The following is a 280,745-nucleotide window of genomic DNA, read 5'->3' on the forward strand; positions in this document are numbered from 1 at the left end:
ACCTGAAGAAATCACAGGCCTTTATGGAGAAGACATTACAGATCATATAGTAGATACACTCTGTAATGATGTCTCTGCTCTAGTGATCTGGTGTAGGTCCTGGAGCTTTCCTTTCTAGAGACAACTCCAGCTTGCCACTGTTTCCCAAAATCACCTAAGCACACATTCTCTACATTCTGTAATCTCTGGGGGCAAAAACTTCACCTGACTCTGGCTAGAGCCTAGAAAAAGGGAGGGGCCTAGACCAACCCTGGCTTGGCATAGAACAGAGGGGCTGAAAGACCACTACTCTAGGAGCTTGGTCCTTGTCATTGTCCAGACAGAGGTCAAGGGGAAGAAGGAATCCTAACATCCTTGCAGGGGATGTGCGCAAGGTGGCTGGATGTCAGAGAATAGGGTTTCATAGAACTGCCTGTGATGGCCTAGGACCTCTGTCGCCAGCTTCAATAGAATCAATCCTTGGTACCATCAACCGCCCCCCTCCCCGCAACATCTTGAGGACCACAAGCAAAGACCATGCTGCCTGCCAGGACAGAAAACCTGGCCTAGCAAGCAGAAGAGAAAGAATATGTAAGGGCCCAGGACCCCCAGTTCCAAGGAACTCTGGGTGTAAAAGACATCCTGCCGGTCTCAAGGCCCCTCAGGCCCCTAGCACAGGGTTTTGTTTTGCTGTACAGGAGTGCTAGAGGCAGGGACTGTATTCCTAGGCTTCCTCCTCACCCAGTCCAGGCCCAAAGGAGTTGCTAGAAGGGAACTCCCCTGGGATACCCAGCATGTTTTCTCCTTCTGGGGTTGTTGTTGTTGTTTTGCTGGTCCTTGGGTTTGAACTCAGGGACTGGCTGGGCTGAGCCTCTCTGTGCTTAAGGCTAGCGTTCTACCACTTGAGCCACAGCACTACTTCCAGGTTTTTCTGAGTTTATTGGAGATAACATTCTCATGGACTTTCCTGCTTAGGCTGGCTTTGAACCAGGATCCTCAGATCTCAGCCTCCTGAGTAGCTAGGATGAGCCACTGGGGCCTGGCTTGCCCTGCTGTTTTCTAGTTCTGAAATTGTTCCTTTTTCCAGATCCTGAGTCTTCCTCCAGGCCCTGGAATAGGAAGCTGGATTTAGATGCTTTATGAAGAGAGTGGAGGGCTGGAAGTAGGAACAGGACTCCCAAACAGGCTTAGCTCTGGTGGCTCACACCTGTAATCACACTCAAGAGGCTGAGTCAGCTTGAGTAGACAAATCTGAGACTTATTTTTTTGGTCAGTCATGGGGCTTAAACTCATGTTCTGAGGAATTAACAGTTCCACTTCCAGCTTCACAGATTTTCCTGCCTGGGCTGGCTTTGAACTGCAATCTTGAGCTCTCAGCCTCCTGAGTAGCTAGGATTACAGGTGTGAGCCACCAATCCTAGCAAATCTGAGACCCTTATCTGCAATTAACCCATAAAATGCCAGAAGTGGAGATATAGCTTTGTGGTAGAGTGCCAGCCTTCAGTGAAAAAAAAAAAAAGCAAGAGTACCAGGCCCTGAGATTAAGCCCCAGGACCAGTACAAAAAAAGTTTTAAATCCTTTCAAACTGGGGGCTTATTTCCAATGGAAGAGGCAGGTAGAAGAGGAATGAAGTGGCGAAGATTAGGTCTCACCCACTCATTACCCTGCGGGCCATATTCCTTAAAGGAATCTAGACCCAAGAAAGCAAGCTGAGGGTGTAAAGTCATAAGATTACTTGCTCAACATGGGTGATCTCCAGCAACTCCATTAACTGACGTTAAAAACTAACATGAAATAAATCGCCCCACCAAAAGACAACAAAAACCCATGAGGGAGAGCCTGTCCCTGCCATCCTTTCTGCTTGACTGCAGGCACTGCATGAGGCTACACCTTGGCACCCCTGCACTCCCAGTAACACTTCTTTTTGGGTCTCCCCTATCCCACATCTTCTAAGTGGCTGCCAGGACCCATGCTTCCTGCTCCCCTACTACAGCCAGCCAGAAAGAAGCACACGACCCAGGCACTTCTGCAAACATGTTTAATGCACTTAGATTACACAGAGGAAGAGGGAGCAAGAAGGAACGTCATCTAAGTGAGTCACTCCAAAATTCTTATAAAAGTCCTGAGCTGTCTGCAGCCTCAGGGACCAAGTCACCACTGACATTAAAAACTAATATAAAACTTTACAAAAGCCTGCTGGTTACAATACTCAGGTACTTGTACAAAAGGAAGGACTCCTGATTTGTAACACAGACCCAGGCATTTCACCTGGTGCAGAGGTCTCGGCAGCTCTAAGGAAGAACAGATAAAAAAATAAGAGTCCAGGGAATTCTCTACTAGTCTGCCCCATAGGGGCACTGACCATCAAGTTTCCTCCCTACTCTCAACTCATCTCAAAACACAGCTCCAAGATTCTGGGTCTAGTTTTTAGTGTTCTAGCTCTTCTAGACTCTCCCCAAAATCTCTCCAGTCCTGTTCCAGAGCCTTGCTTTTCAAAAAGGAAGATACACCAGCTTCTCTGCCGGGCCCAGGACCTTCAAAGAGCCACTGTGCCACTCAGTAGCTGGCATCACCATCTCCTTGTAGCCCAATGGCCACAGGTGTCTGTTCAGATCATAGAATGCAGCCAATGGGTTGCTCCTTCTCAGAAGCTCTGGCCATTAGGGGTCTGGAGGATGCAAGAGGAGGAAACCTCCTCCCATGAGAGGTTGAGTGTTCTCATGAAGCTGCAGGGAAGCAAGAAGGGGTCCACCCATTATGTGTCAGAAGCTGTGCTGGGCTCAGTACAAAGGACAGCCTCGCTGATCCTCAGTCTGTGATCCCTCTTACCAGCCAGCCACTGAATGGAAAATTCTCTTCCTGAATAACTTCTGGAAGAAACCAGAGCCCATGGGAAAGGTGGCCTAGTCAGAGCTGGATGAGGGCCTGTCACTCTCCTGGACCAATGTAATGTGGGGGAAATGATGGGGGCTTGGTTCCAACAGGATCTTGGATGTTCATGGGGGCCCCAGGCTTCCTGGGCTCATCACTTCAGAGCTTACCAACTGCCTTCTTCTGTTATCCCCCATTCCTCAAGAGCCAGGCCAAGAAGACAGAGCCAACTGTCAGTGTGCAAAGGCCTTTTAGGCCTGGGGTGAGGTGTTGACCAGATGCTTCATATGCTGATGGCAAGCTTAGTTCAGAACATGCATATCCTCCCCCAAATCAGGCAGATGGAGGTAGAGCAAGCTGTAGCAGGGAGCCTTCAGGAAAGTTTCCAGGAAGGGAGAATTTGGGGAGACCAGAGCCAGGATGTCAAGGCATGGAGGCACTTCCCTGCCCATGGAAAGTGAGAAGACAAGAGTTACAGGGCTGTTGTGGTGGGCAAGTATCCTTGTGGAAGTCTTGTTGCCAGAATCAGTTCCAGAAGGGTTCATGTCTTGGCTGGTAAGGCTTGTAGCCAGTCTCTCCCAAATGTTCCAGGTGGGTCTGACTTGTAGCTCTGAGCTTGATGGAGTTAACAAGGCAACCTTGTGATACGCACAAGGCCAGACCTAGTGGTTACTTAGAAGTCCAACTCCTATCCCCTGGAGGCTGCTCTCTGATTAGATCTCTCAGCTGAGCAATCTTGTTCCCAATGGGCCTCCTGGGGCACCCCTGAAGGTGTCCATGTGGGTGGTAGGAGTAGATGGGGACAGAGGAACTGTGCATAATCCTGACAGATAAAACCACTACTCTGAAGGTGTCTGAAGGGTGAACGTGAAGCAGCAGGTTAAGAGGGCAGGAAAACACTTTGCTAATTCCAGGTCAGGATTGGGAGATACCTCAAAAGGAACTCTTAGTGGGGTACCAGCAGCTCATGCCAATAATCCTAACTATTCAGGATGCTGAGATCCTGAGGGTCACAGTTTAAAGCCAGTCTGGGCAGGAAAATTTGTGAGACTCTTATCTCCAAGTAAACACCAAAAAAGCCAGAAGTAGAGCTGTGGTTTGTGTGGTACAGTGCTAATCTTGAACATAAAAAGTTCAGGGACAGGTGGGCTGGGATGTAGCTCAGTGGCAAGGCGCTTGCCTAGCAAGTGCAACGTCTTGAGTTCAATCCTAGTATCAAAAAAAAAAAAAAAAAAAAAAAAAGGAAAAGAAAAGACCAAAAAATCAGTTAAAAAAGAAAAACAAAAACAAAAGAAAAAATGTTCAGGGACAGGCCTGAGGTTCAAGACCCAGGACTGAAGGGGGGAGGGGGAAGAGAGAGAGAGGAACTGAGAGGTTGGCTTCTGGAAGGTCAACTGTGAGATGTACAGACTAGGGGTGAGAGACCAAGGGACCACAAGCAGCCAGGATAAAAAGAAAAGAGAGTTGGGCACCAGTGGCTCACGTCTGTAATCCTAGCTACTCAGGAGGCTGAGATCTGAAGGTTGTGGTTCAAAGCCAGTTGGGGCAGGAAAGTCCATGAGACTATCTCCAATTAACCACCAGAAAACCAGAAGTGACACGGTGGCTCAAGTGGTCGAGCACTAGCCTTGAGCTGAAAGAGCTGAGGGACAGCGCCCAGGCCCAGAGTTCAGGCCCCACAACAAAAAGACAAGACTGGGAATATGGCTTAGTAATAGAGTGCTTGCCTAGCATGCATGAAGCCCTGGGTTCAATTCCTCAGTACCACATAAGCAGAAAAAGCCACAAGGAGGGCTGTGGCTCATGTGGTAGAGTGCTAGCCTTAAGCAAAAGAAACTCAGGGACAGTGCCCAGGCCCTGAGTTCAAGCCCCAGGACAGACAAAAAAAAAAAAAAAAAAAAATGAGTGTAGGAAGAATGGAAGATAGCAAGAGCAGTATCAGCAGAATCAAAGTGAAAGAGATGTTGAGAGGTTGACTTTTCATTTTTAATAAGCCAGTCTAGAGACTGGGAAGCCCAGGGGTCAAGGAAAGGGACCGGGTAGTCAAAGAGCTGAAGACTACAGGCTCTTAGTGAAAAGTGGGGATGGTCCGTGAGGCAGTGCGCCTTATGTTCTACTTGGCAGGCTTGACTGGGTAGAAAAATGTTGGAAAATAAGGCTGGAGCCAATAAATCCTTAGTCCCTGAAGTTCCTCGAACCTTCTGGGGGCCTAGTTCACTTGGAAAACCACCTGAATTCCCACAAAACCAGGTTTCCAGGCAGCATGGAGAGTGTCTCTCTCTTCTCTTGCCCCAGGCTCAGCTGAGAAGAAAAGCCCCTGTGTGGAGCCAGCTCCTCTGGGACCCAGCGCTAGCAGGCAGCACTGGGCACCTTCTCTGGAGGCAGTACAGGGGGAGGCAGAGCCCCAGGCCCTTGTCTGAGGAATGCTAAAGTTCATCTGGGAATAAAGTTCTGTTTAAAAAACATTATATACATGACCTGTGAGCATCTTTGCTGAGCTATAAAATACCATCCGGTTTCTACAACATAAAATAAGGAAAAAGAAAACCAAACATAATCAGAGGAATTGTTCATGGCTGGAACACCTTGACAAGCAAAGGCTTGCCAGGGCCGAGGTGGACAGTGCACCCTGGTGTATTCGGAACCAGGGGTACAGGAGGATGAGGCCTGTGCCCGTCCAGGGGTACATCATGAGTCCAGAGTCAAATCTCAAGCCAGAACACGTGGTGGCAGCAGGTGGGAGTGTTGACATGTGCCTGCTCACTGGCCCAGTGGGAAGAGGGCCTGGTCACGTGGACTCGGCCAGCTGAGGGGTGCGGGTGTTGAGCTGGAAGTGAGGTGGGACCCATGGTTGTGCCTGCACAGCATTCCACTGAGCTGTGTGAGCAGCGGCTGTGCAATCATCCTCACACACTTGTCTTTTCATTGGTGGGAATGGCATTTATACAGTTGTTACACTGGAAGTCACTCGGGGAGCAGCTGGGCTCCCTTGGGCCCCTGCAGGGCCTCGCTCAGGCTAGTGCAGTGGACTGTCGAACACCATGTCAGGGAGGATTGAGACTTTGAGCTTCTTTTCAGGCCAGCTGTATTCTTTGGGAAGTTTGAACTGTGGAGGAAGCAAGCATAGATTCAGAGCACACGTGGTTAACAGACTGCAGTTTTTTTTTTTTAAAGATAAAGAATGCCAGGAGAGGCAAAACACTCACCTATGCCCTGTCCCTGAGAATTTAGGGGCATGACAGTTCATTAAATAGATTTGCTCCCAAATGCTGCACCCAGGTGGGCAGCTAGGGTCAAGCTGCTGGAATTCTCACCCCTTCTTTCCTCTTGCCCTGCCAATAACTAGCCAGGCTGGGGGAGGGGTGTTTCTAGCTCTTTCTTCACTATGCTGACCTCCTCCCTGCTCACTTCCTTGGTTCTGCCTCCAGCCACAAGCATGTAAGGAATCTGTTCCCTGAGGCCCTGGGGCTGGAAGATGAGGGGCCAGGGCAGGGTGCAGATGCTACAGGGGAAAGTGGCCGAGGTCTGTCATTGCCATGGCCTCTCTTTCCAAGGTTGATGTGAAAAGGACCCTGGAACTGGTCCTCCATAGCTTTTGCTAAAGGGCCTAAAGGGAAGGGGGCTCTAGTTTAAGCCCAAAGCCAGATCCACCTTGTGGGAATAAAGAAGCAGGACAAGTGCAGTTTGGGACTGGTGCATTATTGGAAAGAGCAAATCGACTTTCTCCTTCACATTTCCATCTGCTTCCCAAAGTTGCTTGCTCATGGTCCTTGTGATGACTGAGGAGAACCCAAGGTCTTCCACCCCAGGAATCATTGGTTAGCTTCTTGTTTTTTTTGTTTTTCCCACTCACCAGGGGGCTTCTGGTGGGGAGAGGAAAAGAAACAGACATTTTATTCCTTCTGGTCTGTAGGATGTTGCGTGTAGCCTGACACACAGCTGGTGCTCGGTACAAGCTCAATGACTTGGATTAATGCTAGAGCTTGGAAGCAGAGTCTGTCTTTTATGGTTTGCACTGTCTCTGGGCTAAGCCACATGTCAGGCCAGAGTGAAAAAGAAGAGAACAGTGCTCCCAGCCTGCCTAGAGCTGGGCAGGAATAGACCCAGTGTAATAATACTTCCTGGCAGGCTCCTCCTGCCCTCCCTCTAATAAGGGATCATCCATGCCAGGACAAAGTGGAGAGTGGAGCAGGCTGTGGGGATAGCCTCTAGACAGGAAAGAAAAAAAAAAAAAAAAAGAAGTCATTTTTAGTGACCTACTTTCCTAAGCTCCCCCTGGCTCTTGTCCCTCTTGCCTGGACTGTCCCCTTTCCACTCCCCTCAACACCAAGGCGCAAAGGAACAGACTGGCACAGCACCATCTCAGCATGACAAGGCCTCTCCGGAAGTACTTTTCGGGTAGTTGGCTGTGGCCTGTCTGAATGGGGAGTTGGGTCTCAGAGGCCAGTGACTTGTGGAGAAGTGATTAACTGGCTCAGATTGGGTGCTTGATGACTTTGGAATATATTAATGAACTAATTTATCAAGCTACATCATAGGAGGCAAAGAAGACACTGCTCTCTTGGGGGGTGACTGGCTCTGAGTAATTTTTATCCACCCTGTGACCTGGCCAGGACAGCTTGCTCTGAACATTCTCCTCTTGAACGTCAGAGGCCTCTGTGGCCTGGGAGCCCTTGTAGCTAGAAGTTCCTGCCTGGCCTTCTTCTGGCTTGAAAGTCTGGTCCCTGGGAAGCAAAGAAGCTCTCTTCTAAGCATGTTTCCCGGCAGACAGGGCAAGGGAAGGGTCTGTCTCTGCCACAAGGCAGGGGAGGGCCACCAAGAGCTCTCCAGGGGTCTGAACAACTTGCTAATATTCTACTAACCCATGGAGCATTGAGGCTAGGAGGCTCAGATCCCAATGGGGTGCTGGTTAGTAGGAGGCAGGGGGAGGGGAAGGGACTTTCCAGAATGAGGTAAGTCCCAGCAAATGAGGATGCCAGGAACAAGGAAGAAAAACAAAGGGGATTATGAACTCCATTCCTGTACCCCAGAGAAGGAGCCAAGGGGCGGCACAACCCTACCTGGCCTGCCAACTCCTCAGGCTCTAAGCTAGCCCGGAAGAGGCAACCTAAGAGGGGAGAGCTTATTTAGAGAAAGGAGGAAGGGAGTGTATGACTCCTGGGTGGCCCGAGGCAAAAGCCTCACTGCCCACCAGAACTCCCCAGTGGAATGTTCTCTGGCAGCAGACATGGGCTTTCTGTTAAGAACCTGCCAGGGAACAGCAGGGGCTGGGGAGAACTCATACTAGCCTGAAGGTCCTGGCTGCCTCTTCAATGAGCTCTCAAGAGCTGGTGATTCAGACAATTTGCTGAGTGTCCTCATAAGGGTGGAGTAAGGAACAGTGATGGTTCATAGAAACAGAAATAAAGCCATTAAATATTCCCAGGGGCTCCTATCCAGCCTGTTCCTGCAACTTAGAGAGTGGTTCACAGATGCACACAAACAAATGCACACGAATGTGCACACACATGCAGGTAGGTATATGCTCCTGGATATAAGAGAGAAATCAAGCAGGCTTACTTCCTCTGGAGAAGTCAGATCTTCTAAGTCCTCCAGCATTTGCTCTACAAACTCTTCCGTCAACAGAATCTGGGGAAAAGGCACAAAGTAGCTTTTATTTACACACACACATATACACACAAACACACACACATACTATATATATATATATATATATATATATATATATAAAATTTCATTTTATTTTTGCTATATTTTTTGCACTATTTGTATATAGATGTGTGTGTATGTATATTCATATATGTATATACATATATATATATATATATATATATGTAAATTTTCATTTCTTTTTTTTTTTTGGCCAGTCCTGGGGCTTGAACTCAGGACCTGGGCACTGTCCCTGAGCTTTTTATGCTCAAGACTAGCACTCTACCAAAAAAGGTCAAGACTAGCACTCTACCACTTGAGCCATAGAGCCACTTCCAGCTTTTTCTGTGTATGTGGAACTGAGGAATTGAACCCAGGCAAGCACTCTACCACTAAGCCACAATCCCAGCCTAGCTGGGTGCCAGTGTCTAATGCCTGTAATCCTAGCTTCTCAGAAGGCTGAGATCTGAGGATCACAGTTTGAAGCCAGCCTGGATAGGAAGGTCCATGAAACTCTTATCTCTAATAAACTACTCAGAAAAACCTGGAAGTGGCACTGTGGCTCAAGTGGTAGAGCTCTAGCCTTAAGCACAGGGATAGTGTCCAGGCCCTGGGTTAATGCCCCAGGACCGGTTAAAAAACAGAATAAAACAACAACACTGTCTGATGACAATGTCCTTCTGGCTATATCAGACTCAAATGTTCCCTTCCCTTCCTTACAAGTTAGAAGGACAAAAGGAATCTGTTTGATTTAGAATACAAGCCCAATCTAGAGGCTGGAAATGCCCTGGAAGTACATCCAAGAATGAGGTGAAAGGGAAAATAATAGAAGAAATGACATTGACCAAGAGATACTCATAAATGGATAAGTTGAATTGAAATCCCTTTGTACAATACTTAAAGATAATTTAAATAAATAAAATTTACAAGTTAAAAAAAAAAAAAGATAGCCAGACACTGGTGGCTCACACCTGTAATCCTAGCTACTCAGCATCTGAGGACCACAGTTCAAAGCCAGCCTGGGCAGAAAAGTCTGTGAGACTCTTATCTCCAACAAACCACTAGAAAACCGGAAGTGGTGCTGTGGCTCAAGCGGTAGAGCGCTCTCCTTGAGCTGCAGAGCTGACAAACAGCGCTGAAGTCCAGAGTTCAAGCCCGACAAAAAAAAAAAAAAAAGAAAAAAAAAGGATGAACTGTAGAGTTTGGAGATTGTAGATTAGTAATTTTCATTTTATGGATAGAAAAGAAACTCAACTTTCTTCCCCACTCACAGAATCCATGGTCTCTCAGGTTGGCTCTGGTCAACCACTGAGCTCTTCAAACTTTTTTCTTCTCTGGGTCCCTTCTAGTTCCCAGTCTGTGGCTCTAGTTTGATGTCTGTCATCTTATGCTTTGATGTTGAAGACAGTCACCATTGGCTAGTACAACCACTACTCTAATCTCCTAAACAAGTTTTCTCAGGCAATGGGAATGTCCAGGCTCAAATGTCAGGTCTTCCACAACTTAACGGTCTTTTTCTACTTTTCCTATGCTAGGCCAGGCTGAATTTGCCCACACCTGTACTACATCAGGCCCAGCTGAAGGCATCTTTCTTTTTCTAAAGTCTGGTGCCTTCTACTCCTTCTTCCCTCTTGACAGAGAACCCTAGACTCTCTAAGGCAGTAGCTTTGACCACTTCTCCAGTAGGCCTTAAGCAGCCTGAGCAGGGCATAGAGGAAGAACTGTTATGGAGTGAAGACCAAGAAGAAGGGCTCTACTGAGGTAAACTCCCCCAGTGAGAAGGTTGAAAATCAAGAACTTGAGAAAATAGCCATCAGGTTCCCCCTGGGAGTTGTCCATTGTGATAAAAGAAATTCCCACACTGTGAGATAAGAGGGAAGAGAACAGGAGAGCAAAAAAGGTCACCAGTGCCTGGCTTCCTCCTATTCCTTTTTTTTTTTTTTTGGTCAGTTGTAGGACTTGAACTTGGGCCTGGGGGCTGTCCCTCAGCTCTTCAGCTCAAGGCGAGCACTCTACCACTTGAGCCACGGCACCAGTTCTGGTTTTCTTGTGGTTAATTGGAGATAAGAGTTTCGCAGACTTTCCTGCTCGGGCTGGCTCTGAACTGTGATCCTCAGATCTCAGCCTCCTGAGTAGCTAGGATTACAGGCGTGAGCCACCAGTGCCCGGCTCTCCTATTCTTTTTATCCCAAGGTATATGCCACAGAGGCCAGAGTTTCTCTACCAGTTATCACCAGTTGACTTTAGTATAAAAGTCACATTCGTATTTTTGGCATTTCCAGGGCTTACTGCCATCTTTGCAAATGCTAGAACAAACATAAGCATGCCTCAAACCCAGTTATATTACAATGGCTCCAGTCTGGAGTAGGCAGGGTTCATTTCTAACTCACAAATAATTCGAAGGGAGGAGCTTCTACCAGAGTGGTAAATAGATTTGGGGGGTAAGATAGGAGGGTGAGGGGGTTTACAGAGACATGGCTACTCAATTCCAAAGGAAAATTTTTCTGCAATAAAAGGTAACCAATCCTGAGACCTGTCCTAAGCCAGTGTCTCTGACAAAGGTCTGGAAATGGTGCTGGAAAAGGGTGGGTTATGAAGGCTTTTTAGCATAGCTACCTCTAAGTCTGGCACTATCTGTGTGGATTTATTTTGATTCAGTTGGTGGAGGGTATGGCAAGACCCCACATGGGGACAAATCCTAGCTCCTCCTCCATTTTTACTTTTGGTGATTTACTGGTTACTGCTGAAAAGCTCACAGTATTTAAAAAGAATTAAAGGGGGAAAATTATACACAAGATCTGCACGATATTAAGGGTGACATTCTCTGCAAAGAAACACGACAGACTGTCATAGCTCCAGGCACCTAATTTAATTTCCTTTGGGAGTTAAACCTTAGAAGCTTAGATTGAACAAACAGGCCCTGTTCTTTGTGTATTTCAGAGCTGGAGCTGAGAATGTTAACAGATCTTATCAACAGGACACTGGAGATAGACAGCTATGATGGAGGAGCTCCTGGGAGCTCTCCCGAGGAACAGACCTGCCGTTGTGGTACCACTGTGGGAAAAGCCTGTGCAGGTCTGGGGCTTGGAGCTCCTGAAACTCACTGGGTCCCTGTGGAGCTCTCTGGCTCTGCTATAAATAATAATAGGAATGGCTAGGACAGTAACAGTGATAATGGCCGATCTCCCATATTTTAGAACAGTGAATGAATGACCTAGTTGTCATGGTAGGCACCCCTTCTGGTTTGGGGAAGGTACCCCAACTCTAGAAGCTTGGGTTCTCAGACTGACTTCTCTGTCTCTGACAGGGGGAGGTAAGAGTAATTGCAGCTTTTAGGAATGGCCTGGAAAACCATCAAACCCAAACCTAGCTAGCCATATGCCTTCTGACCACCTGTTACCTACTCAGTTCAACAGAGCTAGGACCCCCCCCCCCTCCACTGTCAGATACACAGCTGCTAAAAGAATAGGCTGACCACTAGAAAGGAAGACAAACCAAATTCTAAGAGGGGTTGCAAGTCAGGCCACTGGGGCAAATTTCTAGAATAGCCTGATGAATCCACACATTTTAACAGTTCCTCTAGCACAGAAACAAGCAACAGAATAGTGATGATGATAATGATAACAGCACCCTTTTATATTTGCACTCATGAAGGCATAAAACACTTAGGTTCCTGTACAAACAGGAAGGAGACAGGAAGAAGGAGATTGGGAAGAGACAATCTCTGTCTTCAGAACAGTGCCTGACCTGGCAGCCCTTCTCCTAACATGGGTGTGGAATCTTTCTTCTGCCAAGGGCCACTTGGTTATTTATAACATAATTCTTAGGCCATACAAAATTATCAATACAAGCAGACAGCTGTGGGCAGCTGTGAGAAGCATATATCTATCTATCTATATATATATATCTATATCTATCTGTCATGTCATGTATCAGATGATTTTGCAGGCCTTTAGTTGGGGAGGCTTTTTTAATATATGGAGGGGGTGGGAAGGTGGCTCAGTGGTAGAGCGCTTACCTTGCATGCATGAGGACCTGGGTTCGATTCCTCAGTACCATATAAGCAAAAAGAAAAAAGCCAGAAGTGGCGCTGTGGCTCAAGTGATAGAGTGCTAGCCTTGAGCTGAAGAGCTGAGGGATAGCACCCAGGCCCAGAGTTCAAGCCCCACGACTGGACCCCCCCCCCCCCCAAAAAATAAATAAATGGAGATTCAGGCCACAGAATCGAATACTGAAGGCCAAATCATCTTTTTTTTTTTTTTTTTTGGTATTAGTTTGAGGACTTGAACTTATAGCCTGGGTATTTTTCCCTGAGCTTTTTTGCTTGAAGCTAGCACTCTACCACTTGAACCACAGCTCCACTTCTGGCTTTCTGATAGTTTATCGGAGATAAAAGTCTCACGGGCTTTCCTGCCTGGGCTGAATTTGAACCGCAATCCTCAGATCTCAGCCTCTGGGAATAGCTAGGATTACAGGCTTGAGCCACTGGCTGACATCTGAATTTTTTAAAGGCACCCCAGGAGATCATAGTGGGGAGAAATGCTGGGAATCAGGCACAGAGGGGAAAGGGTTTGGGCACAGGCTTTACCACCACCATCTGACTGGCTGAGTTGTATTGCCTTTGCCTTCCCTACCTTTTGTCATGGGGTGGGAGGGTGGGCAGGGGGCTTGGAATCTAGGCCAGCAACTCACTCCAGTGGACTCACAACAGCTGTTAATAGACCAGCCTGGCTGGTCAGTGGTAAGGGATTATCAATAACCTCTTAATTCTATAGGCCTCAGCAAGTTCCAGAAAAGAACCTGAAATGTGATCTTTTGTCAGGAGCTGCTCTGGGCAGGCCAGGCTTTGCTGCAACAGGGGCTCTGCTGCTGTAGATCTGATGCTGATTTGATTCAAATGTCTGTGGTCAATGATATTTCTGAGTGGTTAACGATGCCTACTCCTTCCCCTCAGTGCAACAATTCAGACTTTGTCCAGGGTCTTGTTTGCTCTACATGTTGACACGTTGTTCTTGCTTCCCAACAAGTTTGGCTCTCTTTTCTCTCCCATTCCTTCTCTCATGGAAGGAAATGTGTTGTTTACAGTGGCAGGGCCTGCCAATTTGCTGGACTGGCACCCACAATGGCAGTGGAGGTGACAGGGACCAGCAAACTGTCCTGCTTACTGTGACCCTTCCCCCTATCCAGGCCAAACAAAAGCTAGAATAGAGCCTGCAGACACCCCTACGCTGAGAAGGGCAGAGGCATTTGCTTGGGGTAGGGGGTGGGGGAGCTTGGGGGCAGAGGGAGGCCTTATTCATTTCCTGTTCTCAGGGAGTGGTGGGAAATTGGCTTTGGTGGCCTGAAGCAGGCTGCTGGTTGCTGGGGACAAACTAATTTTCTTCTTTAAGAAAAGGTACCTCCCCAAACACAATGTAGGGCTTTAAAGCTTCATAAGCACACCTCTAGACAATGAGGTCTTTGGGTCAGCCCAAGCAAAGATGTCTAAGGGGAAGAGGGGTGGCCAGTCCACCAGTGAACGGAAAAATGGCAGACATTAAAGAGGAGCTACCCAGGGCCCATGCTAGGGAGTCCCAAGCCACCTTTTACCTAGCATCCACATGGGTGGCCCTTCCCCTGCCATGGAAAGTGCAGACTTGTCTGGAGAGGAATGGTAGTCTGTCCCTGGTCTGGGGCAGAACTCAGTGGTGGTTTCTAGCCTGTCCAGAAGTAGTAGAACAGCTTGAACAGCTTGGATGTCTTCTCCCAAGCAAGTGACTTTCCATCGGACTGCTAGAGACTGGTGGCTGGGACTAGAAGCGCCGCCTGGGTGAGCTGTCAGACACCACACAGCTGAGAAAACATGCAGAGGCTAAAAATCTATTCTCATGTTTGGTGGTGTGACCTTTCTATGACCTCTGGGGCTGAGAAACTACTCAGCTCTAGGCCAGGCTGAACTGAGAAGACAGCCTGATATCAACAGACCACGGAGGAGGTTCACCAACACCTTGGGTTGAGGGGATGCTGGGAGAGGGAGGGACAAAAGAAGAGTTTGGCAGGCTTTCCCTCAGGGTCTAAAAGACCCACTTTGTCAAGCTCTAGACTTGGCTGACAGGCTTTACCACCTCAACAAGGGTGACACAGCAAAGGCAGAAGTCTTCTCAGGAAAGAGAAGAGCATGGTAGTGGAGCCAAATCCTGCCTCTAGAGCAACTCTGAACGCATGTGCATTTACCACACCCTTCCTGGCACTGTCTCTTCCCCATGTTTCCATGTACCATCACACCGACTTCCCTGGACTGGTTCCCGTGAGATGGTACAAGGTGAGAAAGCAGGTGCCGGTCTAGGAGAAGGTGGGTTCAGGACCTGTCTGCAGTTACTCCACAAACTCCGGAAAGGAGCTCAGGTTTCCTAACCTTTGCATTTTCCTCTCAGCTCTCCTTTGTCATTTTCCCCATGCAGGGTGTCTCTGCCTTGCTTTCCCTGTAGAGATAACAGGCCTGGGCTGACAGCCAGAGCCAGGTGCCAAGGCTGGTAGTGAGGGCTTCCAAGGCTGCTAAAGGCTGATGCAAGAACATCATACCTGCCCTTGCACTTTAGCGGCAACCCAGAGGGTGAGTTCACGTGGCAGCCAATAGAAAGGAAGTCTGGGTCCCTCCATGTCCTGTATCTGTGGCATTTAGCTCTTTCCTGATTTTCTGTCCCCAGAGGGCTGGCACCTGAATCCCAAAAGTGAGAGATGCTGCTTGGAGCAAGGGTAGGCTTTCTGTATTGGGTCCACCTTCTCTAGAGGTCTGAGACTTCCTGGCACAGGGAGATGGGCCTCCCCTGTGAGTGTGAGTCTAACCCTGGTTTGCAGACTCCTGGGGAGACAGGCAGCCTCCAAAGGAGACCTAGAGGCCCACAAGTCATTACAAGCTCAGGTTCTCACAAGCCAAGGAGCTGCCTGTGACCACAGAGGCAAGACCCTAAAGGGGAAGGCGGCTGGCAGTCAGAGGCAGAAAATGCTGACTGCTCAAGGGAGGGGAGGAGGGCTGGCGTGGGTGTTGGCTCCAGTGCTGAGAACCTTGTTGTTTAGGGCAGGGTCAGAGGGTTTCCCAGGGCTCCTCGAAAAGGGCCTGAGAAACCCCTCGGTGATCAAGGGTGCATGCCTGGAGAGGGGGGCCACAGCCAGCCTTCCCAGGAGCTCTCCTGTGAGCTGGTCCGTGGTGGACCACACTAATGAGCCCATAACACAGGCCTTTGATTAAGCAGCTCCCAGCACAGCAACTTTATTGAAACATGCTGAGGCCAGCGGCTCGTTCCCACCGCTCCCTGGTTCCCCAGGCAACAGCCCACGGGAGGGGGCTGAGTGCTGGGAGTCAGCGGGTGCTGAGTGCCCCAGCTCACTCAGGGGCTGCCAGGGAGTGAGGGGTTGTGATGCTGGAAGCGGGAAAGCCAGCAGCTAGAGAATCAGTTAGAGATAAGCTATATGGGAATTGGGAGTGGGGTCCAGAAGGCTTCCTTCCAGATGTCTAAGGAGACACGCACCATCTTGTTGAGTCCTCTGGGGGCTGAGGTTCCTAGGAGGCTGAAAACTGGAGATGCTGACTAGCCCATCTCATATTGCAAGAAGACATCATAAGAGGATCAGAATTCCAATACAGGCTCAGAGTAGAGGATATAAAAGAGAACTGGGTGGATTTTCTTCTTTGAGGCTGGGGAGTCCCTACTTCCCTAAGAAAATGCACTTGATCCATAAAAAATCCACACACATGCACCATTAGGACACATCTGTCAAGATCTGTCAGCACAATGTCTGCAATGATGACTTATGATTTTTCAAAGGCTGGGTTTCCTATAGTCCCCAACTTTCACCTCCTTACCAGTTCTGCCCAGGGAAGAGGTCTGAACCCTCCTGTTCCCAGCAGAGGCAGTAATGGCAGTGAGACATGGCTGGGGGCAGGTCGTGAGGGTGGCAGAGGCCCTTTCCACTTACACTGGGAGAATTTCAAATGTTACACTTCAGAGCTTTTGCTACAGTAACTACCAACACCACATGGTCAGAAATCTAATGTTACCAAGTGGGACTTTTAAAATGTATTTATAACTTTATGGTTCAAAGTAATTTTGTTATGAAACAATGTAATAACAACAGTGGAAAAAGGCAAGATAATTTATGGAACACAATATCCCTAAAGCACTAGCTTCCATTTCTACCTCAGCTTAGTCTGAGGAGTGTGGTTGGTATCCTTTGTTTGCTGTTTGTTTTAATTAAGGGTTAGGATTTTGCTGTGTGTGTGTGAGGGGGGGTGTGGTGGGGGAAGGAGGGATTGGCCTGAAGGAGGAAGAACTGCTATAAGAAGACACACAGACAAAAACATGCCCACAGCAAAAGTATACATATACTTTGCAGACCTCTAGACTGGATTAAACCCACAAAATCAGTGAGATTTTCTTCCTACTGCAATCTCCCTACCATGATCTCTCCAACACAGCACAAACAGGCTCACTTTTTGGATCAGGGGTCAGGCACTCACTCCCTCTCTTTCCCCCTCCCTGGTCCTTGCCCAGTGCTGACAATGGAATCTAGGCCCTTTAGCAAGCTAGACAAGCATTCTGCCTCTGAGCTACACTCTCATTCCTTAGATTCCCTTTCTTTCCTTTTTTATTTTTTAGTTGGTTATGGGTCTTGGGCCTGGACACTGTCCCTGAGCGCTTCAGCTCAACACAAGTGCTCTACCACTTGAACCACAGTACCACTTCCAGTTTTCAGACGGTCAATTGGAGATGAGTCTCATGGACTTTCCTGCGGGGCTGGTTTTGAATCACAATCCTCAGATCTCAGCCTCCTGAGTAGCGAGGATTACAGGCGTGAGCTACTGGCACCTGGCCTTTTAACTGTTATTATAAAAGTGATGTACAGTCCTTTTCTTGATACTGAGAGATAAGGCTGTGACTGACTCTTCTTTTCTTACCCCCAATTAACAAATGCCAAAAGGGAGTATGATGGACCATACTGAGCACATCTTAGAGACCTAGGTAGGGTTGGATGCTAGAAGGAAGTGAAGATGGCTCTTAGCCCTAGCTCTCTGCTTGGCATCAGCTCTGAAGCTACTTGAAGCAGAAGAGCAGAGGAAGGAAAATGTGCTCTAGATAACTCAGCAGGTTTCCGTTCAGACAATCTAGGTTTCCATCAGGAGGAATGGAAGCATTATTAGATTGGTTTGGAGAGGCTCTGGCCACAGACGGCTACTTCTTATGAATTCTGGTGAGATTCCCATCCAGCTGCTGCAGAGTGGCTTCCCTACCTTGTCTCACCTTTGGTGTTTTTTTTTTTGGCCAGTCCTGGGGCCTGTATGCTGGGGTCCGGGCACTGTCTCTGAGCTTCTTTTGCTCAAGGCTAGCGCTCTACCACTTGAGCCACAGTGCCACTTCTGGCTTTTTCTGTTGGGTGGTACTGAGGAATCAAACCCAGGGCTTCATGCATGCTAGGCAAGCACTCTACCAATAAGCCACATTCCCAGCTCTACTTTTGGTTTCTTGAATGTTGGTTTACTGAAGATATTGACAGTGTTAAGATTTCTCACACCTAGATTTCCAAAGGAATCACAACTACTAATAGCCAAGAGAGTGATTACTTGTTTTAGGTGATGGGAATAAGGCCTGAAAATGGCCCTGGAGCTGCCAAGATTGGCAGCATTATCAACACTCTACGACCGCATACAGACCTCAGGCCCTGAATCCAACAGGCAACTCAAAACCAGCCTAGGGAGGAGGAAGAGAAACAACCAAGAACTGTTAAGGGAAGGCAGGCAGTTAGAAGTGCCTTTGGAAAGAAGACAGGGAGAAAAGGAGTCATCTCACTTGTAACCAGGGTCCATGAGCTGCATAAGGATGTTCCTCAGTGGCAAAGGCACCTTCTACTCCCGTGGAGACAAACGTGATGGCCATATCACCTGTGATACTTTTATACGTAAAGTGCCGTCCATGCAGGAGCCTGCCCCTGGGGGTGAACACAGAGACAGTGAGGAGCTAGGCATGGAAATAGCCTAAACCATAACAGGCCTAGCAGAGGTTCTGGGACAATAGGACCATGCTCTGAGGAGCAGGATACCTGGCAAATGGCCTCCTGATGGCCCACTTGCCTTCTAATGGGACTATAATCGGGAACACGTTCACTGTAGCATCGTCAAAGGAAAGCCTCCAACACCAGTTCTCTAATGAAATCCTTCCAAAGTGCTCCAAGCCAGCAGAGACAACTCTAGATCAGGGTTCAAAGGGCCTCAGGAGTAGGGGCTGTCACCTTCCTCCCTACTAGTAAGGACACTAAGGCCAGAGAGGGAAGTCAGCAATATTCCCAGGGTCATGCTCAAAATAAAGAGAGAATCATGTCCCCTTTACTTAGAAGGTGGAGGTAAAGTGGTACCTAACCAATGAGTCCTAGTGCTTTCACAGCATGACACTTCCTAGTGTCCAGGAAGAATCTTCTATATGCTCCTGAGCTCCTTGTAACATTTCAACACTGGTCCTAAAGACTACAAACATTTTTTTTTAATTTACTTTTTAAATTTTTTTGGCCAGTCCTGGGGCTTGAACTCAGGGCCTGAGCACTGTCCCTGAGCCTCTCTGTGCTCAAGGCTAGCATTCTACCACTTGAGCCACAGCACTACTTCTGGCTTTTTCTGTTTATGTGGTACCAAGGAATTGAACTCAGGACTTTATGCATGCCACGCAAGTACTCTACCATTAAACCACATTCCCAGCCCCTTTTAAAATTATTATTAATTTTTGCCAGTCTTGGGGTTTGAACTCAGAACCTGGGCACTGTCCTTGAGCTTCTTAGCACTCACTCTACCATTGAGCCACGGCACCATTTCCAGCTTTTTCTGTTTATGTGATACTGAGGAATCAAACCCAGAGCTTCATGCATGCTAGGCAAACATTCTACCACTAAGCCACATTCCTAGCACCCTCACTTTTTAAAAATATGTTTGTAGGGGCTGAGAATATGGCTTAGTGGTAGAGTGCTTGCCTAACATGCATGAAGCCCTGGGTTCGATTCCTCAGTACCACATAAACAGAAAGAATAAGAAGTGGCACTGTGGCTCCAGTGGTAGAGTGCTATCCTTGAGTAAAAGAAACTCAGGAACAGTGCCCAGGCCCTGAATTCAAGCCCCAGGGCTGGCAAAAAAAAAAAAAAAAAAAGGCTGAGGCCAAGTGGGGTCACTCTGAGAAAGCTGCGAGATGTCAATCTGCTACTCACCAGTCTGGAAATATACCTGGGGAAGAGTAGGCAGGAACAACCAACAAGCAAAGGAACAAAACCAGCACTTTGCTTTTTCAGGAGCCCTGGATTAACCAGATCTAAAGGTTTGAGTCTGTACCCAAGAAGCAGCTTGGGAAGACAGAGCTAGGGTCCTGTTTATTCTGACCACTTTATATCTTTGCCCTGCTGTTCAAGGTGGCTGGCCAAAACTGGTTACCTTCTACATTCCTTCCCTTGGTGTCAGGAACAGTGGGCAGGTCCAAACTATGCAACTCTTATTGCCACCATCCTCCATTTAGAGTGATTCCTGTTACCTCCCCTGTTAGCACAGTGAGGGAGGGAAATCCAAGGCATGGAGGAAGCCAGCTGCAAGAGATCCAGCCCAGTGCAGTATGCCTAAGGGGACAGCCAAGGGCTGGGCTCTGACTCTGGACAGGAACAGAAGGGACACAGCTGGGCCTCTTGGTCCCTCAAGGAGTCTGCTAGATTGGCCACTGGGTGTCTAGAACTGAGTGTTTTGTATGGGAAAAGCAGCAGCAGGAAGTAAGAGTCCAACCCACCAGAACCCTTTCCCTGACAACCCAGTGAGACTGGTGACTCAGTCATTCCTGACACTGGGGTTGGGAAATGGCAAGGGGCATCTGAGATTCCCTTGAAATTCCTTAAGGGGACGGGGTTGAGGGACAATTTCTAGACAAAGGAGAGCTCTACAGCATCTACTTCTTGTGGAATTAAGATTCTAAGGAAGATCTGTTAACTAAACAGCCAGACTAGGAACCAACATAGCTCTGTGGTCACAGGCTTGCCTGTGACCTGGAGGTTGCCTAAGAGTTGTAGCTATTCTAGAGAATATCTACAGGACTAACTACCCCACTACTCCCAGAGGCTTGGGCAGGGAGAGCACTACTTGGCCCAGTGACATAGTCCCCAGGCTCTCTCACAGGTCCAAGGTGGAACTCCTCAAGTAGCCTTCTCACCTCCCAAGTCCCAGACTCTGCTCAGGCTCTCCATAGGCCCAGTGACCCTTGGAGAGCTTTAGAGGATATGTCTTAGGAAGGAAGAATGGTGAGGCTCCAAAATGTCCCTTAGGCCAAGCTAGGTGCTGCAGGGCTGAGCTACATAGCAGGCTGAGCCGGACAGTGGCGCTATCTTGGCTCACCTCAAGCAGAGAGGAATGAGGGCTCCTGACTCCTGGTTGAATTTCAGGTGTACGCTTTCAAGCTGCCGTGTGCGGATTAGCTCATGGGGAATGATGGCTGTGGAGCTGTCACTTTCCAGGCTATCTTTGCGGCTCCTGTAAAGCAAGCACAGAACAGGTTCAGCACATAATGAAAACCACAGGGAGGAGCAAGATGGGAGTTCCTGGTTGAAGTCCTGATAATGATAGCAGCAGCCATACTTCACACTGCACTTGCCAAGTGCCAGCCTGTGTCTCAAGTGCTTCTCACTGAGGGTTGCCACAAAGGTGAACATACTTGGACCAGGGAGGCTATGTAACTTTCCCAGGTTGCACAGCAAGGAGTTAGAGCTGGTATTTTCTCTCAGGTAGGTCTGGATCTAAAGCCTACATTTTTGACTAACACCACACTGTGTTAAAATCTATGCTACAATGGTTTGCTCCAGGGAGCCCCATTCATCTTTCCTTAGAGTCCTAGACCCTTTGTTCTTCAAGGCTGGCATGGGAGAACACTATGACATTAGCTCTAAGGCCTCCTGTCCAGCTGACTCCGGTAAGGCTCTAAGCATGCCCACTCTTGCTAAAGGCCAGGCATAGAAGTAACATATATATATATATATCCTTCATTTAGCCAAGGAGTGACACAGTCCTCACTGAAGGGTAAAGCTGAGTCTTTAGGAACAAGACTATTAGGCCTGGACTCCCACCCTGCTAAACTTCAGGTCCCCAGGAGACTGTAGCAGATTCCTCTTGATAGTGGCTTTAGCTACACTAAGCCATCTCTGCAGCCTCACATTCCCTCATGCCTGGCTCACCACCAACAGTTTGTCCCACAGCTGGGTCACAGGGTCCCTTAGCATTCTATGATTTGCTCTTTCAAATTCAGCTGCCCCTATCTGACAACCTCTCAAATCTGCCTCAGCAGGAAATAAAGGTCAGTCACTGATCCCATTCAAAAGGCTAGATTCTGGTTTGGACTGTGAATCTCAGAACAATTCCCCAAGTGTCCATCAAAATACTGGGTGAGGAGCTCTAGTTATTTATCATTCCAGCCGCAGGCAGAAGCCACCCAGGATGTCTGGGCTGGACTGCCACCCAGGGGCAGGCCCCACCTCCTCACACAATGGTGGTGGTGGTGGGGAGGGGGTTGGGTACTGGGGCCCACAGCCAATGAAGTGCCAACAGGCAGAGCTCCTCCCTGGGGCCAGGTATGAGGTCAGCATTGGCAGGCAGGGCTCAGCAGAGGCAGGAGTTTGGAAAGCTCTGGTTCCCAGGTAATGGGGACAGTTGCCCCTAGCTGGTCTCCTCCCTTGTGAGGGATCCACCCCAACATTTGACTGCTCTTTAGGTTTCCTAAAGCTGCCTCTGATACTGCCTTTCCCTGCTCTTTCCTTGGCAAGTGCTTCTTTCACAAGACCTGTGAAGGGAAACAAACACTATGGCCAAGAAGGTCACAGTATTTCAGGACTGGAAGGAAACTCAGAGGTTGTTTAATCTACCTCTTCCCTTCTCAAAAAGGGGACACAGCAAGGCATCCAAGCCATGGAACTGGACTGCAGCAGACCAATGCGGTTACTTTGGTCTTCTGAACAACTCTTTTCTTTCTACTTGGCTACTCTGTCTTCTGAGGAGGGCAATACTGAATATCACATCTCAGCCAGACACTACTGATGGGCTCAGAGGTGATATGCATGGCCCTGGGCCCCAAACAAGAGTGGAACACAGGAAACAACAGTAGCCTAGTTTATGAACAGTTCCTCTGAACGCAACCTCACAGCCAGCACCCAGGTGGGCTGTGTTAACCCTTTTACAAATGAGGTGAGGTAACAAGCTTAAAGTCATAAGGGAATTTGTCTATTTATAGTAATACAGGGGCTTGTAGCCTTGTACTCTCACTGGGAGACAGGGTACCCCTCATAGCTGGCACTCTACCACCTGAGCCACACCTCTACTTCTGGTTAACTGGAACTAAGAATTGTAGTGTTTTGTCAGCTTTGACTGGTTTTGAACTGAAATCCTCAACTTTCAGCCTTTTGAGTACATTATAGTTATGAGCCCAGCTTTTTTTTTTCCCTCCTCAGTTGTAGGTTTGAACTCAGGACCTGGGCACTATCTCTATCTCTTTTGCTCAAGGCTAGAGCTCTACCACTTTAAACCACAGCTCCACTTCTGGCTTTTGAGTGATTAATTGGAGATAAGAATTTCATGGGGACTTTCCTGCCTCAGCTGGCTTCAAACTACAATCCTCAGATCTCAGCCTCCTGAGTAGCTAGGACTATAGGCATGAGCCACCAGCACTCAGCCTGGTAACAGTTTCTTATACTGTCACTGCCATACTTCCCACAGGGACCAGGATGGGGCCTGCGAGAGGATCCCTCCCTGCCTCTGTGGCCCAGGCAAAAATGCTTATGAATAGCAGGAAGAGGTGGGCTGGGGGCTGGTAGAGAAGAATCAACAGCACATAGGGCTAGAGAGTCTCAAGCTGGAGGGAAAAATAAATTGTTGAAAGTCAGCTAAAGTCACCTTGGTAACTGCTACAACACACTCACCCAGAACGAGGACATCAAACCCAACTGCAAACAGCTTTAAAGAAATGGAAAAGAACTTAATCATCTGAAGAATTAATGTGACAAGTGCCCACATTTACACCTCCCACCAACCTTCAATCATCTGAAAAAAAAAATACTTTAATCTTTTAAGAGAAAAAAAAATTGCAAAATGCTAGATCTGCAGTCCTGGAGCTTGGGTATTTCCGGCATGCTGCTTCAATGGAAACGCGGCTGCTCCACACACGCTGGAGCTCAGCTTTTTGCTGATTTGTTTTTTTCTGGACATTGATGCAGAAGCATGAATTATTTGTGTGGGCTGGGTGAGGTATTAAATCTGCAGCCGACACAGGTTTGCAATGTTTTGCATGGTTGTCAGCTTAATCTTAGTCATAAAAAAATAAGTAGTGTGCTCGCCAGCATGGCCTAATTTTTCAGCTGGGCTGTTTTCTCCCAGAGTTCCCAGGAGAGAAGGCTGAGCTTTGGGGACTAGAAGGAAAAAGGATCCTAGGGAGGCATACCCCATCCCCACAGAGGATTGTTAGGGACATGGGGCCAGAGGCATGCTCTATGAGGCAAAGTGGCCAAATGCAGAGATTCTAGCTTTGAGTCCTATGTGACCTTGGGCAAAAGACTCAATCCTCTAAACTTTAATGTATTTTTTCTCATTGGGACTAAAGAACAGTGAGGTCACTACACCAACTAGATGAGATGTCCGCTAGATGAGATGACCTCTAGGAAGTATCAAATAGTATCTTCATTGCAGTAAGTGCTTAAAATTGAGACTGCCTCTAAAGTCTCTGCTATGCCTTCAAGAATGTTGGTGATTCTCCGGGCGCTGGTGGCTCACGCCTGTAATCCTAGCTACTCAGGAGGCTGAGATCTGAGGATCGAGGTTCAAAGCCAGCCCGGGCAGGAGAGACCGTGAGACTCCTATCTCCAATAAACTACCAGAAAACCGGAAGTGGTGCTGTAGCTCAAGTGGTAGAGCGCTCGCTTTGAACTGAAGAGCTGAGGGACAGCGCCCAGGCCCAGAGTTCAAGCCCCACAACCGACAAAAAAAAAAAAAAGAATGTTGGTGATTTAACAGAAACTTGTTTGCCTTTATTTGGGGCCTAGAATCCAACTGCCTGTGGCCAGGTCAGTTCACCTGCTGAGCTTAGGAGACAAGACTTCTAAGAAAGGGCTTGAGAGGGCTCTTGACTTCTGTGGTGGGATGCTGGAAGCCCTAGTCAGCACTGGAAAAGTCAACCAAACTTCTTGGAGCCTTTGCTCAACTGAGGGAAGCATTGGCCAAGCCATCTTGTATCTACAGAACACAATATGCCTTCCTGCAATTCTCAAACCCCTGACACTCAAATCACCCAGTATTTTTATTTATTTGTCAGTTGTGGGGCTTGAACTCTGGGCCTGGGAGCTGTCCCTCACTCTTCAGCTCAAGTCGAGCGCTCTACCACTTGAGCCACAGCGCCACTTCTGGTTTTCTGAGTGGTTTATTGGAGATCAGAGTCTCACAGTTTCCTGCCCGGGGTGGCTTTGAACTGCTATCCTCAGATCTCAGCCTCCTGAGTAGCTAGGATTACAGGTAGGAGCCACTGATGCCCGGCATCACCCAATATTTTAAGCCCACAACAATCTTTTGACTTCCTGAGGCTGCTCCTACATCCCAGTAATAGTTTCTTTTTCTAGGATCTGGGGCCCTAACTTCCAACTTCCAAGGTTCTGAACTCCTCCACCCTCCTTTGGATTTATTTTAGCTTGTCAAAGCTATGTCTGGAACTAAAATGTCATGTGCAGGAATAAATACAGTATGTGGTCTAACTAGTGCAGATCATAGGCCTTATGATCTCTTGTTTGGGGTACTTAATTTCTATGAAAACTGTCATCAAATGATCTGTTCTTTGTTTCCTCATCATACTACCAATCATACCACACTATTTCTGTCAATGAAGCCTCCCTCCAGCTTTCTCCAACAGGCTGCCCTTAGACCTCTTCTTTCCCACCCAGTATGTACTGTTGATTATTTGGAGCTAACAGCAGAAAACTTCTGCAGTATCTGGCTAGGCTTTCAGGCATTTCAGATAATTCTGAGCCTTGACTCTGGCATCCGTCATATTGGCAATCCTCCCTGACTTCATATCACTGACAAAATTGATAAACTCACCATGGATGTTTTCAACCCAGGCTCTGATTAAACAGGGAACAGGCCAGACAAGGCAGACAGCCTGACATACTGACATCATTAGTCTTAAAGAGTATGTTCATCCAACCAATTATAAATAACCCCACTCTTGCCATCACCAGCCTCTCACCCTCCTGGATGCTCTCTGGACATTTTTACCTGCCTATAATGATGTCAGAGCACTCTCAAAATGTTTTGCTAACTCTGCCTATGAGAGGCCATGGTACTTCTTTTGTCAACTAGAGAGGTAAGCACTTCTTAAGCTTTACTTTTTCTCAGAGCTATGTTCCAAGCTCCTTGCCAAATAATTTAGTCCAGAATTTTCTGAGAATGACACCAAGTTCACCAGTCTAGAGAGTGCAAGATGGCTCTTGGCATCTTGGAGTTTCTGAGTCCTATCATTCTGCCAACATTTTTCTTTGTTCCCTCAAAGAGCAACCTGTGACTCTCATCTGTTACTGTTGGTGTTCTGGGGCGCAAACATGTGGACCAGGAAATTTGAAAACGTATTCTATGTCGTCTTCTTGTCACTACTTGTGTGACTGCCTAGGCTGATAAGGCATTTGTTTTGAGATAAGAAGCTTATATGACATAGGTAAAAATTTCTCTCCCCGCCACTGATTAGCCCTGCTCCATCTAAACAATGAGGTCTAGGTTTCATTCATCTTGCTCCAAATGGAAGTACAAAAATGAAGTTCTTTTTCCTGGTCATAACACTTTTTTTTTTTTTTTTACAACTCAGTTCTTGAGTTTCAACTTCTTACCTATTTTCGATTTTCTTTTTGAGATAAGAGTCCCACTATGGGGTTGGGAAGGTGGCTCAGTGGTAGAGCGCTTGCCTTGCATGCCTGAGGCCCTGGGTTCGATTCCTCAGCACCGCATAAGCAAAAAGAAAAAAGCCGGAAGTGGCACTGTGGCTCAAGTGGTAGAGCGCTAGCCTTGAGCTGAAGAGCTGAGGGACAGTGCCCAGGCCCAGAGTTCAGGCCCCACGACTGGACCCCCCCAAAAAAAGAGTCTCACTATGCACACGAGCTGGTCTCAAACACTTCATCTTCCTCTCTCAGCCTCCTACGTGCTGGATTACAGATATACACCACACCTGACTTGACCCTGTCCTTTACCTCTGTGCTGGTATAATATACCTCTTTTCCAACTATTGTTTACATTTTCCAAAAAGAAATTTGAGTTGTGTGAAGTATTTCTACATGCCTATACTGGTCCCTAGAGATACATGCCTCCTGTAGGTTCTTGAGAAACTAGTCATAATATTAAAAGATGCCTTTTATTGAGTGTAGATATTAGTGTCAGGTCCTGTGTTGAACCCTTTATGTACTTTTTGTCCTTTCATTTTCATAACACTCTTATAAATAGGAGTTATTTTCCTTATTTAAAGATGAAGAAACTGAAACCCAGAGACCTAAATAACTAGCCTAAGGTCATGCAATGAGCACCAAAAAATGTGAGGCAAAACGCCAGTTCTTTCTGATACCAGTTAAAACATCACCATATGTATCCTTTAAACATTCTTTGTTACCTTTTTTCTTGATACGCAATCCAGGCTGGCCTCTTTCAACCCTCCTGCATCAGCTTCTTTAGTTAAGGGGACTTACAGGTGTGTACCACTATGTCTGGCTTAACTCCTAGCCCTCTTACAGGTGTGTACCATTATGTCTGGTTTAACTCCTAGCCCTCTTCAGAGATCTTTGATTATTAAGGCCATAAGGACCCATTCATTTTTCCTGAATTCTTTTTTGTTTGTTTTTTGTTTTGTTTTGTTTCTTTTGGTTGGTTGTGGGGTTTGAACTCCTAGCCCTCTTCAGAGATCTTTGATTTTTAAGGCCATAAGGACACATTCATTTTTCCTGAATTCTTTTTTGTTTGTTTTTTGTTTTGTTTTGTTTCTTTTGGTTGGTTGTGGGGTTTGAACTCCTAGCCCTCTTCAGAGATCTTTGATTTTTAAGGCCATAAGGACACATTCATTTTTCCTGAATTCTTTTTTGTTTGTTTTTTGTTTTGTTTTGTTTCTTTTGGTTGGTTGTGGGGTTTGAACTTGGCCTGGGCGCTATCCCTCAGCTCTTTAGCTCAAGGCTAGCGCTCTACACCACAGTACCACTTCCAGCCTTTTCTGTTTATGTGGTACTGAGGAATGGAACCCAGGACGTCATGCATGCAAGGCAAGCACTCTACCACTGAGCCACATTCCCAGCTCCTTTTCCTTAATTCTTAAAAATAAACAAAACAAACAAAAACCTACCTTCCTGGAAGATAGAGTAGAAATTCTCAAGGAGTATTTGATCAAAAATAGCAGTACCAGAGTTTGAAGGGCCTCACACTTTCTATTAAGTAGGCACTTGAGTCACACCTCTGGCCCTTGATGACACTTTAAGGAAGCTTCTAGAAAAGTAGTTAAAGGTGATTTATGGTGGCACATATCTGCAATCCTAGCATTGATGAAGGCTGATGAAGGAGAATGGTGAGTTCCAGGCTAGCCTGGGCTACATAGTGAAACCCTGTCTCAACTCTACACATAAAAGGAAAGAGGCCACGCTCTGATGGCTCATTCCTATAATCAATCTGAGCTACTCAGGAGGCTGAGATCTGAGGATTGAGATTTGAAGCCAACCCAGCAGGAAAATCTGTGTGATTCAACTCCAACTAACCACTGCAAAGCTAGAAGTGGAGCTGTGGCTCAAGTGGTAGAGAACTAGCCTTTTTTGTTGTTGTTGGTGGTGGTCTTGGAGCTTGAACTCAGGGCCTGGGTGCTATCTCTGAGCCTCTTTGTGTTCCGGGCCACCACTTTCCCACTTGAGCCACAGTGCCACTTTCAGCTTTTTCTGAGTAGTTTATTGGAGATAAGAGTCTCATAGGGACTTTTCTGCCTGGGCTGGCTTTGAACCAAGATCCTCAGATCTCAGCCTCCTGAATAGCTAGGATTATAGGCGTGAGCTACTGGCTGCCCAGCTTATGGGGCATTATCCTTGAGGAAAAAAAAATTCAATGGATAGCCCCTAGAATTCAAATCCCAGGAATGACACAAAGAAAAAAAGAGAGAAAGAAAAAAGAAGAGTTAAAGAAAGGAAAGAGGGGGCTGGGAAAGTGGCTCAGTGATAGAATGCTTGTCTTGCATGCATGAGGCCCTAGGTTCAATTCCTCAGTACCATATAAGCAGAAAAAGCCGGAAGTGGTGCTGTGGCTCAAGTGGTAGAGCGCTAGCCTTGAGCTGAAGAGCTGAGGGGCAGCGCCCAGGCCCAGAGTTCAGGTCCCATAACCGACCAAAAAAAAAAAAAAAAACAAAAAACAAAAAAAACCCCAAAAACAAACAAAGAAAGGTAAGGGCAGAACAGAACAGAGGTACAATAAGGACTGGATGCAATATGTGTATCTCAAGTTGGAGATTCACAAAATGTTGGCCTTTTGGAGGACCTACAGAGGGGAAATTAACTGGTTTCATTTTGTATAAGCCAAAAATTTCCAATCTCAGCCAGAGAACCGTCCTTTTTACTTAAGATTCTATAAAGCCCCTAAAAGGCTACATGGACTCCCTCTTGGGATTACTGGCCAGGTTCTGCTCTAATGAGGCCTATAGTTTTCTCTCCTGAACTGTAGCCTGTCCAGCTATTTTCTCCCAGAGCTATCACTCCCACCTCATCCTACTCCTGTTGGTCAGAATTAGATCAACAGCTGAGTTCCCCTCAGCAATTCCTTAATCTCTGAGTCAGAGGCTTTCCGGAGGGACTGTCAGATGGTTCTCTACTGCTCATCTCCAGCTCTTAGCCTGATGCTGGGGAAGCTGAAGTTCCCTTGGGCTTGCTTGGTGCCAATGTTGCACTTTTTATCTGGAATGTGTCATCTTTTATTCCCCCGTTGGGCAGGGCAAATTATAACAGCTCACACAATATAATTTCATTTACTGTCTTCCTTCCTTCCTTCTTTCCTTCCTTCCTTGGTCTCAATTCCTCATCCTCCTGGTATTACAGGCATGCAATACCATGCCCAGTGTTTGCTTTTTTAAAGTTTAAAGTGCCAAACAATTCTGCAAGGTTCACTAGAACAGTAATCAGGCTTCCCACTCCACACCACTGTCACCCGTTTAGCTGATTCTTTCAAAAATTCCCTTGATATATATATATATATATATATATATTTTTTTTTTTTTTGGGTCCGGTCATGGGCCTGAACTCTGGGCCTGGGCGCTGTCCCTCAGCTCTTCAGCTCAAGGCTAGCGCTCTACCACTTGAGCCACAGCGCCACTTCCGGCTTTTTTCTTTTTGTTTATGTGTTGCTGAGGAATCAAACCCAGGGCCTCATGCATGCAAGGCAAGCGCTCTACCACTGAGCCACCTTCCCAGCCCCTCCCTTGATATTTTGAATACACTTTATTTGTTATCTCCTCTTAATGGACTGTTTTGCCCTCTCACTGGAGTGTTTTCTTTGAAGCTTCACCTCCGGTTCCAGCCTTTTTGCTAGTTAATTGAAGATAAGAGTCTCTCACATTTGTCTCCCTGGGCTGGTACTGAACCATAATCCTCAGATCTCGGCCTCCTTAAGTAGCTAGGATTAGAGGCATGAACCCTTGGCACTTGCCTATCCTGCCCTGCCCACTTTTGGGATCCATTTGCATGGAACATCTTTTACTAGCCTTTTATTCTAAGATAGTATTTGCCTTTGTCATTGAGTTTCTTGTAGGCAACAAATAATTGAGTCTTGTTTTAGAACCAAAAACCCCAAACTAACAAGAAAAAACAGATTTAACTCAGGGCCTCACATTTAAAGGTAAGCCATGTACCATTTGAGCTATGCCTCCAGCTTTGGGTCTTGCTTTTTAATTCAACTCACCATTTTATACCTAACATTCAGTGTTAATACTGAAAGATATATAGGATTTCTAATCATTTCGTTGTTTTGTGATGTTTCTTTTCTAGTCTTCATTTGCTAATCTAATTATCAAGTGGTACTTATTTTTTCTGGTTGTGTTTGTGTTCCTTCTTATCTGCGTGTAGCACTTGAATTTTAGTATGTTGCTTCTAGCTAGCAGTTTCCACCAACCTGGACCTTCATAGGTTTCCAGGCAAATTAAAATGCCATTTTTTTACTCAGTGTACTGGTATGTAGACTTCCAGGGCCTCTTTTAGGTTGTTCCCCCCAACCCCAAGTTCTTCGCCCCACTGTGGATTAGTGAGGACCTCCTGCACTTTTTGTTTTTGTTTATAAGAGTCTCATGCTAGGTGCTGGTGGCTCATACCTGAAACCTAGCTACTCAGGAGGCTGAGATCTGAGGATCATGGTTTGAAGCTAGCACAGGCAGAAGAGTCCCTGTGAAACTCTTATCCCCAATTAATCACTCAAAATCAGAAGAGCTGTGGCTCAAAGTGGTAGAGCTTTGAGCAAAAGAGCTGAGGGACAGAACCCAGGCCCAGAGTTCAAGCAAGCCCCATAACCAAAAAAATAAAAACAAAACACAAACCCACAAAACAAAACAAAACAACAACAAAAAAACGAAGAGTCAGCCGGGCGCTGGTGGCTCACGCCTGTAATCCTAGCTACTCAGGAGGCTGGATCTGAGGCTCGTGGTTCAAAGCCAGCCCGGGCAGGAGAGACCGTGAGACTCAGGAGAGACCGTGAGACTCAGGAGAGACCGTGAGCCCAGGCCCAGAGTTCAAGCCCCACGACCAACAAAAAAAAAACAAAAAACGAAGAGTCTCACTATATAGCCCAGGCTGGCCTAGAACTTGCTACATAACCCAGGCTGGCCTCAAACATGAGCTCTTCCTACCTCAGCCCCTTGCTTACTGAGGTATGTACCACTATGCTCAGTTTATTTATTTTTTGTCCATCATGGGGCTTTAACTCTGTGCCTGGGTGCTGTCTCTGAGCTTGTCAGCTCAAGGCTATTGCTCTACCACTTGAGCTACAGAGCCATTTCCAGTTTTCTGATGGTTTATTGGAGATAAGAGTCTCATGGACTTTGCTGCTCTGGCTGGCTTTGAACCTCAATCCCCAGATCTCAGCCTCCTGAGTAGGTAGGATTACAGGCATGAGTCACCCGTACCTGGCAAACTTCTTCTTCTTCTTTTTTCCAGTTCTGGGACTTGAACTCAGGGCCTGAGCAGTATCCCTGAGCTTCTTTTTGCTCAAGACTAGCACTCTACCAACTTGATCCACAGTACTACTTCTGACCTTTTTCTGTTTATGTGGTACTAAGGAATCGAACCCAGAGCTTTGTGCATGCTAGGCAAGGAGAAGAAGGAGGAGGAGGAGGAGGAGGAGGAAGAAGGAGGAGGAAGAAGAAGGAGGAAGAAGAAGAAGGAAGAAGAAGGAAGAGGAGGAGGAGGAGGAGGAGGAGGAGGAGGAGGAGGAGGAGGAGGAGGAGGAGGAGGAGGAGGAAGAGGAGGAGGAGGAGGAGGAGGAGGAGGAGGAAAGAAGAAGAAGAAGAAAGAAGAAGAAGAAGAAGAAGAAGAAGAAGAAGAAGAAGAAGAAGAGGCCCAGGACTGAAAGCAACCTTTAGTTCAAATACTGGCTGACATTTCCTTCTAGTGGTTTGACTCCAGATAAATTATTAAACCTAAGCCTTAGTGTTCTACTTTGAAAAATAGGAACAACAGCAGTTCACAATACAGGGCCTTTATAGCAATGAAAACTGCCTGCTGAGCCTCAATAAGTCTAGCCCAGGATCCTGGGCTGTTGAAAGAATGGAGGGGTGGTTTATGGGGTGGTTTATAGACATACCTTAGCAATTCAGGAGTGGATCTAAATCTTCCATTTATTTGGTTTTTAGTACTTGTCTACACAACACATTACACTATAAAAGGTGAGTTTTTTCATATTTTAATATATCTTCCCCTTTCAGTGTCAAAGACAGACTCCTGATTTCCAGTACTGTATAGTTTATAGTACATGCCTTGGTTATCCTACCTATACTTCAAAGACTGGCAGAACCTATTCCATGCTTCTTTCCACACTGGTCCCTTCCAATTAAAAGGTCCTAATTTCTCTTTATTAGGCTAAAGGGTACTGATCATATCTAATGAATGATAGTAGATATGGAAAGACTCCTATTAGCCACAGTCCTAGTCTTATGGCAGTTGCCATGCCTGTACTAGCCATACGACTTGGGGCCTTCTACTTAGGGACACTCAGGAACAAAAAGCAAGATATCAGTCTTGGCAATATTCAGAAGTGAAGTGAATTTGGTTGGCAGAACCTAACCAACCCTTGGCTTCTGTCTCTTGCATAGGAGATTATTTCTTTTGTTTACTGGTTGCTTATGAAAGTTCTGGGGGCTGAGGAGGTGGCTCAGTGGTAGAGCACTTGCCTCGCATGCATGAGGCCCTGGGTTCGATTCCTTAGCACCACATAGCAGAAAAAAAAAAAAGCCGGAAGTGGTGCTATGTCTCAAGTGGTAGCGTGCTAGCCTTGAGCTGAAGAGCTAAGGGACAGCGCCCAGGCCCAGAGTTCAGGCCCCACGACCCGACCCCCCAAAAAAAAAGAAAAAAAAAAAAAGAAAGTTCTGAACTTTCCAGAGAAAGAACCACTTGTAGATCTCCTTTCAGGAGAACTGGGGAAGGGTATGGGAAAGAGGGACCAGCAAAAACTCCAAAGTTACTCAAGTAAGGTTGTATCATCCAGTCACTTTGACGAATTCTAATAGGATGGTATCAGGAGTAGAAGGCTACAAAAGGTTATTGAGAAGCACCAATAGCCAAATAATAAAGTACAATATTCCAGACAGGAAGAGCCTATCAGATGGAATGTGAAGGTGAAATGGTGGGACAGAGTATGGCTGAAGAAGCCAGTATGAGTAATATATCACTCTGACTAAATAGGGAGAGTCCCTAATAATCCATTAACTCTACTAGGCACCAGGACCTTCATTCCAGCTTAGTCCTGACCCAGGACCCCTGCTTTCCTGAGAGATCTTGCTCTAGCCAGAGCCCCTAGCTTTCCTGAGACACTGAGTCATTTCCTTTTTCCAGTGCTTACCTTTGAGCCTTCCTTTTCCCTTCCCTGCAGAAGTGACTCACTGCTGAAGTGTTGGGTGACACTGAGGATCAAAGATGGGCGATAAAAATACTTTTGATTGTGCAATTTGAGGGAGGGAGATGCAGTGTTTGCGCTGAAAATTCAAAAAGTACGAAGCAGGAGCCCTGAAAGGAGCTGTTAACAATAGCCATGTCTTGGCTGAATCTCTTTGGGGAAGTGAAGCAAAGAATGGAGTTAAAACAGAAATTGACCCATGCCAGATTTGTTGGAGCCCTTTGTTCTGTCCTTTCAAATGTGTATTTCTGAGAAAGGCAGTAAAGACACTTAGCATGACAACTTGGACCACATTGAGGAGGTAGAAAAGAGATGGTGATCCAGGAAGCCGAGGGAAAAAAGAGGCTTTGCCCTTTTCTCCAATTAGCTCTGTGGAGCCCAATTTGGTCCTTGAGAGCTGCCTTGCTTCTTTCTGGGCTTTCTTTTCAGTGCAAACAGCTGTACTTCCCCAGTGTGGGAGTCGTGAGGGAAGCTAATGCGATAGAGCAGATACCACTGACATGAGAGGCCCTGAGAGCAGGGTCACCCAACACAGCCCTGAATACGAGAGGTACTACATAGCCCAGCTCTCTTCCCAGATGGAAACTCACCTTCCTTCACCCATATTCACTGGGAAAATGGATGCAAATGAGATATTTTCTTCTTCTAATTAATCTTCATGGACCTCATGGGCTGAGCAAAACAAAACACAATTTTCTCTAAAGGATGACTTCCTGGCTAGGGTACAAACTATTCAAGATGGAAATTAGAGGCAGCAAAGTCACCCAATGCAAAAGGCCAAACAGATGGGATCAGAGATATTTATAAAAGTAGAAAGAAAAGAAGTGTGTGTGAGTGTGAGTGTGTATATGGGGAGGTGTTGTAGATGAGGTAGTCACAACAGAATTCAGGCTATGAAACTTTAATTCTCCAGGAAATTGAGGCAAAAAAAAAAAAAGAAAAAGGAAGACAAGAAAAAAAAAGAGAGAGAAACAGAAAGAGAAAAAGGAAAGGAAAAAGGAGGGAAGCAGCCTTATGAGCTGCTGGTATAATTCCAGAAGACCAAGAAACTTGGCTCAACAAGGATGGTGAGTTTTCCTTTTAAAGGTGCTTCAACTAGAAAGTACTTCTCCCATGGTGAGAAGCCTTGTCCATCCAACACACATGTGCACAGATGCTGAACCCTGACCCTCTCTGGGAGGCTGCAAAGACCTAGAGAGAGCTCCCTAAAGGTCCTCCCACCTCTGTCAGTGAGTCACTGGCCAACAGGGAGAGGAGGTGATGCTGGGATATGGATACAGGTTCTCAGCATCAGCCCAACACTTTACAGAAATGCAAATCTCCCTTTGCATGTACCTGACCACACACACCCTCCCCGTCATTGTCATCATCACCGAGGAGAGGCTGGAGAACTGAGATCAAACTCTGGCTGACCAGGACCCTCACATAAAAAGGATGTGCAGTGACTTCCCACCCTAGATCTCCACAGATATTTAGCAGGCACAGCTCTAGGCCAGACTGTCCTTAAGTGGCACAAAGGGTTTGCTTCCCAAACTCACCCAAGCAGGCGGTGAAAAGGGAGGCGCCAGCAAGCCGAAGGAGGCTTTTCTCAACTGATCATCTTGGGAAAAGCCAGATATAAATTTCATGGCTGGAATGCAAGGGTTATGAAATGCCGAAGTAGCCCCAAAAGGGGGCCAAGACTCTCCTTCCGGGAAGGCAGTGGGAGGAGGGCTGGCAACAGTGAGTGGGAGAAAGCAGGTTACCCAGAGGGACCTGCCTTTCTGGGAAGCAGGAAATAGGGCCTCCAGAAAAAAAAAAGAAAGAAAGAAATGCTCTAGCCCTGAGGTGGTGAAGGGCCAAGGCCCTGTGTCAAATAGATATTCTGGTATAAGCAAGCCAGTTATGACACAGCTCAGGGTTTCTGAGATTCAGAAGCATCAGAGCTGAGTTGAATAAGCACAGTAAGCTTCTACCTTTATCTTTGATGTCATGTAAGAGATTGTCCTGATTCATGATATCACTAGTTATAAGAGTTCTACCAATAAGGGTCATTTTTGCCTCAGATACAGTCTCTGTGTCCCTAATGGGGTTGGTCCTGGGGCTTGAACTCAGGGCCTGGGTGCTGTTCCTGAGGTTTGTTTTTTTTTTTTTGCTCAAGGAACTATCCTTTTTTTTTTGGCGGGGGGGGGGGGGGAGGTTGGGGTATCCAGTTGTGGGGCCTGAACTCTGGGCCTGGGCGCTGTCCCTCAGCTCTTCAGCTCAAGGCTAGTGCTCTACCACTTGAGCCACAGCGCCACTTCCAGCTTCTCAGTAGTTAATTGGAGATAAGAACCTCACAGACTTTCCTGCCTGGGCTGGCTTTGAACTACAAAACCCATATCTCAGGCTACTGAGTAGTTATCCTAGCTATGAGCCACTGGTGCCCAGCTTCACACTTGTTTTAATAGCTCTACCCCTTTCTAAGCTTAGACAAGTTACTTATTAGCTTCCTTATGCCTTAGTTTTCTCTTCTCAAAAAGGTGTGTGTGTGTGTGTGTGTGTGTGTGTGTGTGTGTGTGTGTGTGTGTGTGTGTGTGTGTGTGTGTGTGTGTGTGTGTGTGTGTGTGTGTGTGTAAGATTACCTCATAAAATGCTATGCAGGATTTTTGTTGTTACTTTAAAAAAAAATTTTTTTTTTTTTTAATTATTCTATGGCTTGGTCTCAGGGCCTTCTGGTTGCTAGGCAGGCACTGTAAGCTTGCTGAGACACCCCTCCAGCAAGGATAAATTAAATTGTAGGTATAATGCCCCTGAATCATTACCTGGCATAGGATAAGCTCTTTGGAAGTGATGGGTGCTAAGGAGGTATAAAAATGAGCAAATCTAGCTGGGTGCTGGTGGCTCATGCCTGTAATACTAACAACTTAAGATGCTGAGGTCTGAGAATGGTGGTTTGAAGCCAGCCAGGGCAGGAAAGTCTGTGAGACTTTTTTTTTTTAAATATACATATATATATATATATTATTGTAAAGATACTGTACAAAGGGGTTACAGTTATATGAGTAAGGTAATGAGTACACTTCCTATTCAGCACTGTTAATCCCTCCTTTGTTTTTCTCCTACCATCCCTTCCCTCCTCTCCTCCTGCTAAACTACTAGAAAAATAGGAAATAGAGCTGTGGTTCAAGTGGTAGAGCACTAGCCTTGAGCAAAAGAAGGTCAGATATAGTACCTAGGCCCAGAGTTCAAGCCCTAGAACCAGCACAAGAAATAAAATAAAATAAGCAAACTTCTAATTAAGTAGGCAAGAACCCAGCTGATACCCAGGTCTGATCAGCCACAGAACCTCCAATCTATCTTGGTAGCCTACTTAGACAATATATAGACCTCAAAGCTCCATGCTTCAGAGATCCCCAGGCCAGAAATTCTGACTAAGGGGAAATTGGACACGCAGACAAAATAAGGCCCATGCTGTGCTGGCTGCTTCCCACAGGGAGAGGAGCAAACACCAGTGCCAGCACATTTTGAGTGGCTTTCTCCATCACAATCCTTATGATGTATCTGAAATGGGTCAGGTCCCAGAGTGGGCAGCCCAGATATTACAACTGTGCTTGCTAATCTGAGCTGAATTGGTCATCATCGATCCTGAGACAACAGGGAGCTACAGCCTGAGAGATGAGGATGCATCGGAGAATGGTCTTGGCAAAGGAGAATCCATTGCTCAACCAGTTAACAAGTTGGTAACCATCACTGAAAACCCCAAAAGAGACATTTTCCCCCTCCAGATGGCAGACTGGCACTTTGGGAACCTGACTGGCACTTGCATTACAGGGAAGGGAAATGATCCCAAGGAGTTGACATCTCCAATCTATCCCTACCCATCACTATATCTCAGCCAACTGAGGCCAAGGGGTGCTAAGCTTCTGTCCTGTGTCCACACCTGCTGCTCCACTACAAGTCAGGAGGTATCTATTGGAACTCCTGAAGTGTATGGGGACATAGCAGCTGAAAGTATGCTTAAGACAGGGAATGGACTTTCTGTAAGATCCCCTGCCCTCTGCCAGAGCATGCCTATGGTGTTCCATAGGCATGAGGGGCATCAGGACAGTGATATTATAGGTAATTTGCTTAGGGCTTTAATCCTACTAGTAGTACTAGTAGTACCTCTAGCCCTCACCAGTACCAAGGAGGGTCAGAGCAAGAAGCCAACTTTAGGGCCCAGGACAGAATCCAGAATGTAGACAGAGAGCCTCTAGATGCCCTGTGACCAGCTTGGCTATCTGATACTACTAGAAGATCCTGGTGCCTCAAGCCAGCTACTTCTGGCTGCTGTCTAGAAAAACCTATTAACTGCAGCTAAAGGTTACTTTGAGAGGAGGTCTTTCCACACTCTTGCCAAAGAGCTTAATTCTCCTGGCTTCTTTTTTTTTTTGGGGGGGGGGGGGTCCGGTAGTGGGGCCTGAACTCTGGGCCTGGGCGCTGTCCCTCAGCTCTTCAGCTCAAGGTTAGCGCTCTACCGTTTGAGCCACAGCGCCACTTTCGGCTTTTTTCTTATGTGGTGCTGAGGAATCAAACCCAGGGCCTCAGGCATGCAAGGCAAGTGCTCTACCACTGAGCCACCTTCCCAGCCCTCTCCTGGCTTCTGAGTGGCAGGTAAACCATACCGGCCATCTCTGAACCCCAAGTACCACAATCTGCAGCCTCAACTTTAACCAGCCAGGCCTCCCCTTCTTTCAGATGCTTCATTTCATTAGAAGCCATGATTGTTTTCATTTTAGGGTATATCTCAGACTTCTCAGTCCTCCAAAATATTCTGCCTAAATACTCCAGGATAATACTATCATTTTTGTAGACACTGCATGAATCACTGCTATTTCTGGGGACCACAGATCAGCAACTGGAGGTAGATTCCAAAGCAGTGGTCATTTCCAACGAACTATCTACAGCCAGATCTGTGCCATTAATAGTTCATTGTTTCATTCATACTCCCCCAAAAGGAAGGGCCTATGCATCCCAGATGGCCCTCTGGGCCTGAGCTTGCCCCATACCAAATGTGCAATAAAGACTTCTTAGAAGGTGGGTGGATCACCTTGATCTTGCAGGATTAGTCTTGCAGAATTATTCACCCAAGGCCCAGCAATTTCCTCCCTGGCAGGCAAGGTTCCTACTCTGAGCTGCCAGATCCCAGGCATCCCCTACCAGCTGCCCTGACACTTAGGGCAGAAGGGGTGCCCAGTTCTAGCCCTGCCCATCACTTGTCTCCTATTAAAGGAAGAGAAGATGGCAGGAAGTGAATCTGACCTCTAGGTCAGTCTCTCCATAGGGCTATAGGGCCCCTTAGTCAAGCAGCAAATGCCTGCAATGGACTTCCCTTCTCTGGGCCCCAGGAAAGGCTGGCAGGAAGAAGGGCCTCAGCAGCAGGCGTCCAGTAGGGGGCTGGCCAGACAGGGAGGTCCTCAGTGTTGTAGCTATCAGCCGGAGACCAGGCTCCAGGAAGGAAGGAAGGGCAACTCTGGCTGAGGCCAAGATAAGGAAGGAACCATGCTCAGCACAATAGGCTCCCACAAGGCTGGGAGGCCTCCAGTCAGATTCTGCCTCAACCTGGCCTCCTGTCTGTTCATATAGCCCACATAAATATTTACTGCTGTTTATAGTCCAAGTCTACTGGATACTTTTTCAGGGTCTAAGCTATAACCCAAAGGTCTGTGTGCCCCAAACCACAACTGCCCTTCTGCCCAGAGATTCTAGGCCCATCTAACAAGAATTATAGGTATTGCCGGGTGCTGGTGGCTCACGCCTGTAATCCTCAAGAGGCAGAGATCTGAGAATCACGGTTCAAAGCCAGCCCGGAAAAGTAAAAAAAAAAAAAAAAAAAAAAAAAAAAAGCCAGCATGGGCAAGAAAGTCCATGAGACTCTTATCTCCAATAAACCACTCGATGGGCTGGGAAGGTGGCTCAGTGGTAGGGCACTTGCCTTCCAATAAACCACTCGAAAACCGGAAGTGGTGCTGTGGCTCAAGCGGTAGAGCGCTCACCTTGAGCTGAGCTGAAGAGTGCAGGGACAGCACCCAAGCCCAGAGTTCAAACCTCACGACCAACCAAAAAACAAAACAAAACAAAACAAAAAAAGAATTATAGGTATTATTCATTCTTTCTTGCTTGCTTGCTTTTTGGCTCGTCGTAGGGCTTGAATTCTAGGCCTGGGTGCTGTCCCTGAGCTCTTCAGCTCAAGGCTAGCGCTCTACTACTTGAGCATGGTACCACTTCCAGCCTTTTCTGTTTATGTGGTCCTGAGGAATCAAACCCAGGGCCTCACGCATGTGAGGCAAACACTCTACTGCTGAGCCACCTTCCCAGCCCATATTATTCTTTCTTATGTGCTTTATGGGAGAAACCCAGTCCTGGAACACAGGGGAACTTACGGAGCTCGGTCATGGGTGAGGCCGTTCTGCCGCTGAGGGTTGATTGGCGGAAGGATGGGTTTGCTATTGATCTCCAGTCCTCTCCTCAGCGTCTCCCGGATCTGTTCTGTGTCTGCAATGATATCACCAAGTTGCCTGATAACCTGTTGAGCTCCCAGCATCCTCTAGCCTGTCTTTGGAACTTGGCTCAGCAGAAGTGTGCTGGCTCGTTTTAAGTCTGCTTTGTACACCAGACATAAACAGTGAGTAAGTACAGACTGAGGAGACAGGGTAGATGAGACACAGTGCTCTCAAGGAAGTTTTGGGTCTGCGGGGCACCAATCTTTGAGAAGATAAAGGGCGGCCTCTGGACTTCAGAAGGATGCTCCCACTGTCCTTTTGTCTTTTGTCTCAGGCCTGAGGTTTACCTTAACATGGCCCCACACAGTAACTGGCAGACAAGGCCTTTGCAGCTGCTTCAGACTCTCAGGAATTTTGCCCACCAAAATGGATGATAATAAGAGCTGCAGTGTCCTACCATGGACAAGCAGGAGCTTGCTTTCTTTTTTTGGTTGGTTGTGGTGCTTGAACCTTGGACCTGCGTGCTGTCCCTGAGCCCTTCAGCTCAAGACTAGTGCTCTACCACTTGAGCCACAGCGCCATTTCCAGTTTTCTAGTGGCTTATTGGAGATAAGAGTCTCAAGGACTTTCTCGCTGGGGCTGGCTTTGAACCTCGATCCTCAGATCTCAGCTTCCTGAATAGCTAGGGTTACAGGTGTGAGCCACAGGCACCCAGCTTAAGCAGGAGCTTTTTCCATTTGTTACTGGGTTCTGGGTGGTCAACTAATGCCTGTCACTCCCTCTTGAACCCCAGTCAGCAGGACATATCTTCCCATTTTTGCCTACTGCTGGGAACTCTGCCTCTATGGAACTGGCAAGGGCTGTGAGGTAAGAAAGGGATTATCTCTCTGCACAGTGCTTTGATGGTCTTTGGAGTGAAGCTTACTAGTCTTGTCCCCTATAAGAGATTTTGATCACCAGGCACCCTGTGGCTCATGCCTACAATCCTAGTTACTCAGGAGGCTAAGATCTGAGGATTGCGGTTCAAAAGCCAGCCCCAGCAAGAAAGTCCTTGAGACTCTTATCTCCAAATAACCACCAGAAAACCAGAAATAGTGCTGTGGCTCAAGTGGTAGAGTGCTAGCCTCAAGCTGAAGAGCTCAGGGACAGCACCTAGGCCCAGAGTTCAAGCCCCATGACCAACAAAAAAAAAAAAAAAAAAAAAGATTTTGATCTAAAATTCATTTCTGTACACTATATAAAGGAAATTAACATTAATTATTCAAAGAGTGGGTTTAGATGGGGAGATGATTAGTAACTTTTTTTAATTGACTTGTTACAGTGGCACGAATTACCTTTATAATAATAATTAAAAAAAAAAACAGGTGCCAGTGATGCTTGCCTGTAATCCTACTACTCAGGAGGCTAAGATCTAAGGATCATAGTTCGAAGTCAGTGTGGGCAGGAAAGTCTGTGAGACTATTATCTCCAAATATGCACCAAAAAAAAGCCAGAAATGGAGCTGTAGCTCAAGTGGCAGAGTGCTAGCCTTGAGTAAAGAAGTTTAGAGATAGCACGCAGGCCCTGAATTCAAGCCTCAGGATACATACACAATTATTGAAATTATGGATCTTTCCTTAAATTACGTGTGTGTGTGTGTGTGTGTGTGTGTGTTTTACCGGTTTTGAACTTAAGGCCTCACACTTCACACTTGGTACATTATTAAAATCCAAGCCCTTTCCTAAAAACTACTTGAATCCTACTTCTAGCTCTTTTTTACTTCAGTTGTTTTTCAGGTAGTTTCCAGCTAGAAGTGTAATTTTTTACTAGAAGTAGTTTTCAGGAAAAGGCTTGGGTTTTAGTAGTGTACCAAGTATGAGGCCTTGACTTCAAAACTAGTACCGCACAAAAAAAAAGTTTCCATTTTTTTCCTGGACTGGCCTCAGACTCAATTCTATCTGTGGCTTTCCAGATCAAAGTTGTATACTATCACTCTTGGTTTATTGTTGAGTTGATTAGCCTGTAACTATGATTCTCCTTTTCACTGGAGTAGCTAGGATTACAGGCGAGAAACCAGGATCACAGTGTGAGTCCTTGGGCCCAGCCAAAATTACCGCTTTTGTCACAAACAACTGAATGATTCTAACGACTATATACTCTCTGAATCTCTTATAGGCTTGACACATTATAAGAACAAGCAGGAAAGAAAGGAAGGGGTCAAATATTTGCCCTAGAAAAAGAAAAATCTTTTGAGGGTTCTTATATAAGTGGTTCTTATATATATAAGCTCCATCCCTTATATAGATATAAGGTAGAATGCATGCTTAGCATGTACAAGGCCCTGGGTTCCACCCCCAGCATATGAATGCATGTGTACATATGCACACAAATCTATATATACACACAGACCTGCACACAAATTTCATGTACATAGCCTTTTCCCTTTTCTTCATGACTGTAGGCATCTTATTCATTTTTTCTTTTTGTTGGTCACAGGGCTTGAACTCTGGGTCTGGGCACTATCCCTGAGCTCTTCAGCTCAAGGCTGAGCACTCTGCCACTTGAGCCACAGCTCCACTTCCAGTTTTCTGGTGGTTAATTGGAGATAAGAGTGTTACAGATATTCCACCTGGGCTGGCTTTGAACTGTGATCCTCAGATCTCAGCCTCCTGAGTAGCTAGGATTACAGGTGTAAGCCACTGGCACCCAGGTAGGCATCTTATTCTTTAGTAAACAAGAAAAGATAGAGAAATTGAGAAAGGAAGTAGACAGAATACTGTAAATGCTAGCATATACAATGGTTGCCTTTCCTCTGGTGTTATGTAGGGACACTTTTTGCTAAAAATTACAACTGTTTCAGTAGCCAAGACCAGCATGGGGAGCTTCCACATCCTCCTTCCTAAGACTTTATCAGAAGGCAGTACATACAGTGACCTATCACAGTCTCTTAAACTGCCCCTGCAGGACAGCGGTGTAAGGCTGTTTGTGAGCTGGCCTTTCACTCAGCCCTCTCTCATTGAAGGCCTGGGAAGACCTAAGGATCCTCTGGTCTGGCACAATCTTCAGGCCAAAGCTGGGCCCTATAACAATTCCATAGGCCAACACTTGTTCTCTTGTGCTTCGGTGGACTGTGGACTTTTCCTGAAACTGTTCTATGGCTTCCACTCACCTCTATGCTCTGACGGCAAGGGGCAAAGTGAAAACACGATGTAGAGGCTGGGAAGCTGGCTCAGTGGTAAAGTGCTTGCCTCACATGCATGAGGCCCTGGGCTCAATTCCTCAGCACCACATAAGCAGAAAAAAGCTGGAGGGCTGGGAAGGTGGCTCAGTGGCAGAGGGCTTGCCTTACATGCATAAGGCCCTGGGTTCGATTCCTCAGCACCACATAAGCAAAAAGAAAAAAGCCAGAAGTGGGGCTGTGGCTCAAGTGGTAGAGCGCTAGCCTTGAGCTGAAGAGCTGAGGGACAGCGCCCAGGCCCAGAGTTCAGGCCCCACGACCGGAAATAAAAAAAAAAAAAAAATTAAAAAAAAAAAAAAGAAAAAAGCTGGAAGTGGTGCTGTGGCTCAAGTGGTAGGGCGCTAGTCTTGAGCTGAAGAGCTGAGGGACAGCACCCAGGCCCAGAGTTCAGCCCTCACAACCCCAAAAAAAAAGAAAGAAAGAAAGAAAAGAAAACACAATGGTCCCTCCTGGTGATTCATTTGTAATACACACAGAAAACAGCTAGAAATGGTCTATGAGAGCTCCCTTAATTCTCCCATACTGGGAGACTTCACTTAGTCAGACCAGGAAATAAACCATCGAATGGAACCATCCTAAAGATCCTGAAAACTAGCCTGAAAGGACAAGGGAAAAGCAGGGCAAAGGCTTCTACCTTTGCCAGAAAGCCGCCGGGGCTGTGTGCCGATGCAGATACTCCGGCTGTCCTCATCGTCCTCAGGAGGCCGGCTCAAGTCATCCCAGGCACACTTGGCACTGACGCCACTCAGGTTGGAGCCGTCTGTTTCGATGCCTTTGTCAACTCTCTCCTGCTTGAAAAGAATCAAAGAGCCAGAGTTTCTTCAGAGAACTAGTGGCCCAAGAAGGTCACCCCAGTCCCAGCAATGACCCTTATAGAATGTACTGGACCCTTGTAGGGGCTGAGTGTGGACAGCTGCTACAAGAGCAGGGTCTCTAACCTTGTTCTGCTCTGATTAATGTATGAAAGGCTCTGCCTGCCACTGGACTCCTCTGGGAAGCCAAGAGGAATGAAAATGCCAGGTAAACATCTCTATTATCAACCTTCCAGCACAATGGCTTCTTTGGAGCCTGGACTCTGCTTTACCCGTTGGCCCAGAGCTGAAATAGCAAAACAGGACTTCCCTGAGAAAAGGAAGAGTCCTTTCTCTTCTTCCTGATCTTTCGACAATACACCCATACACACCACCTCCCCACTCACTGCTGTAGCAAATAGGGTAGAAGCAAGCCTGTCTTAAGCAAGAGAATCCACAGCTGCAGTCCCTTGATCTGGCAGCTAGAGGGGGCAGTTTCTCAGAGCAACAGGGTTGCTGGTCCACTAGCTGCCAGCTAACTTGTTTGGCAAGAGTTCAAGATGGGGTTCTTTACTATTTCTTAGGCTGGAATGGGGGTCTGGAGGGCAATGACCATCTGCAGGCTCCCTTGAAGGCCCTGCTTTTGGGCAGACTTTGGCACCATTAAGTCCAAATGCACTCCAAACAGCCTCAAGGAAGAATTGTACCCAAAGCATCCCTGAATTTTCTGGTAAAACATAGTTCTGTGATTCTGGGCTTTGGATCAAAGGTCATTTAGAAGGTTACAGCAACCTTGCCCATAAACAGCCATGTGAGCCAAATCAATTACTTATGACTAAGTACCTCAACAGAGACTACATTTCTGTCTGCCAGTTCCTCTCCCTAGAGCACCTCAGGCACCAAACTGGCCGCTGGTCAGCCAAGAAGTCTGTCTGGGGCTCCCAGATAAGGTATTCTCCTCAAGGCTGAGGACTGGTCACAGGTGGCTTCTATCACATCAATCACTCTTCTGGTGCTACCATAAGCATGGGTGAAGCTGGAGATTCTGGCAGGGTGAGGCTGGCAGTAAGGCAGGACAGCAGCAATAGGTGCTCTAGGCAGGGAGTGAGGAACAGGTGGCCCTAGTTTGCTCAGGGGAGACCCTGAGTGTCTCCCCTTCCACTGACTGCTCGGTGAGGCCTTCACCTAGGTGAATAGCTAAAAATAGTCACTGTTTGGCTTCATTAGTTCACTAGTCCACTACTTTACAAGAGTTAAGGCCCAGAAAAGTGAAGGGACTTGTTTAAGGCACATAACTAACTCATTAGTAGCAGACCTTAGATCAAAGGAACTGAACAAGCTCTCAATCTATGGCAAGTAGGCCCCAACAAGGCACAAGCAAACACTTGAGGGTTCTCCTTTGGAACACAGGGCCATAGGAAAGAAAGCTGTGCTTTTTCCCATGGGTGCCTTGCAGCACTCCACTCAGTACTGTAGGTCCTGCTGGCTGATCCCGAGGAGTCTGCAGACTTGAGGAGTTCTCTGTAGGTAGATGATGGTTTGTTTACCCTATTAGTTCAAGGGGTCAGGTTCTTTCTGAGTAATTGGCACTTATGACAGAGACCAAACAGGCCACAGTGCCCCATGCTAGATCTCAAGTGTGATGGCACAACAAGGGCTTAGGGAAACAGAGCCTTCATGGTTCCTGGTTCTTCCATTAGCAGAGGCTATATGGAAACCAAGCTTAAAGTAGAGATATCAAAGGATCCTTGCAACAATTTGAACAATTTGTTAAAGGCACCAGGAAAACAGAGGAGCATCATCTGTAAATGAAGAAAACTTATGCTCAAGAGCTCACAAGACTGCCACACACAAAAAAACAGGGTCTCTGAGCTACATGTCACATGCCACAAACCTTCTGGCAGCTGTCTGTGTCCTGCCAGCACTTTATAAAAGCAAGAAAGGCTCTGCTTACCTTGTCACCAATGCAAGGTAGGCAGAAGGCAGACAAGTGAGCAGCTGCCTGCTGTGCTTCCACTTCTAAGCAGCCAGCAGGAAAAGGCACTGATGCTCTTGCAACTCTCGGATTATTTCATAGTGTGCTTTTGGTACTGGGATTTGAACTCAGGGCCTTAGGCTTGCCAAGCACACACACTTGAACTACATTCCCAGGCATCTATGGCTTTCAAAATTTACCTATATGCCCAAGGAAGCCAAAACCAAAGGTGATAGATATTCTCCAGGCAGGCTATAGTAAGGGCAGCAGCAGGCCTATGGTCTAAAGACCTCTCCACACTTCAAGGAGAACCAATCCTCCCAGGCAGAAGTGGAAAATGTGTTAGGAAGAATAACAGGATCTTTAGGCCAATCAATACTCATCCTGTAGCTGGGCCTCAGAGTCATTATTCCCTGTGGGTGGAGTGGCACTGAAAATTAAACCTCTGTTCTTTTATCTTTCTCCTTTAGGTAGTAGTAGGGCTTGAACTCAGGGCCTAGAGCTTGTGGGCAAGGTGCTCTACTTCTTCAGTCATGCACCTTAGACCTTTCTGCTTCTGCAGTTTTTCCAATAGGGTGTTGCTTTTTGTTTGGGTTAGCCTGGACCTCAATCCCACACTGCTGGGATGACAGGCACACTAGTTAAGACGATGGAGTCTCAGGAACTTTTTTCTTGGACTGGCTTCAAACTGTGATCCTACTGATATTTGCCTCCTGAAGAGCTAGGATTATAACTACCCCAAACTAAATCTTTTTTTTTTGCCAGTCCTGGGGCTTCAACTCTGGGGCCTGGGTGCTGTCCCTGAACTTCTCTGGCTCAAAGCTAGTGCTTTACCACTTGAGCCACAGCATCACTTCTGGCTTTTTTTTTTTTTTTTTTTTTTTGAGTAGTGTATTGGAGATAAGAGTCTTACAGACTTTCCTGCCCAGTCTGGCTTCAAACTGCAATCCTCAGATCTCAGCCTCCTGAGTAGCTAGGATTATAAGCACCTGGCTATCTTTGTTCTTTTACAAAGGAGAAATGGGAGAATAAATCCTGGACAGAGAAGCAATATCCACTACAATTATTTTCTTTTCTTTCTGGGATCTAACTTGTTTGAGTTGGTACACAGTTTACATACAGTAAAACATCTTCTTTGTAATTCAAAAATATATGTGCCTGAGACATGCTTTCCTGGGCTGATATCTCTTCTCCTTTATTTGGGCTTTGGAATTCAAGGGATAAGTTCCAAATCATGCCATATTTCTACTCACTCACATATAAAGCTCCTCCATTTTCCCAGGATGAAAGCCAGTGTTATTTGGAAGAGGCCTAGGCACAGTGTGCTAGCAAGGTTTTCCTCACTCAAGACATACTTGCAGGTGTGGATCGATCTCAAATATGGTCTCTCCCCTCCGCATGTCAGTTATCAGCCAGGGGCCACCAGCGCTGTGGACAAGGAAAGGGGACACGATGGTAACTAGAATCTAAGGCCATTAGCCTGGCCACTAGCATTCCCAAAATGCAGGGGAATGAAAGTTCATAGGAACCATAGAGAGTACCTACGGCAGCAAGGCACAGAGGACCTCACACATGTGGGTTGACAGAAGGACTCCCATCACTAGGCAGCCAGCCCTCCTGTCCCCCTCCCCCCAGAAACATGTACTCACACAGGCACTGTCCGCAGCAGCTCCAGGATGCCCTGCCCATTCCACTGCTGGGCTGAGTGTAGCTCCTCAGTGCAGACACCAACAATCTGAGTCCCAGGACAAGAGGCAATGTGTTAATGCCCATCCCTCTTAGCAGTCAGCCAGGCTCTCTCTTAGGGGTCATCTCAGAGAGGGCCCACAGACAGGATCTGGCCTGATGTGCTTCAAAATGAGATGGACAGGTTAGGAAGGAGTAGCTGATGGCCTAGGAGATGCCTGGGTCCAGAGACGGGCACTGAGACTGACTCTTGCCCTTGCTGTAACAGGTCAAAGTCTGGTGGCACATAGTCTAGCTTTCAGCTGCAAAGGAGAAAACAACTCAGTTTGGATCCACAGGCTGTGTCTTTGGAAGCAGGGGTGGGTCAGAGAGGTATTCTAACAGTCTCAAAGCCTTTATGCACATCTCCAGGAAAGTTTATACAAAGACTAACTGGTCTTTGGTAGATGCTGGGGAGACCACACCCCTTCTGGGAGGCAAGAGGCCAGTTTGGAGCTTGCTTCCTGCTTGGAAGCCCCTCACTTCTGCCATCTCAGCAGGTGAAATTGTGAAAATCAAACCATTTGATTACCTCACAGACCCTCAGAGGGAAGAGATGGCCAATGGGAACCTCTTGTTCCCTAACCCCTCCCCCCACAACTCTTTGTCTTTCTGGATCTTTCCCACAGGGAAGGCTCCAACATCCAATAGTCCCACAGTGTCTTACCTGGAGGAAGGTAACTACCCCAAAGGGTGTCTGCACAGGCTGCATCTGTGGGTCCTCTGTCAGCAGCATGTGCTGAATTCTTGACTCACTGTTATCCAAAGGGCTGTGCCAAGACACATGGTCTCCGCTGCAGAAGGTGTTCTCTGTGGAGACATAGGAGAATCCTCAGCATTTGGAACAAGGACTGGAATCTATCCTGGGACCGCGGAAGCCCAGGTTGGGAGGCTCCCCAGCCTCTGGGGGCAGCCCTTATGAGAAGGAAGAAGCACTTGCTGCTGAAAGAAGCAAAGAGTTGTTGATATTTTCAAAATACCAAGTGGGTTCCTGTTTGCCCATTCTGTTGGCTTTCAGTACAAAGACAGCCTGCCAGTGTGGACACTCACTTGACCCTGAAGGCCAAAGGCTTTCAGAATCTGTTGTCCTTCTCAGCATCCCCACTGGAGGGCAAAGTGGCAGCCATGATGGCATCTGCCAGCAAAGAATAAAGGGCTTTTCTCTGGGGCTACCTGGCCAGCAGTGTGCAGGAAGGCTGGAAGGCCATGTGAACCCTTCTCCTTGGACACACAGACTAGGATTTCTGTGCTGTTGAAACAGCTTGGACAGGGAACATGCAACCAACTAGCAGTCCTTGGAGATCTATAACCAGTTTCCCATGAGCAGGCAGACTTAGAGATTTCTGAAGAACACTGGAGGCTTTGAAAAAATGGAGGACTAGACAGCGCCTCTCATGGCACAGCAGAGTGTACAGGCAGGAGAGGCAGCTGGTCCATGAGGTCAGCACCCCAGAACTGATACCATCTAGGGGTCCTGGATCCCTTTCTTCTCCCCATCAAATAAAGAATTATGAGGCAGGATGAGCAGGAGACAAAGTTAAAAGTAAGAGTAAGATGCCAGGGGAAATTGAGGCAAGTCTCGTAGCTACTAGTGGTTTGATACAAGTTCCCAACCAGGACCCCACTCTGGGGGTCTTATCCACTTGCTTCTTGGGTAAGGAAGAGGAAAAGGAAGAGAAGAGGGAGAAGGAGGAAGAGGAAGAGAAGGAGGTGGCACAAGACAGTAAGAAGGAGGTCTACAAACCAGTAGCCTAGCTGGACGCCAGTGGCTCACTCCTATAATCCTAGCTACTCAGGAGGCTGAGATCTGAGGATTATGGTTCAAAGCCAGCCCAGGCAGGAAAGTCCATGAAACTCTTTTTTTTGGGGGGGGGAGGGGTCCAGTCGTGGGGCCTGAACTCTGGGCCTGGGCACTGTCCCTCAGCTCTTCAGCTCAAGGCTAGCACTCTACCACTTGAGCCACAGTGCCACTTCTGGCTTTTTTCTTTTTGCTTATGTGGTGCTGAGGAATTGAACCCAGGGCCTCAGGCATGCAAGGCAAGCACTCTACCATGGAGCCACCTTCCCAGCCCCTCCATGAAACTCTTATCTCCATTAAACCACCAGAAAACTGGAAGTGGTGCTGTGGCTCAAGCCCCACAACCGACCCCTGCCCCCCCCCCCAAAAAAAGAAAAAATATATAGGCTTGTGGAGTCCCTCTTTCATAGCCCTTTTGGGTGAGTCTCAGCTGTTCTGGCATCTGGTTGGGTCACTGGAGGGTTGCCTGTCTCAGAGGCTTTGCTTTTATTAGGGCTTATTTGGTTTCTGTGGGTCTTCAGGAAGAGGAAGGAGTATTACCTCCACTAGCTGTCTCCACGCCCAGAGTTCCCAGGAAGAGGAGGATGTCACTCCCACTTCTCTCCCTGTGCCTACTCTTTCTTTTTTTTTTGTTGGTCATGGGGCTTGAACTCTGGGCCTGGGTGCTGCCCTTCAGCTCTTCAGCTCAAGGCGAGCGCTCTACCACTTGAGCTACAGCGCCACTTCCGGTTTTCTGGTGGTTTATTGGAGATAGGAGTCTCACAGTCTTTCCTGCCCGGGCTGGCTTTGAACCGTAGTCCTCAGATCTCAGCCCCTGAGTAGCTAGGATTACAGGCGTGAGCCACCAGCGCCCGGCCTGTGCCTACTCTTTCTACTTCACCTCTCCCTCAGAACCTCACAACTGTGCTTCACCAAGGCCCATTACTCTTATTTTTTTTTGAAGGCAGGACAACCAAAAGAGAAAAACTCCATGCAATATTAGGTGTTCTCCTGCCCTGACTCTTAATCTTGGATACTCACAGTATGCTGCATTTACCAGCTCATGTGGCTCAAGTGGTAGAGCGCTCACCTCAAGCTGAAGAGCTGAGGGACAGCACCCAGTCCCACGACTGACAAAGAAGGATGTACTAGACAAAAGGAAGGAATCTTGAAGAAGAGGCAAAGAAGGGCAAACCAAGCCAAGCCCTTGGATTTCTTGCTACCACCTCCGAAGGTCAACAGCTGGCCTGGCAAAAACCTGATCATAATACTAGCTATTTTATAGGTCTATGTAAACTGAACAATCACCTACCAACATTATCTTTTCCACAGACGAGGGAAGGGTTCATGAGAATGATCAAGTTCATTTTGCTGGGCACAGTCCAATATTTCCCAACCTTCAAAGATCCACTAAGGTTCTTGCCATATCTGTGCACCACTAATACTTACTTGTATTTTCTCCTTAAATTGGCTCGCATTTTTTACCTAAACAAACTTATTCTTTTGGGGGGGGGGGGGTAGTGCTGGGTTCAGACTGCAGCACCTCACGCATTCTAGGCAAATGCTCTACTACCAAGCTACATTCCTAGCCCAATAAACTTACTTTAAAAGGCAACTTCAAATCATTATTCTAAATAAGGAAAGTAAATGGGAAAGCAGTGCTGCTTAGCATTACTAAAAGAGTGAGAGCTTCAAACCAATACAGGAAAAGAAAATGTTACTATGTTCTAGTCAATACCATTACCTTCCTACTATTATTAAAATTTTTAAGCTGGGCGCCAGTGGCTACTAGCTACTCAGGAGGCTGAGATCTGGGGACTGCAGTTTGAAGCTAGCCTGGGCAGGAAAGTCTGCAAGACTCTTACCACCAATTAACCACCAGAAAACAAGAAGTGAAGCTGTAGCTCAAAGTGGTAGAGTGCTAGCCTTGAGTGACAAAGCTCAGGGACAGTGCCCAGGTCCTGAGTTCAAGCCCCAGGACAGACCAAAAAAAAAAAAAAGTAATGAACAAGACACACAAAGCTGTTCAAAGATTCAATTCACATCACACTGAGACAAAACCACAGGACTGAAAGAACTAGGGGAGTAAGGAGAGAAAGCACTGTTCATGTTAGTGAGGACCTTGTCAAGTTACCAGCTAAAAATCTGTTAGCTTTAAAGGCAGACTTACACAGTGCTGAACTTTGGAGTTGAAAAGACTCAGTTCCTATTTGCCTCTATTCCTTACTAGTACAATCCTGGACAACTTGTCCAACTTGCAATATCTGAATGTTTATCTCCTGCTTTAAAATCAGCAACTAGTGTGCCTACTCAGTGGTCTGTCTATTGCCATATATCAGTATCCCCACCAGAAAAGAGGTCTAGTCACCATAAGACAGCCACTGAGTCTGTAGTAACACCAAATTCCCTGTAGGTGGCACCATTGTGCCTGGTTTAAGAAACAGATGGCCAGTTCCTTAGGGGCTTCTCACACCTCTCTGGTGTCTGATCTGTAGAAAACTACCACAAACCAAGCAGGGGTTTAGCTGAAAAGAAGGAAAGATGACCTTTTATTAACCAGAGTTGACAGTGATTTAAAGAGAAATATGTGCAAACCCAAACTGTTTGAGTAAAAATGATCAATGGCACTTTGTACAGGCTTAACTTGGGAAGGGGCTTAAATTAGGCAGATGGGAGGAGACCCTAAGGCAAGAAAGGGACTCAGGCCAAGTTGCTGCTGTGGGACCAACACATTCCACTCTGAAAACATGTGGTCAAGATTTAATACATAGTATTATTGAGCTAAGAGGAGAGGGGAGGGGCGGAAAGCATAATTTTCCACAGAAATGTTTAGAGCACCCCACTAACAGAACCTTCCAGTGAGGAACAGGGTTTGCAGTGGCCAAGAAATGTCTTTCTTAACAATGAAAAGAGCCTTGGTCACAGTTTTCACACTTGGGACAAAGCCACAATGGGCTCATTCTGGTCTTTATGCCCCAGATGCTAGGCCCATTCTGTAGGGAGCCACCAAGGGTCTCAGCTCTGGCGGCAGAGCCAGCCCCAGGGAGCTCTTGCCCCCTCAGAGGGGTTTTCAAATGCTAATATGCCTTGGTTAGAACTCCAGCTGTCCAGCCAGAGGTTGGAGGAGCTGGCTCCTTCTCTCTGACTCCCTGAGAGAGTGAAAATGCCTGCCCCCTAAGGGGAGGGGGCTCTGAGTCCCACAGCTAACTGGTATCTAAGAGAAAGGCATCCAGGTGAGGGCTGGGGACCGGAGAAAAGTCCCTTAATTAAGGGAGACAGGCATGTGTGAGGGGAAATGCCACTCCAGAGTAGAAAAAAAAAAAAAAGGTCCAAAAAACTGCTAGTTATATTATAGTCCAACCCTTTGCCTACTTGATTTCTTTTTTTTTTTTTTTTTGGGGGGGGGGGGTGTCTGATTATGAGGCCTGAACTCTGGGCCTGGGTGCTGTCCCTCAGCTTTTCAGCTCAAGGCTAGCGCTCTACCACTTGAGCAACAGTGCCACTTCCGGCTTTTTTTCTTATGTGGTGCTGAGGAATCGAACCCAGGGCCTCAGGCACGCAAGGCAAGCGCTCTACCACTGAGCCACCTTCCCAGCCCCTCCTTTGTCTATCTGAGAGCAAGGTTTCATGACTTCATGTTACATCCTACTAACAACCTCCATTCAGAAACTATTTAGCAGGCACTGATGGCTCATGCCTGTAATCCTAGTTATTCAAGAGGCTGAGATCTGAGGATTGGGGTTTGAAGCCAGTTAAGTCTGAGACTCTAATAAACTATTCAGGAAAAGAAAAAAAAAACAACCCAGAAGTGGCACTGTGGCTCAAGCAGTAGAGCGCTAGCCTTGAGCAACAAAAGTTCAGGGATAGCATTCAGGCCCTGAGTTTAAGCCTCAGGACTGGCAAAAACAAAAATAAAACAAACAAAAAAATCCACAAGTATTGTTTACAAAATAATTAGCACTGACTTTGAAACACTTAAATGCAAATGCATTTTCTGCCTGCATCCTGCGTAGAAGTACTCAGGGACAGTGATGTTCTGCACAATGGCTGGGAAAGGGATGCCCCACTCCCTGTGGGAGTCAGAACTAAGGTACGTGGTATGTGGGGAGATAGCTGATGTTCCCTTTTGAGGTTTCTTCCAGGTGCTCTTTTCAGCACTTGGATGATTACATGCTTTCTAGGGACAAGGCAAGGATGTAGCTGAATCCTGCTACATGTTAGTCTGCAGGTATTTCTGAAATAGGAGGAAAATGGGAGGAAACCCAAAGTGGGCCTGGCAGCTTCTGAACAATAGCTCAGCCATCACAGTTTCTCAAGAAATAGCATCCAACCCTCTTGTCTTTTTTGTTTGCTTTTGCAGTACTGGGGAATCAAATCTAGGATGTCAGACATACTAGCCAAGCCTTCTACCACTGAGCTACACCCCAGTCTACTGCTCTTGCCTTCTTGGTATTCACAAATTACTCTGACAGCCAAGGGCCCAAGTGGCCTCTATAAAGACACAGAGCTGGGGTCAAGAGTAGTGGTACATGCCTGTAGTCCCAGCTACACAGGAGAATCATGGTCAGAGGCTAGCCCCAGCTGGGACTCCATCCAAAAGTAACTAGAGAGAGAAGGGGAGGGGCTGGGGCAAGGCTCAAGTGATAAAGTGCCTGCCTACCGAGTTTGAGGCCCTGAGTTCAAACCCAAATACCACCACCACCCCTGGCCACCCCCCCCCCCAAAAAAAAGGCTTCAGAGCTGGCTCCTTAGGAGAACTTTCCAGTTCTTCCCCCAAATGCCACATGTACTGGATATGCTGCCAGAGATACTCTGTGGCTGCTGAGTAGGGAAAGACTAGTTGAGCTGGGGCCCATCTCTGGACAAAGCAAACACAGGGGAGAATCTAGCAATTAGCAACCCCACAGCTCCTTCCTGCGAAGACCCAGGCTGCTGCTATGGCACTGGGCGCTGCTCAGAGGAGCAGAGTCCAGAGAAGCTCCCTGTGAAACTGGAAGAAAACCCTTCCCACAAGCTGCAATACATGCAGAGGCACACATGCAGGTCTACACAGGCCTGGCAGGGAGGGGGAGACCACCTGGACATTTTACTGAATGCATCATCCCTGGCTGAGACAGTGGAGTACGGAAAGTTCAAAGTCAGTCTTGTTGTCTTCCCCCCAACACCCCCACTAGCCTAGCTGCTCCTAACTGGGCCACTTGATTACTCCCACTTTGTCTTTTCAGTAGCCAATCCCAACTTCAAAAGCTCAGGGGCTTGCTTCTAGCTCTAAGCCAACCTGGGTGCAAGGAGGTGCAATATGTATGGCTAGTCTAGTGCTAGAAATGAAAAACCTACAGAGGTTTTGGCGGCCCAGGGGTACAGGACAGCCTCATGTCACTGCCATAGATAATTACCATGGAGCAACCATGCAGTCAAGCTCCTGATCCTGTGCACATGTGTGGAGAAAGCCTTAACACACTCATGCAATGCTACCGTCATTTTAAGGAAGTGACCAAAGCCTTGAATTGATTAAGGGAATGTCCTTGCTGTCCAGCATCCTAAGAGACCCAGAGCCTCCTCTAGGCAGACAGACACTTGACATCACCATCTATCAAAGGAAGGCCAGCAGATCTTCTTCCTGGGGAAGACCAGCATTCATGTTTTTGAGGTAACAGCAACTCTCCTTCCAAGGATCCAAATAAGATTGAGTTCACATGCCTGGACCTCCTTACTTGTGCCCCCACACCCTCTCCTAAAGCTGAAGCTATCAGCCTTGAAGCTGAGTTCTGAGGCAATGCGCACACTAGGAACTTTGAATAGTCAATGAGCACAATGCTGTATGCATACCACATAGGAGCAAAACCAAAATGTGCCCTCAGTAACTCCTCCTTAACATGTGACCTCCTGCAGGGAGAGGAAAGAGAGCCCCAGAGCTTTGAAGCTTCAGAACCTAGCAGCCCTACCTTTTATCTCTACATATGCACAGGATGGAGTACTTGTAAGAAAATTCTGCTCCAGCAGAATAAGTGGCATTTGGGATCATATCGTGAATGTAGGACAGTGCCTGTTTCCCTAGCCTGACTTAGCTCCATCCATCTAATCAGGGTGATGTGGTATCAAAGGGGTAACTTAACTTGCATCTCCCTTATCAGTGAGGTGGACATCTTTCCTTTCACTTTCATGGGACATTTGCTTGAAATACAAATATATATATATATATATATATATATATATATATATATATATATATTTTTTTTTTTTAAAGACAGGGTCTCATTGTGTATAGCTCAAGCTGGCCTGGCCTGGAACTTGTGATCCGCCTGCCTCTGCCTCCCAAGTACTGGAATTACCATTGTGAACCACTATGCCTGGCTGGAAATACCTACTTTTAAGCCAGATAATTTTTTTTTTTTTGGTCAGTTGTGGGGCCTGAACTCTGGGCCTGCGCGCTGTCCCTCAGCTCTTGAGCTCAAAGCTAGCACTCTACCACTGGAGCCACAGTGCTACTTCCAGCTCTTTTTTGCTTATGTGGTGCTGAGGAATCGAACCTAGGGCTTCATGCATGCAAGGCAAGCACTCTACCATTAAGCCACCTTCCCAGCCCCTAAACCACATAATTTTTTAGTTATCTATTCAGCAACCCCTCAAAAAATAAAACAATAAAACACCAATTAGAATTATGGCTGTCAAGTCTGGTGCTAGTGGCTCATGCCTGTAATACTATTCAGGAGGCTGAGATCCGAGGATTGTGATTCAGAGCCAGTCCAGGCAGCAAAGTCCAAAAGATTCTTATCTCTAACTTCCAAAAATCAAAAGTGGCGCTCTGGCTCAAAGTGGTTAAGCACTAGCTTTGAGCAAAAAAGCTCAGGGACAGTGCCCAGAAATAAAGAAAAAAATAATTATGACTGTCATGGCCACCAATAGTGCTAGGTAAAAGAATCACTTGTTAATACAGATTACTTTTCTCCTCCCACATCATAGAGGCAAACAGTAACCCTAAATGTTGTATTCTCATATCTAAAGCAAAAACAGATCTTCCAGGGAAAATATAGATTTTTACGAGTCTCTGCATACTTGCTTTGTACTCTGGTGCAATTTCCTTTGCTGTGCAACTTTAAACAGGTCACTTTTCAGCATCTGCTTTTCTAGGTATAAAAATATAATGTGCTGGGTGGTGGCGGCTCATGCCTGTAATCCTAGCTACTCAGGAGGCTGAGATCTGAGGATCCCAGTTCAAAGCCAGACTGGGCAGGAAAGGCCATGAGACTCTTATCTCCAATAAACCACTCAGAAAACCAGAAGTGGTTCTGTGGCTCAAGTGGTAGAGCACTTGCCTTGAGCTGAAGAGCTGAGGGACAGGGCCCAGGCCCAAAGTTCAAGCCCCATGACTGACAAAAAAAAAAGAAAAAGAAAAAAGAAATGATTATACTACCTGCCTTACAGGGTTATTTTTAGACACCCCCTCTCCCGCCCCCCAATTTTTTTTTCTTTGGTTGGTCGTGAGGCTTGAACTCTGGGCTTGGGCACTGTCCCTGCGCTCTTCAGCTCAAGGTGAGCACTCTACCGATTGAGCCACAGCACCACTTCCAGTTTTCTGGTGGTTTATTGGAGATAAGAGTCTCACGGACTTACCTGCCTTGGCTGGCTTTGAACCACGATCCTCAGATCTCAGCCTCCTGAGTAGTGAGGATTACAGGCGTGAGCCACTGTATGTAAAAACTGCCTTGTGCCTGGTGCTGGTAGGTCATACTTATAATCCTACCTACTTAAGAGGCTGAGATCTGAGAATTACAGTTGGAAGCCAGCCTGGGCAGGAAAGTCTATGAGACTTGTCTCCAATAAACTACTCAGAAAAAGCCAGAAGTGGCTCTGTGGCTCAAGTGGTAGAACTAATCTTAAGCAAAAAGAAGCTCAGGGACAGAGCTCAGGCCGAGTTCAAGTCCCTGGAATGGCACCAAAAAAAACAAACCAAAACAACAACAACAAAAAACATGCCTTGTTTATTGTGTATTGTGAATACAAAGTAAGCATTTGTTTTTCATTTGAAAGATCTGACCACTGAAAAGTAGGGCCACTTCTGACATGAAAAGTAGTAACAGCCAAAAAAGAAGGATCCATAAGGACAGGAACACAGAGTCCATGCACTGGGGCAAAGCAAACAACCCCTGCAAGGATTCCAGAATCTGGATCCCTACAGCTCAGACTAAGCCCCCAAGATCCTTCCTTAGTTTACATCAAGAAACACAGCCACAACATCTATGAGTATGCTTGGAGATCACCCAGTTGGATTAGATCTTGAGGGGCTGGGACAGAAAGAACCAAGGAAGGAAGGAGGTAGGGTTGATTGCAGGAAGCCACACAGGAGCACAGATGAAGTGGTTGAAAGAATACTGGTTAGAAGGAAAACTAGCATTATTAATTGGCATCTAGGTTCAATGATCCAAACTCGCAAATTAACCAAGTCCACATCCAGTGCTTAAATCCCTCTATACCACCCCAGTCAGTGATGAGACAGACCTTACTAGGACAACTTGACAAGTTGATTGCCTCCAAAAGTCTGTTAGAAAATGCTTCCAAGGGCTGGGAAGGTAGCTCAGTGGTAGAGTGCTTGCCTTGCATGCATGAGGCCCTGGTTCCATTCCTCAGCACCACAGAAGTAGAAAAAGCAAGAAGTGGTGCTGTGCTTCAAGTGGTAGAGCGCTAGCCTTGAGCTCAAGAGCTGAGGGACAGCGCCCAGGCCCAGAGTTCAGGCCCCACGACCAACCAAAAAAAGAAAGAAAAAAGAAAATGCTTCCATATCCCAATGGATAGTTAAGTTTCCTAGTTAAAAACTCATTAATAGGAAATAATAAGGTAAATCCCTTTTCCATATGGCAAAACTTCAAATATTTTAAAACTAGTATGGGACACAGTCTTTTCTTCAAACTGGAACATCTCCAGTTTCTCACTCTGTAGCCCTTCCTCACAGACCACACAGCTTTGAGAGGTCTTGCCAGCTGAAAACCACCCTTCTCTATAATCACTCTGATTTGTCAATATCTCTTGTAGAATGTGGCACTCAAGAGAGGCTGTTGGATCAGAGATGGCAAGCACAGTCACGCCATTTGGAGCAAACAGGGAAAGGCCAGATCCCCAGCTGTCTACACATCTGCCCAGGGACTTCAAGTTCCCCCATCACACAAATCAAGGAAAGAGGATATAGCAAATCAGATCTGAATGACCCAATAAAGGAAGACGCAGCAATAATGCCTTAATAATGGCATTTTTTGGTGCCTAGGCAAGACTCTGGGTGCCAGGCCTGAGGGTCAACTCAGGAAGCAGCACTAGCAGAGATTTCTTTAAGCCTGCAGCCTCAAAGTATCAAGCCAGCTTTGAAGTTACCCAAAGTGAAATACTCCTGTGACTCATTCTGTGGATTTCCAAGGTGAAAGACAACTTCCTGGGTGTTTGGGCTGTTAGCAGGTAAGAGAACAGAGGCTACCCAGCCTAGAGCAGTCACCTTTCTGGGAGGACAGCTAGGTATCCAAACTGCAGACTTCGTGATCTAGCAATCTCACATTAGGAATGGATCTGGAGGTAAGAAAATCAAGTTGTCTCCTGTACATATAGGGATGTTTCTTTCAGCACTATTAAACTGGGGGGTCTGGAGATTAGTTGAAGTTCATCAAGAGAGATCCGTTTACCTAGAAAAGACTATCTTGTTACTACCACATAACAGAACACCATACACCATCTCACACATTGCTGCTGAGCTCTATTTACTCAGCAAGAAGCCTTCATGACAATATTTAGTAAAATTATCTAATTAGTTTATGCATACAGACATGGCTAGAAGGAGAATAACCAAATAAAGAATGGCTGCCTCTGGGGATGAAATTTAAATAATGTTTACTTTTCATTTTCAATTATATATTTGTTTAAGTGTCAGAATTATAAACTTATGATAAGAAATTTAAACAACAGAGAAGTGTATAAAATAAAAAATGAAAATCTGGGCTGGGAATGTAGCTTTAGTGGTATAGTGCTTGCTTAGCATGCATGAAACCCTGGGTTCGATTCCTCAGCACCACATAAACAGAAAAAGCCAGAAATAGCTCTGTGGCTCAAGTTGTAGACTGCTAGCTTTGAGCAAAAAGAAGCTCAGGGACAGAGCCCTGGCCCTGAGTTCAAGGCCTATGACTGGCAAAAATAACAAACAAATAATCGATTTTCCCAGCTGATCACCTGTGTAATCTTATCCCTAGGATGGCTAAGAATGAGAGAACCACAGTTGGAGGCCAGCCCAGACAGAACAGTTCACAAGACCCCTTTTCAATTCATAGTTGGGCACAGTGGTACATACCTATCATCCTAAACTATGTGGGAAGCCAAGAAGGATTCTGGTGTGAGGCCAGCCCCCAGCAGAAAAGTCCATGAGATTCCATCTTCACAGAAGAGAAGTTAGATGAAGTGGCATGTGCCTGTGATCCAAGCAGGAAGTCTGAAGTAGTTGGATGGCTCAAGTGTATGTCTGGATGGGAAGTAAGACCCTATTCTAAAAATAACCAGTGAAGGGGCTGGGAAGGTGGCTCAGTGGTAGAGTGCTTGCCTTGCATGCATGAGGCTCTGGGTTTGATTCCTCAGCACCACATAAGCAGAAAAAAAAAAAAAAAACAGTGAAAAACAACGCTGGCTCAGCAGTACTGCACTAGCCTAGGAAGCATGAGACCCTGTGCTCAAACCTTTGTCCTGAAAAACAAAAAAAAGAATATCTCTTTTCCTATTAATTCCATTTCTTTCTTTTTTTTTTTTTTTTTGTCGGTCGTGGGGCTTGAACTCTGGGCCTGGGCGCTGTCCCTCAGCTCTTCAGCTCAAGGCGAGCGCTCTACCACTTGAGCTACAGCGCCACTTCCGGTTTTCTGGTGGTTTATTGGAGATAGGAGTCTCACGGTCTCTCCTGCCCGGGCTGGCTTTGAACCGCGATTCTCAGATCTCAGCCTCCTGAGTAGCTAGGATTACAGGTTAATTCCATTTCTTAGACATAATTATTGGTAGCGTTTGAGACAAAATTGCCAAAACTTTTGTCTGAGGATGTGTGATCAAATTTCTATTTTTATTTCTTTATCCTACCTCAAAGCCTGTGTCAAATAGTCTCTACTGACGCTCATGACATTACATGTAGGTCTGTAAGTAAGATACAGACCCATGGAAGCCAAATAAATTCGCTCCAAATCCTGCAACAGCTCAGCAGATGAAATTTCTTCCCTCTCCATGATGATGAGCCTTTTAGCACTAGCTGGACACAAGACCCAGCTAAAATGACTCCATTCTTAGCCTCTGCAATCTCTGAGAGGTTTAAAGGTAGCTTCCTCTTCACTGAGGTCATTATTCAGAAGAAAAAAATAGTTTCTTTACAGTAAATTGCCAGATATAAAATATTTAGGGCTTCAGCAGCCACATACATTCTTTGTTGGATTGATTTGGGTTTGGGGAATTGGACCTAGGGCCTTGTGAAAGCTAGACAAGGGCTCTATTACTGAGCTATACCCTGGCCCCACAAGAATTTTTTCCCTATAGTTCTCATAACCACTCACAGCTCTACTATTGTAGTACAAGAAGCCATAGTAATCAATGTATAATGGGTATGGTTTGTGTTCCTATGCAATTTGTTGTTGTTGTTGTCAGTTGGGTCTGAACTCTGGGCCTGAGTGCTATCCCTCAGCTCTTCAGCTCAAGGATACCGCTCTACCACTCGAGCCATAGCGCCACTTGGGCTTTTTCTGTTTATGTGGTGCTGAGGAATCGAACTCAAGGCCTCATACATGGAAGGCAAACACTCTACCACTGAGCCACCTTCCCAGCCCCTCCAATGAAATTTTATTTATGGAAACAGGTGGCGAGCCAGATGCAAGTAGCTCATGTTTATTTTTTTATTGTGAAAATACCATAGAGAGGGGTTACAATTACATGGGCAAGGTAATGAGTGCATTTCTTATCAAGCATTGTTGCCCCCTCCTTTGTTTCCCCTTCCCATCCCTTCCTATCCTCCCCCCTCTCCCCCAACACCAGCTCATGTTTATAATCTTAGCTACATAGGAGGCTAAGACCTAGAAGATCTCAGTTTGATGCCAGCTCAGGCAGAAAGGTCTGTGAGACTCTACCTCAATGAAGTGCCAGCCTGGAGGTGTGGTTCAAGTGGTAGAGTGCAGCTATAAGGGAAAAAGTTGAAGGAGTGCAAGGCCCTGACTTCAAACCCTTGTGCCCTCTAAAAATATTGAAGATTTAGATGTGAGCTAAATGACTTACATTTTAGGGCACAAGCCCCAACCTGGGGGACTGTTCTGTTTTTCTTCCATGGAACCCAGTCTTTCAAAATCTAAAATCCTGGAAAACTGAAGAGATAGCAGGGTTGTTTCACCTTACAGTTGAGCAGTATTACTGATTAACAGATGAAAGGGGAAATATTTTACAGATCCACAGCAACCAGAAAAGAGGATAAATCAAGTAGAGGGAAAGAAAATGGTCGGGGCAATCACAAAGACTAGCAGGAAGAAAAATGATGTTAATATAAGCAGGCAGCTCCATTTGGCTTTGGTTAGCTGACTGGGGCAACAGGCAGCTTTTCCAAGCCAGGAAATGAAAGACCTCGACAGCTCTCCTTGGTAAGATGGAGTAGCTCCTTCCCAAAAATTTTACTTCAAGCAAAGCCAGTAAAACCACATATACTTGGGACTTCCGAAAGAAAAGCCAAAGAAGCTGGAGATGAGAAGCTCAACTGCAGCCCAGCAATGTCTTTACCTCCTCACTCAGTCTTTCTGCTGGCTTTGGCTCACCTGCAGGAAGGCAGGAGAAAGCAGAGCCTAATCCACGTCTGGGGCTAAAAAGAGAACCCTGTGGGGTCCCTTTGAACATAGCCAGGTGGCTTATACCAACCAAGAAAAGGGGTATCCTACTTGGGCTGAGAGCCAGGGGTAGGATTGTGGCAGGCTCTGGGCAGGATTTCCCTGAGTTCCAAGTTATAAGGATTAAGAATGCCAAGCTGAGCACCAATAGATTATGTTTTTAATCTGAGCGATGCAGAAGGCTGAGATCTGAGAATCAAGGTTTGGAACCAGCCCAGCCAGACAAGTCCATGAGGCTGTTATCTTCAATTAGCCAGCAAAAAGCTGGAAGTAGAGGCATGGTCCAAATACAAGAGTACCAGCTATAAATAGAAAAAGCCCAGCAAGAGCCTAAGGCTTTGATTTCAAACCCTAGTACTGGAAGAAGAAAAAAAAAAACAAAAAAAACAAAAAACAGCAGAGCTGAGAATTCACAACTGATGATGGAGCTCACGGAGCTCCAGAACTGCACAGCCTCAGCAAGCTCTGGGGAAGAGCCACTCGCAAAATGTAGGCAGAGAATCTCAAATACTTCAAATCCAAGGATATCTTAATTAAAAAAAAAAAAAAAAGTTTTCATTCTCTAAACTCGTCATGTCTTCTCTCTTTAAAAAGCTTTTTTTTTTTTTTTGGTAGCTTTTCATTGCCCTTAAAATAAAATCCAGACTCTCCATCCTGACTTGCCTCAAGGCCCAGCATTTTCTCATTCCTGCTGGCCTCTCCTTCAGCTCCATCCACTGACTGAAGAACCCCATTAGTTCCACAATCTTTAAGCAATTTCCTTCCCCAGAGGCCCAAACATGCTGTTCCCTCTAATTAAAAAAAAAAAAAAAAAAAAGGCCTTCTCCTCACTCCTGCTTCCAGTTCTGTCCTTTCCACCCCCTGTTGACCCTCCAATTTAAAATGGGCCATTGGCGCTGGGAATGTGGCTTAGTGGTAGAGTGCTTGCCTAGCATGCATGAAGCCCTGAGTTTGACTCCTCAGTACCACATAAACAGAAAAGGCCAGAAGTGGCACTGTGGCTCAAGTGGTAGAGTGCTAGCCTTGAGCACAGAGAGGCTCAGGGACAGAGCCCAAGCCCTGAGTTCAAGCCCCAGGACTGGCAAAAAATAAAATAAAATAAAATGGGCCATTGCCTTAATTCTTCCGGAAAACAGAATAATCATTTTATTCTGTATTGAAAACAATTGTAACATGTACAGTTGGATGATCATGACAGTATTATCACAATAAAATACTCATTTTTATAACTACTCCTTATACACTTAAAAAATGTTGTTGTCAGGAGGCTGAGATTTGAGGATCATAGTCAAAGCCAGTCTCTGTGAGACTCTTATCTCCAAATAACCACACAAAAACTGGAAGTGGAGCTGTAGCTCAAAGTAGTGTAGTGCTAGCCTCGAGCAAAAAAGATCAGGGCAGCACCCAAGCCCTGAGTTCAAGCCCCACAACTGACAAAGAAAGAAAGAAAGAAAGAAAGAAAGAAAGAAAGAAAGAAAGAAAGAAAGAAAGAAAGAAAGAAAGAAAGAAAGAAAGAAAGAAAGAAAGAAAGAAAGAAAGAAAGAAAGAAAGAAAGAAAGAAAGAAAGAAAGAAGGAAGGAGAGAAAGAAAGAGAGAAAGAGAGAAAGTAAGAAAATGTAGAACCAGAACGCCAAATGAAATGAATTATGAAGGATTTGTACTTTTCATGTCATATGTTTTGATGTTTTTATAATAAAATACTATATATTTTTTAATAAATAGAGGAAAGAAAAGAAAGGCTCAAAAGCCACTAAAGTAGTACTAGTTTTTTTTTTTTTTTTTTTGGGTCCGGTCGTGGGGCCTGAACTCTGGGCCTAGGCGCTGTCCCTCAGCTCATCAGCTCAAGGCTAGCGCTCTAGCACTTGAGCCACAGCGCCACTTCCGGATTTTTTCTTTTTGCTTATGTGGTGCTGAGGAATCGAACCCAGGGCCTCATGCATGCAAGGCAAGAGCTCTACCACTGAGCCACCTTCCCAGCCCCTAAAGTAGTACTAGTTTATCAGTACCGCAGCTCAATCACAGCTCTGGCAGCTCAGGTACCTCATCTCCCTGTTTGGGCCTGAATGGCAAATTGAGACAACTTAGCACATTGCCATGAGGTTGCCATTAAACAGAAGCGAGCAAAGAAACTTGAGTTTCCAGTTTCATTTGCAAGGTCAAGGGGCCATGTCACTCCTGAAAACTCAAGTGAAATTGTCTTGAAATTTGTGGTTATGGTCTATCAATGGCAGAACTGAATAGATACCCTTCCAATAGAATTCTAATGCACAGCTCAGAAATCAAGCTCTGCTGAGTTGGGGAATGGTTTCTTGCTAATGAAACCCAGAGGGTGGGGGACAGGAGAGCAATCACTGGCAACTTGAAAAGAAAGAATAAGCTGATCATTAAAAAGGAATAGAGAAGAAAATGTGCCTGCACGGGGCTGGGAAGGTGGCTCAGCGGTAGAGTGCTTGCCTTGCATGCATGAGGCCCTGGGTTCGATTCCTCAGCACCACATAAGAAAAAAGAAAAAAGCCAGAAGTGGCACTATGGCTCAAGTGGTAGAGTGCTAGCCTTGAGCTGAAGAGCTGAGGGACAGCACCCAGGCCCAGAGTTCAGGCCCCATGACCGGACCAAAAAAAAGAAAGAAAGAAAATGTGCCTGAAGCAGGCAAGACAGACACTGAAGTGTCTACTTGTAAGTCACTGATGTGTTTAGCAGAAAACCTTTTCATGATTCATGCCAGAGGCTGGATGTGATTCTAAATCTGTGGGAACAAGTGAAATGACAGCTACCTTGTCCCTATAACTGGAACATTCTCTTCCCACAAGATATTTTTTTTCTGGTCCAGGATCTTGACCAATACATGAGTTTCCTCTCATCCTATCATCCTAGGTAGGGTGGGAGGTTTTTTTTTTTAGATAGGAGTGTTTTTGCCACTTGATGACCAGATCCCTGTTTTTTGTTTTTGTTTTGTCGGTTGTAGGGTCTGAACTCAGGGATTGGGCGCTGTCCTTGAGTTCTTTCTGCTCAAGGTTAACATTCTACCACTTGCAGCCACAGCTCCACTTCCAATTTTCTAATGGTTAGAGATAAGAGTCTCACATCCTTTTCCTGCCCAGGCTGGCTTTGAACCATGATCCTCAGATCTCAGCCTCCTGAGTAGTTAGGATTATAGGCATGAGCCACCAGCGCTCAGTGAGGCCCCTGGTTTTGTCACAATCTTGTAGAGAAGCCAAAAGGGAACTGGTCATGAGAGGAGGCCAAGGTATGGGTGGCCTCACTTTATAGTAGCTTGCTCTCAAAATGGTTGAAATGGCAGCTCACTTGCTAAGCAATTGTGAGGTCCTCAGTTTATACCCAATACCAAAAGAAAAAAAAGATGGAGGAGGAGGAGGAGGAGGAGGAGGAGGACGAGGACGATGAGGATAAGGAGAAAGAGGAGGAGGAGGAGGAGGAGGAGGATGAGGAGGAAAGAAAGGAAGTAAGGAAGGAAAGAAGGAAGGAAGGAAGGAAGGAAGGAAGGAAGGAAGGAAGGAAGGAAGGAAGGAAGGAAGGAAGGAAGGAAGGAAGGAAGGAAGGAAGGAAGGAAAAGAAAAGAAGAATTAATTTAGTTCCTCAAGATAATGTACTATACTTCCAGATAACATGAAAGACACCTTAATATTGCTACATGAGAACTCAACTTCTAGTATACGTATTTGGGTTGTTCTTTTTGTTTATTTTGTGCTAGTCCTGGGGCTTGAACTCCAGGCCTGAGTTTTTTGCTCAGGTCTAATGTTCTGCCACTTGAGCCACAGCTCCACTTCCAGCATTTTTTGGGTGCTTTATTGGAAATAGGAGTCTCACTGACTTTCCTGCCAGGGTTGGCTTTCAACTGCCATCCTCAGATCTCAAACTCCTGAGTAGCTAAGATTATAGGTGTGAGCCACCAGCACCGGCTGCTTTTGGGGAAGAAATAATTCATCCTCCTTATTAACAAAACCCCAATTTTATACTTACGCTTTTTCTTGGTCATGATTTTTGGAAAGCCGGCATCACTCCCAGCCAATATGGTTATTTCTCTTTCCTTGATATAATTCTAGCCAGTAGGAAGTGAAGAAGAGTCTATGAAATTCTGAATGACCTTTAAAATAGCTACAAAGAAGGGGGAAAGGAAAATGAAGGAAGGAGAGGAGAGGGAAAAGGAAGTCAGGGAAAGAAGGGGAAGGAGAAAAGGAAAGGAGTGGTAATACACAATTGTAAATCCAGTAAGATTGAAATAGGAGGATCGAGAGTTTGCAGCCTGCCTAGGGGGAGAGGAAGGGAGGGAAGGGACAGAGAGAAACTTTTTTTTTTTTTTTTTTTAATGAAAAGGAGAGAAAGAGAGACAGACAACCTATTACAGTTGTCAAATGTGATTCTGGAGCCAGGAATCATGGAAGACATCTTTGGAATAGAAGAGAACTAGTTTAAAAAGACAAACCAAGTACTGAGAAAAGCCTAAGAAAAAACTAGCTCCTTGACTAAAGTCATTGAACATATGACAACCATTCCTGGAAATGCCCCTCTTCTAGACAACTTGTTGGGTACAGTAAGTACTCTTATTGTTAGACTACTCTAGTCAAGGTGTTCTGCCGCTTATAGTCAAAATCATCCCAAAGACACAAGAAGACAGAAAGGTACCCATTCCATCTACAGGTTCATTAACAGTTAGTGTCTAAGTGTGATGGCACAAAGGCAGGTGGAACAACTGATCTTGCTACTCAGTGCCACACTTGTTCTTTGCCAGAGTTCCCTTGGCCATTACTCCATGTGGGTGGAATTGAGGAGGGGAAGGACCTCAAGTGTAAATCAGATGCTCCATCTGAACCAACTGCTACCAACAAATGGTCAAAAGACACATATAGAACTACTGTCTTCCTCAGGATTGATATAGAAGTGCTGGGAGAAAAAAAGCTTTCTACCTTCTGGGCTACAAACTCAGAAAATCTCACAATAGTAATGGTGGTGTTCATCCCTATCTCAGGGAAGAAGGCCAGTTTGCAGTACAAGTCCAATACAGTCATGGCCCTGTGGACACTGTTTGAACATACAGGTCAAGCCATGCCTGAAACCTTAGAAGTCCCAGTTACTCTACTATTCAAGGTAGTTTGGGTTAGGTTTCTGTCATTTTATCTAACTAGGAAAAATTCCTATGATAAGCCCTAAGCTACCCCTTTACCACCCCTGGATGCTTCTTCTTTCTCCCCTTTTCTCCCTAGCTCAGCAGCCTCTGAGTAAATCTGCTGAAGGTAGCTGTCCTTGGGAGGCCAGGGCAAAGGTATAGGACCAATCTGAGTCGTTCTTCCCAACAGGCTTCAGGGGCTGCCTCACACAACCCATGGCTGGCTATGGGCAATACTACCTCCCACCCACACAAGGAGTCTCACTGCTCCTCTTTGCTTGCCATTACCCTGATGCTATTTCCAAGACCAGATGGCAAAACTGTGCATGCTGTTTAGATCCAGAAGAGCAGGTCTCAATATTTACTTGATTATACTGCATAGAGTTCTGCATAAAGTCATTGAGTTTACAGTGAACAGCACAAGCAAGACAAGGTCATCAGACAGAATTATGATGCCATTTACACATGTACGTATATCTCTGTACACATCAAACACAAGTACACATGTTTGGTAACATTACAATTATATGTAGCCCAGGCACAGTGGAACAAGGCAAATAGTCTTCAAGTATCAGCTGAACACATTCAGCAAAAATCCAATCAACCTAAATCTAGTCTTTTGAAATATTTACATTAAGAATTTGGGCTGAGAATGTGGCGTAGTGGTAGAGTGCTTGCCTAGCATGCATGAAGCCCTGGGTTCAATTCCCCAGTACCACATAAACAGAAAAAGCCAGAAGTGGTACTGTGGCTCAACAGGTAAAGTACTAGCCTTGAGCAAAAGAAGCTTAGGGACAGTGCCCAGGCCCTAAGTTCAAGCTCCAGGACTGAAAAAAAAAAAAAAAATCAAGTTATTCATACTATAAAAAGTTTTTTTATTTTATTAAAGATTTACTGGGCTGGAAATATGGCTTAGTGGTAGAGTGCTTGCCTAGTAGGCATGAAGCCCTGAGTTCAATTCCTCAGTACCACATGAACAGAAAAAGCCAGAAGTGGCACTGTGCCTCAAGTGGTAGAGTGCTAGCCTTGAGCAAAAGAAGCTCAGGGACAGTGCCCAGGCCAAGTTCACGCCCCAGGACTGGCAAAAAAATAAAAAAATGAATAAAGATTTACTACAAGGTACCACTAAACTGCACAAATTCTCTTGCATTTAGAAAATTATTTGATTTGCCTAAGACTTCTGGGGCATCTACATAAATCAAGTAAATACATTCAAGAAGGGGCTGGGAAAGTGGCTCAAATGGTAGAGTGCTAGCCTTGAGCTCAAGAGCTGAAGGACAGCACCCAGGCCCAGAGTTTAGGCCCCATGACTGACGAAAGAAAGAAAGAAAGAAAGAAAGAAAGAAAGAAAAGAAAGGAAGAAAGAAAGAGAGAGAAAGAAAGAAAGAAAGAAAGAAAGAAAGAGAGAGAGAAAGAAAGAGAGAGAGAAAGAAAGAAAGAGAGAAAGAAAGAGAAAGAAAGAAAGAAAGAGAGAAAGAAAGAAAGAAAGAGAGAAAGAAAGAAAGAAAGAGAGAAAGAAAGAAAGAGAGAAAGAAAGAAAGAGAGAAAGAAAGAAAGAAAGAAAGAAAGAAGAAAGAAAGAGAGAAAGAAAGAAAGAAAGAAAGGAAAGAAAGAAAGAAAGAAAGGAAAGAAAGAAAGAAGAAAGAAGAAGAAAGAAAGAAAGAAAGAAAGAAAGAAAGAAAGAAAGAAAGAAAGAAAGAAAGAAAGAAAGAAAGAAAGAAAGAAAGAGGACTGGGAAGATGGCTCTGTGGTAGAGTACTTGTCTTGCATGCATGAGGCCCTGGGTTTGATTCCTCAGCACCACATAAGCAAAAAGAAAAAAGCCGGAAGTGGCGCTGTGGCTCAAGTGGTAGAGTGGTAGTCTTGAACTGAAGAGCAGAGGGACAGCGCCCAGGCCCAGAGTTCAGGCCCCACGACCGGACAAAAAAAAAAAAAGAAAGGAAGGAAGGAAAGAAGGAAGGAAGGGAAAGAAGCCACATTTAAACTAAATTTAGTTTGGGTTGTATAATATAATATACAAAACAAGTAATTTTATTTGCACTACTATTACTAGTTTTTTTTTAATCAGAGCAAGATAATGGCACCAATGGTAACCATGTCACCTGAAGCAGGCAACTGACCCAGAAACATGCAAGGCACTTCCTAAGAAGGTTTTGCTATTAAATAGTCTTTATTGTCACTATCAATAAAATCTTAAAAAAAAAAAAAGAAAGAAAGGAAACAAAAAAAATCCCATCAAAATACTTTCTTGAACCATATAAAGTATTAATAGTGGCAGGTAATATAAGATTACTTATATAGTTAGGTGGTACTACTCCAACTGGATCAATCAGTCCTCTCAACAACTTCCTGCATAGTCACTCTCATCATCCTTGTTTTATAAATGAGCAAATGGACTTAAATGCTGCCTAAGGTCAGGAGGCAGTAACTGGCAAAGTTGAGCTAAATTTTTTTTTTTTTTGGGTCCAGTCGTGGGGCCTGAACTCTGGGCCTGGGCGCTGTCCCTCAGCTCTTCAGCTCAAGGCTAGCACTCTACCATTTGAGCCACAGCACCACTTCTGGTTTTTTTCTTTTTGCTTATGTGGTGCTGAGGAATCAAACCCAGGGCCTCATGCATTCAAGGCAAGCGCTCTACCACTGAGCCACCTTCCCAGCCCCAAAGCTGAGCTATATTTTTAAATCGTCTTTCCGTGCTGCCCCCTGATGTGGCAGTAATATGCAGGATGGAGAACAAGAAAGAAAGTTAAGAGTAGAGATAGGGCTAGTAGCAACAAGTTTAGGAACATGGTATGCAAGGCCCACATTATGCAGTAAAATATGGAGAGAGAGAGACAGAAAGAGAGAACAACAAAAAAGAGAGACAGAAAGAGAGAGGAAAAATTCTGAGTCTGAGATCTTCTTTGGGGCAAGAAACATGTGCTTGCAATGGGGCCTCCAGAAGCTTCAGCTATAGGAGGGGCACTTTCCCAGGCCCTAGCATAGATGCCGCTCCATACAGTCAAGCAAAAAGAACTGGGAAAAAACTGTCTTAAGCCTTCATTTGAAGGTTACATACCAAACCAAGGAGATAAAAATCAAAAGGTCAGGAGCTGGGAAGGTAGCTTAGTGGTACAGTGTTTGCCTTACATGCATGAGGCCCTGGGTTCCATTCCTCAGCACTACATAAGCAGAAAAAGCCGGAAGTGGCACTGTGGTTCAAGTGGTAGAGTGCTTGCCTTGAGCTGAAGAGCTGAGGGACAGCGCCTAGGACCAGAGTTCAGGCCCCATGACCGACCGACCAACCAACCGACCGACCGACCCCCCCTCCCAACCCCCACCCCCTCAAATCAGAGGTTAGCCGGTCACCGGTGGCCAACACCTATAATCCTAGCTACTCAGGAGGCTGAGAGCTGAGGATCATAGTTCAAAGCCAGCCAGAGCAGGAAAGGCCGTGAGGCTCTTACCTCCAGTTAACCATCAGAAAACCAGAAGTGGTGCTGTGGCTCAAGTGGTAGAGCGCTTGCCTTGAGCTGAAGAGCTCAGAGACAGCGCCCGGGCCCAGAGTTCAAGCCCCATGACCAAAAAAAAAAAAAAAAAAAAAAGGTCATGTGGGAAGTGCTCCTGAGTAACTTATTACAACACAGATACATTCAAATAATATGAAGTCTCTATGAAACATACTCAATTTTTCTCAATCTTTCAGGGAAGCTGAGCCAAGAGCGAGATCAAGGCTCAAGGTACAAATTTGAGATCTGTATCAGCAGCCTCAAGGGGGCATCAGGAGCAAAGGGCAGATCCCTGGAGGGCATGTGATTCTAGCATGCCAGTTAGGGAGCAGGTTTCCAGGAATTCTTTCTCTCCCTGGACCTCACCCTCTGCTGTTAATCAACCCTGAAGCAAGATTAGCATGTGTGCTCATGGTCTTAGAATCTGCCAGGTTAGCTAGAACAGGGAATAGGTTAATTATGACAGACTACAACAAAGGTTCAGGTGTTAGGACAGTGGCAAGAAGGCACAGTAAATGTATATCTTTCTCTGCCAACGCCCAAGTAGCTTTCCAGCCAGGAAAGGACTCTATAGACATCAAAATATATATGCAAGTTCCCAAAGCCAGTCAGGCTTACAGCAACAGGACTGGCACAACCAGCCGGACCATGGACTTACCTGACTGGAACACATATCGGGCTAGGCCCTGCATCAGCTCTGCTGGCCACGTTGGTGGTGCAGACTCTCCAGTTTCTCTCTTCAGACGAAATGTCAACTCAAACCCAAAACCACTAGGCCCATCTGTTCCTGTAAACCTGAAGGGAACAAAAAGTGAATGTTTTCAGTTAAACTAAATTAAGAAAAGCATTCTTTTAGAAGTCTAAGTTTCCACTTTGTGTAGTGGCTCAGCATGCAAACCATCTATTAAGAGCTATTTCCCAGAGTACTAGCCCTAGGGGTAAGAAGAACCTCAAAAACCTGTATTGCTATTTTTTCCCCTTAGCTTGCTGCCAGCTGCAGGTTCATGTTCATGACCTTAGTCTAGCCAATCAAATTCTCCCATTGGCACTTTAAACTTTTAGTTCCAGCCAGGCACTGGTGGCTCACGCCTGTAATCCTAGCTACTCAGGAGGCTGAGATCTGAGGATAGCAGTTCAAAGCCAGCCTGGGTAGGAAAGTCCGTGAGACTCTTATCTCCAATTAACTACCAGAAAAACTGGAAGTGGCACTGTGGCTCAACTGGTAGAGCCCTGAAGACCTCAGGGACAGTGTCCAGGCCCAGAGTTCAAGCCCCATGACCAACAAAAACAAACAAACAAAAGAACCTTTAAGTTCCAGATTTTGATTATCTAGAACATTCTTTTCTGTATGATTAAGGTAACATTATTGAAAATCTTCCTTGTTAATGCTCCTTACTCCTTCAAGCTGTTAACAAGAACCTACTTAATTTGCTAAGGATACATGTCCTGTTAACTACTAAGGCCATATGATATGAGGATAGACACTTCTCTCACTCTAGCCTACCACAGTACAATCCTGGCCTCCAAGATCAATGTCTAAGACAGGTCCCCAGGAAGATTCCAAACACTGAGTGGGCCCATATTCTCCTGAGACATGTGTACCAATCAACAAAAGCATCATTAGTCACTGGATCCTGAAGAAGCAGTTTGCCTCCCTTCCCATTTCTGGTGAACCACAACAGGGAGGATATGCCTTCTGTGGCTATAGCTCCTCCTAGTGATAGGAAAAGATCAAAAGAATCCTGAGTCTTAGGGAAGTCCCTGAAAGAGCCTGCCATTAGAGAGCAGGCCTTAGGCAGTAAAGAACTAAGTCTCCTCATGGGAGGGAGACATCCAGAGAAGTGTTACCAAACTCCAAAAAGCTTGCCAGCATGAGAAGGGTTAAAAGTTAAAACAGGTTCATGATATAATTTTCAGTAATTATATCTTGTACAAACATGAGCCACAATGATTATACACATGTAAACTCCCTAGCATACAAATACAAACCATAAGTGAAGATGACAGCCAACACTTCCTTGCTAGTCAAGCTCCCAGAACAAGTGATACAAGGGGAGGATTCTGAAGGGATGATGATGCAGTCGATGCCCTACCCTGGAATTCCTGTGGAATCTCTCATCATTAGTACCACTACCATCCGCCACAGGGACAGGTCAGAAGACTAGATAAGAAGACTCAGAAGCTGACATTAATCCAACTCTTTGCTTTTGTGCCTAGGTAAACCCAGCACATACAAAAGAACATAATCTCAGAAAAGCTAAGTCCAATCTCTTGCAGACTGAAAAGGAACCCTTAGAAATCATCACGGTCAAGCCCAAGCCCATTAAGGAAGTACGTGTGGTTTGCAGTTTTTTCCAGTTATCTAGCAATGTGGGAAGCACATTTGAAGGGTACACACATAAATTTCTGTTATCTTGTCCATGTAATTGTAACCCCTCTGTACAGTATTTTCACAATAAAAAAAAAATCTGGAGATAAGGCTAAAAGAAAAAAAAGTGATACCACCTAAGTTATTTCATTTCTTTGCTGCATTATCCTTTTAGGGTCAATTCAGTACAGAGAGGCTGAGGGAATAGCTTTGCAAACAAAGGCTTCTAAAGCTGCTTCCTATGGGCTGAAAGTCTGGAAAGGGTGTAAGAATCTGGGATAACTCAAGATGACTACCAGGCACAGTGGCTCACATCTGTAATCCTAGAGGGCCAAAAGTAGGCAAAAAGACCTCATCTCAACCAATAAAAGCTGAAGATGGTGATTGAAGCCTATCTACTCAGCTCTGTGGAAGCATAAACAGGATTCTGGTCTAGGCCTGCCCAGGCATAAATGGTGAGAGCCTATCGGAAAAGTAACTAAACAAAAAAAAGTGGCTGGAGGCATGGCTCAAATAATAGAGTACCTGATTAACAAGATTGAGTACTGAGCACAAACTCTAGTACCAGCAAAAAGCAAAAACAAACAAACAAACAAAAACCAAAAAAGCAAAAAACTGAATCTAACTCTGAACTCTGCAAAACAAGATGGGTCACTAGGGCAAAGGGAAGATTTCAAGCAGCTACCAATTAGAGGCAGCTTTGTAAAGCTATTAGACCATTATTCCAGAACTTTCATCTTGAGCCAAAGGAAATACATGATTTCTAACCACAAAAACTTAAGAGACTAAAAGAGACATGTGCATCCTCGGCTGCTAATGGGGAGAACCCAGAGATGAAGAGAGAAGTCACTGAACCATTCATACTCACATGGCACCACCTCAGTAAGAAGGGCCACGTGCATACATGAGCACTGGCGTGCATTCACACACATGCATGTGTACACCATCTGTCTCCATGCAGGGTACTTTCAGGGCCAGCTCTGTGGTAGGCAAGCCAGCCCTCACTTGGCTGTGGGGGAGGGAGAGGCTGGCCAGATGGTCTCCACCTGTGTTTGATTACCACCCACTAGGCTAGCTGGACAAAACCTCTACACTCTGAAACATGAGTTTGGAATGGTCCAGCCTCAGGATAAACACACAGCCGGGGCCTGTCAGAAGGCCTCTTTTTCAAAGCAAGCTGTCCAAGCAATAGCCAAGTGACAAGGTCATACAGCCTCCTGCAGGGGAATGGCTTGGTCTGGACTTCCTCCGTGAGGGCCTCTTCTGCCAAAGTGTTTTTATCTGAACAGAGAATTAAGCCCCTTCGAAGAAGCAGCTGTCTCCCCATTTTCTGAGTGGAAACATGTACTACAGAAGGCGGGATCTTAGTCAAGAGAGAAATTTTTTCCTAACAAACATAAAAGGATCTAATATTGACTGGTGGAAAATGGGCCAGTAGAATTTCTCTGTATAGGAATTTCTAAAGGAATAAGTTAAAGATTCTCCCCATCTGGCAGAACAGGAGTAAGGACTCTTATGTTGCTGCAGAAGGATGGATGAGATGAGCTCAGAACTGTTTCCAGCTCAAGAAATCCTGATCCTGCTTCTTGAGATGGCCAGCAACATGCTGGCATGGTCCTAGCAGTCCGGAGAGCCAAAGCCATGGCTATGTCAGCCTTAGCAACATCACACCTACTGACAAAAACATGTGCCCTTGAAGCCTCGTCACCAGGACCTGCTAAAAGCCTCTCTTCCATCGTGAAATGAAGGAGTATCAATAGTTACTAGTGGGTCAAAATGGCAGATAAGTCAGCCAGAAGGTTAACTGGTACTGTGCAAAGACCTTCTTTTTCCCTTTTTTCTTTTCCTTTTTGCTAGTCCTAGGGCTTGAACTCAGGGCCTGGGCACTGTCCCTGAGCTTCTTTTGCAGCACTCCACCACTTGAGCCACTTCCAGCTTTTTCTGTTTATGTGGTACTGAGGAATTGAACCCAGAGCTTCACGCATTCTAGGCAAGTACTCTACCACTAAGCCATATTCTCAGCCCCAGCGCAAAGACTTTCTAGAGGAAACATGCTGGGGGGCCAATCTGGAAGCTGGCATCCCATTCCTAATATCACTAGTCATGGGAGAAATGCAAATCAAAACCTCACTGAGACGACCAGGTACCTGTGCTCATTCCAATAATCCTTGCCACTCAAGAGGGTGAGTTCTGAGAATCACAGTTTGAAGTTAACCCAGATAGGAAAGTCCTGAGACTCTTATCTCCAATTAAACACCAAGAAAGCCAGAAGTAGAGCTGTGGCTCAAAGTTTAGGGACAGCATCCAGGCCCTGAATTCAAGACCCAGGACGGACAGACGGACGGACGGACGGACGGACACACACACACACACACACACACACACACACACACACACACACACACACACACACACACACACACACACACACACGAAAAACAAAACAAAAAACACCACCTCAGTTAGATAACACTCTAAACCCTTTAGGATAGCTAAAACAAGACAGGGAAAAACTAGTGTTGGTAGGGATGAGAATAAAAGGAATTGACCTAGCTACTCAGAAGGCTGAGATCTAAGGATCAAGGTTCAAAGCCAGCCTGGGTAGGAAAGTCCATGAACCTTTTTTTTTTTTTTTGTCTGTTATGGGACTTGAACTCTAAGCCTGGCTGCTGTCCCTGAGCTTTTTAGCTTAAGGTGAGCACTGTACTACTTGAGCCACAGCACCACTTCCCGTTTTCTGGAGGTTAATTGGAGATAAGAGTCACAGCCTTGCCTGCCCAGGCTGGCTTTGAACTTCGATCCTCAGATCTCAACCTCCTGAGTAGCTAGGATTACAGGTGTGAGCCACAGGCGCTGGGCTAGCAAGATTCTTCTCTTCAATTAACCACCAGAAAACCAGAAGTGTAGCTGTGGCTCAAAGTGGTAGAGTGCTAGCCTTGAGCAAGAAAGCTCAGGGACAGCACCCAGGCCCTTAATTCAAGTCTATAACTGACAAGAAAATAAGAAATGTCCACACATCCATTAATTCAAGCCTATAACTGACAAGAAAATAAGGAATGCCCACACATCAATTCATCAATTACGTGTGTGTGTGTGTGTGTGTGTGTGTAAAATGGCAAAGCTGCTTCAGAAAATTGTTTGGCAGTTCATCAAAAAATAAACAGAGCCAGGAGCTGGTGGCTCATACCTGTAATCCTAGCTACTCAGGAGACTGAGATCCAGAGGATGGTAGCTCAAAGCAAGCCCAGGCAGAAAAGTCTGAGAAGCTGTATTTCCTGACAATTTGCTCCCTTCACCCACTCACCAACCAACCAACAAAAACAACAACAAAAAATAACAACCAAGAAACAGTAAAAAGCAGGGATTGAGGCTTAGCACTAGCCAAGCAAGCCAAGCTCAGGCCCATCATTTCCCTTAATGGTATTCTCTCTCTTTTGGTCTCTCCCTGTCTCTCTGTCTCTTGCTCGCTTCCCCCCACTCCCCACCCCATCCCAACTCCCCACCCCCTGCCCAATTCCAGTAACATGCTGTACAGGCTGGCAAGTTAGGAGCAACAGGCTGTTCCACATGGCCATACTATGTAGGCTTGCGTATGAGCACCATATGATGTTCATACAACAAAACAGCCTGGAGACATTTCTCAGAACTTATCCCTGTTAAGCATAACTCTGTATGTCTCCTAAGCCCATGACAAGATGTTTGACCTTACTTATCAGAAGGAAAATGTACATTAGAGCAAGTTAAAACAACTGTGAAAAAAAAAGAACAAAACTGTGAGCCACCATCCTCACCTATCAGGTGGACAAAAACAAGTATGAGATGACATTCTATTGGTAAAGTTGTAAGGAAAGAGGAATTATCATGTCCTGGTGGGAACAAAAACCAGTAAGTCACTGGAGAAATTAGAAAAAACTCCTAAGCCTAGCATCCTACCTACTCAGGTTGCTGAAACCTAGAGGATTTGGGTTTGAAGCTTCGGCAGAAAATTCCTTCAAATTAATCAGCAAAATGCTACACTGGAGATGTGGCTCATATGGTTAAGAGCCAGCCTTGAGCAAAAAAGCAGAGCAAGAGCATAAGTCCATGTACCAGCACCATCTAAAAAATAAGGGAGCAGGGGGGAATCCAAGAGCCTATTGACAGATTAGTGACAAAAATGTGTTAATACAGTCAGGTGCCAATGGCTCAAGCCAGTAATCCTAGCTGCTCAGGAGGCTGAGATCTGAGGATCACAAGTTGAAGCCAGCCAGGGCAGGAAACTCTGTGAGACTCTTATCCCCAATTAAGCATCAAAATAGCCAGAAGTGGAGCTATGGCTCAAGTAGTAGAGTGTTAGCCTTGAGCAAAAAAGCTCAGGGATAGTGCCCAGGCCCTAAGTTCAAGCCCTAGACCAGCACCAAAAACAAAAACAAAAAAATGTATTGATGCTTAACAACTGATTCTTTTCTGGTTCATAAGCCTGATGATTGGGTTCTCACACGCTTGTGTGGTATGCACCTCCCTCAAACCTTGTTACAACTTGGGCATATTACCTGTCTGTCATGAAAAAAAAGAAGACACTGACACATATAATGAGGATGACTTTGAAGACACTGTGCCAAGTGAAATAAGCCAGACACAAAACAACAACAAACACAATATGACTCCAAGTATCTGAGGTACATACAATAAACAAATCCATAGAGACAGGAATAGAAAAGAGGTTTTTCAGTAGAGAACAGGAAATTGTTTTTTTTAACACGAAGATAAAAAAAAGTTCCAAAAATAGAAGGTAGTGATAGCTGCACACCAATATGAATACGCTTAATTCCAGTGAACTGTATGCCTAAAAATGGGGACAATATGTATTTTACCACGAACAAATGGGTAAAAGAAAAAGTATGAAAGAAAAGTACAACTGAAAATATTTGAATAGCTGGGTACTATGCTGTACAATTATAGTCCCAGCTACTCAGGAGGCTGAGGCAAGAAAACTGTTTGAGCCAAGTATCTAAGACCAGCCTATGCAATACAGTGAAACCTCATCTCAAAAACATAAAAGACTGAAGGGCTGAGCCAGAGTAGTAAGCCTGCTGGTAGAGACAGAGAAGCTGGGCAGTGAGGAACATACATGTCAAAGTCTTATTCTAGACCTCCCTGGACACTGGAAGGTCCCAGGAGTAGACTCAGAAGAAATTAAAAATCACATAAAATTATACCATACTAGGACTCAATACTAGAGAAGAGCCTAGTGAAGTAGGTACAATTGCAGAAGCTAAGCCAAGATAATGTCAAAATAACTCCGAATATCTGTTTCCTCATCTGCACAACTTGTGTAGGACCTCTCCTTGAGCCAGCACAGTCCCTGACAGGAGCTAGCCAGTTCACACAGGATCCCCCATGCACCTATCTTCTCTTCTTCATGTTCACTAGAAGTGAACATCACCCCTTGGAAACATCTGCATATGACACAGCTTCCCTTACTCCCAGACGCTTACTAACTCCTAGACTCTAGAGCTTCATGGGCCCAGTCCTTCAAAAGTGCCTGAATCTCCAAACTTTACCCAATTTCCTGGTCTTAAATCTCTCACAAAGCCTTCCAACCCAGCCTGAGACTCTAGGAGCACTATTCTTTGAGTGACTTCAGGACAGTAGAATTCAACAATTACTAAATACACCATTCTAAAGACAATCTTTTTGTTTTGAATAATTCACAATTATATTTCATTAGCCATTCAGGAAAAAATGGTTTGATTACAACATAAGCACCATGCTGAATAGTAAAGTTGTAATCCAGCTACTCAGGAAATGAAGATCAGGATCATAGCTCAGGGACAGCCTGGTCATCTTAATAGCTGAAAGCAGTGGTGTGCACCTGTCACCCCAGCTATGGTGGGAAGTATAAATAGGATTTCCATACAGGCCATTCTGGACAAAGACAAGACCCTATCTCAAAAAGAGCAAAAGGGCTGGGGGCATGATTTGAGCAGTAGAACATTTGCCTAGCAAGCATGAAGACCTGAATTTAAATCCTAGTACTGAATAAAAAATACATCAGCCTAGGGCTGGGGGGTGTAACTCAATGGTAGAGTGAATTTTTAAATAAGGTCCAAGTTCAACCCAGCATCCCCCCCCCCAAAAAAAAGGGAGAAAAGGAGAGAAGGAGGGAAGGAGGAAAGAAAGGAAGGCAGGAAGGCAAGAAGGCAAGAAGGCAGGAAGGCAGGCAGGCAGGCAGGCAAGAAGGAAGGCAGGCAAGAAGGCAGGCAGGCAGGCAGGCAGGCAAGGCAGGCAGGCAGGCAGGCAAGAAGACAGAAGGCAAGTAGACAGGAAGGAATCGAGGGACTACACTCACACAGGGAAATGGGAGTGTGATAAGGCTGCAGTTTAACTGAGTTTCACATGCTTGCTTTCTGTTACAGCCTGTCCAACCAGATTCATGGAATACATTTGCCTCACTCAAGTAGCCCTTTTCTGAGACCCCTTGCCAAGAGCCAAAGACCACATTCCCACAGCTAAGGAACACATTCCCACAGCATTCCTCAAGTTTTAAAAACAGTAGCTTCTGGGACAGATTCAGCTGAGAATCTAGCCAAACAAAGCCTCCTAGCTCCTAAGACTTTGGTGGCTTAACTCTATCTTGGGCTTATAGTGAGCAAAGAACTTCCCAGACCAAGACACTGGATCTAAGAAATGCTTACACAGGGGCTGGGAAGGTGGCTCAGTGGTAGAGCACTTGCCTTGCATGCTCGAGGCCCTGGGTTCGATTCCTCAGCACCACATAAGAAAAAAGCCAGAAGTGGTGCTGTGGCTCAAGTGGAAGAGTGCTAGCCTTGAGCTGAAGAGCTGAGGGACAGCGCCCAGGCCCAGAGTTCAGGCCCCACGACTGGACCCAAAAAAAAAAAAAAAAAAGAAATGCTTACACAAAGAGCAGCAGACTCTCTCTTGCAGGGTGGTGAGGCTCAGTCAATGTTCCCTACTGGAGATCTGCTGTAATTTCTTTCCTGTCCTCCCAAGCACCTCCCAAGTCAATCAAGCATGATAGAAACCTTGGTAGCTCTCACTTATCACTTGTGTCTTAAAGCAGTATCTTTACAGTATTGTAAAAAGTAAAAAGACAAGCTGGACTAATAGTGGCCCAGATTGGCCCAGTTGGGAAGTTAAGGTGCTTCCTGTGCTCAGGTGTGCAGCTCTAGGGCTTCCGGCTGGCACGGGAACCAAAAGATCTGCCCAGGGGCCTTTGTCCACACACACACAGTCCTTTAGGACTCAAATAAATCACCTCCCCCAGAAGATCAAGACACCTGTAATAGGAAAAAGCAAATCTTTATAGCATCTGGGTTCCCCAAGGGCAAGTACTTTTTGTGTGTTCTGTTCAAGGGCACATCCAGTTAAAGTTGATCCATACTAAATGGTAGGAACATTTCCATGGTTTCCCAAAGAGATAATCAGGTATCAACATTAAGTAACAAACAAGATAAAACAGTATTAAAAAGCAATGAGCTTCCTCTTAGTCACTATCAAGGTCAGATGCAAATATCTAAATGGTATTACCTTTGGGTCACTTTTACTGGTTTCCTTTTCAGATAAATAGAAGCAACATTCAGCTCTCCTGTTCCACACTAGACTGGGGTCCTCTGCCACTGGAAAAGCTTCCTAAAATTCCACTCCTGCTCCCTCACCTTCATCCCATTCCTTTACTATCCTCATCAAATTATTTGTTGAAAGTCATATTTCTTGGTAAGTACTAGGGTTTGAACCCAGGACCTAACACTCACTCAGCTTGTGTATTCAGTGGGCACTCTACCAAATGAGTCACACATCCAACCCAACTTTTTGCTGTTGTTTTTTGGGGAGAGCTCAGCCTCCTGAGTAGCTATGATAATAGGTATAAGCCTATTATCCTGGCTGTTTTCCTTTGAGACAATATCTCACAATGTAGCCCAGAATGACTTCATACTTACAATCTTCCTGTCAGGGCTGGGAAGGTGGCTCAGTGGTAGAGCGCTTGCTTTGCATGCATGAGGCCCTGGGTTCGATTTCTCAGCACCACATAAGCAAAAAGAAAAAAGCTGGAAGTGGCGCTGTGGCTCAAGTGGTAGAGCACTAGCCTTGAGCTGAAAAAGAAAAAAAAAGCCGGCCTCTTTTTTTTTTTTTTTTTTTTTTGGGGGGGGGGGGTCCGGTCGTGGGGCCTGAACTCTGGGCCTGGGCACTGTCCCTCAGCTCTTCAGCTCAAGGCTAGCGCTCTACCACTTGAGCCACAGCACTACTTCTGGCTTTTTTCTTTTTGCTTATGTGGTGCTGAGGAATCAAACCTAGGGCCTCAGGCATGCAAGGCAAGCGCTCTACCACTGAGCTACCTCCCAGCCCTCTTCAGGCCTCCTGAGTGTTGGGATTACAGGAATGTACCACTACTGCTTTCAAACTCTGCAACGTCATTTTGCTCCACTGTCCTCCCCTTCCCTCCTCCTCCTCCTTCTCCTCCTCTTAGTTCTACCCGCCTCTGTCTCTGTCTCTCTCGCTCTCTCTCACTCACTTTGTCTCTTTTTGTTTCTTACTTTTTTTAATGTGGTACTGACGCTTGAACTCAGGGCTAGAGCTGCCTGCAACTTACTCTCTATTCAGCAATATTTGGTACATTAAGAAAAAACATCAAGCCAAGCGCCGGTGGCTCAAACCTGTAATACTAACTACCTCAGGAAGCTAAGATCTGAGGATAGCGCCCAGGCCCAGAGTTCACGCCCCACGACCAACCAAAAAAAAAGAAAAAGAAAAAATATCAACACATAAAACATGTTCACAAGCTGGGAGTGGGGAGTAAGCCAAATAAGTAAATAAAATAAGCTAGATGGTGGAGTGGGGAGTAAGCCAAATAAGTAAATAAAATAAGCTAGATGGTAATAACTAAGTGCTTTAAAGAAGAATTAGAAAGGAAAATGGAGATGTTATTTTATGGAGGGGAGATAGGATTCTCATTATAAAGAAGAGGATTGTCAATAAGGATTGATAAGGAGGTATTTGAAGAAAGACCTAGGAGTTGAGGGAGTCAAGTGTGGCCTGTCTGCTGGTAGAGACTTCCAAGGGCAGGGAAGACAAGTGCAAGGGCCCTGAGGCACAAGATTGCCTGACACAGCAAGGGAACCAGAGTATGGTGAGCAGAGCAAGAAAAGAAAGCAATAGGAGATGAGGTAAACACAAGTAAAGTGCATAGGACCTTTGAGATTGTCATGACCTATTGCTTTCACTCAAGTGAGACTGGAAGCCAGTGGACGGTTCTGAGCAGGGAACTGACTGCATGAGATGCTGTGCAAATTGTCCCTGGCCAAAGAACTGACACAAGACTAACAGATCCACATTGGCAAGGTTCCTGCAAATCTTATTCCCTGAGCTCGGTTACTGCCTTCCTTCTGGGCCTCTTCTCTATGCAAAACCCCTGGTTACAAGAATGAAAAATTGTCAGACTGGCTCCAGGAGGGCGGGGATTCAGGGTGTATGCAACTTGATACATTGGAAAAGCTAGAAGGGGAAGGAAAGGGGGTTAGTTTTCACTACATGTTTTTCCCTCTACCAACCAAGCTTTCAGAAGTGGTTAGGAGTCAAATCTATCAAATGCAGAAAGCACAACCAGCCAAGCTGTACTCCCTGTTTTTCAGCAGTTCCTTCCCTCCACAGTCCTGACCTTACACTGTACATCCTGAAGTCAGAGCCAGGCAAATTGGGAGTTAGAGGGAGAGCTCCAAGTGGCCCCAGTAACCAATGAAGGTCAGATCTAGAAAAACACAAATGCAGCCGGGCGCTGGTGGCTCACGCCTGTAATCCTAGCTACTTAGGAGGCTGAGACCTGAGGATCGCGGTTCAAAGCCAGCCCAGGCAGGAGAGACCGTGAGACTCTTATCTCCAATAAACCACCAGAAAACCGGAAGTGGCGCTGTGGCTCAAGTGGTAGAGCGCTTGCCTTGAGCTGAAGAGCTGAGGGACAGCGCCCAGGCCCAGAGTTCAAGCCCCACGACCGACAAAAAAAAAAAAGAAAAACACAAATGCATCCTCATTGCTGGCCTTCAAGAAGCAAGGCCAAGGACCAGGGACTCTGGGACCTCACTAAACTGAAATAGGGAAGGAAAAAAAAAAGGATCTTTGAGGGTCCCCAGTTTCTGTAGACATGCTGCCAAAGGCTGGGAATAAACCACACTTTCTGGGAAGCTGCTACAAATCTAAATTCTCACTAGTGAATAGGCAACTGGCTTAACCTTAAATGAGGGCCAATCACATTTCCAAGACGCTGGACTCCTTCTTCCAGTTAGGTCTTTGTAAGATCCGCTCCTGGATGGCTAGCAGACACCACCCTCCTCTCAGCAAAGTCTCCACCCAGTACCTGCGTTACCTAGGCAACTGGGACACCTGGAAGAGGTCACATCTGCATCTGCTGAGGTCACATCTGAATTTGATGTGGCCACACCTTTCTCTGCCCATACCCTAGATAAGGCCTAGCCCAGGATAAAGCCTAGCCCAGGCCCAGACGCTCTCTCTCTCTGCTCTTTTCTAGCTCTTTCCTTCTCTTCTCTTTCCCAGCTCTCTTCTCTTTCCAATCTCTTTCCCACCTCTTTCCCAGATGCTCTCTTTTCTAGCTCTTTTCTCTCTCTTTCCCAGCTCTCTCTCTTTCCCAGCTCTCCCAGCTCTCTTTCCCAGGCCTTTCCCCACTACGTGGAGGACCAAGATGGCCTGGTGCCAGCCAGAACGATGAATAAACCTACTCCTTACCTGAATACAACGTGCGTGGTGCTGTTCTTACTCGGCTACCTCTTTTTAAAAACCTAACAGAGATGATTCTAGGGTTGGGAAGGTATTTCAGTGATAGAGTGCCTTGCATGCATGAGGCCCTGGGTTTGATTCCTCAGCATCACATAAACAGAAAAAGCCAGAAGTGGCGCTGTGGCTCAGTGGTAGAGTGCTAGCCTTGAGCTGAAGAGTGCAGAGAGAGCGCCCAGGCCGAGTTCAAGCCCCACGACTGACAAAAACCAGCAACAACAAAAAGAAATGATTCCACAAGTAAAAAGGCAGGCACTTAAGGCTCTGAGGTTCTATCAGACTCTCCTCCCCAAAGGTAAGAGCTGAAGGTCTATGAAGATCAGTATCAGGTCTGTGTTATTCATTACCACAGATATCCTGCCAGAACTACATCCCAGTAATGACACTTGGGCCCTCCAAAGAAGCAGAGCCCATGATTAATACTGCCTGCTCAACATCACCTGGTAGACCTTGTGCCAGGAAATGGCAGACCATCCTTTCTCCTAGATTCATTCAGCAGTCCTGCTGAAAAGACAGTATTATTACATAATAATACAATATTATTTTTATTACCCTAAATAAATTGCCCAAGTTATCTTAGGCAATGAAAAGCTCACACCCATCTTTGTGCCTATGATTATGAATATTTTGTCTCCTTGAGTACAAGGAGCCTAGGACAGACACTGTCATTTGATTTCTTTTTTTTTCCTTTTTTTTTTTGGTTGATTGTGGGGCTTGAATTCTGGGCCTGGACACTGTCCCTCAGCTCTTCAGCTCAAGGCTAGCGCTCTACCACTTGACCTACAGCACCACTTCTGGTCTTCTGGCGTTTTATTGGAGGTAACAGTTTCACAGACTTTCCTGCCCGGGCTGGCTTTGAACCACGATCCTCTGATCTCAGCCTCCTGAGTAGCTAGGATTACAGGCATGAGCCACCGGCGCCCGCTGTCTTTTGATTTCAAATACCCAAGAAAAGGAGAAATAAGACAGCTCATGTTGGCCAATTCTTGCTAACACCAATCATCCAATCTTGACTTCTTTTTGTAGGGGAAATGTAATGGGGATTATTTGTTGGTAAGAGGGTCTGACTATGTGTCCCACATTGGCCTGAAACTCCTGATCCTCCTACTTCCATCTCTTGAGTATAAATTACAGGTACATGTCCCCATGCTCAGCACAATCTTGACCTTTATAAGAAGAAAACAACAGCAACAGGTACAACATGCCCTCAAGATTACTACTACCATGTTGAGAGTACAGTTGTGGTTTCAGGAAAGGATCCAAATATTAACTGACAAGTGAGCAATCAGCAACTGGTACACATGCTCACTACAGTGCTCTGTACTGTTATAAGGGGGAAATGGGTGAACCTAATGTAACATGACAATGAATGAGGACCATATTCCCAAGCAAATGTGCTTTTTATTTAGAATCTAAAACCAAAGCAGTAGTGGGCAAGCTAAATGTATAAACAGCTTTAGCCAGGTAGCAGATAAGCCTTGGAAGGTGTTAGGCTCTAAAGGGAGTTAAAGGCCCATGCACAACTGGAATAGCACCAGTCACTATAAATTTTTAGTGGATCAGAACAGATAATGAATCACAAACAAGCTGGGCACCGGTGGCTCATGCCTGCAATCCTAGCTACTCAGGAGGCTGAGATCTGAGGATCGAGTTCAAAGCCAGCTTGGACAGCAAAGTCCGTGAGACTCTTATCTCCAGTAAACCACTAAAAAACCAGAAGTGGCACTGTGGCTCAAGTGGTAGAGCACTCGCCTTGAGCTGAAGAGCACAGGGACAGTGCCCAAGCCCAGAGTTCAAGCCCCACGACTGACCAAAAAAAAAAAAAAAACCCACAAACAAAAGGTAGTAAGATTATGAATTATTTCGTTCTACTTTCTCTAATTTCCAACATCTTAGGTAATATGCTTCACTTTCTTTATAAATTAAAAAAAACCTAACTTACGGTGTAACTCCATATGGTCTGTGTGGACAAGTCACATCAGTGTTATTCTACCACTTTGAGCCACAATGCTACTTCCAGTTTTTGGTGGCTAATTGGAGGTAAGAGTCTCACAGACTTTCCTGCTTGTGCTGGCATCAAACCATGATCCTCTGATCTCAGCCTCCTGAATAGTTAGGATTACAAGCATGAGCCACCAGCACACAGCTACACAGGTCTTTCATAATGTACTAAAGGGTATAATCTATCTCCAACCTGGGGACTAGGGTGCAGGTCTCTGTATCAGCTAGACTTTATGAAAAACATATCAATGAAGAAGAACTAATGAGCTAGTCCCATCTATGGCAGAGATGGAGGATTTCATAGCTAGATCCAGCATTTAATCAAGGACTCTAACACAATTACTGGCTTGAGAAGTGGTCAAAAGGAAGATATACCAGAAAACATAAATGACTCCACCATCTGAACCTGTGATGTGAGAAAAAAGGCAATGCATGGGGGTGGGGGGGGAGAAGGAAGGAAGAGAAGAGAGAGGTTGAGCCTGAAATCTGGCTGAGTGTAAGTGGCAGCTTCAGATTCAGCTGGGCCCTACCCCTCCCTGGGCTAAGATGATAGGTGCCCCACTCTTTCTAGATGGCCCAGAGCTATGTCTTTACTAGAGAATGTTACAACTTCACATAGTCATCCTGAAACCAAACATCTCAAAGAGGAAAAGCAAAAAGACTAAAGCTTCAAAGCGGCCTTCCCTCCATTACGCCTGCAGACCCCTTCTCTAGGGCTTCTCTGGGACAGAAACCTGCCATCTCTGCAGTTGGTTTATTAACAAAGCACTCTGATGAGAGCTTTGGGAGGAAAGCTCAAGCCCAATCTGACAGAAACCAAACTCACATACAGGTGTGTAGGGCAAAGATGAGATTTCTACTGAAAGCTCTAGTAGATGAAATGTTAAGTTAAAAATTTTCTACAAGCCAAGCTTTAAGCAGGGAAAGTTAGTATTTCTTAACTATAGAAGATCAAAGTCACACTAAATTGTAATTGAAAAAGTTAAAGCTAGTGTTTTAATAAATAACTTGTGTAGTACAGAGTCCAGTAAAGAATATGAAGGGAAAATAAAACTCTCTACCAAACAAGTAAAAGCAGTCACAGGAAAGCAGCCGTTCCAGCTCCAAAAAGGGGGCAGGATTACTCCTAACTCCACTGGGCATAGCTGCCATTGAGTCAGCAATTATGGGACATAGCCTGGAACTCCCATGGTGGTAAGGTGTGGCTAGCACTCAGGCCAACTCCTCACAAAGGCTGTGAGGAGCCAGCACAGTGCATACAGCAGATGTCCTGCCCAGGTGGAATCCTACCAGGCACGTCTACTTCATTCACAAACACATTCTTCAGCTACCAAGCCTCATAGGCCACCTTAGGCCCCTTGTAGTTCTGTTCAATCAGAGCTGCTGGTAGCAAGGGCAGCCAGAAATCCTCAGAGAGAGGGACTGAAGCTGCTGCTTCCACAGAGCCTCAGAGTCCCACATTCCATCCACAGCTGCCTGGCCACAAGGGAAAGGCCAGAGCTACAGGCTCTGACAAGCACTTGGCAGCTGAAGTTCAGCTGTCTGATACTTCCTGAGACCAGGGACTTGGACAGGATAGTCTCTCCTGTTTAAGTCAGTTGAGGGTAGCCTCTGGCTTCCTAGAAAAACACTTTACTTTCTCCTGTGGTTTCCCCAAGCTGGAACTTGTGCCATCTCTCCAGTTTTAGAAACAACCTCTTCTGAGCCTTTTGATGTACTCATAGAAAGTAAGAATAGAAGTGTGGTTACTAGGGGCCAAGGAGAGTAAGAGAAGGATGGAGAGAGGCTAGTCAATTGGGAACTAAGTTACAGTTAAATGGGACAAGAAGTTCTGATGTGCCCTTGCATAGTTGAGTGACTACAGATAATAATTTACTGTACATTTCAAAGAGCAAAATGATAGAATTTTAAACATTTGGGCTATAAGGAATAAGACAGACATGTTGAAACTGACTTAAACATTACACAACGTATACATGTGTCAAGTATATCAGGATATATCCTATCACGTAATTTCTATTTTATTTGTCACTTAAAATACATCTGAACTTTTTTTTTTTTTTTTGGGTCCGGTCATGGGGCCTGAACTCTGGGTCTGGGCGCTGTCCCTCAGCTCTTCAGCTCAAGGTTAGCGCTCTACCACTTGAGCCACAGCGTCACTTCCGGCTTTTTTCTTTTTGCTTATGTGGTGCTGAGGAATCGAACCCAGGGCCTCAGGCATGCAAGGCAAGTGCTCTACCACTGAGCCACCTTTCCAGCCCCCATCGGAACCATTTTTATGCCTTTATCAGTTAAAAAAAAATTGGGGGGGGGGGGGGGCTGGGAATGTGGCTTAGTAGTAGAGTGCTTGCCTAGCATGAATGAATTCCTAGATTGATTTCTTAGTACCACATAAAACAGAAAAAGCCAGAAATGGTGCTGTGGCTCAAGTGGTAGAGCCTTGAACACAAAGAGGCTCAGGAATAGTGCTCAGGCCCTGAGTTCAAGTGTAGGGTATATGGGGCCTTGGGTACAATCCATAGCCACTCAAATATAAAAAAGTTACCTTTAAAAAAAAAGTTACAGGGCTGGGAAGGTGGCTCAGTGGTAGAGCACTTGCCTTGCATGCCTGAGGCCCTGGGTTCGATTCCTCAGCACCACATAAGCAAAAAGAAAAAAGCCCGAAGTGGCGCTGTGGCTCAAGTGGTAGAGCGCTAGCCTTGAGCTGAAGAGCTGAGGGACAGTGCCCAGGCCCAGAGTTCAGGCCCCACGACTGGACCCAAAAAAAAAAAAAAAGTTACAGGAGGGCAGGGATGGTAAGGGGAAACAAAGGAGGAGGCAACAATGCTTTATAGGAAATGTATTCATTACCTTGCTCATGTAATTGTAACCCCTCTGTATGGTATTTTCACAACAAAAAAAAAACTTATTAATATAAAAAAAGTTATGGAAGTGGCACTATGGCTCAAGGGATAGAGCGCTCGCCTTGAGGTGAGGAGCTCAAGGACAGTGCCCAAGCCCAGAGTTCAAGTCCCATACTGACAAAAGAAAAAAAAAAGTAACTTTTTCTTCAGTTTTGGGGCTTGAACTCAGGGTCTGGGCTCTGTCCCTGAGTTTTGTTTTGTTTTTTGGGTTTTTCTTGTTGCTTATTCGACTTGAACTCTGAGCCTGCATGCTGTCCCTCAGCTATTCAACTCAAGGCTTAGTGCTCTACCACTTGAGCCACAGAGCCACTTCCGAGATTTTTTTTTTTTCCATTCTTAAGGCTTGAACTCAGGGCCTGGGCCCTGTCTCTAAGCTTCCTTGGTCAAGGCTAGTATTCTACCACTTGAGCCACAGCACCACTTCTGGCTTTTTTTTATGTAATACTAAGGAATTTCAATTCATGCATGCTAGGCAAGCACTCTACCACTAAGCCACATTCCAAGCCCTGTCCCTGAGCTTTTTTGCTTAAGCTCAGCGCTCTACCACTTTGAGCCACAGCACTATTTCTGGTTTTCTGGTGATTAATTGGGAAACTGTCACACAGACTTTCCTGTCCAGGCTGACTCTGAACAGTGATCCTCAGATCTCAGCCTCCTGAGTAGCTAGGATTACAGACATGAGCCACAGGCTCCTGGCTAAAAAAGTAACTCATAATCCCCATTGCCTATATAAGTAATTTAGCCTTTTTTTTCTTTTTAAGATTGATACAACCAAGAGCTCTCTTGTCCTGTTTTCTGTAGGGAAAGAGCTAATCTGCTTGCTCTTCATCCTTTTTAGGGTTTCCAGGGTGAGGCTCCCTGCCTTTGAGAAAAAAGAAACGCAAAGGACTTCTCTGCTTCTCTGTGTCCCCTTTCTATCCTCAATAAACTATGAGGAAAAAGAAAGATCCTACTAAGAGGAGGCACAGGTAGGCACTGAACAAATGCTGCTGAGTCAAAATGGAAAGGCAATATAGCACTGTGGCTAAGAATACAAGCTTTGGAGTCACTAGATCTGGCTTCTAATTTACAAGCTATGGAACAAACTTCTCTGAGTTTCTGTATCTATATAAAGATAATAAGAATTCTTCACGTCACAGAATTACCCTGACTATAATATAAAATTATTTTTATTTTATTTTTATCACTTTTACTTTCAAGAGACAAGATCTCATTATATTTCCCATAACAGTCCCCAACTCCTAGTGGGGAAGCAAATGAGCCTCTTGTTCTTGTCTCTGCTCTTTTGTTTTCCTGCCATAATAACTGAACTATGAGCCTCACACTTTCATTGTTTTTTGTTTTTGCCAGTCCTCGGGCTTGAACTCAGGGCCTGGGCACTGTCCCTGAGCTTCTTTTGCTCAAAGCTGGCACTCTACCACTTGAGCCATAGCGCCACTTCTAGCTTTTTCTGTTTATGTGGTACTCAGGAATTGAACCCAGGGCTTCCTGCATGCTAGGCAAGCACTCTACCACTAAGCCACATTCCCAGTCATTGAGTTTTTGACACTCATAGCTAGTGTTCTACCACTTGAGCCATACCTCCACTATGGTATCTTGCTGGTTAACTGGAGATAAGAATCTCTTGAGCCAGGCGCCGGTGGCTCACATCTGTAATCCTAGCTACTCAGAAGGCTGAGATCTGAGGATCCAGGTTCAAAGACAGCCCTGGCAGGAAAGTCCATGAGACTCATATCTCCAATAAACCACTAGAAAACCGGAAGTGGCGCTGTGGCTCAAGCGGTAGAGTGTTCACCTTGAGCTGAAGAGCACAGGGACAGAGCCCAAGCCCAGAGTTCAAGCCCCACGACCAAAAAAAAAAAAATCTCTTGAGTTTCTCCCTCCCAATTGACTTTGAACTACAATCCTCAGATCTCAGCCTCCTAAGTAGCTAGAATTACAGACATGCCCAGCTTGGCTTGATAATTTTATATAAAGAATTTAGGTTGGGGCTGGGAAGTTGGCTCAGTGGTAGAGCGCTTGCCTTGCATGCCTGAGGCCCTGGGTTCGATTCCCCAGCACCACATAAGCAAAAAGAAAAAAGCTGGAAGTGGCACTGTGGCTCAAGTGGTAGAGTGCTAGCCTTGAGCTGAAGAGCTGAGGGGCAGCGCCCAGGCCCAGAGTTCAGGCCCCACGACTGGACCCAAAAAAAAAAAATTAAATTAAATTAAAAAAAATAAAGAATTTAGCTTTGGGGCTGGGAAAGTGGCTCAGTGGTAGAGCGCTTGCCTTGCATGCATGAGTTCGATTGCATGCTGGGTTTGATTCCTCAGCACCACATAAGCAAAAAGAAAAAAGCTGGAAGTGGCACTATGGTTCAAGTGGTAGAGCGCTAGCCTTGAGCTGAAGAGCTGAGGGACAGCGCCCAGGCCCAGAGTTCAGGCCCCATGACTGGACCCAAAAAAAAAAAAAAGAATTTAGCTTCACATCTTCCTTTGAGTGACTGCAGATCTGGCAGCCTAACTAAAAGTCAGTCTCTCCACTGTGCTCCCATATCATGTTCTACTGTCTTGGCCTACAGCATTTATTAATATAGCAACATCTCTTTGATGTTCCCCACCCTTCTAGAACGTGAACACACTATAACATAAACTATGTCTTACCATTTTATTCTAAGATGTCTATTATGTGTCATTCAGTGTCTACTGCAAAATAGGTGATTGCCGAAAAAAATGTTTCTATTCTTTTCTGAGAATGATGAGCAAACAAAAAACAACAGAATGATACGAGAGATGTATATTGCCATAGTTTCAATACAGCACCTTTTAGCACTTAAGCTATATAGGAGAATACTCAACTTTCTGACCTTGGCTTCATATACTAAATGGAAATCCATTAAAACCCATTTTAATGAGACCTGATCACATAAAATGTTTGCAACTGAAAGATTTTCTTCAAGAAACTTATCAGAGCCAGGCCTGATTATAGGCTCATGCACCTATAATCCTAGCTATTCAGAGGCTGAGATCTGAGAATTGAGGTCCAAAGCTAGCCTAGGCAGATAAACCTAAGAAATTCTTATTACCAATTAATCAGCAAAAAGCCAAAAATGGAAATGTGGCTCAGGTGGTAGAAAGCCAACCTTTAGCAAAAAAGCTAAGCAAAGGCTTAAAGCTCTGAGTTCACTGTCATTAAAAAAGAAAGAAAAAGAAACTTACCAGGATCAAAAAGAAGCCAGTCACACCTGCACAAGGCCAATTATAAAGGGACTTTTGACAACATACAGCAGAACCAGAACTGGATAAATGAAAACATTCCCTTTCATGTCCTACTGGCAGGAAGTAATGCTGGAGAACACTACACTATAAAGAAGAGGTGTAAGCCCAAATAGAAGTTTTACTTATTATAAATAGCTTTTGAATGTCAAAACACCTTATCATATAGAAATAACAGACACATGAGAGGTTAGTGTTAAACTAGGAAAAACAGTAAGGAAGGCCCTACCTCAAATTCAGATGTTAAAACATGGACCTTTCTCTACTACATTTGTCATCTTACTTTGAGCTTTAGACCCATATCTGATAGATACATTGGAAGAATCCTTATGCTACATAGGAAATAGTTTCCTTTTAACTATAATAAATCTGTCAACAAAAATGTATAGAATAGCAGCACCAAATGCCCTCTGCAGGTTCTTATTAAAAATATAAATAAAAATCTAGCATGGTCCTTTTATTCCCCACATCTGTTTGCTATTCTATCTCCATTTATTAACATTATAATGCAAGGTCTCCATTCAGGTAAGATTAAGTCCCTGTTCCCAAACCTTCTGCTGAAACTCCAAACATTTGGAAAGCAGTACAGGCAGGCCCAGACATTGTTTCCACCATGCCACCATGTGCCAGTAGAGATGAGGCCTGGACCAGTGAATTTAACATGAGAAAAGATGAAGCTGGATTGGGTCTATGGTCAGAGTTGGTATAGCCTGGTGAATGAGAGCTCAGACTTTGGTTCAGTCCAATTCAGTCCTAATTGTTTTGGAGGGGCTTGAACTCAGAGCCAGGGCATTGTCCTTTAGCTTTTTCACTCAAGGCTGTTTTCCTACTGAGCCACAGCTCCACTTCCAGCTTTTTCGGTTATTTAGTGAAAATAAGAGTCACACAGACTTTCTTGCCCAGGCTGACTTCAAACCCTGATCCTCTGATCTTAGCCTCCTAAGTAGCAAGGATTACAGGCTTGAGCCACCAATGCCCAGCTTTACCCTAATTCTTTCACAACCTAGATGTGAGACTTAAGAGTAACTCATTTACCCTCTGAACAGATCTAAGTTTCCTCATCTATAAGATGGAGCTTACAAGAGAGCTTAATAAGATTGTAAAACAGCCAGCACAGATAGTTCATGTGTGTAATCCTACCTATTCAGGAGGCTGAGATCTGAGGATGGTGGTTCAAAGCCAGCCCGGGTAGGAAAGGCTGTGAGACTCATCTCCAATTAACCACCAGAAAACCAGAAGCAGTGCTGTGGCTCACAGTGGTAGAGCCTTGGGCAAAAATGCTCTGGGACAGCATCCAGACCATGAGTTCAAGCACCACAACTAACAAAAAAGAAACAAAAAAGATTGTAAAGCCCTTCTGCCACAGCAGCCATTGAAGAATAGCAACCATGGCTCTGTGCTACCCATGGCCGTGGGCCTCAAAAAGGGCCACAAAAGGACCGAGAATGTGAGCAAGCCGAGGCACAGCCACCGTTGTGGGCGCCTCCCCACAAACACACCAAGTTCGTGCAGGACAAGATCCGAGAGGTAGATAGCTTCGCCCTGTATGAGCAGCAGGCCATGGAGCTGCTCAAGGTGTCCAAAGACAAGCTCAAGTTCATCAAGAAAAGGGTAGGGACGAACACAGGCACCAAGAGGAAGTGGCAGAAGCTGAGCAGCATGCTGGCAGCCAAGAGGAAGGCCGCCACCAAGAAGGACTGAGACCCCGCTGCCCCCAATAAACCTCTTCTCCCCTCAAAAAAAAAAAAAGATTGTAAAACACTGAACACACAATATGGAAGACAATAAGAACTATTATAACAGTGGGAAAAAGGCTATTACCATCTTTACCATATCATTGTCATCTCTAAAAATCAGCTTCTACACAGGCAGGACAGAAAGCTCTGCTACTCTTCAAGTTACCCAGCCTAAGGAGTCACCACTAGGCTCAAAAAAAAAAAAACATGGTATTAAAGACTACAAAAAAAAAAAAGGTAGAAGCAAAAAACAGAAAGGATATGAGGGCTGGGGATGTGGCTTAGTGGTAGAGTGCTTGTCTAGCATGCATGAACTGGGTTCAATTCCTTAGTACCACATAAACAGAAAAAGGAAGTGGTAGAGTGCTAGTCTTAAGCACAGAGAAGCTGAGGGACAGAGCCCACTACAAGTATGAACTTTTAGGTCTGGAGAAGTAGTGATAGATCACTTGCCTGGCATACATGAAGCCCTGGTTTCTATATTCAACATCAGAAAAAAGTTAAAGAAAGTTAAAAAAAAATAAAGAAAGTAAAAGGAGCCAGGTGCCGGTGGCTCACACCTGTAATCCTAGCTACTGAGATCTGAGAAGCGTGGTTCAAAGCCAGCCCAGGCAGCAAAGTCCATGAGACTCTTATCTCCAATTATCCACCAGAAAACCAGAAATGGTGCTGTGGCTCAAGTGGTAGAGTGCTCACCTTGAGCTGAAGAGCTCAGGACAGTGCTCAGGTCAGAGTTCAAGCTCCATGACCAAGAAAAAAAAAAGAAAGAAAGAAAAAGGATTGTGGATTCTGGAGTCAGAATCCCTGCATTTAAATCTCAGCTTTGTCACTTCTAATAAGTGAGGTTTAAGCAAGTCATGGAACCTCCTTGTTTCTTGGTGTCCTTATGTGCAAAGTAGGATGAATATTAGTGTCAACCAGTTTAATTGTGTTATTGTGAAAATTAAATTCACTAGTAACATATACATGCAAAATAAATAGAATATTTGGCTTATAATCAGTGCTTAACAGATGTTGCTAGATTTTGTAACTATCCCAATTGTTGCTATTATTTTAGAGGATTTACAATTAAGTTGAATAAGTTTAACTTGGTATTAAAATGTATTTGCTTTCTCCCTGCACAAATTAAATGTTTGGAGGGAAAAAGAAAAGGCAAGTAAGATTTAGAAGTGTGCAGGGAAACAAATGGAAGCAGACCAGTATTTAAAAAAAAAAAAAAAGGAAGTGGGGTTGTAGCTCAAGTGGTAGAGCACTAGCCTTGAGTTGAAGAGCTGAGTGACAGCGCTCAGGCCCAGAGTTCAAGCCCCACGACCGACCAAAAAAAAAAAAAAAAAGCAGCATATTTAAAAAAAAAAAAAAAGTGAAATGAGGCCAGATGATGGTGGTTCACACCTGTAATCCTAGTTACTCAGAAGCTGAGATCTGAAAATCAAGATTTGAAGCCGGCACAGGAAGGGAAAGTCCATGAGTCTCTCTCTTATCTCCAGTTAAGAACCATAAAGCCAGAAGTGGAGATGTGGTTCAAGTGGTAGAGTACTAGCTTTAAATATAAAGAACAGCACCAAGACCCTAAATTCAAAGTACTTGCACAAAAGAAAGAAAAACGTAAAGCGGATAAGCACAGAGCACAGAAAAATGCAGGTTAAAGGAAAGCAGATAGGCTGGCGTCAGTGGCTCATGCCTGTAATCCTAGCTCTTCAGGAGGCTGAGATCTGAGGATCATGGTTCAAAGCCAGCCCGGGCAGAAAAGTCAATGAGACTCTTATCTCCAATAAGCACTAGAAAACCAGAAGTGGTGTGGTGACTCAAGCGGTAGACCTACTAGCCTTGAGCTGAAGAGTTGAGGGACAGCACCCACGCCCAGAGTTCAAGCCTCATAACCAACAGAAAAAAAAAAAGAAAGAAAGTAGATAGGACTGGGAATGCAGATCAGTGGTAGAACACTTGCCTGACAAGCACCAAGCTCTGAGTTTGATCCGCAGCACCACCCCTCCAGAAATAAGAAAGAGGGTAGCCAAGTAGCCAGGCAAGGTATATACCTACAATCTCAAGTACTTGGGAGTGGGCTGAGGTGGAAGATTGCAAGCCAGTTTAAGTAACTCAACAAGACTCCATAAAGAATAAGATGAAGATGAAGAAGAGGAGTAGAAGGGGAAGGAAAAGGAGGAGGAGGAAAAAGCAGCACCTGCAGCAACAAGAAGCAGTGGAGAAAGAAGAAAAAAATTAATGTCAGGTGCTATGTCACATGCCTATAGTCCAAGCTACTGAAGAGTCTGAGGCAGGAGTATTTCTTGAGCCAAGTTTGAAGGAAGCCTGGACAACATACCAAGACATTATCTCAAAACCAAAAACAAGGGCTGGGAATGTGGCTTAGTGGAGTGGTAGAGTGCTTGCCTAGTATGCATGAGGCCCTAGGTTCCATTTCTCAGTGCCACATAAACAGAAAAAGCCGAAAGTGTCACTGTGGTTCAAGTGGTAGAGTGCTACCCTTGAGCAAAAGAAGTTCAGGGACAAAGCCTCCAGAGTTGAAGTCCCAGGACTGGCAAACAAAAAACAAAAAACAAAAACAAAATGGGGGAGGGTAGTGGGGAGAGTGGCAGTGGCTCATGCCTATAATCCCACCTACTCAGGAGGCTGAGATCTGAGGATCTAGGTTAAAACCAACCTGGGCAGGAAAGTCAGCAAGACTCTTTTTTTTTTTTTTTTAGTAAGTTTTTTATTGTGAAAATACTGTACAGAAGGGTTACAATCACATGAGCAAGGTAATGAATACATTCTTATCAAGCATTGGGGCCTCCTCCAGCAAGACTCTTATCTCTAATTATGCACCAAAAAAAGCTGGAAGCGCAGCTGTAGCTCAAGTGGTAGAATGCTAGCTTAGAGCAAAAAAGCTCAGGGACAGCTCTCAGGCCAGTTCAAGCCCCAGGACTTGCACACGAAAAATAATAATAAGTAAAGCCAGGCACTGGTGGCTCACACCTGTAATCCTAGCTACTCAGCAGGCTGAGATCTGAGGATCAAGGTTCAAAACCAGCCCAAACAGGAAAGTCCATGAGACTCTTATCTCCAATTAACCATAAGAAAACCAGAAGAAGTGCTGTGGCTCAAGTGGTAGAGCACTTGCCTTGAGCTGAAGAGGTGAGGGACTACGCCCAATTCCAAAGCCCCATGAAAAACATTGAAAAATTAAAAATAAAATAAAATAAAAAGTAGATAGGGATGATAAAGGGATATATACAAAGCAAGTATAATGAAATGTTAAATGACAGACGTTGGTGGTGTGAGTAGATTAGTGTTTGCTGTAGAACTTAATTTTGCTTTATGTTGAAAAATTTTCAAGCTGGAGTTATAGCTCCAAGATAGAGTGCTTACCTAGCATGCACAAAATTCTGGGTTCAATCCCCAGTAGCACAAGGAAAAGAAAAAAGAAAACAACAACATAAATTTCTGTGTTAAACTAAGAGGAAAAAAGAAAACATACAAGTATCAACTGAAGTTTGAGGTCAAGAACATGTTACCTATCCTCTGAGCCCAACTCCACAGAATGACTAGAAAAATCGAATGGTTTTTTCTGTATTAAAACAGTATTTACATTTGGACCATTGCAACATGAACAGAGGGCAGAGGGGAGAAACCGATAGGTTCCACTTGAGAAGTAACATCCTCACAGCAGTGTCCTTATCACCCCCTATTCAAGAAAACCTCAGAAACAGGCTCAAGCCTAAGGAATGGCAGGTGGAAGGTGAGTAGGTGGCATACACTCACTCATGTACTCTGTTGTCCCCATAGAGATCGCTCAGGCCAAAGCTGATATAGTGCCAGTGCTCAGGGATGTTGGCAGAAGGGCTCCCCACGTTCCTGTACATGCTAACATAGTCCAAGGGGTCTGGGCCTCCCAACCTGCAAAAGATAAAACATGAGTGTCAGTGTGAGCCTGGAAACTAGACAATATCAAACTGAGAGGCTCTGCTTTGCAAAATCCAAAGGTCCTACACTGGAGGGACCTACGGTGAAAAATAACTAAAGGGAGGCTACATCTCTCTAGGGATAAGCAGCTGAGGCTGCCTGATTTCACATGTATAAAAAGCTCCATTCTTTTACCTCCAACAAGCAAAGCCTCTTTTAGAAATAAAATAAACTGGGTAGTTGCCCATTTTGCTTTCTCCTGTTTCAAATTACCGATCCTAAATGGAATTGGCAGGGATTAATGCTTCTTCTTGGTGCCTGTAAACATGCCAAGCTTCAAGGCAAGAGGAACATCGGTCAATCAATTGGCCTCTGCTGAATGACCATCCGGAGCATCCCCAACGGGCATTGTTCCTGGAAGCAGAGGCTCCCTTCCACTCCTGCCTCTTGGACAGCTAGTTCCTGAAAGACTATATTGTGTCCTATGTTAATTACAGTTTGTTCTAAACACACCCAAAGCCTCTAGTCTGTACAGACCCTGGCCTACACATAGACCAAAGTCTTTTATCATTGTAAGTGACAAAGGCCAAACTGAGGCTGGCTCAGTTCTGAGCAGAGCTGCTAGCAAGAGCCAAGCTAAACCCTATGAGTGCCTGCATCCAGAAGAGGATCCCAGGAGACTGCCAACTTAAAGGTAGAGCTGGGACAATAATAATTTGTGGCCTCTGAGGACCAGATTAAATTTCCCCCATAATTCCAAAAGAGAAGCAATTGAGGAAGATTCAGTCATTATCTCACTCTGAGGATTTAGTTCAATAAGGATTCTCTTTAGCAGAGTAATTAGTACTTAAAAAAAAAAAATCCTGCTTTCCTTCAGAAAGGATAAACACCATCAGCAAAAGGAATTCCATATTTGGTCTATAAACACTATTTGAGCTGAGCACCAGTGGCTCACACCTATAATCCTACTTACTCAGGAGACTGAGATCTGAGGAACTCTGTTCGAAGCCAGCCAAAATCATAATACTCTTACCTTCAATTAACCAGTAAAAAGATACAAATGGAAATGTGGCCAGTCTTGAGGGAAAAAGCCAGGCAAGGGCACAAGCCTTGAGATCAAGCCCCAGAGCTGGCACCAAAAACAAAAAAACAAAAACTACTAGTTGAGTTGCCACCACTGTCTGACCATACCATAGAGTGCACTCTGCAAATGAGATACACTACTAACAACCAAATAAAAGACCTGATACAGACAAACCCATCAAGTGTGCCAGGACCATGCAATTCAAACTCTACTTAAAAGCAGTAGGTCTGGTTTTATCTTCTTTGTCAGGATATTATTTGCCTTTGTATAAATCCTTATTCTCTGCTAGGAAATGCGGTTATTTATAGATCTTAAAAGAAAGATACTAGGAATAGCTTAGAAACTCAACTGAATTAGGAAAAGGGTCAAATTTCCATGTCCTTTAACTCTGATGTCACCAAATCACCTAATTCTAGAACCAATGGGATTTAGAAGTTTGTGAGGGGAAAGAAAGAAAAAGTCAGAACTCTCTGGAAGGACCTCAGAATAGACGGGAAGGACTACAAATCACATATTTCTTTCAGTTTCCTGCTGCAAAATCCCAACCCTGTCCCTACTATAGCATATGTCCATCAAAAAACAGGCAATGAAACTATATTCACTGTCACCTGCCCTGCCATATCACTACAGTCCTCCTCTGCCCAAGACTCCCAAGAGCTGTCACATCAAGGAGATGCTTTACAACGAGTCAGGGAATAATCAAAGAGTCAAGTAAAGCTAACCTCATCCCATATCTCTGCTCTACTATGCAAATACAAATGTGGAAAATCATTATATTCTATACTAATAGGGCATGGAAAGGTGGTTTAGTGGTAGAGTGCTTGCCTTTACATGCATGAGGCCCTGGGTTCGATTCCTCAGCACCACATAGACAGAAAAGGCCGGAAGTGGCACTGTGGCTCAAGTGAGCTGAAGAACTGAGGGACAGCACCCAGGCCTAGAGTTCAAGCCCCACGAGCAATAAAAAAAATAAAATAGTTTAAAACAAAACTTTACATTATATTCTGTACTTAGAAAAAGATATTATCAAAGGGCCCAGGGAATCTCTTCTCTCCACAGGTGTCTCTGCTTTAATCCTTGTTCATAAGGGACTCCAAGCCAAAGAGCAACCCCTCAAAAGCAAAAAGAATCCCAAGGTACTCTAAGTAACAGCGAGGCTCAGCCTAAGTCGGTCACCCTGCTACAAGGACTAAAGAGGCTGATGGGATCCCTCCCAAATGTGAGGGATAAGAATAAATGCCAGTACCCTAATTTTTTAAACTCCTGGATCTTTGAAAGAAAAGAACTAGTCTTGGAGCTGTTCCCTCTTAGATGTTTCTGCATCTAGACAGCATTTCTAATCTCACAATGTGTTGTACAATCCTCTTCATTTGTCATTGCACACTAGCCCATCTCTGAAGATAGGGCCTGGTTAATAAGCTTCAGGCAGAAAAAAGAAAAAAAAAATCCCTAACCATTTTAGTCTTTTGTATGATGCTTTGACACCTTTCACACATAACTATTCTACAGAACCACTTGGGCGGGCTGGGAAGGTGGCTCAGTGGTAGAGCGCTTGCCTTACATGCCTGAGGCCCTGAGTTCGATTCCTCAGCACCACATAAGCAAAAAGAAAAAAGCCGGAAGTGGCGCTGTGGCTCAAGTGGTAGAGCGCTAGCCTTGAGCTGAAGAGCTGAGGGACAGTGCCCAGGCCCAGAGTTCAGGCCCCACGACCGGACCCAAAAAAAAAAACAAGAAAAAAGAAAAAAAAGTGGTTACTTGGGTGACAAAAATAGTTGTTAGATTCTGTGCAGGGATTTCTCCTCATACTGACATAAGCCTGAACAAAGAACAAGGCAAAGCCAGCACTACTTTTCTAATGACATAAGGAAAGTTCATCACAACAGTTAAATGTAGTGGTACAATTATGATGGGTGATTAAGTTAGCAAGAGCTCATAAGCATTCTTCAGAATCTCCTTTCAACCAAAGAACAGTTTGTGTGCCAAAGAGGACTTCCTACCAGCCATACCTGCTCTTAGCTTACCTGGACAGAGGAAGCTGCTCCCTATGGACCCTGTCTTAGAGAGTGGCTGTCCTCAGGCTCTCCACCCTATCAGCCTTCTTACCATCCTCTCGATGACCCAGTAAGCTCACCTCAGCCCGGTTCAGCCTAATGACTGCCATCTCCATAGGCAGTAAGAGACTGCCTATGTTCATTGAGAGAGACTCAGTCCTAAAAGAGAAGGTAAGCAACAAACACATTCACTACTCTTTCAGGTCTACCCTTTACAACAACTCAAGCAGGATGCACTGAAGGGATTCCTGGATAGAGTCAAGCAATTCCTCAGTCAACCTTTGGTCCAGAAACTATGAGGCAGGAAGTTTTCCACAGTCCCCATAACACCTGTTTGCCTGAAGGCTGAAACAAGTTGCAAAGAGGAATGGAAAACCAGAAAAGACCATCCTTACTCCCAAGGGCAGCCCTTCTGTAAAATGATCTTTAAAAGAGCAGTTTGAGACTCACCCTAAGCATCCCAAAGAAACTGCTGCTTAAATTCTTGAGCTGTGGACAGGAAACTCCTCTAAACATCCTACTTCATGTCTTCCCTCCCTGCCCAGGGTTCAGCTCTTCATCATATTTACTTGTCTGGAAGTGGGAAGCTGTGGTCTTCATCTACAAACCATGGTTCCCTGCCCTATTTTTTTTTTTTTTTGTTTTTTAATCCAGTCTGATTCTGTGTTTTTTTCCACTTCACTATTTTTATTAGCATACATTAATAGTTCAAGGGGTTTTCACTGGGATAATTTCACCTATATGTACAGTGTACTTTAAGCAAGTTCATCTTCTCTATTATATAGACCTTTTCTCACCCCCCCCCCCAAACCTCTTTTCAGTTTTTCATGGGTTTCATTATCCAGCCCCTGTTAACTCGCAGCAAAGCAGCTGCAAGGCCAAAAGAAAGCTCTGCAGAAAGAGAACTGTGCAGAGTAAGCAAAAGTTTATCAGGAAGAGTTGCTCCATCAAACTCCAAAATGAACAGTTTCTAATTAATAGGACTTCTGAAGTCATCGGAAAGGTATCCAGAAGAGACCACCTCCTCAGTTCTTCACAAGCACAGCTCCCTCAACGTGCTAACCCCCTCCAACCCGATGGAGAGTCTGGGGGACTCCAGACCCTTCCCTAGCAGAAGCAGTCGCGTGCCCACGGCGCTTGGCGCTTGTTCAACATCGCTCTTCCAAAGCCCTCAGGCTCCCCGGGCCCCGCCTCGCCTCCCCCATCCCACTGCAGTCGCTCCCCCTGGCTTCCCCTCGCGACCACTAATGACCCCCTCAGGAGCCCCCTCCTTTCACCACATTCACAAAGTTCCCTCTCACACCGTTCCCCCTCCGCTTCTATACACACCCCCAGTTCTCAATTCTCCTAATCCGGGTTAACCCTTCACTACCCACAGGATCTGTTTAACCCCTTTGTCCCCATTCCCAACTTCAGTCTTCACTCCTTTCCTCGCAGCAGGAAGTCCTTCCAAGTGCTTTAACCATTCTCCTCCTCCTCCTCCTCCTCCCTCTCCCCTAAACTACTTGGTCCCCAGTGCTCTGAGGTTTCCCAGCGGGCCCCTGTCCTCCCTCGGCCCAGGGCATACCAGTACTTGACGATAGCGGTAACCTGGAGCGGGTTCGGTTGGTCAGGGTAAAGGCGGCGGCACTCTCCGTAGATAGCGTGCAGACCCGGGGGGAAGAGTGAGGCAAAGGCCGGAGGGGCAGTAGGGCCAGGGGCCGGGGGCGCGGTGGGGCCGGGGGCGCCGCTAGGCCGCAGCTCCGCCATCAGGGCGCGTAGTGTGCTGAGGGGACCCGAGAAGGTGGAGGAGGAAGAGCGCACTGACCGGCCAGCGGACAGACTCGGTGGGTGCGACTCCCGGAGGCGATGGGGGCTGCAGCGAGGTCTAGCTCCGCGCCTGCGCACGGTGCACGGTCCGCCCGAGCCGTCGCCGCCGCGGAGTCTACCAGAGGGTGCCGCGGGACCGCGGGGAGCTCACGGGGGCGGGGCCCAGGCGCGCCCTGTCCCAGCACCCATTGGTTAGAGTCCTTGTCAGTCACAAGGGGGGAAGGCATGATTTAGCGATAGGCCCCGCCTCCTTCTCCTTGTGTTGGAAATGTCCCAAGGCTCTTGGTCTCCCCCTAGTGATAGGAGGAAACCAGGTTCAAATAGAGCCAAAGTACTTTTGAGGGTTCTAGGGTCCCACGAAAAGAAAAGCGCCGACAAAGCTGCTGTCATTCACTATTAATTTGCTGTCAGGCTAACAATTGAAACACAAATCTGACAACAGATTGATTCGTTCGCTCCTGCGACAATAATTTTAATGGATTATAAATTTTAATAGTTTTAGTGTCATTGACAAAAGGGTCCCTTTGACAAAAGAGAAGAAGGGAGAAAATAAAAGTGCACTGGGCACTTTCAAATACATTGACACGATCATCACGATCAATTCTGGCTCCCTAGAATTGCTAGAGTAGTTCCTAAGCCCATAGATGATGGTGTTTTAATCACACACACACACACACACACACACACACACACACACACAACTAGTAGCTCCAAATGCTAGTTCCTAATGTTTTCCCATTTGAAAGTTTACACCGGCTTAGGAAACTTGGGAAAAAATAAACGACAACGTAAATTGACAGGCTAAATTATTTATTTTCATTGTATGTTATTCCCTGTGCGTGCGTTTGTGTGTTAAATCTTCCTTCTGTTAGAACGTGAAGATCTGGGAGATTTTTATTGATTTCTTCTAGACCCAAACAAATTAATATTGTTTAAATGGAGTGGCGAGACCCATTTTAAATATCCAAGAATTACTGTCCAATCAAAAATCAACAACACATAAACACTTGAGAAGATTCCACACTTCTGCATATATTTCGATCCCCTTCGAAGGAAATACAAATCTGCGACTCTGATTTAGGGAGACTACGAAGTCCAGGGCACCGCACATTGGAAATGCGACGCAGCCTCTTAAACCAAGCGCGATTCTGAGCAGGCTTGCGTAAACCGGGTTGCAAGGCATGCTGGGGTTTGTAGTTCTTTGGTGGTGAGATCGGGCCGCTCCCTGGACGTCCTGTACCGGTGGCTAGACTGCGCATGCGTTTCAGTGGCGTTAGCATCGGACCCGGCTGGCAGTTCCTTCCTCCGAAGGAGAGATTCCTCTGCTATGGAGTCCTACGATGTGATCGCCAACCAGCCTGTTGTGATCGATAACGTGAGTTACATCTTTCCTATTTCTGTAGAGACTGGGACTGTCCTTCCCAAAAGGATCATTTCCTGGGTTTCAGTCTGAGCCGCCGGCTCTTTGTCACTGGCTGGGCCTGTCAGGCGGGTTCAACAGCCACCGCCTTCGTCCCTTCCCGACTCATAGTGTGCGGGCGGGTGACCGTCTAGAAGCCGTGGGATGGAGAACTCAGGGAACGGCAAAGATTAGAACCGTACTCTTAAGTAGGATCCTTGGGCCCTTGGATGGAGGGGCCCTAACCGCTCTGCGAGAGTCTGGTACTCGCCTTCCTTGGCTTCCCATCACTATTGGCTTGTTTGGCCGTCCATCTTAGTCGACAGTCCCGCCTCCGGGCATTGCCGGATGAGGGCAGCACTCTGCAACTATTGGCTCGCGTGCATGTCGTTCTTCCGGCCGCCATAGTGTTTTCCCGTCTGGGGGGCGGGGCGGCCCACTAGGGCTGAGGGGATTGGTTTCGGGGAGTCCAGTGTGGTAGAGGAGAAGGGAAGGTGAGGGCAGGCGGGCGGGGTGGAGAACAGCCAAGTTTCTTTCCCTGCACGCCGGAGGGGAGCGGCTTAGTTTAATGTTACTGGGCGCGGCCCGAGAATCTGGTGCCTTGAAATGGTCATAAGATTTCTGTAATTTTATATTATAGTTAATAAAGGTCAAGAAAAAAAGGAGAGTGACAAAGCAAGCGGAGAAGGTTTCCTAGTTGTCAGTGGTTAAGAATGCTAGTCTTAAGCAAAAAAACCTTAGGGACAGCACTCAGGCCGAGTTTAAGTCCCAGAACCAGCACCAAAAAAGAAAAAAGGAAACAGTAAAAAGAGGGGTGGAAGAGAGAGCCCGAGACACCTCTTCTAAGGTGGCCAATTAGAAAGATGCATGGAATTGAGTATCCTGACCAAAGGTCCAACAACGTCTCATTTCCCCTCAGAAATGCAGGCCCAGTGTTGCTAGATCTGATTTTTCAAGATAAGTCAGAAATACTAAATTTCACATACAATTTCCAGTTTGTAACTGTTGGCAGTTACTGTAAAAACACATGGTGGTATGCAAAGACAGAAAGTAGGGTAGTAGTTGCTTATGACTGGAAAAGTGGGTACAGGGCATGAAGAATGACTGATAATGGGCAAAAGTCTCTTTTTGCTGTGATGAGAAAATTCTAAAATTCATCATGAATTAGTGGCCAGCCTGGGCTATAAAGCAAGATCTTGTCTCAAGAAAAAAAAAAAAAAAACAAAATTACAAATTAGATGGGAACACAACTCTGAATAGACTAACAGCCATTCAATTGTATGCTTAAAATGCATAAATTATATGGTATGTGCATTTTATCTCAATAAGGTTTTTAACTGCTTTCTGGGCCTAACAAAATACATCTTGAGGCCAAACAGTTAACAACCCATGTCCTAGAATCTGTAGCCCACATCTTATAAAATGCCCTCCCCTTGTAAAATGGGAAACAGCAAGCTTCTTTCTCCATGTGTCAAAAACAAACAAAAGTGCTTAAGATAAAATTTGCCCAAGCCACAAGGCCTACAGCCAGAAGATACTGGGAAAGCTGTGCTGAAGAAGTCACTCAGCACCACATAAAGAAAAAAGCCGGGGGCTGGGAAGGTGGCTCAGTGGTAGAGCACTTGCCTTGCATGCCTGAGGCCCTGGGATCGAATCCTCAGCACCACATAAGCAAAAAGAAAAAAAAGCCAGAAGTGTTCAGGCCCCACAACCGGACCAAAAAAAGAAAGGAAGAAAAAAGCTGGAAGTGGCACTGTGGCTCAAGGGCTAGAGAGCTAGCCTTGAGCTGAAGAGCTGAGGGACAGCACCCAGGCCCAGAGTTCAGGCCCCACGACCGGACGCAAAAAAAAAAAAAAAGTCACTTTTGTTTGCCTGCATCAGAATAATAATTGGCAGTGATGGCTGGCAGCATACTTAGGACACCTCCTAAATCAAATATTTATGAGACTACTACCTGTTCAAGAAGCCTCTACAGGTCATTTGTTTACTTAGCTTTGCCAGAGTGAATACCAAAGAGGTGGCAGCATATTTGTCTGGTACACAATTCCTGTTGTAAATATTGTTTACAAAAAAGGATGTGATTCCTTTATATGCTCTTGCTGTATGACGAACAGAAATGAGCAACTCCTTTCTCCACTGGTTCTTCTAGCTGCTGGCCTGGCAGCCTCAATGGGGGCCAGAGGATCAAGCTGGGTCTTGTTCCTTTTTGTACATCATTCCCCTCCCTGTTTGCCTTTCCTACACCGCCTCTGCCTAAGGCTGCTGATGTTCCAGCCATTCATTCAAATTCCATATTTTAGGTTTCCTTTGCCAGGCATTTGTATTTGATTTTAACCCTAGTCAGCCGGCATCTATCGATTGAGTGCCCAGAAGATATGAGATATTGCTGATGTATGAAGTCTCTGACCCCAAGGAACTTGGACTGAAAAGAGACAAAAATAGAAACCATAAATTCTAATGGAAAGCAGAAGGAGATGCCTGTTATGTTCTAGTACAGATAATGGTGATTAGCTGGGAGAATTGGAAGAGAATAATCAACTCCAAATGGGGATTGTTCTTCAGGAAGATGACATGATATTTATTTGAACGGGGCCTGTTATATTCTTGCTACAAAGAACAGAGGGGAATAAATGAATCTGACATCTCAATCTACCTTATTACACAGACTTCAGTCTTTTGCTAATAAACTAAAAATCAAACATCCTAGAAAATTATCTCTTAAAATATCCAGATCATAAGCTGGCGCTGGTGGCTCACGCCTGTAATCCTAGCTACTCAGGAGGCTGAGATCTGAGGATCGCAGTTCAAAGCCAGCCTGTGCAGAAAAGTCCATGAAACTCTGATCTCCAATAAACCACTATAAAACCAGAAGTGGCCCTGTGGCTCAAGAGGTAGAACGGTTGCCTTGAGCTGAAGAGCACAGGGACAGCACCAAGGCCCAGAGTTCAAGCCCCATGACCAACCAAAAAAAAGAAAAAAATCCAGATCTGAAGAACAGATCTCATCAATATCTGCCAGAAAATCCAATTAGTCTACTGGCATCGCCACAGGCTGTGAAAGCAATAAGCAATCATTGGAAGCTAAGTTCCCAGCGTTCTCTTGCAAAGTGCTGTTCCCTCTGGTCCATGCTATGGTCTCAGAGCCCTGGGGCTTGCAGTAGGAATGTTCCTTCTTCTTCCCAGTCTTTCTAGTCAGTTTACAGCTGTACCCTTCCAGGCCTTTAGGTGTACTCTCCAAGCCATGAGTTTTCACATTGTCTCCTGTTTTCTCTCTACAGTGGTGCCTGCTCCCTTAGAGAACTGGCTGGTCTTGCTCTCTTCATACTGCTTTGCCCGTCCTTCAGGCACTTCTCACCCCACCCACCCTATCCTGTTTTGCCAGGGGCAGGTACTAGGATAGCCAGTCTGTCAGACAGAAAGGGAGCCAAGAGTGTGCTGGGAAGTCTTGATGCAAAGATAGTTTTGGCTGCTTAGCCAAATGTATTCACTGCTTGCCATGTGGGATCTGGTGAAGTGTTACATTCTGCCCTAGGAAAAATGGTTAGGAAGGGAGAAAAGCTGATGGTAGTTACACAAGCAACTGCAGACCACGGTTGGAAGGATGAGGGTAATCAGGTGTGGTGGTAGAAGTTAGTAGGAAAGACAACAGGGTTTATCTGCAAGCAATGTGCAGCCTATATAGGGTGGTGCCTGCCTAAAACCAATGCTAACATAAGTTGTCCGAGGAAGGCACCAGAGCTACTGATTGGAAAAAAAAAAAAAAAAGATTCTTATCTCATCCAACATACGAAGTATATCAGAGTAGTGGGATTGTAGGCCTCATCTCTTTTTAGACAATGCTTTAGGCTTCTCAGCTCTTTCCCATCAGTAATCTAAGGAATAAAACAGAGTAGTAAAAAAACAAAACAAACCTCACAAAACATAATGCTCTGCTTCTATGATAAAAACCATATAGTTTGTGTTCCAGCAGAGTTAGCTACAGCTTGACTGTCCTTTGGTGGGTCTGCTGTAGCATCCTGGAAACAAGGAGAGTTCAGGCCTGAGCAGGGAAAGTAGGTTGAAAGCATCCCATGCTGGGAGAACAGAGAGAATCGCATTTCCCATCTCCCTTATCTCAGATGTTTTCATGTTTCTAGGCATTGCCACTTCTTAGGTTTCTTTTCTCTTCCCTTTATTAATGTTATTTTTCATTCCCAGAGTAAAATATGTTCAATGCCGAAAAGCAAAAGCTTACACAAAAGTCATACGATAATATGTAAACTGTGCAGAGGACGTGTTCCTTATCCCTCCTTGCATATGTATCCAGCTTTCTCTAGGCTCATGCAAATGTATTATTTCATGTAAATATGAGGTCTCTCTCTCTCTCTCTCTCTTCTTTACATATTTTCAGGTAGGATCTTCCAGTCTAGACTTCAGTCCACCTTCCCACATAGCTGGGATGACGGGCACTAGGATGCCCAGCTCTTTTCATTGAGGTCTCATGGCCTCTCACCTTGGTGGTCCTATCTCCACCCTAAAAATAGCTAGGATTGCACTGTGCCTAGCTGTCTGTCTAATGAAAATGGAACCATATAATCTCGGTGGTTTAGTGATAGTTCTGACTTCTCTCTCTCCTGTGTCCTCAGGGATCCGGTGTGATTAAGGCTGGTTTTGCTGGTGATCAGATCCCCAAATACTGCTTTCCAAACTAGTAAGTCATTCCATAACTTAAGACTTTGGGAGTTTTGTCAGCTTTATCATGGAGCCTTCTCTTGTAGGAGGAGGAACTCCCAGGTCAACTGTGGTACTCAGAGCAACCACAAGCAAGAGATGTGAGTTAGGTTTGGAATAAGGAAAGCTTCCTTTGCTTATTCCAATTCAGACCTGGTACAAATTGAGAGGGACAGATAAGACCTGAGATCTCGTAATCCTAAGTCTGATTTTATCTGATGCCACAAATTTTATCATAGGGAAGTCATTGTTTAATGATTGCCTTTTTCTTTTCTTTCTCTCTGTTATTGTTGTTGCACCTGATACTGGACCTTAAACTCTGGGCCTAGATGCTGTCTCTAAGTTTTTTTGCTCAAGATTGCCATTTTACGCTTTGAGCCATACCTCTACTTCTGGGCTTTTTCATGGTTAATTGAGATAAACAGATTTTCCTGTCTGGGCTGGCTTTGAACTGTGATCCTCAGATCTCAGCCTCCTGAGATATACAGGCATAAGCTAGAATTACAGGCATTAGCCACTGGCACCCATTTGACAAACTGCCTTTTTTATGGAGCTTTCTTTTTTTCTTTTTGAGATAGAACTCTTACTATGGGCCCATGAAGGCCTTAATCTCTGGGTTTAAGTGATTCTCTTGCCTTAATCTTTTTTTTTTTTTTGGTCAGCCGTGGGGCTTGGGCACTGTCCCTGAGCTCTTTCACTCAATGCGAGACCTCTACCACTTGAACCACAGCTCCACTTCCAGTTTTCTGAGTGGTCAATTGGAGATAAGAGTCTCAGGGACTTTCCTGCCTGGCTGGCTTTGAACCATGATTCACAGATCTCAGCCTCCTGAGTAGCTAGAATTACAGGCATTAAGCCACCAGTGCCCAGCTTTAATTAGAAATTCTTATTTCCATCTCTTTTGGTCTACACATGTTATGGAAAGAAAAGAACTAGAAATACAGAATCTTCTAAATTTTGTTTTAATAATTGATAAAACAATATAAATATAACAATATTCAAATATAGAAGTAGAAGAAAATCAAAGTCAACTGTAACTGGACACTGGTGGCTCACGCCTGTAATCCTAGCTACTCAGGAGGTTGAGATCCGAGGATTACGGTTCAAAGCCAGCCCAGGCAGAAAAGTCCATGAGACTCTTATTTCCAATAAACTACTCAGAAAAAGCCAAAAGTGATGGTGTAGAGTGTTAGTTTTGAGCCAAAGAAGCTCTGAGACAGTGCCCTGGCCCAGAGTCCAAGCCCCAGGACCAGCAAAAAAAAAAAAAAATTGACTGTACCCTCATTAGTCAGAGGTATGGCACAGTAGATTTGGAGTATAGGTATATATATTCTTTCTATGTCTACCCTGAAATGCAATGTTCTTCCCTGCTGTCTTTTCTAGTGTGGGCAGACCCAAGCATGTTCGTGTCATGGCAGGAGCCCTTGAAGGTGACATCTTCATTGGCCCCAAAGCTGAGGTAATTCATAGATCTACAGAAGCAGCCCCAAGCCAGCAGAGGATTTTCATTATTCATCATATAGGAAGTGTCCTATGGACATAGCCATGAGTTAAAGGAGCAGTTTTCTCCTAAAATCCCTCCTTTGGTCCTCTCTTGGACTTATTTCTCCCAGGAGCAGCCTCTGGACTTGGAGAAGAAATGTCTAGAACCTCTTTTTAGGAACTAGAAACGCCTCTTGTGTATTTTATCATTGCCCTGCCAGTGATCAACTTACCTTGGTTATGTTTTTGGCAAAAGAGACTCAGAGAGGAGATCCTGGCTGGTATGTCTTACGTGAGAGTTAATTAGCGTTGTTCTGGCAGAGCCCTCAGGCAGCCCTAGGAAGCAGAACAACAGAATCATTATTGCCAACTTTGGCTCAAAGTGCTGACGCCAGAGGTCGAAGGTAGGAGATTTGGTCCTGAAACCAGGCAGTGAGGAGTCAACCTCTTACCTCTTGCATTGGAAAGTTATGAAAATGCTAAAGCTCTCTAATTTGCAGCTGCTTGGGCAGCCAGGGCAGTTTGTAGAATACAAGAAGCTTGGAGAATGGGTATTCTCCCTCAACTTGGAGGAGGGCTGTGGGATATCTGAGGAAACTCTTTTAGAAGTGATTTGGCTTGCACAACTTTGGTCTGGGAGAGTAGGGTCCCAGGCAGAGTCTGACTGCTGCTGCAAGTTTGCCCGTTGCCTACAGGAGCACCGGGGGCTGCTGTCCATTCGCTACCCCATGGAGCACGGGATTGTCAAGGACTGGAATGACATGGAACGAATCTGGCAATATGTTTATTCAAAGGACCAGCTGCAGACTTTCTCAGAAGAGGTAAGAGTCCTGTTTACAGGTTCCTTGTGTGCTATAGATAGCAGAGGACCTCTTCCCGAGATGAGGAAGATGATGATCCCTGCCAAGAGCATTAGGAGACTTGCTACATGCTAGGCAATTTACTCTCACACCATTCCTGCAAGATGTAGATAGTATAAAATCCATATTACAAGCCTGGCGCTGGTGGCTCACGCCTGTAATCCTAGCTACTCAGGAGGCTGAGATCTGAGGATCACGGTTCAAAGCCAGCCCGGGCAGGAAAGACCGTGAGACTCCTATCTCCAATAAACCACCAGAAAACCGGAAGTGGCGCTGTAGCTCAAGTGGTAGAGCGCTCGGCTTGAGCTGAAGAGCTGAGGGACAGCGCCCAGGCCCAGAGTTCAAGCCCCACGACCGACAAAAAAAAAAAATCCATATTACAAACAAGGGAACAGAAGTTCAGAAAGGGGAAATAGTATTTCCATGATCACCCAGTGAATAAGGTGTTAGAGATAGGTTTCACAGCCATGTCTTCCAGAATTCAGAACCTATGTTTACTAACATTCAAGGAAAGGAATCTATCAAGTTTTAAAGGCTTTTCAATATTAAAGGAAGTTTTCTATTTTGAAAACGTTTTTAAAACTATTTTTTAAGCCTAACAATTTAGAATTTAACAAAGTGTTCTCAACAATGGCAGATGTAGGAGTGTAGGGGCCTACCGAAGAATCTTAGAGGGTAAGAGGGGGAGGCGGAGGGTGGGGCTGAGGACACACTGGGACTTCAATGGGATATGAATTTTCAAAGTTGAGAAAACAACAACTTGGGCAGGGCTTGGTTTCCCTTTTTTTGGAGGGAAGTTGACAAGGTCCCCAGGCTCTTAAGTAGTTATAGGAAGGGCTTTCGCCCTGGGCTCACCCTGACTGCCCGCTGGGCTCCTTTCACTAGCATCCTGTGCTCCTGACTGAGGCGCCTCTAAATCCAAGAAAAAACCGAGAACGAGCTGCCGAAGTGTTCTTCGAGACCTTCAATGTGCCAGCTCTTTTCATCTCCATGCAAGCTGTGCTTAGCCTGTAAGTTGCATCTTGGCTGGTTTCCCCTGGGCTTTCTGTGGGAAAGCAGTCTCTTGGCCCCATTGAGACTGTCTCACCAAAACTGGCTCTGAGTAACTTAAGCCCACCCACCTCTAGCTAGAAAGTGTTAAAGCTAGTGGGAAAGAAACTGGACATTGAGACTTCTGAGCAGGTTTGGCACCCAAGCCTCTCTGCCCCTCCTGACAAGGCCACTTAATGTGTTCAAGTATTTATTCAGTGCTAAGCTCCAGGTGCTCTGCTAGGTTGATGATATAGTCATGGTACAAACCACCACAGTTCTTGTCTTCACAGCCTGTCATTCCCGTCCCATTTCCTACCCTGTCTCAAACCTGCTCTGGAAGATTAGTACACAAATGACTTGCATCAGTGTACAGGATATGTTTGACACCATTAAACAAGGTGCTTAAGACAACAAATTACATTGCGAGGTAGCATTTAAATAAACATTTATGGGCCAGGAATGTAGCTCAGGGGTGTAATACTTTCCCAGCATGCTTAAGTCCTTGGGTTCTACCTTCTAGCACTACAAGCAAAAAATAGAAAGATTAGGAAATTTCATATCCAAACTCAAATTTACAGCCTCGGGGATATGGGGGACAGGGAAGTCTGGTACTTCTGGGCCTGTATTCTTACAGGGCAAAAAATCAGCCAGAGCTGGAAGAGCTGCCATAGCAGAAAAGTCTTAAATGTCAGTTGAACTGATTTCACCACAGTCTGCTCCAGTCCCTGTTATCCTCCCAACACTGAGGCAGTGTCCATCACTATTTATTGAACAGCTCAGGGGCTGGGATATAGCTCAGTGGCAAAGCACTTGCCTAGCAAGTGCAATGTCCTGGATTCAGTCCCTAGTACCAAAAAAGAAAATATAACTGGGGTTTTGCCCTCATATCACAGAAATCCATATATCTCGACCCTTACCTCTACCAAAACAGAAGAAACTACACATAGAAGACCATGTAAGGTGAAAAAGCTAGTTAAGCTTTAAAAAAAAAAAAGTCTTTTCCTCCTTTACTCACTTTCTCTCTTGGCATTTAGTTTTGTTCCTCTTGTCCAGAGTTAAAACTGCCCTTTAAGCCAGGTTCCAGGGCAATAATCTGAGACTGAAAAGCTTACTACTCTTCAGGGAGTTGAGAAGGGACCTTGGAGAAGCTCAGCTCCTTTGTTAAATATTTGCAGTATCAGCCCATTGGAAGGGCCAGGAGAAAGGCAGGACCAAGCATTAGTTCAGCTGACATTAAGCTTTAAGAAGTGGGTTTCAGCCAGGTGCTGGTATCTCAAGCCTATAATCCTAGCTACTCGTGGAGACTGAAATCTTAGGATCGGAGTTTGAAGCCAGCCCAGGCAGGAAAGTCCCTGAGACGCTTATCTCCAATTAACCACCAAAAAGCCATAAGTGGAGCTGTAGTTCAACTGGTAGAGCACTAGCCTGAGCAAAGAAGCTCAATACCCAGACCCTAAGTTCAATTCCCAGGACTGATACCCAAAAAAAGTGGGTTTCTCCCACAAATCACTGTTTGGAAAGGGGGGAAAAGAGAGGAGAAAAGGTATCTAGGGAGTATAGAAGAGGAGCTGAAGTTGCTCAAAGTACATAAAATACATCTATGTTGTCACAGTGAAACCCCTTGTAGTATCAGTGTATGCTAATAAAAAATACTAATCTTCTGACGAAAAAATAAAATTCAGTTAACCTAGTCTGAGGAGGCAAGGATTGGTGATGGTTTGTGCCTTTGCTTCAGTTATGCTACAGGCAGGACCACAGGTGTTGTGCTGGATTCTGGGGATGGTGTCACCCATGCAGTGCCTATTTACGAGGGCTTTGCCATGCCTCATTCCATCATGCGCATCGACATCGCTGGCCGAGATGTCTCTCGCTTCCTCCGCCTCTACCTGCGTAAGGAGGGCTATGATTTCCACTCATCCTCTGAATTTGAGATTGTCAAGGCCATAAAAGAAGTAAGTGTTTCCCATGGGCCTAAGAGTGGGGGTGGAGAATGTTAGTGGGATGGGTGAAACTCCTATTTGAGTATCCTGAGTCATGCTCTTTTCTCCCCAGCAAACCTGGCAGCTCTGTGACCACGTGGGCCTCTCCCACTGACAGATTCTTTCTGAATGCTACCATCTTGTGGGGGGAAAGGGAACTCCTTCCACTCCTAAACTGAGTGATAGGTTCTTTGATATGCATGGAGAAATCAGGATGCGTTCTTTTTAAGTAATAAATAGGACCCTCCTGCCACCTATGGTTGGAAGGAAAGTTTTCAGCTAGTAATAGAAACCTAGAACCAAAGGTAGAAGAATGATTTGAAGGCCTGGGACTAGGATAATTGTAAGATTGTAGTCTCACACTCAGGAGTCTGAGAACGATGCTTTCAGCTTGCCTACCATGAAGACTGAAATAAGAATTCACATCCTAAGCACCACCTAACACAAAACAGACAGAGCTTTTACGACCTGTGAACAGTCTCTATGAATGGGCAGATTTCTGCCCCAGCATATCTCAGGGAACTTTGACTGGGTGTATTCCTATCAGTCTGACTGTTATTTTTGGTTCTGCAGAGAGCCTGCTACCTGTCCATAAACCCTCAGAAGGATGAAACACTAGAGACTGAGAAGGCCCAATACTACTTGCCTGATGGCAGCACCATTGAGGTAGGGGCTGGACCTCTTCTTTTTCCTTGCAGATCCACAAAAGCTCTGGGTCCAAACTCCCCATGAGGGCCTGATGCTAGGGACCTCCTGTACAAGGAAGCAGTGAGGGGCTGGGAAGGGGGCTCAGTGGTAGAGTGCTTGCCTTGCATGCCTGAGGCCCCGGGTTCGATTCCTCCGCACCACATAAGCAAAAAGAAAAAAGCCGGAAGTGGCGCTGTGGCTCAAGTGGTAGAGCGCTAGCCTTGAGCTGAAGAGCTGAGGGACAGCGCCCAGGCCCAGAGTTCAGGCCCCATGACCGGACCCAAAAAAACAAACAAACAAGGAAGCAGTGATTCTGTCCCTCTATGCAGAAAAGCAGCAGCTCCAAAGGAATTTTCCTAGGTCAAGGTGAATTGGGAAGTGGGATGATTAGTGCCGTCTTTAACCACTCCTGGGCACAGTACAGAGAAGTTGCTGCTCCCTGGAACTCCCGTGGACAAGAAGTTTCCATGAGTGAATGGCCAGAAGAACAGAGTGAAGAGTAAATGTAGGATCTTCCCCTCTTAATTTCTCAGAAGCTTTATTGGTTACCAGGAACTCCATCCTTCTATTCAAGGTCCTTAATATTATAGGACCTGTCTTGAACCTAGCCCTCATAGCCAGTTTGTTCCTAAGGAGGAGTCATAAAGGCTTCTTCTGTTCCCTCCCCCAGCCCCAATGTTTTAAGCTATTCCTTCACCCTCCAGATTGGTCCCTCCCGATTCCGAGCTCCTGAGCTATTGTTCAGGCCAGACCTGATTGGTGAGGAAAGCGAAGGTATCCACGAGGTTCTGGTATTTGCCATCCAGAAGTCTGACATGGACCTGCGGCGCACACTTTTCTCCAACATTGTCCTTTCTGGGGGCTCCACCCTATTCAAAGGTTGGTCTTTGGTCTTAGGGCCTTTGCCCAGGGCCCTTGTCCAGGAAGCATCCTGAGTCCTGCTGGGCTCAGATACCCAAAGACTCAAGAATCTTCTTTTCTGTTCCTTCAGGTTTTGGAGACAGACTACTGAGTGAAGTGAAGAAACTAGCTCCAAAAGACGTGAAGATCAGGGTAGGAGCATGCTGGGGTGTACTGGGTTAAATTGAGCTTTTAAGAACCTGAAGTACCTGGGAGGCCCCCTTTATCTCTGCCCATGCTTTTCTTTTTTCTTTTTTGCCAGTCCTGGGGCTTGAACTCAGGGCCTGAGCTCTGTCTCTGAGCCTGTCTGTGCTCAAGGTTAGTGCTCTAGCCACAGTACCACTTCCGGCTTTTTCTCTTTATGTGGTACTGAGGAATGGAACCCAGGGCTTCATGCATGCTAAGCAAGCACTCCAGCACTAAGCCACCTTCCCAGCCCTACCCATGCTGTGCTGGCAGCCAGGCTCTTAAGGCAACACAAGGTGACTCCAAGCATACATCCTGACCCTGACATCAAGGTCTTTCCAAGAGAGGGCCTATTCTCATTCTCCATCTTTACTCAAAAGACAGACCCAGTAGCTGATGTAGCAGGGCCTAGGCTAGTGTCCTGCTGTGGTCCTTCTGAAAAATCTGTGAAATTGACGAGATTTCACTGTGGCTAAGCCCAAGTGGCTCCCTGCAACAGTATCTGCTGTTTCAATATGTACTGAAGGGAGCTGGCTACCCATGGAGTGGGGGGACCCCAAATGAGGGAGCGCAGTTCCTGCTGTGGATCTGCTTTCCCATTGAGTGTCAGGCTGGCCACAGACCCACCACAGGTCCAGAAGCACCTATCCCCTCGTCAGTGAGACAGTGTTAGAGCGCAAAGAGAGGGAGATAGAGGTCTCAGGCTCCTCTTTGCACCTGCCTCTGCAGATATCCGCACCCCAGGAGAGACTGTATTCTACATGGATTGGGTAAGTAGTGTGTCTGGGGATAAGAGTGGAAGCAAAAGCATGACTTACTCCTCCCTCTGTCCACCCGGTCCCTTTCAAGAAAGGCTTTATCTGGTTTCCGCCCTCAGGGAGCTGGCTGGCTCCAGGGTTTCACTCTCTCACTGCTCCTTTGGCTTCCCTCCACTCCAGGGGCTCTATCCTTGCCTCCCTGGACACCTTTAAGAAGATGTGGGTCTCCAAGAAGGAGTATGAAGAAGATGGTGCCCGATCCATCCATAGGAAAACCTTCTAATGTTGAGACATCATCTTCACCTCTCTCTGAAGTTAACTCCACGTTAAAACTCGCTTTCTTGAGTCGGAGTGTTTGCGAGGAACTGCCTGTGTGTGAGTGCGTGTGTGGGTTCGAGTGTGTGAACATACGTGAGTGCTGTGTGGCCCAGGGATTCTCGGGCCCAGAAAGGACAATGAACTACCCATGATGGCGATGGCCTCAGGCCTGGGGTTGACCACTACCTGGCCTGTCAGGGACCCCACTCCTTCCTCAACTGGGCCTTTGGCTGGCTGTGTGAGACTGCGGCTACCACCAGAGGGAGACTTGCTGCTGCCCATCCTAGGCTGGGCTGGCCCCAACCCACCCCTGCCCCCAGGGTGTCCTGAGGCCTGAAGCAGTGCCGCCTCCCCTTGCTCAGCATTATGCTCTCCATGCCTCTGGATCATGGACTGAGGACTGGGGCTGGGATTAAGTTCTGACTGGTTGTGTTCTAGTTTGGGTTTCGGCAGCTGGGAAATCACTCAGCACTGGGTATAGACACTTGGGTCAGGAGAATGCAGGATGCTTTCATATATCCCTGGGGGCCAGGACCACACTAGGCATTTGAAGACAGCGGGAGTCTGATTGGCTGCAGACTTGATGCTCTTAAGTGCCAGTCTCATCCGAGGGGTCTTGGGAAAGTTTAAGGGGCCTATTGGCTCTAGTTCTTGTTCCTTGCTTCTCATCCGTCCTTGTTGCAATGCCATCTTAACAGTTTTATTTATTGAAGTGTTTTTTCAGTAAGCAGACTGCAGGAGGGAAGGGGGTGCACTGCCTCCTACCAACCAGTCACCCTGCTCATACTGATGTTTACATCACCTAGGCTTAGTGTAGCACCCAGGGCCCACCACTCCCTGCTGACGGTGAACTGACAGTATCCATAGGCCTTGGCGCCCTTTGAGATTGGAGGTTATAACACTCAAGGGCACCCCACCAACCTCTTTTGTTCTCCCTCCTCCACCTGCTCACTGCCCTGGAACTAACAGGCTGGTTGCTAGAAACAGGAAGTTGTATCATTATTTGGCAGCGGCCCCTTTGCAAGGGAGAGATGTGAGAATCCTTAGGACTAGAGAAAGCTGCCATTGACCAAGTTGCCTTCTGTCATTCTAGCTGACCAGGACTAGGTTCAAGAGGCAGAGAGGCCCCCTCTGGGTTGATCATGTGCCACTCCTGACTTTGGACCTGTTTAGAAAGGGAGGAAAGGGTCCAGACCAAAGTGCCAGGAGCCAGTGAGCTCAGGCCTTGGCTCCTAGCCACTATCTAAGAGCCTTCAGCACAGATGATGCAAAGCTGGAGCAAGCCTGTCTTCACTGGCACCTTCACCTGTGACACCAAGTCCCACTCCAGTCCCAGGTTCCAGGCAGTATTCTCCCCCACCCCGTGCCGTCTTATGACCAAAGGCCCCTGCCACATGGGGGCCAAGCAGGTGTGTGTGAAAGAGATGTGGCGACCTGTGGACTGCAGTGTGCTTAACCAGCTCACCTCCCTTCTCTTAGCCCAAGCCCGTCCCTCGCACAGCCTCGCACAAACCACGTTGCCTGGTGGGGCCCAGTGTACTTAAATAAAGTTGTTCCAATAGACATAGCTGGCCTCTGTCTGTAACCAGTGTTGAGTGGAAAGAGGGAGGAAGCACAGGCTATGACTGAGATGGAGACCAGGCCTGGTCTGCCTTCTATCAGGCACCATTGTACCAGCCAAACATGACCTGGCCAGGCTGAAGCCTGAGCCCCAGTCTATTGGGTGCCTGAAGAGGAAATGCTATTCATACCAAAGTCCAGGTTTGAGAATTGAAAGTCTGCCAAGCACCAGTGGCACAAGTCTATAATCCTCGCTAGGGCTGGGAAGATGGCTCAGTGGTAGAGCACTTGCCTTGCATGCATGAGGCTCTGGGTTCGATTCCTCAGCACCACATAAGCAAAAAGAAAAAAAAGCTGGAAGTGGCACTGTGGCTTATGTGGTAGAGTGCTAGCCTTGAGCTGAAGAACTGAGGGACAGCGCCCAGGCCAAGAGTTCAGGCTCCACGACTGGACCCCCCCCTCAAAAAAAAAAAAAATCCTCGCTACTCAGGAAGCTGAGACCTGAGGATCAAGGTTCAAAGGCAGCTGGGAAGATAAATTCCAGAGATTGATTTTTGCCTGACCTGGGGCTTGAACTTGGGGCTTGAATATTGTCCCTGAGCCTCTTTGTACTCAAGGCTAGAGCTTTACCACTTTTGAGTCACAGGGCCACTTCCATTTTTTCTGAGTAGTTTATTGGAGACAAGAGTCTCACAGACTATCCTGCCCAGTCTGGCTTTGGACCACAATCCTCAGATTTCAGCCTCCTGAGCAGGAAGGATTACAGGCATGAGCCATTGGCACCCTGCTCAATCCCAGAGATTTAACAGAAAGTAGAACTATAGATCAAATGGTAGAGGGCTAACCTTGAACAAAAAAGCTAAAGGATAGCACATAGGCTCTGAGTTTAAGCCCTAGTACTGACACGACAAAACCAAAAAACTACACACTCAAGCCCAACAGTGAGACTGAATTCCAAATGACAGGAGCAGTTCTTGACATCCCTGAAGTCCCAGGTTATGGAAATTTCCATGTGTAGATGATTGGGAACTTGCACACGGCTATCCTGGTTAAGCATTTCTCCCTTTATTTTTTTATTTTCGGCTGGTCATGGGACTTGAACTCTAGGCCTGGGCACTGTCCCTCAGCTCTTCAACTCAAAGCTAGTGCTCCACCAATTGAGCCATAACACCACTTCTAGTTTTCTGGTGGTTTATTGGAAATAAGAGTCTCAAGGACTTTCCTGCCCAGGCTGGCTTTGAACCTCGATCCTCAGATCTCAGCCTCCTGAGTAGCTAGGATTACAGGTGTGAGCCACCGGCGCCCAGCTTCTTCCTTTTTAAATCCACACCTGGGGAGATCTTGCCTAGTGCAAATATTTAATCTCCCCCCAAAACTTACAAAGTATAGGTGTTCTGTGATCATCTCACAGAGGATACATTGTGGCCATGTGAAGATGTGGCAGTTTCCCAAGGCTGTTATTAGCTAGGCTGTATGCTCAGGCTGTACAGCCCTAGAACCTGCAAACCCTTAGAAGCACCAGCCAAAATAGTGGGTCATTTTGCCTCCACAACACAAGTAGCAGTGTCTAGATACGTTTGGTTATCGTGACAGGGGTACTGCTAGCATCTAGTTGATAGAAGCTGCTAAACAGCCACAAAAGAATTACCCATCCCCCAATATCTAGTGCCAAGGCTGGGACACTGACATGACTGGTTTCCAATCTGCCTGGCACTAGTGGCTCACACTAGTGAGGGCTAGGCCAGGAAAGTCCCTGAGACTCTTACCTCCCATTAATCACCAGAAAACCAGAAGTGAAACTGGCTCAAAGTGGTAGAGCAATAGTCCTGAGCGAAAAAGAGCTCAGACAATGCACAGGATCTGAGTTCAGGCCCCAAGACCAAAAAAAAAGGATAACCCAGCCCAATGACATCAGAATCTTGGGAGGTAGACACTTTTTGAAACATCTAGGGTAGTTCCTGGGCTGACAGGCTCTGGCTTAGTAGAGACCTTCTCTGATGCCATGTGAAGCAGTGGTATATGGGGGGTGCATTGGGTAGCTGGCTCAGGCCTTTGTCACTTTGACCCCAGTGTCCATTCAGCTAGCACTCTGCATCCTTGTCCTGGCACCTCCAAGTCTGCAGGTGGCACCACTGAAGGAAAATGCTCAGCCCCACCAACCTACCTCTCCTTCCACATCTACACACACAGCAGAGCCCTGAGGAACAGGAATGAGTGGTTTTAATCAATCTGTAATGAATTGAGCCTCTAGAGTTCCGAAACCTGGTGGGAGTTGGGAGCCAAAGGAAAGAGATACGTTACAGCACAGCTGTAGCAGAGAACCCTTGAGAAACCCCTAGAAAGGTGGAAGGTGGGGGCAGGTGGCACTTACAGTCAGCACCCCTGACTGAGCAGAAAGGAATAGTCACAGTATCAAAAATAGTTCCTGAACCCATCAGAGTGGCTCATATCAGCCAGGCAGTGGGCTGGGCCTCCAGTGGGCAAACCGCAGTGTACCACACAACCCATCCAGTCTGGCCATCTTTCCTGCTGCCCCACAGAGAAGCAGGTCCCTGAGCACATATGTCCCCGCCCTACCCAAGCTGAGCCAGGCAGCTAAAGAGGGACAGGCCATGGGGACACTTCTGACTCAGCCTTACTAACTCCCACCCACTGTCTGTCCTACAAGCTGTATCCAAAGAAGACAAAGGACTAGGATGCTGCCTGGCAAGAGTGGTCCCTGCCCAGTACTGAAGCTATGAGCTCAGCAGAGTGGCCTTGCAGAACTCACACTGTCTTAATGTCCAGAGTTTGGATCTGCATCAGATTCTGGCGCTGGGCCTTGACCATATGCAGGCGTCTGCCATGCAGTGTGAACTGGGACCACGTGAAAAGCTGCAGCAGTGCACAGATGATTGGCACCAGCACTAGCAGGTAGAAACAGCCCTGACGCAGGGTTGGCGCCTGTGCTGGGGCTGGGGCTGGAAGCTCTGGCCAAGGCTGGACACTCCCCACAGGAGTCATTGGAGGCTGCTGGAAAAGGTCGTGACCTAGAGCAGAAGGGCACAGAAAAGGGAATGGGAATGTGGCTTAGTGGTAGAGTGCTTGCTCAGCATGCATGAAGCCCTGAATTCAATTCCTCAGTACCACATAAACAGAAAAAGTCAGCAGTACTGCTATGGCTCAAGTGATAGAGTGCTAGCCTTGAGCAAAAGAAGCCCAGGGACAGTGTCCAGGCCCTGAGTTTAAGCCCCAGGACTGGCAAAAAGGAAAGGGGGAGGGAGGTTTGCACAGAAAAGAACAAGGTCAGTCCAGTTTCCCTTCTAAAGCTAACATCTCGAATGTCATGTATATGTCCCAAACCACAACTTTTTCTTTTTCTTTTTTCTTTTATTGTGCTAGTCCTGAGGCTTGAACACAGGGCCTGGGCACTGTCCCTTTTGCTCAAGGCTGGCACTCTACCACTTGAACCACAGCTCCACTTCCAGATTTCTGGTGGTTAATTGGAAATAAAGAGTCTCACAGACTTTCCTACACAGGCTGGTTCCAAACTTCAATCCTCAGATCTCAGCCTCCTGAGCAGCTAGGATTGATTATGGGCTTGAGCCACTAGCGCCCGGCTACAACAAAACAAATATTTAACCTCAACCTGGCAGTGCTCTTGCCTCTGAATAGCTGGAATTACAGATAACTACATCTCTTGATGCCTGCCCTAAACCCACTCCCACCCCCCATTTTTCCCTTGCGAATGATACCACCATGCACTCAGTAACTCAGGCTAAAACCTCTGCTTTAGTTCCTCAGCACCCAACCCTTCATCTCTCCTCAACTCTAAAATACATCCTGCCTGCCACTAACCTGGTCCAAGCCTCCATGACTTCTGCCACAGCTCCCAGCTTCCTAACCTGGCCTCCCACAATCTATACTGCACAGAGCAGGCAGAACTTTTCAAAAGATCAAACAGACCACACCGCTTCCAACAGCTTCCCTGAGAAGCAAAAATAAGATCCAGACACTGCTATGTTCTTTTTTTTTTCCTCTTTCTTCCTTTCTTTCTTTCTCTTTTTCTTTTTTTGGTCAGTTGTGGGGCTTGAACTCTGGGCCTAGGCTCTGTCCCTCAGCTCTTCAGCTCAAGGCTAGCATTCTACCACAGCAACACTTGAGACACAGCACCACTTCCAGTTTTCTGAGTGATTTATTGGAGATAAGAGTCTCATGGACTTTTCCAGCCTGGGCTGGCTTTGAACCCTGATCCTCAGATCTCAGCCTCTTGAGCAGCTAGGATTACAGGTGTGAGCCACTGGCTCCCGGCTCAGAACACTGATGTTTTACAAAGCCCTCATTTTCCCAGCCTCATCTTGGAACCTCCAGATACCCGGAGTCTTGGTCACTGCCTGTGAATTGCTGAGATCTCTTCCAGACCAAACCAATACTCACCCTGAGGGTCATCTCCTCAGCGAAGCCTTCTCTTAGTACTAAATGGATTTTTTTTCTTTTTTCTTTTTTTTTTTTGCCGATCATGGGGCCTGAACTCAGCCTGGGTGCTGTCCCTCAGCTCTTCAGCTCAAGGCGAGAGCGCTACCATTTGAGCCACAGTGCCACTTCTGATTTTTTCTGTTTCTATGGTGCTGAGGAATTGAACCCAGGGCCTCATGCATGCAAGGCAAGCACGCTACCACTGAGCCACCTTCCCAGCCCCTAAATGGCTTCTTAATGACACCATCTCACAGCTCCCTCTATGATACCACAGCACTCACTATATTCCTACTGACATATTACTACTGACCTTGAGCTCTACCCACTGGTCTGTCCTATTTGCTTTTACCTCCCAGCACCTTGAGCAGAGTCCACACACAGAAACTCTTCCAAACCAATTGACTGAATGAATGAAAAATAGAGGAGTCTGAGACTCATCCCTCTACTTCTGTGGGGAAGGCCCACAATGGGTGTTAGCCCGGAGCAGCCAAAGCCCAGCCAAGCAGCCAGTGTGTCTCCCTCACTGGATCCAGAGCCATCAGGTAAGCTGTATCCCCTCCACTGTGGAGAAAGAGTGCCTCACCTGTGTAGAAACAGAGCAGCCATGTACCCAGAAGTGGAGCAAAGGTCTGGCCTGGTTTGGTCACCAGGGCAACCATGCCGAAGAGAAGCGCCGAGGCTGCCTGTTTGCGATGGTTCAGCACCAGGTCCTCATCTACCAGGTCAGTGACCACCAGGGTCAGCAGCTTACAGGTGCCTTCAGTGAAGACACGGTTGCTGTGGACAGGCAGAGGGGCAAGTGTGAAGGGTGAAACAGAGGGATGGAGGCAAGGGTAGGCAGGTGCATACCTAGCAATGAAGAAGCAGAGCAGGCTGGGATGGTCTGGGCCAGCCAATAGCATGAGCAGGCTGAGGCCCAGCTTGAGCAGGAAGAGTCCTCGCACCACAGCGTAGACACCCCAGCGCCGGCATAAGGGCAGGAAGTAGAGATTGTTGAGGTGAGGAGCCACATAGGAGATACCTGGGGAAGGAAAAGTCTTGTCAAGAGGCTTTGTCCCAGCCTCAGCAAGAGATAGGTGATCGACACTGTAACGATCAAAATTACAGTTTGCCTTAATCTCATACTTTATAATACGCTGGGCTCTAAATTGAGTTTCTCACACTTTCATTTAATCTTTGCAAATCCTTAAGGTAAACAGAGTAGTCGTTTGTTATTTGTGGAGGACTGCTTCCAGAACCCACCAGAAATACCAAAATCCAAGGGTGCCCTTGGCTTGTAAATGAAATGGTATAGTATTCCCATATAACCTGTTTATCCCATCATATGTTTTCAGTCATCTCTCAATTACTTACATACTTAATACCACGTAAGTGCTATGGAAGCAGTTGTTATACTTCATTGTTTAGGGAGCAGTAACAAGATTAAAGAAAAACTATGTGCAGCACAGACATATTTTTCCTAATACTATTTTTCCTATTATTTTCAATCTGTTGTTGGTTGAATCCATGGATATGGAACCCACAGATACTGAGGACCAATCGTACTATTTCCCTTAATGTACAAATGAGAAGAAATGGAGGCCCCAAAAGATTGATTAACATATCCAAAGCCACCCAGCAAATGAATAAGCAAATGAATTTAGTCCTCATTGCTAACCAGCCACTACATCTCCTCGCCGCTGAGTGGAGCCATCCTCAAGTGTGAGGGTGGTTCCCACACTATGGGGAGATGGAAGCTTAATTCAGAGATTCATCCCTGCGGCTGCCACTCAGGCAGGTAATGTCTGCAATTGGGCCAGGAGTTCTAGGCACTGCCTCTAACCCAAGTCACCCACTCACCCAACAGGAAGGAGCCAGTGGAGAGAGAGATGTGGTCAGACAATAGATGCTCCAGGAAGAGGGGGAAGAAGTTGCTGTTGAAGTGGCAGTGAAACACCTGCAAGTCGACAGGGCAGTGAGGAAGGTCTGGGCAGCTCTGCCAGCCAACAGGGGCGCACAGCCCATGGTTCCCATGTCCCTAAACATGGAACATGCCAGAACAAACCTAAAACCACATTCCTACTGTTAGCTAATGTTGTCAAAAGATTTAAAAGCATAGTAAAATAGTAGTTATGGTTAGTTTTTTGGCCAATTGGTGTTTACTTATTTATTTATTAACAGTACTGGAGTTTGAACTTGGGGACTGGCACTTGCTAGGCAAGCACCATGTTAGCCGCTGGCCCAGCCTTTTTTCTCTTCTTTTCTTTTTCCCATTCCAGTGGCTTGAACTCTGGGCCTGGGCACTGTCCCTGAGCTTTTATGCTTAAGGACAGTGTTCTACCACGTGAGCCACAGCTCTATTTCCAGCTTTTTGTGGTTAATTAGAGATAAGAGTCTCACAGACAGGGCTGGGAAGGTGGCTCAGTGGTAGAGCGCTTGCCTTGCATGCCTGAGGCCCTGGGTTCGATTCCTTAGCACCACATAAGCAAAAAGAAAAAAGCCGGAAGTGGTGCTGTGGCTCAAGTGGTAGAGTGCTAGCCTTGAGCTGAAGAGCTGAGGGACAGCGCCCAGGCCCAGAGTTCAAGGCCCCACGACTGGACCCCCCCCCCAAAAAAAAGAGTCTCACAGACTTTGCTGCCTGGGCTAGCTTCAAATCTCCATCCTCAAATCTCCACCTCCTGAGTATCTAGGATTATAGGTGTAAGCTACCACCTGGCTTGCCCAGCCCTTTTTGCTTTATTTTTCAGATAGATTCTCCAGATTATGCTCTGGGCTAACCTCAGATCATAATCCTCTTACCTATGCATCTGAGTAGCTGGGATTACAGGCATGAACTGCCATACTCAGAGGCTTATTTGCTGAGATAGGAATCTTACTCTTTGCCCCAGCAACCACAAACAATGATCCTCCAGATATCTGCCTCCCCAGTAGTTGAAATTAGATGTGCATACTACTACACCCATCTAAATGATTTGTTTCGGAATCTGGCTAGCTCATATATCACATATGCTTCAGATATGGCACTTACTTCTAAAAGATTACCAGAGTTGCCATAGGGGACATTTTTTTTTTCAGTCCTTACTTTATAGGTGGCTGAAACCTGTCTAAGATCTCACAGTGAGTGAAAAGACCCAGATTTCCTACTTTCCCAAACTTGGTTTCTGCCATCAAATCACATGGCAGGCCTTCTGAATTCCCTGCTCTTTATGCGCCAGCCCACAGTCCAGCCATGGATGGAAGGAACCCACTGTCCATACCTGCACCAGATCCATGCCCACGAACCACAGGAAGTTTTGGTGTCCTGCCAGCTGCCGGAGGTACTGGCCCAACGTGATCCTGCCTGCTTCCTCACCGCCCACTGGGAGATCATCTCCACCCAGGCTGTGGGGAGGAGGGAAATGGAAGTCTGGTCCAGGTCACAACAGCCACCCATAGTCCAGGGGACCCAGCATTGAAACCACTCAGAACCTGGAGGACCAGGGTAGCCACTCACCCACCATCCATGGCCAGAGCTGAGCACCCCGGGTCCCTTCTGGCAGCCTCAACCCGCCGCCTCAGCAATTGTGTGGCTCCCAGAAAGCCCAGCCCAGAGCTGGCAGCCAGGGCCACACAGAAGGCACGGAAGGAGGAGAAATCCTCCTTGTTCCAAAAGGAGTAGGAGGCAAAGACAGAGAGGGAGCCAGCCGCACTGAAGAGGGAGCAGTAGAAGTTGAGGTGGGTGCGGTCGTGCGCCGAGAGGGCCAGGTCAGCCAGCAAGGCGTGATGGTGCAGGTCCACGAGTGTCAGGAAGCCATCATAAAGACACAGGCACAGCAAGAACTGCAGGCCAGCTGGGGCCCAGGGCACCCAGAATGCCAGAAATGACAGCGCCAGCAATGGCCCATGCCACCCCAATGCCCGTACCCGTGCCAGTACCACTGCCCTTGAGGAGGGCCCGGTGCCTGACCTGCCAGGGAAAAGAAGCGGTTGGAAGGTGCCCTTTGGGACCTTCCCAGGCCCCAGGCCCCCAGAGGGTAGGCCTCACACCAGGTGTACCCCCAAATACCCAGCCCAGAGCTGGCTTTGCATACACAGCTCTCAAGTCACCAAAGGGCACTGGGATGGAACTTTTCAAGGTCAGGGGACAGAGGGGCACAGCGGGTAGGGGAAAGGAATCTGCTGGTATTTGCAGTAGATGCCTGAGGAAACCAGCAGGCCGGCCAAGCAGAGGTCAGACTCTTCCCCAGTGAACAGGCTGGGGTTGGCCAAGACTACTCTCCAACATGGACGGAGCCTGCCCAAGCCCCAGGAAGTGAGTGAAGCCATGCCCAACACTTCAGCTCGCCTCCCTTTCTCCCCACCACCCCAAACATGAGCAGCAGTTCTGGGGAGCAGAGGAATGGGACAAACCGGGGCTGGGAGCTGAGGAACTGACGGTCACTGAGCCAGCCGAAGAGGGGGTCATTGAGGCTGTTCCAGAGGAGAAACACCGTCTGCAGACAGAGGGAGATGGACAGCCTCATCAGGGTGACCCCAGCCCCCAAAACAGTCCAGCTTTCCTGCCTGCAAACCTTCATGTACGTCAGTGCCTCCGCCAAAGCCACTCTTATCAGCCCCCCAGGCAGCTGGAAGGGTATCCAGCTGTTAAGTTAGTATGGGTGGACGCTATTATGTTCCATATGACCATACCGAACATTGTGTAGGACAGTGGCCAGGAGAGTGCTGTAATCCCCCCTGAAGAGGACTCATCAGAGCCTCCACTCACTTCTCTGCCTGTGTCTTGGTGGCCAGCCGAGCCTTGCCCTACATCCCTAACTGGGCAAAGCTCCAGCATCTGCCATCTGATTCCTGTCTCCACCCAACCTGACCACTCAGCACTGGCCCTACCTCTCCAACCCAGAAGGCCGTCTTGTTAATCTTGTACACTGAGACGAAGGTGTCCACATAGTAGAGCAGGAACACATTGTGCAAGATGGAGGTGAAGAGGGCGAGGGAGCCATACACCACAGCCGTGGGAAGGCCCAACAGCCAGGCCTGGGGCAGGGCCAGCCCCATGGCTGCTAGCCCCAGCCTCAGCCCCAGGAGTTCTGAGAAGGCCTCATGGCCACAGGCAGTCTCACCATTCTTGTTCCTAGGGAGGAAGGGAAAAGAAGTCAGCAGCAAAGATCACAGTTGGACCTGTTTCTAATCCCAGTCCTTCAAGTTCTTTAAAAAAAATTCACTTTTGGCTGGAAAGGTGGCTTAGTGGTAGAGTGCTTGTTTAGCTTAGTGGTAGGTGCTTGTCTAGCATGCATGAAGCCCTGCATTTGATTCCTCAATACCACATAAACAGAAAAAGCTGGCAAGTGGTACTGTGGCTGAAATGGTAGAGTGCTAGCCTTGAGCAAAAGAAGCTCAGGACATGGGCTGGGAAGGCAGCTCAGTGGTAGAGTGCTTGCCTCGCATGCATGAGGCCCTGGGTTCAATTCCTCAGCACCACATAAGCAGAAAAAGCCAGAAGTGGTGCTGTGGCTCAAGTGATAGAGTGCTAGCCTTGAGCTAAAGAGCTCAGGACAGTGTCTAGTCCCTGAGTGCAAGCTCCACAATGGACAAAAAGAAAAAAGAAATTTCAGTTTTTAGCTGGGCACCAGTGGCTCACACCTATAATCCTAATTACTTGGGAGTCTGAGATTGGGAGGAGCACAGTTTGAGGCTAGACTAAGCATACACTGGAGATCCCTTCTCAACCGAAGTCCAGGTGTGGCGGTACATGCCTGTCATCCTCCCATGACAAGAAGCCAAAACATAAATGTATTATAGTCCAGATGCATAATTCTGACAGAAAGCCAGAACCTATTATAAAAATTACCTAGTGTAAGCCGGGCACCAGTAGCTCACGCCTGTAATCCTAGCTACTCAGGAGGCTGAGATCTGAGGATCATGGTTCAAAGCCAGCCTGGGCAGGAAAGTCGGTGAGACCCTTATCTCCAATAAACCACCAGAAAAAAAAAAAGAAAAAAAAAAACAGAAGTGGCACTGTGGCTCAAGTGGTAGAGTGCTTGCCTTGAGCTGAAGAGCTCATGGACAGTGCTCAGGCCCAGAGATCAAGCCCCACAACTGACAAAAAAAAAATTAACCAGTGTAAAAAGGGCTGGAGGCATGGCTCAGGAGTACAACACTTGGCTCACAAGCATGAGGCCCTGAGTTCAAACCCAAGTATCACACACACACACACACACACACACACACACACACACACACACACACACACAGCAAACAACAACAAAAAACCCACCTTATTTCTGAGCTGAAGGTGTGACTCAGTGGTAAAGTACTTGCTTAAGGCCACACACACACACACACACACACAGAGCAAACAACAACAAAAAACCCACCTTATTTCTGAGCTGAAGGTGTGACTCAGTGGTAAAGTACTTGCTTAAGGCCCTGAATTAAATCCTAGCACAGGACAAGACCAGGGAGGAGAGAGAGGAATGGGCAAAGGGAGGGGAGAGGGAAAGGGGAGAGAAAAGATAAGCACTGATGGCTCATAAACCCAGCTACTGAGGAAGCTGAGGATTCTCAGATCTGAGGATACTGGTTCAAAGCCAGCCTGGATAGAAAACTCCATGACACTCTTTTATCTCCAATTAACTACCAAAAGGCTAGAAGTCCAGCTGCTCAAGTGGTAGAGCACCAGCCTTCAGCAATTAAGCTAAGAGATAGCACCCAGGCCTTGAATTCAAGCTCCAGAGCGCACGCACACACACACACACACACACACACACACACACACACACACACACACACACACACACACACACACACACACCAGCCTTCAGCAATTAAGCTAAGAGATAGCACCCAGGCCTTGAATTCAAGCTCCAGAGCGCACACACACACACACACACACACACACACACACACACACACACACACACCAGCCTTCAGCAATTAAGCTAAGAGATAGCACCCAGGCCTTGAATTCAAGCTCCAGAGCACACACACACACACACACACACACACACACACACACACACACACACACACACACACCTCACCCAGTCTGTGCCTAGGGTGGGAAGAGGAAGAAAAGGACCCAAGCCACCGGAGCCTGCAAGAATCTTCTCAGGGCTGGGCCATAGCGCAGGAGAAAGAACCAGTGAGGCCTTGAAGCAAATGCCTTTTTTCTTCCTCAGAGCTTCACTGAGGTATAAATGGCATGCCTCAGTGGCACTGTAAGTTGTAGACACATGAAAGAGCCTTGGAAATCATCACCATGAGGTAGCGGGCATGCCCACTGTTCAAAGTTTCCTCAGCACTGCTTTGCCCAGTAACAAGGAGAAAGTACAACTTGAGTCTCAGAAATCCTACCTGTGTGACCTTAAGCCATTTACCCAACCGCTCTGTGCCTCCATCATAAGGCTGTGGTTAGCAGTCTAAGAGAAAATACTCTGAAGCACTGAGCACACTAACTGCACAGAGTGCCAAAATTGAGTTGATGACTACTGGGCCTCTCAGACCTTCTGTGAGACAGAGAGGACCCACCCAATGGGGAAGAGTAAATGAGATGTGGCTCTGCAGCCACAAAGCACAATGTCACCTCCCTCATATCCTTAACTCATGCCACTCTGTCTTCACCCAGCCTCAGAGCTTCCCTGCTCAAATACACAGTCTTGGTTCAAATGGAAGGGACCTCCCAACCTTACCCAGATGCCCAGCAACCTGCCCTTGTCACTGTAGGTGACTCCACTTCAAACAAGGCCCTCAGCCTCTACCAGCTGGCTCCCTGAATCCAGGCTGGGACCAGGGTAGAAGATGCAAAGGGTTGTAAGAAAGAAAGGGGATGACTTTTTGTCATCAGAAAGACACAGGTTCAAATTCCAACTGCACTGTGTGTGTGTGTGTGTGTGTGTGTGTGTGTGTGTTTGTGTGTGTGTCCATCCTAGGGCTTGAACTCAAGCTTTTGCTCAGCATCCAATCTGGCTTTTTGCTAGTTATTTTGGAGATGGAATCACACAAACTTACTGCCCAGACTAGCTTTGAACCACAGCCTCCTGGGGAGCTAGGAGTACTGCATGAGCCACCAATGTCTGGGTCTTAATCACTTTTGAATGTTTGAACCCCACAGGATTTAGCAAAACCAACGTTAATAACAATAGCTTCCATAAGATCAGACATTTCGTGTGTGTGTGTGTGTGTGTGTGTGTGTGTGTGTGTGTGTGTGTGTGTGTGTGTGTGCCTGGAAGCTGTCTCTGAGCTCAAGGACAGAGTTCTACCACTTGATCCACAGCTCCACTTGTGTGTGTGTGTGTGTGTGTGTGTGTGTGTGTGTGTGTGTGTGCCTGGAAGCTGTCTCTGAGCTCAAGGACAGAGTTCTACCACTTGATCCACAGCTCCACTTCTGACTTTTCTGATGGTTAATTGATTATAAGAGTCTCACAGACTGGCTTCAAACTGCAATTTTTAAACTCAGCCTCTTGAGTAGCTAGGATTACAAGCATGAGCTGCCAATATTCAGCCCCAACTGCACTTTCATATATGTGAGTGTGTCTGCTAGTACTGAGGCTTTAACTTGGAGCCTGGGTGCTATTCCTTAGCTTTTCACTCAAAGCTAGCAATCTACACTTGAGCCACAGCTCCACTTCTGGTTTTTTGCCGGTTAATTGAAGATGAGTCTCACAGACTTTTCTGCCCAGGCTGGCTTGGAACAGCAATCCTCAGTTCTTGAGTAGCTAGGATTATAGGTGTGAGCCATAGGTACCTGGTCCAACTATACTTCTAAATGTCACCTCGGGTAGGTGACTTGCTCTGCTGAGACTTGGTTTCTTCATCTGTAAAATGGAGTAAGAAAGCCTGTCATACTAGGAGTCCAGAAAGGATTAGGCTAATGCCTGGGAAGCCCAGAACCGTATGCTAGTAATTGAAAGATGCACAGAAACTGGCTCTTTCCCAAAACAGATCAGGAAAGACTATCATGGCACTGAGGCCCCTTTCCTGAATAAAAAGTCTGGGGGTGGGGGGAGGGGGAGGTAGCCACAGACAAGAGTCACAAGATGTGCCTGCAATATCCAGGAATTCATCCAATGGAGGCCACAGAGACAAATCCCCACAACAGACTTAAACAGGAGGCCAAGCTACCTGTCCAGGTGAACCGGCCTTGGGGAGAAGGGCACTAAGGTTCTCTTAGGTGTTTCTCCTGAAGATTCTGCTTCTCCATCATCAAATAGTCTTCCCCCATTTACCTGTGCACCCTCAACCTGTTCCACTGAGAACAGCAACATCTTTCCCATGGAAGCATAGCAGGAAGTCCACACCAGCCTTGTTGCATAAACTGCATAGCCTGAAACCTGCAACTAATGTCACTGCCCTATGGTTTACACAAGAGTCTGGAGTGCACCCCACCCCACCCCGCCAGCCCATCCTTTCCCTTGGAATAATATCAGCTGCTGGCCTTGGGCCAGCCACTCCCCATCCCTGGACCAATGGGGATTTTGGTGCCAACCTCTTAGCTGACTAGGAACTGAATGCAAAGAAAGCATAAAGCACCACACACAGTGCCTGGCACACAGAAGACTCTCCATACACAACAGCTTATTATTTGTTTCATAGAGATATGAAGTCATAGAGATATGACCTTTGGTTGTTGTCTTTTGAGACAGGGTCTTCCTAGGCTTGCCTGGAACTCACAACCCCAGGTTGACCTCAAGCTCACAATCCTCCTGCCTCAGCCTCCAGAGTGCTGGGATTACAGGCATGTGGCACAGTGTTATCACATGTACTATAGATACATGTTTCATGACTTTCTTGTGTGTGGTACTGAGGTTTGAATTCAGAGTCTTGTGCTTGTTAAGTAGGTACTTCCACTTGAGCCATGCTCCCAGCCCTTTTTGCTTTATTTTTCAAATAGGAAGAAAAGCTACAGCATTTCTAATTGTTTTTTAGCAGTCCCTCCTTCTCATCTGCCATGCCAATTTTTTTTTGTGTGTGTGTGTGTCCGGTCATGGGGCCTGAACTCTGGGCCTGGGCGCTGTCCCGCAGCTCTTCAGCTCAAGGCTAGCGCTCTACCACTTGAGCCACAGCGCCACTTCCGGCTTTTTTCTTTTTGCTTATATGGTTCTGAGGAATCGAACCCAGGGCCTCTGGCATGCAAGGCATGCACTCTACCACGGAGCCACCTTCCCAGCCCCCCAATTTTTTTTTTTAAATGCTACTTCCACACTTTGGTTCATGAAATGTCTCTGTCTGAGATACCCTACATGTAACTACATACCATTTTTGGTTGTTGTTTGTTTGTTGCTTTTTTTTTTTTTTTGGTGAGTCATGGGGCCTGAACTCTGGGCCTGGCACTGTCCCTCAGCTCTTTAGCTCAAGGCTAGCACTCTACCACTTGAGCCACAGCCCCACTGCCAGCCTTTTCTGCTTATGTGGTGCTGAGGAATGGAACCCAGGGCCTCATGCATGCAAGGCACGCACCCTACCACTGAGCCACCTTCCCAGCCCACTACATGCCATTTCTCATGAGCAGGGCATGCTTGGCTTTCACATCCCCTGTCATGAATCCCATCCATGCTTTATAGAAGAAACCAAGTCGCTGAATGTGGATAACTGGCCTGGGGTCACAGAGCTATTAAAAGTTCACCTTCTACCATCCAAACTAGGGTCTGACTTAAACCTTCATTTCACCATGTGCCCCTCTTATCAGATCTGCTCATCCAAGGCCCGGGATAGTCTCATAGCCTTTCTCTGTGCACCTAATCTTGTACCCTCTCCCTTTTGGGGATCTCTCAGCCCCATTACCCAGCATCCAAAACCCTCACTTGTCCTCCAGACCACAAGCTCAAAGGCAGTTGTCTACTTTCTGCTCCTACCTCCTGTAAGCTCTGGCACCGCAAAGCAAAAGGCTCCATTAATACTTGCTTGTCCCTAAAAGACTAATATGAGTATCCACAGTCCTGCGACAGCAGTCATGGGAAATCCTCCCACTTCACCATTCTGCCAAATTTGGCTATAGGAGTCTTTATTATTATTATTATTTTGCCAGTCCTCGGGCTTGAACTCAGGGCCTGGGCACTGTCCCTGAGCTTCTTTGGCCACTTGAGCCACAGTGCCACTTCCAGCTTTTTCTGTGTATGTAGTACTGAGGAATCAAACTCAGGGCCTCATGCATGCGAAGTGAGCACTCTACCACTGAGCCACCTTCCCAGCCCTGTAGGAGTCTTGAAAGGAAGAGAAAACCTGGGAAGCCAGAAGTGCCATAAGGCAAGCCAATGGGGTACAGAAAATACAGTAATGGTAAGAGCAAAGAGTACCATTCATGAAGCTTTCACCAAGCTCACAGCACCTGGTAAGAAAAACAGAAATAATGGGAGTGAAATTTGGAGCAGAGAGGTAGAAAGAAGGCAGAAAAAGAGTTTTGTAAACTGCACATGAATTTCTGTCAGGATAGTAGGATTACCGGGACACTGATCTATCTTAATGGAACTCTCTGGCATCTTGTGAAAAGTCTCTGCATTTTGGCTTATTAGGGGCAAAAATGATAACTTTAACATATTCCTGATTTTTTTTTTCTTCTTTGTCGGTCATGGGGCCTGAACTCTGGGCCTGGGCGCTGTCCCGCAGCTCTTCTACTCAAAGCTAGTGCTCTGCCACTTGAGCCACAGTGCCACTTCCGGCTTTTTCTGCTTATGTGGTGTTGAGGAATCAAACCCAGGGCCTCATGCATGCAAGGCAAGCACTCTACCACTGAGCCACCTTCCCAGCCCCATATTCCTGATTTCTAAAGCAATCCATGGTGTATTCAAATACAGGGTGCTGATGGAGTTGAGAGGAAGAAACTAAGAATGCCAGCCTGGGCCTCATCCAGAATAAGGGACATCAGGAAGGTGGGTATTTGCTTCCCATTTCTTTCAGACTCACGCCTGTAATCCTAGCTACTCAGCAAACTGTGATATGAGGATTCCAGTTCAACAAGCCCGGCGCTGGTGGCTCACGCTTGTAATCCTAGCTCCTCAGGAGGGTGAGATCTGAGGCTCTCAGTTCAAAGCCAGCCTGGGCAGAAAAGTGCCTGAAACTCTTATCTCCAATAAACCACCAGAAAACCGGAAGTGGCGCTGTGGCTCAAGTGGTAGAGTGCCCAACTTGAGCTGAAGAGCTGAGGGACAGCGCCCAGGCCCAGAGTTCAAGCCCCACGACCAAAAAAAGCCAGACCAAGAAGAAAAGTCCATGAAACTGTTCTTTCCAATTAACCACCAAAAAGTCAGAAATGGAGGTGTGTCTCAAGTAGTAGAGGCACTAGCCTTAAGCACAAAAGCTAAATAGTGCCCTGGCCCCGAATTAAAAACAAAAAACACCTATAGACCAAGCAGCCCAGTGAGAAAAAGCCACTAATAAGCATAATTTGGCAGTAGGAACACTAGGTCAGGTCTGTGGAGGAAATAATTCCACTTCCTGCCAGTCCTCAGGTGTATCAAATGAACAGGTAAAAGTGTAAGACAAATTAGCAAAGCAAATATTAGGCGGGTCATTTTCTCAGCATTCTGCTGACCTCTGAATTGTTTGCCTTGACTCCCGATCCAGTCTCCCCACAATAGGGTCCAGCCCTAGAGTTGGGGGCCCCTACCTTATTCTCAAATACTAACGAGCCTATTCTCTCCCGCAGGCTGGAAAGGAACTTTCACCTCCCAAAGGGAGAGAACTTCTCCCTCCCTCGCAGATAATGAGAAGAGTCGGAAGCCTGCTTCTCTCCACCACAGACAGGCCCTGCTTCCACGCCAGGGAGACTGGCGATCAACGCAGGAGCTCTTTACTCAAGAACCACACTGAAACACGTGTAGTGGTCCTCCATTCCCGCTGCACCTTAAAATCACCTGAGAAGCAGTACACACTACTGAGGCTCAAGCCTCACCACAGGCCACTAAAATCAGAATCTCTGGAGATGAGACCCGCTTTTGGATTTTTTGTTGTTTTCGAGTCCCCAAGTGGTTCTTCGGACACCAGGGTCCAGGGCTTTATGTCAATGAATGGATCTCAGACTGACCCATTGCATTCTGCGAGGCCAGATCACATCCCACATCCCAGGCGCTGTCTGACCCATTGCATCCCTTTTCCCCTCCCCCACAGAACCTTTCAGAAGATTCCACCTTTGCCCCTTGAACTCATCTAGACCCCGGATGGGTCAATCCACAACCTCATCACCTAAGGACCCCTGCAGACAGTCCCCATGACTGTCTGAACGCCAAAAACCATCCTGTCCTGTTGGGTTTGTGGTTGGAGTCAGGTCGGCCCCCCAGTCCCGCCCGCTCCTGCCCCCGCGTCCCGGCCGCTGGTCAGCCTCTCACCGCAGTCCTGGCAGGCTAAGATTAACTCGGCTGCAGCTCGGAGCCAGGTGCCAGCCAGTGCGCATGCGCGCATGCCACCAGGGCTTCCCTCGACTTTGGCTCCGCCCCCGCCCAGCGATTGGCTGCGCACCGCTCGGCCGCCACTCCAGCAGGTGACCGCTTCTGAGGCTGTCGCCGCCATAATGGTCATGGGCGTTTGCCAATAGCGACCAAAAAGAAAAGGGACACAAGCAAGTGGGATCAGGTTGCCTGGATTCCTGATGAGCTAGCTCTTGTCTTTCACTCCACGAAGGCTTAATATCACTCATCTCAAATGTGGACGCTCCCCTTTTTTGTTGCTTGGTCTTTGCCTCTCTAATTTGGAGGATGAAGACACCTTAGCATCATCCTTCAAGCCTAGATGTCAGCCGGAGGCCAACTTGGAGGTAGTAGTGGGAATCCCTGATCCTAGATTTTGTACCCCAAAGAGTGGACAGGCCTAGCTTAAGCTGTGGGCATTAGGCATCAGACCACAAGAGCCAGAACACGGGAGATGGGTGGGACAAAGGACAGGCCATCAACTCACAGCTATGTAACCTATCCTCCTTGTGTTATTTATAATTACATATTATATATTACATATTGTACAAAGAATATATTATACATAATACAGTCGTTGTGTTCTATATATAACATATAGAGAGAATAAACTGTTACTATGCACTGCTTAAGAATCCCACTGCAGTGTGCATGAGGTACAGAACAGCTTTCCTAGCAAAGCTGACAAGAAATTTCTTTTTAATGGGCTATGGTTGGTGTGAAAAATTTTAGCCAAAGCCAGATTATTAAAATACAGTTTAAAGATTGGAATCAGTAATGTTGAATTTAGATTTCAGAAGTTCACCTCATGACTAATGTTGATAAACTACATGGTCGTGCACTACTAAACGCTTAGTAATTTACAAGGCCCATTTCTACATTTGTGGAGGCACTGTTTCAAGAAAAAATAAGCAAAAAGTAGTATTCATGCTGAAATAAGGATACAATGAGATGTACAAGACACTATTTTGAAAATGAACTTTACAATTTTTGAGGGAGTAGGGAGGAGTCGGGAGGTAGGTAAGGAAGGGATTATAGGGGAAAAACAAAAGAGGAAGTAGCAATGCTCGGTAGGAAATGTACTCATTACCTTACTTATATAACTGTAACCCCTTTGTACAGTAGTTTACAATTAAAATATATATTAAAAAGCAAAAAAAAAAAAAAAAGAATCCCACTGCATTTTCCTGTTGAGTCCTCACATTATTCCTAGGCCATAAATGCTATTATTCCTATATTATAGACACAAAAACTGAAATTCAGAGAGACTCAGCGACTTTTGCACCACAAGCAAGAGATCCAGACAGTTTCCTGAGCCCCAGAACACTTTATCCTCTCCAATCCGTATTCATGCTCTCAAAACCAAGCTTGTATGGCTCAGTCTAGTCTGGAGGTGCTCCCTGACTGATCTGCAACACTAAGCAATCAAACAGCACACACACCAGATCTGTCCAGTTTCCCTACCTTGGGGTAAGAGAAGGAGCACCACTTTTGGCTTCTGAGAAATGCCAAACTTCTTTTTCTTCTGTTAATCTCTGTTTTCCGAACATTAAATAAAAAACAGGTCTAAGAGTTTTGTTGATCCCAAGCCTTTGCTTTGTCAGCCATCTTCCTGAAACAAGAATATTACCTCCTTTGTGACAAAGTAGCAAAGGACACAAGCATAGCAAATGGCTTAACACAGGAGTCTTGCATCCAGGGGCTGAAGGTACTCATAATCTACTGCTTGACTCATTTCCCTCTTTCTTCCCAATCCCTCTTCTTCAGACCCTCTTCTCACCTTTGTTTCCTGTTTGGGAACAATCTGGTCCTGTGAATGAGAAGCAGCTCCAAGGTGTTGTGAGATAGAAGAAAGAAACTAGATCCAGGATTATACAAATTTGCAATTTATTCCAGGACTCACTGACTGCCAGCCTTGGCAGAACAAGACTCTTCAATTAACCACCAGAGAAACAGAAGTAGCGCTGTAGCTCAAAGTAGTAGAGCACCAGCCTTGAGCAAAAAGAGCTCAAGCCCTGAGTTCAAACCTCATGGAAAAAAAACAACAAACAAACCTACTCACCTACTTAAGTTGCTCTTTAAAAAAAAAAAATATTTATAGTAAGATGCTGTGGAGGAATGGGGGGCATTACTTAACTGTGTATCACTGAAGAAAGAAATAAACCAGGCGCTGGTGGCCCACATCTGTAATCCTAGCTACTCAGGAGGCTGAGACCAGAGGATCACAGTTCAAAGCTATCCCGAGCAGGAAAGTCCATGAGACTCTTATCTCCAATTAACCACCAGAAAACCAGAAGTGGTGCTGTGGCTCAAGTGGTAGAGCCCTAGCCTTGAGCTGAAGGGCTAAGGGACAGCGCTTAGGACCAGAGTTCAAGACCCATGACCAAAAAACAAAAAACAAAAACAAAAAACAAAAAACTGAAGCAAGCAATAAATGACAACTCAAGCCAAAAAAAGTTTATTGACAACTTGAAAGTCTATGACTCAAATACTGATGCAATTTCTTTCTTGTCCCTTAGCTTCACTTCTGTGTGGAGCTCAGTCAGGCCCTCCAGAACTCAGACTGCATTTTTTTCAGATTTCTTTTTTTTGGGGGGGGGGGGGCTTAAACTCTGGGCCTGGGTGCTGTCCCTCAGCTCTTCAGCTCAAGGGGAGTGCTCTACCACTTGAGCCACAGCGCCACTTCCTGTTTTCTAGTGGTTTATTGGAGCTAGGAGTCTCACGGTCTTTCCTGCCCGGACTGGCTTTGAACCTCGATCCTCAGATCTCAGCCTCCTGAGTAGCTAGGATTATGGGAGTGAGCCACTGGCGCCCGGCTTTTTTTCTAATTTCTATCCAGGGAAAAGAAGTACTTCCTTCCACTGGATGAAAGAACTAAGTCCTGGGTCTGACAGCCATTGGCCCACTTGGTTAGCCCCAACCGCTCACTGACTGTTGCCCAATGGATGGTCATGCTGCTTACCCAACATTTAATTAAATTTATCAAATTACCCAAAGCTTGAGGGAATATTAAACTTCTCCAGAATCACTTTACTGAGAATAGGTAAAGCGTGGAGCCCTAAAAATCAGGGGGCTAGAATCAGAGTGAACAAATACTGAGAGACTCACAGTTTCATTCCTATTTTTCTCATTGTACCTGAAAACTTCTTAGAAGTCTTAAGAATTTAGGAACCAGAGGCTGGGAAGGTGGCTCAGTGGTAGAGCGCTTGCCTTGCATGCATGAAGCCCTGGGTTCGATTCCTCAACACCACATAAGCAAAAAGAAAAAAGCCGGAAGTGGCCCTATGGCTCAAGTGGTAGAGTGCTAGCCTTGAGCTGAAGAGCTGTGGGACAGCGCCCAGGCCCAGAGTTCAGGCCCCAGGACCGGACCACCCCCCCACCCAAAAAAAAAAAAAAAGAATTTAGGAACCAAAGTCAAAATACAAGTTCCTCACCTTCCCAGGCTGAATGAGCTTGTCCTGCATATGCTCTACTCCTACTCCAGGATTTTTTCACCCTGGGGAAGCAGATGGAACCATTGGCTAGCCCAATGTGGCTAGGTGAGGTTAGTCCATAGGTAATTTTGAACACTACAGTATTAGGAGAGGAACAAAGTTATATAAACAGAAGTAAGGAGACATATCAAATTCCCTGTAGGTGCTGTAACAGATTACCAAAGTTAATGGCTTAACACATATGTTTTAGCTTACAGTTCTAGAGACTGTATCTGAAGTGAGTCTTCTTGGATAAATCAAGGTGATGGCAGGACTCCATTCCTTTCTGGAGGTTTTAGGACTCATTTCACTTGGCTGCCTCTACTCCATATTCCTTCCTCTATCTGCAAAGCAACAGCTAATCAAATCTTCCTCAGATATCTGCCTGACTCCTTGACCTCCTTCTACATTTAAGGACCCCTGTGATTAGAGGGAGTTCACCAAATAATCTGATTATTATAAGGTCAGCTAATGAACAACCGTAATACCACTCTAATAGCCTTAATTCCTTCTTGTTCCTGACAAGTAAAATATTCACAGCTTCCCAGGTATGAGAGTATAGACACGTGGGGGGGGGGGGACTTTATTCTGCCCACCAGAGTCTACCTACCCAACAGAGGCCACCATGTCCTGAACAACCCTCACAGTAGACACAGGACAAACTCCCTCTCAGAACTTGGAGTAGAGAATGAGGAGTTGAGACCCTAGGCAAGTTTCTTTTCTACTGAGCAGCTAGGATTACAGCCATAAGCCACCATACCCATTACACTTACTTTTTTTTTTTTTGGTAGTTTATTGGAGGGTGAGTCTCAGGAACTTTTCTGCCCATGCTGGCTTCCAACTGAGATCCTCAGATACCAGACTCAGGGTAGCTAAGATTACAGGCTTGAGCCATTGGATTCTTTTCTGTTTCTTTATAAGGTTTTGATGTCAAAGATTTAGACATCCTTATTTCCTCATTCTTTTGTTCTTTTTACTTCCTCATTCTTTTGTTAGTCAGCTCTCCTTCCCCCCCCCCCCCCCCAATTTCCTTAAGCAGATTTTGGTTTATCAACTTATCCAGCCTTTGCAAGTTTTATAATCTGTTAATTATCTGCAAATTATATAATCTGTAATAATCTGCAAGTTGTACTTTTCTATTACCAGAGAGAATACAGTTTACCCATGTGGATAAAGCAATCTTTCTGGCTTCACCCAGGTGGCCTCTGGGTTTTATTTACAGGCTCTAGTATCCTAGGAGAGTGGTCTACTTTCACTGAGCCTCTGGTGCCCTAACTACTAAGTGGGAGTATCACTCTGTACTTGACACAGTTATAAAGAATTACAGGAACTAATATAACATTCTAGAACAGGAGGACTAGGAAAGAGTCTGAAAGAAGTCCTAGCAGGGCTGGGAATGTGGCTCAGTGGTAGAGTGCTTGCCTAGCATGCATGAAGCCCTGCGTTTGATTTCTCAGTACCATTTACACAGAAAAACTTGGAAGTGGTGTTGTGGCTCAAATGGTAGAGTGCTAGCCTTGAGGTTTCAATGAGGTTCTGGGGAGCGCATCTCTGATCTCAGACCACTGCCACCACAGGCTCCCTCAGGTGTAGACAGCTTGGCGCTTGGCCAGTTCAAGATGTTTCCCTTTGCCTGGTAACCGGGAGGTGTGGCAGAGGCACAACATGGAGGAGAGCTGTGCAACCACACAGTAGTGGAGAAGAACCCAGCTGTTAATTGCTCCGGCTTCCCTAAATCCTAGGGACCAAGTCCTCCAGACTAAAGAAATAAGTGAGTAGGGAGTTATTGAGATGGGGCATGCCAGAGGCTGGGGATTTAAAAATGTATTGAGTCTTAATGGCCTGGCTGGGAGCCTAAGATTTGGGCTCAACCCTGGAACAAGATGGGAAGCTGAATGGCTTTTTATTTGTCAGTCGTGGGGCCTGAACTCTGGGTCTGGGCACCATCCCTGAGCTCTTCAGCTCAAGGTTAGCCTTCTACCACTTGAGCCACAGCGCCACTTCCGGCTTTTTCTGCTTATGTAGTGCTGAGGAATTGAACCCAGGGCCTCATGCATGCAAGGCAAGCATTCTTACCACTGAGCCACCTTCCCAGCCCCATGAATGCCTAATTTTAAAAGTGTCCCAAAGCCATGAAGCAGGCCCACAAGGCCCTTGACACCGAACAGGGCCCAGAGCCCAGCCAGAGGTTGTTAAGGTTTTGTTTGCTTTTTCTTCTTCTTCTTCTTTCTCGTGTGCCTGTACAGGGCCTTGAACTCAGGACCTGAGTGCTGTCCCTTAGCTTTTTTTGTGTGCAAGGCTGCCGCTCTGCCACCTGAGTCACAGGTCCATTTCTGGCCTTCTCGGTAGCTGGAGATAAGAATCTCTCAGACTTTCTGGCCTTGGCTGGCTTAGAAGTTTATCCTCAAGTTTCAGCCTCCTGTATAGCTAGGATTACAGATGAGTAGCTAGGATTACAGGTAAAAGGCACCAGCGCCAGGCTTGGTGGTAAGGACCAGGTATGTAGCCACACATCCCTCTGCCACAGGTCAGAAGCTGGATGAGACCCCAGTAAAAATGCCTACCGCCTAAGGTTTGGACCATGTACTCATTCGGCTGTCTGGTGCGCGGGGAGGACCTCTGGCCTAGACAACATCCCCTTACCTACACCTACCTGGCCGCCCCTCTGCTGCTGCCGCCCATCCAGGCCAATGGCTTCTGCCACGGGCCGGCGGCTCCCCGGGAATACCACCGCTTCTACCGCGCGGGTGCGCCCCTGGCCGCGCCGCCTTGGTGGAACTTCCTGCCGCCCTGCGCTGGGGCCGTGGGCCCACCGTTCCCCGACGCTGCCGGTGTCCCAGGGCGGCGATCTCCGCCGCTGCCCACGTGGGAGTCGCAGTGGCCGGAGGGCGGCAGCGTGGAGGCGGAACTGCGCTGGGGCCGCGTGGAACGCACCCGCGGCCCCCGCCTGCCGCTGCCGGACCCCGTGCGCCGGGAGCTGAGGCGCGTGTACGGCACCTACCCGCACACCGATGTGCGCATCACGCACCGCCGCGGCGAGTTCCTGCTGCACGCTGCGCCGCGCGTGGGCGAGCCTGAGTACCGCGTGGAGAGGCGCCTGGAACGCCGGCCCCAGAACGGCCAGGACGCCGTCCCCGCGCCGAAGACCAGGGAAGGCGCCCGCCGCCCGCCCAGGAGAGGCCGCAGCTGAGCTGAGCGCCCGCAGCGCGCGGAGCCCAGCCCCGGGCCGGCCGCGCTGCCCGCCTCCCCCCGCCGACCCCACTACCCCCCGGGCTCCCATCCCCGCATCTTCTTGATTTTTCTGGAGCTGTGGTTGGACCTTGTTGAAAGGGCCAGAAGGGGTGGGGGGACCGGGGACATCTCTGGGCGTTCTGCCCCCTCCTTCCTTCTAGAGGGTGCTGGAAAGTGCTAGGGTGGAAAAAGGGCCTGGATTGTTAACTCCCTCCTTCTCCCCCCACCGTCCATCCATTACCTGATCACCTCTGCCCTAAGCCATTAGAGCCATAACCACCCTCAGCTTGCAAAGAAAAGTTAATAAATGAGTGAAGTCAAATATACCGTGCAACGCCACTTTTCAGTTTGGAAGTGGTGGTGGTTCTTTTGCCGCCGGTATAAAGGGAGCTTTTACACAGATGTTGTAGGGAGTGTGTGTACGTGTGAAGTTGCCCCCTGGAGAATGGGGGTGCAGTCCGACTCCCTCACTCCCAACTTGTGTGCAGACTGACACTTCTAGACTTTCCTGGTACTGCTTTTGCAGTATAGTAGGGATGATTGTGAGGAGCATCTGAGACCTAGATTTCGGTGGCCTCTGACAGTTTCTAGCCAAGTACCTTTAACTTCACTGAGCCTATTTCTTCAGCTACCTTAAAGTTAGAATGAATGTCTTGTGTTTGTGCGCCCTCGCAATCCTGGAGCTTAAAACACAAGGCCTAGGTGATGTCGCTGAGCTAGTGCTCTACCACTTGAGCCACTGCTCCAGCTTTTGGGTGGTGAAAAAGGTCTCATAGGCTTTCCTACCAGAGCTGGGTTCAAACCAAGGTCCTTAGCTCTCAGCCTCCTGAGTGTCTACTATTAAAAGCATGAACCAGGGGCTGGGAAGGTGGCTCAGTGGTAGAGTGCTTGTCTTATATGAATGAGGCCCTGAGTTCAATTTCTCAGCACCATATAAACAGAAAAAGGCGGAAGTGGTACTGTGGCTCAAGTGGAAGAGCTGAGGGACAGTGCCCAGGGCCAGAATTAAAGCCCCACAACTGACACACACACACACACACACACACACAAACAGAACAAAAAAAGCATGAACCAACAGTGCCTAGTTTTTGAACATCTTTTCTTGTCTCCCAATTCTTGCTAACACTCTAAATTGTTAGAATCAGGCAATATATCCAGTTATAACTATGGATCACAAGAGCTGATGCACAGGCTGTAGAAAATTGGCCCCTCTGGAATTGCTTTCACTGAACATCCATCTGTAATTGGCCAATAGCTACTTGGGCCTACAGGTAAGTTATTGAACTTGTAGACTACCTCAGAGGCTGTGATTATGAGCCTCATAGAGAAGTTCTCTCAAACCTCAGCACTGAACAAGGTATTCCTCCAATTCAGTAGTTTGCTCTTATTTTTTAAGCTCCAGGGACCCCCCAACTGATCATATTTTTTTTTTGTCTTTTCCCTGGTTTCCAAATGGTTCAGAGCCAAATTTGCATAGCAACTTTTGGAAAAATCTAGATTCTGAACTCTACCTCTGGTTTCATATTTTCCTTTTAAAATAAAAAAAAATGGTCTTTAATAATACAAATATAGACTAGGCACCGGTGGCTCACGCCTGTAATCCTAGCTACTCAAGAGGCTGAGATCTGAGGATCAAAGTTCAAAGCCAGCCCAGGCAGGAAAGTCCATGAGACTCTTATCTCCAATTAACCACCAGAAAACCAGAAGTGGTGCTGTGGCTCAAGTGGTAGGGTGTTCACCTTGAGATGAAGAGCTCAGGGACAGTGCCTAGGCCCAAAGTTCAAGTCCCACAACCAACAGAAAAAAATAATAATATAAATATAAAATTTTGTTTACTTATACAACTATAAGGAGATTTGGATTAAGCCATTAGAATTTACCTTAACTGTATTTTTTTTTTTTTGTCTTTTCTTTTTTGGTACTGGGGATGAAACCCAGGACATTGTACTTGCTAGGCACTTGCTTTGCAACTAAGCTACAACCAGCCCTGGAACTTACTTTAAAAAATAAAGCAGGGTCGGGCTGGGAAGGTGGCTCAGTGGTGTAGAGCCCTTGCCTTGCATGCCTGAGGCCCTGGGTTCGATTTCTCAGCACCACATAAGCAAAAAGAAAAAAAGCTGGAAGTGGCGCTGTGGCTCAAGTGGTAGAGCGCTAGCCTTGAGCTGAAGAGCTGAGGAACAGCGCCCAGGCCCAGAGCTCAGGTCCCACGACCAGACCCAAAAAATAAATAAATAAATAAAAAGAAAATAAAGCAGGGTTGGGAAAGTGGCGCAGTGGTAGAGTGCTTGCCTAGCATGTATGAAGCCCTGGGTTCGATTCCACAGTACCACTTACACAGAAAAAGCCAGAAGTGGTGCTGTGGCTTAAGTGGTAGAGTGCTAGCCTTGAACAAAAGAAGTTCAGGGACATTGCCCAGGCCCTGAGTTCACAAGCCCCAAGACTGGTAAAATAAATAAATAATAAGTTATGGAAACAGCCCAGATGCCCTTCAGTTGATTAGTGGATCTGAAAAAAATGTGGTGTCTATACACAATAGAATTTTACACAGCCATTAGAAAGAATAATATGCCGGGGCTGGGAAGGTGGCTCAGTGGTAGAGTGCTTGCCTTGCATGCATGAGGCCCTGGGTTCGATTCCTCAGCACCACATAAGCAGAAAAAGCTGGAAGTGGTGCTGTGGCTCAAGTGGTAGAGCACTAGCCTTGAGCTGAAGAGCTGAGGGACAGTGCCCAGGCCCAGAGTTCAGGCACCATGACTGGCAAAAAAAAAAAAAAAAAATATGTCATTTGCAAGGAAATGTGGACCTAAAACAAATCATTTTAATGGAGGTAAGCCAAGCTCAGAGAGACAAATGGCAGAAATGTTTTCTCTCATACTCAGAAGCTACATCTAAAATACTGGGACATAATAAATTATACAGGTCACACACAGTAAGACCAAAGGAGGATACTCTTAAGAGGGGAACAGAAAGCCACAATGCCTATGTGCATTTGATCATACAAAATAATATTTATTGAAATGAACTCAGAAAATGAAAACAAGAGTTTTTTTTTTTCTTTTTTGCTGTTTTTGTTTTCCTTTTTGTTCTGTTTGTTATATATGTCTTTGGGAGTATAAGGGGAAGCCCAGAAATGGAGAGGCAAAGGGTAAACAAATGCAGCAATGGTATTCAGTGGACACTATATTGATAATGAACTATACAACTTGTGGGTGGGGGTGGGAGGGAAAAACTGAGAGAGCAAAGGAAGGGGTAACATTGCCCCAAAAGAAATGTGCTCCTTCCTTCCTCCCTTCCTTTCTTTCTGTCTGTCTTTCTTTCTTTCTTTTTTTCTCTCTTTCTTTCTTTTTTGTTTTTGCCAGGCTTGGGCTTGAATTCAGGGCCTATGCCCAAGCTTCTTTTGCTCAAGGCTAGCACTCTACCACTTGAGCCATAGCACCACTTCTGGCTTTTTCTGTTTATGTGTGCATAAACTAGCGCATGCTAGGCAAGCACTCCACCACTAAGCCACATTCCCAGCCCCAAGAAATGTACTCTTGACCTCACCTATGCAACTGTAACCCCTCTGTACATTACTTTTATTATAACATCTTTAAAATTTAAATCACAAGCCGGGCGCTGGTGGCTCACGCCTGTAATCCTAGCTACTCAGGAGGCTGAGATCTGAGGATCGCGGTTCAAAGCCAGCCCGGGCAGGAGAGACCGTGAGACTCCTATCTCCAATAAACCACCAGAAAACCAGAAGTGGCGCTGTAGCTCAAGTGGTAGAGCGCTCACCTTGAGCTGAAGAGCTGAGGGACAGCGCCCAGGCCCAGAGTTCAAGCCCCATGACCGACAAAAAAAAAAAAACCCACAAACAAAAGGTAGTAAGATTATGAATTATTTCGTTCTACTTTCTCTAATTTCCAACATCTTAGGTAATATGCTTCACTTTCTTTATAAATTAAAAATTACACAAAAAAACAAAACTACAAGACGACTGAACCCAAAGATTTCCCTTTCATAGTACCAAATACTATAAGACCCCCGAGACCTCAGACTCCAAAGGTAAAACAGCGCTGTCCATGTTAATTTGTCCTGTCTTTTGTCTGTTTTACTTTCATTTTCCTTTGTGAGGACAGCTGCTCTGATTTGTAAAGGGTTGTCGAAGCGGACGCGCTTGCACGACAACCCTCGAGGAACTGGGAGACGTCCCAGATCCTCTTGTGGGGTGGGGGTCCTTGGAACCCCACCGTGTGGGGCAGGACCCGGGTCCTTGGAACCTGGCTGTGTGAATTGGGGGGCGGCAGTTGGTTCGGTGTTGGGTCGAAACTGACCAAGAGGGCCTCCTAACCAAGGCCCAACTTGCCCACTGTGGGTCTGCTCCTTCTGCTGTGGGCCGTGGGTGTGGAACCCTGTCATAACAGGAGTCAGCGGACCAATTCGGGAGATCTCCACTTTGTAAGCTTTTTTTTTTTTGGAACTGTCAGGCCTGCGTGAAACCATGGGCAACACTCCATCTAGCCCCCTAGACTTACAAAAAGAAACTAAGAAAGAGAAAAAGAAATTGTACCCCCTGGTTTTTCAGGGAGATAACTTGGAAGAAGAAATGTTTCCTCCCCCATACTCCCCTTCCAGGTTCCTTCTGCTGAGCCTGAGAATGATCAAGAGGAGGAGGGAGCTACAGAACCAGCAGCCGAACCCTGGGCACCTGCCCTTAAAGTTTCTGAGGGGCCAGTCACTCGACGACACTGTGGGATCAGCCCCCCTTCTAGTGCAGCTGTTTTTCCCTAATGCACCGTAGGTCCTGTGGATGCAGATGGTCAACAGCAACTCCAATATTGGACATTTTCTACCAGTGATCTATACAATTGTCGCACCCAAAATGCCCCCTTTTCTGAGAAACCCCAGGATTTAATTTGTTTGCTTGAAACTATTCTCTCTACTCATCAGCCCACTTGGGATGATTGTAGTCAGCTTTTACAGGTCCTTTTTACCACAGAAGAGAGATCGTATCCGAGAGGTGGCCCCACAGGAGCGCCCATAACGGATCCTGCCCTGATCGCTGCCCATTTTCCTGAGATCCAACCAACATGGGACTACACTACGGTTGAAGGTAGGGAGTGACTCCTTGTCTACTGCCAGGCTCTGTTGGCAGGTCTCAAGGCGGCGGCTCACCGACCTACTAATATGACCAAAGTTTATGATGGGAGGAAGTGAAAGTCCAGCAGCATATCTTGAGTGGCTCATGGAAGCTTTTAGTCAATATACCCGGTATGATCTTGAGACCCAGGAGTCAGCTCAGATGATTGTTTGCCTATATAAATCAAGCTGCACCAGACATAAAGCGAAAGTTGCAGGCTCTAGACAGACTTGGTGAAAAGTCTATTAGGGATCTAGTAGCCTCAGCAGAAAAGGGTTACAATAAGAGAGAGACAGGGGCTGGGAAGGTGGCTCAGTGGTAGAGTGCTTGCCTCGCACACATGAGGCCCTGGGTTCGATTCCTCATCACCACATAAGCAAAAAGTAAAAAAGCCGGAAGTGGCGCTGTGGCTCAAGTGGTAGAGTGCTGGCCTTGAGCTGAAGAGCTGAGGGACAGCGCCCAGACCCAGAGTTCAGGCCCCACGACTGGAACCAAAAAAATAATAATAATAAGAGAGAGACAGAGGAGCAAAGACAGGAAAGGGAGGACAGAGAATGTGAAATTGAGGGCTGGGAAGGTGGCTCAGCGGTAGAGTGCATGCCTTGCAAGCATGAGGCCCTGGGTTCTATTCCTCAGCACCACATAAACAGAAAAAGCCGGAAGTGATGCTGTGGCTCCAGTGGTAGAGCACTAGCCTTGAGCTGAAGAGCTGAGGGACAATGCCCAGGCCCAGAGTTCAGGCCTCATGGCTGGCAAAAAAAAAAAGAATGTGAAATTGAGCGTGAAAAGAGAGACCGGGCCAAGGAAAAGAGGCCAAACTTGTTGGACTCTCCACTATCGCATGCTGAGTATACCTGGTTCACAGACAGTAGCAGTTTCATTTGAGATGGAAAAAGGTACATGGGTGCAGCAGTCACCAGGGACACTGAGAAAGTGTGGGCAGAAGCACTCCCCCAGGGAACGTCTGCACAAAGAGCAGAACTAGTGGCACTAACAAAAGCCCTACAGATGGGAAAAGGGAAGAAACTAAACATTTACACGGATATTCGGTATGCTTTTGCCACTGTGCATGTCCATGGAGCCATTTACCAAGAAAGGGGGCTGCTGAGAGCTGAGGTAAAGACTATTAAAAACAAACAAGAAATTTTAAGCCTCATCCGGGCCATATGGGAACCAGCAAATATTGCCATTATACACTGCCCTGGCCATCAAAAGGGAACTGATTCTATAACCAAAGGAAATAACTTGGCCATCAGGCAGCTAAGGAGGCAGCCCTCCAGCCCAGAGCGGAAGTACTGACTCTAGCAGACCCAGGGCCATGAGCTTTGCCTCCTGAGCCTCAGTACTCCCAAGAAGACTTGGAGTGGATAAGGAAAATTCCCATGGTCTATAAACCCCCGGGCAGAGAAGAAAATAAAGACTGGTAGAAAACTGGTGAGGGGAAACTTATCTTGCCACAAAGATTGGGCAAGGGGATTCTTAAGAGAATCCATTGGGTCTCTCACATGGGAACCCGAAGAATGCAGGACTTGCTCCAACACTCAGAAGTAAAAATTAGGCAAGGAAATCAACTCACTGAGAACATTGTTAAAAATTGTAAAGCCTGTCAGCTCATCAATGCCCCCAATCAGCCGGTTACAAAAGGATCTCACTTCTGTGGAGATAGGTCAGGTGTATATTGGGAAGTAGACGTCACAGAAATTAAAACTGGAAATTTGGATATAAATATTTGCTAGTTTTTGTAGACACCTTTTTTTTTTTTTGGTTCCGGTTGTGGGGCCTGAACTCTGGGTCTGGGCGCTGTCCCTCAGCTCTTCAGCCCAAGGCTAGCACTCCACCACTTGAGCCACAGCGCCACTTCCGGCTTTTTTTTCTTTTTGCTTATGTGGTGCTGAAAAATCGAACCCAGGGCCTCGAGCATGCAAGGCAAGCGCTCTACCACTGAGCCACCTTCCCAGCCCTGTAGACACCTTTTCAGGATGCGTTGAAGCCTACTCAACAAAGCATGAGACTGTGAACATCCTGACTAAGAAGATCCTGGAAGAAATCCTACCCAGGTATAGCTTCCCATCCACCATCCGGTCGGACAGTGGACCGGCCTTTGTCTCAAAAGTAAGTCAGGGATAGCCGCGGCACTGGGGACAGATTGGAAATTGCACTGTGCTTATAGACCCCAGAGTTCAGGGCAGGTAGAAAGAATGAAACGGACTCTAAAAGAGACCTTAACTAAATAGGCCTTGGAGACTGGCGCAGACTGGGTATCACTCCTTCCTTTTGCCCTGTTTAGAATAAGAAATTCACCCTATCGGCTTGTCTTTACTCCTTTTGAAATAATGTATGGACACCCTCCTCCCATTATCCCTAGCCTTCAGACTGAATTGCTTGCTGATTTGGATGATACTGAATTTCTGTGTAAGCTTGACTATTTACAACTGGTGCATAAGAGTATGTGGCCCCAGCTTAGAGCATTATATGATTCTGCTTCTATTCCTACCCCCCCCCACCATTTGTTTAAATGAGGGGACTGGAGGTTTGTTCGAAGGCACAACTTGAGATCTCTGGAACCACGGTGGAAGGGACCTTACATGGTGCTACTGGCTACACCTACTGCCCTTAAGGTGGACAGCATTGCTGCTTGGATCCACTGCTCCCACGCCAGACAGCTGACCCCTTTGCCCTGGACAACCGTGGGGAAACATGGGAAGTCTCCAAGCATCCTACCCAACCACTCTGCATATGCCTCAAGAAAAGAAAAATGAACTGATTGTTATTGGTATTGTTGTTTAATAGTATGGCTAAGGTCAGAGAGGGACTATACCCGTTCAAGATCGAAAGCTGTTGGAGTTTAGTTTTGGGCCGGAGCCACAAGATTGTGTCTCAGAACCATAAGTCAAGGAGGGGAATTAAGGGTTAAAGTACTTGAGGCAGTGACCATTTGTTGCTTGTTTCAGAGCAGAGCAACACGTGGTGCTAAACCACCTGGTTGTGTGCCTTTATAAGACCTGGAAATCCTTAGCTTGGGTTTCTCCTCCTGGGCTCCGCTGTGTCGGAGTGTAGGACGAGGCCCGAGCTGCAGCCCGTTTAAATAAAACCTTAAAACAGCTGTAGAGTCTGACTCTCCGTGGTCTTCTTGGTGGGGGTCCTATGACCTAGGCATAACACAGGAAACTCTGTGAGACTCTTATCTCCAATAAACCACTAGAAAACCGGAAGTGGTACTGTCGCTCAAGCGGTAGAGCACTGGCCTTGAGCTGAAGAGCACAGGGACAGTGCCCAAGCCCTGAGTTCAAGCCCCACAACTGACAAAAAAAAATTTTTTTAAGATATAGATTACTAACAAATATGTAAAAATCTTAAATACAAATACAATATAAGAATGGATTTCAAAGAGTTGGTCTTCATGAAACTTCATTAGCACATACAGATGACATTGGTAAGGGCTGACTTCTTCCTATATGACCCAGTCTTCCTGTCCCCTGGATATTCTGTACCAAACAAGAAGATTCCATGGTACAAGGTTATGACACATGGTCTATTCTTTTTTTTGTTGGTCATGGGACTTGAACTTGGGGCTTGGGGGGCTGTCCCTGAGCTTTTTTGCTCAAGGCTAGCACTCTACCACTTTGAGTCACACCACCACTCCCAGTTTTCTGGTGATTGGATTATTAGAGGTAAAAGTCTCATGGACTTTTCTGCCCAGGCTGGCTTTGAAGTATGATCCTCAGATCTCAGCCTTCTGCGTAGTATTACAGGTGTGAGTACCTGTCTTCGGACATATATGATCTTATGCTAAGATTTCTGCTCTTCTTGATTTTAGTTCCCAAATATTCCTGTTTCTTTCTGTGTTTGCCCAATTAAATCTCAAAACTACTCTGACCTGAGAAATTGATCAAATTGAAACCCTTTAGGCCTATAACAGCACTGGTATGGAGATGAGCGGGAATTAAATAGGACATAAGCTGGTTGCACCATCCCCAAAGACTTATTGTGAAGCTGCCTGTTCAATATAGGTCAAGGAAATAATATGGTTACTTACAAGTTTAATTTGGATATGGAATCTCAAAACTCAAAAAACACTCTCAATTGCTCCTTTCCAACCAGGAAGGAGGTGTGGTTCATGGAAGCAGCTGGGAATAGTAATCTTTTTTTTCTAGTTCAAAGGCTTGAACTCTCAGCCTGGGTGCTGTCCCTGGGCTCTTTTTGCCAAGGCTAGGACTCTGTCACTCAAGTCACATCACTACTTCCCACTTTTTCTGTGATTAGTTGGAGATAGGAGATCTCAGGGACTTTCCTGAATGGGCTGGCTTGGAACCCCAATCTTCAGATCTCAGCCTCCTGAGTAGCTAGGATTACAGGAGTGTGCCCATCTTATTTCATTTTTTTTTGCGGGGGTGGGGGGGGGTGGGGAGGGAGGAATCAGTCATGGGGCTCTTCAGCTCAAGGCTAATGCTCTATCACTTTGAGCCAAGCAACACTTCTGGTTTTCTCGTGGTTAATTGGAGATAAGAGTTTCATGAACTGGCTTTGAATCACAATCTTCAGATCTCAGCCTCCTGAGTAGCTAGGATTACAGGCATGAGCCTCTGGCACCCAGCTTATTTCATTTTTAACATTATTGTACTATTACTATTTATTGGTAGTACTTTTGTTTGAACTTAGGCCCTTGGATTTGCTAGGTAGTCACTCTAATGTTGAGCCATAACTCCAGCCCGTTTTTGTATTTGTTTTTTCCTGTGTGCTTGTCCTATGGCTTGAACACAGGGTCTGGTGTTGTCCCTCAGATTCTGTGCTCAAGGCTAGTACTCTACCACCTGACTTCAGACATGAGCCACCAGTGCCCAGCTTGTACTGGTTATATATATATAGAGAACCAGTATATATATATAAAATTTGTGCTGGTTGTGGGGCTGAACTCAGGGCCTAAGGGTTGACCCTGAGCTCCTTTTTATTTATTTATTTGGTTATGGGGCCTGCATTCTGGGCTTGGGCGCTGTCCCTCAGCTCTTCAGCTCAAGGCTAGCGCTCTACCACTAGAGAGTCAGTCCCACTTCTGGCTTTTTCTGCTTATGTGGTGCTGAGGAATCGAACCCAGGGCCTCATGCATGCAAGGCAAGCACTCTACCACTGAGCCATCTTCCCAGCCCCACCCTGAGCTCCTTTTGCTCAAGGCTGGCATTCTAGCCAGACATCAAATTCTAGATTTTTTTGGGTAGTTTATTGGAAATAAAAGATTCATGGCCTTTCTTGCACAGGCTGGCTTTGAACTGTGATCCTCAGATCTCAGCCTCCTGAGTAGTTAGGATTACAGGTTTAAGCCACTGGCACCCAGCTGTAATGTTATTTTTGAGATAGGGTCTCACTTCCTGCCCGGGAATATAAATGGACCACGAACCTCCTATTTTTTAACTAGGGTAGTTGGCATGACAGATTCCATGCCCAGCTTCTTCTAAGGAAATGGAGTTTTGTGGGCTTTTCTTCCCAGGTTGTCATGGAACCACAGACATCAGATCTCAATCTCCCATGTTGCTAGATGACAGGCATGAGTCCTGGCATCTAGCAATTTATTTTTCAATTTAAAGATGATCATGCAGGCCTGGGAATGTGACTTAGTGGTAGAGTGCTTGCCTAATATGCATGAAGCCCTGATTTGAATCCTCAATACCACATAATCAGAAAAAGCCAGAAGTGGTGCTGTGGCTCAAGTGGTAGAGTGCTAGCCTAGAGCAAAAGAAGCTCAGGGACAGCACCTAGGACTGGGAAAAAAAATTCATGCCTATAATCCAGAAGGCTGAAATCTAATGATCAAGGTTCAAAACCAGCCTGGGAAGACAAATCTGAGACTCTTATCTCCAATTAAGCAGCAAAAGCCAAAACGGAGGTGTGGCTCAAGTGATAGAGCACTAACCTTTATTGGAAAAGCCAAGTGAGACTGAGAGGCCCTGAATTCAAACCCTATTCCCCAAGTAAAGCAGAACATACAGACACTAATCATACAGAGAAGAAAGAGGAGGAAAGAAGAGCCAGGCAAGGCATGATGAAGTCCCAAGCTCTATGCATTGAAAGTTGCCTTCTTTTCTCATCAGACCTATGGTGTCCACAAGATGCCAGGGCAGTATTCTGGGTATTGGAGCTACAGCAGAAAGCCAAGCAAGTTCCCTCTCATGGAGGCTAGCAGAGGAGGAGATCAACAACAAACAAACAGGCGAATGTATGATTGTATCAGCCTGAACTATGTGGTGGGTGAGAGTTACAGAAGTCTTCCTCTTCACCTAAAGATCATCCACTGTACCTGGTGAAAAAAAGCAGTCATAAGACTCTACGAGGGCTGGGAAGGTGGCTCAGTGGTAGAGTGTTTGCCTCGATTGCATGAGGCCCTGGGTTCGATTCCCCTATACCACATAAGCAGAAAAAGCCAGAAGTGGCACTGTGGCTCAAGTGGTAGAGCACTAGCCTTGAGCTGAAGTGCTGAGGGACAGTGCTCAGGCCCAGAGTTCAGGCCCCACGACCGACAAAAAAAAAAAAAAAAAGACTTTAAGACCAGTGTCCTTTTCCTGTGATTTGGAAGGAAAGTTACAATTAAATGAGGTTTGAGATGAAGCCAGATTCTTCAAGGCCTTGAAGCCATGTTGACAATTTTGGTTCTTATTCTTAGTGGGTGAAGGTTTATAAACAGGGGAAGAGAATAGCCATTGTGGGAATGAAGCAATTAGAAAGCTTTTGAAACAATACATGCCAGGGGTCTTACTGTTCATCCACTCCAACCCCTTCAGTTTACTAGTGTAAATAATATCAGGAAACCAGTCAGAGAGAAGTAGTAGGGGTTGGGAAGGTGGCTCAGTGGTAGAGTGCTTGCCTTGCATGCATGAAGCGCTGAATTCAAGCCTCAGGACTAGAAAAAAAAAAGTTTCTGTATGCTGGTAACAAAGCCTTCTCAAATCCCCCCCCCCCCTTTTTTTTTTTTGGGTCCTGTCATGAGGCCTGAACTCTGGGCCTGGGTGCTGTCCCTCAGCTCTTCAGCTCGAGGCTAGTGCTCTACCACTTGAGCCACAGCACCACTTCCAGTTTTCTAGTGGTTAATTGGAGATAAGTCCCATGGACTTTTCTGCTTGGGCTGATTTCAAACCACCATCCTCAGATCTCAGCCTCCTGAGTAGGTAGGATTACAGGCATGAGCCACCAGTACCCAGCTTTAATTATTGTTTCTATTTTCAGATAAGGAAACTGAGACCATAGAAGTTAAAAACTTCCAAGGTTATTCAGAGAGAATGTGTCTAATGTGCCTTGACATGTGGGTTAGATTGCCTCTTCACACCTGAAACACATGTAACAAGATGCAAGGACCATTTATTGAGGAGCCACTATGTAAAGAACACTGGGTTAGGGGACTGGGAAGGTGGCTTAGTGGTAGAGCACTTGCCTTGCATGCCTGAGGCCCTGGGTTCGATTCCCCAGCACCACATAAGCAAAAAGAAAAAAAAGCCGGAAGTGGTGCTGTGGCTCAAGTGGTAGAGCGCTAGCCTTGAACTGAAGAGCTGAGGGACAGCGCTCAGACCCAGAGTTCAGGCCCCACGACGGGCCCACCCCCCCCCCCAAAAAAAAAAAGAACACTGGGTTAGAGGCTACCAGGGTAGGAGGCTCCTGAGTCCAGCCCCATTGGAGATTATAAGGAATTTATGCATTATTCAGATTATTGAGAGAAGCTTTGCAAGATGTAGAGCACTCCTGCAGACAGTGATGGGAAAGAGGCTTCCAAAATGAGTTGAGGAGGGACCAGCCAATATAACAGCAGGAGCAGGAAAGTAGCAAGGTCTTAGGGGAGAGCAGATTTGACCAGGCCGCAATGGAAGACTAAAGGCCATATCATGCAAGACCATTAGAGTAATGAGATTTGGGGAGAAGAGTAGCCCAAGTCAAAGTTGTTAATAAAAAGAGAAAGCTTCGGGGCTGGGAAGGTGGCTCAGTGGTAGAGCGCTTGCCTTGCATGCATGAGGCCCTGGGTTCGATTCCTCAGCACCACATAAGCAAAAAGAAAAAAAGCCGGAAGTGGTGCTGTGGCTCAAGTGGTAGAGCGCTAGCCTTGAGCTGAAGAGCTGAGGGACAGCGCCCAGGCCCTGAGTGCAGAGAAAGCTTCAGCCTGGGTTCCTGGAGGAGCAATTTTGTTGAGATGGTAATAAGCTATCAGTTTCTCCAAGACCTTTATTGATGGTACAGCTCAGCCGGGCACTAGAACTGAATTCCTAGGGCATTGCTAAAGCTCACGGCCTATGGAATTCAGTTCTCAGAGCCAGGTGGCCAACGTTCCCTCATTGGACACTGCCTTCCTGGGCTTCCTTCTATGATGTTCTCCATATTTCCTGAATGAACAAGTTGAATCTCAGGATGAATCCTGGGGTCTCAGACTACTTCCTTTCTCAGGGGGAGAGGAGAAGAGACTGAGTTGGGATTAGGGAACCATAGGTAGGGAAATGGGCAAGGTACTGGAATAGGCCATGAGAGGAGAGGGCTCAGGGAGAAGACCAGGACTTGGTCTCCCAGACACAGGGCATTGTAGGCCTGTCACCTCCCAGCAAGATGTATTCCTTATGGATACAAATATAGGGCTAGATGACTGAGGGCCTGGGGAAAGAAAGGTATCTCTCTGCAGACTAAGAGCCTTCCTGAGCCAGATAAGATGGGATTTCCCAAGACATCAGGAGTGCCAGCTCTGAAAAATCTTCAAAGTTCCTCACGTGAATGAAAATATTAAGCGTCTGAAGCTGAATGGAGAAGAATGAGTACTCTGAAACACACTTTCATTTTCTAGAAAGTCAAATCAAGGTCTAAATGCTGTCTTCACTCAAAGGGCAGACCTGCAGCCTGTCCCTGCAGAGGGACACAGCCAAGCCACAGACTCAGGGGTCACTCTACCCCTACTCTGCTGAATCCAGAGAAAGGGGAAGTACTTACCCACGATGCCTTCCTCTGGTGCTCCTAGGGCTGGATCTGCAATAATGTGCTTTGTGGTGCTCCTTAAATAGGCCCCCACCCAGCGCCAGCACCCCCGCCCCCACATGGACTCTTCTGAGAAAGGAGGAAGGTGTGGGAGGGCCAGGCACCCTGCCCAGGAGAGCCCTTTTTGACCTCAAGCCAGAGCAAGGACCACTCCTCCTCTTCCAAGTGTTTGCTTCTTCGTCTCATGTCTGTGACTGCCTTTCCCACCCCTGAGATCAGTACCCCACTGCTTTCTCTGCTCTTAAATGCCCTCAAACATCGGTCCAGATCCTGAATTCAAGCACAATTCCTTGTTTTGAGGCTGAGTCATAGGGGAATTGATAGAAACACTTCAGCAGTCTTTCCCTAGCTTTTTTTCAGCTCAGGAGACCCCCATATGGATACTAACTGCAAAAGTCAGCTGAGAAAATTGATGAGAGCAGGCCAAACTGCACCCACCCCTGTCCCCTGGTGTAGCTTTAGGTGGCATTCAAAGGACAGGTGGATTCTCCCACCTTGGGGAAGCAAAGACTGAAATCTAAGAGTACATTCCAGGAAGGTTAGGTTGGGGCCACTGTGGAATTCTGAGCAAGGCAGAAGTTCCCTGGAACTCTACTGTATGACTAGTGTCTGTAGTGGTCCTTCTCTTCAGTAAGGTTTCTATTCTCACCCCCAACAGCACTGACCCCTGCTACACAAACTTGAGTGTCCCTGGAGTTTGAGCTGAAAATGGAGGGGCTTCCCCCTGAGAGATCTTTCCCATCACCCTTCCCTCAAAATTCAGGGAAGTTCTTTCTGACATCCTGCTACATCAGCTGCCATCCAAGAAACAGGAGATGGGGAAGGGAAACAGCACAGTGTTAGGGTATGATTGTGAGAGTCAGAAGGAGAGGCAGCTATACTGAAGAAACCTGAATGTTCCGGGAATGGGGTTGGTAACTAATGAAGAGTCATTGGTATTGTGCAATGGCCAGCTGGGGAGGAGGAAAGGGGACCAGAAGGGGAGAGCTGGCAGAGGCCTGGATCAGGATGGCCCCTTCCCTGGGGCCTACCTGGCCAGAGTTCAAAGTGGCTGTCACCCCACCCCTCATTAACCCCGATAGCGCCAGCCTGGCAACCACAGTGGTTTTATGGGAGAAGCCAAGCCAAAATGGGTCCCTCCCTCCTCCTTTTCCTTCCCTCTGCCCAGCAGCAACAACCTGATCTCTGAAAACCCAGGACCCAGCTCCAGGTGGAGGTTGGGAGCCTGCCGTGAGGAATGGGAGATCCTATCTATCTTCACACTGCTCCAGTCTTTAGAGGACAGGACTGGACGAAAAGGGAGAGGATGAAACTTTCTCCCTTAGACTATGATCTCAGCCAAAAGCTATGGCTTTTGGGTTCCCGTGCTCTCTACATGGGGAACATTGAAAGGGGGCTCATCCTTGCCGACTGAGATGGGCTAGTTTGTCCTTGAAGAGGACGCTTTCCTTCTTACCCATTTTGGGGTTCTCAGGAAGGGAGAGTTGTGGGCTTCCCCAGGGCAGTCCCAGAAAGCTGAGGCAGGAGGAACAGAAACAGGAAGCTGAGGCCTTGCTGGGTGCAACAGTCCTGTCCTAGAATCCCAGCATGGGCACAGGGCACAGGGGCTGGGGGTGGAGGTGGTTTGAAGGTTGTCCCGGATCTGGGCTCAGGTAGATCCTTACCTCTGGCAATTGCTATACTTTTCTTTCCCAAGACATGGGGGAGGCATCCTGCCAAGGGCACAGACGGGGTGAAGGGAGGGGGTGGCAGCTCCCCCCCAGCTCACAGAAGGAGAGGGCTTGACCGCCTGGACCGACTGTGAAGGGGGAGACAACTAGACTCGGGAAGGGTTAGCATTAGCCTCCCTAACAGCAAGAACATCGGGTCTGGCAGGAGGGCTACTAGATCCAACCAAGGAGTCAAGGTAGTGTGTGGAAAGGCAAGACAGAGAAATCTACAGGACTTCAGGAATAGCCATCATGAGGGTGAGGAAGCAAGACGGGAAGCTACTAGGTTCTTTCGTGTTCAAATACCGAAAGACTTTGTTCCCACGCGGTCTAGAAGGAACTGAGCGGGAATATAATGCCAGACGCCCGCTTTCACTCCACCCACTGGCGGGAACCTCACGCCTCCTTACCCTCAACAAAAATGGCTGCCGTAGGAGCTTCTCCCAAAGCCCTGTGACATTTGGGAATGGGACCCGAAGTCCCGCCCCATTGTGGGCAATTTGCCCTTCCCAAAGATGGCCGCTGCGGCGCTTCTGGGAAAGAACCGCTCTGGGCCCCGCCTTTGATCTCGTTGGTTGGGCTGTGGGGATGAGAACTGCACCGCGCGGGACAAGTCGCCGTCGGCGCCGGACAGAGCAGGTGATTTCCCCTCCAGCCTCTCGGCTTAGGGCTAGGAGGGTCGCGGAGAGCGCTGACCCCGGGTACCTGTTCTGTGTGTGTTCCCCCATGGTACACCCACTCCTCCCGGGAGCCTGCCGGACCCCCATCTCTGATTCTAGTGGCCTGCATCAGGGCACATCTAGTTTCCTCAGGCCTGCCTGTCATGTGTCCTCAGGGCCGCAACCACATCCCTGTGCTCTCGGGCTCACTATTCTGGAAGGGTGCCCTGCTAGCGGCTTTAGGGCCACAAGGATCGGCTATCATCCCACTTCTTGTGCTCCACCTTCTTGGGTTTGTGCTCCTTCCCGACTAGATGGTGGAATCTCTTGTGCTCCTTGTTCCCCGTTATGTCCTTGGTGCCAGACTTGGAGATCAGGGGAAATGGTATTTGGGAGGCCTTCATTTATGGGTCTAGGATCCCAGGAGCAGAGCTTTCTAAGGGATGGGAGAAGTAGAGATGGCCTCTATACTAGACCCCTTGCACCCTGGGCACCCAGGAAGCCCTAACACAGATTCTCAGGATTCCTCCTCCTACATGGCCTGCTCTCCCATCTACTTTGAGCATCTCTCCACTCCAACAGAGCAGCATGATTCTTTTTTTTTTTTCCAGTCATGGGGCCTGAACTCTGGGCCTGGGCGCTGACCCTCAGCTCTTCAGCTCAAAGCTAGCGCTCTACCACTTGAGCCACAGCGCCACTTCTGGCTTTTTTTCTTTTTGCTTATGTGGTGCTGAGGAATCGAACCCAGGGCCTTAGGCATGCAAGGCAAGCGCTCTACCACTGAGCCACCTTCCTAGCCCGAGCAGCATGATTCTTAACTTGAAGAAGGTCCCTGTAGAGCATCTGGAGGGTGCAGGCCTGTGCTTGGCCCTTGGGAGACTCTCAGACCAGTTGTGGGCAGTGAGGATAGAGTATCAGGCTTGGCAGCAGAGAGGAAGTGAGTCCTTCGGAATGAGATTTGGGGAGGCAGAGGAACAATGTTATGAGCAGGAAGAATGGTATGACCAAAGATTCTGAAATAGGCAAGACAGCAGGCCAGGCAGAAGAGACCATGCAGGTCTCTACCACACTGTTGGCATCATCCGAGTAGTGTGGTAAGTTAACAGGAGTCTGGAGCCAGGCTGCTTGGGTGTGAATCTTCCAGTAACCTACTTGCCCTGTGACCTTGGGCAAGTTATTTAACCTTTCAGTGCCTCCAAGTCCTTTCAGGTATAATGGGGATAATATTAGTATCCCTAATTCTCACATGTAAAGTGCTTTAAACTGCCTGGTAAACACTATGTAAATTTCTTTATTTCTTTCCTTTTCTTTCTTTCCTCCTCCCCCTCCCCTCCCCCTCTCCCTCCCCCCCCCCTCTTCTCCTCCTCCTCCTCCTTCTTCTTCTTCTGTGCTGGTATGGGGGCTTCAATTCAAGGGCTCAAACTTTTTTTTTTTTGTCAGTCATGGGCCTGAACTCTTGGCCTGGGTGCTATCCCTCAGCTTTTCAGCTCAAGGCTAGTGCTCAACCACTTGAGCCACAGCGCCACTTCTGGCTTTTTCTGCTTATGTTGTGCTGAGGAATTGAACCCAGAGCCTCATGCATGCAAGGCAAGCACTCTACCACTGAGCCACCTTCCCAGCCCCAAGGGCTCAAACTCTTGTTTGGCTTTTTTGCTCAAGGCTGGTACTCTACCACTTGAGTCATGCCTCCACTTCTGGCTTTTTGTTGGTTAACTGAAGATAAGAATCTCATGTAGCCGGGCGCTGGTGGCTCACGCCTGTAATCCTAGCTACTCAGGAGGCTGAGATCTGAGGATCGCGGTTCAAAGCCAGCCCGGGCAGGAGAGACTGTGAGACTCCTATCTCCAATAAACCACCAGAAAAGGGGAAGTGGCACTGTAGCTCAAGTGGTAGAGCACTTGCCTTGAGCTGAAGAGCTGAAGGACAGCGCCCAGGCCCAGAGTTCAAGCCCCACGACCGACAAAAAAAAAAAAAAGAATCTCATGTATTATTCTGCCTGGGTTGGCTTCCACCCACAATCCTCAGATCTACCCTCTTGAATAGCTAGTATTACAGGTGTAAACAACCAGCATTGGCTTGATAGTCATGTTTTCTTAGGTGATCCCTGACTTGGAGCATCCAAGAAATAATGGGGTATGCAGGGTACTGGTGGCTCACACCTGTAATCCTAGCTGCTCAGGAGGCTGAGATCTGAGGATCTTGCTACAAAGCCAGCCTGGGCAGGAATGTCCTGAGATTTTTATCTCCAATTAACCACCAGAAAACCGGAAGTGTTGCTGTGGTTCAAGAGGTAGAGTTCACCTTGAACTGAGGAGCTCAGGGACAGGGTCCAGACCCAGAGGAAGAGGAAAGATGGGGTCTTAGTATACAAGCCAGCACAAAAATTCCAGGGAAGGGCTGGGAATGTGGCTCAGTGATAAGAGTGGTTGCCTAGCATGCATGAAGCCCTGGGTTCGATTACTCAGTACCACAAACACAGAAAAAGCTGGAAGTTGCGCTGTAGCTCAAGTGATAGAGTGCTAGCCTTGAACAAAAAGAAGCTTAGGGACAGTGCCCAGGCTCTGGTTCAAGCCCTGGGACTGCCCCTCCCCCCAAAAAAAGTACAGGGAAGAAGACTCTCCCTCCCCCCATCCCATGGTCCTGGAGCTCAAGCTCAGGGCCTGGGTACTGTCCCTGAGCTTTTTGCTCAAGGCTAGAGCTCTACCACTTAAGCTAAAGCACTGCTTCCAGTTTTTTGGTGGTAAATTAGAGATAAGTCTCATGGGCTTTCCTGGGCTGACTTTGAACCACCATCCTCAGATCTCAGCCTCCTGAGTAGGTAGGATTACAGGTATGAGCCACCAGCACCTGGCTTTGTGAGACTCTTTTTCTCCAACTAATCACCAAAATAAAATCCAGAAGTGGTGCTAGAGCTCAAATGGTATAATGCTAGTCTTGAGCAAAAAGGAGCTAGGGTTCAAGCCCAGGACTGGCAAAAGAGAAAAAGAAAAATGACCTTGGGAAAATGTCACTTTGGTATATGTAAAGTATGAAGTGCCTGCAGAGTATCCACACAGCAGTGTCAGGGAGGTAGAGGAACACGTTTGTAGCTTAAGAGAATGAGACTGGCCTACAGGATTTGGGAATTGTGAACATAACATTGGTGCCAAAGGATGTGGGGCCAGGTGAGATCTTCCAGACTGAGAGCACGAGAGTGAAGAAATAGGAGCTGTGAGCTTTAGCAGGGTGGCAGGAAAGAAATAGCCAGAAAGGTAAGACACCAGAAGGGTGCAGATAGGAGTGAAGGAGGGTAAAATCGAGGGTAATTGACAAGTGTCAGGTTTGACAACTGAGTGAGTAGTGTCAGTCCGGGAGATGTTTGTAGATGGGAGGTGCTTTTGAGCCTTCTAAATGGGAATATGAGCTGACATTTTGGCCAATGGTGCCTAGCCATTCCTTACCACAGTGTACATTCCTGACTCTCAGATATAGACTTTGGGGAGTCAAAAACATATAGGGTGAAATAAGTCAAATATTTGCCCAGCACTCAATACAGGCATTTTCCTAGGTGCTAGGGCTATACCTGTGAACAGGACCCTGCCTTCTGCTCTTGCAGCAAACACTATCTAGGGGAGGACAGACATCAGACAGATTAACATAGAAGGGGTTAGGAAGTGTGGAAAACACCTTTGTTTTTGGTTGCACATAGAACTTGAACTCTGGGCCTGAGCACTGTCCCTGAGTTCTTCAGCTCAAGGTGAGTGCTCTACCACTTGAGCCACAGTGCCACTTCCATTTTTTTTTTCTGGTAGTCAATTGTAGACAAGAGTCTCATGGAGCTGGGTGCCGGTGGCTCAAGCCTGTAATCCTAGCTACTCAAGAGGCTGAGATCTAAGGATCACGGTTCAAAGCCAGGCTGGGCAGGAAAGTCTGTGAGACTCTTATCTCCAGTAAACCACTAGAAAACCAAAAGTGACACTGTGCCTCAAGTGGTAGAGTGCTAACCTTGAGCTGAAGAGCTGAGGGACAGCACCCAGGCCCAGAGTTCAGGCCCCCACGACTGACACACAGGCTTTCCTGCCTGGGCTGGCTTTGAAATGCAATCCTCAGATTTCAGCCTCCTGAGTAGCTAGGATTACAGGCGTGAGCCACCAGCTCCCAGCTTGGAAAACACTATAGGTATCTTAGTCAGGAAATGTCTCTCTAAGGAGGAAACATTTGAGTAGAATCTTGAAGATATCGATGGGGTATAGGCAGGAAGACAGCAGACAGGGAAGAGCAGGAGGAACAGCCAGAGGGCTGGGAGCAGGAGTGGAGTAAGCAAGGGGGGAATGATGAAGTTGGGAGCCTGATCTTAGGCTCAGAGGCTGGAAAGTCTTCTAAAACAGCCCTGGATGCTGGAAGGACAGGAAGTAGCAGAAGAGAATCAGAACAAACCTTTCCCTTCCATATAGGCCCCAGAGCCAGGGGGGAAAAGCAACCTTTTGTGCAGAGGGTGAGTGGCTTCTTCTGGGTGGAGGAAGGGAAATGCTAGATCTTGAGCTCTGCTCCTTCAGAGAGGGGTCTGGACAATGGCTCCCTTGTGATTTGACTTGGGGGCCAAGTGGCCCTCTTAGTGACAAGATTCTTTAGCCACGAGGCATGTGACCCTAAGGCCTTGGCTCCTTGTTCTAGGGTCTGGCTGGCTGCTGGGGAGTGGGATGGAGGTGGAGAGGTGGGGAGGGGGCCACTGCCCTCTGGAGACAGTGCCCAGGCCTGTCTTGAGTTGGAAGAGGCGGAGGTGGGTGGCAGAGGGAGTTGAGGCTGTGCTTGGGGGAACTGGCAGGACAACCATCAATAGAGGGTCCCACCCCTGGCTGGGAGGGAGGAGCTAAAGCCCTGGGGCCCAGTAAGCAGAGACAAGCAGAAGAAGACCTGGCAATCCTTTTGTCTGTCTTGTGTCCCTTCAGAAGAGGAGAGAGCATGGAGTTGGAAAGGATTGTCAGTGCAGCTCTCCTTACCTTTGTCCAGACACACCTCCCAGAGGCCGACCTCAGGTAGGAACACCAAGAAGGGCCTTACTAGGCCCAGAGTTGTTACTGCCAGGCAGAAGTATGGGCAGCTAATAAAAAGACTGATAGAAGTACTCAGCCCTGGCTGTTTCAGAAGTGAGGAGGATTGATTTTAATCTGGTGAGATGAATTTACCTCTCATCTTGCCCTTGTTCCTTTCACTGGACAGATGGAAACCCAAACTGAGGGAGTGGGGGAGAGGGGATACTCTGGCCTCAAGGATTGAGGTTTGATTAATGGAGTGTCTAGGTGGGCTGCTGGAAATATCCAGTGACTTATCCAGGGTTTGTTCTGTCCTCTTCCTGCAGTGGCTTGGATGAGGTCATTTTCTCCTATGTGCTTGGCGTCCTGGAGGACCTGGGACCTTTAGGCCCCTCAGAAGAGAACTTCGATATGGAGGCCTTCATTGAGATGATGGAGGCCTATGTGCCTGGCTTTGCCCACATCCCTAAGTAAGGCCTGGCGGGGACCAAAAGGAGGGTCTTGGCTGGTTGGAGGATGGACTAGACAGAGTAGTCTTCTCATGACCTTTTTCCTTTCAGAGGCACAATAGGGGACATGATGCAGAAGCTGTCAGTACAGCTGAGTGATGCCAGGAACAAAGGTGAGTCTGGTGCTCTGGCACTTGGGAGATTCATAGCCCATCCCCCAAAGTCCTAGCAAACCTGATGCCCTCTCTGCCTCTTTAAGAGAACCTACACCCACAGAGCTCCTATGTCCAAAGTCAGGTGTCTATCTCTCCAGAGCCCTTGCAGCAGCCGGAAGAATGCAATGAAGATACCAGGTCTCCTGCTGCAGCTGGGGATATCCAAAATGAGGTAGTGGGGGGGGGGGGGTACCAGTGAGGAGCCTTGGGAATGGGAAAGGAAGAAGTGGGGCCTCTTGTCAACATTTGTATCCACAGGCGGCTGGCAATGAGGAGGAGCTGTTGCCAGGGGTGGATGTGCTCCTGGAAGTGTTCCCTACCTGTTCAATGGAGCAAGCTCAATGGGTGCTGGCCAAAGCGCGAGGGGACTTGGAAGAAGCTGTGCAGATACTGGTAGAGGGCAAGGAAGGGCCTCCAGGCTGGGATGGCCCCAATCAGGTATCCTGTCCTGGCCCTGGCTCCCAGCCATGTGGCCTCAGCTACAGTCAATCTTGATATTAAATCCACACTCCTTCCTATCCCTATCTGTTTCCCTTGCTGGTGCCACTGGGTCTAGCTTAAGCTTCCCCTCTCTTCAGGACCTACCCAGGCGTCTCCGAGGCCCCCAAAAGGATGAGTTGAAATCCTTCATTCTTCAGAAGTGAGTCTGGACTGGGCTGGGCTGAACCCTAGAGGGTCTTCCTTGGGGTGGCAGGAGCTTCACCCAGCCAGTTTTTGGCAGGTACATGATGGTGGATAGCGCAGAGGATCAGAAGATTCACCGACCCATGGTTCCTAAGGAGGTCAGTGGGCTGGGATTGCTGATGACGTGGAGTTGGGAGGTTGGCTTCTGGCTTCTGTTGCTCACTGCCTGATTGTCCAACAGGCTCCCAAGAAGCTGATCCGATACATCGACAACCAGGTAGTAAGCACTAAAGGGGAGCGATTCAAAGATGTTCGGAACCCTGAGGCTGAAGAGATGAAGGCCACATACATCAACCTCAAGCCAGCCAGGAAGTACCGCTTCCACTGAGGCACTTGCCGGACTCTGCCTGAGCCTTCCAGATCCTAGAGGTCTGCAAGAGCTGACTCCTCCACAGAGGGGCTTCCCTTACCTCTGACCCCCTTCTCTGAATACCCTACTTCCTGGCTCCATAGTGTTGTCCTACTCTTGGAGCTGCCTCCACAGGCACAGTAAAGTGGCTCAGGGAAGGTGTGAGCTCTCTCTGGTCATTTCTGCTTCAGGGTTGGGATACTATGCCTATCTGACCTTATTTCTCCAACCTCACATCCCCTGTCACCAATGGCAGACCAGCCAAAAGAGGGCAAAAAGCTCTTTATTTGAAGTTTCAGGGTAGGCAAGATACTGGTCTCTTCCAACAGGTCCCCACAGTTTAATTTCCTACAGCTCAGTGTTAGGCCTCAGCCACACAGTCCAGCTGTGCACCCACCGGCAGAAGGTTGTATCAGACCTGCAGGTTGACAAAGGGTGCGAAGCCTGCCATGTCCTGCAGCAGCACCAGGGCCTGGTGCAGTGGTGGTTCCACGTCGATGTCCACACCCCGCTTCCTCAAGCGGCTCAGGCTGGGCTCGGCCACATGGTGGCAGTGCCGTACCCTCAGAGAGCGCAGCGCTGGGCAGTATTCTGCCAATGTCCTGAGGGGAGGAGTGAGGTAAAGCTAAGAGGCCAGCCTCCACACTCCGGAAGGGTCCAGCCTCACTCAGTCTCTGGCTGCCTCCAGCCAATTCCAGTTTAGGGCATACTTTCTCTTGTTTCTTAGAGGGATCCTGCTCTTAGTTCCACCCATGACTGCAGGATTTTCCTCCTCTTGAAGAAATTCAAGAAATAGGCTTCCTATGTACAATTGCCCAATGTGTAAATATTGGTTCAAAAATTTAAAAACTAGCTGAGTCCAAGTGTCTCATGCCTGTAATGTTAGCTACTCAGAAGGCTGAGACTAGCCAGGTGCTGGTGGTTCACGCCTGTAATCTTAGTTACTCAGGAGACTGAGATCTGAGGATCACAGTTCATAGCCAGCCCCAGATACTCTTATCTCCAATAAACCACTAGAAAACTGGAAGTGGCGCTGCGGCTCAAGCAGTAGAACACTTGCCTTAAGCTGAAGAGCTTAGGGGCAGCGCCCAAGTCCAGAGTTCAAGCCCCACGGCCAAAAAAAAAAAAAAGGCTGAGACTTGAGGATCGAGGTTCAAAGCCAGCTGGGACAAGAAAATTCGTGAGACTCTTAACTCCAACTAATGACAAAAAAAAGTCGGAAGTGGTGCTATGACAAGTGGTAGAGTGCTAACATTGAGTAAAAAGAGCTCAAGGACAGCTCCCAGGCTCAGAGTTAAGTCCCAAGACCGACCAAAAAAAAAAACTTTCGGGACTGGGACTGTGGCTTAGTTGTAGAGTGCTTGCCTTGCACGCATGAGGCACTAGGTTCCATTCCTCAGCACCATATAAACAGAAAAAGCTAGCCGGGCGCTGGTGGCTCACGCCTGTAATCCTAGCTACTCAGGAGGCTGAGACCTGAGGATCGCGGTTCAAAGCCAGCCCAGGCAGGAGAGACCGTGAGACTCTTATCTCCAATAAACCACCAGAAAACTGGAAGTGGCGCTGTAGCTCAAGTGGTAGAGCGCTCGCCTTGAGCTGAAGAGCTGAGGGACAGCGCCCAGGCCCAGAGTTCAAGCCCCACGACCGACAAAAAAAAAAAAAAGAAAAATCTGGAAGTGGCACTATGGCTAAGTGGTAGAAAGCTTACCTTGAGCTGAAGAGCTGAGGGACAGCGCCCAGGCATAGTTCAAGCCCCATCACACACACAGTTTAAAAACTGAACTCTAGGCTGGGAATATGGCTTAGTGGTAGAGTGCTTGCCTAGCATGCAATGAAGGCCTGGGTTCGATTCCTCAGTACCACATACACAGAAAAAGCCAGAAGTGGTGCTGTGGCTCAAGTGGTAGAGTGCTAGCCTTGAGCAAAAGAAGCTCAGGGACAGTGCCCAGGCCCAGGACTGGAAAAAAACAAAAAAACTGAACCCTTGCTTAGATAGTCCTAGAGTTTCTGTTCTTAGTGCATAGCGTGTGGTGACTACAGCCAGTTCCTACCTAACACCAGGGGGGCTGAACGGCTTCTTCCCCACCCCCACCCCTACCTCCCCCGCCGGCCCAGGCACCTGATGCTATCGCTTCCTACTCGGAGGCAGCCAGTGAGGTCGAGGTGCTCTAGTTTCGGGCAGTTCCGAGCTAATTCCTGGACTGCGGCATCGCCAACGTTGGCGTTGACCGCCAGCGAGAGGCTGCGGAGGCCTGCACCTCGCCTCTGCGCCAGGTACACGATGGCTTCGTCCTTGAGCTGCCGGCAGGCAGTGAGATCCAGCTCCTCCAGGGCGGGGCAGCGGTCGGCTAGGCCACGTAACGCCAACCCGTCCACCCAGTCACAGTGCGCAAGCGACAGGCGTTGCAGACGGGGGCAGCCCCCAGCCAGCATCCGAAGGGCATGGCGGCTCAGTTGCCCGCAGCCAGCCAGCGACACGTTCCGCAGCTGCGGATTCCGCGCCAGTACCGGCACCAGGTCTTCGTCCGATAGCCATTCGTGACACGGAGCCAACGCCAGCTCCTGCAGCAATTCTGTGTCCCGAAGTAACCGGACCAATGCGGCCCGTGGGATCTGCGGACCCACCTGCAGGCAGAGAGGCACCGGGACAGACACTACCTATCCACCCCGAAGTTTTCCTACTCTTGGGGCTGGCCACCTGCCCTCCCCACAGAGCCTCCGTGGCCCCTTGGAGCAGCCACTCCAGTATTCGCCCTTTTGGAGTACTCCATGCTGTGTGGATCGCTTCTCCTGCAGCCCGAATGGGGAAGGACTTGCAGTGGAGCCGGGGGCTGCACCAGAAGCTGCACAGGGGTGGTACCCCGATGGGACACCCCGATGGGACCGGGCTCCACCCCCCTCCACTCACCCCCACCCCCACCCCCCGCTCACCTGAGCAGCGTCAAAACGGCGCAGCCCGGCCAGATGCAGCTGCACTAGCGCCCGGAAGGCCCTGCTGACGCGCTGCAGCCGGAGCAGCTGGCACAGCGGGACGCGGTTCAGGACGTGTGGGAGCAGCACATCTTCCCAGGGCAGGTCCAGGAGCCTGCGGGTGAAGGGGCAGCACTGACATCACCGAGACGCTATTACCTGCGAGGCTGCCTCTCAAGAGGGGCCCTCAGGCCCAGCACGAGCTCAGCTCGTTTCCTCAGAGTCTCTTCTCTCACTTGGCCCCTCCAGTGCTCGGTACCTGACGGCTCCGGGTTCTTGCTCCCCTCCGGACAGCTCCATTGGTGGCTCCTTCGATTCTCTACTGCGCCTGCGCAGTAGGATCTCGCTTTGGCCTTGGAGCGCCTGCGGCGAGCCCGCCTCTTCTACCGTAGAGACAGACCGATTCAATCGAGTGCCGTGTCACTAATGGTTCTATCTGAAAGCTTCCCAGCAGGGCCCCTAAACGGAGGCAGAACACACTAGTGGTGTAACATCAGATCTCGCCTTTTCAGCCACAGAGTTCGAAGCCTGAGTCTTGGAGAAGCAATGCTGAAGACTGGTTTCTGTCTTCGTGGTGGGCCAGTGGCCGCCTCTAAGTGATGGGAGGAGCTAGCGGAACCAAAAGCAGGAGGGGCGGAGCCAGAACTCTAGGTTACTGAGGGCCTTCCTCCAGCCTGCGGTGGCGTTTAGCGACTTACGAAAAACGGAAAGAAACTAGACTCTTAATGTTAGGCATGCAGCGCAGCCTCATGGAAGAACGAATAGGTGCAGCCTTTTCTTCTCATCAAACTTTGACTTTCCATCCTAGCTAATTGTGAAGTACAGACTTATCTTTCCTCTTCCATTTTCAGGACAGGGCTGGATCAGGTTTGTGCCTGGGCAGCGTTAAGAAGGATTTTATGGGGCTGGGAATGTGGCATGCATGAAGCCCTGGGTTCGATTCCTCAGTACCACATACACAGAAAAAGCTGAAGTGGCGTGTGGCTCAAGTGGTAGAGCTCTAGCCTGGAGCAAAAGAAGCTCAGGGAAGTGCCCACGCCCTGAGTTCAAACCCCAGGACTGGCAAAAAGAAAGAAGGAGTGGAAGGAGGAGGAGGAGGAGGAGGAGGAGGAGGAGGAGGAGGAGGAGGAGGAGGAGGAAGAGGAGGAGGAGGAGGAGGAGGAGGAGGAGAATTATCTATCCAATTACACCTCTTTCCTTTTGTCCAAAGGTCTAGAGTCTTGAGTGAGGGCTCAGCTCACTGGTCTCTGTGTACTGCTTCTCCACTGGCCTTGTGTTAATTGTAAAGGTTGAGGCTGGACTTGCCAGGAGTCAGTGACGCCCCCAAAGAACTGTGCCACAGGGTATCCTGTTCATTTCCAGATTTTTTTTTTTTTTTTTTGTCAGTCATGGGGCCTGAACTCTGGGTCTGGGCGCTGTCCCTCAGCTCTTTAGTCAAGGCTAGCGCTCTACCACTTGAGCTACAACACCACTTCCAGCTTTTTCTGCTTCTGTGGTGCTGAGGAATCGAACCCAGAGCCTCATGCATGCGAGGCAAGCACTCTACCAGTAGGCCACCTTCTCAGCCCTCACCCCTAGGTCTTAGCCCCAGGTTCCTTCCTGAGGAACACGTAGTGTAGTTTTCACCCATGATCCAAGGGGTGGGTATGGTGAATGTGAGGCACCCCAGGGCCACTACTACAGTGGTTCATGGTTAAGCCCTCTGTGCAACCACTTCAGCTGCCTCTTTGTACCAAAAGCTGTTTCCCATACCTTGTCAGGGCATTGGGCACTTCTGCAAAATGGGCAGGTCTATGCTATCACTCCGTTTTAAAAATGGACAAACTGAGGTCCTGCGGAGAAAGCTCCTTGGCCAAGATCAAACAACACGAAGAGAACCCAGATATCCTTTCCACGGCTACCTCAGTCCATGTAACAAGGGAGAAGCCAGCCCCCGGACAGGACCAGAAAAGGGTCAAGTTGGATGAGGGGCTTGCATCTTTCCCAGCCGGCGTGGGAAAGGAGTAGACAGGACTGAGCGCTGCAGAGATACAGCTGTGTGGGCGCGCGCCACCTCGGGCCGCGCGCCTCTTCTCCCTCCCCACTTCATTCGCGCTTCTGCGCCTGCGCCATACGACAAATCTGGCGCTGTCCCCTTCAGCACCACGCGGGATCCGCGTCACCCTTCCCCGCGGTGAGCCCCGCGCGCCCCCGCCTCGCAGGTCCTCGCACCCCCTGACCACCCGAACCGACCCCCTTCTTCCTTCCGATGGCATCGTCTGCCTATCCTGGCCTTCCGAAGGCGAGTTGTTGCCATAGTAACTCGTGTGGCGCTTTCTTAAAATAGCCAGATCCCCTCTCACCCTAGCTAAGGGCACAAGGGATGCCTTTGCTCCACTTCCTCCAGCCTTGGGGTCACCCCGTCTAACCTTTTGTCCCTGAAAGGAGGAGAACAATAACTCAGACAGCAAGGAAATTCTCAAGTCTGACTTATTCCTCCTGATACACCCAAGGTGGGTGGTCAGGGTTAGGTCTCCTGGGTCTGAAACTCAGAACCCAGAAGGGTTCCAGACCGCGTTTCCTTCCCGGGCCTTCCATAGTTGGTCCTTGGATTTAGGGGGCGGGTCCGGTCTAAACCCGTACGGTGCGCTGTGCGCGGCCGCGTGCTCGTGGGGGCGGGAGCGCGTGTGGCATGTAACAGGTCATGTGGCAGTCTCCTAGGGACACGCGTGGGGTCCGGAGCGGGCCACACGTGTGCAGCTGGGTCCAACGTGTGGCTTAGGAGGCAGTGGGCGAGAGCCTGGACAGGACTGGGGTGGGGCATGTGAAGCAACCTGGGGTCCCCAATGCTCTCCCCCTCGTCTGGAGCGGGTCCTAGGTTGGCGGGAGAGCCCAGCCGGGACCTGGCGAAGAGGGGGTTGGCAACCTCTGGGACTCCGGGCCCTGAAAGACGAGGGAGGTGGGGGGGGGGAGGGAGGGATTAGCGTTGCTTGAGCTGCGCGCTGGGGCGGGAGGGGGAGTGGAGGAGGGACTGAGAGGCGGGCGGGCCTGGAGCGAGCGGGAGCCGCGCTGCCTTCACAGCTGAGCTGGGCCCAGCCTCTCCTTTGCCTCTTCTCCGTTCCAGCTCCGGACGAGCCGCGGTGAGTACTGACGTGGCTCTGAGTGGAGGCTGCACTGGCGTTGAGCAGGGCCCCCATTAAGCTTTAAGAATGCAGGTGGCCCCGCATTGCTACCAGAAGCCCCCATTACCCCTTTATGGTCCCTCCTGGGCTGGACAAGATCGGTCTTACACCTAGCAGGGAGGAAGGGAGGAGAGATGCCCCTCCCTAATCGTGGTGACCCGTTTAGGGAAAGGGAGGGTTTGTGTCCGTGTTTGAGTGTATGAATGCATTTGTGAATTTGACTCTGTGATTATGTCTGTGTCTGATACACCTGTCTATGTGCATTGGAGGATGAGAACCCATGTGTATATTTGGGTACGTCTTTGTATGTTCCTGCTTGATGAGGTTGTAGGTGTAAAACAAGCATGTGCCTTTCCATTACACACATATTTGTTATGACTGAGTGTATGAGGGTGTGTCTTTGAGCAGTATGTGTACGTGTGTCTGAGTCTGTGTGTACTAGAGGGTGTTGCCTATGAATCTGTTTAGCTGTGCACCCATGTATGTGTGTGTGTGTGCCTGTGTGCATGCATGTGAGTGTACTCTTGTGGAGAATGTCTCTTTTCTACTCAGCATATGTGTATTGGAGGTAGGGGCCTCTGTTCAGGCCTCTCTACCCTGTGCCTCTCAGCTCTTCATTGTCCCCACATAACCCCTGTTCTTCCTCCCCTTCCAGGAGGACTGTTTCCCCTCCCTGAGTGAAGGACCCCCACAAGAGGGACAATAGGTGATCTAGGATTGTCTGATTATGATTGGCTGACACTCTTGATCCAGATGTGGGGAATCAACCTCCCCCACATCTGAAGTAGATCCAAATTGCTCCAGAGATTCAGCTCACTGAACTTCTGAGCTGGCTTCCTCTCTCCTCTCAGAGCTCCAGGTAGTAGGAGAACCAGGGCCTCCCTGAGTGGACGACACTTTTTTCCTCAGATCACCATAGATGTCGCTTCCAAGGCTAGGATCAGTGATGCCGTATTTCAGGCAGGATTAAGTCCTTAGAACTCTTAGAGGCCCAGCTCCCTGGCAATTGACCCCCTGCTTCCCTTCCTTTTTTGCAGGCCTATCCGAAGAGCATGCAGCCCCCTCACTCTCCACCTGGCCTTGCCATCCCTGCCCCTCCAGCCTGACCCCCGGCCCCAGCATGGCCCAGGGTGCCATGCGCTTTTGTTCAGAAGGTGACTGTGCCATCTCCCCACCACGATGTCCCCGTCGCTGGCTCCCCGAAGGCCCAGTACCACAAAGTCCCCCAGCCAGCATGTATGGCAGCACAGGCTCCCTGCTACGACGAGTGGCAGGTCCTGGTCCCCGAGGCCGGGACCTGGGACGTGTGACAGCACCTTGTACACCTCTACGTGCCCCCCCCTCACCCCGCATTGCCCCCTCACCTTGGGTACCCTCTTCACCCACGGGGCAGCCTCCGCCAGGGGCCCGGAGCTCTGTAGTCATCTTTCGCTTTGTGGAGAAGGCCAGTGTGAAGCCACTGAATGGGCTACCTGCTCCTGGAGGTTTGAGTCGGAGCTGGGACCTAGGTGGAGTTTCTCCTCCCAGGCCTACCCCAGCACTCGGGCCTGGCTCCAACCGGAAGTTGCGGCTGGAAGCCTCCGCATCAGACCCACTCCCAGGGGGAGGAGGCTCTACCCTTCCTGGCAGCCGCGACCTCTTATGTGGGCCACCAGTCCCATCCCAGGTTGGGGCAGATGGCCTTTACTCCTCTCTCCCCAATGGGCTGGGGGGTCCCCCTGAGCACCTGGCCACATTATTCCGAGGACCTGCTCATGCTGGATTCCTGAACCAGGTATGCAAGTTGCTTTGGGCTCCATTGGGCCTTTGGGTCTCCATGAAGGTGCAAGGCTTACCCTAGTGTCAGACTTGGGTTTCTTTCCTGATCACTGAGTCCATTAATATCCCAAATCTCTCTTTCCCTTTGTGTTTGTCTCTGAACCTCCACCTCGACCCCATATGTGCTTTTATTTCTATTCCATATTCTTGTGTCCTTGTATATTTGGCTTTATTTCTGGGTGCCTGTACCTTTCTCTCCCTCCATGGCTCAGGGGGATACCTGGTCCTCCCCCCGGGAAGTCTCCTCTCACGCTCAGAGAATTGCTCGAGCCAAATGGGAATTCTTCTATGGCTCCTTGGACCCCCCCAGCTCAGGTAAGGCCTAGGATCTCGGCCAGGCAAAGAGGGCAGGGCCTTCCCCCAGAGCAGCTGAGGGCTGGTAGGGTGGCTTCCTTCAAATCTTGCCTCCATCTTTTCTGAATCCTGAGTCATCCAAAGCCCCTCTAGCCCTCAGTCTTCCCATCTGGACTGCAGAGAAGCTGGGCTGTGCCCTGCAGACAACTGGGTGGTAGAGGAGGGGGAGGGCAGGACATCAAGGGTCCACTTCCTTGGAGTAGAAAAGAAATTGGCTTCCTTCAGACTTCTCAAAGCTATGTGACAAGAACATGGTTTGAAATGAGCTCCATTGGCATCAGGATCAAGCAAAGGTTGTGTCAGGAGTGGTGGCTAGACAGTAAAAGAACTTCCTGCCAGTATGAGTAGTGGGGAGTTCCGCTTGCAAGATCAAGACAGTGGCCAATATGGATAACCTTCCTGACCTAGATGCCTATGATTATTACAGGTGCTAAGCCCCCAGAGAAGGCCCCCCCATGTCCTCATGGGGTGGGCTCCGGGCAGGGCTCTGGGGTGGCTGTGGGGCGAGCAGCCAAGTACTCCGAAACGGATCTGGATACAGTGCCCCTGAGGTGCTACCGCGAGACTGACATTGATGAGGTGCTGGCTGAGCGAGAGGAGGCTGACTCTGCCATCGAGAGTCAGCCCAGTTCTGAGGGCCCTCCTGGCACTGCCCGTCCACTCGCCCTACGTCCCAGCCCATGCCCTGGCCCTCGTTCCAGCCTGGGCAGTGGCAGTGAGGATGAGGATGAGGCAGGAGGGGAAGAGGATGTGGATGACGAGGTGTTTGAGGCCTCAGAGGGGGCCCGGTAAGTGGAGACCTGGAAAGAAGAATGACTTCTCCTTCCCAGTAGCCCAGGGACAGAGCTGGGAGGGTCAGGAGTTCAGGATCAGGCTGGCTCATGCTGGTGATGTGACAGTAGAGCAGGAGTTTCCAGACAGAGGACAGAGGCCTGGCAGAGCACTGGGAATGTGAGGGCATCAGCAAGATCCTATGAGGTGTGGGGCCAGCAAACCAGAACAAGCAATGCTCTGGAAGATCAGGGGCCAGAGACTAGAAACCAGCCAGGGGACATGGGAGCATCAGTCCAGATCCTGGGACCCAGCAGGAGACTGAGGATTGTGGGGGCTTTCCTTTCTGTCTCACACCCCACTGCAGCTTGGAGCCTCATCTTTTCCTAAGATGTTGCCAGAAATAGAAATGGGATGGCAGAAGGGAAGCGGATCAGGGGAAAGGAGGAGAAAGAGAGATTAGCAGTGAGAAAGGGAGGGGGATTGGGTGCTGGCGATGGGTGGGGCTGGGGAGCAGCAGAGACACTGAATTTCTTGGGCTCTGCACCCAGTGGTTTTTGTTTTTTTTTTCCTTAGGATGCTTGAGCCATTGTGAAGGGGATGATTGACCCCCCCCCCTTCATAGATTTAGGGAGAGAGTTCAAAGAAATCCTGTCCAACATCTGGCTTTGGGCCCCTGATCAGACTTTTTTTTTTTTCCCTGCCCCTATAGGCCAGGGAGCCAAATGCCTCACCCTCAGCCTCTCAAGTCGCCTGTGCCCTTTCTACCTGGGACCAGCCCCTCAGCTGATGGGCCCGACTCTTTCAGTTGTGTGTTTGAAGCCATCCTGGAGTCACACCGGGCCAAGGGCACCTCCTACACCAGCCTTGCTTCACTGGAGGCTCTGGCATCACCTGGCCCAACCCAGAGCCCCTTCTTCACCTTTGAGCTGCCTCCCCAACCCCCAGCTCCCCGACCCGACCCACCTGCCCCTGCCCCACTAGCCCCTCTTGAACCAGATTCTGGTACAAGCTCTGCTGCTGATGGTCCTTGGACACAGAGAGGGGAGGAGGAGGAAGCAAAGGCCAAAACCAAGCTGGCCTCAGGGAGGGAACCCCCTAGTCCCTGCCACTCAGAGGACAGCCTTGGGCTGGGGGCAGCACCCCTTGGCAGGTGAGTAATTCCTTTGGTGCTTTAGCTTCCCCCAAGGGCCACAGGATTAACTAATTAAGGGACAGATTGCTAGTATGAGGAAGTAGTTTATATTCCTGACCCCTGAGTGGGGGTGATTAACAGATGTCTAGTTTCCTATTTGGAGAATGATTTTCATTGGCCCCTTGCAGGTCCCCCCGTGGGCTCAGACCCAGTGATTGGAGAAACTATGATTCAGTATTGAAGGATCCCCAGACAACATCCTCTTTCTCTCCTAGAGGGCCCTTTCTTCCCCAAGTGGAATTCCTCACCCTCATTCAGCTTGGAGGCTTTATACCAAAGATGCAGCCAGTGGTCCCTCCCATCACCTCCCTCCCATTCTTACCTCCTCCCCCCCCCCCCCCCCACCATTCAGGCATCTCTCATCCTGCTCCAGGAAAGTCCTTTTACAGCCTAACCTTTCTGCCTCCCCCCCACCCCCCAGCTACACACTCAGTCACGGAAGCCATGGCAACAGAAGGGGGTGGCCAAGGAGACAGGGTTGCCTAGCAACCAGGAGTTTCCGGCCTCTGTCTCTGGGGTGACAGGTGGCTTTGCAAATAGAGCAGCTGGGGTGGGAAGGGAAGGGGGGGAAAGAGAAAGGGGATAGAGGAGGCATACCCTGACCCCCAAACATCTTAACCCCAAGAACCTACTTTTTTGTGGGGAGGCTCAAAGAGAAGCTCCTCTTTGGAGAGAGGAGGAGAGACTTGGAAGCAGGAGGGTGCCTCTTCTGCTCTCAAATTTTTGCCTGACCCCCACTCTTCCTCTGTGGCAGCCCATCCTACCCCACCTATGCCCCTATTCTCAGAAACCGAAGACTTGTGAGGAAGGCCAGAATGAAGATGAGGAATCTACATCTAACAGCAAACTGCAGCCCCTGGGAGTTAGTTAGACTTGAGACAGGACTTCCACAGAGGGTAGTAATGATGGAGTTGGCTGGTGAAAAGAAAGCTATCCCTAGAGAAAAGAATATGCTCCCTTTCCTCCAGGTCCTGGTGGCTCACGCCTGTAATCCTGGCTACTCAGGAGGCTGAGATCTAAGGGTTGCAAATCAAAGCCAGACCAGGCAGGAAAGTCCACAAGATTCGTATGTCCAATTAATCACCAGAAAACCAGAAGTGGTGCACACTATGGCTCAAAGTGGTAGAACTAGCCTTGAGCAAAAGAGGTCAGGGACAGCATCCAGGTCCTGAGTTCAAGCCCCATGACCGACAAAAAAAAAAAAATAAATGACTGACAGAGAGAGGGGGGGATGAATATGCCCTTTCCATGTCCCTACCCCCTCTCTGTCTTCTGGGTTTGGAGGCAGAGGGATGGTGTGGATAACTCTGGAGGGCTCTGCTCAACCCTGAGCTGGTGTTCTACCCTGACAGTGAACCACCCCTGAGCCAGCTGGTGTCCGACTCAGACTCAGAGCTGGACAGCACTGAACGTCTGGCCCTGGGAAGCACAGATACCTTGTCCAATGGGCAGAAAGCAGATCTGGAAGCTGCTCAGCGCCTAGCCAAGAGGCTGTACCGACTAGACGGCTTCAGGAAGGCCGATGTGGCACGACACTTGGGCAAGAAGTAAAGCCACTGGGCTGGGGCTGAGATGGGGCAAGGGCATGCATCCTGGGGGCAGTGCCTCTCCACCTCCATCTAATACCCCTAGAGTCACTAGGGAGACCCCAGCTGGCACCTTGATACTTCCTCTTGAGACACTACCTATCTTTCTGCCCTGCCCACAGCAATGACTTCAGCAAACTGGTAGCTGGAGAGTACCTCAAGTTCTTCATCTTCACAGGCATGACTTTGGACCAAGCTCTTAGGTGGGTGTTGAATACTCGGAGGGCAGTCCCCATTTATCCAGGCTTGGTGTGCAAGGAGCCCCTGTCCCTCCTCTAAGTTGTCCTGATACCCCCTTTCTCAAGTTGGCTGGGCATGGCAGAAAGCCAGGGCTACCTTGGATGGGGCTGACATCCTGTCTTCTCCCTCCCCAGGGTGTTTCTGAAGGAACTTGCCTTAATGGGTGAGACCCAGGAACGGGAGAGGGTGCTGGCCCACTTCTCCCAGCGATACTTCCAGTGCAATCCTGAAGCTCTGTCCTCCGAAGGTGCGCTGTCCCAGAAATCCACTGAGGCAGATGGGCTGGGCACTATACTTGTGCTTAGAACACATGTGTATGCAGGAGGGAATGAATACAGGTCTACAGGCGTGTGAACATGCATGTGCCCAGACAGTGCCCAGGGGGCTGCATGTAGGTGGACCTATCACCTGTGTAGCAAAGGCTAGTGCTTGGGTGGCAGGAGTGTTTGCTTATAGTTGTTCATGTGTGAAGGACAGTGCATGGCATCAGTGGGCATTTGCTCTGGTCTGCACGTAAGGGTGTGAGGTCACCTTGCTGGTGATTAGCAATTAGAGGCACTGCAGGTAGGGGCCAAGCCCTGTCAGGGAGGCAGAAAGGGGGAGAGGTTCTTGCTGAGGATCTTCTAGAAGAGGAAGGATGAGGAGGGTTCACTAACAGGATTCAGGTCTTCTCTTAGCTAAGTGGATCTAGGAGGGTCTTGAAAAGGGGCTAGTGATGAAGAGGGATTTTGGGAAAGAAGGCTGTGGGAAGAGTCACTGGTGGCCAAGGTTAACCAAGCCTTTTTCCTCTAGACGGCGCCCACACGCTGACCTGTGCCCTCATGCTACTCAACACAGATCTCCATGGCCATGTGAGTAGGGAGGCGGGCAGATGGGAGCCAGAAAACAGGCCCCTATACAGGTTCTGGGAGGGCCCCCTCAAGCTCACAGGCCACTGTTTCCTTCCTTAGAACATTGGGAAGCGCATGACCTGCGGGGACTTCATTGGGAACCTGGAGGGCCTCAACGATGGCGGCGACTTCCCCAGGGAGCTGCTCAAGGTGTCGGGGGTGGGGGCTGGGGTAGATGTCATTGGGGGGGAAGGGCTGTGGGGCTGGTCTGCAGCAGAGTTGCAGAAGAACAGGAGGGAGGGGAGGGCTGGAGCAGGCAGGCCCGGCTCGGGCTCGGCTCTGGCTCTCGTGACTCAGCCTTGGGACCGCCCCCTCGCCCAGCCCCCACCAGGCTTTCTCGGACATGCGCACACGCACACGCACACACGCGTGCAGTCCGCTCGCGGCTGCGCGACGGGGGAGGGGAAACCAGCTCTGGGAAACGCGTGAGCAGGCGGCCCAAGACTCTGCATTTGATGCTTAGGGTTCCTTCTTCCAGTGGCTACTGAGCACCCAGGCGAGGATGGGGGCGGGTCAGGAGGAACAGGCACACATCTACCCCATTGTGTGTGGCTGCCAAGACTTTGAGGGACCCAGAGGTAGAAGGATCCAAGAGGGGCAAAGGCTTTTCCAAGGTCGCAAAACTAGGCTGAATAACTGTTTCTAGTTCCTTGGGGAGCAGGCTCTTGCACCCAAGTACCAGCACTTGAGTTAGGGAAGGGAACTTTGGATGAGGGTAGGAGAAGGGGGTGTCCTTGTCCTGGGGGTTCACTCCTCTCTCTCCCCCTCCCCGATGGGGTGACTTTTTAATCCAGGGAGGCCTGGACTCACTTGAAGGAGCTCCCATCTTTACATACATGTGATTGCACAGGATGTGTCCTAGGGTGACTGATCTTGAGGTTCCTGGGCTTATGAATTTGGGGATGCATCTGAATGGGGCATCCACTGGGAGGTGAGGTGTCTGTGAGTTTGAGGTGTATTTGTGTGTTGTGTATGTGTGGCAGGATGCCTGAATCAAGGAATACGTGTGACTTGGGATGTTTGTGCTTTGTGCTATACATAGCTATACACACATACACACATATGATATACATATATCATATTTAGAATGATGTATATCATATTCCATATATTATATATAATGACATCTGTCTGTGATGTGGTGGTGTATGGTAAATTTGGAGGCGTACATCTTGATTTGACGTGCTTGTAAGTTGGGGTAAATGTGAATTGATGCTCTTGGCTAGCTAAGTACGACTCTGAACCGGGGCGCTCAAGTGCGAGGCGGGATTCATACCTGGGCTTTGGGGTATCTGCGGGTGAGTTGATGAAGCGAGGGCTGTCCTACCATCCTCTCCGTTTACCCTCAGCCCCCAGACAAACCGAGCCTAGAGGGAGCTCCACGCTCTCCTGGCAGCCGGCGTTCGCCGCCCATGCTCCGCGCTCCTGGGGAGCCAAGCGCTCCCCCCACCCCAGCCCCCACGCATGCGCCCCCGCTGGCCTCCGGGCCCCTCCTAGCGGCAGCGCCGAGGGCCCCCTGGCGCTTGGGCGCCTCCATTTTGCGCGGTCCCCGCCCCCAGCCCTCGCCCTCCCCTCCCAGTCAGCGCCCCCTCTCCCTTGCCGAGCGCTGGAGCCGCGCGCTCCTTGCGTCGGTGGGAGCCGGCCGCGCTCGGCCGGGCGCTCGCGCCGGCTGGCTGTCGGGGAGCTGTCCGCCGGCCGTCCGGGCGGCCCGGGGGCCGGGGGCGGGCGGGGGGACATGGCCGGGGGTCTCGGCGCGCCGGCCGGGCCAGCATGATCGGAGTCAACAGCATCCACAGCAGCGCCGGGCGGCTGCGCTCGCGCTCGCTGTGCTCCGTGCGCTACGGGCGCACCCACCGCGGTGCCGAGACCCTGTGCTACGGATGGCCGCAGCGCTCGCGCAGCCTCAAGCCCGTGCTCTACACCGACCTGGTGGTCAGCCGCCTGCAGAGCCGCAAGAAGAAAAAGGCGGTGAGGGCGTGGGAGCCGCGGCCCACGCCGGGCTTGGGGAGACCGATGGGGAGGCTAAGAAAGGTGCCAGGGGCGGCCGGAGCAGAGAAGAGCATTGATGGGGACAATGTGCGTGTGTGTGTGTGTGTGGGGGGGGGGGCTCCAACAGAGACAGAGCTGTGGGCAGACAGAGGTAGGCATAGACTTTGCAAGGAGGGCCAAGGTGGGCCTCACCAACCTTGGGAATGAGGAGGGTTTTGTAGGTGGGAGTTGGGACATGGTTCTATCTGAGGGGGCTCTGGACCTTCAAAGGAAGGAAGGTGTGCTGTAGGCAAAGGAGGCCTTGAGACTGGGCAAGGGATGAACTGGAAGGCTGGAGGGTTGCAGGTTGGATCTTGGGAGCTACTTCAATGTCCTGTCCAGAGAGTTGGGGAGTGAGGGTCCAGGGGCTGATTGGTACTGACTGAGTTTGGGCCAGGTGTGTGCTGGGTATTGCTTGCCAGCTTGTGCCCATCCTGTTCTGGGTGGATGCACCCACCCCGGACGCAGGGTATGAAGGCGTGGAAATGTCTGACTAGCTTAAGGCTAGGTATAGCTGTGGACCGTGTGGTGTGTTGGGGAGTAAAGGGGGGGGCTGCGTCCCATCCTGGGGAAGGCACCGACGTCACCACTGCACCCAGCTCACACGCAGGCTGTGTCATAAGGCACACACAGCAAAACACGGCACATGCTGGGGACACACCCACTCACAGACAGGCTGGCAGAGGCGCCCCCACAGTTGGAGTCCTTGGCGTGGACCCATATTCCCGGCCACTCCCAAGAAGAGAATCCTTTTAATTGCTCCTGGAGGTCATTCTCTCCTCTACCACCCCAGAGCCCCCAAATGTCTCCCCTGTAAAGGGAAAGTGACTGGTTCAGTTTGGGATGGGAAGGGACTGGAAGGGAAAACAACTGCTTCAGACTAACGTTTGCTCAGCAGCAACATAAAGTGTTCCTGTGGGCAGGGAGTTGGGGCCCTGGTATTTGGCTTGATGATGCTGTCGGGTTGGTGGAAGGCTTATCCTGGGGTTGAGATCTATTGAGAGTGTGTTCTCTTTGCCAAGGAAGGAGTGAAGAGGGTAAATCCTTTATGGGGTGCGGGGTGGGGTGGGGGAGGCAAAGGTCTGTTTCCTGTGGAAACAGCACATGACTGGGGGAAGGAGTTTCCTGGGCTGCTCATTCCCAATCTCCTAGAATTGTGCTTCTCTCACCAGGCTCCAAGCAGGAGAGCCCCTTAATAACAACAAAGATAATAATAGCAACTGCCAGCTACTATGCATCAGCCGTGCGCGGGGCTCCCTGCGCTAACCACTTGCCCCCTGTTGCTGTTTGTTCTTCCCCATGGCTACCTGCCCAGTCAGGCAGCTACTGTTATGGCTGTGGTGGGGCTGGAGTCTTCATACTGCACATGCTAGAGCCTGTGTTTGCTGTCATTATACCCTGCTGACCCCTCCTCCTTCATTTTGTCTCCTCTTCCAAGTAGATAGAAGGCTCTGAGCCCCGACATTGGGGGTACTTACTGCATCTTTCCCCAGTACTGACCCACAACCCTGTGATTTGTTCCTCCCCAGGCCTTATACAGCTCCATCAAGAATGAGAAGCTGCAGTGGGCCATGTGAGTCCTGGGGCCATGAGGTGGGGTTAGGGTTGGGGCATGAGGAAGGGATTACCTGGGGAGGCCAAGAGAAATGGGCGAGGGCTTCAAGAGTCCAGGGCTATGGGTACAGGGGAGAGAGTATGTATGAGAGAGAGGCCTTAAGAGGTCATGAGGCTGCTTCACTTCCTTTTTTGGAGATGCTTGTCTGGATTTGGGGGTCTGGCTTGTCTCTGGCTGGGTTGTTATTCTAAGCTGGATTGGAACAAAAGAGGGGTACTGAGCCATAGAAGGAGGTCCCCTGGCAGCCTGAGGGAAAGCAGATGTTTCTGGAAGTATAGCCCTACCCAGTAGCATGGGAGACTCCTTCTCAAGTCTGAGGGAGTCCAGATATCCGAGAACAAGGAGCTATGTCCCTTCTGGGTAGAACCAGAGACTCCGTCTTGGAAGAGCCCAGCCTGAGGCAGGAAGTCTAGTTTTGGCCTTGGGCCCCTAGTCTGACAGTTGAGCCAGTAAATGGCTTGTATTTGCTCTGTCTACTGTGTCAGGTCACTGCTGAGTTTAGCTAAATGTTCACAGCTGTGAGACCTTGGAGTCGGTAGTGCTCAGGATTAGGGTAGAGGGGAGGCTTTCAGGAGACTGAGACAGGCAAACCTTAATGGAGGGGAAGCATTTGGGGGGAGGAAAGAAGTTGGTATTTGTGAAACAAAGAAATGGATAGAGTGTGGAATGGGGAAATGGAGGCAGGCCTTGCAGGAATGGCTTATATGGTACTGGGGAGATGTGACGTTGGCAGAGCAGTAGAAGCTACTGCAGGTTCTCTGACAAGGAAGTGACCAGACAGAATCCCACGTCTTTCTTATCTGACAGAGCTTGTTGACCAGGATGTTGGGGAGCAGGGGGTGGGGTAGGGGGTGCGTGAGGAAGCTGTTTCTTCCTTTTGTCACCATTTAGCCAGCCATCTATGAGCAAAGTCTAGTGCTAGGTGTGGTTAAGACATAACTGAGTCAGACGTGTGGGTCCTAGTGAAGGATGCAGTCAGTGTGAGAAGTGGAGAGAATGGGGAATGTTCCATATGAGAAGGCCCAGCTGTGGCTCTTTCCTGGGAGCAATAATCTGCCTTAAGGAGCACTACGTTGACATGGCAGAGCACGCCTTAGCAAATCCCAAGCACTGGGGGCGGGGGAGGGGGAGAGGAGCAGAAATCAGGGCCCATGGGCTTTGTGGCTCCATGGCCAGCCACCTGAGGCAATCACACCTGCAGAGACGAGGAGGAGCTGAGGCGCTCTCTATCTGAGTTGGCTGACCCCAACCCCAAGGTCATCAAGAGGGTCAGTGGGGGCAGTGGCAGCGGCTCCAGCCCTTTCCTGGACCTGACCCCCGAGCCTGGGGCCGCCGTCTACAAGCACGGAACCCTGGTGCGAAAGGTGCACGCAGACCCTGACTGCAGGAAGAGTATGTGGCCGGGTGTGGGGTTGGGGTGGTGGTGGATGGGTGTGGGCCTGCCCTAGGCCTCCATGACCTGCTTTACTTCCGGCAGCGCCTCGGGGCAAGAGGGGCTGGAAGAGCTTCCACGGGATTCTCAAGGGCATGATCCTCTACCTCCAGAAGGTGCGAGGGGGGAGGGCAGACTGAGGGATTGGGGTCTTTATTGGCTTGGGAGAGGGAAACTGGTGTCCAGAATTGGACCAGGCTGGGGCTGGGGCAAGACAAGATTGGCACCCCTGCAGGAGGAGTACCAGCCTGGGAAGGCTCTTTCTGAGGTGGAGCTGAAGAATGCCATCAGCATCCACCACGCCCTGGCCACCCGTGCCAGCGACTACAGCAAGAGACCACATGTCTTCTACCTGCGCACAGCTGACTGGCGGGTCTTCCTCTTCCAGGCTCCGTAAGTGCCAGACCATGCACCCCAACTCCCACCTTCCTCGATGGCCTCCTTCCTTCTCACGCCATGTGCTAAGCATGGACTGGGCATTCCTGGACAGAAGCCCTAGGCCCAGGATCCTAGGTGCTGTGCTGTCTCTCTAGGAGCCTGGAGCAGATGCAGTCCTGGATCACTCGCATTAATGTGGTGGCCGCCATGTTCTCTGCACCTCCCTTCCCAGCTGCTGTTAGTTCCCAAAAGAAGTTCAGCCGCCCTCTGCTACCCAGCGCTGCCACCCGCCTCTCCCAGGTAGCCACAGCCCCCCTGGGTCACAGTGACAGTGGGTTAGAGTAGGGCAGGCCCAGGCCGCTGTACTCCAGGCTGTGTATTGTTAGGTACCTGTCTAGTACATCCCTATACTGGCCAGCTGAGGCTGAAATCAGCCCCAGAGCAGCGTGCCAAGCTGGAAAACCCTGACATGGTGCTTTGCTTGTTCAAAGGGGCACCTTGTCAAAATCTGCACGTAAGAGCTGAGTGTTAGTAGCTTATGCCTGCAATCCTAGCTACTTAGGAGGCCGAGATCTGAGGATCATGCTTTGAAGCTAGCTTGGGCAGAAAAGTCTGAGAGATTCTGTCTTCAACTGACTAGGAAAATGCTGGATTGGAAGCATGGTGCAAGTGGTAGAGCACTAGTCTTGAGTGAAAAAGCTGAGTAAGAGTGCAAGGCCTTGAGTTTAAGCCTTTATACCAGCACAAAACCAACTGCAGATACTACACAGACTGTGCAGACTAGTGACACTGATCAGGCTCCTATGGCTGCTAGGAGGAGCAGGTTCGGACCCATGAGGCCAAGTTGAAGGCCATGGCAAATGAGTTGCGTGAGCACAGAGCCACCCTGCTGGGGAAGAAGGCCCGAGGCAAGGAGGCTGACGAACAGCGGCAGAAGGAGGCCTACCTGGAGTTTGAGGTAAGGACATTCTCCCTGCCTGGCACCTTGGTGTCCCCCAGAAGGCCCAGCCCTAGGAACATGACCAGCTGGGTGACCTTGGGTAGGTTTTTTGAGCTTTAGGTTTGTCTTCTGGGGAACGAAGCTAAGCTTCCACACCTATTAGGTAAGGAGTGGCATGCATGTCAAATGGTCCATGCCCCTAGGTCCTGAGAGCCTGTCTAGAGCCTATCTGTGAGGTGGGGGGGGGGGGGCAGGGAGGAGAGCAGGCTCTTATGGCCTTTGGCCTTCTTCTCAGAAATCCCGCTATGGCACCTACGCGGCGCTGCTCCGGGTCAAACTGAAGGCAGCCAGTGAAGAGCTGGATGCCATAGAGGCAGCCCTGGCCCAGGCTGGAAGCACAGAGGATGGACTCCCCCTGCCTCACTCCAGTCCCTCTCTGCGGCCCAACCTACCTAGCCAGCCCCGGGTCTCTCGGTCCAGCTCAGAGGCCCGATCAGGCAGTGCAAGGAGAAAACCCTGAGCAGGGATGGAAGCTCAGGTGGCGGTGCCTGCGGTGGCACCTGCATGATGACATGGCCCTGCCTGGCTCGGGCCACCCACAAGGGCCTTCTGGCCCAGGGCCCGACCGCGCCGGACGCGGTGTCCGGGGCAGGGCAGGGCTGGCCAAGGGCCGCAGGAGCCTAGGCTAAGGGCCTCTCCGAGACCCCCTTTTTGTGATAATGTTTTGCACTTTTTGGTACAGGGTGGGTGGGGGTGGGAGGGGCCAGGGCCCCTGAACTTTTGATGTGGTTTTTCTTTCTTTTCTTTCTTTCTTTTTTTTTTGTGGGGGAGGCCTGATGACATTTCTGCTTTTTGCTGAGACCACTCACCCTGACACCAGCAACCCCTCTGTTCTGGTGCCTGCCAGGAATGGGGGCTGAGCTGGTTTCCCTCCTTCTCCCCAAGGGCTCCCCCTTCTGTTTCCAGAAGTGGAGAAAGGGCGTCCGTGTCGAGACCCCATCCACAGGCTTGAGCGGCACAGCCTGCTTGCCTCCCTCCATGGGCCCTGCCCTTTGTACAGCCTCCACCCTCATTAAAACTGCTCTGAATTGCCAGCTGGGCCTCCTTCTGTACTCTCAGCTTGGGGCCAGCACCGGAAGCTGCTTCCAGAGACAGGAGTCCTATCAGAGGAGTCACATTAAAAAATGGCTGCCAGCAGTTGGGAAAAGAGTCCTCCACTTCCCATGAGAATCCTTTATTCACCTCAGCTGAGGTGTAGACATGAGGTGTTAAATAAGATTGGGACTAAATGAAGATGCTGTACAGAGGGGTCTGGGAAGAAGGGTGGAGGGTGGGCAGCAGTTCAGTGCACCTGAGGCTGGGGATGCCCATGAGAAAGCCCTCCTGGTGGCTCAGGGGGGGGACCCAGCTTCTCTGCCTCGTCTTCCTTCACTGACTGGCTCTCATAGGCACTGTCTTCCTTCACTTCTGCTAGGGCGACACAGGGGAAAAGAGCTGGAGAGTGAAGGCCCCAGGCCTCCCATCCCAGGTCCAAATCCACCCTCCAGGTCTTCCCCTTTACCTGTTGTACTGGGCAGCTTGTCTTGGGACTCAGGACCTTTCAGCAGTTTCACTCCCTCATCCAGACCCATATCAGATAGGGCGTCCAGCAGACCTGCTAGGTCCCCACCAGCCAGCTGAAAAGGAAGAGGCAGGAGGTCTGAGTGAAGCTTAGGGTGTAGGATTGGGAACCCTGGAGCCAAGGACACAGGAAAGACAGGGAAGGTAGCTGGGGGCTTGGTAAGGTACAGGCCAGCCTCACCTTATAACTGCGCAGGAGGCTGCCACTGGGAGAGGCCGTCTTCCGGTATGTGTCCACCACACTGCGAAGCCCCAGCCGCTCTGCCAGCTCTGCCCAGCTGCCCTGGGCTTCTGGCCCATCTAGTAGCTGCTCCAGGTTCTGCAGAGTTGCATCCCCGAGTGACAGCTCTGACTCTGAGGGGACACAGACATGTCAGTTCTTTGAGGTGAGCGGAAACACAGATACCAAGATACTACTTTTCTCCCTTGTAACCTGACAGACAAGACAGACGGTCATGGGCAACAAATGGAAACTAAGGGTGGAGAAAAGGGAGCCTCTACCCTCTGAAGGGGGGTGAGGAAGCATCTAGGATCTAGAAATACCTCACCTTTTGGGCTGGGTGGGGCCAGTGGGGGCTCCATGGTGTTCTGAGCAGCATTTAGTAGCAAAGTCTTCACCTGGGGGGGGGGGGACAGCTTTGACTACCTCCTCATCCTTAAGCCCACATTGTGTTCCCCAATCTCAAGCCCAGGAGGTACCCGGTGCCCTAGTGCAGCTACTGCCAGGCTGGCCTCCTTACCTTGGTGCTGTGAGTGAGATCAAGAGGTGTGTGACCCCGGAAGTTGTTTTGGGTGTCACTCTCAGGCCCTTCAGAGTCTGAGTCACTCCCAGAGGTAGGGGGTGAGGGAATTGGGCACAGGGGCTCCTCGTTCTCAGCATGGATGTCAGCACCTAGGAGATATGCAGTCATTAAGAAGGGACAGTGGGGGACCATAGGAAGGGCTGCGGGGTAGGGGAACTGGGTGACACACTTGGCCTCTAAGGGTAACTGACCAGCCTTTAGAAGGAGGCGTGTGAGGGTTGGGGATCCCAGTCCAGCTGCCAGGTGGAGGGGTGTGTTTCCAGCAAAAGTCCGGGCGTTCACGTTGGCATGAAGCTGTTGAATGCCAAGAGAGTGGGTAACCCAGCATGGTCCAAGGAGCCAGCCCTACACACACTCCTCTTCCCTCTAGGTCCCCCCTAGCTCCAATCCACCCCTTCGATAATCTTCATTCTCACCTTAGTGACCAGATAGGTGACCAACCCCAGCTCCTCCATCTCTGTTGCTAGATGCAGGGCTGTCCGCCCCCCCTGCCTCTCTGCAGCCTCTACTTCCGCCCCATTATCCACCAGCAGATCCAGGCACTCAGGGCTTCTGGCCCGAACTGCCAGGTGTATTGGGTACAGTCCTATGGGAAACAGTGTATCCAGTCTGCAGCTGTGACACCAAAGTAGCCCCTGAGCAGCCTGACCAGTCAACCTTGATGCTGCTTGTCTACTCACCAGATGCCCTCCCTGCTCCCCACCCCTGGCCCAGAAGAGATAGGGAACTTACCTTCAAAATCAGGCATGTGCAACATTTTGGGGACAGTAGGAGCCCCGCTGCACAGCAGTGCACGTAACAGGTCTGGGGCCCCAGCGCCTGCCCGCAGTGCCAGGTGCACCGCTGAGTCTCCGTGCCGATCCAGCAGTGCTGGGTCTGCACCCACCTGCAACAGGAAGCTCACCACCTTTGTCTGCCCAGTGATCACTGCCAGGTGCAGGGGCGTCTGGGGGAGAAGACAGGCTGAGCCAGGCTCACACAGCTTAGGATACCTCCCGATCCATCTCCCCTCACAGCAGCTGCCCCTCACCTGGTGCAGGTGGTTGGTGATGTTGACCATGCCCAGGTGCTGGGCATGGTAGATGACATGGACTATCTGCTCAAAGACGTTGGTCTGCCCATGGATGATGGCCAGGTGCAGTGGCCTGGAGGGTGGGGAGTGAGATTCTAGCCTACTAAGTCCAGGTACTCGGCCTCCTCGGCCCTCAGAATCCCACTGTCTCATAGGCTCCCTCACTGGAGCCTGTTGAACCTGGATCATCACTGTACCTGAACTTAATCTTTCCTGCACCTTTTTTGGGGGTAGTTACTATTGTTCTGCCCTCTGTCACGGTTTGGAGAGATTAGGTACCATGAACAGAACTAGAACATAGCAAGGTCTGACTTTAAGACCTGGTTTATTCAACTCCAGGGTCCGGCTCTTTGCTGGTCCCTCCCCTGCCCCAACACCCAGCCTCTGGACTCCAGCCTCCCCTCCCCCCCCCCCTCCCGCATTCGTGCCGCTTACGTGTCTCCGTTCTCATCCTGCGCCGCCAGGAGGTGGCGCTGTCCTGCCAGCAGCGCGCGCGCATCGGCGGTGATGCCGTAGTCCAGCAGGGCGCGGGCGCTGCGCTGCGTCAGGCCAAACAGGCGCGCGTTGTACTCGCGGGCTGGGGACGACACACAGTGTGGGTGCCCTATAGGCCCTGGCCCCGTGTCTCCCCCGCACTCGGGAGTCCATACCTTGCTGCAGCGCGTCGGGAGCCTCAGGTTCCCCTTGCGGGGTGCCGGGCTCGGCCGCTTCCTCACCGGCATCCCCGCTGGGCGCCCCCACCGCCATCTGCGCCCCGCCCCCGCCGCCCGGGTAGCAGCCCATTGGGGCTGCGCCGGACTGGTAGGGGCTGTAGGCCAAGGAGGAGGGGAAAAAGCCAAGGCTGCCACCTGTGGGTACAGACCAGGCTGTAGGAAGCAATGCATTAGCCAGGACTCTCCCAGATTTCTCCTCTCCCACACTTCTCTTCCCATCTTCGGGGTCACCAGCACCCCCTCACCTCCTCCGGCTCCTCCATAACCTCCAGCCGAGCCCCCAGAGCCTCCACCCATGTGGGAACCACCGCCGAAGGGCTGGGAGAAGGTGGGCAAGACCTTTCTCCGCTTCCGCTGCACCTCCTCCTTGTCTGGGTGAAGAGGGAATTAAACCCATCATCCACGGATCATGCCTGAGTTTCTTTTCCCTCCAAATCCTCAAATCAGCTCCCAGGAAGCCCCTCCTGGGCGCCTCCAGTCCCTCCTTGCCCCCTCCAACCCATCGGCGGTCCTCAAGTCCCTTCCAGCTCCACCTTCCACCAGAGGGTAATAGGTGAATTGCTTGGAGTCTGAGACATCTCCCCCACGCTTGCGTTTCAGTTGCAGGAACACGGTTACAGGCCGATCAATCTTCATCTTGTGATAGGGAGGTGTGCGGAACACAATGGCATACTGGGGGGTGGAGAGAGACACAGTGTCAGTAAGGCCTTTGCCTTACTGTCCCACCTCAGTCCCACCGCTGGTCCTCAAATACCTGTTTATGAACATCTGTGGGAGAGAAGTCCCCAAAGGCCTGCCATCCATTCTCATCATCCTCATAGAACCGAACTTCTATGTCATCTGCAGGGAAAAGTGAAGCATAGCCACTGGCCCTGGTGGGATCTCCAGGTCCACTGGTCCCGGAGCTTACCTTGACCCTCAATCTCAGACGTCTCTGTCCTTACTGCCCAGTCTGGGCTCTATAGCCTCACCTTTCTGCACCTTGTCACAAAGCAGGTAAACTTCATCTCCACCCCGGACAGAGCCTGCTGTCTTGTCCATTCGGGAAATCTTCAGGTTTGAAGCCCCTGGAGATTCTGGGGGGAGTGGTGGGGAGAGAAATGAGTTAGCTGAGATGATACAGTGCCAGGGATATGCGGATGGAGCCGGGCCTTTGGGGCCATTCATTGTTTTAGTAACCTCAGGAATTACTTACCTTGTTTACCAAAGGCAGAAGCCACACTCAGATCTGTTCAAGACCACTCAGCTCACACATGGAAAGGTCAGATTCAAACCCAGATCGAGGTGACTATGCAGCTTGAAGGTGCCCCACATTCTTTCCCTCCTCCTCATCCCTGGCACCCTGGCCAGTCAGGATACTCACTGCTGTCATGGATGGGCTGGGAGATAACGGGCTTCAGGGGCAGGGAGAAGGAGCCGTCGCTGGCCCGAAGAAAAGCAGAGAAGCGCAGACGCACAATACTCAGATCCATGACTTTCTTTAGCTCTTTGGCCTCCTGTTCTAGTTCCCGCCTCTCAGCCTCTGGGTAGTGAACACATGTGTGACCCCCAGAGGCTCCCCCTCTTCCATTGCTCTTACCATGAGCACCACTCATTTTGCCTGCCCCTATACCTGTAAGGCCCTGGGGTCTGGAGCGGAGTCGTTGCCTTTGAAGTTTTTGTATCATAATCTCCATCATGTTCTTCTTGGTCACATGCAGGACACCAAGGTTATTAAATCTGGGGAGGAGAAGGAGTCAGGGACATTGGCCCGTGATGTTTTTGTCTTCTGAGGCAGCAACCCCACTGGCAGCCTCGACCTAACCCCTGTTCTACAAGGAAGCTGTTGTAGTTTATACTTGGGCCCTTAGGTTTTGGGACAAGAATATTCTCTCCCTTTTATCAGATGCTAAGTACGCAGGTGGTCTGGGCCCAAGACTTGGCAGTTAATGCGGGCTATCAGTGGGGGCCAGGGTTAGATGATACCTACTGGGCAGTCATGTCCTTAGGCCCCACAGACACGGCGCAGACCCCTAGATCCGAGCATTGTTTGCCCACCAGGCTGTGGGCATGAGCGCGAGGTGGGTCACTGTGTGTTACCAGGTCCACTTCAATCTTGGCTAGTCCCTCGTAGTTACAGATCTGAGAGGCGCAGCGATCCATCAGGCACATCCCTGGACATACTGTCCCTTAGCCTACCCTCCAGCACTGTCCCTGCTCACCTTGACGGTGGGATAGGTCTTCCGGCCCTTTTCACTGGAGGCCCCTGGAAGGCCTCCGTGGGAGGGGCCTTCACATCCATATCGAAATCGGAAGCCTCGCTGAAGATTAGATGGCACAGTGACATTGTGATCAGGAGAGACCACCCTAAGCAGACAGTCTTGGCCAGCAGCGATGACAGTGACCAGTACTCTTTGCCTTAGAACCCCCTCCCTGCCACACATGCACTATGATCGGCAGCATACACGCATCAGATCCACAAACACCACCTTAGACCCAGCTATAACTATCCTATGTGTTCCTAAAGCCAGACCCATACCATCCTTTTGCTCACTTACCTGTTTAGGCTGTTCCACAATCACTAGGTAGGGGACATCAGCTGGGGACAAAAAGGGTCTTCCTGAGTCAGGCTCTGAGCTCACTTCCCAGAGAAGGAAGGCGGGTGCATGCTTACTTCCCCCTTCCAAGGGGAGGTCAGTGGACTTACCTGCCTCTGGGGCTGGATCCTTGGCCTCCACAATGGAAGGACTGAATTTGAAATCATATTCAGGGATGCCACCCAGAGCCTGGTTTGGAGACAGGGAGGAGGTGGCAGCTAATTCTGAGCACTCTGGAGCCCTTCACCTCCCAGTGCCAAGTCCTCAGTAGTCACTCCTGCTCAGGCCCACTGGAAAGTTCCCTTCAGAATCAGTTTGCAGACAGACAGACCCACAGGCAGGCTGATAATCATACAGGAACAAGTAAGCAGAGGAGGCTCCAGTAGACAAGCAGACAGACACAGGGGGCACGGGCCACCTTCAGGGCTAGTGCAAGTGACTCACTGGGTTGTAGCAACTGTCCATGACTCTGGGCTAGACCCGGTTCTCTGCTGTCTTCTGCCCCTAGTTCGCCTTCCCAGAGTTACATGCGCCAGCCTAAAGTGAAGGGGAGTGGTGAGAGGAGCGAGAACAGGTCAGGATAGGGGTGTGAAGGAGAGGGGGGGGGGTCCCGGATTTTGGGGAGGGTCCGATCTCTTCCCGCTGCCCGTCTGGGTGTGGCGAGTAAGATCCGGTGGAGGCCGAGATCCGGAGCTGGGCTGGGCCGGGGAAGGGGCAGAAAGTTAGAGCAGCTTAGGAAAGTCCCGAAAATACCAGGGGGAGGCGGGGCCAGGGGGGCGGGCCTGGAAATGACGCCTTGGCCCCGCCCCGGAGCAGGAGGGGCGGGAGACGCCCGCCGGCTTGTGGCCTCTGGCTGAGGCTCTGCGGGCCGAGAAGCTTTGAGAATGTGGGAAGCCCCGAGGAGGGGGGGAGGGGGCTGAGCCCCCTCCTCCCCCGAGGCAGGTGCTGCGGACACGAGGGTCTTTTACTGTAAGCCAGGTCCCCACTCGTCCCCCTCTCTCCCAACCCACCTAGGAGCAACCTTGGGATTTTCTGCCAGGAGGGAGGCCCCGGCTGATTCACCCGGGGGCTTTTAGGGGGGCATTCCTGCCGTCGAGCAGCCTCCTTTTCGAATGGTCTGTAGGCGGGGGCTCTTCCCAGCGGGCCCCTGGGGTTCTGGGCCGCGGGAAGGGGGTCGGAATCTCCGTGGGGATAGATAGGCTCTTCTTTGCCTCCCGGAACATCTTAGCTGCCCACCTTCGCACGCTGCACCTGCCCGGTCTGCCTCGGCGCCGCGCTGACCTCTGCACGCCCCAGTCCCACAGCCGGTGTAACTCGTGTGTCTGTGTGCGTCCATCACCAGTGTGTTTCGGCTCTGGTGCCCGCATGGTATGTGTGCATGGTGTCCACCTGCGTGTGTGCTGCTCGGTGCGGGCACCTGCCAGAGCACACCGGCTGGGTGAGGACAGGTAAGCATTTCTTGGAGTTCGTGCGTGGAAGGTGTGTGTGTCCAGGCACTGGTGTGCAGATGCGCACGCCCGTCTGCCCATGTGTGGTGCGCGTCCGGCCTCGGGCCCGCGGCGCCCTCGGGTGTATGTCTGAACGACGTGTACTAACATGTCTGCTTCGTGTGCGCTTTCTCTGCGTCAGCGGCTCTCCGGCCCCAGGGGTCAGTCACCTCAAGCCCCTTCCTTCTCCCTGCTCCGTCTCTTGGCCACCCGACGGTCTGGACCCGGCCACTCACCGTGGCGGCGGCTCTGGTTCCGGCTCCTCTCCCGACCCGACCCTCCTCGAATGTCTTGCCACTCTCGCCAACCGGGAAAGCCCCTTGTTGGCCCCCAGGAGGGGGGAATTCCCGTGACGTTTCTGTCCGTCACGCCCCGTGTTCCTCTTCATTGGCTGAAAGTTTAACTCCAGGACGCCAATAGCCAATCAGAAGAGACGCAGGCACGCCCCCTCAGAGGAGAAAGGTTCACGGAGGGCGGAAGCTGGTAGGAAGTTCTTCTCAGTGCGGGCCCCGAGCGGCTGGGCCTCGGCGGCCGGACCGGTGGGAGGGCGGCCGCAGACCCAGTGCCTCTCCCAGCGGAGAATCCGGACTCCGGTCTCTTCATCCCACTCTGGCTTGTCCTAGATGGCTGGGAGCGCCCGCTGCCATTCGGTTTCGCATGGTCTACCACTTGGCTGCCTCTGAAGCCGGGGAACCCCAAGGGGAAGACAGCGGGCCCCAAAAGGGCCCCCTGCTGGGAAGAGTTAAGGGAAGAGGAAGGAAGTTGATCTTGCGGTCAGTCCCAGGTCGCCACCTGGCGGCCTCTCTGGAGCCACAAAGAAACGCTGTACAGACCCCTAGGATTTCCCTTGCTTTGGCCCTGGGTCTGTTAGTCTCAAAGCTTCAGGAAAAGACGGCTGGTTCTAAAACTTAACTGTAAGCGGAAGGTTCAGAGTGCACCAAGTTTTCAGACTGACCTGGGTTCAGGAGCTCTGGGTTGAGAAAGAGTAGGAAAGTGTTTACCTGGGAGACTTACTCATCCATCCGAGACAGCTGGAGTATTAGAGTATTAGAATTTTGGGGCTGGGATGCTGGCTCAGTGGTAGAGTGGTAGAGTGCCTTGCATGGGTTCGATTCCTCAGCACCACATAAGAAAAAAGAAAAAAGCCAGAAGTGTCGCTGTGGCTCAAGTGGTAGAGCACTAGCCTTGAGCTGAAGAGCTGAGGGACAGCACCCAGGCCCAGAGTTCAGGCTCCACGACTGGACCCAAAAAAAGAAAAAAAAAATAGAATATTAGAATTTTAAAGGTATCCGGCTGGGGGCGTGGTTCAAGTGGTGGAGTGCCTGCCTAGCAAACAGGAGTCTGAGTTCTCTTTCTCTTTGTCTTTTTTTTCTTTTTGTCGGTTTTGGAGTCTAAACTCTGGGCCTGGGCACTGTCCCTCAGCTCTTCAGCTCAAGGCTTGAGCCACAGCACCACTTCCAGGAGTCTGAATTCAAACATCAGTACCTGGGGGAAGAGGGGGAATGTCCAAAGTCTAAATAGCTCAAACTTCTACCACTCAAACAGTGTAGAAATAGAAATTTGCCTTTTGGCTGGGGACGTAGCTCAGTGGAGAGTGTGTGCTTTGCATGTTTGAGGCCATTTGTTTCTTCCAGAGAACCCAAAATCCGAAAATGAAAATAGCACCTGAATTGCCTCATATTTCCACCTTCCTCTTGAGCATGCTTTTTAGTGGCAACAAGGTCAGGAGAGAAACTCACCAGCCTTTTTGATAGGTGTCTGGACCTCTCTGGCTGTTAGTTTTCCTTCTTTTTTCTCAGTCATGGGGCTTGAACTCTGGGGCCTGGGTACTGTCCCTGAGCCTCCTTGTGCTCAAGGTTAGTGCTCTACCACTTGAGCCACAGTGCCACTTCTGGCTTTTTCTTTTTTTCTTTTTCTTTTTTTTTGGGTCTGGTCATGGGGCCTGAACTCTGGGCCTGAGCGCTGTCCCTCAGCTCTTCAGCTCAAGGCTAGCACTCTAGCACTTGAGCCACAGCGCCACTTCCGGCTTTTTTCTTTTTTCTTATGTGGTGCTGAGGAATCGAACCGAGGGCCTCGAGCATGCAAGGCAAGTGCTCTACCACTGAGCCACCTTCCCAGCCCACTTCTGGCTTTTTCTAAGTAGTTTATTGGAGATGAGTCTCACGGACTTTTCTGCCTGGCTGACTTCGAACCCAGATCCTCAGATCTCAGACTCCTAAGTAGCTAGGATTACAGGCATGTGCCACTGGTGTCTAGCTTAAGAAATCTTTTTATTAGGGGCTGGGAAGGTGGCTCAGTGGTAGAGTGCTTGCCTTGAATGCATGAGGCCCTGGGTTTGATTCCTCAGCACCACATAAGCAGAAAAAGCAGGAAGTAGGGGCTGGGAAGGTGGCTCAGTGGTAGAGCGCTTGCCTTGCATGCCTGAGGCCCTGGGTTCGATTCCTCAGCACCACATAAGCAAAAAGAAAAAAGCCAGAAGTGGCACTGTAGCTCGAGTGGTAGAGCGCTAGCCTTGAGCTGAAGAGCTGAGGGACAGCGCTCAGGCCCAGAGTTCAAGCCCCATGACCAGACCCCCCCCCCAAAAAAAAAGGCAATTTAGCTGGGTGCTAGTGGCTCATACCTATAATCCTAGTTACTAAGGAGGCTGAGATCTGAGGATCATGGTTCAAAGCCAGTGTGGGCAAGAAAGTCTGTGAGACTCATCTTCAATTAACTACCAGAAAACCGGAAGTGGCACTGTGGCTCAAAGTGGTAGAACGCTAGACTTGAGCTGAAGAGCTCAGGGACAGCATCCAGAACCAGAGTACAAGCCCCATGACTGTTAAACAAATAAACAAATAGGCAATTTGACTTGAAAGAAGTGAGGGAGTGAATCATGAGTCACATCTGGAGGAAGAGCATTCCTAGTGGAAGGATGAGCAGTGCAGAGGTCACAGGTGAGTGTGCTTAGCATATGTGGGGAACAGCACAAAGGTTAAGTAGGTGGAATAAAGAACCTGTGGCTGGGGGATACAGCTCAAAATAAGAGCATTTGCTTAGCATGAGCAAGGCACTAGGCTTGATTCCTAGCATTGAAAACAAAACCCAAAAGCAAGAGCTCTGGACTTTACACTGAAGAACATAGTGACTGGAGAGCTTTGGGCAGGGGAGTAAAAATGGCATGATGGCTTTTAAAGGCTGGAGGAGGAGCCCAGTAGTCCCATCCATCATGCCTTTGACTTGAGTGATAGTGTGGAAAGATGTTGAGGCAGTCACATTCTAGATAGATGTATAGATAGAAGCACCAGGACTTTGAGGATTGGGTGGAGGATGTGAGAAGAGTAGTTTTGGGCTTAAGACCTTGCAAAAATGGAATTGTCCTTCAGTGAAATGGAAGAGATTTGTAGAGGGTAATCAAGAAATTTCACTTTAAATTGGTAATATGTGACATGTCTATAAGTTATGTTGGTGGAAATAATGAGGGGAAAGTGAGGACAGGTCGGAGGGCCACGGAAAGCTGGAGTTGGGAATGAAGTCAGTGTAATGGGTAGTATTTGAAGCTCTGCCAGTGGATGACATCACCCTTTGGATGAGTACAGAGAGATCATTTGAGAGGGAGGCTGTGATGAAGAGTCCACCGAGGGGACAGAAAGGGCATGTGCTAGTGAGATGGAGAACCAAGGAAAAGCAGTGGCACAGAAGCAGAGAGAATACTTCAAGGTGGGGATGATCGACTTATCTCAAGCTCCTCCAGAGACCTAGTAGCCACTGGTCTTCCAGCAGCAAGTCCTAAATAGTTATGCTCTAATAACCACAGTTGTTCTTAGATGGGGGAGTTGGAGAGGCCCCATGTGGGTGTGTGACCTTATCTTGGGCACAGAAAATTCATGGGTTCTCTTGGAGTGCACATTTTCAGTTGTTCATGGCTCCTACTAAATGCAGTTCACAAGGTAATAGCCTACTTCTTTGTATGCTCAACTTTCTGTTTCTCATGGGAAGCTTCAGAAAATCCGTTTGGCTCTAGGTTTCTGCATCATCACTTTTTTTTTCCCCCCTTCAATCCTGGGCCTTGAACTTGGGGGCCTGGGCACTGTCCCTGAGCTGCTTTTTGCTCAAGGCTAGCACTCTACCACTTGAGCCACAGCTCTACTTCTGGCTTTGTTTATGTGGTACTGAGGAATCAAACTCAGGGCTTCATGTATGCTAGGCAAGCACTCTACCACTAAAGCCACATGCCCAGCCCATGCATCACCACTTTTGATTGAAAGGTCATGGGAAAACGTAAAGCTTAAGAGCCAGATCTGGGTTCGATTCCCATCTCTTTTCACTTCTGTGCCTTGCCTTTTCTTTTTTTTTTGGTCCGGTCATGGGGCCTGAACTCTGGGCCTGGGGGCTGTCCCTCAGCTCTTCAGCTCAAGGCTAGCACTCTACCACTTGAGCCACAGCGCCACTTCCGGCTTTTTTTTTTTCTTATGTGGTGCTGAGGAATCGAACCCAGGGCCTCGAGCATGCAAGACAAGTGCTCTACCACTGAGCCACCTTCCCAGCCCCTGTGCCTTGCCTTTTTTGACCAACAAGTGTCTTCATCCCTAAGAGGAACAAACATCCCTACAGGGTCCAATAGTGACAACACACAGAACTATAGCCAGGTCAGTCCTCTGTGTGAATGTCTTAGGTCATGGAGGCATATCCTGCTTTTCTCTCTGCTGTCACTTCTGCATCACCTAGCTGTTCTTCCTTGATCAGAACTGAGGTCCAATTACTAGCCTTCTAACAAAGGCATTCCCAACACTGAATTCTATTTCAACACTAGTCCTACATAGTTAAGCTTCTTTTAAAACTTGTTTTAAATATGGGGCTGAGAAGGTGGCTCAGTGGTAGAGTGCTTGCCTTGCATGCCTGAGGCCCTGGGTTCGATTCCTCAGCACCACATAAGGAAAAAGAAAAAAGCCGGAAGTGGCACTGTGGCTCAAGTGGTAGAGCGCTAGACTTGAGCTGAAGAGCTGAGGGACAGCGCCCAGGCCCAGAGTTCAGGCCCCACGACCGGACCCCCCCCCCCAAAATTGTTTTAAATAATAGAATGTTTAGTGAATATTTTTGTTTCCCAGCAGGAAGTCAGTTTGCAATTGCTTCGGCTTCTTTCCTAACTGGTAAGACTAATCGAGGGACACAGCTGTTGTATTCCTTTGTTCATATGACAGCATTTAGATTTCTTTGATATACCCAATCATCTTTCCCTCACAGGGAAACTTAAGGAAGCATTAAAGGCAGAGCTTGCGAGGCTCTGACGTGAGAACAGACACCAGAGTGGAGACAGAGGCTCTGAGTTCAGCTACTGTAGAGTCAGGCTTTTTTGCTCTTATCCATGGAGTCTTCTGCCCTACTAATTTGCCCAGGGCAAGGATTCTGACTAGTGTGAAACCAGGCATGGCCTGGACCTGGACGAGAGGGACGAGAAACTAGTCTCATCAGTTGGTATTTTCCCAAATTGGCACCTGAATGGGTACTTACAGAGGTCTATGCTTCTGGCAATGTGGAAATGCTAAGCAAAGGGAAGCTGAGGACTTAAGTGCTATACTTAGAGTCAGCTAGGCCTCAAAGCCAAAGGGAGTGCCCCCAGCTCTCTGAGGGAGACTAGCTGGCTGTACCATAGGTCCTACTCTCCTCTGTTACAAAGATGCAGGAAACCTGCATTGGGGATGGAACCCATACAGTTATGAATGTTAGACAAGTGCTCTACCACTGAGCTACATCCCCAGCTCCTTAAAGCATTCTGAATTCCACCCCAATGCCTCAACTCTGCCTGCTGGTCCACACTGGGTGCTATATGTATACTCCTACCTGCCTGACTCATGTGCAGGGCATGGAGAAAGTTAGTCATGCATGGGGAAGAATTGTCCCACTGAAGCAGGTACCTAACTTTAGCTATTCAGGAGGCCAAGATCTGGAAGATAGCAGTTTAAAGCCATTTAGAGCCAGCCAGAGCAGAAAAATTTGTGAGTCCATCTCCAAAATAACCATCAAAAAGCTGTGCTGGGGGGCATGCTCAAGTGGCAGAACACCAGTCCAGCAAGCAAGCTCAGCAAGCACAAGGCCATATGACTTCAGCTGTAAGGCAAGATCGTTCTCTACTTCTTTGGCTGTTGTGCTTTTGGCTCTGAGGCCTGCATTACAGAAAGTTTCTGAATTAACTGTACCTGAGCTCTGACTCACTTGCTCTGAGTCAGGGGATAGCTCAGGTGTCTCTTGTGGAACAATTATGGACGTGTCCATGCCCTTCTGATGAGGGTGTACTGCTATGACAATGGTGGATCAGAAACAGTGGAGGAGGAGTCCTGACTCCAGTTTTGTCATCTGGATGGTGGCTGGGCTCCAGACCTTACTTTACTGCTGTTCACCCAACACATCCTGGACATCCCAGTAACAGGAGACATTGACCCACAAACTCAAGAAGGAAAGCAGTGAGATAGGCAATGGTATTGGTACTAAGACATTTATTACATCATAAAAAGTCTATTATTGTTTTCCATATATACATGCTCCTGTGGGCAGTCCCCCTATTCAGCCCCACCCGTCCACCCTCTGTGGTGCCAAGCATTTCTCCAAACTTACCAACTATTTAGTAAAAGAGGAAGAATTGGAGGTGGCAGCCCAGGACAGATGGGAACGAGATGGGAAGAGGGAAACAAAGTGCAGAGTGGTTGGGCTTGGCTCTCAATGCCCGACCCGGCAGGAGGAGCACATGGCAGGCACTACAGGGTTGATACAGCAGTGCCTCCCTGAGCTGCCAGGCTGCAGGCAGAGGCTACAGATGATACCCGAGTGAGTGCTCAGGTTGGACCCTCAGATATGGACAGCAGAGGAGAAAGAGGGCCCAGCAGGGGATAGAAGCGTTCTTTTTTATCCCCCATCCAAATGGTAGCAACAGCAGCTCGGATTGGGCCAGAAGAGTTGGTGACCTCTGGGACAGCTGGAATGGGGCCTGGAATAGCCTGATGGGAAGTACTGGTCCTGATCTCTAAGGGTCCCACTTTAGTTGACTTCAGAGGTGGGTATGGGGTCTGTGGGGCGGGGCGTGGCTAGGAGGGGTACTGGAGACGTTGCTTCAATGAGTGCAGGGTTGAGGATGATGGGCAGAGACATGGGCGGCACACCCACCTGTAGTGGGGAGGCCAAGGGCTGTAGAATTAGTGGGGGCTGGGTCAGAGCGGGAGGCCCTTCTGGGGTAGGACTCGGCCTGCTGGAGCTACAGGCCATTGGTGATCCAGGGGAGCTGCTGTTGGGGGCTCGGGGACCCTCAGGTTTCTCCAAGTCTGTAAAGAAAGTTGCAATTAGACTCTTGTCAGCATACCAAGTCTGTTTCTCCCAATTTCCCTTCCAAGCTAAAATACTGAGTCTCAAAACTCATCTCATGTTCAGCTACCTTAGGTAATAGATCCACCCTTTATCTCCTTCACTCAAACTTTGGTCTGGATTTAGCTAGAATCCATGAATCCTAGCTTACCTTGCTCTGCTATTTCCCATAGAAAGGGTGGGCAAATAGCCAGCCTGGGCTGCTTCCTTCCCAACTCCCTGCTAACACCACCAGCAAACCCAAGTTCCCTAGTCTTCCTCTTAGACCTTCTTCTTCCTGTCCAACCACAAGCAGACCATCAAGGAGAGACTCACTGCAGGGCCCCAGCTCCGAGGGTGTTTCTGGGGGAGGCTGATGGCCATGTGTCCAGGGGTCACCAGCAGCAGGAGTTAGGTGAGCTGGGGCCAGGGGTTTGGGGCTGTGGTGCTCCATGGGCACAGGGTCTGGTTAGACAGAAGGTATAGGTGGCCACTCTTAGTGCTTAGTCCTGGACATGTACCACTTCTTCCACCCCCATAGGACCCAGGGGATTCTTTGGTGGGATTGGCTGGGTACTCTACCTTGAATGACAGTCTGCTTGAAGAGCTCATCACGTAAGTGTGGAAGAAAGCAGTCAATGCGCTCCCATGTGATCTCCCAGAGGGCAGAGGGACCACCTCCTCGTGAGTCTGCACTGTGGAAAATCTCTGCCGTGTCCATCACAAGGAGCATGTTCTTCAGAGACTCAGGGATGGCCTCTGACTGCAGAGGGCAATGGGATAGTGGGAACAGAGCAGAAGCATGAGGGAGACAGCAGCAAAGGGAGAGACAGCAAGTCTCCTGGCAGGCAGGAAAGGAAATGGGCAGGGGGAATCCAGCTAAGGTCAAACATACCAGTAAATCACTGGAGCCTGCGTGCATGTACTTGTCCATGAAGTCTAGGATGGTGAGCCAGAGCGCAGCGAAGGTGGAGAGTGACAGCAGTGGAGACAGGTGCTGCAGGAACACCTGGAGCCACGACAGCCTGTTAGCCACAGGCAGTGTATGAACCGCTACGTCCCTCTCCAGAGTTATGAAGTAAGCCTGCTTCATCTTGCATGGAAATTGCTCTCATCAGAAATTGCTCTGAAATCCAGAGTCCTTCTGAGTCCCTGGGTCTTTCACAGTTTTCTGAGCCAGGGGTCCTGAGTACCTACATTGTGTTTCTGGGTCTCACCCAACCTGGAGGTGTCCTTTTCCCTCTTTGGAAAAGGGCAGGGCTTGGGAGAGTAGGTGTGAGTACAGTGGTGAGCAGTACCTTTGAGAGCAGCGTGGAAGCCCTCATCCGGGTCTCCTCCATCCCACCCACGTCGGCTGGGCTGATGTTCTCTAAGAGCTTGGTCAATAGAGGAAACAGCACCTGGTAGGTAAATAGCAATGTTATTCTAGTTGAGCAGCCTTGCCCCAAGGATAGGCAAGATGGGTAGATGGGGCATGATGCTGGAGATGGGTAGATGGGGCAGAGAGGTGCACCAGGGAAGGTCTCATAAAAGCTGAGGAGACATTAGGGGTTCTTGGGAGGCTGCCTGGCTCTCCCTGCCTTAGGTTTCAAACTTTATCTACCTTGTTAAAACAGGACTCCCATTCTAGGGCATCCAGCTTTTGCAGGTCATGTACCAGCAGTGCTCGCTGCAGATAGGTCAGGGCCTGCATCCGCACCTGGCGCCGGGCATCACAGCACAGGCAAGCAATGCCTGAGAACGAGAACGGGATGGGGATCATCCAGTCATCTGGTCCTGGTGCTCTGACCTTACCTCTGCCATACCCTGCCTCCACCTGCAAGTTTACCCTGTAGTAAAGGGCACCAGCAATGGGCCCAGAGGGTGCGCGAATCGGCTTCGATCTTCTGGCCACCTGTCTCCAAGTGACGCTGCTCTTCTGCCCATGAGCTATAGATAGAGGCGGCCCGCGTGTGCAGGGTGTGCATCAGGTCTAGCAACTGGCATCACAGAAGAGAACAGGATATGAGTGGGGTTAGGCCTGGTGGGTCCCTTGTTCTCCCCCTGTAACTGTCCCTAAGTCATCAAAGGACACCCTCCCCCCTAGTAACAGCACAGTCCACCCCTTTCTCTATTTCCTTTGTTGTGGTGTTTTTTGTTTATTTTTCCAGTCCTGGGGCTTGAACTCAGGGCCTGGGCTCTGTCCCTGAGCTTCTCTGTGCTCAAGGCTCTACCACCTGAGCCACGGCACCACTTCTGGCCTTTTCTGCTTATGTGGTACTGCAGGATCAAACCCAGGGCTTCATGCATGCTAGACAAGCACTCTAGCACCAAGCCACATTTCCAGACTCTTCCCTTTGTCTTAACTTGATAAGCTAGTAGCTCTAGTTCTGGCAATGTTTCTCATAGTCACAAGTTATTCACGGCAGAGGAGATTTTAGGACCAAAATTCAACACAGAATTACAGAAAAAAGGAACTTTCATTTTAAGTCTAAAATAAATCCTTGTTAAAGAAAAAAAAAGTAATTAAATTGGAAAAATTTAGTTAATCTCATCTTAAAAACAAATCAAATTGCCAGGTATCAGTGACTCTTGCCTGTAATCCTATCTACTTAGAAGGCTGAGATCTGAGGATGGTGATTTGCAGCCAGTCTGGACAAAAATGTCCATGAGACTCTTATCTCCAATTAGCCAGCAAAAACTTGAAGTAAAGGTGTGGCTCAAGTGGTTGGGTACTAGCCTTGAGCAAATGAGCCAAGGACACCTGAGTTCAAGCCCCAGCGCTAGCCCTCGCATGCATACACGCACACACAGACCCAAGCAAATTAAATCTCAAGCTCAGAGGCTTTCCTGGGCAATTGTCTGGCCAGAATTAATACTTTTGTTGTTTTCTGAGACAAGGTCTTAACTAGCCTGCCTCAAGCTCACTTATGCAAGGCAGGCTGGTCCTGTCATGATCCTCCCGCTTGAGCCTCCTGAGTGTCAGCATTACAGGTACCACCACACCTGGCTAATACTTTATTTTCATAATTTTTGCAAAGTTCTTACTGAAAGCAAGCAACTCTTTTTCCATTTATTTAGTGATATAAAGTCAACTTATAAGATCAATTTTATATGCCTTGAATAGACACACAAATAACTTTGAAAGGAAAGACACAAAAATGGGGACAAAATTGCCTTTAGTGACAGGAATCCTGTGGTTGGATTAAAATGGAAACTTATTTTTATCAGTTTACCCTTTTTACCTTTTGAATTTTGTACCATGTGCATATATTACCTATTCAAAAATAAATAAACTTTAATTTTAAAATAAACTTAAGCAAGCAAGGATTCATAGGTGATCCTGGATAACGGGGATACTGTGGAGGTAGTCATGGGCCTGGGCAGAACACATGGGCCCTTCCTCTTGGCCCCCCCCAGGCTCCCAGGTGCAGGGGAGGAGAGGAAGTAAAGGGTGCCATACTTACGTCCTGACTGACCTGTAAAGACACCGTATGGTAGCTGGCAGGCACGCCTTCATCTTCATCATCGTCACTGTGCCCACCCCGTGTGGGATGTTGGTTGGAGGTTCGAGGACGACGAAGCATCGAGCCCTCCTTGGACTTTTTCTTGAAGCGGTTTCCTTTGCTGTCATATTTATGACTCTTGCTACGTTTCTCCTGAGATTTGCACCCTGGGCAGAGATGGACCCAGGTCACACTTCCACAGCTAGAAGCAAAGATGTCCAGCCCTTTCTTCCATCCCCACTGTAGTTACAAGGCTCTTCCCCAACTAACCCTTCATCAAGTCACCTACCGCCATTCAGACTGGCCTCCACAAAGACACGCAGAGTCTTGACGCAGAGCTCGAAGTTGTCAGGGGTGATGTGAGCAGCATCACGAACAATGAAGGACAGTGATTCCACACACTTAAGTAGGGACTTAGTGTCATGTGGCCCCAGGTCCAGCCCCACTGTTAGGCTATACTGATTCACCAGGGGTGAAGGGCCTGGCCGACTGGACCCTGGTCCTGGCTTGGAGTTATCAATGTCATCCTTTCCCACCTGTGAAGTACATAGGGTAGAAGCTGGGGAACTAGTCTTGACTCTTATTTGTCCTCTCAGAGAACCAGTAATCTGTCTTACAAGCCCAGGAGGGAAGACTCATCAGCTGCCCATACCCTCACTCACCACAAGCCAACCACTGTTGACCACATCAGCATCTGTGGCTGATCGATGCATCTTGCCAGGCCTGCCATGATCAGTGTAGACCTCTGAGTCAGAAGTGTAGCCTCGGTCTAGGCTCACATCATTCTGATGATAAGACGGTAGCTCGCTATCTGACTGGGCTCCTAAGCCAGGCAGGGAGAAGAACAGAGGCAGGTTAGGGATGGGACACTGGGGCAAAGAAAATTTAGACTCTCAGAAGAAAAGTGCTAAGGCCTGGCCTCCTCTCTCTCTGGCCTGGACTATTTCTGCCCTGTCACCAGAGGACTTCAGCCTAGACAGCTTCTCTTATGACCAAATAGGGCAATAGGCTAATTTGGGCTTCTGATAGCATCTAGTAGCAGCTGTTAGGAAAATCTAGTGGCAGCAAGGGCATAATTTCTGAGAAAATAGTCCACAGGATGGTAGGAAGCCTGGCTTCACGGCCTTCTACATTGCCTACTTGCCTTCATGCTATTTAACCTGTGGATACTAGCCAGCAGGCACTGAAAGATCTGGAAGCAGATGGCAGAAGCCAGGCATATTTAATCTGCTGAATGCAATAACCTGTGTTTTGTTTTCCTGTCCCAGCGCCTGGGCCACAGCTATTTATCTGCCAGTGAGAGTCTCCCTGGGAGAAGGCTTACCAGCATCAGGTGCATCAGTCCTAGCTGTGGCCTGCAGAGCAGCTGGAGGCTTCACACCTGAGCCGATACACTCCAGTAGTGTGAAAAGGGTGGCCCAGTCATCCCCCAAGTGGATGTTAGCTGCATTTGTCTTAAGGAGTTCATGGAGCCCATATGCAACTTGGTGACTAACTCTGGACAGCACGCCAGGCTTCATCAGCAACAAGATGCGCAGGGAGAGCAGCACCTGGGGTAGGGTGGGGAGCAGGAAAGAGGAGAGTGGGCACATAGCTTCCTATGGAAGAAGCTTCCCCATCAGTCTCTTTAGGTCAGCCAGGAGGGTTTGGTTAGAATTCAACTTGAGCTGATGTTGCTAGTCTCTCTCTCACACATGGTGCTGGGGCTTGACCTCAGGGTCTCAAGCTTGCTAGGTGGGCACTCTACCATTGAGCCATGCCTCCAGCCCTTGTCTCTTCTTTTTTCTTCCTAAACATATATATATTATATATGTATATATTTATTTAAAAATTTCATTGTTGTTATAAAGGTGATGCACACAGGGGTTACAGTTACCTAAGTCAGGAAAAGAGTACCTTCCTTTCTGGACAATGTTATCCTTTTTTTTTTGGGGGGGGGGGGTCCGGTCGTGGGGCCTGAACTCTGGGCCTGGGCGCTGTCCCTCAGCTCTTCAGCTCAAGGCTAGAGCTCTACCACTTGAGCCACAGCGCCACTTCCAGCTTTTTGTCTTTTTGCTTATGTGGTGCTGGGGAATCGAACCCAGGGCCTCAGACATGCAAGGCAAGCGCTCTACCACTGAGCCACCTTCCCAGCCCTCCTTCCTTTTTTTTTTTTGGCCAGTCCTGGTGTTTGAGCTCAGGGTCTGGGCTCTGTCCATGAGCTTCTTCTGCTTAAGGCTAGCACTCTACCACTTGAGCCACAGTGCTACTTCTGGCCTTTTCTGTTTATGCAGTACTGAGGAACTGAACCCAGGGCCTCATGCATGCTAGGCAAGCACTCTACAAACTAAGCCACATTCCCAGCTCCACCCCTCCTTTTTGAGAGGGACTGGTGATCCACTAAGGGCTAAGCACTCAGCCACTCATTTTATTTTATTTTTTAATATTTATTTATTTATTGTTGGTTGTGGGGCTTGAACTCTGGGCTTGGGTGCTGTCCCTGTGCTCTTCAGCTCAAGGCAAGTGCTCCACCACTTGAGCTACAGCGCCACTTCCAGTTTTACTAGTGGTTTATTGGAGATGAGAGTCTCACAGACTTTCCTGCCCGGGCTGGCTTTGAACCACAATTCTCAGATCTCAGCCTCCTGTGTAGCTAGGATTATAGGCGTGAGCCACCGGTGCCCAGCTTCAGCACTGGGCTTCATTTTATTTTATACTAAACTGTTTGAATTGATTAGTATCATATGCAATTGTTAGAAATAATACAAAGTACCTTATATACTTTGTCCAACTTATCCCAATAGTAACAATATGCAAAACACAATCAAAATATTGATATTGATACAACTCACAGATACTATATGGATTTCTCTATTCTCTACAATTTTTTTTTTTTTTTTTGTCAGTCATGGGCCTGAACTCTGGGCCTGGGCGCTGTCCCACAGCTCTTCAGCTCAAGGCGAGCGCTCGACCACTTACTTGAGCTACAGCACCACTTCCGGCTTTTTCTGATTATGTGGTGCTAAGGAATTGAACCCAGGGCTTCATGCATGTAAGGCAAGCACTCTACCACTGAGCCACCTTCCCAGCCCCTCTACAATTTTTTTTAAACAACTTTTTTTTTTTTTAATGTTGGTCATGGGGCCTGGGCACTGTCCCTCAGCTCTTCAGCTCAAGGCTAGCGCTCTACCACTCTACAATTTTTATCACCTATATAGCTTTATGAATCCACAAGTCAAGATGCTGAATGGTTCCTATACCACAGGCTGTTTTATGCTGCCCTTTTCTAACTATAGCTTGTTCTTTTTCCTAACCCCTAGCAATATGTCCTCAACATATAAAGTTTTCTGAGTTCACAAATGTCATATGAATGGAATTATGTAGTATATAGTCTTTGAAGACTGGCTTTTCACTCAGTACCTAAGTCACTACATCTAGTCTGTTCCTTGAATATAGTATACTATATACAGCATTCCATAGAATATGTATGTGTACCAAAGTTAGTTTACTTATTGCAAGTCATCTGGACTAATTCCAGTTGGGGCTACATGTTTTGTTGTTGTTTATATTGTCATTTGTGGGACTTGAACTCTGTGTCTGGGTGCTATCCCTGAGCTCTTTAGCTTAAGGCTAAAGCTCTACCACTCTGTTTATTTTTTGTTTTGTTTTTTTTGGGTCCGGTCGTGGGGCCTGAACTCTGGGCCTGGGTGCTGTCCCTCAGCTCAAGGCTAGCACTCTACCACTTGAGCCACAGCGCCACTTCCGGCTTTTTTCTATTTGCTTATGTGGTGCTGAGGAATCGAACCCAGGGTCTCAAGCATGCAAGGCAAGCGCTCTACCACTGAGCCACCTTCCCAGCCCCAGCTCTACCACTCTCAACCATAGCTCTACCTCTAGTTTTTTTTTTTTTTTTTTTTCTTTTTGTTGGTCATGGGGCCTGAACTCTGGGCCTGGGCGCTGTCGTTCAGCTCTTCAGCTCAAGACTAGTGCTCTATGACTTGAGCCACAGCACCACTTCCGGTTTTTTCTGCTTATGTGGTACTAAGGAATCGAACCCAGGGCCTCATGCATGCAAGGCAAGCACTCTACCACTGAACCACCTTCCAGCCCCTCTACCTCTAGTTTTTGAGTGATTAATTTGATATATGAATCTCATGGAGACTTTTCTGCTCAGGCTGGGTTTGAATTGCAATCCTCAGATCTCAGCCTCCTAAGTAGCTAGGATTACAGGAGTGAGCCACTGGTGCCCAGCTGTTACTACATTCTTGTTTGTTTGTTTGTTTTGGCTGGTCACGGGGCCTGAACTCTGGGCCTGGGCACTGTCGTTCAGCTCTTCAGCTCAAGGCTAGTGTTCTATCACTCAAGCCATAGCGCCACTTCTGACTTTTTCTGCTTATGTGGTGCTGAGGAATCGAACCCAGGGCCTCATGCATGCAAGGCAAACACTCTACCACTGAGCCACCTTCCCAGCCCTGTTATTACATTCTTAATTTCAGCTTTCAAAAGTTCATTGTTAACATATAGAAACAGATCTTATATTTTGTAACCTTATTGAACTAATTTAATAGTTTTTTGAACTTTTTAAATAAGTTTTTGTTTGGTTGGTTGTTTTTTGTATTATAGGCAAGAGATCTCATGCTTAGGATTCTAAGCATGAGAACCCCAAACCAGATATAGGCCTGGGGCTACTAAAAGGTAGCAGCAATACAGCCCCACAAAACAGACTGAGAGAGGTACAGGGCATTAGCTTCATGCTTAGGGTCATTCCAGATACCTCTGTTAAAAGACTGTGCCACCCTTGTGGTTGGCCACTAGACTCAGGTTATAGAGCATTATGTATAGTGTACGCGCACACACACACACACACACACACACACACGCATACATAGATGGAGTCTGTCTTAGATCATATCCATAATGAACAGCAGCCTGCCCACCTTCCCAGATACACTCTGCTTACCTGACCACTGATCTCTTCTCTACGGAGTAGCCGGATGGCTAGGCGCAGCAGCCCTACCACTGCTCGCTCCACAAGGAAACAGAAATCTTGTGCCTGGACACAGAGGTGGTATAAATGGTCTCGAACAGTCTGCCATACACATCCCACTCGGTCCCTTAGAGAAAACAGGAATAAGGATAATCTCAGTGGAGGCCACTGGGCAATTTGTCTCTTATTCCTTTCCTGGTTTATTAGAATCATACCCTAAGCAGACAGGAGTAGAGATCAAACTTTTCCCTTATTGCCTATGGTTTTGTATATTTCAGGCCCCAAAGCCTGGTATAGAGTCTGCCTAAAGACTTTTTTTTTGTCAGTTGTGGGGCTTGAACTGGCCCTGGGCACTGTCGCTGAGCTCTTCAGCTCAAGGCTAGTGCTCTACCACTTGAGTCACAGCGCCAACTTTTGTTTTTTTGTGGTTAATTGGAGATAAGAGTCTCAGACTTTCCTGAGCAGGCTGGCTTTGAACTGTGATCCTCAGATCTCAGCTTCCTGAGCAGCTAGGATTACAGGCGTGAGCCACTAGCACCCAGCTTGCCTAAAGATCTTCACCTGCCTTATCCTACCTGTTCTCCAATACAATCCGTAGCAGCATCTCAAGACAAAAAGCGGCGTCTTCCTCATCATATGTTTCTTCATCTGGTGTCACTGAGACTAGAGCCTGGAGGGGAACAGCAGTAGGAAAGAAGTCATGGAGGAGAGGCCAGCCACTGGCTCTGCCTCAAAAGAAATAGAGGTACTAACTACTACCCCTCCCAGACACAGGCAGCTCTCCATCTCTTCCCTTCCTCTGGTACCTTCATGAGCTCCTGCAGGGACTCCAGCTGGAGGAACTTGCTCTCTGTGATCATCTTTTCTGGGTCACATTGCTAGAGAGGGCATAAGAAAAAGAGGGTCTGTGACAAAGACTGAAGGAAGAGAGCCAGGGAGACAGGGCAGAATCCTCCTGGTTAGAAGTCCTACATGATTCTATTCTTTACCTACAAGCTACATCTTTCTAATAGGTAGGGGTTTAGGTTCTTGCCAGGGGTGGGTAGTTACCTTGATACAGTCCAAGGCCATTTTCTTAGCCTCTTGGTTCTCAGTGGATGGGCCCCGTACACTAGACTGCTCAGGGCCACTCAACGTTAGCCAGCTCACAAAGCTCAGTACTGTTGACTCTCCTCTGTAGGAAGAGGGTACATGGTGATCCCCAAAGTTCTGGCCCTCCCTATATAAGATCCTTAGCTTCTGCTTTTGGTCTTTACGTACCGGTTTGATGGTGTTTCTTCTCGCTGTAGAGAGATCTTGCCATTGGGATCCACAAAATCTTCTACCTAGCATAATAGGACAAGAAATGATTTCTTTCCCCAAATCCTTTGCATTTCTGTTCGCTCAAGCAAATTTTTCTAGATTTCTTCCTGTAGCCCTCTGTCCCTGAACTATTTTTCAGGGTAATATAAGTAGTAATGACTCCTACCAGCCTTTCTTTATAACTATCTTCAAGATCTGTGGCATTTGGGCTGGGAAGGTGGCTCAGAGGTAGAGTGCTTGCCTTGCATGCATGAGGCCCTGGGTTCAGTTCCTTAAGTACCACATAAGCAGGAAAAGCTGGAAGTGGCGCTGTGGCTCAAGAGGCGCTAGCCTTGAGCTGAAGAACTGAGGGACAGCGCCCAGGCCCAGAGTTCAGGCCCCATGACTGGACCCAAAAAAAAAAAAAAAAAAAGATTTGTGGCATTAATTTGAGCTATTCCTAGTGATCTTTGGCAGGCATCAGGCTCAGTGCTCCTCTCGGCCAATTCTATGTCTAGATGCACAAAATGCTAGGACTCTTGCTTTGTTATTGTTGATTAATCTACCAAAAATTACCTCCACCATTGCCTTGGGCAGCAGCTGGGCTCGGAAGAGCTGCAGCATGGCTTCCATGATATTCTTCCAGCCCTCCCGCAGGATGTCACCATGACGATGGGCCAAATGGAATACTGTCTTGGCTGCAATGTGGGCTTTAGGGTTGCTTCCAAATACACTGGGTAAGTTCTCAATAGACTGGAAAAGAGAATGAGAAGAGGCTTCAGGTAGTATCAGGAAGAAAACTCTCAGGTCTCTTTCTGCCTGTGGTTCCCTGAGAATCCTTCTGCTGGCTTTGCTTTTTTTTTTTCTTTTGGTCAGTCATGGGTCTTGAATTCTGGGCCTGGGCTCTGTCCCTGAGCTCTTCAGCTCAAGGCAAGTGCTCTATCACTTAAGCCACAGAGCCACTTCCAGTTTTCTGGTAGTTAGTTGGAGATGAGAGTCTTATGGACTTTCCTGCCCAGGATGACTTTGAACCGTAGTCCTCAGATCTCAGTCTCCTGAGTATCTAGGATTACAGGCGTGAACCACCAGCGCCTAGCCTGGCTTTGCTTTTAATCCTCCATAATACTGATGGTCTTCCCCACTCCATCTTTTCTTCCATCCCAGTACATGAAGTGATTGTTCTCTTTCCAGAGTGTGCACGACTACAATGGCCTAAACCCTGGTGTAGCTAAGAAGCTAGGTACAGATACGGATAGGTCCACTGCTAAAGGAGAGGTCCTCCTTTGGAACTCTAAGTAAAGTTCCTGCCCGAACTCACCTCACTGCTGAGAGCTGTGAATTTGCACAGAGAGATGATGAGATTGTCAAACACATCGCTGAGGCCATAGTGGGCGGAGATCATGGCACACTTCCTGTAATGTCACCCCCATCCCCAAAACAGAGTCACTGGAAGGTCAATAACCCTTCCAAGTCCCTGTGGAGGTTTACATGGGGTTCTACCCCAATCAGTCCCAGGAAGAAACCTTTCACACTAGTCTTTAAGACAGATTTCCCCTAAGCTATAGTGTCCCTCTACAAACTCAGGAAGAACCCCATTCTCAGGAAAGGAAGAGTAAAAGTTACAAGAGGTAACCATGTTAGCTTTTGAGAGATAGGAGGAGATAAAGGCCAAAACCAAAGCTGACCTACCTGAAGCCTGAGATGGCTTTCTGGATGATTGTCTCTTCAAGGCTTTTGTCAAAGACATAAGAAAGAGCAGCAATAGTGGGGCCCCAAGTCATAGTGAAGAGGTCGAGATCATAGCTGCCAGGAGGCACTCGGAGGAATATTCCCTCAGGGGTGGCACCACGATGAAGAATCACATTCCACACATAGTTCTCACGAACTAAGCCAGTCTGTTCCTCGGGCATCACAATTTCCTCATTCCTGTTAAGAGATAAGGAAAGGAATAGGTGAATCTGGGTGATTCCAAACTAGGACAAGGGCCTTTGTGAATACAGCCATCTTCCGTCAACATGAGGTAATCAAAACTGCAGCTCAGTAATCTGTTTCCTACCCCGGGAGGAAGAAGGGAAAGGAAGTGTCCTATAGTCTTCAAATTCTGTCTTTAAGTAGGGCCTTCAGTTCTGTAATAAGACTTCATATTCTTCTGGCTATTGAAAGGATTAAATAATTTCTTCTTTTTCTAATTTATAATAAAGAACTAAGTGTCTTATCTCTGACCTAAGCCTCACTCTTTAGTGCCCATTTTAACTTCTATACCAGCTACAGAATGCAGCCACAGTATCCAGTTACTTTAGGTTCAGGAAATGAGACAATGATACCTCACTTAAGGGTAGCAGTTTGTGCTAGGGATCTAGCTCAATGACAGAGCACATTTTATTTTACTTTTTTTGTCGTGGGGCTTGAACTCTGGGCTTGGGCGCTGTCCTTGTGCTCTTCAGCTCAAGGCGAGTGCTCTACCGCTTGAGCCACAGCACCACTTCCGGTTTTCTAGCGGTTTATTGGAGATGAGTCTCACGAACTTTCCTGCCTGGGCTGGCTTTGAACCACAATCCTCAGATCTTAGCCTCCTGAGTAGCTAGGATACAGGCGTGAGCCACCGGTGCCCGGCTCAGAGCACATTTTAACTGTATTTTTTTTTTTTTTTGTCGGTTGTGGGGCTTGGACTCTGGGCCTGGGCGCTGTCCCTCAGCTCTTCAGCTCAAGGCAAGCGCTCTACCACTTGAGCTACAGCGCCACTTCCGGTTTTCTGGTGGTTTATTGGAGATAGGAGTCTCACGGTCTCTCCTGCCCGGGATGGCTTTGAACCTCGATCCTCAGATCTCAGCCTCCTGAGCAGCTAGGATTACAGGCGTGAGCCACCAGCGCCTGGCTTGTATTTTTTTTTTTTTGTCTTTTATTTTTTGGTACTGGGGATCGAACCCAGGATGTTGCACTTGCTAGGTAAGCGCTTTGCCACTGAGCTACATCCCAGCCCTCAGAGCACATTTTAATTAGCATGTGTGGTGCTTTGGGTTGAGTCCTCAGGGAGGAAAAAAAAGTGGCAGTTTATATAAATTTAGCCTGGCTTAAAGTAACAGAACTCCAAAATTGTCCAAGCTTCTCTAAAGAAAAATACAAGTTGTTGGAGTGGGTTGCTCCTAAATCCTGAGATTAAATATAAATGACTGACGTGATTCTGAGAAAGCAAGCAATGTGTCTCTCCTTAATGGAGATGCTACACTTTTCTCTTTCTTTCTTTCTTTTCTTTCTTCCTTCCTTTCTTTCTGTTTTTTCTTTCTTTTTCTTTGTTGTTGGTCATGGGGCCTGAACTCTGGGCCTGGGCACTGTCCCTCAGCTCTTCAGCTCAAGGCTAGTGTTCTACCACTTGAGCCACAGCACCATTTCCGGTTTTTTCTGTTTATGTGGTGCTAAGGAACCCAGGGCCTCATGCATGCAAGGCAAGCACTCTACCACTGAGCCATCTTCTCAGCCCCACATTTTTCTTTATACATACTCACTTAATGGCATGGTACATGTCCTCCAGGATGTCTTGTTCAAAATCCTTGCCTCCATTCACACCTTTTAGGTTTTTTCGAAACTCCTAGAGACAGACCAGTAAGTTTTTCCTGCTTTGTATCAATGTTGAAGCCCCACCCAATGAAAAAATTAAGTGAAATAACCCACCTACCTCTTCAACCCAGTTCTTCCCCGATCCCCAGAACTCTGTCCACTGTGCCCAGGGGAAACCCCATGCCCTTCTGGCTATCTCCAAAGCTGCACTTATCTTCTCTGCATTGGTTGGGACCCAGGCTTACCTCTAGCGTCATGGGTGCATTTTGTTTGCGAACATTGTGGTTGTGCTGGTCAGTGTTCAGCATGATGACAGCATAGGCCAGGGCAAAGCAAGCATCGCTATTGGCAAATGGGGAGCCATTACAATTCTGAAAAAGCAAAGAGCCCACCTGAGTCAATGCCCTGTTTTGGCCAATGAAACCCTCACTATCAATCCCCTGGTCAGTGCTGGCACAGAGAGGAGGTATTACCTAGAAAGTGGGCAAGCTCTTGCCAATTTCTTTGCTTTTTCTTTTTTTGCCAGTCTTGTGATTTAAACTCAGAGCCTGGGCATTTTCCTTCAGCCAGTCCTGGGGCTTGAACTCAGGGCCTGGGCTCTGTCCCTGAGCCTCTCTATGCTCAAGGCTAACACTCTACTACTTGAGCCACAGAACCACTTCTGGCCTTTTCTGTTTATGTGGTACTGAGGAATCAAACCTGGGGCTTCATGCATGCTAGGTAAGCACTCTACCACTAAGCCAACATTCCCAGTCCCTCAGCTGCTTTTGCTCAAGGCTAGCACTCTACTACTTGAGCCACAGAGCCACTTCTGGCTTTTTCTATTCATGTGGTACTGAGGAATTAAACCCAGGGCTTCATGCATGCTAGGTAAGCACTATACCACTAAGCCATATTCCCAGCTCAGCTTTTGGCTATTTGAGACATTTCCACGACTTCTCCATGAAAAGCTCATTTTTTGCTTTTGTTTTAAGTTTTAGCAAGCATTTATTTTAGTATGACTGAGTTATAGGGAGAAATGAAGAAGAGAGAAACACTTCCTGGAGAGCTTGTACAGGAGATGGGAGTTAAAGGCTCCTCTTAGCCTTCTTTAGAGACAGCATGAGTGTTTTGATTGGGGCCCACAGAAGTCCTCAAGCTGATCTAAGGGGCTCTGCTCCTGCAACTCAGACTCACTCACCCTCCAATGTTCAGTGAATGCCTCCAGCAACCTGTGGATGACTGGTGCCTCCCCAGGCAAACGGAAGGCTTCTAGGTAGAGGCGGAGAGCTTCATCGAGCCGCAGACCCTGAAAGCTGAAGGTGCTAAAGGGAAAAAAAAGCAGAACGAAGAAGCTGGAGATAGAAAAGCTACACAGGTTGGGCTGTTAGCTCAGTCCAGAACCCTACCCCGCCCTCACTTGCAATGTTCTCCATGTAAATGGAAGGCTTCCAAAGGTGTCTTACTGGAGTCCCTTTCAAGTACAACAGATAGAACTGATGGGAAGAAGCAGAATGCGTGACCTGGTCATCATTAGGTCATCAGATATACTCTGAAGGGATGCCATGTTCCCCAGACTTTTATTTTCTCCCTTTGCTTCTCCTTCCCTTTCTTTCTGTAAGACTGGAGATCAAACCCAGGGTGTCATGTATGCTAGAAAAACATTCCACTACTAAGGTACACAATTATTCCTGACATTTCTTATAATTTCCTTACCTCACAAAACTCTCCAACAGGTCAATGTTTTTTCGATCACTCACAAACTCTCCAATCATTTTCTTGTCCAGCCGAGGGTTCTCTCTGAGCCATTGGGCTACCTCTGTGTTATCCATTGGGATGGTGAGGAGGCCCTTCTCCTGTAGAAACTGTATCCCCTTCTTTGGTTTCTGGTTGAACTGCTCTGTACCAGTTATTAGCAGCTGGAGAAGAAAAACTAGAGGTGTCAGAAGCCACTCTGCCTCTAAATCAAACAAGGTTAGGCAGACTCTACTAAAGCCCCCAGCTTGTTACCTAATGAGCCCATAGGACATGGCTCATAGTGATTCTACAAGTAAGAATGGATCATACTGGCTCCAGTTTTCTCTCATCTCTTTTTTTCATTAGAAGTATCAGAGGAGCTCCTTGCCATTCTTTTTTTTGTCGGTCGTGGGGCTTGAACTCTGGGCCTGGGCGCTGTCCCTCAGCTCTTCAGCTCAAGGCGAGTGCTCTACCACTTGAGCTATAGCGCCACTTCCGGTTTTCTGGTGGTTTATTGGAGATAGGAGTCTCACGGTCTCTCCTGCCCGGGCTGGCTTTGAACCGCGATCCTCAGATCTCAGCCTCCTGAGTAGCTAGGATTACAGGCGTGAGCCACCAGCGCCCGGCTCTCCTTGCCATTCTTTTGGTGTGTTCAAAATGCAAGGACAACCTCCTTCTCTAATTTGGGGAACAGAAAATATGAGAAGAGGGCTGGGAAGGTGGCTCAGTGGTAGAGCGCTTGCCTTGCATGCATGAGGCCTAGTTCGATTCCTCAGCACCACATAAGCAGAAAATAAAAAAGCTGGAAGTGATGCTATGGCTCAAGTGGTAGAGCGCTAGCCTTGAGCTGAAGAGCTGAGGGACAGCGCCCAGGCCCAGAGTTCAGGCCCCACTTCCGGACCAAAAAAAACAAACAAACAAAAGAAAATATGAGAAGAGACTAGAGTTTTCTTCAGGTTATATTCATCCTTATTCCCCTCCACATGTATGGATGTATGTATCTGCATACACACGTGCGTATGAATGTATATATATATATTGGGGAGGGGAGCTGGTCCCGGGGCTTGAACTCAGGGACTGAGTTTTTTTTAGTCAAGTCTAGTGCTCTATGACTTGAGCTACAGCTCCATTTCTGGCTTTTCTGGTGGTTAATTAGAGACAAGAGTCTCATGGACTTTCCTGCTTGGGCTGGCTTCAAACCATGATCCTCAGTCTTCTGAGTAGTTAGGATCACAGGCATGAGCCACTGACACAGGGCTCATTCCTTAGTTATAGTTTAGCTTAGATTCTTCTTTGCTTTTTTGTTTATTTGTTCATTTGTGGGACTTGAAATCAGGGCCTGGGTGCTGTCTCTAAGTCTTTCTTTCAAGGCTCTACCACAGTGCCACTTCCTTTTTTCTGGTGGTTAATTGGAAGTAAGAGCCTCACAGATTTTCCGGCCTGGGCTGGCTTTGAACTGCAATCCTCAGACCTCAGAGTAGCTAGGATTATAGGTGTGAGCCACCTGGGCTCACACCCCCAAAAAAAAAAAAAAAAGCTTGTAAAGGGCTGGGAAGGTGGCTCAGTGGTAGAGCGCTTGCCTTGCATGCATGAGGCCCTGGATTCGATTCCTCAGCACCACATAAGCAGAAAAAAAAAAGCTAGAAGTGGCACTGTGGCTCAAGTGGTAGAGCTCTAGCCTTGAGGTGAAGAGCTGAGGGACAGTGCCCAGGCCCAGGGTTCAGGCCCATGACTGGACCACCCCCCCCCCCAAAAAAAAAAAAAAAAAGCTTGTAAAATCTCCCTGATCCTCATCCTTTGGGACAGAAACCTTACAAAGGACACTAGATAGAAGTGGGCAAAGTCTGAACTCTAAGGAATATATGTATGTATACATCTATACCTTCTTTTTGTTTTTAATTTCAATTAGTTCCCGTGGATCTGGCAGAAGAGAAGAAAATCGAGGTGGTTTCCGGGTAAATTTTTTGTCAGCTAGAAATGAGAAGAAGAGAGGGGAACATCCATAAGAGTGATTTTACCAGGACTTCTGGAAGGTCACTAATACATTCTCTAATGTTAATTTGCTTTCTTAGATCTGTCCATCCATCCATCCATCCATCCATCCATCCATCCATCCATCCATCCATCCATCCATCCATCATCCCAGGGTTTTAAACTCAGAACTTTGTGTTTGGTAGATAGGTGCTCTATTACTTGAGCTATAACTCCAGCCCAATACTCTCCAGTGAAAAGGATGAACCCTAGAAATTGTCTTGTCCTCACGAGTCTCCTACACACTGGAATTCTTACTTCTGGAACTAAGTATTTTGTTTCTTCTCTGGGTGAAACCCAGGTGAGCTGCCAAGTTTCACTCAGGTATGACCCTAGGTTGTTGCTATGCTCCCCGCTCTCTGTTTCCTACCAGGACCTGTAGTAGAGGGAATTTAAGGTCATGGAAACCGGATACTCACGCCCAGAATCACCAGCTTCCTCTAGATCACTGCCTCCTAGCTTCCCATGTTCAGCTGGTAGTCTCCCTCCTGCTGACAGATGCAGGCCTGGGACATCTGGGGCCAGGCTTATGGATTTCCCATCACTGGGAGCTCTCTCAACTACTATGAAAAAAATACATGGGAAGACTTGTAAGTAGAAGTCAAGCAAAGCTACATGGGTTAAGTCTCAAGCTAAAAGCTAAATGTTCCATACAGGGGACCAGCCATGGCAGGACAAATTAAATAGTATGAGCCAAATATTAGATTGTATAACAAGAGATTATCTAATTTTCCCTGAACTTCTGTAACTTAATCACAAAGGAGAAACAGAAGATTATAATTAAAAGTGAAGGAAGATACTGGAGATAGGAAAAGGAAGGGCCTGGAGCTTATAGGCACAGAAGTCCTATAGCTTCTTATCTCTTTCTCTTGCTACAAAGAAATAATTATTCTGTAAAAATCCCAAAGTGGGGCTGGGGGCTGGGGGCTGATGCCTGTAATCCTAGCTACTCAGGAGGCTGAGATCTGAGGATCACAGTTCAAAGCCAGCCCAGGCAGGAAAGTCCGAGAAACTCTAATCTCCAATAAACAACCAGAAAACAAAGTGCAGCTGTGGCTCCAGTGGTAGAGCGCTAGCCTTGAGCTGACAGTGTCCAGGCCCAGAGTTCAAGCCCCACAACCAACAAAAAACAAAACAAAGACCAAAGTGGGGAGAAGAAAGAGAAAGTCTATGAGTTCTGCTAATTTGCCTGACTGGCTGTGACTCAATTCTGGAAACAGAATTTAGAATATATTAGAAATATATTAGACACATATAAGAAATTAGAATATATATATAAGGATGGGAAAAATGACTCAGCAAGGAGAATGGATAAACACAGAATTTTGAGAACATCAAAAAGAAATGGCTGGGGGGCTGGGAAGGTGGCTCAGTGGTAGAGCGCTTGCCTTGCATGCATGAGGCCCTGGGTTCGATTCCTCAGCACTACATAAGCAGAAAAATAAAGCCAGAAGTGGTGCTGTGGCTCAAGTGGTAGAGCATTAGCCTTGAGGTGAAGAACTGAGGGACAGTGCCCAGGCCCAGAGTTCAGGCCCACGACTGGACCCCCCCAAAAAAAAATTTAAAAAAAAAAAAAAAAAAGAAAGAAATGGTTGGGCACTTGGTGGCTCACACCTGTAATCCTAGCTACTCAGGAGGCTGAGATCTGAGGATCCAGATTCAAAGCCAACCTGAGCAGGAAAAGTCCGTGAGATTCTTATCTTCAATTAACCACCAGAAAACCAGAAATGTCCCTATGGCTCAAGTGGTAGAGCACTAGCCTTGAGTTAAAGAGCTCAGGGAGGGCTGGGAAGGTGGCTCAGTGGTAGAGCACTTGCCTTGTATACATGAGGCCCTGGGTTCAATTCCTCAGCACCACATAAGCAGGAAAAAAAAAAAGCCGGAAGTGGCGCTGTGGCTCAAGTGGTAGAGCACTAGCCTTGAGGTGAAAAGCTGAGGGACAGCGCCCAGGCCCAGAGTTCAGGGCCACGACTGGACTCAAAAAAAAAAAAAAAAAAAAGTGCTCAGAGCCGGCACCCAGGCCCAGAGTTCAAGCACAAAGAAAAAAAAAAGAAAACAGGAATAGGGAAAATGGGCCCTTGTCAGCACAAAAATTCCAAGGAAGAACTGGTAGAGTACTTGCCTAGTGTGCATGAAGCCCTGGGTTCCATTCCTCAGTACCATATACACTGAAAAAGCCAGAAGTGGTACTGTGGCTCAAGTGGTAGAGCGCTAGCCTTAAGCACAGAGAGGCTCAAGGACAGTGCCCAAACCCTGAGTTCAAGTCTCAGGACTGGCAAAAAAAAAAAAAGAAAAGAAATGAGAGAGAGTAGGGAAAAAAACAAGAGAAGCTGGGCACTGGTGGCTCATGTCTGTAATCCTAGCTACTCAGGAGGCTGAGATCTGAGGATCATGGTTCAATGCCATCCCAGGCAAGAAAGTCCATGAGATTCCAATTAAACACCAGAAAACTGGAAGTGGTACTGTGGCTCAAGTGGTAGAGCGCTTGCCTTGAGCTGAAGAGCTCAAGGACAGTACCCAGGCCCAGAATTAAAGTCCCATAACTGACACAAAAAAAGAAAAGAAAAAAGAGAGAGAGAAAGGAGCAAAAGGGAAGAAGGGAAGACAGGAGGGAGGGAGGGAGAGAAGAAGGAAGGAAGGAAGGAAGGAAGGAAGGAAGGAAGGAAGGAAGGAAGGAAGGAAGGAAGGAAGGAAAAAGAAATGCCTCTTACTGTCTACAGCTTCTCGGGTGCCATCTACTGCTTCATAGCTGGTTCTGGCTGTCTCTTTTTTTTCTTGCTGGGTGAGGTTGTTGAGGACTTTGGCTTGACAGTGGGCCTCAGTGCTGTCAATCACTGTCAACAGGGCATCAAGAGATAGTAGGTGTGTTGTATAGAGTTGACCAGACACAGGGAAGGCATTCTGGAAAATAAACATATCCATCAGATTTGAGGTTAAGAGAATACTTTAGTTGATCACCCAAAAAAGAAAAATAAAATTGTCTCCTCAATTGCCCTTATGAAGTGCCTTTCTTCTTCCTGTTTCCCATCTCTGAGTATTCTCCTCCCTGAATGTAGCATCTTCACTACCATCAGGGAGGCTTCTTTAAAAAGAGCCTTCTTTCTAGAGGCCAATAATAGGCTCAGCACCTTGGACAGCAGCTTAGTGAGGTCCTCAAAGAGGTTGGAACAGTAGTAGTCACAATCATAGTTGATGTAAAGTTCTGTGACAAAGCTGGGGATGCGCCAGAGCTGCACAATGGCCTCCAGTGCCATCTCCTTCATCTCATAAGGCATCTTGGGATTTTCCACAGTGATGATCTCCATGAGTTTTTTGATGTACATCTGGCGATCACCAGTAGAAGAGAAAATTGGACAGGAAAAATATTAACAGGAGGCAGAAACCCAGACAGAAGTCATACATTAAGATATACTTACAGGTGCAAACATATCCTGGTGTATATATATCCCCCCTACTCATCTCCATATCAGGGTATAAAACCTGGCCCTTTTCCTTATTCCTAATTCAAAAGAAGTTGTTGCTTTCTGTGTTCTCTATGTGAACCCAGCTTAGTTCTTTCTTTTTGTTTTTTTTTTTTTTGGTCGGTTGTGGGGCCTGAACTCTGGGCCTGGGCACCGTCCCTCAGACTTTCAGACCTTCAGCTCAAGGCTAGTGCTCTGCCACTTGAGCCATAGCACCACTTCCAGCTTTTTCTGCTTATGTGGTGCTGCGGAATTGAACCCAGAGCCTCATGCATGCAAGGCAAGCACTTTACCACTGAGCCACCTTCCCAGCCCCCAGCTTAGTCCTATAAGAGTTTTCTTTTGCAATTTAGTAACAGTCCTGGCTTGACTTGTAAGAGGAAATCCTGGGATGAAGACTTGCTCCCACTGAAGGTGAAGTTACATGCCAGGCTTTGTATTTGGGCTCTCCTTCTTTATAGTCAGCCATTTTTCTTTGGGCTTCTTTGAACTTTTCTACTACAGAGCCAGTCAAAAAAACAAACTAGAGGCTAAAGTACCCTCCTAGAGAAAGCCCATAAATCCTATCCCTGTAGCATAACAGGCTGGCCCCACTGAAGATGCCATATATCTGGTTTTGTTTTTCTCTCTCATCCAAGATCAAGAAACTTACCTCTAATTGGAACTTGAGGTGCTCCCGCATACTCTCAAACAGTAGGAAGCATACTCGCAGGGAAGCAGCATACAGGTTCAGCCGTTCTACACTGAGTAGCTGGAGATTAGAGGATAAGGTTGTTGTTGTTTTTTTTCGGTTGGTTGTGGGGCCTGAACTCTGGGCCTGGGGGCTGTCCCTCAGCAATTCAGCTCAAGGCTAATGCTCTACCAATTGAGCCACAGCACTATTTCCAGTTTTTTCTGCGTATGTGGTGCTGAGGAATAGAACTCAGGGCCTCATGCATGGAAGGCAAGCACTTTACCACTGAGCCACCTTCCCAACCCTAGAGGATAGGTCTTCAAAGTTGATTGATTCAGCCAACAGTCAGGAGAACAAATTGGTGAAGTTGCCATAGAATGACTGAACACTGAAGGAACTCTATCTACTACAATCCTCAGAGAGCTACTAGAACTCCTTTACTTATAAATAACTGTGAGGAAGGTACTTTCTTGGGACCCATACTCTGCACAATTGGCCAAACCATCCTCCTTCTGCCTTTGAGAGACCCTGAAAAACAGATAGGGGCTAGGAGCAATAAGATCTTACCTGGAATAAGTGGCGACACATTTCATCCTTGATAAGACCCAGGAGGGTCTGGCATTGGGCCACAGGTGCTGATTCAAGGGCCACCGTCAGTAAATGCAGTCCCATGTGGATCATAACCTCTGAGTTGTGGCGGTCATGTGGGTTGGTGAGGGAGATAAGGAAGCGGAAGAGCTCACGGATACAGGGAAGACCATAAGGTACCAGAGCTGTGCCTGGGAATGTGAGAAGTGAGACTGCTAAGAAACAACCAGCCTGCTGGCTCAGCCCAACCCATCTGTGCCAACAGTTTGAAGGCTGGACTACATTTTCTGCCTGGAACATAGCCTAAAAGTAGGACCCAGAGGCAATAGTGACCTTGGTCCAACATGATCTAGACTCAGGCAGCTTAGAGGGTAGGATGAGGGAGGGAGAGTGAGTACCAACCTTCTTTCTGGGAGGACTGTGTAAAGCGTACACCCCGTGGGTTGACGTAATCCATGTCATGGACTGAGGCAGAGTCAGAGTGATCAGCAGGGGATGTGCACTCCTCTAACACTTCAGGGATGGATTCCACTGATGCTGACTGGGCTTTTTCCACGTGAGCCCCTTCCTGCTATGACCAGCAGCAGGCAGAAATAATAGGAACAAGGTTAAGTCAAGGGTAACTTAGAACTTATTCCCCTCAAGTCCAAGCAATCTCCAATGGACTTCAAGGGGGAGATTCAGTTTGGTGGTTTATGAATCAATGAAAGAGATAGCTCAGGGCAGGAATAGGACAAAGGACTCAGAAAACATCTCCTGAGGTGTCATTGATTTATAGTGACTGAAACTCTATAGAGATGCAGAAAAAGCCAGAAAAGGCCATGGTCAGCTCCTTCCCTTTTGCCAGACACTACCATAATACTACATTGCATAATTTGATAAATACCCTGAGCCCTCTCCCACAGTGTGTTATACTGTAGGCTTTTCTGGGAAGTACGGCTAATTCTGAGCAACAGGGAAGAATTTCCTCCCTCAAGCTTGTTTTGAATTAAGGTCTGGCCTGGACACAAGATCTAAGAGACTAAGCCAGTTCTCAGAGTGGAAGGCAGAAGAGACCTCTAGAAACCAAAGCCATACCTGGGAGTCAGGCTGATCAGAAACCCCTAGCTCAGTGCTCCCAGGCTCTGCAGCTGTGCTTTCCCTTGGAGAACCAGGTTGCTCCAGGTCAGTGAGATCCTCCTTGGAGGTGGTTTGGGATGAGAATTCCACACCACTGTCTGTAGAGGGGCTGACCACTGCAGAGGCAGCTTCTGAACTTGCAGAGGAGATGGGTGTGGGCACATCGATGAAGGGCATGCCACCTGCCAAGAAAAGTGAAGCTTGAAGGAGAAGAGAGACTCTGTGGGCAACACATACTCTCCAATGGTACAAGATGCTCTGTTTCTCTAACTGCATGCTCACCTATAAATATGCTTGTCTCTAAAATAGTAAGAGTTTTTCTTACCTCTGTAAGAAAAACAATCTTAAAGAACAACTTTTAAGTTGCTGTGGAATTGCTGAGTAGTCACAGTCTAATTTGAAGTATAATTGTTTCTTTTGCTCTACCACTTAAGCCACAGCACCACTTCTGGCTTTTTCTGTTTATGTGGTACTGAGAAATCAAACCCAGAGCTTCATGCATGCTAGGCAAGCACTCTGGCTTTTTTCTTTTTGCTTATGTGGTGCTGAGGAATCGAATCCAGGGCCTCAGGCATGCAAGGCAAATGCTCTACCACTGAGCCACCTTCCCAGCCCAAAGGAGCTTTTCTTTTGTTTCTTCTTCTTCTTCTTTTTTTTTTTTTGGTCCGGTCGTGGGGTCTGAACTCTGGGCCTGGGTGCTGTCCCTCAGCTCTTCAGCTCAAGGCTAGCTCTCTACCACTTGAGCCATAGCGCCATTTCTGGCTTTTTTCTGCTTGTGTGGTGCTGAGGAATCGAACCCAGGGCCTCATGCATGGGCGGCAAGCACTCTACCACTGAGCCAACTTCCCAGCCCTTCTTTTGTTTCTTCTAATCAGAGGCAACAGCGCAGGTCACTCACCAGTGAGGTTAGAGGATAAGGTGGCTCCATTTGGAGTGGGCTCGGAACTTGGTGTGACTTTGGTCATATGACGTGGAGGTCGGGGAGATCTCTTCTGTTTCTTCCATTTGGATGAATCACTCATTCCTCCTGCTCTCATTTTCAGCTGGAAATACCACACCTTGTTAGCACTCTAGGAGTACTCTGACTAAGACTACCCCTAGAAACAGCTCTTCACTTAGTTCTTCTGATCTCTACAAAAATAGTCTATTCCCTACATCTGTGCTAACACAAGGACCTAGACCATCAGACCACATTCTTATGATTTTAACCTAACTCCTACTCACTCCAGGGAAACCAGCCTCCACATGGACTAATCGTTGATAAGGCCAGCTATTTTGGCCTACAGGCTCATGGACTCCTGGGCTTTACTTAAGTACTCTGCACAGCAGCCCCCTACCACTAGTTTTTATGCAACTATGAGCACCAAACTTATAGCTTTCTTATTATTGTATGGATTGAGCCTAGACCATAAAAGTATATGCCCTACTCTAGAAATTCCACATCAAATTGATCAAAGAATAATTCCTTAAGAGTTAGAAAAGAAAGAACATCCTAGGGTGTTTATATGTGGAGTTGAGGGTGGAGGATCATGTCCTGTTATTGCTCTGTTCCCAGTTTGAGTATACAAGCAAGACTTCTAGTTCTTCCCTCTACTGCCTTTTCTGGCTGTAATTTTTAGGAATTTGTTCAATTCCTTCTGATGTTTGGGAATAGGTTCCCTTTCTTAAGCTCCCCTACACTCTCAGACCTGACTAACCTTTGATTTTCTTGCTTAGAAACCACATAATCTTGCCTTCTATGAGTCTAGGTTCTTCCAATAAAGAAGAAAAGCCCAAAAGCTGAGCCTTTCCCCAGTTCTTAACATAGTAACAGCTTCACATTGGATTCACCCTTGTGCCCTTCCATCTCCAAAATGCCTGCAGTTATTCACCTAGTCTAAGCTTCAACTATTTGAGCACTATGGCTAAATAGGAACCAGGATGCTCTCTCTAGGAACCACTGCAGCTCAGCTAGATCAAATTTATGCTAAAAACTGATCTCAGAGAGCTGGGCACTGGTGGCTCATGCCTGTAATCCTAGCTACTCAGGAGGCTGAGATTAGGAGGATAGTGTTGAGGTCAGCCCAGGCAAAAATTTGAGAGATCCCATCTCAGCCAGTAAAAAGCTGAGTATGGTAGCACACACTGTTCAGCTACATAATCAAATAGGAGGATAGCGGTCCAGACCAGTCTGGACATAAATACAAGATCTATTTGAAAAATAAAAAAAAGCCAGGTGCCAGTGGCTCATGCCTGTAATCCTAGCTACTCAGGAGGCTGAGGATCGCAGTTCAAAGCCAGCCCAGGCAGGAAAGTCCATGAGACTCTTATCTCCAATTAACCACCAGAAAACTGGAAGTGGCACTGTTGCTCAAGTGGTAGAGTGCTTGCCTTGAGCTGAAGAGCGCAGGGACAGTACCCAAGCCCAGAGTTCAAGCCCCATGACCAACAATAAAAAAAAAAAGAAAGAAAGAAAAAGAAAAAAGGAGTAGCAGCATGGCTGAAATGGTAGCCCAGCTACCAAGGGGCTGGGAAGGTGGCTCAGTGGTAGAGTGCTTGCTTTGCATGCATGAGGCCCTGGGTTTGATTCCTCAGCACTACATAAGCAGAAAAAGCCAGAAGTGACGCTGTGGCTCAAGTGGTAGAGTGCTAGCCTTGAGCTGGAAAGCTGAGGGACAGCATCCAGGCCCAGAGCTCAGGCCCCATGACCGACAAAAAACAAAACAAAACAAAACAAAAAACAGTACTGCCGGGTGCTGGTGGCTCATACCTTAATCCTAGCTATACAGGAGGCTGAGATCTGAGGATCACAGTTCAAAACTGGCCCAGGAAGGAAGTCTATGAGACTCTTATTTCTAGCTAACCACCAGAACACTGGAAGTAGCACTGTGGTTCAAAGTAGTAGAATACTAGCCTTAAGTAAAAGAGCTCAGAGACAGTGCCCAGGCCCTGAGTTCAAGCCCCACGACCAACCAAAAAAAAAAAGGACTAACAACTGGATCTACTTTTATGAAATAGTCTTTCTCTTGAAAAGGTTTTCGCATTTTAGTCTAGCTTCCACTGAGAACCAGAGCCAGTCATTGACATTGCTTCCATACTACCATCAGTCTTTCTTGTTTCTTTTGCTATCTGCTGCGAAGTTAGCTCCAACTTGGTCATTTCAATGAGTGTTCTTGGCCTCCTGGCTACAGTGGGGGCTTAGAAAGCTGGCAGCTCTCACAAATACTTTAGCTTTTTTTTTTTTTGGGTCTGGTCGTGTGGCCTGAACTCTGGGCCTGGGCGCTGTCCCTCAGCTCTTCAGCTCAAGGCTAGCGCTCTACCCCTTGAGCCACAGCGCCACTTCCGGCTTTTTTCTTTTTGTTTATGTGGTGCTGAGGAATCGAACCCAGGGCCTCAGGCATGCAAGGCAAGCGCTCTACCACTGAGCCACCTTCCCAGCCCATACTTTAGCTTTTAAAAAGTGGTATTTTTTGCCTAAGGCACAAGCAAGCGGTGGATGTTTATGGAACCCTACACCCCTTTATCTGTATAATTCTATACGTCAAAGGACAACAGAAACTTTACAAAAAAAGAGAGCAGGTTCTAGGTTAATAATCATGGCAATGTGCTGGGTAACCACTGATGCAAATACAAAGGAAACTGTGACAATGCATTCAAAGAGGACATAGGTCTATGGACTATCTACACTAATGGGACGGACACACACACACACACACACACACACACACACACACATTATTTCTGTCTCCAATGACCTAGATGTTACAATTACACTTCCAGTATGCATATTGTTGGACTAGATAGCTTAGATGTCCCCTACCTCTTTCTCTCCCTCCTCTTCTCCTTTTTTTATTTTTATTTTTGTGCCAGTCCTGGGGCTTGAACTCAGAGCCTGGGTACCGTCCCTGAGCTTCTTTTGCTCAAGGCTAGCACTCTACCACTTGAGCCACAACACCACTTTCAGTTTTTTTCTGTTTATATGATACTGAGGAATCAACCCAGAGCTTTATGCATGCTAGGCAAGCACTTTACCACTAAGCCACATTCCCAGCCTTCTTCTTCTTCATAAAGTAGAGATATGGGGACTAGGATAATCTTTAGTTTGGACTCCTCTTCTAAGCTTCTTTACATCTTGACTTTTAAAAGATACAGGGTATCTTTGCAGATCCCAGAGTGTTCCCAATGTCCTGGCTATCCTGGTACCTGCTTCCTTTCTATCAATCTAGAGCTCTAAAACTTGGAATGATTCCTTTAGTGGTAATCAAGAAAAACAAGACTCACTAAACTACTGTTCCTTACCAAACTAGCACACATATCCAGATCTACTTGAAGATTGTACTTAAGCTCTCTGTCCTAGCGCTAAGATAGGGAAAGGGTAAAAAAGGGAAGTCTTGCTTAGAAGTCCAGGTCTTAAGTCTCACCATACAATGACAGCACGACCCAGGCTCTCTAGGTTATATAATATTCAAAGCTTCCTTCTGCCTCTAGGCAATCAGAGGTCCCAGGAGAATTCCCAACACTGCAAAGTCATAAACACATGCAACTTTTCTAAAGCCAAGCTGTGTTACTAGGGAGAGGTAAGTTGTGCTCTACACAATGGAAATGGGACCCGGGTGTTACAAAAATAAAAAATAATTATTTAAAGAAATAAAAAAGGGAAAAGGAGAAGGGGAGGGAGAGGGAGAGAGACCTTGAGGTTCTTAAAGAGTAGTACCCTCTCTAACTGGTTCAGGGCTTTGGTCTGCTCCCCACTACTTAGCTCCAGTTTGTTGAGGAGACATGGAGAAATCTGTGAAAGACAGGCAAATGCACGATTTAAACAGAGTGAAATAAACACACACACTAACAGGGAAGGAATGGGGATGGATAGCAGGAACAGGGGAAGGTCAGGTGCATGCACCAAATAGCCAAGGTCATCTCTGTGAGTAGAACCTCTTAAGGGTACAAGCAGAATCCTCACTAGTGGCCTGTGAAGTCCAGGACTTCTGTTCAAGACAGAAAGAGGCCATCCTTCTAACCACCCTTCTCCTACTCTCTTTGATCTGGATCCCAGCTTAATTTCTCTCTTTAACAGAGACTAGTACAAGAGTGAGCCCACTTTTACCCAGCATTACGTTTTGTAACACAGCTTCTCTAGGACTCCTACCTGATGGTAAGGCTGAGCCTTGAGGAGATGGCCATGCCAACTTTTTTTTTTTTTTTTGGTAGGTTGTGGGGTCTGAACTCTGGGCCTGGGCGCTGTTCCTCAGCTCTTCAGCTCAAGGCTAGCGCTTGACCACTTGAGCCACCTTCCCAACATACATTTTTAACCCAGCCTGGGGGCCTGTTTCCATGAAGGACTAGATCACCAGCTTATGCAGTGGGCCAACAAATACAGCCCAAAAAGGCAACACTGGGGAAGGAGAGGTATCTGGGAGAAAATGAATTTCTCACTAAAAGAGTGAGAACTATTTCTAGATTCCAAGCAGACCTGTCCAGACAAAAGCATGTCTTTGCTAGTAAGCAGGGGTATCCCATAGCACTGAAATTCAGTGATTAAGGTTTAGACAGGGACAGCAATTAATTTCTCAGATCCTACCTTTTTCATGTTGGTCCCCACATAGCTCTTAGGTTCTTCTTTAAACTGAGGTAACCTGTAAGATAGAGAATCCCATTGACTGTCATTCAGGATGACAAATGGCCTCCTTTATGCAAGCCATAGCCAAAGGCACCATGGGCCAGAGACATCCCTGTCTCTTAGGCATCAGGCTAATTCAACCCTTTTCAGAGTCATCAAAGAACCAGAGGAAAAAATGGGGTAGACGATGGAAGGGGTGACACTGATCAAGATGCATTATTTGTATAACCTGACATGGAATTGCAATCTCTTTGTACAACTACATCATCATAATAAGTGAGTTACAGGAGCTGGTGTAGTAGCTTAGGTGGGTACCTGCTTAACAAGTATGAAGTCCTAAGTTTAAAACCTAGTACCTAAAAAAATTTTTTCTACAATATTAAGCTGGAGGCATGGCTCAGTGGTAGAGCACCAGCCTAGTAAGTGAGAGATTCTGAGAGTCCAAGTTCCAGTAGTTTTTTTTTTTTTTTAATCTTCAAGCTGGGAGCAGGTAGCTCATGCCTGGAATCCTAATTACTCAGGAGGCTGAGATCTGAGGATCACGGTTCAAAGCCAGCACAGGCAGGAAAGGTCATAAGACTCTTAACTCCAATTAATCACCAGAAAGCCAGAATTGAAAAACAAAGGAGGAGGTAACAGTGCTCGATAGGAAATGTACTCATTACCCTACTCATGGAACTGTAACCCCTCTGTACAGTATTTTTACAATTAAAATATATATGTATTTTAATATAATAATATATATTTTATATATAAGATAATATATATATATAATATATATAAAAGAAAACTGGAATTGGCACTGTGGCTCAAAGTAGTAGAGTACTAGCCTTGAGCAAAAAAGCTCAGGACAATCCTGAGTTCAAGCCCCAAGACCAACAAAAAAAAAATCTGGGCATGGGTGGTTTGCACTTGTAATCCTACTCAGGAGGCTGATTTCTGGAAGATCAAGGTTTGAGACAAGTCTGGGCAGGAGTTTGGTAGACTCCATCTCTAAAAGTAACCAGCAAAAAGCAGGGCTGGAGGCATTGCTCAATGGTTATAAGTGCTAGTCAAGCAAGTACAAGGCCCTGTCAAACCACAAAGCTACATTTAAAAAAAGGAGTCATATTTGACATGGACTAAGATGACAATCACCAGGGCAAAGTAATTAAGCAAGTATGTAGTATGGAGGTTCATTTCATTCTTAGCTAAGTCCTACTAAAAGCCAAGAGATGGGTTGAGGGCAAAAAGGGTAATCTATCAGAACACCAGAAGACCATGCATAGAGTGAAAAGCAAAAAACAGTTGAGTTCAGAAACCAATAAATTTGAATCCAAGAAGAAAGTCTTTGCATTAGGGTCCAAGAACAATCTAGTTAGTAGATAAAGATTATCATCTATAGACCTAAAAGCAAAAGAAATCTTAGGGGGAAGTTTTGAAGCCACTGCTTCAGTTCTTCCAAAGCAAGTTATTGAAAGGAACTTTGGGAAATAGGTTTTTATGTTTAGTATGAAAAGGCCTCTCAAGCTCTAGGCTTAAAGACCTTACTTAGGGAAAGCAACCACCTTGCTTTGCCTGAGACTGGGGAGGGTGGGAGGTGGGGTGTTGCCAGGACATAGAACTTAGACTGCTAAAATTAGGGCAGTCCCAGGTAAACCAAGTTAAGAGATCAGTTCTCATGATTGTTGTTCACCCAAGCCTTGGCCTTCTCTCACACAAATTAAGACTGAGATCTGGGAGCTCAGTAACTATTCCAGGCTCCCTTAAGTCTGGCTTTCTCTTTGGGTTCCCTTTCCCAGCTGCTACCTGCACAGAGACAGACACAAGTTTAGGAAGCAGAACAAGATCTGTCTACATAGATTAAATAACCTTCTACCTCCCCCTGAGGCCATGCCAGCTCCCTTCTTCTCCCTTGCTCAGTAACCCTGAGCCCAGAGAACTACCCCCATCCATAATCCCAGTGGCCTCTGATGTGGCTGTGGGGTTGGCCAGGTCCCCAAAGTGGCTGTGTGGAGGCAGGCAGACTCAAGAGGCCTGGGCAGCCGGGCTGAAGCAAACAGCAGCAGGTTTACCTTGTGAAGAGCAGCTGCACCATGTCTACGAGAGTGTGCTCTGCGGATTTTCTCAATAACTCTGCACAGGCAAAAACAAATAACACAGGTGTCATTACTTGCTGTGCTATTATCAGGAGACTTCTCAGAGCAGACTCCCCTCCAAACCTTGTTTACCAAGGATTATGCCAAACTTATTAAAACCAACTCCAGCTCAGCTGGCAGTCATAACTTCACTGGGCCACTAGGTGGCACTACGGAGTTAGGAAAAAAAAGGCGGGGGACTTGATGAGTTTTAGGCTGGTGTCAATCTCAGAAACCCCATGGGAAGGAGATTTGGTGTTGGGGTAAGTCAGTCTGGGATCCATCCCCATTCTTGCTCTGGCATAATGGGTTGAGATCTCTATTTTAGCTTCACAACAAATAGATCCCCAAGGCCCCACAAGGTAGAAAAGTCCATCTCTGGGGTACTTGAGACAGTATCCTGTATACATACACAGACATTTGCCTTGGAATAGTAAAGGAGTCAGTATTCAAGCACTTACCACTGAGCCTCATTTCAAAGCAGATCCGAAAGCAAGACTGCATAATCTCACATACAGATTCATTAGTCAGGTGGGAACCTACTGGAGTTAGCAATAGAGTCCGGAGAACCTTCCAGAAAGAAAGAGAAGACATCATGATCAACAAGGTAGTTAGGTGACGTTTACTTGAAGGAAAAAAAGCTACCTCTTGTTTCTCCAGTCCCCTAATGAAGTACTCAGGGGTAAGTTTTATATTATTATTAATTTTAATTTCTTTTATCGGTCATGGGATTTGAACTCAGGGCCTGGGCACCATCCCAAGTTCTTTCACTCATGGCTAGCACTCTACCACTTCCAGTTTTCTGGTGGTTAATTGAAGAAAAGAGTCTAGGGCTGGCTTCAAACTGCAATCATCAGATCTCAGCCTCTGAGTAGCTAGAATTACAGGTGCAAGCCACTAGTGCCTGGCCAGTTTTGCTGTTTTCATTATTATTTTTTACTATGGCTTAAAAAAACATGTTAGTACCAGAGCTTGAACTCAGGCTTTTCTCAGTTTTTTTTTTTTTTTTTTTGCCAGTCCTAGCTCTTAAACTCAGGGCCTGGGCACTGTCCCTGAGCTTCTTTTGCTTAAGGCTAACTCTACCACTTGAGTCACAGCACCACTTCCAGCCTTTTCTGTTCTTGTGGTACTGAAGAATTGAACGCAAGGCTTCATGCATGCCAGACAAGCACTCTACCACTAAGCCACATTCCCAGCTCTTGCTCAATTTTTTTCTTTCATAGTTGGTGCTCTATCACTTGAGCCATGTCTCTGGTCTAGTTTGTTTTGCTAGTTAATTGGAGAGAGTCTTAGGGACTATTCCAACAAGGCTAGCTTTGAATTGTGATACTCAGATCTTAGCCCCCTGAGTAGCTAGGATTATAAGAATGATCCACCAGCACCCATCTTTAAAAAACAAAACAAAACATACTATTTCTTAAAGTTATAGTGCTGGGGCTTAAACCCAGGGGTATGCACATGCTATGCAAATGATCTACCACTGAATGCCATTCCAGCTCAGGGGTAAAGTTTTTTTGTTTTGTAAAAATACAATTTTATTGTTGTTATTGAAGTGTTGTATAGCGGGGTTACTATTTCATAAGTTAGGTAACAAATACAATTGTTTTTGGACAATGTCACCCCTTTGTTTTCCCCTAGTTTCTCCCCCTGACCACAAGTTGCATAGTTCATTTTCCAGAGTATACTGAATACTATGACTGCATTTTGTGACCCTTCCTCCCTCCATCTCTGTACACCCCTCCCCCTCCTGCCCAAAAAAAGAACAAAAAAAAACAATACTACCCCCCCACACACACTCATGTTTCCATTTCCTGGAATTCATTTTGATAAATAGTATTTAAAATGTTACAAGTTAGGGTTCCTCTCTCAAGAGTATCCTCTGTTAGTCTGTTGATGTGTGAATGCCTAGATTCCTGTATAAGTCATCATGTCCACTTAGTTGTACTTTTTTTTTTTTGGGGGGGGGGGGTCCAGTCGTGGGGCCAGAACTCTGGGCCTGGGCGCTGTCCCTCAGCTCTTCAGCTCAAGGCTAGCGCTCTACCACTTGAGCCACAGCTCCACTTCCGGCTTTTTTCTTTTTGCTTATGTGGTGCTGAGGAGTCGAACCCAGGGCCTCATGCATGCAAGGCAAGCGCTCTACCACTGAGCCACCTTCCCAGCCCCAGTTGTGCTTTTTTGTTCTTTATTTTTGTTGGTTGTAGAACTTGAACTCAGGGCCTGGACATTGTCCCTAAGGCTCTTCAACTCAAGGCTAGTGTTCTACCACTTGAGCCACAGTGCCACTTCCAGCTTTCTGATGGTTAACTAGAGATAAGAGTCTTACAGACTTTCCCACCTTGGGCTGGCTTTGAACGGTGATCCCTAGATCTCAGCCTCCTGAGTAGCTAGGATTACAGGCATGAGCCACTGGTGCCCAGCTTTTAGTTGTATTTTAAATCTAGTTTCCGTATATGAGAGAAAGCATACACTGTTTATCTCTCTGCGTTTGGCTTACCTTAATCTGATTTGCAGAACTGACAGGGGGTAGTTTTAGTTGAAAACTGTCTTTTCACTCTATGGAACCCTGACATATTCAGAACTTATTTCAGCTCTAGCTCACAAGCCTAATAGATGGATGGCACAGATACAGTCCAGCCAGGCAAGTGTATTATAGGCTTCCGGTATTTGATATCAATTCATTTAAAGCTCTTAATTATTTTCCTTAGAAAAAGCTTTTGCTTTGGTTACCTGAGCTGCTTGTTTGGAAACAAAGTTGGTCCCTAAGCTCCAGTGGAGTCAAAACACAATTTCATGCTGCTGGCAGACTCAAGTAAGTAGAGCCAGGGGCACCAGCCCTTGGCCATTAGCCTAATTGCTCTTCTCCTACTTACCTGAAGGATTTTCATCAGAACAACCTCATCACTAGCAGGATCTGTGCCCACAAAACGGGCATGGGTGACAGCATCTGCCATGTTCTCCATGCCCTCAGCTGTGCCCTCATGAGTGGGATCTGCTCCAGTAAAAAAGGACAAATTAAATGATGTGGTAGGACAGAGAAAAGGAAGGCAGAGAAACCAGTTTGGCTTTCTCTCCTCTAGTCCCCAAATCCATGATTCCTGAGCTACCTAAGATTTCGGCTCATAAATGGCTCCTCTGAACAAATCCACTGGATAAAACAGTGCTTCTCAAATTTGAGCATATATTGAAATTACCTGGAATACATTGCTGTGCCCACCTCCAGATTTTTTGGTTTTGTACGTCTACATGGGGCTTAGGAATTTATAGCTCTAGTTCCCATGTGAAGTTAATGCTGCTAGTCAGGGGAGCCTTACTTGGGAACCTTTGGTATTAAACTGCTCATTTCATAGAGGAAGGACCTGGAAATAAATTTTTGCCTCAAAGTAAGTGTCAAGTAGGGTCAGAGCTGTGAAAGCCAGAGTTATAGCCTTTTTCTTTTCCTTTCTTCTTTTTTTGTGCTGGTTCTGGGGCTTGAACTCAGGCCTGGATGCTGTCCTTGAGCTTTTTTGGTCAAGGCTAGTGCTCTACCACTTGAGGCATTGTTTTTTGGTGGTTACTTGGAGATTAGAGTCTCAAGGACTTTCCTGTCCTGGCTGGCTTCAAACCTTAATCCTCAAATTTTAGCCTCCTGAGTAGATAGGATTATAGGCATAAGCCACTAGCACTCAACTATCTTTTCTTTTTCTTCTTCTTTTTTTTTTTACTGGGGATTGAACTCAGGATGTTGCACTTGCTAGGCAAGTGCTTTGCTACTGAGCTACATCCCAGCCCTACCTTTTGTCTTCCTCTTTTTTATTTTGTTGGTTGTGGGGCTTGAACTCAGGGCCTAGGCAGTGTCCCTGAACCTCTTCGTGCTCAAGGCTAGTGCTCTACCACTTGAGTCACAGCACCACTTCTGGTTTTTGAGTGGCTAATTGGAGATAAGAGTCTCACTAAGATTTTTCTGCCCTAGCTGTCTTTGAGTCACGATCCACAGATCTCAGCCTTCTGAGTAGCTAGGATTACAGGAGTGAGCCACCAGCATCCAGGTGAGTACATTTCTTTCTTTCTTTTTTTTTTTTTGGTCGGTCGTGGGGCTTGAACTCTGGGCTTGGGCGCTGTTCCTGTGCTCTTCAGCTCAAGGTGAGCGCTCTACTGCTTGAGCCACAGCGCCACTTCTGGTTTTCTAGTGGTTTATTGGAGATAAGTGTCTCACAGACTTTCCTGCCCGGGCTGGCTTTGAACCATGATCCTCAGATCTCAGCCTCCTGAGTAGCTAGGATTCCAGGCGCCCGGCAGCTGAGTACATTTCTTTTTGGACAATGTCACCCTTTCCCTTGTTCTCTCCCAGTTTTCACTTCCAGCTTTTTGTGGTTAATTGGAGATGAGAGTCTCTTGGACTTTGCTGCCAGGACTGGCTTGGAAGTGATCCACAGATCTCAGCATCCTGAATAGCTAGGATTACTGGCACCTGGCTGTGGTTTCATTCTCATTTAAAATAATATGACAATGGACAAGAATCATGTAACCAACTTGACCAGCCTTTAAGAGAAAAAAGGAGACAACTAAACTGGACCAGAGTCTAGCTAGTTGGGGTGTGGGAAAGAGGATCAGATTAAGAATATGGGAGGAGAGCTGGGCACTGGTGGCTCACACCTGTAATCCTAGCTACTAAGGTTGACATATAAGGATTTTGGGTTCAAAGCCAGCCCAGGCAGTAAAGTCCATGAGACTTTTATCTCCAATTAACCACCAAAAAGCTGGCAGTAGAGCAGTAGCTCAAGTGGTAGAGCATTAGCCTTGAGCAAAAAAGCTCAGGAACAGCACCCAGGCCCTGAGTTTAAGCCCCAGGACCTATATACCTGTGTGCACATGCATGCACACATGCACACGCGTGCATGCACACACAGATGGGAGGCGCTAGAGTTAAGACTACTAGCACTACACTGGAAGTGAACATAAATGCTGCCAAGTGGGGAGTTCTGTTTTCACTTATGTTAAAGGAGCAGGTCAAGAAGTTGACTCCAATAAGGCCTCTGTTCTAAAGGACTCTTTCCACACTGCTTAGTTCTGTAGGGAAGAAGGGCAGCCACATGATCAAGCTCTGGAAGTGATAAGGTGCTCCTGAGGTAGAATGATATAATGCAGGGGCATTACTAATTTGTTTTTATTTATTTATTTTTGGGTCCAGTTGTGGGGCCTGAACTCTGGGCCTAGGCGCTGTCCCTCAGCTCTTCAGCTCAAGGCTAGCGCTCTACCACTTGAGCCACAGCGCCACATCCAGCTTTTTTCTTTTTGCTTGTATGGTGCTGAGGAATTGAACCCAGGGCCTCAGGCATGCGAGGCAAGTGCTCTACCACTGAGCCACCTTCCCAGCCCCGGCATTACTAATTTGAAACTCAGGGATTGCCAGGAAACTTGAGTGTTTCTTTTGGAAAAATTAGCCAGAAGACTTTCATTATTTTTTTTTCATTTTCTCTTCTGTCTTTGTTAGTCTGACAAAAATTCTCCTATTTACAATCTCTCTCTACTGAGCACAAAGAATAGCTTTAGAGGTCATATAAAAGATAAGTCAAGTTTTGTGATTTGTATCATAACCCAGCTCCTCCTTTTATCACCTTACCTCATCACAGAAAATCCTATATTCTTTGGCCCTTGCTTAAAATCTCCCTCCTGTTCCCACCTCACAGTCCTTAGTCAGTCCTCCAGGACCCACCCAAGAAAGCCAGGCCCTTCTCAGCGCAGCAGGACAGGCCCTGCTTCCATCTCACAAAGCTCCTAGAGGTCCATTTCTTCCCCTCTTTCAGTAATCTCTTGTTAAAGCGATTTAAGCTCTTTTAATCTCTTTGTGTTTTTATTCCTTAAGCTTGAACAAGTAGTAAAGTTCATTTTCTAAAAAGGCAAACAATAGTGACAGGTCTTTACAACCACGGGAAGGGCCTGCCAGCAAGCTGGGCAATCTGTGGCACAAATCCTGGCCTGGCAGCTGTGTGGGGCTGGACCAAAGGCCAGTTTACTTGTAGTAGGACCTAAAATTAACCCAGAAGCCTTGGGTCACAGAATTGAGAGGTCAGAAGCAGTTTCTTCTAAGTGGAAAGCCTAAACAGAGGCTTGTTTGGCTTGAGTTCACTTAGTAGATCTTGTCTTCCTAAGGCCCCCTCCTCAGAATGTCCTCTTCCGGCTGCTCAGGAGGCAGCTCCAAGGATATTTGACAAACTCATCTCCTTTGCTTTCTGGCTTTTTCACATGCTCCTTCCTGTCCTTTTCTTATGCCTACTGAAATCACCACCTTCAGCATTCTCATTTCCCACCACAGGAAACTCCAATGACCAGCTGGCCTGAGGTCTCTAATAACTAGCCTCTGCCAAGCCCAGGAAGGGAAGAAATGAATACCAAGAGATCAGAGGGAAAGAAGCAGAAGGGCAGCTGCTGGAGGCTGTGAAGAGCCATGACCTGCAGGTGGTGCTCAGGGCAAGGCTGGAAGTGGCTGGGCCTGATTTCATTTAGGAAAACTATGAAGCTGGGACTAGAGTGTGCCTAGAGAGGTTATACATTATTCAGAACCTGGCTGGCACCCAATACTCCTGCTTAGGATCCTGAGCAATGCTTTAGCTAAACGAACCCAACTTGCCCTGACTTGAAGGTCATTTGCTTTTCTGGCTAGCTATAGCCTAAGCCTCATCTTTCCTGTTTCCTACGTCCATTATGCCTAGACAAGGATTGGTATTGGGGAAAAGGAATTTAACATTCTTAGTGGCAAGATCAACTAAAAAAAGAAAAACAATAACAAAAAAAGGCAATGTAAACAAATTCAGAGGGTTGGGGATGTAGCTTGCTTATCACGCACAAGGCCCTGAGTTCAGTCTCTAGCACTGCAGGAAAACAGAGATCAACCATAAATTGGGTGACATATTTTGATCAAGATTGAGAGCAAACTTTGTGTGTGTGTGTGCGTGTGCGCGCCAGTATTGAGCTTGAACTCAAGACTTGGGTATTATCCTTTTTTGCTCAAGGCTGGTACTCTATCACTTGAGCTACAGGTCTCCTTCTGGCTTATTTGCTTGTTAATTTGAGGTAAGAGTTTCATGGACTAGTTTCAAACCTCAGTCCTCAGATCTCAGCCTCTTGAGTAGCTAGGATTAAAGATGTGAGCCACTGATGCCTGGCAAGAGAGCAAAGATTTTTAAATACTACGACAGACAAGAAGTTGTTGTCCTCACTTTAGCAAGAGCTTTTATAAACTTATAGGAAAAATAACTCAATAAAAAAAGAGGAAAAGGAAAAAAGAATTAAAAAATGTTTGACCTCAAGGAAATAAAAACAGCAAAATATCAGTTTTTACTTTCTAAAATGGTGCATGCTTGCACGCACACACACAAACACTAAAAAACCCCATAACATTCAGTGCTGATGACCGAGTGGGAAAAATGGAAAACATTCAAACATTTCTGCTAAGAGATAAAATGCTGCAATCCTTTGGGAAAGCAAATTGGTATTCCATAAATTTCAATTTAGAAATACTTCATATAGAACCAGATATTGATGGCTCTTGACTACAGTCTTAGCTATTTGGAAAGCTGAAATCTGGAGGATCATGGCCAGTTTGGGCAGAATTTTTGTTGTTGTTGGTTGTGGGGCTTGAACTCTGTCTGGGCTTGGGCGTTGTCCCTGCACTCTTCAGCTCAACTCTACTGCTTGGGCCACAGCGGCACTTCCAGTTTTCTAGTGGTTTATTGGAGATAAAGAGTCTCACAGACTTTCCTGCCCAGGCTGGCTTTGAACCGTGATCCTCAGATCTCAGCCTCCTGAGTATCTAGGATTACAGGTGTTAGTCACCAGTGCCCAGCTTGGGCAGAAAATTTTGAGACCTTCTCTTCAACCCACAGCAGGGCACAGCAGTATGTACCTTTTGTCCCAACTACATAGGAGGCTGAGGTTAGAGAACTGCAGTTCCAGGCCTGTTTGGGCAGAAAACTGCAAGACAAAGTAGACAATTACAGCTCAGGAATGTACTTGGGTAGTAAGCAAGACTACTACAGAAGTAATCAGCAGGGGCTGGGAAGGTGGCTCAGTGGTAGAGTGCCTGCTTTGCATGTATGAGGCCTTGGGTTTGATTCCTCAGCACCACATAAGCAGAAAAAGCCAGAAATGGCGCTGTGGCTCAAATGATAGAGCGCTAGCCTTGAGCTGAAGAGCTGAGGGACAGTACCTAGGCCCAGAGTTCAGGCCCCATGACCACCACCACCAACAACAAAAAGTAATCAGCAAAAAATGCGTAGAGGCAGGGCTCAAGTAGTAAAGCGCTAGTCTAGCAAGCCCTGAATTCAAACCCCAGTACTGAAAAAAAAGTGTGTGTGTGTGTTTGTGTGTGTATACATACATATATATATATATATATATGTATATGAAAAGATTAGTAAATAAGGGCCTTGAATAAGGATGTTTATTTTAGTCTTACATATAATAGCTTCAAAAAGGAAATAACTTAAATAATAAATAAGAGAATGACCAACTGAATTGTGCTATATCTCTGCCATGATATGGAATTATACAATTAATAAGAAGAAAACAATCATACTGAACTAAGTGGTGGGGGGAGGAAGGGGAGTTAGGGAAATGGATGATGGAAATGGTAAACACTGTTAACATAATTAATACCATTAACTTCTATAAAACTGATTTTAAAATTTCATATTACTACAATAAAAATAAATCAGATGGATCATTACACTATATCTAAATTACTACTATTAAGTGAAAAAAGAAGACATTAAGCATATAATCTTTTTTTCCTTTTTTGGCTTAATTAGCTTACATTATCCTTGTTTTCTTTATAAAAGGGGTAGTTCTTACATTCATGATGCTGAGGCAAGAGGACTAAAAGTTAAAGGCCAAAGTTGGTTACCCAGTGAGTTGCAGGCAGCCTAGGCTACATATCAAGGGGATTCAGTAGAACTTCATATTTATTTACATGCAGAAAAAAGTATAAAGATTCAAACCAGACTAGTGGAATGGTTCACACCTCCAATCTCAGCTACTCAGGAGGCAGAGATTGGTGGGTCATGGTTAGAGGCCAGTCCAGGCAAAAGGTTAGGAAGATCCCATCCTAACAAGCAAGTACAAAGATCTGAGTTTAAACTCTAGCACTACCAAAATGAATGAATGAATGAACAAATAAAAGATTCAAACTAGCCGGGCGCTGGTGGCTCACGCCTGTAATCCTAGCTACTCAGGAGGCTGAGATCTGAGGATCGCGGTTCAAAGCCAGCCCGGGCAGGAGAGACCGTGAGACTCCTATCTCCAATAAACCACCAGAAAACCGGAAGTGGCGCTGTAGCTCAAGTGGTAGAGCGCTCACCTTGAGCTGAAGAGCTGAGGGACAGCGCCCAGGCCCAGAGTTCAAGCCCCACGACCGACAAAAAAAAAAAAAAAAAGATTCAAACTAGGTCACTATCACTATTTAGTAAGTCCTGAAAATGACAGGAGAGACAACTTTTCTTTCAGCCATCTCTTTATTGTTTATTCTAATAGGTATATTTGAAAAAACTTGAAACAATGTAACTTGAAAGCTAAAGTAAACCTAACTTCCAAAGGAACTTTATCTTCAACTTTCTCCAAAGCATAGGTAGAAAAACCAGAATTTTAGGGCAATCTCTCTTTCTTTCTCCCCTCCATGCACACAACCCTTGTCAATTAGCATGAAGAGTAGCAGAAACAATCCTATTTCTCTCCTGTAAGGAGAGATGGTTGAGGAAAATTTCTCAGTCTGACAGCTAGTTGAGCAGCTGAAGGGAGGCAGGAAATAAAGCACTATAGTTACCCAACAAAACCTAAGTTCTTACCTATGAGTGCATAGGACAGGAACTTGTTTACAGAGGTGAGTGCCAGGCCAGTGATAGGGCCAGTGGTATCTTCAGAGCGAATTACTTCCAGAAATGGACGAAGGAATACATTTGGCTCAATCTCTGAGAGTTCTACAAGAAAAAAAAGAAAAAAAACTTAAAACTTGCAAAGGGGGAGGAAATTTTTGTTAGCAATTCAATGGATAAGGCATTAATATCAAGAATATACAGAGAACTCAAAAAATTGAACAGCAAGAAAACAAGAAACCCAATAAACAAATGGGCAAAGTAAATAGTTCTCACAAGAAGAAATACAAATGCCTAACAGATACATGAAGAGATACTGATATCCTTAAGCCATAAGAGAAGAGCAAATCAAAACCACACTGAGATTCCATCTCATTCCAGTCAGAGTGGCAGCCATCAAGTAAATAGCAAATATAGTAGAAGATGCAGGGAAAGAGACTCCTTCTTACATTTGGTGGAAATGTTGTTGCGGCCTCTGTGGAAATCAGAATGGAGGTTTCTCAAAAGACTAAAAGTAGATTTTGCTATGATCCCACTATTGGGTATATATCAAAAGGATACATCTACTCTACCTAGGGCTTAATTTGTTTTTCTAGACTCTCATCTGTCAGAGCCAATCTCTCTTATAGGCTACCTAAATAAGCCAGAAACATTTAGGGAGTTATCTAAATTGTCCCACCTTAGAAACAAAGGAAGCTGGGCTTCCCAAGCACCTTTATTTTCATGTAAATACAAGGATGACCTACTTAATTCCCACCACCTCTCTCACCCCCCCCCCCCCCCCCTAAACATTCCCGGGGCTCTATTGTTTCCCAGATTAATGCTTTAATTGGCAGGCTGGGTAGTATTTTCCACACCTGTCAGTATAGTGATCACAGCAGCTGTATAAAACCTGTCTCTTAGCTGGGTGCAAAGGCTCAGGCCTATAATCCTAGCTACTAAGGAGGCTGAGATCTGAAGGTCACAGTTCAAAGCCAGCCCAAAGTGGAAAAGTCCCTGAGACTCTTATCTCCAATAAACTATTTAGATACAGTTGGAAGTGGCACTGAGGCTCAAGTGGTAGAGGGCTAGCCTTGAGTAAAAGAAGCTCAGAGATAGCTTCCAGGGCCAGAGTTCAAGCGCCAGGACCGGCAAAAAAAAGTCTGCCTCTCACCTTTGCATTGTCTATTCAGAGATATATACAATTTGCAGAGAAATAGAATGGGTTGGTGAAAACAGATATTCTATCTCTCAATCTATTTATCTCTAAGTCTATTTTTCTCTCTCTTCTGGTACTAGAGTTTGAACTCAGGACATTTGCTAGGTAGGCACTTTACCACTTGCGTACCCTTCCCACTCTCCTCCAGCCCGTGTGTGTGTGTGTGTGTGTGTGTGTGTGTGTGTGTGTGTGTGTGTGTGTGTGTGTGTGTGTGTGTGTGTGTGTGTGTGTGTGTGTGTGTGTGTGTGTGTGTGTGTGTATTTAAAACATTAACACAGGCTGTGAATGTGGCTTAGTGGTAGAGTGCTTGCCTTGCATGCATGAAGCCCTGGGTTCAATTCCTCAGTACCACATAAAGAGAAAAGGCCAGAAATGGTGCTGTGGCTCAAGTGGTAGAGTGCTAGCCTTGAGCAAAGGAAGCTCAAGGACAGTACCCAGGCCCTGAGTTCAAGCCCCAGGACTGGTGCGTATGCATACACACACACAAAACATTAACACAAGTATCTTATGTACAGGTTGGTCGGTCATATAATGTTTGGTATATATGATACATATGTTCAGGTGAAAAAAAATACTTAAGAATGGGGAAAGAAGGGGCTGGTAAGGTGGCTCAGTGGTAGAGTGCTCACCTTGCATGCATGAAGCCCTGGGGTTGATTCCTCAGCACCACATAAGCAGAAAAAGCCGGAAATGGAGCTGTGGCTCAAGTAGTAGAGCGATAACCTTGAGCCTTGAACTGAGGGACAGCGCCCAGGACGAGTTCAGGCCCCACAACCAACCAAAAAAAAAAAAAAAAAAATGGGGAGAGAAGCTAGGTTTAGAATGGGAAGAGAAAAGCCAGGCACTGGTGTCTCCCATCTATAATCCTAACTACTCAGAAAGCTGAGATCAAAGCCAGCCAGGCAGGAAAGTTTGTAAGTTTGTGTGAGACTCTCTCTCTCTCTAATCTTGTTTTCTTCTTTGGTATTGGGGATTGAACCCAGGACATTACACTTGCTAGGCAAGTGCTTTCCACTGAGCTAATCACAGCCCACATAAGACTCATCTCTAGTTCACCACCAGAAATCTGGCCCTGTGGCTCAAAGTGGTAAAGTACTAGCTTTGAGTAGAAAAAGCTCAGGGACAGTACCCAGGCCCTGAGTTCAAGCACATTGACTGATCAAAAAAAGGAACGAGGAGAGAAACTGGGTGCTGGTGGCTCATACCTGTAAGTGAGATCTTCAAACCCCATGGCTTAAAGCAGTAAGGACAGAAATTCCATGAGATTCTTACCTTCATTTAGCCACCAAAAAGGCCGGAAGTAAAGCTATAACTCAAGTGATAGAATGTCAACCCTGAGTGGAAAAAGCTCAAGGACAGTGCCCAGGCCCTGAGTTCAAGTGCCAGTACTGGCACCTGTGCACATGAGCGTGCACATGAGCGTGCGCACCCATGTGTACACACACACACACACAAACACGGGGAGAGAAATCTATTTTCTGGGTTTTCTTTTTTTTTGGGGGGGGGGGAGTCTGGTCGTGGGGTCTGGGCGCTGTCCCTCAGCTCTTCAGCTGAAGGCTAGCGCTCTACCACTTGAGCCACATCACCACTTCCGGCTTTTTTTCTTTTTGCTTATGTGGTGCTGAGGAATTGAACCCAGGGCCCTCAGGCATGCAAGGCAAGCGCTCTACCACTGAGCCACCTTCCCAGTCCCAGATTTTCTGGGTTTTTATCTAGTTGAAACAACTTGTTTCTTGTCTTCATGTGAAAGACTAGGGCAATTTTACACCAGGTCCATATGTATTCAGCCTTTTAAAAACAAAAACTGGGCTTTACAATAAAAAAAAAAAATATATATTGCTAAACACAAAAAAAAAACAAAAAAAAAAACCCAAAAACTGGGAATGTGGCTTAGTGGTAGAGTGCTTGCCTGGCATGTATGAAGCCCGGGTTTGATTCCTCAGTACCACATAAACAGAAAATGCCAGAAGTGGTGCTGTGGCTTAAGTGGTAGGGTGCTAGCCTTAAGCAAAAGAAGCTCAGGGACAGTACCCAGGCCCTGAGTTCAAGCCCCAGGACCACCAAAAACAAAACAAAACAGGGTCTCATCTCAGAGCAGGTTGCTGGTGGCTCACATCTGTAATCTTAGCTACTCAGAAGGTTGAAATCTGAGGATCATGATTCACAGCCAGTTTAGGCAGGAAAGTCCGTGAGATTCTTAATCTCCAGTTAACCACCAAAAAGCTGTGGCTTAACTGGTAGAGCGCTAGCCTTGAACAGAAAGGCTCAGGGACAGTGACTAGGCCCTGACTTCAAGCCCCACGATGGGCACACACAGACAAAGAGTCTCATTAGATTGTACAGGTTGGTCTCGAACCTAGTTCTATTTACAGGAGTCCTCCTGCCTTTTGTTTTTGTTGTTTCATTGTTAATTTGGTAACACTCTTTTGTGTAACTACCACCACAAACAGGACATAGAACAATTTGTCCAGAAAACTCCCTACACCCTCTCATTACACTCATACCTCTCTGACACTGCTAACCCCTGGCAAGTACTGATCTATTCCCATCACCAGTTTTATTAAGACACTTGTGAATGGAATCATACAGTTAGTAATCTTCTGAGGCTGGCTTCTTTCACTTAACAAGATGCTTCTGAGATTTGTCCAAGCTCTTGCCTGGACAGAGATCAGTAGTTTGTTCCTTTATACTGCTGAGTAGTATTCTATTGCATGCACGTGCCCATAGTTCTTTGTTGTTTTAATCCATTCTCTAGTTTGGGGCAATTATGAATAAACTGTTATAAACATTTGTATACTTTTTTGTGTGTTAATACAGGTTTTCATTTCTCTAGGGCAAGTGTACAGAAATGGGATTTCTGGCTTTACAGACAAGCTGTTTTCCAGAGTTCTTTGCATTCCAAGAATTCTAGTTTCTCCACATCTTCCCCTGTTTGGGGTTTTTTGTTTGATTGTTATGGGTCAATTGTGGGGCTTGAACTCGGCCTGGGCACTGTCCCTCAGCTCTTCAGCTCAAGGCTAGCACTCTACCACTTGAGCCACAGAGCCACTTCAGATTTTCTGAGTGTTTTATTGGAGATAAGAATCTCACCAGCGGGGCTGGGAAGGTGGCTCAGTGGTAGAGTGCTTGCTTTGCATGCATGAGGCCCTGGGTTCGATTCCTCAGCACCACATAAGCAAAAAGAAAAAAGCCGGAAGTGGCGCTGTGGCTCAAGTGGTAGAGCGCTAGCCTTGAGCTGAAGAGCTGAGGGACAGCGCCCAAGCCCAGAGTTCAGGCCCCATGACCGGACCCAAAAAAAAAAAAAAAAAAAAAAGAATCTCACCAGCTTTCCTGCCTGGGCTGGCTTTAAACCATGATCCTCAGATCTCAGCCTCCTGAGCAGCTAAGATTATAGGCGTGAAGGACCAGCACCTGGCTATTCCAGTTTATATTTTCAGGTTTTAAATAAATAAATAAATAGATAGATAGATAGATAGATAGATATAGATATATATTGGCTTATATCATTTATGGGGAGGAATTTCATTGTATATCTCCATAGGTTAAGACTATATTCTCAATCAATTTCACCACTTTTAACATACTTCCCAGCTCTCCTCCCTCTAAGAAACTGTCCCCAACAGGTTTCCCTGTTCCTTGTTCACAGTTGCAAATAGTCTATTTAGTCTTTTTTTTTTTTTTGGTCTGGTCGTAGGGCCTGAACTCTGGGCCTGGGTGCTGTCCCTTAGCTCGTCAGCTCAAGGCTAGCGCTCTCCCACTGAGCCACAGTGCCACTTCCAGCTTTTTTCTTTTTGCTTATGTGGTGCTGAGGAATCAAACCCAGGGCCTCAGGCATGCAAGGCAAGCACTCTACCACTAAGCCATCTTCCCAGCCCATATTCAGTCTTTTTTATCTTCTCACTGCTGTTCCCCTATGCACAGTTCTCTCCCATCCATTCCCCTTTTGATCATCGTTTGTGGAGTTTATGCTGCTCTCATATGGCATCTTCACTATTTTTATAAAAGCCATTCATATAGGTAAAGAGTAGTATCTCTAACATTTATTTACTTATTTTACCAGTACAGCAATTGAACTTGGGGCTCACTTGCTTGGCTCACTTGCCCATAGTTGGCACTTTGCTCCTTGAGCCACACCTCAAGCCCAACTGTTTGCTGGTTATTTTGGTCGTGGGGCTTGAACTCTGGGCGTGGGCGCTGTCCCTCAGCTCTTCAGCTCAAGGCAAGCGCTCTACCACTTGAGCTACAGCGCCACTTCCGATTTCCTAGTGGTTTATTGGAGATAGGAGTCTCATGGACTTTCCTGCCCAGGCTGGCTTTGAACCACGATCCTCAAATCTCAGCCTCCTGAGTAGCTAGGATTACAGGCGTGAGCCACCGGCTGTTTACTGGTTATTTTGGAGATAGAGTCTTACAGACTTTTCTAAAGACTGGCTTTGAACTGTGATCCTCAGATTTTAGCCTCCTGAATAGCTTCCATGTGTCACTTTGCTTGCATGTGGTTTAAGATTATATTTCCCTAAGATTATTTATCACTCATATATCCTTTTGGGTAATGTACCTGTTCAAGCCTTTAGTCTTTAGTCTTCTTATTGCTAAATGCTGAGTTTAGAGACTTATTAATCTATTCTGCATTGTCCTTTACTGGTGATAGAATTACTTAGATATTTCTCTGAGTCTGAAGCCTTATTCTTTTCATTGTTTTAACAGTATCTTTCATAGATACATTTCAGCTTTTGATTAAGTGGAATTTAACAGTATTTATTTTACAGATTGTGCTTGGAATAATGCCTAAATTCACAGGACTAATCTCAGGACTTGACAATTTTTTTCTGTATGTACTTGTACTAGAACTTGAACTCAGGTCCTCAGACTCACTTGGCTTTCTTGCTGTTGTTTGGCCTCCAGGCCAACATTTTGCTGGCTAAATGGAGATAGAGTCTTACAGATTTTTTCTGCCCAGGCTGGCTTTGAACCTCAATCTTCCAGGTTGCAGCTTCTTGAGTAAGTATGAGTTGCCAGCAACTTGTGATCCCCCCTCCCCGCCTCCCCCCCTCAGCGCCCTGCACCCAACTCAGGTAAGAGAGGGTCTCACCAGGTAGTCCAGGTTGTCCTGGATCTTGCATGTGGCCCAAGCTGGCCTCAAACAGATATGTACTACCACACTTGACTGCAATTGGCTTTTTCCCTATTTTCTTCTAAAGGTTTTCAATTTTACACTTATGTTTTTTATACTGTGATCCATTTCAATTTTTGTGTGTGAGGCCAGGGTTCATGTGTTTGTGTATGGATGTCAAATTGTTGTAATACCATTGTGTTGAAGTTGAAACTTAAATACCAAATTCTCCTTGAGTTTTTTGTTTTTTAGACAAGGTGAGACCCGAGCTCAGCCTGGTCTGGAACTTGTAACCCTTTTGCTTCAACGTCGTCTGTGTGCTAGGATGTACCATTACATCTGGATTTTTTAGAATTTAGGAGTATAAGTTAGAAGAGGACTCTCCAGGTGTTGGTGACTCACACCTGTAATCCTAGCTACTTAAGAAACTGAGATCTATGCCAGATGCCAGTGGCTCATGCCTGTAATCCTAGCTACTCAGGAGGCTGAGGTCTGGGGATGGCAGTCCAAAAAGCCAGCCCAGGCAGGAAAGTCCATGAGACTCTTATCTCCAATTAAAACACCAGAAACCTGGAAGTGGCACTGTGGCTCAAGTGGTAGAGCGCTAGCCTTGAGTTGAAGAGGAAAGGGACAGGGCCCAGGCCCAGAGCTTAAGACCCACAACCGACCCAAAAAAAAAAAAAAAGGTGGAAATCTGAGGATCCAGACTTGAAGGTAACCCAGGCAGCAAAGTCCAAGAGGCTTTATCTCCAATTAGCCAGCCAAACAGCTGGACTTGAGGTGTGACTCAAGTGCTAGAATGCCATGAAAACATACTATGTAAGAGCAGAAAGCCCTGAGTTCAAGCCCCAGTACTAGAACAAAAACAACAAAAAAGCTGGAGGATTCATTCTTGGATCTCTCTTCTGTAGAAATCTCCCATAGGACTCAGACCTTGTTACTACTTGTTTCTTTCTGGGGTTTTCTGAACTGTGTTTTAAGTGCCATGTAACAGAACACTCATTATTTGTAAGTTGATTGAGCATGAAGTGTTTTATTATACGATCACTCTCGATCACAAGAAGGCATGTGGCTACATAAAAACATTCACTCTGCCCTCTGCTCTGGAATGCAACTTTACGAGAATAATGCAGCTTTTGTATTAAGTATAGTTGAGACAGATAGGCAGATATTGTTGGGAGAACAGATGTTGGCTGGGCCCAGTTGTTTTCTAACCCTTCCAGATTTATGTGTTCAGATTCAGCTGTCTTCAAAGTTTCTCTGGGCACCTCTCAGGGTAAGTATTATGAGACTTTTCAGAGAATAGCTACTCTAGGAACTGTAGCTGTCTTATCCCCATCTGTTACAGTTTTGAGGCCTTTGTTTTTCTCATCAGTAAAATGGGAAATATCCCTATAAAGTTCTTGTAGCCATTAGCATGAGGTAGCCCAATCAGAATTAAGAGTACTCAGTCTTGGTGTCACTAGGAATAGATTATGTGTTATTGTAATAACCCTTTCTGCCTGGTGGTGAAAGGTGAATAAGTAGAGATGTGAATATTTAAAGGGCTGGGAGAGGTTTCCCAGCAGTCCTGTAATTGATACTCTCTGGGGAATCCTCTGATCCTTTTTCAATAGCTTTGGCTACTGACCTATCAGGGCTGATCTATCATCTATAGACTTTCCTAACATTAATTCTGAATTTTCTTCTTCATTTCCCTCTTTGTTTCTCTTCAAGGTTCCTAGAGAAGACCTGACAGGGTAGTATTTAATAATAAACCTGTAACTATCTTCTCTTCTTGTTGCCATTTACAATAACTTTTTTTTTTTTTTTTTAATGAGGCTGCAAAAGGAGTTTGTTGAAAAAGCTGCTCTAAGTATAATGAACGCATAAAGCTTGGGTGAATTATTCTGTTGTAAAGTAGAGCAGTGAAAGTTTGTAATTTCTCCTGGGCTTTCAAATTGCCTGGTAGGTTTAGGTTTGTTCATGTATAGTGCATGCAGAAAAAAGCAAAACAGTGAAGAACTACAGCATCTCTAGTTTGCTTGTATGTTACAACCTAATTGCCTTCCTTCAATATGTGCCAATTTCCTCTAGAAGCAAGAGAACTAGTGTTTAGAGTTGATACCCATTGAACTGTGCTCTCGGTGAGACAGATGGATCAGTCTGTCTTCAGGCCTCTATGTATGTTTGAGGCCAATCCCTATGGACATCATTTAGCTCTGCTGGCCTTGTTAAGGAGGCCTCACTCTCCCTCTTGGATTAGGAATGAACCTGGACAAACTTAATGCTTAATTTGTGTGACAGCACTACAATCAGTGGTTAGCCACCGGTTAGGAGGAACAAAGGTAGAGAACAAACTTTTTATTTGCTATTTTAGTCATACAGTTAGGAAACCCATAGAGCCATAGTTTGATATAATAAGAATATAATGCATCGGCTGGGCACTGATAGCTCATGCCTGAAATCCTATGTACTCAGGAGGCTGAGATTTGAGGATTGGGGTTTGAAGCCAGCTCAGGCAGGAAAGTCCGTGAGACTCCATTTAACCACCAGAAAACTAGAAGTGGCACTGTGGTTCAAAGTGGTAGAAGTGCTATTCTTTTTTTTGGTCCAGTCGTGGGGCCTGAACTCTGGGTTTGGGCACTGTCCCTCAGCTCTTCAGCTCAAGGCTAGCACTTTACCACTTGAGCCACAGCGCCACTCCCGACTTTATTCTTTTTTGCTTATGTGGTGCTGAGGAATCGAACCCAGGGCCTCATGCATGCAAGGCAAGCGCTCTACCACTAAGCCATCTTCCTAGCTCTAGAATGCTATTATTGAGCAAAAAAGCTCAGGCCCTCAGTTCAAGACCCACAACCAACCAAAAAAAAAAAAAGAATATAATGCAGTGTTTAAGAGCATCAAGCTTTGGAGTTAACAAGATGTGTGCTCAAATTCTATTTCACCTACTGTGTGGTCTCATAGCCTTGGTTTCCTTATTTATAAACATAGAGACAGTGATACTGTTTCTCAGAGTTATTTGGAGAATAGAATAACCCAGGCAGGCTAGCACTGGTGGCTCACACCTGTAATCTTAGCTACAGAGGAGGCTGAGACCTAGAGGATTATGGTTCAAAGCTAGCCCAGACAGAAAAGTCCATGAGATTCCATCTCCAATTAATTAACAAAAGCCAGGCTAGAAGCATGGCTCAAGTGGTAGAACACTAGCTGTGAGCATATAAGCTGAGTGAGAGCATGAAGTGTGGAACCAGCAACAAACAGAACCCAGAAAATAATTATAATAATAACTAAATTTTTTCTTTGGCATGAGATCTCACTATGTTGAGCACACTAGCCTTAAATTCTAGAATCCTCCAGCCTCAGCCTGAATTGCTAAGATTACAGCTGTGCATCAATGCCTGGCTTGATAACTGTGTTTCATATATGTAACTTGCTGACTTCCAAGGCAAATTAAGGTTCTTCTTTTTTTTTTTTTTGGGTCCGGTCGTGGGGCCTGAACTCTGGGCCTGGGCACTGTCCCTCAGCTCTTCAGCTCAAGGCTAGTCCTCTACCACTTGAGCCACAGCACCACTTCCGGCTTTTTTCTTTTTGCTTATGTGGCGCTGAGGAATCGAACCCAGGGCCTCGAGCATGCAAGGCAAGCGCTCTACCACTGAGCCACCTTCCCAGCCCCTTAAGGTTATTCTTCTGAGCAATGGAATATAATTCTAAAAGTGAGAAACAGGTCCCAGCAGCCAGCTAACCGAGCTATTTAACAGGAAGGTCCAAAGTGGTAAATCATTCTCATTCTAATCAGGATTGATGCATCATATTGGACAAAATCTTGTTTTGAAACTATTTTCCTCTGCTTATGCTGCCTTTAAGCACTTGTCAAGTCTTTCTAAAGTAGAGGCTAACTTTGACCTCAGGAAGACCAGGCTGGCCCCACCTACCAAGAAAGAGATAGTAAAAATAAGTACTTCAGGAGGAGATATTTATTTATTTTTTGCTGATTGTGGAGTTTGAACTCAGGCCCTGGGCACTGTCCTTGTGCCTCTCTGTGCTCAAGGCTAGCACTCTACCACGTGAGCCACAGCACCACTTCTGGCTTTTTCTGTTTATGTGGTACTGAGGAATCGAACCCAGGGTTTCATGCATGCTAGGCAAGCACTCTACTGCTAAGCCACATTCCCAGCCCAGGAGCAGATATTTATTTATTAAAGGAAACAGTGGGTTCCTCAGACTATGCTATGATACATGCTATCAGGGATTCCATACCTGGTGAAAGATACCCCCTTCCTATTTTCTCTCTCAGGAGAGGCTGAGCTGCTATAAAGACAGAGATGGCCAAAACCCCAATAAGGAATTCAAGCCAGAGAGTATAAATGCATGTAATTTCTTTCTTGGCCACTTTAGAGGTTTCTTAGGAGGTCATATGTTCACTTAGGAAACTGAGATATGAGGATCAAGGATTAAAGGTAGCCAATGAAGAAATATCCAAGAGACTCTATCTCCAATTATCTAGCCAAAAAGCTAGACTGGAGGTGTGGCTCAATTAGCAGCATGTTAGCCATGAACAAAAATGTTGAGCAAGTAAGTGTGAGGCCCTAGCACTAACGTAAGAAAGCAAGCAAGCAAGCAAGCAAGCAAGCAAGCAAGGAAGGAAGGAAGGAAGGAAGGAAGGAAGGAAGGGAGAATCTAGTTAAATTACTAGCTTTATCCTCCTCAGGAAATCCCAGTGCATAAGGAAACTATGACTCAGAGAAGTGAGGTGTTTTTTGCCCAAGGTCACAAAATTAGTGACAACCAGGACTAGGCCTAGCCTATTTTATTTCTCCTGCTGTACAGGGCAGGAGTACAAAGGCCTATATGGGTTAGTACTAAGCCCAGGCTAGCAAGTAACATCTGTGGGACCTGGTCTTGGCAATTTTCTCTGGAATCAATCAGTTTCTAAGACTAAATGCCCACCTGTCTATGTATAGTTCAAGATAACACTCAAGTTATAAGAGGTATGACATATAATCTAGGTCTCTAGCTTTGCTTAGTTTGCTCATTCTTTGAATCACTACTCTTTTTTTTTTTTTTTTGGTCCTGGGACTTGAACTCTAGGCCTGGGCATTGTTTCTGAGCTTTTGTTCTCAAGACTAGCACTGTATCACTTGAGCCACAGCTCTAATTCTGGCTTTTTGTGGTTAATTAAGAGATAAGAGTCTCATTGACTTTTCTGCCCCAGATGGCATTGAATTGTGATCCTTGGATCTCAACCTCCTGAGCAGCTAAGAACAGGCATGAGCCACCAGCGGCTGACTGGACCACTGTTCTTTTTTTTTCCCCCAAGTTTTGAGTTTTTGGACCACTATTCTTGATGTCAGCTAGTGTCAAAAAAACCCATAGCTCCTCTCTACAGTCTCTATTTATAGATTGTTCTCACTCTGACTTTTATAAGAAAATTCATTTCTCTTTTTTTTTTTTTTTGGGGGGGGGGTCTGGTCGTGGGCCTGAACTCTGGGCCTGGGCGCTGTTGCTCAGCTCTTCAGCTCAAGGATAGCAATCTACTACTTGAGCCACAGCGCCACTTCCAGCTTTTTTTTTCTGCTTATGTGGTGCTGAGGAATCGAACCCAAAGCCTCATGCATGCAAGGCAAGCGTTCTACCACTGAGCTACCTTCCCAGCCCCTGTATTTCTTTTTTAATTTAAATTTTATTGTAAAGAAAATGAGAAATGGGCTGGGAAGGTGGCTCAGTGGTAGAGCGCTTGCCTTGCATGCATGAGGCCCTGGGTTTGATTCCTCAGCACCACCTAAGCAAAAAGAAAAAGCCGGAAGTGGCGCTGTGGCTCAAGTGGTAGAGCAATAGCCCTGAGCTGAAGAGCTGAGGGACAGTGCCCAGGCCCAGAGTTCAGGCCCCACGACTGGACCGAAAAAAAACAAACAAACCCAAACACATTCCTAAATACAGCATAGTCAGAAAAATAGAATGTGAGGACCTAACACTTGCTCCTAAAATAGAATGTACCAGGATAGACAGAAAACCCAAAAAGGTTCTGTGATCAAATAACTTTATTCTATACCACTGGATAAAGAACTGTCAAGAGGAGTAAACATACTAGACTTCTGTTTTTATCATGTTTTGACTTATTAGTTTGTTATACTCGATCCATCTTGTGAATGATGACATTCTGTCTCCAGGAACATGGGCCAATATTTACAGGATGAAGACTTTTGGGGGCAGGCTGGTGACCCTCTAGGAAACAAGAAGAGAGCAGAAGTAGACTCTGAGGGCAAAAGGGTCGAGACAGGCATTTCTAAAGCCAAATGGTGTTGAAATAATATACCGCAGGCCTTTTTCCTTGTCAGCGTAATCCAATTGAGAATGCCCAACTGCCCGATAAGAATCACTCAGGAGTGAAGAGTTTCACTACCAGGGAAAGCAGCTTATGTGTGCATTTTGGCTCAGGAATGTGCCAGCCCAATGTTGGCCAAATGAGAAAAGGCTGTTACAGGCTGGAGAACACAGCCTCCTGGGAGAGGAGTGGCTGCTAGGAGAGTAGGCTAGGAGATGTTCTTTTCTGTCCAAGGGCAGTGCTTGAGGCCACACATTGAGGCCTTTCATAGAGTTTACTAAAAAGTGTGGCAGCTCTGACATAAAGAGAAAACTGTCAGGATTCATTGCACCTTTTAGTCAGGTCACACTCATCATTTGAGAAGACAGGAGACTTGGGGGGCACTGGCAGATTCTTTGATAAATGGCTAGTTTGCAACTTCTGTTTGAACATCATAATGTAGGGAACACAGTTCCCTGCCCACTGATGTTGAGCCAATAACGAACAGAACAGCACCGTGACATCTCCAAAGGGGTCACTAGCCTTGGGTTGAAGAGGCCTTTGAGACTACCCACAAGTAATTTTTGTTATAATTTGGCACTCACTGTCTAGAAATTGAACTTGAACTCCAGGAATTCTCTACTGAAGGATTCATTTCCCTTCCTTGGACTTGTTTTTTTTTCCCTAATTCTACAATACGAACCAGTCACCTTCAGATTACCCCTCTTCCTAATCTGCACTGTTTGTTTACTGGACTGTTTGTGCCTTGAGGTTGACAGTCTTCCAGGGCGGGAATTTTGGCTGCTTGGCTATAGTGTCAGATGTCTCCTTGGTTGTGAAACTACTCAGCCTGCTTACTATGAGCAACATCATGACACTTTCCTTCTGAAGAACTCAGGCAATAACTCTCACTCTTCTAATGAAAACTCAAGAACTTAAAATCCTGTCTCTGGTCAGGCCAAGACAGAAAGTAAACCACCAGAAACATTCTTTCTGTTGTGGCCTACTGGTGTATAAGAGTAGTAGAAGAGCTAGAAGCACAGCTTTTGAAGTCAGATGGATCTGGACTTGATTCTGTTTCTACAACTAGCTAGTTACATGATTTTTAACTGGTAGACATATTTACTTTTCTTTTCTCTTTTTATTTTTTTGTTGGTCGTGGGGCTTGAACTCTAGGCCTGGGCACTGTCCCTCAGCTCTTCAGCTCAAGGCTAGTGCTCTACCATTTGAGCCACAGCGCCACTTCCGGCTTTTTTCCCTTGCTTATGTGGTGCTAAGGAATCAAACCCAGGGCCTCAGGCATGCAAGGCAAGCGCTCTACCAACCACTGAGCCACCTTCCCAGCCCCTGGCTGGGATAAAAGGAGCTGGCACTTTATCACAGTTTGAGAAGCACCATTTTAGAGGTCTACCTGAACATCTCACCCTTTTTCACTTGCATATATCCAAGAAGTACCTCTTAAATCAGTAATGTCCTTACAGATTCCCTGCTAGGAACACAACCTGCAGCTGCAGGAAGTGCTCTTGTCCGAGTTTCTCTGATGCACCAGCATTTGAACCTAGGGGGCAAACCTCCATTCCTGTTTAGAAGCGTCTTGAGAAAGTTAATTGTATCCAGGGGTGGAGAATGTCCAACCTATGTGTCACATATAGACTTCAAAATCATTTTATACATGACAGGACATATACAATGCTTTGAGATGCTTTAAGATGGGCACAGAGCCCATCTGTCTATACTGATAATTTTGTGTGGCTCATAATATTATGAATAGCCAAATAACAGAAAAAAAAATTCTCTCTTTCCATGCCAGTACAGGGTCTAGAGGCTGTCATTTAGCTTTATTTGCTCAAGGTTGCCACTCTTTCTTTCTTTTTTTTTTTGTCATTCATGGGGCCTGAACTCTGGGCCTGGGCGCTGTCCCTCACCTCTTCAGCTCAAGGCAAGCACTCTACCACTTGAGCCATAGCATCACTTCCAGCTTTTTCTGCTTATGTGGTGCTGAGAAATCAACCCAGGGCCTCATGAATGCAAGGCAAGTGCTCTACCACTAAGCCCCCTTCCCAGCCCCCACTCTATCATTTGAGCCACACCTCCGCTTTCAGCATTTTGGTGGTTAATTGGAGATAAGATTCTCCTGGCGTGGACTGGGAAGGGGCTCAGAGGTAGAGGCTTGCCTTGCATGCCTGAGGCCCTGAGTTTGATTCCTCAGCACCACATAAGCAAAAAGAAAAAAGCCGGAAGTGGTGCTGTGGCTCAAGTGGTAGAGCGCTAGCCTTGAGCTGAAGAACTGAGGGACAGCGCCCAGGCCCAGAGTTCAGGCCCCACGACCGGACACCCCCCCCCCCCAAAAAAAAAAAAAAAAAAGATTCTCATAGACTTTTCTTCTTAGACTGGCTTTCAACCAGAATCCTTAGATCTCAGCCCTCTGGAGTAGTTAAGATTAGAGGCATAAACCACAAGCGCCCAGCAATAATTTTCTTTTTTGGAGGAGTGAGGGATTGAGGATGATAGAAATGGTGGCCTCATTCAAAACATCTAGTCCTAGTTGTTTTTATTTATTTTTTGTCTGACCAGGACTCCCAACTCAGTGTCTGATATTTGCTTTTACTCATTTGGCTGGCACTCTACCACCTGAGCCATACCTCCAATCCCCTTCTAGTTTTCTATTATTTCTACGAAGTCTTGATTCATGAACTGAAAGTATTAGAATAAATCTATTTTTTAAAATTATTTATTTTGTTGCCAGTCCTGAGGCTTGAATTCTGGGCCTGGGTCATGTCTCTGAGCTCCTTTTATTGTTCAAGTCGAACACTCTATCACTTGAGCAACAGAACAACATCCAGTTTTTTCTGTGATTTAATTGGAGATAAGAATCTCACAGACTTTCCTGTCTGCTTGGCTTCGAGCTGTGATTCTCAGATCTCAAGCTCCTGAGTAGCTAGGATTATAGATGTGAGCCACTGGGGCCAGCTTAATGAATCTATCTTAATAGCCAAAGATTCTAAATTGACAGATTAAAAATGTGGATATCCTATGTCTGGCTCTGTCATCCACTGACTGAATTACATATTGTATGAGGGCTATAACCTGACAATCCCCCATAGGACTTTGTACAAGCTTCTGTATGGTATCACGCTTGCCTCCCAAGTCTTGATCCAAAAGCCATAATAATTAGCTTTTTTTATTTAAAAGGTAGATTAACAAATCAAATATAGAAAGATGTAAAAAGAATAATATACCAAGACTAAATGAGGTTTGAGAATACAAGGCTGATTCAATATCCAAAAACAAATTATTCTAACATATCAACATGCTATAGAAGACAAATATGATATTAGATGAAAAAAGTGTTTGATAACATCAATTCATGATAATAAACATCTACAGAAAACTGATGGGTATGACTGGAGGCATGGCTCAAATCACAGAGTGCCGAGCTGGGAAGGTGGCTCAGTTGTAGAGTGCTTGCCTTGCATGCATGAGGCCCTGGGTTGGATTCCTCAGCCCCACATAAGCAGAAAAAGCCAGCAGTGGTGCTATGGCTCGAGTAGTAGAGCACTAGCCTTGAGCTGAAGAGGTGATGGACAGCGCCCAGGCCCAGAGTTCAGGCCCCATGACCAGCCCAAAAAAAAAAAAAAAAAAAATCACAGAGTGCCAGTTATGAACAAGAAAGGAAGGGCCTTAAGTTCAAGCTCTAGTAATGGTACCAAAAAAAAAAAAGAAAGAAACAATAAAAACAATGGCTAACATCATACTTTACAGCAAAATGCTATTTTATTGTATTTATCCTAAAACTAGGAACAAGGTAAGATATCCATTTTCATAGGAGTCCTAATCCCTATAATTAGACAAGAAAATAAAACAGCATGCCAGGTGCTGAAGGCTCACATCTATAATCCTAGGTACTGGGCTGGGAAGGTGGCTCAGTGGTAGAGTGCTTGCCTTGCATACATGAGGCACTGGGTTCGATTCCTCAGCACCACATAAGCAAAAAGAAAAAAGCCGGAAGTGGCACTGTGGCTCAAGTGGTAGAGCGCTAGCCTTGAGCTGAAGAGCTGAGGGATAGCACCCAGGCCCAGAGTTCAGGCCCCATGACCAAACCCCGCCCCCCTAAAAAATATATATATACATATATATAATCCTAGGTACTTAGGAGGCTGAGATCTGAGGATCATGGTTTGAAGCACCCTGGGGCAGAAAAGTACCAGTGTGATTGTTAACTCCAATTAATTACTCAAAACTGGAAGTAGAACATTGGCTCAAAGTGGTAGAGTGCTAGCCTTGAGCCAAAGAGCTCAGGAACAGGGCCCAGGCCCTGAGTTCAAGCCCATGATCGACAAAAAAAAAACAAAACAAAACAGCCAGGTACCAGTGGCTCACACCTATAATCCTAGCTACTCAGGAGGCTAAGATCTGAGGATCACAGTTCAAAGCTAGCCCAGCAGGAAAGTCCATGAGACTCTGATATCCAATTAACCACCAGAAAACCGGAAGTGGCACTGTAGCCCAATGGTAGAGTACTCACCTTGAGCTGAAGAGCTCAGGGACAGCACCCAGACCCAGAGTTCAAACCCCAAGACTGACAAAAAAAAATAAAAACAAAAACAAAACCCACAACAACAAAAAAAACAGTATATAAATTACAAAGAAATAAAACTGTTACACACACACACACACACACACTTTGCTGGTACTAGGGTTTGAACTCAGGGACTTGCACTTTCTTGGTTATTTTTCTCAAGGCTATTGATTTACCACTTCAACTTCTGGCTTTTTGCTGGTTAATTGTATCTAAGAGTCTAGTCTCATGGACAGAATGCCCCCGCTGGCTTTTAAAAACTGAAATCCTTAGATCTAGGCTTCCTGAGTAGCTAGGATTACAGGTGTGAACCACCAGCACCCAGCCTTCTTTTAGCATTCTTCTAATCAATACCAGAAGACATTTGAAATTGGAACCCATTCCTTTTTTTTGTTGTTGGTCATGGATCTTGAACTCTGGGCCTAGACACTGTCCCTGAGCTCTTCAGCTCAAGACGAGCATTCTACCACTTGAGCCACAGTGACACTTCTGGGTTTTCTGGTAGTTAATTGGATATAAGAGTCTCATGGACTTTCCTGCTCGAGTTGGCTTTGAACCTCGATCTTCAGATCTCAGCCTCCTGAGTAGCTAAGATTGATTAACCCCATTCTTTTAAAATCTTCAGTTGAGGCAGTCCTTCGAAAATCACACTTCAACTCCACTAAGCATAACTAGAGAAACTGCTGCTCTGGCTAACTTTCAATTTCCTGATGTGCATGCACACACACATGCATGCTAGTACTGGTGCTTGAACTCAGCACCTCATGCTTTCATTTGTTTGTTTTTTTCTGCTCTTATTGGTGCTATCATGTGAGCTAATCTCCACTTCCCAGCTTTTATTTGTTTGTTTGTTTGTTTTGCCTGTCCTGAGGCTGGAACTCAAGAGCCTGGGCTCTGTCCCTGAGCCTCTCCGTGCTCAAGGCTAGTGCTCTACCACTTGAGCCACAGCACCACTTCCAGTTTTCTGGTGGTTAATTGGAGATAAGAGTCTCAAGGATATTCCTGACTGGGTTGGTTTTGAACCGTGATCTTCAGATCTCAGCCTCCTGAGTAGCTAGAACTGCAGGCGTGAGCCATCGGCACCTGGTTGCTTTAACTCTTGACAGGAGAGAATTATTAGTTCCTCAAGTCCTATGTAAGATAGAAGTGTTTAAAGTCAGAATTTATTAGTGTTTAATTTATTTTCCATAATATTTGGTACATAGGATACTAAGTCTTACCTGGCTAAAAGCAATTGGTAATATTATCTTTACTAAAAGTAATGCTGACTCCACTGTATATACAGATTTGAAAAGAAAAGATACATCCATGGCTCCTAGTGAAGATATGAAGGGTTTTCACGGGATACATAGCCTAATTATTCCCTACTCAGAAAGAATTTGGGGGCTGGGAGGGTGGCTCAGTGGTAGAGTGCTTGCCTTGCATGCATGAGGCCCTGGGTTCAATTCCTCAGCACCACATAAGCAGAAAAAGCCGGAAGTGGTGCTGTGGCTCAAGTGGTAGAGCGCTAGCCTGGAGCTGAAGAGCAGAGGGACAGTGCCCAGGCCCAGAGTTCAGGCCCCATAACTGACCAAAAGAAAAAAAAAAAAAAAGAATTTGGACCAGGCACCAGTGGTAGCCCAGCATGGTGGCTTCATGCCTGCAATCCTAGCTCAGGAGGCTGAGATCTGAGGATCGCAGTTCAAAGCCTGCCTGGGCAGGAAAGGAGACTCTTATCGCCAATAAACCACTCAGAAAACCTGAAGTGGCGCTGTGGCTCAAGTGGTAGACCTCTAGCCTTGAGCTGAAGAGCTTAGGGACAGTGCCCAGGCCCAGAGTTCAAGCCCCAGGACTGACAAAAAAAAAAAAAAAAAAAAGCTAACAGCAGGAAAAGTCCAAGAGTCTCTTATCTCCAATTAACCATAAACAGCCAGAAGTAGAGCTGTGGTACAAGTGGTAATGCACTAACTTTAAGCAAAAGAGCTCAGGGACAGTGCCTAGACCCTGAGTTTAAGCTTCAGTTTTGGCACGGGAAGAAAAGAAAAAAGGTATCTGGGCCCCTCTTACATGATAATGTTCACTCACCTGTTTCAAACATTAATAGCCCATAGTATATACACTATTATGTAGCTATGTTCCATAAAAGCCTCTAATCCAGCCCCATTTGATTAGTCCCAAATTCTGCTGGCCAAGCCTTAGCCTCTCAGGGAGTTGGCACCAAATAGAGAAGCTGGAGTAGGGTTTCAAACACCTGTTTCAGCTTTTTAAATGTCCATTTCAGGCCACTATGCTCTGACAGCAGGGACCCTGATGACATGGCTTCTTTCTTGCCAAATATTCTCACAAAAGAAAGATAGAGCTGGGGGTACAGCCACGATGAAGAACTATTTCTTTTAAAGTTTAATATATGTTATATTATTGGCCCACTCTTAGGTATTTATTCAACAGAAACTAAAACATGTTCAAAAAGACTGTTCACAAATAGTATTAGACTATTTATAGTAATAACAGTAAAAATAAAAATCTGAAAGCAAACTAATGTCTTCCGTTAAAAGAATGGATATGTTTTCTTTAGGTATATCCATATACTTGAATATGGATCAGAAAAATGCAACACAAAAAAAATTCATGCAACAACACAGATGACTTCCAAAAATGTGCTAAGCACAAAGAAGTTAGGTACAAAAAAAAAATACCCTCTATGAATCTATTCATATGAAATCTCAAAACTAACCTATGTGACAGGACTCAGAAAATGGGTTTCTGTATGTGTGGATGGGTAAGGGAGCATGAAGGAACTTCAGAGAGTAGTGAAAAAATGTTCTTTAATTCTTTAGTTCTTTTTTGACATATTTGTATTATAGAACCCAGTCTGTCTTGAACTTGTGATCCCCTGCCTCAGCCCCCCAAGTGCTAGGAATACAGGCCTGCCCCACCATACTCAACTGTATCTTTTTTAAAAGATGGTAGTTATGTAATTTACAAATTAGCAAAACTTTTACCAAATGAACATCCAATCTTTTTTTAAATTTAATTTTATTGTCAAGGTGATGTACAAAGAGGCTATAGTTACATATATAAGGTAATGAGTACATTTCTTGAACATTGTTATCCCCCCTCGTTTTTCTCTCACTTCTCCCCCTCCCCCATTTTCCCCTATCTAATCTTGTATATATTATTATATGGCAATTTTATCTCAAGAAAAAAGTAACAACAAAAACAACAGAAGGATATAGCTTGTTCAGCATACATGAAGCCCTCAGTTCAATCCCTAGCACCAACAACAACAAAAAAAAAGACAGCTGGTTTTTTGTTTGTTTGTTTGTTGTAAGTCTCCTCTACTTGTCATTAGAATGAAGACAGAACAAAACTAATTTACTTCCCAACTCACCATCCTGGGAGCAGAGAGGCTCAACAGCTAGCTGAGCTGCCACCCCGGTGCCCCTGAGCAATCTTTAAGGAAAGAAGAGATTTTCAACTATAATTTATACTACTCTCAATGAAGCCTCCCCAAAGAAGTATCATTAACACACCTTAAAGGGTATTTACTTTCTTGTTGCTAAAGTATGATTAGGATTCAGTTGAGAAGAAGAAAGTTCGGGCTGGGAAGGTGGCTCAGTGGTAGAGCGCTTGCCTTGCATGCCAGAGGCCCTGGGTTCGATTCCTCAGCACCACATAAGCAAAAAGAAAAAAGCCGGAAGTGGTGCTGTGGCTCAAGTGGTAGAGCCCTAGCCTTGAGCTGAAGAGCTGAGGGACAGCGCCTAAGCCCAGAGTTCAGGCCCCATGACCGGACCCAAAAAAAAAAAAAAAAAAAAAGAGAAGAAAGTTCATATATAATAGACCTAGAGAACTTGTGCATACAGAAGTAATATACAAATCAGAACTCTAATTCTATAGGTGCACTACTCTGTATGGGGTCTTGCACAAGACATCATGTTCTCTGTCCCACAGTTCTTTCCCTATACAACGAAGTTAGTGAACTTTCTACTTCACTTTAGTAATCCCCACTCTGTACTAGAGATTGAACCATGGCTTGTATAGTGCTACTTTGCCTGGGCTGTTCTCAAACTGCGATCCTGTTTCTGCCTCCTGAGTAGTTAGGATTACAGGTATGAACCATCATGCCCACCCTTATTTTAGGTTTTAACACTGCATAATTTTGAACTCTTAGAAGTTTATATGGCCTTCAGGATCAGTTGGGGAAGGCAAGGCTGTGGTGTTCCCCAGTACTTGTACAGAGACCCACCTGTCTTTTAGCTTAACAAGGGCATCCAAAGGGATTTTGCATACCATGTAAAAAATAATTACTTCAACACACTTATAGATTAGAGCTAAGAAATTAAGATGTGAAAAGCTGCTAACATGGCAAACCCAATGTTTCATGGGATAAAAGAAAGAGTAGATATCTTGAAAACACAGAAGAAAAACTGAAGAAAGAACCCTAAACATATATCAAGTATATATCATTGTGCAAGGTATGCATTGTACTAAACATCTTGTACATTTAATCCTCACAAGCACTTATAGGGCAAGTTTGCTGAAGATTGGATTTGAATCTAAGTATACATATTTTGCCATAGAAAAAAAAAATCTATGCTTTTTTTCTATTGCCATTTGGCAAGAAATAAGTTAGAAATCCTGGATCCCAAAGGAGCTCTTTGAAGCCTTGGCATTTCTACTTCTTACACATAATCCATTTCCTATTCTGTGGTAGTTCATGGCATTACACAGAAGAAAGGGTTAAATCTACAGTTAGGAAGAGGAAATTCCCTGGAAAATTGGAACACATGCTGTGGCTCTGACTAAATTTCACACTCATTTGGTTGAGCAACATCCATAGTGTGTGAGAAAAGACTCTTTCCCTCTGCAGCCTCCCACCCTCATCGTTTATGCATTCCATCACCTGCTGCCTTCCTTCAGACTAAGCTGAGGGAGAAGTGAGGGGGACTATACATCTTTGCTTGGTGGATATTTAAGCCAGAGGTTAACAAAACTCAGAGTAAAAGATGTACTGTGTGAAAAAAAGAAAAGGAATATATTACTCTCTGATTTTTACTTGGACCAGTTCAGGAGGGAGCTCTTGGGACAAACAGTAATAAAGGAAGGGGGTAGACTTCTGTTGGGAAGGCGAGGGGGAGGCTGTCCTTCCTGGAGAGTAGGCAGAATTCAGAACAAGGCCTATTTACACCTGTCTACTTGTCTGGCATTTCGTGCTCAAATGAACTCTGTATTTCTGTCCATGAGAGTTATGTCTCACCCAGGAGAACAAATGGGAAGACGGAAACATTGCAATTTTTTTTTCTCTTTACGCTCTTCAACCAGATCTCTGTATAAATAAGACAATGAATACAACTATTTGGCACTGGAAGCTGACTGAATAAAAGATGGATATTAGAGTCTAGGGTAGCTAATCAAAATAAAAAAGGGAAAAGGCAAAGGTGACCAAAAAAATTACATAGTACTAGATATGAAAATCAAAACCACAGTTGACTATAATCACAAGAGAAATTCCAAGTGAGACCATAAGAACTGCCTAGCTAGGTCCTAGACAACCTATGAAATTGTAAAACATAATAAAATGTTTTAAGCCACAAACGTTTTGGTACTAGGGTTTAACTCTAGTCCAGGCACTTTTACCATTTGAGCCCAATGTCCCAGGCCCTTTTTTCTTTATTTTTTGAATAGTTTAATGTTTATCCCCAGGCTGGTCTGGACTATAATCCTCCTATCTACACTTCCTGTGTATCTGGGATGACAGGTGCAACATACCACCACACCCAGCTATTCACTGGAGATACAAAGATAAATAATGCTTAGTCCTTGCCTATAGACTATACTAGCTTATATGGCCATGGCCAAACTTCAAATATTCACCTTTTCTCTGGATAGGATAACTTTATAGCTCTAAAAATTCAGTGATTATGATTTTTTTCCTCTTGTTGGTGATAAGACTCAAACTAGAACTTGCTATTCGACACTTTCTACTCATTGGCAGGCGCCCTACCACCTGAGCCACACTAACAGCCCTGTGATTATGATTTTTCATTGCTTGGCATGCCAAGTGTTTCTACTTGTTGAGTGAAATGTGTTTTCATCTCTTTTTTTTTTTCCTTCTTTTTTCTGAAGATAGTGTTTCATTCAATATGCCAAAATTGGCCCTAAACTCCTAGGTTCAAGCAATCCTCCTACTTGAGCCTTACAAATTGCTGGGACTATAGGTATGTACCACCATTTAAAAAACTGAAACAGTCGGGCGCCAGTGGCTACTCAGGAGGCTGAGATCTGAGGATCGAGGTTCAAAGCCTGCCTGGGCAGGAAAGTCTGTTAGACTCCTTATCTCCAATAAACCACCAGAAAACTGGAAGTAGCATGGTGGCTCAAGTGGCAGAGTGCTAGCCTTGAGCTGAAGAGCTGAGGGACAGTGCCCAGGCCCAAAGTTCAAGCCCCATGACTGACAAAGAACAAAAAAAAAAAAACAAAAACTGAAACAATTACAATTTGATGCTTCCTGTTTTGAGGCTAGAGCCCAAGGCCTTCCATGTGATGAGTACTTGTTCTACCACAAAGCTACATCCCCAGGCCCATAGGCTTGCTTTTTGTGATTTGTTTATAGTACTGGGAAGTACTCAGGGCCTGGGTGCTGTCACTGAGCTTCTTTGTTCAGTTGAATCATAGCTCCACTTCCAGCTTTTTGGTGGTTAGTTGGAGATTAGAGTCTCATGGACATTCCTGCCTAGGCAAGGTAGCTTCAAACAGTGATCATCAGATCTCAGCCTCCTCAATATCCCAGCAGTGCCTGGCTTAGCCCCATAGTTTTAAATTTGTGGCTCACATGACACCTAAATGGTGGCTTTGTTCATAACATTTACTGAATAGTCACAGATATTGTCATAGACGTGGGTATAAAGAAAGAGTAAAAGAAGACAACTAGGGCTGGGAAGTTGGCTTAGTGGCAAAGCGCTTGCCTTGCATGCATGAGGCCCTGGGTTCGATTCCTCAGCACTACATAAGCAAAAAGAAAAAAACTAGAATTGGCACTGTGGTTCAAGTGGTAGAGCGTTAGCCTTGAGCTGAAGAGCTGAGGGACAGTGCCCAGGCCCAGAGTTCAGGCCCCATGACCGGACCCCCCCCCAAAAAAAGAAGAAGACAACTGAACTTACCAAGTATAAGCTGTACACATCTTTACTTGAACAGTACTAGTTAAAAACTAGAGGTCAAAGATCAGAGAGAAGGAAAGTGGAGATAAATTGATCTCAAAAGTATGATATAAACACAGAAATGCCAAGGGACCAGCTATTGCCCTCATTTCGATGCAAAATTTATATGTCACTTTGAAATACAGTAGATAAAAGGAATGACAAAGAAAACAGAACAGAACAGAAATGGATTAGTACTCCCACCTTGTAGTAAAGTAGGAAGCATAATTGCACTGTGATGTGGGAACATCTCTTTTCTAGGTTAGTTTTTATTCACTGGTTCAGGATATACTATGTCTCTGCTTTGATGGTAATAACAAAACCAAGACCTTCCAAAGTATCTAGGTCTGACTCTTACTTCTCACCTTCTCAGTTTCAACAAAGAAAGCTCTCCTTGATTTCTTACTACTAGAACTAATCTCCCCCTCCTTGGTATTTCCATAGTGTGCTATTGCTTTGGTGTAGCATATTCTGCTTTATAGATAAATGTAGTCTATAAACTCCTAGAAGGCAGAGAAGGACAAGCCTCCTCTTTTCTGTTACAGTATGTCCTAGAACATCAGGAACATAGTAACATTCAATGTGTCTGTATTAGTCAAAAAAAGGTCAGGTTAAAGTACTTAAGAAAACTATACCCCAACTTTCCTATCAAACATTTCTTGTCACTTCCAGAAAAAACATTGATAAATAGTGATGTTTACAAGGACTAGAACAGCACCTGAACAGAAGGTCTCTCCATATGTGACCAGTGGCCGTTGGCCAGGAGTGAGACTTTAGAGAAGTAACATCTCTGAGAACAGCCTGCCAATGATGATAGAAAGCAGCCTAAACTTTGAGGTGGCTGTATTTGGAAGGAAGGCCATTTTTTGCTCTTTGGGGAAAATGTTAATGAGAGGTTTCACAAATGTCAGACTTGCCTGATTAAACGAAGCCAGCTAGGTAGATGTTTTCCATATTAATGCCATCTCTGCCGAAAGAGCAAAGAGGGGGAAGAAAAGGAGGTTTGAGAAAGGAAAATGATAAAGATCAATTATTTACAAAAGAAATTATGCTTCTGCAAGCTTGGGAAGGATATCAGAGAACTGTTATATGGCAAGCCTGGTAGCCCTACATCATTGCCTCTTTAAAAAAGAAAAATTCAAGCCTTCAAGCCAAGTGAGAAGACTAGATAGATCATTGTAACTAGTCCTGGCCTATATGATCTACTAAGAACCTCAGAGAAGCTAGAGGGTGCTCATTTGAATAGCTTTTTTGTTTGTGTGTGTTTTTAAAATAAAGTCTGTGTGTGTGTGTGTGTGTGTGTGTGTGTGTGTGTGTGTGTGTGTGTGTGTGTGTGTGTGTGTGTGTGTGTGTGTGTGTGTGTGTGTGTGTGTGTGTGTGTGTGTGTGTGTGTGTGTGTATACACAAAGCTGGCCTTTAACTTATGATACTGCCTCAACCTCCTAAATGCTGAGATTACAGGCATGCAGCACCACACACCTTTAATAGTGACTCAAAATTAAAGCTGACCTGGTGCTGAATTCCTGTGATCCTAAGTACTCAAGAGTCAAAGAAAGGCGAAAAGAAGAAAGTCTAAGAAAGAAGTAGTTTGAGGCTAGCATGTGCTATGTAGCAAGACCTTGTCTCAAAATAAAAACTTAAAGGAAGAAAAAGTATAAAAGGAAAGTCATTCAAATAATTGATATCCTTAAGGAATTTTCTCCTCTCTTTAAAACTTTCAACTATAACTGGGTGTCGTGTGTGTGTGTGTGTGTGTGTGTGTGTGTGCGCGCGCGCACGCGCGCGCGCGCGCCTATAATTCTAGTTATTCAGGAGTCTAAGAACTGAGGACTGAGGTTTAAAGCCAGTCTGGGCAGGAAAGTCCATGAGACTGTTATCTCTAATTAATTGCCAAAAAGCTTGATGTAGAGCTGTAACTCAAGTGGCAGAAATGTGGTCTTGAGCAAAGAGCTCAGGGACAACTCCCAGGACCTGTACCCAAGCCCCAGGACTGGCACTAAAAATAAATAAATAAATAATTTTTTAAAATCAAATATGTAGTTTCTTTTTTGAATTTGCATGCCCAGAACTAGATTACTTACACTCCTTGTCCTGAAACAAACTCTCACAATAGTTTTTAGTTTTTCATCTAAATTGAAGGGCAGGGTAGACAAACACTGTTAAAAGAGCTCAGCCTCCTTTTATCCTTATTTCTCCTAGCTAGCCTGCAATTGTGCCCCAATCAACCAGCATTAATACAGACACATTATTTGCTGCTGATTCTGTCTAGCAGTATTCAGACTGGATCTCTATGTGTATTTAATAAATCACTCTAGTTAGGTGGATAGGATTAGTTCCAAGTCACCTAATGACTATATCATGAACTGCAGCATTAAAGGGATTAATATTAATCTGAGCCATTGCAGTTCAGTGGAAAAGGCCAATCCATTCTCGAACAGGAGCTCTAGTCGGCAAGAAATCCTCAACAAGACCAGGAAGATTAACGAGGGCTTCTACTTTCTGCCTGCAAATCTTCACCTACGAGGGTGTAGGGCAGTGAATCCCAGTCCAGACGAGCTCATAAATAACCCTCAATATCACAAGTATTTGGGGCAGCTGAGCCCCAGTAAGGGAGGGCCAGCTAGCCTGCTCCATCTTCTCCTCTTGTAACCCACACCATTGAGATGGCACAGGAATTTTACAGGCCTACACAGCAGCCGGGTATGTTTTCTTTCACTTAAGGACCCACATCTCATAAATCACTTTCTTACTTCAGGAGAAGAAGAGTACTAACTGCAGTATGGACCTGTGTATACTCAAGAATATGAAGCTTCTTGTTACTTTCCTAAAGTTAGGAAAATAACTTAGCTTCCATGATTCATGGAATGTGCTTCCAAGTCAAGAAACGGTTCCTTTCCTCACTGTACAATTCCTCTTCATTAGTAACCACAAAATGCTAAGTCAGTGCTGAGCCTACATGGAATTAGAAGTACTTTTTTGGTCCTGCCAAAGTGAATGTATCTTAGGAAGAATTAGACCTATAAAACAGCACAGAAAGCAGCCTTCATATTTTGGCCTTAATTCCACCTTTCAGAGACTACAACTATGAGCCCAGCCAAACTTTAGATCTCCATAAGACAAGATACAGTCTGGATTTATGTAGATCAGAACAATTGAGCCAGTACAATATTCAGACAGAGAAAGCTATAAACTACAATTAAAACTCAATTAACTGAAACCGGTTTTTCCTTAGTGACTTTGCAAGCACAACAGGAATAAATATTAAGAGCTGAGTTATCTGTTGAAGAAATCAAACTGACATAGCTGCTTCTATCTGCAGCACTGCTTTCATGTTTGGGAACACCAAAAGTGTGAACAACTAAGAACCTTCAACCTGCATAGATAAAAGGAGTCAGCCTCCAAGACTGCCTTGAAATGGATGCAACTGTCAACTAGAATAGTTGACCAAAAAGTTTTTGAGCTGAAAGCTAGATTTCAGTAGCATCATTATATAAGCAAACTGAGGGCCTGTGAAAAGTTATCCAAAGTTTATAAATGCTTGACAAGCAACCTAAGCATAGAGCTGGTATGCCTACTGCTGAACAGAAGAGAAAGGGATCCAGTAAGCACATTATATTCCTCAACCCCACTGCAGAGTGGAGCAGAGAGAGAATATTTTCTGTTTATAAACATTCCACTATACTTATGAGAAGGATGTTTAAAGATAGGGTTCAACTAAGCTTCTCATGAAGTAAAAGAGGAGCTGGAGGGAATTATTAGTTAGATCTTTGTTTTTCAGCGCACAAGCCAGGGAAGAAAACCATGTTTGCTGGGGAAATGTTCTGTGAAGTCAGGGACCCTGTGTACCTTCAGTTCTACTGGAGAAGTTCAACTGTGGGAAACCTGATGGAGCAAAGGAATGGTTGATTCTACAGCTAACAAAATTAGTTTACTTGAGTGGGAATAGAAGAGATTAGGCCCAAAGCCACAATTCATGTTATCCCCCTTTTTTTCTTTTTTTAAAATTTTCCTGGTCATGGGGCTTGAACTCTGGGCGCTGTCCCTGAGCTCTTCAGATCAAGGCTAGCACTTTACCACTTGAGCTACAGTGCCACTTCCATCATGTTATCCTGACAGTGTTGCTAGTTTAGATGAAGTTCTCAAGGGATGGAGGAGTTAAGGGACAGGGGCTTTCTCATCACCTTACCAATAGCCCAAGGTAACATCAAACATCTGAGTCGAGTTACAAGATAAATACCACAGTAATAGTAGCTTAAGAATTACACTAGGGGCTGGGAAGGGGCTCAGTGGTAGAGCGCTTGCCTTGCATGCATGAGGCCCTGGGTTCAATTCCTCAGCACCACATAAGCAAAAAAGAAAAAAAAAGCCGGAAGTGGCACTGTGGCTCAAGTGGTAGTGCGCTAGCCTTGAGCTAAAGAGCTGAGGGACAGTGCCCAGGCCCCGAGTTCAGGCCCCACGACCGGACAAAAAAAAAAAAAAGAATTACACTAAAGAAAAGGTAGGATCATCTGATAACTTTTTCTTGATAATTGTAAAAGGCTCAATTCTCTCCCTACTTTCATTTCCCTGGCAGTTTCTTTCCTGGTCTAAGGAAATTAACCACCTCACATGTAGTCTAGAGCTTTCTTGTCATAGGCCCATCTTAAGGCTTAAGCTTTAGGACAACCTGGGACATTAATCAGAAGTGTTATCATGTTAAGATCATATGTACAGTCCACAGTAATCTGCTTAGAGCTCCAGCTCCAATACAGAGTGACAGAGAGTATTTATAGTACTTAAGAGTTCCCCTGTCCCTTGCCAGACATTCCTGTCCTTCTAACAAATTAAGCCTTCAAACTAGTAGAAGAAAGATGCTCCCTGGACATGGGGAACTTGTGTTATATAATTCTATGGGAAGGAGACTTCTGGCAACAAACTTTCTTTCCTCAAAGCACCCTCTAAAGGAGAGCAGCTCACACCCTGCAGAGTCCCCAGGCCATCATGTACACAGGACAGAGCCATCCAGCAGGATGCATCAGGCTCCAGGAATGCTGAAGTCCACATATTTGCCATTCAACACCAAAATGGCTTTTCAAGTTCAATCAGCTATAAATGTTGCTTTGTTTTAATTTTCCACTGAACTTCCTGGAACCTATTATCCAACTGTCAGGGATGTATATTTAGCAAGAGCAACATGGCCTCTTTGACGCTGCCCCACTGCTCATGTCACCTCTAATAAATAGAAAACCAACCTCTTCCTCAATCCCTGCTGCAAATGTAGCTTGGGTTGGTTAAAAAAAAAAATCCTTGGTATACAGGCCACAAATTGAATAACCTTACACAGTTATGTGCAAAACCCGAATTTCTTTTAGTCTAATGTTGTTAAGGTTTTCTAATAGTCCTAGGTAAAACTAGTGCTTGTAATCACTAGATTTCAAATCTGCATACATGCCTATAATGCCAATAGCTGAATACTCTGTAAGAGTAACCTAATATAGATTAAAAAAAAATTCTCAGCCAATACAGAAATAACAGTTAGTCAGTACCAGTTAAAAGATTACTAGGAAAGATTAAAAAAAAACTAAAGTAAAAGCTAAAAAGAATAAGCAAACAGATGTACAGCTTCAACTTCATTTCAGGAAGCTAGTTTGAAAATATAATCTCCTCTTGTTCAGTAGAAAACATGAGGTACAAGTTTTTCCATCCTGTCAAGTTTCTTCTTTTTCAGCACTGACACATTTTACTCTGACATCAAACAATAATAGACTAGACTTGAATAAGAAATACATGAATATTATCTATCATCTTTCCAATTCACCAACTTCTACCAATAACAAATTCATCTAAACCTCACAACTATCCATATGGTTTTGTTCTAAAATTCCACAGTATCTAGCACAATCCTTCAAGCCAAACAGAAATGATGATGCACATATATATAAATGATATATATGATATAGTCATATTTTTCCTAAATACAAATGTAAGCCAAGAGCCAAAATATTATATTTTTGCATGAATTTATTTATTTAAAAATTATTTATAAAGTTACTTAAAATTATTTACATAATTTTATTAGCATACATTGGGGGCACAAGGCGGGGGGGGGGGGGGTTCATTGGGCATTTCCACACATGCATACAATGCATCCTGATCCCCACTGTCTGTGTCACTTGCCCTCCCACTTGCCCTTCTTAAAACAATTTCAACAGGTTTCATTGTTTTACAAATAGTTCTTTTCTGGTTTGTTTGTTTGGTGCTGTTCCTAGGGTTTGAACTCAGGGTCTGGATGCTGTCCCTGAGTATTTTTGCACAAGGCTAACACTCTACCACTTAAGCCACTTTGGGCTTTTTGGTGGTTAATTGGAGATAAGAATCTCATGGAGGGCTGGGAAGGTGGCTCAGTGGTAGAGCGCTTGCCTTGCATTCATGAGACCCTGGGTTCAATTCCTCAGCACCACATAAGCAAAAAAAGCTGGAAGTGGCGCTGTGGCTCAAGTGGTAGAGCGCTTGCCTTGAGCTGAAGAGCTGAGGGACAGCACCTAGGCCCAGAGTTCAGGCCCCATGACCAAAAACAAAGAATCTCATGGACTTTACTGCCAGGGAAGGCTTTGAACCACAATCCTCAGATCTCAGTTCCTGAGTAGTTAGGATTAGGTATGAGTCACAAACTGGCCAAATATGTGTGTGTGTGTATGAGTGTGAGTGAATGTGTGGTTTTTTTGAGTTTTTTTTGCTGGTCGTGAGACCTGAACTCTGGGCCTGGGTGCTGTCCCTCAGCTCTTCAGCTCAAGGCCAGCGCCCTACCACTTGAGCCACAGCACCACTTCCAGCTTTTTTTTTTTTTTTTGGGGGGGGGGGGGGCGGGGTCTGGTCATGGGGCCTAAACTCTAGGCCTGGGCACTGTCCCTCAGCTCTTCAGCTCAAGGCTAGCGCTCTATCACTTGAGCCACAGCGCCACTTCCGGCTTTTTTCTTGTTGCTTATGTGGTGCTGAGGAATCAAACCCAGGGCTTCATGCATGCAAGGCAAGCACTCTACCACTGAGTCACCTTCCCAGCCCAACTTCCAGCTTTTTCTGCTTATGTGGTGCTAAGGAATCGAACCCAGGGCCTCATGCATGCAAGGCAAGCACTCTACCACTGAGCCACCTTCCCAGCCCTGAATGTGTGTTTATAACAAAGAAACATAGGATAAATTAAGCTAAAATTCAAAGCAATTTCTAGAACTAATTCAACATCACTCAATTAGCTTCTTATTAAAACTTTCTGACTGCAGATCCAGAACGGGGAGAAATTCAGGGAGACAAAAGCTTTGCTTCTCATTTCACAATTAATAATAAATGAAGGTCCAGACACACAAACAAGAAGGTGCAAAAACTACAAATCGGAAGACCTCAAATTTTCAAAAACATAAATATACAAAATAAATACCATAATACCAATATCTAAATAAATATAATACACAAGAAATAGAGATGAAATATCTCAGAAAAGATATTGTGAACAACATTAAGAAAAGTCACACACTGAGTTTACTAAAGACCAAATTTCAGTATTGCCAGGGGAAATACACCTCCTTCCTGCCCTTTCACATTGGTAATCTTTACTTTTATTTTTGATGGTACTGGAAGTTGACCTCAGTGCTTCACACTTGTTAGGCAGTGCCTGACCCCTTAAGCTACATCTCTGGCTCTCATTTTAATAATTTTGCATGTGTCTCTCTATAGGCCATCTTATTAGTGTTGATGACCAAAATAATCAAACACAAAATAGTCACCCTTACATTCACAGATTTAAATTTTACTGTTTCAACTATCCAAGAGTTATTCTAAAGAACCAAGACAAGTCATAATTTTTCTCAGACATGAGTCTGATTCCTGCTCTATGGGTTCATAAACTAGTGAGTGAGCCGAAATTATTTCTTAGCATATGCAAATTCATCTTTTTTTTTTTAAGGAACATTTACTGATTTTTTGTGCCAGTCAGGGGGCTTAAACTCAGGGACTGGGCGCTGTCCCTGAGCTTTTCTGTCTAGTGCTTTACCACTTCAGAGTCCTACTTCCAGCTTTTGTGGTAGTAAGCTGGAGATAAGAGTTTCATGGTCTTTCCTGACTAGACTGGTTTCGAACCACAATCCTCAGATCTCAACCTCCCAAGTAACTAGATTATAGACGTGGACCATAAACTCCTGAACTAGTAATTTATTTATTTATTTACTTATGTATGTATGTATGTATATGTCAGTCGTGAGGGCTGAACTCTTCTGGGCATGGGCTCTGTCCCTCAGCTTTTCAGCTCGAGGTTAGCGCCCTACCACTTGAGCCACAGTGCCACTTCAGGCTTTTTTTCTGCTTATGTGGTGCTGAAGAACTGAAGCCAGGGTCTCATGTATATGAGGCAAGCACTCTACCACTGAGCCAACTTCCCAGCCAGAACTAGGAAACTTTTAAGTTGAAATATATAACATCCTAAGTATAAATACAATGATTTTTCACAAATCTGTCCATGTAACCAGGACCCAGAAATCTCAAGGGTCCATCCACATTTTGTTATCACTTGGCACTATCTTCTATGTGTATTCATTCCACCATGGTTTTGAATTTATCCGATCACTGACAAAGTTGGATACCTTTTAAAAGTGTTTATTAATAGATTACTCAGATATCCTCTATTAAGAGAGTTCTGGTCAAGTATTTTTCTTTTATTTTTTTTTTTGCTTTTTCTGTGTGTGGTACTGAGGAATCAAACCCAGGGCTTCATGCATGCTAGGCAAGCACTCTACCACTAACCCACATTCGCAGCCCCAATAGGAATCTTTAATTGCCAAGTATTTTGTTTTCTTGTGCTAGTACTGAGGCTTGAACTCAGGGCCTTCTCACTGTCCCTTAGCTTTTTTGCTCAGGGATGGCACTCTACACTTGAACCATAGCTCCACTTCCCAGTTTGTTTTTTTGTTTTGTTGATTAATTGAAAATAAGAATTTCATGGACTATTCTGACTGATCTGGCTTTGAACCATAAGCATCAGATCTCAGCCTCCTCTGAGTAGCTAGGATTACAGGTATGAGCCACTGGTGCCTAGCTTGTTTTTGTTTTTTAAGAAAGGGTCTCACTATGTAGCCAGGCTGGCCGCAAAGCCACATCCTTTTGCCTCAGCCTCTAAGTGCTACAGTTACAGGCATGCCTGGCTGTTGTTGTTTTGCAGCTGGGGATCAAACTCAAGGCCTCACACATGTTAGGCAAAGTGCTCTAACACTAAGCTACATCTCCAACACCCCTATTTCTCTCAAAATCAAAAACTGGATGTATTTCATGCAATATCTCTGTAATTCTGTACATTTAAAAAAAGCCTCAGGGCTGGGAAGGTGGCTCAGTGATAGAGCACTTGCCTTGCATGCCTGAGGCCCTGGGTTCGATTCCTCAGCACCACATAAGCAAAAAGAAAAAAAGCCGGAAGTGGTGTTGTGGCTCAAGTGGTAAAGCGCTAGCCTTGAGCTGAAGAGCTGAAGGATAGCGCCCAAGCCCAGAGTTCAGGCCCCACGAATGAATCCAAAAATAAAAACCCAAAACTTAAAAAAAGCCTCAGACTAAGCTTTAATTATGATCATTCATCTGAGACTACCTGGAAACACTGAAGTCCAGGTCTCAATAATTGCTAAAAATCATCTTCCTAAGATAACAGAAATGAATATGGGAAAAGAAGAAGTCAATACTTTTCTGGAGACAAAAGCCCATACAGCACATAAGTCTTTTAATAAATGGAAATTCTAGATAGCCTCTGAATAGAATCCTTTTCCACCTTTAAAGTAATTTACAGCTTAATGTCAGCTAAATTTAGTAACTTCTCCCATTTGTCCATGGCAAAGAGATTCTTGGCTAGTTTTCATGGCCATTACAAGCCTTTTCATAGATCCCTGAAATATGATGTGGCCATCAAAATGTCAGCACTTACCTGCTGCCCACTATCTGGACACATGGCCTAACCGACTTATAACATGAAGAAATAAGACCAGCTTCAGACTTAATTCAAAATAGATAGCTGGCAAATTCCACATTCTCAACAACTTAAGCTAATAATAATAACAACATTCAACTCTTTGGTGACATTAAAAACAATCTAAAGTAACAGTTGCTCATCCACTAGTCACACAAGAGTGGGAGAAGCAGGGTTACGAAGAGTATCTGAAGTCGAGTATAATGGTGCCACCTTGGGAGGTGGAAATCAGGGCATCATGGTCAGTGGCCAGCCCTGGCAATAATAAGTTCCCAAGACTCCATCTCAACCAATGGCTAGGTATGGAACATGCCTGTTATTGTGGCTATAGGGGAAGCACAATGGACAGGAACATGCCAAATATCAAATTTGAAGTGAGACTCAACCTCAGAAATAACCAATGTTAAAAAGAGATTAAAGGTGTGACTCAAGTGCCAGTCTAGCAAAAAATGACCCTGAATTCAATCCCCAGTACTATCAACCAGAGAGAGCTTAAGTTACTTGCACAAATTCAGAGATTTAAAAATCAGATCATAATCGCTGCATTGGAGATCTTACTGAATTGGAGATTCTCTCCAACTAAGTGTATTTATATGTGTATGCATATGTTCACACACATATACACATAATTCTGCATATAATTTCAAGTGGCCAATTAATCTGATATAGCCCATTCTTGGATCCTGACCAGAATGCCTTGCCTCAATTCTTACTGTTCTAATCTCTTATACAAAATTTTATTTTTTTATTTTTTGTTATTATAAAGGGAATGTACAGAAGAGTTACAGTTACATAAGTCAGGTAATGAGTACATTTCCTTTTGGACAATGTTACCCCTTCCCTGGCTTATATAAAATTTTGTAAATTTACTTATGATCAAGTAAGAAAGAACATTTTCTTATGCTTAATTACAGTGTAACGATTATGTTTTCAGTATATAATATCACAAGATTTATAACTCGTTCTGATGTTTCAAATGTCTTTGAATTTTTATTATATTATTTTTTTGTCAGGCTAGGGATAGACCAGGGCCTCACAAATGCTAGGCAAATGCTCTTACTCTGAGCTACACCCCAAGCTCTAAAATTAAAAATTAAATTAAAAAGAATTAAACTATAGTGGCTCATACCTATAATCCTAGGTACTACAGGCTAGTGTCTATAAGCAGAGATGTAGGCTAATTCTAGAGGCAGTAGAGATTAGGAGGTTCACTGTTAGAGACTGTGAAAAAAAGTTCTTAAGACCCCATCCTCAATCAATAAAAAGCTAGACATGGTGGCATGTGCCTGTCATCCTAGCAATGGCAAAGCATAAATAGGAAGAACAAGGTCAAAAAAGCTAGGTAAAAAAGTGAGACTATCTCAAAAATAACCACAGCATAACGGGCACTGGTACCTCATGTCTGTAATCCTAGTTACTCCCAGGAAGCTGAGACCTAGAAGATAGTAGTTTGAATCTAACCTAAGCAGAAAAATCCACAAAATCCACAAAAATCCATCCTAATTAATCAGCATAAAGCCAAGCTGGAGGCGCTGGCTTAAGTGATAGAGCACCAGCTACAAGCAAGATAGGAGAGCAAGCCAGGTGCCAATGGCTCTCACCTGTAATCCTAGTTTCTCAAGAGGCTGAGATCTGAGGATCTCAGTTCAATGCCAGCCCAGGCAGGAACATCCATAAGACTCTTATCTCCAATTAACCACCAGAAAGTCAGAAAGTGGCGCTATGGCTCAAGTGGTAGAGTGCTTGCCTTGAGCTGAAGAGCTCAGGGCCAGCACCTAGGCCCAGAGTTCAAGCCCTATGACTGGACCACCCCCTCCCACACCAAAAAAAAAAAAAAAAAGAGTACAAGAAAGAAGAGCAAACCTGAGGCTCTGAGTTGAAGCCTCCGAACTAGCAAGCAACCAAGCAAACAACAAAAAGAACATAAAGTACCAAAGGCATGGTTCAAACCATAAACAAGTATTCACAGAATCATCTGTATCTCCTTTCTACATTATACTTTATTTTTGTATGTGTGTCAGATGTGGGGCTTGAACTGTGGGTCTGGGCGCTGTCCCTGAGCTCTTCAGCTCAAGGTGAACACTCTACCACTTGAGCCACAGCGCCATTTCCTGTATCCCCTTTCTAAATCAGAATATACAGTATGAAAAGTCAATGAACCTTAAATATAGTTTTAAGATCTTCCTCCTAAGTATACATCGGCTTCAACTTAAACCTCTGTACCATTTTCCTGTTTGGATACATTTTGTAATTATTTTATTTCTATTAGAATAATTCAGTTAAGAATGAAAACCTCATTATATGTTCTGTAAATGAGTGGCCGTGGAGTAAAAAACATTGAAATTCAAGTCTAGTGTGATCATAGGAAATTCATTTCTCTAAGCTTCAGTTTCCATCTCTGTAAAATGAAAATGGAAAAAAAACCCAACCCTCCCTCATAGGCTTATTTTAGGATTATATAAAATGGTATGTATAAAAGATTCAGGAATAGCTAAGGAAATTTTTGAAAAAGGTTAAATGTTGGATTTGTATATTGCAGTGTATCATGAAGCAATAACAATGTTAGGGAATTCACAGGACTTAGTACAGAGTTGAATAACATAGTCATTGGGTCATTCACAATTTTAATGCCTGAGTATATGATAAAAGTAAGCATTGAGACAGACATCTTAACTTCTAATCTATTCCATTAAGCATTCATATGGAAATAACTTGAATTATTCCACATATGTGTGCACATGTGCATGCATATATGTATGAATGTAAGTGCCAGTACTGAGCATGAACTCTGGGGCCCTATGCTCTAACTGAACTTTTTTTGATCATGGCTGACTGACATTCCACCACTTGAGTCACATTTCTATTTGTGGGTTTTCATTAGTTAATTAAGAATTTTGCTGATTTGTCTGCCCAGGCTGACTGGAAATGGCAATTCTCAAATCTCAGCCTCCTGAGTAGTTAGTAGTATAGGTGTGAGCCGTCAGCACCTAGCTGAATTATTTAGGTAGCTATAGCATCAAAACTTTTCCAAGGAAGGCTTTATATAAAGCTTTTTCAGAAGAAATCTGTATAGCTAAAAACAATTTTTCAGTGAAGTCATTATCAATTGATTTTGACAAGGGTGTCAAGACTTTAATGGGAAAAGAACAATCTTTTCAACAACTGATGCTAACAGACTAGATATTCACAGACAGAAGAATAAGGCTGGACAACTAGTTCATACTATATATAAAAATTAAATCAGGCTGGGAATGTGGCTTAGTGGTAGAATGCTTGTCTAGCATGCATGAAGCTCTGGGTTCAATTCTAAACAGAAAAAGCCAGAAGTGGCACTCTGGCTCAAATGGTAGAGTGCTAGCCTTGGGCAAAAGAAGCTCAGGGGAACGCTCATGCCCTGAGTTCAAGCTCCAGGACTGACAAAAATAAATTAATTAATTAAATCAAATGGATAAAGAGCTAAATAAACAAGCTAACACTATAATATTCATTTTATTTTGCAACTTTTTATTAGCTTACATTATTTGCATAAAGGAGAGTTCCACTGGGACATTTCTATACATGTATACATGTATCCAAATCAAATTGACCCATTATCTTTCTTATCCCCATCTCTTCTTCAATCATATTCATTGAACATGAATATGGCTGCTCCATTAGCATGTCACCTTCTTGGTGAAGCTTACCTCCCAATAAAATTATCCAATTCCTTTTTTTTAAGTTTTAGTAAAGATTTAATTTAGTATAATAGGGTTAAAGTAGTAATGGAAAAAGAGAAACATTTCCTAGCTCCAAGTTAAAGATCCAAAAGTTATCCAATTAACAACAAAAACAGTCGACACGATGGCTCATGCCTGTAATCCTTGCTATTCAGGAGGCTGATATTTGAGGATCAAGGTTCAAAGCCGGTCTGGGCAGGAAAGGCTGAGAGACTCTTATCTCCAATTAACCCACAGAAAACAGGAAGTGGCGCAGTGGCTCAAATACCAGCCTTGAGCTGAAGAGCTTAGGGACAGGGTCCAGGTCCAGAGTTCAAGCACAACTATGGGCAAAAAAATAACAACAACAAAAAAAAAAACCCTTGGGCTGGGAAGGTGGCTCAGTGGTAGAACACTTGCCTTACATGCTCGAGGCCCTGGGTTCGATTCCTCAGCACCACATAAGAAAAAAGCCAGAAGTGGCGCTGTGGCTCAAGTGGTAGAGCACTAGCTTTGAGCTGAAGAGCTGAGGGACAGCGCTTAGGCCCAGAGTTCAGGCCCCACGACCAGACCCCCCCCCCAAAAAAAAAAACAAAACCCGGGTGCCAATGGCTCATGCCTATAATCCCAGCAACTCAGAAGGCTGAGATCTCAGATTTCAGCTAGTCTAGGCAGGAAAGTCTGTGAGACTCTTTATTTCCAATAAACTACTCAGAAAAAGCCAGAAGAAGGCACTGTGGCTTAAGTGGTAGAGCACACAGAGGCTCAGGGACAGTGCTCATGCCCTGACTTCAAGCCATAAGAC

General features: G+C 46.8%; 9 protein-coding genes, 1 non-coding gene and 1 pseudogene across 26 annotated transcripts in view; 6 read left to right on the forward strand and 5 right to left on the reverse strand.

Moving 5' to 3' along the window:
• Window positions 1-4,742: 4,742 nt before the first annotated feature.
• On the reverse strand, window positions 4,743-103,109 carry Sufu (SUFU negative regulator of hedgehog signaling). 2 transcript variants are annotated; one of them, XM_042689656.1, is made up of 12 exons: window positions 102,719-103,109; window positions 97,876-98,010; window positions 71,725-71,861; window positions 48,484-48,626; window positions 47,741-47,826; window positions 47,447-47,519; window positions 43,960-44,113; window positions 40,049-40,160; window positions 20,886-21,020; window positions 18,325-18,463; window positions 8,411-8,479; window positions 4,743-5,957 (listed from the first exon to the last, which is right to left on the reverse strand). In XM_042689656.1, the coding sequence occupies exons 1-12, from the start codon at window positions 102,898-102,900 to the stop codon at window positions 5,868-5,870; spliced, it is 1,455 nt and encodes a 484-aa protein (XP_042545590.1). In that variant the 5' UTR covers window positions 102,901-103,109; the 3' UTR covers window positions 4,743-5,867. The 2 variants fall into 2 exon arrangements, with proteins under 2 accessions (XP_042545590.1, XP_042545589.1); XM_042689655.1 differs by having other exon boundaries at window positions 43,960-44,116.
• On the forward strand, window positions 77,873-77,976 carry LOC122116076. Its single transcript, XR_006148886.1, has one exon. It is a non-coding gene; the product is annotated as a small nucleolar RNA U13 (small nucleolar RNA).
• LOC122116017 lies at window positions 93,780-94,123 on the forward strand (annotated as a pseudogene).
• An 848-nt stretch (window positions 103,110-103,957) lies between the features above and the next one.
• Window positions 103,958-118,837, forward strand: Actr1a (actin related protein 1A). The gene is made up of 11 exons (XM_042689277.1): window positions 103,958-104,335; window positions 108,984-109,048; window positions 110,452-110,527; window positions 111,246-111,371; window positions 112,296-112,420; window positions 114,178-114,394; window positions 114,995-115,087; window positions 115,813-115,987; window positions 116,100-116,161; window positions 116,924-116,964; window positions 117,133-118,837. The coding sequence occupies exons 1-11, from the start codon at window positions 104,288-104,290 to the stop codon at window positions 117,233-117,235; spliced, it is 1,131 nt and encodes a 376-aa protein (XP_042545211.1). The 5' UTR covers window positions 103,958-104,287; the 3' UTR covers window positions 117,236-118,837.
• Window positions 118,838-121,028: 2,191 nt separating this feature from the next.
• Mfsd13a (major facilitator superfamily domain containing 13A) lies at window positions 121,029-157,448 on the reverse strand. 4 transcript variants are annotated; one of them, XM_042689238.1, is made up of 10 exons: window positions 136,563-136,610; window positions 134,535-134,566; window positions 128,131-128,374; window positions 127,654-127,736; window positions 126,758-127,210; window positions 126,522-126,645; window positions 125,125-125,221; window positions 124,135-124,306; window positions 123,869-124,062; window positions 121,029-121,859 (listed from the first exon to the last, which is right to left on the reverse strand). In XM_042689238.1, the coding sequence occupies exons 3-10, from the start codon at window positions 128,296-128,298 to the stop codon at window positions 121,597-121,599; spliced, it is 1,554 nt and encodes a 517-aa protein (XP_042545172.1). In that variant the 5' UTR covers window positions 128,299-128,374; window positions 134,535-134,566; window positions 136,563-136,610; the 3' UTR covers window positions 121,029-121,596. The 4 variants fall into 4 exon arrangements, with proteins under 4 accessions (XP_042545172.1, XP_042545173.1, XP_042545174.1 ...); XM_042689239.1 differs by lacking the exon at window positions 136,563-136,610 and adding an exon at window positions 136,420-136,438; XM_042689240.1 differs by lacking the exons at window positions 134,535-134,566; window positions 136,563-136,610 and adding an exon at window positions 157,410-157,448.
• Window positions 142,695-143,303, forward strand: CUNH10orf95 (chromosome unknown C10orf95 homolog). Its single transcript, XM_042689409.1, has one exon. It carries the CDS (start codon window positions 142,695-142,697, stop codon window positions 143,301-143,303), a length of 609 nt encoding a protein of 202 aa, XP_042545343.1.
• A 2,222-nt stretch (window positions 157,449-159,670) lies between the features above and the next one.
• On the forward strand, window positions 159,671-166,696 carry Cuedc2 (CUE domain containing 2). 2 transcript variants are annotated; one of them, XM_042689242.1, is made up of 9 exons: window positions 159,671-159,802; window positions 164,751-164,837; window positions 165,161-165,304; window positions 165,395-165,456; window positions 165,543-165,670; window positions 165,757-165,936; window positions 166,077-166,138; window positions 166,220-166,280; window positions 166,364-166,696. In XM_042689242.1, exons 2-9 carry the CDS (start codon window positions 164,764-164,766, stop codon window positions 166,508-166,510), a joined length of 858 nt encoding a protein of 285 aa, XP_042545176.1. In that variant the 5' UTR covers window positions 159,671-159,802; window positions 164,751-164,763; the 3' UTR covers window positions 166,511-166,696. The 2 variants fall into 2 exon arrangements, with proteins under 2 accessions (XP_042545176.1, XP_042545177.1); XM_042689243.1 differs by having other exon boundaries at window positions 165,597-165,670.
• Window positions 166,697-166,797: 101 nt separating this feature from the next.
• Fbxl15 (F-box and leucine rich repeat protein 15) lies at window positions 166,798-170,063 on the reverse strand. Its single transcript, XM_042689241.1, has 4 exons — window positions 169,761-170,063; window positions 169,463-169,616; window positions 168,651-169,156; window positions 166,798-167,133 (listed from the first exon to the last, which is right to left on the reverse strand). The coding sequence occupies exons 1-4, from the start codon at window positions 169,799-169,801 to the stop codon at window positions 166,944-166,946; spliced, it is 891 nt and encodes a 296-aa protein (XP_042545175.1). The 5' UTR covers window positions 169,802-170,063; the 3' UTR covers window positions 166,798-166,943.
• A 1,538-nt stretch (window positions 170,064-171,601) lies between these two features.
• On the forward strand, window positions 171,602-187,001 carry Psd (pleckstrin and Sec7 domain containing). The gene is made up of 18 exons (XM_042689266.1): window positions 171,602-171,674; window positions 172,562-172,620; window positions 173,700-174,436; window positions 174,693-174,795; window positions 175,262-175,622; window positions 176,318-176,758; window positions 178,153-178,347; window positions 178,509-178,589; window positions 178,761-178,873; window positions 179,419-179,477; window positions 179,577-179,666; window positions 183,074-183,117; window positions 184,361-184,551; window positions 184,637-184,707; window positions 184,827-184,984; window positions 185,125-185,269; window positions 185,784-185,927; window positions 186,205-187,001. Exons 3-18 carry the CDS (start codon window positions 173,783-173,785, stop codon window positions 186,427-186,429), a joined length of 3,075 nt encoding a protein of 1,024 aa, XP_042545200.1. The 5' UTR covers window positions 171,602-171,674; window positions 172,562-172,620; window positions 173,700-173,782; the 3' UTR covers window positions 186,430-187,001.
• A 121-nt stretch (window positions 187,002-187,122) lies between these two features.
• On the reverse strand, window positions 187,123-194,513 carry Nfkb2 (nuclear factor kappa B subunit 2). Of its 4 annotated transcripts, none has more exons than XM_042689268.1 (23): window positions 194,417-194,513; window positions 193,138-193,230; window positions 192,804-192,882; window positions 192,655-192,695; window positions 192,319-192,417; window positions 192,087-192,238; window positions 191,730-191,836; window positions 191,481-191,639; window positions 191,089-191,193; window positions 190,872-190,957; window positions 190,651-190,789; window positions 190,363-190,488; window positions 190,055-190,252; window positions 189,840-189,981; window positions 189,363-189,477; window positions 189,065-189,278; window positions 188,749-188,918; window positions 188,524-188,626; window positions 188,270-188,421; window positions 188,078-188,147; window positions 187,711-187,883; window positions 187,471-187,585; window positions 187,123-187,379 (listed from the first exon to the last, which is right to left on the reverse strand). In XM_042689268.1, exons 2-23 carry the CDS (start codon window positions 193,156-193,158, stop codon window positions 187,252-187,254), a joined length of 2,694 nt encoding a protein of 897 aa, XP_042545202.1. In that variant the 5' UTR covers window positions 193,159-193,230; window positions 194,417-194,513; the 3' UTR covers window positions 187,123-187,251. The 4 variants fall into 4 exon arrangements, with proteins under 4 accessions (XP_042545202.1, XP_042545201.1, XP_042545203.1 ...); XM_042689267.1 differs by having other exon boundaries at window positions 193,138-193,391; window positions 194,417-194,489; XM_042689269.1 differs by having other exon boundaries at window positions 187,123-187,376; window positions 193,138-193,391; window positions 194,417-194,486.
• A 6,107-nt stretch (window positions 194,514-200,620) lies between these two features.
• The window catches only part of Gbf1 (golgi brefeldin A resistant guanine nucleotide exchange factor 1), a 139,015-nt gene continuing 58,890 nt past the window's right edge, over window positions 200,621-280,745 (reverse strand). For 2 of the 9 annotated variants that reach the window (XM_042689224.1, XM_042689223.1), the window contains exons 4-40: window positions 241,898-242,029; window positions 234,950-235,068; window positions 232,541-232,649; window positions 232,017-232,077; window positions 229,924-229,978; window positions 225,265-225,409; window positions 224,325-224,548; window positions 223,650-223,818; window positions 223,227-223,438; window positions 222,639-222,737; window positions 221,654-221,848; window positions 221,237-221,426; window positions 218,945-219,088; window positions 218,377-218,465; window positions 216,474-216,676; window positions 215,959-216,082; window positions 215,024-215,149; window positions 214,727-214,809; window positions 212,913-213,149; window positions 212,542-212,635; window positions 211,800-211,976; window positions 211,203-211,267; window positions 210,993-211,116; window positions 210,749-210,820; window positions 210,518-210,612; window positions 209,916-210,069; window positions 206,301-206,526; window positions 205,639-205,799; window positions 205,266-205,512; window positions 204,938-205,143; window positions 203,320-203,470; window positions 203,095-203,225; window positions 202,790-202,891; window positions 202,387-202,500; window positions 202,074-202,254; window positions 201,828-201,956; window positions 200,621-201,472 (exon numbers count right to left, since the gene is read on the reverse strand). In XM_042689224.1, the coding sequence (XP_042545158.1) occupies window positions 201,192-201,472; window positions 201,828-201,956; window positions 202,074-202,254; window positions 202,387-202,500; window positions 202,790-202,891; window positions 203,095-203,225; window positions 203,320-203,470; window positions 204,938-205,143; window positions 205,266-205,512; window positions 205,639-205,799; window positions 206,301-206,526; window positions 209,916-210,069; window positions 210,518-210,612; window positions 210,749-210,820; window positions 210,993-211,116; window positions 211,203-211,267; window positions 211,800-211,976; window positions 212,542-212,635; window positions 212,913-213,149; window positions 214,727-214,809; window positions 215,024-215,149; window positions 215,959-216,082; window positions 216,474-216,676; window positions 218,377-218,465; window positions 218,945-219,088; window positions 221,237-221,426; window positions 221,654-221,848; window positions 222,639-222,737; window positions 223,227-223,438; window positions 223,650-223,818; window positions 224,325-224,548; window positions 225,265-225,409; window positions 229,924-229,978; window positions 232,017-232,077; window positions 232,541-232,649; window positions 234,950-235,068; window positions 241,898-242,029 (5,426 nt within the window). In that variant the 3' untranslated portion in view covers window positions 200,621-201,191. Of the gene's footprint in view, window positions 201,473-201,827; window positions 201,957-202,073; window positions 202,255-202,386; window positions 202,501-202,789; window positions 202,892-203,094; window positions 203,226-203,319; window positions 203,471-204,937; window positions 205,144-205,265; window positions 205,513-205,638; window positions 205,800-206,300; window positions 206,527-209,915; window positions 210,070-210,517; window positions 210,613-210,748; window positions 210,821-210,992; window positions 211,117-211,202; window positions 211,268-211,799; window positions 211,977-212,541; window positions 212,636-212,912; window positions 213,150-214,726; window positions 214,810-215,023; window positions 215,150-215,958; window positions 216,083-216,473; window positions 216,677-218,376; window positions 218,466-218,944; window positions 219,089-221,236; window positions 221,427-221,653; window positions 221,849-222,638; window positions 222,738-223,226; window positions 223,439-223,649; window positions 223,819-224,324; window positions 224,549-225,264; window positions 225,410-229,035; window positions 229,135-229,923; window positions 229,979-232,016; window positions 232,078-232,540; window positions 232,650-234,949; window positions 235,069-241,897; window positions 242,030-280,745 lie in introns of all 9 variants that reach the window. The other 7 variants (XM_042689232.1, XM_042689231.1, XM_042689228.1 and 4 more) reach the window with 7 other exon arrangements.

Source organism: Dipodomys spectabilis, unplaced genomic scaffold (genome assembly GCF_019054845.1).
Source record: "Dipodomys spectabilis isolate Male_0828 unplaced genomic scaffold, ASM1905484v1 ptg000125l, whole genome shotgun sequence".
Classification (NCBI taxonomy): domain Eukaryota; kingdom Metazoa; phylum Chordata; class Mammalia; order Rodentia; family Heteromyidae; genus Dipodomys; species Dipodomys spectabilis.

Excerpts from the sequence above, each read along its gene's own strand:
- Sufu (XM_042689655.1), bottom strand. The coding sequence starts at position 102,900 with ATGGCGGAGCTGCGGCCTAGCGGCGCCCCCGGCCCCACCGCGCCCCCG. Across the intron at positions 40,161-43,959 it reads CCGGCGGCTTTCTGGCAAAG|ACACAGAACAGATCCGGGAG; the intron begins GTAGAAGCCTTT and ends ATATCATTGCAG. Across the intron at positions 18,464-20,885 it reads CTCATTCCTCTCTGCTTGAG|GGGCAGGCTCCTGCATGGAC; the intron begins GTGAGCCAAGAT and ends GTTCACCCCCAG.
- Actr1a (XM_042689277.1), top strand. The coding sequence starts at position 104,288 with ATGGAGTCCTACGATGTGATCGCCAACCAGCCTGTTGTGATCGATAAC. Across the intron at positions 110,528-111,245 it reads TCATTGGCCCCAAAGCTGAG|GAGCACCGGGGGCTGCTGTC; the intron begins GTAATTCATAGA and ends CGTTGCCTACAG. Across the intron at positions 116,162-116,923 it reads CAAAAGACGTGAAGATCAGG|ATATCCGCACCCCAGGAGAG; the intron begins GTAGGAGCATGC and ends CTGCCTCTGCAG.
- Mfsd13a (XM_042689237.1), bottom strand. The coding sequence starts at position 136,627 with ATGCGCACTGGCTGGCACCTGGCTCCGAGCTGCAGCCGAGTTAATCTT. Across the intron at positions 125,222-126,521 it reads TGGGCATGGATCTGGTGCAG|GTGTTTCACTGCCACTTCAA; the intron begins GTATGGACAGTG and ends GTCGACTTGCAG. Across the intron at positions 124,063-124,134 it reads CTCTGCTTCTTCATTGCTAG|CAACCGTGTCTTCACTGAAG; the intron begins GTATGCACCTGC and ends GCCTGTCCACAG.
- CUNH10orf95 (XM_042689409.1), top strand. The coding sequence starts at position 142,695 with ATGTACTCATTCGGCTGTCTGGTGCGCGGGGAGGACCTCTGGCCTAGA.
- Cuedc2 (XM_042689242.1), top strand. The coding sequence starts at position 164,764 with ATGGAGTTGGAAAGGATTGTCAGTGCAGCTCTCCTTACCTTTGTCCAG. Across the intron at positions 164,838-165,160 it reads CTCCCAGAGGCCGACCTCAG|TGGCTTGGATGAGGTCATTT; the intron begins GTAGGAACACCA and ends CTCTTCCTGCAG. Across the intron at positions 166,139-166,219 it reads AAATCCTTCATTCTTCAGAA|GTACATGATGGTGGATAGCG; the intron begins GTGAGTCTGGAC and ends AGTTTTTGGCAG.
- Fbxl15 (XM_042689241.1), bottom strand. The coding sequence starts at position 169,801 with ATGGAGCTGTCCGGAGGGGAGCAAGAACCCGGAGCCGTCAG. Across the intron at positions 169,617-169,760 it reads CAAGAACCCGGAGCCGTCAG|GCTCCTGGACCTGCCCTGGG; the intron begins GTACCGAGCACT and ends CTTCACCCGCAG. Across the intron at positions 169,157-169,462 it reads GCCGTTTTGACGCTGCTCAG|GTGGGTCCGCAGATCCCACG; the intron begins GTGAGCGGGGGG and ends CTCTGCCTGCAG.
- Psd (XM_042689266.1), top strand. The coding sequence starts at position 173,783 with ATGGCCCAGGGTGCCATGCGCTTTTGTTCAGAAGGTGACTGTGCCATC. Across the intron at positions 175,623-176,317 it reads GAGGCCTCAGAGGGGGCCCG|GCCAGGGAGCCAAATGCCTC; the intron begins GTAAGTGGAGAC and ends CTGCCCCTATAG. Across the intron at positions 184,708-184,826 it reads TGATCCTCTACCTCCAGAAG|GAGGAGTACCAGCCTGGGAA; the intron begins GTGCGAGGGGGG and ends GCACCCCTGCAG.
- Nfkb2 (XM_042689268.1), bottom strand. The coding sequence starts at position 193,158 with ATGGACAGTTGCTACAACCCA. Across the intron at positions 190,958-191,088 it reads TTGTGACAAGGTGCAGAAAG|ATGACATAGAAGTTCGGTTC; the intron begins GTGAGGCTATAG and ends TTTTCCCTGCAG. Across the intron at positions 187,884-188,077 it reads GGCCCCACCCAGCCCAAAAG|AGTCAGAGCTGTCACTCGGG; the intron begins GTGAGGTATTTC and ends GTGTCCCCTCAG.